At 36.2% G+C, this 288358-nt stretch overlaps 1 protein-coding gene across 5 annotated transcripts; it reads left to right on the top strand.

Annotated features, from left to right (window-relative positions):
* The first annotated feature begins 10444 nt into the window (after positions 1-10444).
* USP25 (ubiquitin specific peptidase 25) lies at positions 10445-170461 on the top strand. 5 transcript variants are annotated; one of them, XM_012501904.2, is made up of 26 exons: positions 10534-10892; positions 43444-43521; positions 46539-46683; positions 59591-59714; positions 74291-74453; positions 82553-82639; positions 87898-88035; positions 91576-91652; positions 93890-93963; positions 101457-101605; positions 106789-106916; positions 107700-107795; positions 108934-109095; positions 109710-109936; positions 113261-113331; positions 114129-114357; positions 116079-116279; positions 124318-124460; positions 129491-129604; positions 131599-131694; positions 153079-153257; positions 155075-155153; positions 158854-158933; positions 163216-163339; positions 168199-168394; positions 168717-170399. In XM_012501904.2, exons 1-26 carry the CDS (start codon positions 10848-10850, stop codon positions 168887-168889), a joined length of 3378 nt encoding a protein of 1125 aa, XP_012357358.2. In that variant the 5' UTR covers positions 10534-10847; the 3' UTR covers positions 168890-170399. The 5 variants fall into 5 exon arrangements, with proteins under 5 accessions (XP_030661888.1, XP_012357358.2, XP_030661889.1 ...); XM_030806028.1 differs by lacking the exons at positions 129491-129604; positions 131599-131694 and having other exon boundaries at positions 10445-10892; XM_030806029.1 differs by lacking the exons at positions 10534-10892; positions 129491-129604; positions 131599-131694 and having other exon boundaries at positions 43442-43521; positions 46544-46683; positions 168717-170461.
* Positions 170462-288358: the final 117897 nt, after the last annotated feature.

Below are 288358 nucleotides of genomic sequence, written 5' to 3' on the forward strand. Positions count from 1 at the left end.
TTATTTCTTCATGCACATATTTCTAGGATTATATTTTCTATAAAGTTACATAATTGTTTCTAACCTACAGCTCAAGTAGCTTTTGAATGGTACTTGGATAAAGATGAAATTTTGATCCAATTTATTTCTACTCCAATTTCTTGAAGGTTCACTATAATGATAAATGAGACGTGAGAGACATAAAGAGCTGTCAGATCAGTTTTATTTCTAGTTCTTGCAAAATGCCCAATGACAGTAGAAATCTATAGCAGTGGAGCTCAACTTTTTTGGTACTAAGGCTGTTTTACTCTCTTAAAATTTATTGAGTACCACAATGAGATTTCATGTCTGCAGGTTATATCTATTATTATTTATTGAATTTTAAATATGTATTTATTATTTCATTAAAAATAACAAGATACCCATTATATTTTAATATAAATAATAATGTTATTAAAATAACCATATTTTCCAAAACAAAAAACAGTGAGAACCATGACAGTGTTGTTTTTGATTTTTGCATCTAAAACATCTGTTAAACTAAGGGCTGGTTCAACAGAAGACAATGAAATCATCTAATCCATCTTTACTGTCAATCTGATACCATACGGTGTTTGAGTTGAAGTATATGAAAAATATCTAGCCTCACACAGATATATGGTTGGAAGCAGCTGTATCTTGCCAAGCCCCTGAAAAGGGTTTGACTACCTCCACAAATCCATCAACCAAATTTTAAAATGGCCGCTGTCTGAGTCCATATTTACATTGCAATACATAATAATGGCTCTCTTTTATACATGCTGATTTCTCTAGCAAGCTATTGCCCAACAGCAATCTTGGATTTCTCTCCTGAAAATTCTCTTTCCTTCTCTATCACACAGCCAGGCTGTGCATTTTCCAAATTTTTATGCTCTGCTTCTCTTTCAGTCATAATTAAAATAATACCTTAGGCTGGGTAATTTATAAAGTAAAAAGGTTAATTGGCTCATGGTTCTGCAGGCTGTACAAGAAGCATGGTGCCAACATCTGCTTCCACTCATGGCAGAAGGGGTAGGGGAGCTGACATGTACAGGTCACATATGAGAGAGGAAGGAAACTGGAGAGGAGGAGGTACCAGGCTCTTTGTAACAATCAGCTCTTGTGGGAACTAAGAGTGAGAACTCACACACTTCCTAGAGAATGGCCCCAAGCCATTCATGAGGGATCTGCTGCCATGACCCAAACACCTCCCGTGAGGCTCCATCTTTAATACTGGGAATCAAATTTTAACAGATCTGGTGGGGGCCAAAGAAACCACATCCAAACCATACTAATTCACCTCTGGCACCCCAAATCTCATGTCTTATTTACATTGCAATATATAATCATCCTACCCCCAAAGTCTTCACTTGTTGCAGCATCAACTCCAAAGTTCAAATCTCATCTAATACTCAAGATGCATTCCTTATATCTATGAGCTTATAAAATCAAAGACACAACACCTACTTCCAGCATACAATGGTGGTATAGGCATTCCATTCTAAAAGGGAGAAATCAGCCAAAAGAAAGTGGTAACAGGCCCCATGCTAAGTTTGGAGCCCAGCAAGACAAATATTAAATCTTAAAGTTCCAAAATAATCTGCGACTCCATGTCTTGCATCCTGGGCACATTGGGGTGAGGGGTGGGCTCCCAAGGCCTTGGATGGAGACTTGGTGGTTTCTGTAATGGGTTGGAGTCCAGTGACTGAGGCTTTTCCAGGATGAGGTTGTATGCCACTGGGGACACTATAATTCTGGGTCTGGAGGGTGGTGGCCCTGATCCCATGCTCCACTAGGCATTGCCCTAATACAGGCTCTCTGTGGGGGCTCCAACCCACATTTTTGCTTGGCATTGCCTTAGTAAAGGCTCTCTACAGTGGCTCCACCTCTGCAGCAGACTTCTGCCTTGGCATTCAGGCTTTCCAATACATCCTCTGAAATCTAGCTGCGAAGCCTCCATCATTCTTGCATTTTGCATGCCTGCTAACTTACTATCACGAGGCCACCAAGTCTTATGGCTTGTGCCTTCCAGAGTGGCTTCTCAAGCAGTATCTGGGACCCCTTGAATCTTGACTGAAGCTGTAGCAGCCAGGATGCCAGGAACAGCATGCTGAGGTGGCATAGGGTAGCATCACCCTGGGCCTGTCCCCAGAAACCATTCTGTTCTCCTAGGCCTCTGGGCCTGCTGGGCCTGTGATCCGAGGGGTGGCCTCAAAGATTTTGGAAACACCTTCAGGGCCTTTTCCTCATTGTCTTTACTATTGGCCCCTGGCTCTCTTTTATACACGCTGATTTCTCTAGCAAGCTATTACTCCACATCAATCTTGGATTTCTCTCCTGAAAATTCTCTTTCTTTCTCTATCACATGGCCAGGCTGTGCATTTTCCAAATTTTTATGCTCTGCTTCTCTTTCAGTCACAAATCCCAACTTTAGTTCATTCCTTTGCTCTCATATCTGATCATAAGCTGTTAAAATCAGCCATGCAACTTCTTTAATGCTTTGCTTAGAAGTTTCTTCTGCCAGATTCATTAAGGTTATCATTCTTAAGTTCAGCCTCCCACAAAGCCCTAGGGCAGGGACACCATGCAGGCTAACTCTTTGCTGCTGTGTAACAATGGTGACCTTTGCTCCAGTTCCCAATAAGTTCCACATTTCCATACGAGGCCTAGTTAGCCTAGCCTTCACTATTCATATCTCTATCAGGATTTTGGTTACAACCACTTAACCAGTTTCTAAGAAGTTCTAAACTTTTCCTCATCATCCCGGATTCTTCTGAGCTCTCCAAACTCTTCCATCATCTGCTCTTTACCCAGTTCTAAAGCCACTTCCACATTTTCTGGTATCTTTATAGAAATATGTCACTGCTCAGTACCAATTTTCTGTCTTAGCCCATTTGTATTGCTATAAAGGAATACCCGAGATTGGATAATCCATAAAGAAAAGAGGTTTATTTGGCTCACATTTTTGCAGGCTGTATAGGAAGCATGGCACCAGCATCTGCTTCTGGTGAGGGCCTCAGGAAGTTGCCAATCATGGTGGAAGGAGAAGGGGAGCCAGTGTGTATAGATTACACGGCAAGAGACAAGCAAGAGGAAGGTGCCAGGCTCTTTTTAACAACCAGTTCTTATGGGAACTAAGAGTGAGAACTCGCTCACTCCCAAGAGAATGACACCAAGCCATTTATAAGGGATCTGCCCTCATGATCCAAAAACCTCCCACCAGGCCCTACCTTCAACACTGGGGATCAAATTTCAACAAGAGACTTGGTGAGGGCCAAATAAACCGTATCCAAACCATACCAGCTGGTTTGCAGTGTAGGGGGTGTAAGTGCAAAAGCTTTGAAGTCACACAAAACTCCTACCTTGGTTCAAACTGGTTTAACAGGTTTGGGTTGTGTGCCCTTGATCTATTTACTTCAACTATAAGCCACAGCTTCTGTTTCTGTAAAAAGAGGGTAATTATTCCAACTTTATTGGATTATTATAAAAATTAAATGATAAGTGTAAAGTGCCTAGCACAGGTGCTGGCACATAACAAGTATATAAAAAATAGTGTCTGTCCCTAAATGTATCACATTTTCCCACATCTCCCTCAAAATAGAAGGCCTGGAAGAGCCATCTCATCTCACCTGAGAGTAAGACCTAGAGAGAAGGTTCTGAAATTAAAACTCATGGGATCTAATTTTAAAATATGCTATTCTATTTTTATATATACAGGATTTATTTAGTCATCATTCCCATATATTTAATGATATTTATAGTATCATAGTCCAACCTGAAAGCTATGGTAGATTTGAACAGAATTATCCAATGAACCTTCACATTAATTTCATGAGTTGTTCTTGATGACAAATAGACCAAACTAATAAGCTAAGGCAGTGGTAGATTATTATATTCATATCTCATTTTATAAACTGATATTAAATATACTAAACATACTGAAAATGTTTTCTTAAAGCCTAGAAAGTAGTTATTCATTTCAAATTATCTCACATTATAAATCTTTTCAAATTAATTCAAATTAAAAGTCCATTTCAAATTGCAAATGAGTTATTCATTTCAAACTAAAATTTATTTCAATTATACTTAGTGAGCACCCATGCTGTTAAATGTCATTGTGCAGAATCCAAAAATGATAGCATTTTTGCCTAACATTTAAGTTTTTTTCTTTTCTTTCTATTTACTAATAGCATGGTTTGCCTAGAAATAAATTTCTGATTTCCTATATCACTGATATGTGTTTTTTAAAATTAAAGACATTGACACCTGAGCTTTGTGTCTTTTCTACTATTCAAGAGAGAATACAAATAAGTATCAAGAGTCTGAAACTAAAGTAGCTGCCTAGGAATTACTAAACAAATTCTTTTGCACATGATCTGATATTTTAAATCATACAGAAATATCACTGGAATAGTCCCCTTCTTAGACTGGCAGATTTTTGACCTGACCTTGCTTAACCCTGCTTCTTGTCTTGTCTTCTTAGACTTAGAACATTCAATCCCAACTAATTTTTCTTGGTGCTCATCTAACGATTTTAATTTCTCAACTTACAGGTCACGAGGAAGTCTTAATAAAATAGCAGTATGTGCTAACATTTATTTAGTGCCTTGTGCCTTAAAGTATTCTAGGAACTTTATGTGTACTAAATCATTTAGTCATCAAAATAACTGTATATTATTCCTTTCACTTTATAGATGATGGAACTGACACAACACAGAGAACATAGGTCAGAAAGAGTTATGTCAGAAAAACAGAATACTCTCTAGGTAGTGTTGGGGCGGAGAAACCAATATCCCAAAATATGGCACTCCGACATGCTGAACTAAAGAAGAAGCCTCAATGTCTCTCTGACCACTCCCTTCTCCCATCTCTCATTCTCTGTGTCTTCCAAAGCACAGAATGAAGTTGCTCTCTGAAATTTCCTTCTCTCTCTAAAGTCTGGACCCACATAAGAAGAAGAAGAAAAAAAAACCTTATGAACCCTTTTCTGAGTTTTCGTGAACTGAATTCATATCACAGAAAGACAGGCTGAAGTTTGTCAACACACTCGAACAGACATATATCCCAAGGCATTGTCTTCTTTGTGGACCCAACGGGCTTTGTACTGGCCATTGTACATGCTCTAAGTCCACCGACTTCCTCTAAAAATCATTTTCTATCCCCTTAAAAATATCTATACTTCCTGAACTCCCTTCCCTAAGAACAAGGGTATATAACCCTCTGGACCTCATATGGTTGGGAAGTAATCACTGAGATTTTCCTCTATGTGTAGTAATACAAATTCATATGCCTTTTTAAAATTAATTTGATTTTTGTCAGTTGATTTTCAGCCAACCTTCAAAAGGTGAAGGGGAAGGTTTCCCTTTACCCCTACAGTGGTTAAAACAAGGAATATTTATCTGAAGAATTTGTTATATAGGCAATGCAGAGCTGAAAAGCCGAACAAGGGCAGTGAGTTAAGCTAGAGTTTAGCAACATCAAGAAGGCATTACTACCCTTAATTTGGAGAGAGATGTGAGGATGCAGTTTCTAAATCTCAGGGACCTACCTCACCTCACTGGGAAGACCTGGAATCAGGCAAGGGCAGTCTGGCGAGAGGGGAAACCATCCAAGAGATACATACAGCCCAAAGAGATGCCATCAGAGGAGAGGGAGGAGAAAGAGAAATAGCCTGGCTATACCTTTTCTCTTGCCTTCCAGTACCTTTCCTTTGCCTGTTAGCCAAATCTGTTTCAAACCCATCCAACTTACGAGCGTGAAACATGCAAGGATAGTCCTCTCTGTGATTCACAGCAGAACAATAGACGCTCAAGGAATCAATCTCATAGCAAATAGGAACTAAGGCTTAAGTAACTTGCCCAAGATCACAGAGCTAGAAGTCCCTGGGTTGTTCTTCAGGGATCATGTGCACCGAACATGGGAGAGAGATCTTGGAAAGTGACATTAGTCACATTCTGACATGTGGTTTTCTCTGCCCATATATATCATAGGATAATTTCAGGGAAATGTGTGCCTACCAACATGGAGGGAGAGACTTTGTTTTTCGAGTATACGTGAATGGACTAAAAAGTGATGAGAAAAGGTCTGGGGCCTCCAAGCCACTTTCAGTGTGCAAGTATAACTTCGGGCCTGTTCAAGGTAAGTGAAAGCAAGTGACGCAGGCTAGAAATAATACGCTTTTGCACTGGCTCTCAGTTGATACATTGTAGCTGTTTCTCCATAGTCCTTACTTTCTAAGTAGACCTTGCAAAGCACATTAGACTAGATTGCTTTTCAATGAACAAAACTCTTTTCCCCCAAAATGATTCTAACTGGAAGTGCCAATACTGGCAGAAAATGTGTGCAGGTACTATCCTTTAATGTGCTAATGCATCTCTTACCAATCTACGAAGTTACAGGATGGGGCATGAAAAAATATATTTGATGGCACAAAAGTATGAAGCATAGGATTAAGTAAAACAGATTGAATATGACTGTTACGGGCTGAATTTTGTCTCTCTAAAATTCATATGTTGAAGTTCTAAACCCTAGCACTTCAGAATGTAATTATATTTGAAAACAAAGTCTTTAAAGGGGTTATTAAGTTAAAATGATGCCATCTGGGTGGGGCTGAAATCAAGTATGATTTATGTCCTCAGCAGAAGATGAAGAGATACTGTGGGCACACACAGACCATGGAAAGAGGCAGTGAGAGGGTGGCCATCTGCAAGGCAAACAGAGAGGCTGCGGGAGAAAACCCTGCTGGCACCTTAATCTTGAAGTCCCAGTGTCCAGAGCTGTGAAAAAATATGTTTCTGTATTTTCAAGACACCCAATCTGTGGTATTTTGTTATGGCAGCATGGACAACTAATACAATACCAAAGAAGCAACATCTAGAATCCCTCAGAATGTGAGGCACTACTGAGGGCTGGAGAAACTGATAATGACACACTTTGTCATATAGAATAATACGGCAGGGCTGCCAGGACCACAAAGCTATCCACTTGGAATGAGAAGTTAGAGTTAGATGAGCACCACAAAAGCACAAATACATTTGTTTTCTCTCCTTCATGGCTGCCCACTTAATTCAATAAGCATTTTATTGTGCATGTATTAGGCAGACAGTACTCTTGTGCAGGTTGTAATCTATGAACACCTGATTGCTGAATAGTACCATTATGACATCATAGAAACCTCCTCTTTAAATGATTGCTTATTGTTTTCTTTTCTTTTTGCTTTTTTAAATGGAGTCTTGCTCTGTCACCCAGGCTGGAGTGCAATGGCACATCTCGGCTCACTGCAACCTCCGACTCCTAGGTTCAAGCAATTCTTCCTGCCTCAGGCTCCAAGTAGCTGGGATTACAGGCGCCTGCCACCACATCCAGCTAATTTTTGTATTTTTTAGTAAAGACAGGGTTTTGCCATGTTGGCCAGGCTGGTCTTGAACCCCTGACCTAAGGTGATCCGCCCACCTTGGCCTCCCAAAGTGCTGGGATTACAGAGGTGAGCCACCATGCCCAGCCTGCTTATTGTTTTCTTATTGGTGGAAATAAAATTATCCCAGAATGCCAACACTCCTAAAGGAGGAAAATAATTCAGATCCTCATTGTAGTAGATTTAAAACCACTCTTTCGTAATGGAAATTATCTAAATCTGCTCCACGGATTCAACAATTCTTTGTTGACGTGCCTGTAATCCCAGGTAGCTACTTGAGAGGCTGAGGCAGGAGGATTCCTTGAGCCCAGGAGCTCAACACCAGCTAGCGGGGAAACAAAGAAAAATCCTACAAATGTGTTTTGGCAATATGGTAAACTTTCGGTATCCAGAAATGGATTTTTAAACCCTTTCTAAAGAGACCTAAGGCAGAAGAATACCAATTTTCTTAGTTGACATATAAAATACAATACTGAGTATTGCTAGAAATAACATTTTGACCCAAAACAGAAAAATAGTCTTGGAGTTTGTCTTAGTCTATTTTATGCTGCTACAACATAATACCTTTGAATGGGTAATTGATAATGATCAGAAATGTGTTGGCTCACAGTTCTGGAGGCAGGGAAGGTCAAGATGGATGGGCCGGCAATTGGTGAAGGCCTTCCTCCTGTATCATGGTGGAAGAGCTAAGAGAAGGGGAGAAAGAGAGAGAGGGAAGGAAAGGAAAAGAGAAAGAGGCAAGAGGGAGCCAAACTAGCCCTTTTATAAGGAAACTGCCGTTTTGATAGTGACTGCACATTTGTGATAGCACCATTAATTAATTCATGAGGTCAGAGCTCTCATAACCTAATCGCCTCTTATTAGGCCCCACCTCCACACTGTTGCATTGGGGATTAAGTTTCCATCACACGGTTTTTGGGGGGATAGATTCAAACCACAGCATTGTTACACACAAAATATTTCATATTATATGAAATATGTCACTTAACATTTTTAACCTGAATGTCAACAACATAGAGTAATGCAGCAGTTCAGAAGTTATTAAATAATATCTTGAGGATACATAATTCCAACAAACATGCATATTAAAGCTGACTCATACAACATAATTGTCATGGGGCAAATTTAAAAAATGAGTTAGGAAATCCCAGCGATGGGTTTTCTGTGCCAATTTATTTCAATTTCTCAAATTTCTCTAATTATTCATCCCAATTGTAAGCCTTCTAAAAAGGAATGCCTGTGAGGAAACTTGAAATTTTCTTCTCAATGTTCTTCAGTACAACAGTCAAAAATATTTTAAAAAATGCTGAGTAAGTAGGAAACCATCAGAAGTAAGCTGAAAATGAATGGTCTCAGTGGGCAAATAGGTCTACCTTATAAAAGCTCTATTTGATGATATCTATTGTAAGATCTTTTTTTTTTGTATGGAAGTAACAAATTTAACTCAGAGAAAAGTTGTATTGCCAAATTCTTGAAATTAAACTTTAGTATCTGGCAATATTTTTCCCCCCATGGTACTAGATTACTAGATTTTTATGTTAAATTTAATTTTCTTGAATTCAAATGTATGAGCCTGATTCCTAAAAAACAAACAAAAAAACCAAAATCCTCACATGGAGAAACATGAAGTTAGTATATAAAGAAAAGAAGAAACTTTGATCTATAAATGAAGAAAAATGGGTTTTAATAAGCTCTCTTTGACAGGTCACCCTCCTTAGGTTTCAGAGTTACAAAAAAATTGATACGTGAGATTAGAGATGTGACAGTATTCCTAAATTTCTGTTTCCAACCGTTTCATGACTTTTCATTTCCTTTAGAAACGACATAGGATATTAATACAATAAGATTTGCAATTTGTTAAATATCAAATGAGTCAACAAATATGAAGCTTCAAGGAAAAGGTGACAACAGGTGGTTCAAGACATCCGAGCTGCAGATCAAAGATGGTTGTAAAGTGCACAGAACTGTTACAAAGCCTTAAGAGCTACTATAATCCATGATTATTAAGTAACACCACATACTATTTCAATTAGCATTTGCCAAGCTTGCTTTCCTTGTCATTGGATTAAAAATTATACCCGGATTTTCAAGTGTATTCTATTTGTGACAATATGCATTGATAATTTCTCTCCTCACACTGCTGCACTCTCACCTCCGTTCCCAGATTAGCTCCTGGAACTCGAGATATTTTTGTGGCTAGAGATTGCTTTCTTAATGTTAGATTTTCCTTACAATTCCATATATAGTCAAGCATTCCATGCATGGTAGTTAATTGTTTGCTTAATTTGGCAACTGGGATATTAGAATTATGTATCATTAGGCAGTGATATTTTTGTAAGGTTGTTTGCTAGATAGATCCTATTTCATTTATATTAAGTCTTGGGAAGATAAACTTCATTTTTCCAGAGCCTAGCAGTGACTGACACATATTTGAATGAATGAAGTAGATAGAAAATGTCTATATTCATTTACGTAATGATTAGTTAAGGAGAAAAGTACTTCCCAGCATAAAGATTTCTGGCAACCCTTTGCTTATTTGACTTTTCCCTTCAGGCAAGTTCAGGCTTGTGAAATTCCTAGAAAGGCGAGGGGAGAGAACGCGTGACATAGAAAGGGGCCGGAGTTCGGGACCCTACGTAGTTTTGGGACGTTATGGGCATGGATGGAAATGTTTGCTTTGGAGGCTTTGGGCAAGCTAGGGATCCGACAAGCCCTGGGCGCAGAGAGGAACGCTGCCCTCTGGCCTCCAGCCGTGCTTCCCGAAGCCCAGCGCCAGCGTCGCGCAACCTGCCGCAGGGGCGGCTCCTGGGCCCAGGCAGTCAGGCGCGCCCTCGCCCCACCCGGGAACGCCAGGCCCGCGCCGGGAGGGGCGGGGCTCTATGGCGGCCCCGCCCCGCCGCCCGGAGGGTCACAATGTAGGGTTAGGGCGGCCGGCGGGCGGGGCTCTGCGGGGGAGGAGCCGCCGGGCGGAGGCGGGGACGGCGCGTGGGGGAGGGGAGGGAGGAGGACTCGCGGAGGGAGGAGGACAACGCCATTCCGGGCGGCCGCTCCCTCCGTCCCCTCTCTCCCTTCCCCAAAGCAGCCCGCAAGCCGCCAGCGAAGGAGCGCGCGAACGCGTGACGCCGCCCGACTGGCTCACGCTCTCCCGTGCCCCGGCGTCCTCCGCCCGCTCATGGCCCGGGCCGCCGCGGACGAGCGGCGCTGAGGCGGGCCGCGTGGAGACGTGAGGCGGCCGCCGTGGCCCTCACAATCGGCGCTCCGCCGCCTGCCCGCGGTGCCCGCGCACGCCGGCCTCCATCGCTTTCGCGCCTGGCTGGCGGGGGCGCTGTCCTCCCCGGCCGTCCGCGCCGCTCCCTGGAGCTCGGCGGAGCGCGGCAGCCAGGGCCGGCGGAGGCGCGAGGAGCCGGGCGCCACCGCCGCCGCCGCCGCGGGGGCCATGACCGTGGAGCAGAACGTGCTGCAGCAGAGCGCGGCGCAGAAGGTGAGGCGAGCCCGCGAGCCGGCGGGCCCCACTCCTCCTTCCGACTGGCTGTCCTCTCCCGCCGCGGCCGGGCCCCCCGGCCTCGCCGCCGCCGCCTTCCCCGGCTTCCTCTCCCGTCACCCCCGGCCCCTGCCCATCGCCTCGGGGGCGTCGCGCCCAGTGCCCAGCTGCGTATGGGAAGCAGAGTGTAGTTTGCGGGCTTCAATCCACTTCCTTCTGCCGATTGTTTTCCCGTAGCAGACGGTGCCAGGTATTGAGAGCGACCCTCACATTCCTACAGTGCTCTGTGTGGCTTCTTAATGAAACTTTATTCTCTCCCCTTAAATAAGAAATAATAGCCAGTTGTCATCCTTTCTGAACCGGTTTTGTCTTTCAAAGGTAGTAGTGTACCAGGCCTGCTATTTTGCAAAACGGTCTCCACCAAAATCGAATTACCTGCCTTGCGGGGCAGGCGTGTTGACCAGGTGGACTCTAGAAGTAGGTGGTTTGCTTGGTTTCTTTTCCTTTTAAGGCTTCCCTTTCTTCTTCTTCTTTTCCTTTTTTTTTTTTTTTCCAGTATAGAAACCGTCCCTAAGAGAGGAAACCTTTCTGGCCATGTTATTCCAGGAATTTTTTGTCCCCTAAGTTTGACCTTGTTCTTTCCTTCACCCTTTACTCTTGCATCAGTCACACATTCAAATGGTCACTCACTAAAGAAAACAATTAAAAAACTGTTTGTGAAACTTTATATCTTCAAAGTGAATAGTAAGAGATCATTCTGCTGTTTTAGATTTTGCTTTCAGAATCTTAAGTGCACTATCATGGCTTGCACCATGTTCTGAAGAGTAGTTGGCCATGACTTAATTTCTTTTTTTAATTTTTCGTTTGCGTGAAAAGCATTTTGGGCAAAAGAGTAAACCGTGCCTTAGTCGTGTCGGAATTACGGGGACAGTTAGGGTTTACTGTGATCAACCACCAGAGTTATGTTTGGTTTATCTGGGTGAGTAATGAACGCCCCACCCTGTTGTAGTTTTGGTGTAGCAATATTCTACCTGTGCTTGACTTTAGAATAAGACCTGTTCTAAAATGGGCTGTCTACATACAGCCTGCTAAATTTTTGCTTTGGGATTATTTTTAGAATTTTATGATACTGCTTTAAAATGATCGAAGATACTCAAGAAGTTTGGAAAGCAAGGATAGTGCATTGTTATTTTAGGAACGTTGGGAAAGTTGTTTTTGAGACTTGTATGTTAGTTGATATTACTGGTAAAGTTAGAAGGATATTGCACACTGCACTTTATTTACAGTGAAATAATTCAAGATTTAATAATGAGAATTTAAAAGAGTTTACTTCCTAATCCTCCCTGTTCTATTTTGAATACCTTCAAGTTCAATTTTTAAAGACTTAAGGCATAGGAAAGAGCACATGGTCATGTGAATGCTAAGCCATATTTAATATGTATGGTACCATTTGTTTATAATCGTCTTCAGTGTTGAATATTAAAGTCTGTTTCAAAGTGAGAAATACAAATTTTTCACATCTCCTAAGTTTGAACAATGGGAAGAACTTTGTAAGTTTGGGATTTTTTTTTTTTTCATTTGATTTTGACTAAACTGCATTAAATAACTATGCAGGCTCTATTGCATGGTTCAGAGGTTATGCATAAAATTGTAGAATCAAGAATCAAGTTAACGAAAGTGATCTTGGCTGTCGAGTCCAATTTCCTACTTTAATGAATCCCCTCCCCACACAAAGGGAGTAGTAGTTAATTCAAAATATTATCATTATGATGCTATTTTTAGTATGGGTGTGTTTTAGATCATTTCATTGTTATTGGGGATTTTTGTAGAGCAACTTTTATACTTCTATAATGTTTAGATTGTTTTACAAAAGAAACACTTAAATGTGTTTGCTTTCCATATTAGTACACGATTACTTTGTTACTCATATTAGAACTATTAAAAAATATTTATATGGATATAAATAAACCATCTACCTCAATAAGTTGACAGATTTAAATCCGTCAAGCTAGTAACCAGGAAGCGGACTTAAAGCTGGTAACTAGGAAGTGAACTTCACACTTAGAAGAAACAAAAGTGAAAGTCTGTTTTTACTCAGACAGTTTATGGGTTATCTAAAAGGAGAGGTGTGTAGTGTATATTGCATAGCCAACATTTTAGCCAGTTTCCTTCTCACCTTAAAAAATTGTGTATACATATGTGTTTTTAAATTTTAAGTAAATAGCTGTATTTTGGTAGTCGGAATGGTTTCCTATATTTTCAGGATTTTTTAAACTTGTGTTTTGTAGATGGATGTAAGTTTTTTTGTTATTTGCAGCACCACACTACACAAAACTTTCATGATTTTTTGGTTCGCCTGTAGAATTCATTAGTCTTTGTCACAATGTAGTGTGATGAGGCAAGGGGCCGCCTTTCCCTTTTGATGTGTTCTTTGCTTGATTGCTGGAGTTTGGCCAACCCAGGGACTTAGGAGATGTAGTAAAACTGCAGAAAGCTGCTTTTCTGAGGTTTAGATATTTCAGGTGAGGTGCAGTTGGCAGCAGATTAGTTAAATTCTATGATAATTTTGGTTTTGGACATATATCTTCAGGCTTTGTGCTTCATATTTACCAAAGTGTAGGAGCCTTAGATTTCAGAAATGTGATACATAGATTCAAGTTCCAAATGAGGATACTCCACGGTGGCCCCCCCCAATCTATCTAACCAGATGAACCAAGCTAGGATTCTTTAGGGCAGTTATTATTGGGAGGAGGTTTGCTCCCAGGGACCAAATTAATTTATAGAGTGAAATGAACAGGATGCTATTTACATTAAATGTATCCTTCTGAGTTGAATAAAATATATTGTTTCACTCTAGGGCTTAGAACAGTTCTTTACACATAGTAGGACTCAGCAAATATGTGATGAATGAAATAAGTGAATGGTTTCCAAAAGGAATGTAGTACTTTGTTTCCTAACTGAATCTTGAAATTTAAAAATTATTGAGAAACAATGAGGCTGGGCATGGTGGCTCATGCATTAATCCCAGCACTTTGGGAGGCTGAGATGGGAGGATCACTTGAAGCCAGGAGTTCAAAACCTGCCTAGGCAACAAAATGACACCCCGTCTCTTAAAACAAAATGGCCAGGCGCGGTGTCTCACGCCTGTAATCCCAGCACTTTGGGAAGGTGAGGCGGGCGGATCATGAGGTCAGGAGTTCGAGACCAGCCCGACCAACATGGTGAAACCCAGTCTTTACTAAAAATACAAAAATTAGCCAGGCGTGGTGGCACATGCCTGTAATCCCAGCTACTCAGGAGGCTGAGGCAGGAGAATCGCTTGAACTTGGGACGTGGAGGTTGCAGTGAGCCGAGATCGTGCCACTGCACTCCAGCCTGGGCAACAGAGCAAGACTCCATCTTAAAAAAACAAAAAACCAAAACAAAACAATGAAAGTTTGAAAAACTGCTCATGCTAGGAGAATAGGCAGTGGTAGTGAAAGACAGGATGTGGGATAGATCTCAACCACCTTTTTGTCACCTTGGGCAAGTCATTAAGTGCTTCTGAAGGTTCTTTTAAAGCTGTAATATTAGTATGTTAACAGTAGTATGTTAAGGCTTTAAACTTTAGCAACTTCTTTAGATTGTTTAATGGTCCTAAGCAAGTGTTCTGTATAAGGAGAATAAAAAAGTAGTATAGAATGGAGGCAGAGGAATCTAACAGATCTGCAGTCAACTTTCACTGAATTCCTCGAAAGATGAGGGTTAGGTGGGAAGGTTGTCATAGATTAACCAAGTTCAAGAGTTAAAACTTGAAAAACAATGCAGACTGGGTTCAGGGTAAATTTCTTACTTAAAATAACGTGTATTTTCTAATTTAGGATTATCTAAGGTTGTAAAACTGCACCATGCAGCATTTGATAGTTAACATTACTTAAATCACTTTAAATGTTACATAAAGGGGGATATTCTTTATTAGGAATCAGTTGATTATCTTATTATTAGTATAAGACTTGATTTGGGCAGAGAGAGAGGTTTCCAGCTGTTTATTCCTTTTCTTATTCTTTCTTTTCACACCTAATTTTGACTTGTATACTCACATTGTATCCAGCCTTTTAAATGAATTCACATCATTTCTAATAAATATTTTGTCGATTTTCTTCAATATTATATGTATACAGTCCATATCCTTTACAAATACTTAATATTCTGACCTCTTTCTTGTCATTATTTTTACCACTTATTACTTTAAGATTACAGAATGCTACTACAATTTGTTAGTTTCTATTATATATTGTTTCCTTATAATATGGAAATTTTCTTACATTCCTAAGTTTTATAAATGTTTCAAAACTAGATTTAGATGTTGACTGTCATGTCTTTTTCTTTGCAGTGAATGATATTTTATATGTCAGTAATATAAGAACCATTTGTACATAAGATATATGAATATTTACCATATAATCCATGTAAGGCACTGTGCTGAGTCTTCTTACAAACTTTTTTCATTTAATCTTTCCAACCACCTTATGAAGTGAGTACTATTTTTCTCCTTTCTTATTGAAGCTTAAGAAACAGTATTGGAGAACTAAAGCAACATTTCATCTCTAGTATGTATTAAGGGTCGGATAAACTCAAAAATCATGTGATACACAAGCCCCTGCTCTTAACCGCAATGTTGTATCGTTTTGGCTGTCCTTGAATTCCTGATAAAACCCCATTTGGTCATGTTGCTTTACTATTTTAATATATTTCTATATTTAATGTAATACATTTAAACCTAGAATTTGGTATACAATTGGCCTTCTGTATCCACAGGTTCTGAATCCATAGGTTCAACCAGCTGTGGATTGAAAATATTCTGGAAAACAAAAAGCATTGTTGCATCTGTACTGAACATGTACCGTCTCATTTTGGTCATTATTCCCTAACAATACAGTATAACAACTATTTATGTAGCATTTACATTGTGCTAGGTATTATAAGTAATCTAGAAATGATTTAAAGTATGCTGGAGGATGTGTGGATGTGTAAGTTACATGCAAATATTATACCATTTTATATAAGGGACTTGATTTTGATTTGCATTTTATATTTGTATTGATTTTGATTTGATTTTATATAAGGGGCGCAGATTTTGGCCTCTTTGGGGGTCCTGGAACCAGTCCTCCTTGGATTCTTTAATGAGATTGGTTACAAGGTTTGGTGTGCCCATGAGGGCTATTAAGATAAGGTTAGCTCATAAAATGATTAGAAGGCTTTCTGTGTTTTCCTGTGCTTTTGGAATTGTTTAGTGTAGGATTATGTTGAGTCATTCAAAATTGATGGTGTATGATCTTTTTTGATTTGAAAAATTAGATAGTGTTCAACTGAAGTACTCGTTACTTTGAAGATTTGGTGAACATGACTATATCAGGGCTGAGCTGCTCATTTAGAGCAAATTTTAGGTAAAGTTTCCAAATTTTGCTTATTGTCTTTTAAATTTTCTATGTTTTCTAGGGTCAAATTTTAAAAGTTTTTTTAGTTCTAGAAAATTCTAAATTTCATTTAGGTTTCTGTATTTATTGGTCTAAAGTTTTGTCCTAAATCTGTGTGTGTGTGTGTGTGTGTGTGTGTGTATGTATGTACATATATATATGTATATAGACATGCCATTTTTTTTTATCCCTGCTTGTTTTGTTGTCAGTAGTGTTTGCCAGATGCTGATCTTATTTCTTGCTTTTTTTTTTGAGACGAGGTTTTGCTCTCTCACCCAGGGTGGAGTGCAGTGGTGCAGTGTCAGCTCACTGCAACTTCTGCCTCCCAGGTTCAAGCAACTCTCCTGCCTCAGCCTTCCAAATAGCTGGGACTACAGGTGTACACCACCACGCCCAGCTACTTTTTGTAATTTTACTAGAGACAGGGTTTTGTCCTGTTGGCCAGGCTGGTCTTAAACTCCTGACCCCAAGTGATCAGCCTGCCTTGGCCTCCCAAAGTGCTGGGCAGTTTCTCTTTGTATTTCTAATGGATCCAATCCAAACTTGTGTTTTTGTCTTTTTGAGTTTAACCATGCACATATGGTGATAACTGATAAATTTAATCTTTTTATTGTCATCTGATTATCCATTTATTAGTCTTGTTTTCTCCATTCAGTTTTGATGGATAGACATTGTATCACCACTCCTACCCTGTCTTTAAAGTTTTCTTTTCAATTTTGGCTCTTTTAATTTTAAACAAATATATTTTTATAATATAAAATTTTGGTGATATAAAACATTAATAGCTTTTTTCGATAATATAAAAAATTAACTTTTTTTCCACCTATTTGCCCCAAATTAGGTAAGACATTTTACCATGTTTTTTCTTATGGTATTCCTAGTTTTGTTGGGATAATATAGAATTGTAATTCTAGGTGATGAATTTTCTTAGTGTTGCAGATGCATTATTAGTAGCTAGTTTTTTTACATTAACTATTTAATTTTAACTGTGTTTTTTGGTCTGTTGTATAATGCTTTTTGATGGTTTAATGTCACTCTGCTTTTTTTTTTCAGATAAGTTAACTCTCTGTGTTACCTTGTAAGATTTTACTCTTTGTTTTTAAGAGTTCATAAATTTCACTCTCATGTGTTTATGTATGTATCTTTTTAATGATCCTGCCTAGGATTTTACATCTGAAATCTGTGTTCTCAGGAATTTTTCTTCAACTCTTTTCCTCATCTTCATTTAAAACTACATTATTTGGATTTTATACGTCACTTATCTTTCTTCCTGGCTTCAAATGTTTCTTCTCTCCCTTTTTGTCCTGTATGCTGTGGTAGCTTTTTAATTTGATTATCTAGATTATTATTTTTGTAATGCCAGTTCTGTATTTACTACCCTTATATGTGGTCAGATAGTTTACAAAGAGTTTGTTTTTAATAATGTATATTTTTAGTTTGGTTCTGAAGTACACATAATTGAATTAATTTTACCAGTTGTCTTATGATCAGCTCTTCCTGCAAATATGTTTTCATTTATTTGTTAAATTGCTTATTTTAAATAATAAACACACACGAACCCCCTATTTAAAACAAAAGCTGGAACTTCGATAATAACCTATATCCCTTATCCTATCCCTTTACTTTCATTTGAGATTATCATCTTGAATCCTCTGTTCATCTTCCTGTTGGTTTGTTGTGTCTATATGAATGGCTGAAGGTATTTTTTTTAATGTTAGTTGTTTTAACTTAAAAATTTTAAGAACTTTTCCCTGCTACAATATCTAGAAGGTAGTCGTCTGTATTTTTAACTGAGAGTTTTAAAGTTATATTTGCAACATTTTAGACCCTTTTTCATCTGTGCTTGAGTTTTGTATGTGAGGCAGGGATACAGTTTTATTTTCATCATATACAGATTGAGTCTCTCATATCCAAAATGCTTGGGACCAGAAGTGTTTTGGATTTTGGACCTTTTTTCTCCTTCAGATTTTGGAATATTTGTATTTTGCTTACCTGGGTTGGGTAAATATCCTAAATTTGAAAATCTGAAATCTGAAATAAGCCAGTGAGCATTTCCTTTGAACATCTTGTTGGTGCTCAAAAAATTTGGAGTTTTCAAATTGTGGAGCCTTTCTTATTTCTGGCTTGGAGTTTTGGTATGTGCAACCTGTAAATGATTTAAAAAATTTCTTTTGTTATCCTCGCTGTATTGAAAAGTTAATGCTCTCTTCTACTGAATTGATATGCCATCTTTGTCATATATACAAAAGCTTAGTGCAAAATTTTTTTTCCCTTGCCTTGACTCATTCTTTTTCATCATTCATTTTGTGAATATCATCCTGTGTTCATTGTTGTTGCTTTAGAATAATCTCTCATACTGGAAAAGAAAGTTCTTTGCCTTTGTTCCTTTTTTTCAGAAGTAACACTTGACTTTTCCTTAGAAATTTTAGAATGATCATACCAAATTCTCTCAAATCCTCTGTCTTTTTGATTAATTTGATTGAATCTGTAGATCAATTTGGGATTATTAACATCTTTATGATACAGGATGAGCAGGATATACTTCTATTTTTATTAGGTCATGTTTAATATCTCTTGTATGGTTTATAATTTAACACAAAATTATTGTACATCTTTTGTTTCAGGTAGTTGATAATTTCTGAGTGCTTTTAAAAATGTGTTACTGGTGTATGCAAATGCAGTGGTCTTTTGTATATTAATTTTATATCTAGCCACCTTGCTAAATGTTTCTAATACCTTTTCCAGAGACAATTTTGTACTTTCTATGTAAAAGATCATATCATTAAGGGAGGAGACCACCCCTCATATTGTCTTATGTCCAATTTCTGCCCCCAAAGAAATGGGGGCAGAAATGAAATCCACAAGCAGACAGCCCAGGGCTACAACCTGGGCCTGGTAGTTAAAGATCGACCCCTGACCTAATCAGTTATGTTATCTATAGATTACAGACATTGCACAGACACTGTGAAAATCCCTATACTGTTTTGTTCCGATGTAACTACCGGTGCATGCAGCCCCCAATCATATACCCCCTGCTTGCTCATTCGATCGTGACCCTCTCACACCCACCCTCTTAGAGTTGGGAGCCCTTAAAAGGGACAGGAATTGCTCACTCCGGGAGCTCGGCTCTTGAGACAGGAGTCTTGCTGTCTTGCTGATGTCCCCCGCCGAATAAACCCCTTCCTCCTTTAACTCGGTGTCTGAGGAGTTTTGTCTGCGGCTCATCCTGCTACATCATGATTAAAAAGTTTTATGTATAATTTCAGTTTTTGTGCCTGTACTTTCATTTTTTTCCTGTACTAGCAAATACTTCCAATAAATATTGATTAGAAGTGATGACAATGAGTATTTTGTTGGTGGTATTGCTGATCTAAAAAGGCAGTTACCTGCTTTTGTATCTCATGCATTTCTGAAATATTTACATGTGTTAGTTGTGCAGATTTACAAAGTAGGTTCTGTTTAACTAAAAGATACTGTAGTATTTTCAATTGTGATGCTTGTGTGTATTTTTTCTTTGGGTACTGGTGACCTTTGTTTAAGCTTTCACCCTAGGTATCCTGGGTGTGGTGGTGGAGGGGTGCCGGTAGTTTGTCAGTCTCTTCTCTATCATCCTAGGAACTGTGAAGTCAGGCAGGACACTTTTTTTTTTGTATTAGTGGCCCTCACTAATTTCCTTCTCCAGGGGCCACTCCACAATTGATTTCTTCCCTTATGTGCTTAGAGTAGGGTGGCTACAGGGTCTTTCTTCTCCTGGCAGTGGCATAATTTTACTCTCTAATGTCATAGAATTGCTTTAAGCACTGACCTGCAGCAGTGGCCTGTGTTTTTCCTACAATATAATCACTGACTTTTATTATGTATGAAGGACCAAATTTGGCTTGTGAAAGTGAGTTTAGGAATGTCACTGTATAATGTGAGCAAGTAGATGATGTGAAAGTTGAATTTATAAAAGGATGAGGCCTTGCATTTATTTTGGCAGACTTTAATTAATTTCCAAGGACATCATCCTTGTCATGACATCTTGTTTTGTGTATGTAATAAGTAATTTTTCAGTTTTTCTCTTTTTTGCCCCTTGATTAACTCTGCTTCAGTACAGACCATCTGCTTTATTTTTAGTTTTTGGTTCTCTGAACTGCTGGATATTTTAAATGCCCAGCAATATTTTCCTTAGTCTTGTTACTATAGGTTTAGATCAGAGTTTCTTATAATATGGTTTTTGTGGACTGTCTTAATTATCTGTAGTGCTTGCTAAAAGTGCAGACTTCTGTGCCTCACCCTAGACCTATTGTTTCAAGATGTTGAGGGTTGGGCTAAAGCATGTTTAACAAGAATCTCAGATTATTCTTCTGCACTTAATGTTTGAGGATCACTGGTTGAAGTTAATTAGTATTCTTAAAGATGAAAGTGCCTTGAGCACTGTGTAAATTGACTGCAGGGTCCTTTAGGGATTGAATTATCACAATACACCAAATTTAGTATGGAAGCAGGGTCTTTGAACAGACATTGTTTTTTTTGTTTCAGGTGTTTCTCTCCATCAATGCAGCAACATGTTTCCTTGTAGAGGAGCTGTCTCCTCCCTCAGGCTTTTCTGGCCAGCATCTCTATGGAAACCCAAAGCTTCAGGTGGCTAGGTGGGATACTTGCCCCTCTTACTCCTGGGGGCGCAAATAAGTTGAATTGATGCATTAGGGAGTTGGAAAATGATTGTACGTGCTAAAGTTGTAATCTTCTTGTTTCTTTCTGGCTGTTTTTTTTTTTTTTTTTTTGGTGTGTGCGTGTGTATTTGTGTATTAATAATTCCTATAGGATTTTTTTGGGGGGGCTAACCATAGCATATGAAAACTTAGGTGCAACTTAAATATATTAAGATTACTATTCTTTGTGCTATTTTAGACACGAAATAGAATATCTTATTGTCCTGGAAATTTGTTCCTCATTCATACTGTCCCTCTTTTCTACACCACCCCCTGCCCCCACACTACTGCTGTCTTGACTTTTTTCAGGTTAATGTTATCGTGGTATGATTTACACTGAAAGTGTATAATTTGATGAATTTGGCCATACAGAACATTTCTGTCACTCCACAAAATTTGTCCTGTATCACCTTTCTCGTTATTATCAACACCCTCATTATTTCAGGCAACTGTTGATCTGATTTTTATTACTGTAGATCAGTTTTGGCTGTTCTGGGTCTTCACATAGATTTGTTTATACCGATTTTTTTTTTTTTTTTCTCGCATCTGACTGCTTTTGCTTAGCAAAATGCTGTTGAGATTCAGCCATGTTTTATTGCATGTATCAATGTTTCTTTTTACTATGGAGTAATATTATATAAATATTCTCACATCTGTGTATTCATGTACCTTTTGATGTACTTTTGTTTTTTTTCCAGTTTTTGACCCATCTATAATGTTATGTGTACATTTGTAAGCAGGTCTTTGAGACACATTTCTGTATCTCTTGGGCAAATACATAGGTGTAGAATTGTTATAATACTAAATTGTTATCCAAATTGATTGTATCATTGTACATTCTCATTAGCAATGTAGGAGAATTTCAGGTGGTCTACATTTTTGCCAATACCTGGCATTTTTAATTTTTTATGTTTTAGCCATTCAGTGAATATGTAGTGTACCTCATTGTGGTAGTAATCGTATATTTCCCTAAGGACTAATGATTTTGGACATCTTTCATGTGCTTGTTGGCCAGTTTGAGGATGATTTTTTTAACATTGCTTCTCATACATTATCCAGTTTTAACATTCCTACATGATAGCAATCACAATAGCTGCATTCTTCCAAGTCTTAAAATGGCAAAAATGTCAGAGATGTAGCTAAGGGTAAAACACTGCAGGACCAAGTGCTAATATGTTCACAAAACAAATTGAGATTGCACAATTTTTTTTGTTTGCTTGTTTAAACTAACACCTGATAAAAAGGTACATTGCTGAAAAATGGGAACTCGTTTCATCATGCCTCAAAGAAAATATTAAATTTATCTCTAACAATTAATTGCACACATACATGAGAAATCTTTGTGATGCATATTTTATTACACAGTGTACAAAAATAATTTCACATTTTAGATGGGTTGGAAGTTTGAAAAGAACATGGTGCAGTTGCAGGGGGGTGGGATGAACTGTGGCGAGGTAAGTAAATTGGACAGAAATTGGGCAGAAAGATACTTTTTTTTTTTTTTTTTTTTTTTTTTTTTTTTTACAGTTTTTCATCTGTCTGAAGACAGGGAAGAAGAGGAAAATGAATTGGAAAAACCCCACTATATCTGTTGGGTTTTTGTTGTTGCTGTTCAGTCTGGAAATGGGTGGTGTGTGGTGAGAGGTCATTAGGTCATCAGGGCAGAATTGTCTGCAGAGCTGGGAGCTATATCCTCACGGAAGTGGGGTAGATGTATTGGGGAGGGGTGTGCAGAGAGGAGCCGGGAATGATGTACCATTAGTGGCCAGGGCTTGTTATGGTAACACCATTGTGCAAACCAACTGTGCATTCACATATACAAAAGTCTTGTGTCTTAATTCATGCCAGAATACATGCATAATCAAATGTCTCAGTTAAGGCGGAGCTACAGAAACACTGGGCTGAAGTTCTGGGGTTTTCTTTGTCTTCGTGTGAGGCCTCTGGGCTGGGTCTGGGTGTCTGATCAAGAATGCCCTGAAATTTTCCCATGGGGCTTTGGAGAAAGGCTTTGGAGCTGGGCAGGGCTGAGGATGAACACAGAAGAAAGGAAACAAGAAATGGTCCACTACCTAAGGTTTAAAATCCTCAATTTTTGGAGGGAAGAAGTGACACAAGATTTTATCGGTGCCACTTCACCAGCAAGAAACCTCTAAGGCCAGCAGTGCCTCTGCCCAGGCTTTGCTTGCACTCACTGGGCTCGCTCTGCCTGCTCGGCCCAGCAGGCTGCTCTCGGCTGATCCCCAGTCCAGATCCCACGACCACTGCCACTCTGTGCTCAGCCCATGGCGGGACCGGGTATACCGCATGTGGCTTCCACAGCTGGACTCCAGTATTCAGACGAGGGGAACGTGGTGGAACCCAGAAACTCGGAGACGGCAGCAACCGTGGAGCCCCAAGGGGGTGTCATAGCTTCTGCCTGGGGAGTCCCGAGGTCTGAGCCACCAGGGAATGCCACAGCCCTCTCTTGTTCCTGCCACTCACAGCTCCGTGAATGGGGGTGTGTTAGAGCTTGTTTGTTCTTGCCACCCACGGCTTTGTGAATGGGGGTATATTATGGTTCTGGTTTGGGGGGTCCTGAGGTTTGGGCCCCCAGAGGGGTCGCAGCTCATCACTTCCATAGTCCAGCAAATGGGAGTGTGTAACAGCTCGTTTCATGCCCACTGCCTGCAGCTCCAGGAGCTGGCCAGGTGCGTGTTACAGCCGTTTGGCGAGTTCCCACTGTTTGGCGAGTTCTGGGCTTTTCTCCTGTGACCAAGAATAATGAGGTACGTGGACACCAGAGAGTGAGGAAGGTGGACAGGAATTTTATTGAGCAACAGAAAAGCTCTTGACAATGAGAGGGGACATGAAGTGGATAGCCCTCTGTGTGAGAGGGGCCCCAAAAGCTGGTAGCCATCTTTGTAGTTGAGTCCAGGGTTCTTTTAGGTTTGGAATGAGGAGATGTGGGCTGGAGGTAGCCTTGGAAAAGGCAACATTCATTTGGTTTAAAAGCATTATTCAGAAAGAACCAATTGGGAAAGAGTAGGCAAAAAGAAAAGTTTTCACTCCAGCTGTGGACTCTATCTATATCTAGAACCGGCAGCTTGGTAGGCTTTAAACTGTCTTTGGTTTGAAGGTCGGGTTTCACCAGGGACCTGTCCCTACCTGCCTAGGAATTGGTCTACTGTGGTGCCTGCCTAGGAATTGGTCTACTGTGGTGCCTGCCTAGGAATTTGTCTACTGTCCCTGTCTGCCTGGGAATTTGTCTACTGTGGCGCCTGCCTAGGAATTTGTCTACTGTCCCTGTCTGCCTGGGAATTTGTCTACTGTGGCTATCAGAAACAGCTCTGCGCAGGCCTCCTGGGGCCAGTGGACACTCTCTCTACCGATTTTGGTAGCATCATGCAGATTCGCAGAACTGGCTTCTAGGCTTCTTCCCAAGTGAGGCAGGAATTGAAGTCACTTAGAACAGTGGAACTTACAGAACTGACAGTATTTCCATTCTTGCTGGGTGGCACCAGGAGAGCACCAGTGTACCTGAACATGTGGAACTGTAGCAGAGTAGCTGAAAGCAGCATATAAGATGACCCTGGTCAGCCCTGTGGTTTCTATGGTGTAAAGTGGGTATGGGTTTCAGGCCTTTGGGGTTACAGAGATCAGAGCCGCTCCCTCAGGTCATGGGGTCCTGTGCTAGGAGGTGTGGTCCTAGGGCTGTGTGAACATTGGTGGGGTTTGCCATTATTTTTGTCCGTCTTGGTGTTGGCTTAGGCAAACCTTAGGGTCTGCAGTTTTGTTTTTTTTTGTTGTTGTTGCTGTTGTTGTTGTTATTTTTGAGACAAAGGTCTCACTGTAACCCAGGCTGGAGTGCAGTGGTGCAGTCTGGCTCACTGCAACCTCTGCCTCCTGGGTTCAAGTGATTGTCATGCCTCAGCCTCCCACGTAGTTGGGACTACAGATGCACGCCACCAGGCCTGGCTAACTTTTATGACGGGGTTTTGCCATGTTGGCCAGGCTGGTCTTGAACTCCTGACCTCAGGTGATCTTCCTGCCTCGGCCTCCTAGGGTCTGCAGTTTTGTTGTTGTTGTTGTCGTTATTGTTGTCGTTATTGTTGTTGTTGTTTTGAGACAGAGCTTCGCTCTTGTTGCCCAGGCTGGAGTGCAGTGGCGTGATCTCAGCTCACGGCAGCCCTCGCCTCCCGGGTTCGAGCGATTCTCCTGCCCCAACCTCCTGAGTAGCTGGGACTACAGGCGCCTGCCACCACACCCGTCTCATTTTTGTATTTTTCCTGGAGATGGGGTTTTGCCATGTTGTCCAGGCGAGTCCTGAACTTCTGACCTCAGGTGATCCACCTGCCTCAGCCTCCCAAAGTGCTGGGATTACAGGCGTGAGCCACCGCACCTGGCCAGGTCTGCAGCTTTTGAATGAAAGTAAATGCTCTTCCAAGCATTTCTTGCATGAGCAGAAGAGTGGGTAGAATTCTCTCAGTTTGCTGTCTAAAGCAAGAGGGCTGACTAACCACTTTAGGGCCACGGCCTCCATCCCCACCGCCACCCTACTCCCTCTCTTTCTCCTCTCTCCTATTCTCCCCTCCCTTCCCCCTCCTTCTTTTCCTGAGTGCTGATGCTGTTCTGCCTTAAGCTTCTAAGCAGGGGCGTCTTTTATGGTTGGGGAGAGGGAGGTGTGGGAGGCAGGCAGGGGTTGTTGCTGGAGAGCTACTAGTAACCCAGGGCCTCTGTCTTTTCCTTATTGACCATTTTTATGTCTTCTTTTTAACATGTGAAGATTATTTCCCAGTTTCTTAGTTGGGTTATCTTCTTGCTGTTGAGTTGTAGGAATTCTTTATATTTTGGGTGTCTTTTATCCTGTATATGTAATTACAAATACTTTCTCCCAATGCGTGGCTTGTATTTGCATTTTCTTAACAGTTTCTTTGAAGTTGAAGTATTTTAATATTGATTGTTTAATTTACTTTTATGGTTAGTACTTTAACCTTTTTCTTTTTCTTTCTTTTTTTTTTTTTTGTGACGGAGTTTTACTCTTGTTGCCCAGGCTAGAGTGCAATGGCATGATCTCATTCACTGCAGCCTCCACCTCCCAGGTTCAAGCGATTCTCCTGCCTCAGCCTCCCGAGTAGCTGGGATTACAGGCATGCACCACCACGCCCAGCTAATTTTTGTATTTTTAGTAGAGACAGGGTTTCACCATGTTGGCCAGCCTGGTCTTGAACTTGTGACCTCAGGTGATCCGCCCACCTTGGCCTCCCAAAGTGCTGGGATTACAGGCGTGAGCCACCACGCCCGGCTACTTTAACCATTTTCTTGAAACGTAGTTTGTAAATTTTTTCTCCCTGTGTTTTGTTCTAGAAGTTTTGTCATTTTAGGTTTATGATCCATTTGGAATTCATTTCTGTGTGTGTTCTGAGGTGTCACTAAGTCAAGGTTCATTTATTGCTTGTGGATATCTAGTCCCAGCACCTATTTTTGAAAAAGCTGTCCTTTCATCATTGAATTATATTGGTACCTTTGTGGAAAATTAATTGACCATGTATGAATGGGTTCGTTTTTGAACTCAGTTCCTTTCTATCCTTATACTGTGCCATACTTTCTTGATTACTGTGGCTTTGAAATGTGCCTTGAACTGGGTAAATGTAAATTCTTCAACTTTGTTCTTGTTAGAAATTTGTTTTGGCTATTCTAGAATTTTTTGCATTTCCAAATACAATTCTGAGGCACTTTGAACAGTTGGACAAAGAGCCTTCTGGAATTTTTGAGTGGGATTGTGTTGGATATATAGATTCATTCTGACTGTTTGGACATCTTTACAGTGTTTTAGCCTTTCAATCCAAGAACACATATATTTCTCCATTTATTTAGATTTTATTTTTTAACAGTTTAAAGGTCTTTGCCTATCTTTTGTTAGAGTTTACTTTTTTGATGCTATTGTAAATGGTATTTTTTATTTTTATTTTTATTTTTTTTGAGACACAGTCTCACTTTCACTGCAACCTCCGCCTCCCAGGTTCAAGCGATTCTCCTGCCTCAGCCTCCCTAGTAGCTGGGACTACAGGTGCGTGCCACCACACCCGGCTAATTTTTTGTATTTTTAGTAGAGATGGCGTTTCACTGTGTTATAGCCAGGATAGTCTTGATTTCTGGACAGCATGATGCACTGGCCTCGGCCTCCCAAACTGCTGGGATTACAGTTGTGAACCACTGCGCCCTGCCAGCAGTTTTTAGTTTTTATTCCAATTGTTTTTTGCTGGTATATAGAATGTGGTTGATTTTTCTGTATGAAGCTTGTATCTGCGACTTTGCGAAATTCACTTATTCTAATAACTTTATTTACCACCTTTATTCATTTTAAAAATTGTACTTTTTGGGGTCTTCTCTAAAATGTTTAATAGAAGTGGTAATGACAGATATCTTTGTCTTGTTCCCGATTTTATATGGAAAGCAGTCTTACTACTAAGTATGATTTTAGTTGTCGCACTTCTTATTTTGTTAAAAATGTTGTGTTATTGTTTATTTATACTTCTAGATATACTACAGCTTAACCATTCTACAGTTAAACTATTTGTTTATATATCTTTTTATATATTTATGGTCCACTGTGATTCTTTTCTGTGAAATTGACATTTGTTTCTCTTGCCTATTTTTTCTTTTGGGCTATTTATCTTTTTCTTTATGATTTGAGGTAGTTCTTTATGGTTTAGATACTACTTTTGTTTTTCTATTTACAGTAGTCCACCTTTACTCTCATGGAATGTGTTCCAAGACCCCCAGTGGATGCCTGAAACTGTGGCTAGTATTGAACCACATATAGAGTATATTTTGAAAGAGACTACATTCACATAACATACTGTATATGTTTTCAAAATATTTGAAATGGTATACCATATATAGTATGGTTCAATACTATATAGAATATAGTATATATAGTTTTTTCTTATCTATACATACCTGTGATAAAGTTTAATTTATAAATTAGGCACTATATAACTATATAGTACATATAGTTTTTTTTCCTATATATACCTACCTGTGATAAAGTTGAATTTATAAATTAGGTAATTTATAAATTAGTAGAGACTAACAACAATAACTAGTAATGAAATAGAACAACTATGATAATATAATGTTGTGTGAATGTAGTCTTTTTCAAAATACCCGATAACTGAGATGGCTGCTGACTACTAAGTGGGTAGTATACACAGTGTGGATATGTTGGACAAAGGGAAGATTCATGGTGTGGGTGGCATGGAGTGAGATTTCATTATGCACAGCACTCATTCAGAATAGTGCCCAATTTAAAACATCGTTTCTGGAACTTTTCATATTTTTGGACTACATTTGACCATTGGTAACTGAACTTCAAAAAGTGAAACGAGATAAGGGGAAACTACTGTATATGTTTTGCAAATATTTTCTGTTTTCATGATGTCTTTTTATTCTCTTTATGTTCTTTCATGAATAGACATTTTTATTTTTAATTTAGTTTCATATATAATTAGCTTCCTTTAATATTTGAACTTCCGTGTCCTGTTTCACAAAGATAGTCTCATTTATTGCCCTCTAAATGTTTTCTTAATTTGTCTGCATTCAGGGTTTAAGTTTCATTCCACTTGGGTTTGATTTTTGCATGTTGTTTGAGTAGATGTCAGAATTTATTTTTCCCCTCTGGAGAACCTGCGACCTTATTGAACAGTTTCTCCTTCCCATTAATACTCTACCTGACAACAGTATGTATACTTTTTAAATTCTTCAATTGGGACATTTTAAAGAAAAACAGGTGTCAGGAACTCTCGCCCTTGAATTAAAAAATATATTTTTGAGACAGAGTCTTGCTCTGTTGCCCAGGCTGGAGTGCAGTGGCATAATCATAGCTTGCTTCAGCCTCAAACTCTGGGGCCCACACTATCCTCCCTCCTCAGCCTCCCAAGTAGCTGGGACTACAGGTGTGTACCATCCACCCAGCTATTTTTTAGTTGGTTTTTTTTTTTTTTTTTGTAGAGATGGGGTCTCGCTCTGTTTCCCAGGCTGGTCTTGAATTCCTGGTGTTAAGCAAGCCTTTCACTTTGGCCTTCCGAAGCATTGGCATTACAGGCATGAGCCACTGTGCCCAGCCAAATTAAAATATTTTTATTATGGTTTTACTGAAACTTGTTTAAATATAAACTAGGCATACATTTATTATGTTCTGTGGGGTAGCTCTTATGTAATAAGATGAAAAACCAACTAGTAACTTAAAGGTAACCAAAACTACAAAACTGGAGAAATTCAGAATAAGAAGGTTAGCTTAATTTGACAAATGGCAGTGTTTTGCAGAAGCTAATTTGGCATTTGTGGCTTCAACTAAGGAAATCGGTATATGTATTTCAGGATATTGTAATATGTTAAGCTTTTGGGAGTAAATTTTATTTCTGTTGTCAACCATACTACATTTCTGACTTGATACCTAATTAATAACCATTATTGCAGAGTGAGTGGTATTTTTGGTCTTTTTATTGTAAAACCGTAACAGATATGCTCCCAAGTGTTTTTTTTTTTTAATTTTTGTTTTCTTAAGCTATAGCTCAGTAAATACCAATATTTCCGTGTTGAACTGAACAGGTTGTGTGATTTAGTGTAGAGTAGGATACACTTGCTGTGAATAAGGGGTAACAGTTATAGCTTACCTTTAAGTTAGTGCCAAATAAATATTTATCAGAACTTGTGAGTACTTTGCCTTGTGTACATATTTGAGTGCCTGGGCAATCAAGAGAGGGACATACTATGCAGCGTGGTAACTGCTTTTGTAGACATTGTGAAATAGTATTCTTATACTGAAGTAATAATTGTATTCTGAGTATTGCTTTATTGCTAGTATGTGTTTCTGCTTATCTGTAGGAATTTTCCAAGGTTTGTCTTTGATTTTCTGATTTCTTTGCAAGCTTTATCTTTGAGAGAGTATATATTTTCCGAGTCATATATGTTCATTACTATCAAGTATGTGTATTGAAAATAAGTGTAATGTTACATCTTCACATAAATTCTAGTTTGAGGCTTTCAATTGCATGTGTACATTTCTGCTTAGACAGTCATCACTCAGTATCATGACCGTTCATTTATGTATTCTTTGTTTTAAGCAGATTGAGAAATAGATAACATACAAAAAGCTTTTAAATTGGTAGTGGCTAGAGTCAGAGGTGCACAGACAAGTTAAATAAAGTATTTGTAGGTAGAACTAAGAGGATCTAGGAAGACTAGGAAAGATCTTATAAAGGAGGTAAGAGCTGAAATAAACTGTTGAAGATTTGTAGGCAGGTCGAAGTGTTATTCCAAGTAAAGAGAAGTCTATGAGCAAGGACAAATCTTAAATGATTTAGTGCCTTCTGTTATCTACACATGGTTTTATTTGGCTGAGTGTGATATAATAATAAATATTCGGTCTTTTTCCCTTGTTCCTGGCATGGAGCCCCTAAAGCCTTTGGAATTTACTCTCTAGTCTGTGCTAATCAGATAAATGGCGTGGGTCTGGGTGTTCGGGGAGGAGAGGCTGTGTAGCTTCTGCTTCAGGGTGGGTACTCTTTACCACTGTAGTTAGAGGGCAAGAACTTTCAACCCCACTCCAGTATCCGGGGAGGGAAGAGGGGCTGCAGATTGAGCTCATTCACCAATAGCCAATGATTTAATCAATTATACCTTAATGAAATCTCCAGTGCCATATGTGTGTGTGTGTGTGTGTGTATGTGTGTGTGTGTGTGTGTGTGTGTGTATTTTTTTTTTTTTTTCCTTGAGACGGAGTCTCACTCTGTTGTCCAGGCTGGAGTGTAGGAGTGAAGTGGCACGATCTCGGCTCACTGCAGCCTCCGTCTCCCTGGTTCAAGCAGTTCTTCTGTCAGCCTCCTGAGTAGGCTGGACTACACACCAAGCCACCACGCCCGGCTAATTTTTGTATTTTTAGTAGAGATGGGGTTTCACCATATTGGTCAGGCTGGTCTTGATCTCCTGACCTCAGGTGATCTACCCGCATAAAGCTCCCAAAGTGCTGGGATTACAGGCATGAGCCATTGTGCCCGGCCCCTTATATCCTTTTAATAAGTGTTCAGTAAATAGTAGTTCTGTGGTAATGCTCAGCATATATGGTTAACTTTTTCCCCTAATTCTTTTTTTTTTTGAAATAGAGTCTCGCTCTGTCACCCAGGCTGGAGTGCCGTGGCGTGATCGCGGCTCACTGCAAGCTCCACCTCCAAGGTTCACACCATTCTCCTACCTCAGCCTCCCCAGTAGCTGGGACTACAGGCGCCCACCACCATGTCCGGCTAATTTTTTGTATTTTTAGTTGAGATAGGGTTTCACCGTGTTAGCCAGGATGGTCTCAATCTCCTGACCTTGTGATCCGCCCGCCTCTGCCTCTGCCTTCCAAAGTGCTTGGATTACAGGCGTGAGCCACCATGCCTGGCCCTTTTTTTTTCTTTTAAAACAATAGAATTATATTATTAATACACTGTTAGTATACAAAAATTGTTTTCAAGGAATTTGTATCAGGGTCCAGTGAGGACAAAGAAAGGACAAAAAGTAGAACAAAGGAGATTTGATATAAAGAAGTATTGACTAGGAACAGATGATTGGCTGCTAAAGGGTAAAGAGAACTCTAAAGTAAGAAATAAATTTGGGAGAGGCCCTCCAGAAGCCCCAAGACTCTGAGAGATTCGGTTCTTGTTGGAGAGGTTGTGAATGGAGCCCACTGGATGGCAGAGCAGTTTGCAGAAGTGCTGTAGCTTGGGACATCCCTGCCAGTAGCTCTTTTGAAGTGGTGTAGAGTATGTACTTTATTGTATCTAGGTGAATGGAGTTTCCAAGAGACCACAGGACATACTAAATAAGTAATTAGCATGACCAAAAACTGTATTTGCCTTAAGGAATTGTGACAAATACAACTGCTAGGAATTATATAGTATTCCAGTTTCAGAGTTCTACTTAAAGCATGTTTATTTTGTTTTATTAGTATAAGGGAGTTTATTTTTGGATTATAAGCTAATTAGGCAAACAAGTACAGAACCTAGAGATGCATAAAGATTTAATTGGACAAGAGAGCTATAATAGGACTCTGATTATTAGCATCAACAACAAGTTAAATACATATTTTATTTAAACTGCAGACGTAGTGATTCAAGGATATGATTTGATTCATAAAAGTTTTGTTTACCTATTTGTTTTCCAGAATATAGGCACTCTAATTTAAAAACAGACTGTTCCAAAAGATTTTGCAAGTTGGGTTTTTGGAACTGAAAATACATGTTCCCATAGAAACCATGTTTCCTGGTGCTGTGTTCTTATTTAGAAATGTATTTAACTCGGTATGAACTTAGCTTATGGTGCTGAGTAACAATATTTTTTGGGAGAAATACATTTAGAGTTTCTACTCATGATGCATTTCTTTTATCTACTAATTAATAGGGATGGGGAATACTCTTTTACATTTTAATTAAAAAATTTTTTTTTTGAGACAGAGATTTGCTCTTGTTGCGCAGGTTGGAGTACAGTGGCGCAGTCTCAGCTCACTGCAACATCCGTCTTCTGGGTTCAAGCTATTCTCCTGCCTCAGCCTCCCGATTACAGGGATTACAGGCATGTGCCACCACGCCTGGCTAATTTTGTATTTTTGGTAGAGATGGGGTTTCACCATGTTGGTCAGGATGGTCTCGAACTCCTGACCTAAGGTGATCTGCTTGCCTCGGCCTCGCAAAGTGTTGGGATTACAGGCGTGAGCCACTGCACCCTTTTGTTTTTTGAGGTGGAGTCTCTGTCGCCCAGGCTGGAGTGCAGTGGCGCGATCTCGACTCACTGCAACCTCCACCTCCCGGGTTCAAGCGATTCTCCTGCCTCAGCCTCCAGAGTAGCTGGGACTATAGGCGCCTGCCACCATGCCTGGCTAATTTTTGTATTTTTAGTAGAGACAGGGTTTCACCATATTGGCCAGGCTGGTTTCGAACTCCTGACCTTGTGATCCACCCATCTTGGCCTCCCAAAGTGCTGGGATTACAAGCGTGAGCCACTGCGCCTGGCTCAGATGGGGAATACTCTTAAGGGTCATAAACATGATGCAGATACGGTTGAAAGGTTGGGTGACAGGTAGGGAAAAGGACTCTGTGGCAAGGGAGGATGGAAACCATCATTTACCTAGGACTAACTATATCCATTGTTCTTTGCTAGCTGTTTCTCATAAAGTATCTCATTTCTTTTTTCTGGATTACATGAATGCTTAATGTTGTTTTAGCTCTGGAATTCTATAAAAAGTAGGAAGAGACTTAAAATTTAGAATTCTTGGCATTTTTAAGCTTTAATGGAAAGGGTATACCTTCAGATTTATGTGCCCATAGAGATATATGAATAATTTATTTTAATACTAAAGTGCTGTTAATCCAAAAAGATTGAGAAAAGCTTCAATCTGTGATGGTAAGGATATGCAGCATACCTGAACCATTTGTTACCCCCCAAAAACTTCAAAACGAGGATTAGTTGGCTGGCGAATAATAAACAACTGTTCAAGAGAATGCGGTTTTGATCAGTAGGAGTTTTACTGCTTGTCACAAATAAGGAGAATACTTGTCATAAATAAGGAGAATACTTATTGTCGCCTCTAGGGAAAGTGACAGGGAGGATTTATGGGGTGATGGAGAGGGGAGAGGGTGTGACATCACATGTAGAGGAGGGGTCCCAGTGGTGCAGATGCAGTGAGTCCCTATGCCAGCAGGTAGGTCACGTGTTATGGTAATGAAGCTATAGTTCCCCCCCAGGGTGCTGACTTCAGCGTGATAATGAGGAAAGTTCACTTGGGTTCATCTGCATGTTGCCAGGGTCTGTCAGGAGCTGGCTCCAACTGACTAGGTGAGCTCATTCCTCACAGGGTTTGGGAAAAAACAGGTGGCAAGGTAGGAGGTTGTAAACAGGCTGGTTATTCAAGTTGATTAAATTCCTACAGTCGCCAGGGACCCTCTTTGTCTGCTTACACATTCATGGGACTGTTATATAGATTATTTGCAATAGGGAATTTCAGTAATATTATATTTTATACAAACCTTCAAATGAGATTGACAGGACCAGAACTAGGAAATTCTAGATGGAATGTAGGAGTGTAGAAAGTTTGCTTAGTAAGTGGGCCTGACTTACGTCGTTTAGAAGAATTCTTCAATTTAGAAGAATTAGAAAATTTGCTTATTACCTGGCCTGATACATGTATGCTTCTCGTTCCTGTATGAGAGGGAAAAAAAATGGCTTCTCTTTACCTTTCTAGGTTATTTGGCTGCACTAGAAATTAAATTGACAAGAGGCAGATTAACAGGAGAAAACCCATTTTAATTACATAGAACTTATGTAAAAGTTGTGGGAACTCACAGGAGTCCCACAAAATAAGAGACTTGAAGAAGGGTCACATGATTGAAGCTTATGTAGCATCCAGAGCTACAAAAAGTGATAGGGGTTTGGGGCTTCTGGGAGGGGTGGCAACACAAGTTATGAGAGGGTGAGGGAGGAAATGTATGGTGAATAAAGGGTGTCTTGTGTAGATAAAAAGTCGCTCAAGTAATAAAAGTTGTTGCAGCCCTCTTGCTGATACAGATACTTTTTCTAATGTAGATTTCCTTTAAACATGGATTTTTTTTCACAAAAGGACAGTTTTTCAAGGTTACTCTTGTGTCTGCAGTTTCTCAAAATATGCCAAAGAAGTATATTTTTGGGTGGCATATTCTAGTCGCCTACAGTCTTATTTGGGGGTGGTGTGTCCTGAGCCCCAGCATTCCCATCTCCAGTAATTAGTCAGTGCCTCTTTTCTGTGGATAAGCTTGTCTTGTGATATGACTCGTTCCAGCTCACATCTGCAGGCTCTGTTGTATTCATTTATTCAGTCAATGTTGATTGCTTACCATGTGCCAGGCATTATATGTATGTACCAGGAGTACAGTGATGAATGAATTATGCTGTCATTGATAACTTTGAAATGATTACCATTTGGTGCCTAGCAGTGCTTTAGTGCACGTGCTTCTGAAGTTTGAGTTCTTGTCTTTGGATTTACCTTGTGATTAACCATAGCGTACTATTATAATTTGTGGTGAGTCTCACAGAAGGCACCTACATGTGCAGAGACCTTTTCATTATGAAGGAGAATGGTGTTTTGTAGACCCTGAATGAAAGAGAGGGAAGAGGAATGCCAGGGGGAAAGCAAAGCAAGATAACGCTGGGGACAGAGGTAGGGACTCTAGCATGCAGAGGTCCTTTAAGCTGTGAGAAGGACTATACTATAGGAAAATTCCTCAGACAAGTCATAGAATATTACATTTGAGGGAAATGAAAGATCCGGCTTACAGATTAACAAGAAAAACATGACTCAGGAGATTTTTTTCTTCTTCTTTGCTTTCTAGCTATTTAGAGACTGGTTTGGACTTACAAACATGAAGGATGTGTTATGTACTTGAAATTCTTGGACAGTGAGTATTAGAGGTTTCTTATGGTAAGAGAACATGAGCTAGAGCAGTGTAGTGTTATCAGGTAGATGCAGAGGTTTTTGCAGAATCAGATGTGTGTGTGATTACTCACTTTAAAGACAGTATAATGAATTAATCCTGTCATTGACAGGTAACTTTGAAATGCCTACATTTGGTGCTTAGCAGTGCATGTGATTCTGAAGTTTAAGAATGTCTTTGGAGTTTCTATCAGTTTTTTTTTTTTTTCCCTCTATTCTTAGAAAATTTGGAAAGTCTTTTTAGAGGTCATTCTAAGAGTTGCTCCCCCCGCCTTACACCTATCCCCAAGGATGGAAACCTTTGACTTTCTTTTCCTGAACCAAGTTTCATTTATATTTGGAAATTTAGCTCAAGGAGCCAAGGACTGACTTAATGAGTCACCCACCGCTTAACACAAACTTTTTTTTCTCCTTTGTTGTCAGTGGTGCTTTAGTTTTCTTTTACCATTTTATAAGTATTTTACATCAACATAATAGTGGATTTTTGCACTGAGTTTTCATTTTTTATTGAATCTTTAATCTCCAATATTAGATATCCTAGAGTTGAGAAAATATGGCAAGGACATGGAATTTGAAAGACCTAGTTTCAACCGTGTCTCTGCACTTACTAATGTCTTGAAGTCTCTGTTAGCTATAAAATGAGAGTAACTTTCTAGAGGGTGTGTGTGTATGTGTGTATTAAATGAGAGTATATATTGGAAACATTGGAAACAGTCTGGTATAGGGAAGTTTAAACCTTCACTCTGAAAGTTCGATTAATTGAGTGCTGAAATAAACTGACAGTAAACAGATTAGCAAGAGAAAGTGCATACAAATTTATTGACATGCAAGCATGGGTGGGAGCTACAAAAAAAAATGAGGCTCTAAAAAGGGCCAGATGATTGAAGCCTGAATCCCATCTTCATAAAGGGAGAAGTGGAGGATGCAGGCAATTTTAGAGGAAGAGTAAATGATTTCAAGGGGAGATGAGTGTGCCTGAAGAGCAGACAATGACCTGGAACAAAATTCTTCTGGGCTCTGGGAGAGATGGTGGCAATTTTTTGGGAAGGTGAGGGGCAGAACTGTACTGCAAACAAAAGTTGTCTTTGTTATATAGATAAAGTCTCTGAGGTAACAAATAGCCCTTAGAAGAATAGTCAAAAGAATAGGTGAAAAGTCTGTCTGGGTACGGTATGCCCAGGGGCATGGCAATTTTTAGTTTTCTCTCCTGCTATAGGAGTTAATCTTCTCTGGTTTATATAGATTACAGGGAATTATCCAAGACAATTTCGTTCCTTCAGGATGAACGTCCCTCAGTCAGATAAGGGAACTTCAGAGGAAACCTCTCCCTGTGCTTCGGAAGGGAAAACAGGGAGACAGGAGAATGTTAGAGACCTTGCTTCTGAGTCCTTTCAATTGCTTTTGTTCAGAGCACTCAGCAAGCCAGAATGCCATACTTTGGGGCATTGTTTTCATAACCTCAACATTGATATACAGCAAGAGTATAATAAATTCATATTTTCTTTCCTTGTCTTGGGCCAGTGATCCCTTTTTTTGCATCCTCAAAAAGTTATACTGATGTTAAATATGCCCTCTTTACTGAAACAGATTTTAAAAAGACCCAACATTAAGTGAGGTCACCTGAGACTGGAAAGAATTTCTATGAAACTCTCAGATTTTTAATTTATATTGAAATTACCAATATTTCCTTATACCTGAAGTGCACAGTACTATATTTTGCACATAGTAGACACTTAAGGATGTTATTGTGCAGTAAAAATAACAGGAAGGAATCTGAAGACTTGTAGGTAATCTCGACTTCTTCGCTTATTAATTTTTGTGGTATTTGCAAGTAACTGAATCTCTTTGGACATTGCATCTTGCCCCTTTGGTTTAGCAGTGGGAAGAGGTTGAACCCACCTCCCTATACTTAACTAGAGAAAAAAAAATCCATACAAGGAGCATCTCAGAGCCCAGAAAAGGAGCTCTAGATATGGAAGTGGATTGGATGGGAACCACCTTGGATTTGGAATTGCTGGTCATGGAGAGGACCATATTTAGGACATTTCCAGTTGAGTATCAGGGCGTATCACAGATCAGAAGTTTCATAAATGGGAAGGTACAAACCTTGAAAAACAGACTAGGGTCTTAATCACAACAGAAATGGCAACAGAACCCCCACATAATTGCAAGAAATGAAGGTGCAAGGTTTCAAATACAGGAAAAACACAACTGGAAGATGCCAGTAACAAAGGGAAAAAAAACTTTACAAATGAGGTGGCTTCTCTAACTTAAACTTAGATTTTTTCTCATTGCTCACCTCTTCCCATTTCTCTATACCTAGGTTTAGCTAAGAAAATTCTTTCACCTTTTTTTTTCTTTTCCACCTGGCCTTCTCCCCGATCACCAGTTCTTTTCATTGTTTCATTTTCAGTCAAGATTTATGAAAACATGAACCGTGCTAGAGATACACCTGATTTTTTTCTGGGATATTTGAATTGATAGTAAAAGATAAAACAGCAAAATAACAGTTTCAAAGACCTTGCTCTTCTCCATAATATACTCAGTGTTCGTATTGCACTTTATCGAACCACCATAACAAACCACCTCAAAACCCAGTGGCATACCAAAATATTGTCACTCACACTCACAGATTTGCTGGTTGGCTGGGCTTTTTTCACATGTGACTTTTTTCACATGTGCCTCATTCTTGGGCAAGTGGGCTACCAAGTCATGTTCTTAAGTAGGTGGCAGAAGTTCAACTGGGCAAACCCAGCGATGCAGATATGTTTCATGTCTGCTTGCATGCTGGCTGCTAACATGCCATTGGTCAAATCCCATCATCCATGACAAAAGGAAATACATCGTGTGTGAGCAAGTAAAAGTGGCAAAGAGTATGGATACAGGGATGGGAGAATTGGGAGGCTAGCATAGGCAGTGTAATCTTTTCTGGGATTTATATTCATGTTTGTATTTTACCTTGTGGTTATTAATTTGTGTATATACTATTTTGTATTCTGCTTTAGCTTAATATGATTTTGTAAGGAAAACTTCTGTATAGATTATATATTTTTCACTTAAAAATAAATAGTTGTATGTTTAACTGAGACTCTGCTTCTAAGTTGATCTGCATCAAAATCATTTGAAGTGCTTATTAAAATGCAGATCCCTAGACCTTAACTCAGACCCTCTGGAATCAATCTCTGGGGATGAGGCCTGGACATCTTCATTATTAACAAACTCATGGAGTCATCCTTCTGTACATTAAAGTTTGAGAACTACTTTCTTAATGGAAGGACATGGCATTTGTATTAGTCTGTTCTCACGCTGCTATAAGGACATACCTGAGACTGGGTGATATGGTTAGGCTTTGTGTCCCCAACCAAATCTCATCTTGAATTATAATTCCCATAATCCCCTGTGTTGTGGGAGGGACCAGGTGGAAATAATTGAATCATGGGGGCAGTTTCCCCCATCCTGTTCTCATGATAGTGAATAAGTGTCACAAGATCTGATGATTTTATAAAGAGCATTTCCCCTGAAGATGCTCTCTTGCCTACCACCATGTAAGATGTGCCTTTGCCCCTCCTTACCTTCAGCCATGATTGTGAGACCTTTCCAGCCATGTGGAACCGTGATTCTGTTAAACCTCTTTCCTTTATAAATTACCCAGTGTATTAGTCTGTTCTCATGCTGCTAATAAAGACATACCTGAGACTGGGTAATTTATAAAGAAAAAGATGTTTAATGGACTCACAGTTCCACGTTGTCGAAGGCCTGACAATCATGGCAGAAGGGAAAGGAGAAGCAATGGTGCATCTTACATGGTAGCCGGCAAGAGAGCATGTGCAGGGGAACTTTCCTTTACAAAACCATCAGATCTCGTAACACTTATTCACTATCACAAGAACAACATGGGAAAAACCCACTCCCATGATTCAATTACCTTCTACCAGGTCCCTCCCATGACACATGAGGATTATGGGAGCTACAACTCAATGTAAAATTTGGGTGGGGACACAGCCATTTTTTAATTTTTATAATTAATGGCCATCAATACTTGTACAAATGACTGATTTCCTTGGGTACTCAGTAATTTTTCTCTGAGCCATGATTGAATAATTTTCAGTTGAGGAAAATAATACTTTATATATGAAATCAGATTTGGAGTGCTGGTAGCAGTGAGATTACAGACTTATAAAAATTATAAAGGATTTTATATTAACTAAATGAAGACATTGAATTGAATAAAGATGATTTCTGTAAAACTTTTATGCCTTTAATTCATAATGTTGGGTATTGCATGGCTTAGTCATGATTCCATTGCTATTTATTGGTAATTTTCTAAATGAAAGTAGTATAAACCAAAAAGTATCAATCAATTTAGAAAGTTTATTTTGCCAGGGTTAAGTACGTGCCCATGACACAACCTCAGGATGTCCTGACAACATGTGTCCAAGGTGGTTGGGGTACGGCTTGCTTTTATACATTTTAAGGAGACATAATATATCAGTCAATTCGTGTAAGATTCACATTGGTTCAATCTGGAAGGGAGGGACAACTCAAGATCTGGTCACAGGGTGGCTTCCAGGTCATCGGTAGATTTGAACATATTCTGATTGGCAATTGGTTGAGTTATTATCAATAGAAAGGAATGTCTGGGTTAAGATAAGGGGTTGTGGAGACCTAGGTTTTATCATGTAAATGAAGCCTCCAAGTTGCAGGCTTTAGAGAGAGTAGACTGATAATGTTTCTTACCAGACTTAAGGTCTGTGTGTATGTTAATGCTGGAGAGGTATACTGAGGCATGTCTACCCCCCACTTCCAGTCATGGCCTGAACCAGTCTTTCAGGTTAAATTTTAGAGTGCCTTGAAGCTTCAAATTTTATTTTTGGTTTATGGTATAAAAACTGATAGGTTTAAAGATAATTTTGTTTTTCTCAATTCGGCTCTGTAAATTTGGCAGTTCTTTTATTCATCCATTTTGATACTTCCTGGCATTTTATATGACTTTGTTTGTGTACTTTATTATGTATTTTATTGTTAGATAGCTTGGTTATCCCAGCTCTGTAAAAAATTTTTATGGAAGTGAAATTCTTTGATGGCATGGCAGACACTGCCAATGCCTATCCAATGAACATTCTTTTCTTTTTGATAGCAGAACCCTGATTTCATTTTCACAGCAGCCTTTGCCCACCCAAAAAATTCGTTTCCCAATCTCCTTTGCAGCTATGAGTGGCCATGCAACTGTGTTGTGCTTTGTGAGGCTTTTATAAGTGGAAGTTTGTAGGTGGGGCTTGTTAAAGAAGTCTCGTTCATTTGGGAGACACCTTTTGTCCTTTGCTCTTCTCTTTATCCTACCTAAAACTTGGACAGAATGATGGAGGAGGAGACCATGCAGTGACAGACATTCTGATGCACGTTCCACATAAAGACTTGATGTTGGGTGTCCTTACTAGGTCTGGACTGCCCATTGTGTCTTCTAAGTTAGAAAAGAAAGACACTCCAGAGTATTGAAGCTGCTGTTACGTTGGGAATCTGTTACATGTAGCTGAATATAGTTTCTATCTAATACATATGATTTCTGTAAAAGATATTTGGGCTGCAGTATCTTAAACCTTTCATGTAATTTGTTTAGGACTTTTTAGACTTCTGAAAATATATATTTTATACATAAATTGTCAGGAATGTTTTGAAATGCACATTTTACAATTTGATGTCAACAAAGCTGAATGCAGAACATTTTAAAACTTTTTATTTTGAAATTTCAAGTTTAAAGTTGCAAGACTTAGTACACAGAACTTCCATAACTTTTTTTCTCCCCAAACCATTTGATAGTAAGTTGCAGGCATCATGCCCCTTTACCACTTAAATTCTTCAGGATATATTTCCTAATAAAAAAGATACTCTCTTACTATACTGGAGTTATCAAATTCAAGAATTTAATATTAATGAAATGTCATTACTAAGCTGTGCATATTTATATTTCTCCAGTTGTCTCAACAATATCCTGCATAACATTTGGTATGGGATGCAGTCAGCTCCCCCTTTGGCTCATATGCTTCTTTAGTCTCCTTTAGGATGGAGACTTCACCTGTTTTTCATGGCATAGTCATTTTTGAAGATGATAGAATAATTATTTTTCACAGTGTCCTTCGGTTTGGGTTTGTGTGATGCTTTCTCAAGATTCGATTTAGGTTGTGCATTTTCGGCAGGGCTGTCTCACAGATAGAGAGTGTCAGGAGGCAAGCACTGCCATTTTATCCCATTATTGGTAATACTAACTTTGATCTCTTGGTTAAGGCGGTGACTGTCAGGGTTTGCACTGTTGTTACAGTAGGTAGCTAGTCAGACATGAGCAGGGCAGAAGGGGGCCTCCTCCCAGGAATTTCAGGCAACCATTAGGCAGTGGTCAGGCTGTTATTAACCGTCTCTCTGAAATAATAATTGGTCACAGCCGGTGCCAGGGAAAGGCAGTCTCCCAATAGATAGAAACACCTGAAACTGGTGATCAGCAGCTTCCTGATAAGATCCCAGGATTTGAGTGAATGGGCTCAAGCATATATGCACTAAGAGGCAAAACGGTGGAGTTTAACTGACATATGACCTTCGTTTAGGAACACCCAACTGGTAAGGGAAAAACACCTTAAGTGAGCACGTGCACAATTTCAGTAAACACACTGTGCGTGCAGTCCCTCCCCAGTGCTGGCAGGCCACATGCGCCTGTGGACAGCCACCCTATAGGAAGAATCGGGAGAAGAAATGCAAACCCTGGAAGCATGCCAGTGTATAAAACCCCAAGTCAAAGGTCAGCTGTTCACTTGATCTTTCAAGTTGCCTGCTTGGCCCCCTTCCAAGTGTACTTTACTTGCTTTCATTCCTGCTCTAAAGCTTTTTAATAAACTTTCACTCCTGCTCTAAAAACTTGCCTTGGTCTCTCTCTCTGCCTTATGCCCCTTGGTCAAATTCTTTCTTCTGAGGAAGCAAGAAGTGAGCTTGCTGTAGACATGTATGGGTTCGCCACTGTTAACACAATAAAGTTATTCTTTCTCCCTTTATAATTTGTGGAAGAGAATTTAAAATGATGTAAATATTCTGTTCCTGATCAAACTTTCATTCAGTAGTTTTAGCATCCATTGAAGATTCCTGACTGAATTATTACTGAGATAAATGTGAAACATCTTTTTTAAAAAGATTTCAATAGATCCTATTGACTAGTTTGCTTTTCCTATCATATCCATTGTGATTTTTTATTTCATGGTACTGTTCTATAGTGTTGGGAACTTCAAGAAATACAGAGATGTAAGGAGGAAGTTGGTTTTTATTTAAGGGCCATTAGGGGAGAGTTTGATAGTGAAATCCTATCTCTCTACCTCATTTCCCCTCCAGTACGTTGCAATCAATTATATAGGCCAATAGCATATAAAGAACTGAAGCAAATGGGGGCAAATGATCTATTCAATTTTGAATCTTTTATGACAGATTGGACAGTGAAATGATCCTCTTTTTAAAGTAGATCTGAAGATCTCCGTGATATAATTACCCACCAAGTTATGTCTTGCTGAAAGCATGTCTTTTCCAAAGGTGTTTCTCTCCTTGTGCTTAACCATCATGGATGAGGCTCCTTTTCTTGTTAGGTGGCATAAATGAGGGGATGAAGAAAAGGACAGAAACTGTTAATTCAGTAAGACTTATTGGGGAGTAATGTAGAGAAGTTACCTTTTCAAAACATGAGAATGAAATAAGGGTTCTCCACAGCATGATTCATTCTTTCTAAAAAAATGAAGTTGTTTGGCCTTTCTCAAGTTCTTTTTCCTTTTTTACTCTAGTTTACTTTATTCTGTTTTTTGTTTGTTTTGGAAAACCAAAGGTCATTTGTTTTCTTTTCCTAGTATATTTTCAGAGTTGAGAATATAATGATTTTGGGTTTTTCCTCCCTCTAGCACCAGCAGACGTTTTTGAATCAACTGAGAGAAATTACGGGGATTAATGACACCCAGATACTACAGCAAGCCTTGAAGGTATGGCCTCTGTTTTATGATATACAGTTTGTGGTGTACGCTCATCTCTAGTGTGTGTTATATTTGATAGTTGATTTTTTTTTTGGTTATACCATGTGGTAGTTTTAGAGATACAGGAATGGACTTTGTAAAGTAAAATCCTCAGTTAACACACTGCAGTTTTGAGCATGTTAGCTTTCAGCAGTCTGATGTCCATGATACCTTAGAGTGACAGATAATCTCTTTCTATATATGAAATGCTTTTTGTGCAAAATAGTGGTATGTGAATCCTAATTCTAATGGATGGTTTTACTTACGAGCTGTGATTTTAAAGTTTAAATGAGGGTTCAAGGTGGGGTGTATTAGAGGATGAGATGTAAGAGAAGGGAAAAGTAGAAAATTAATAGAAGGCTGAAAGCTTACATTTTTCATCTCCTGAGAAGCAGAGAGATAAATTTGCACCCATTCAGCTAATTACACCCTAAGTTAAACATTGGATTTCAAACTCTTCAGTATAGGCAACAACTAAAATGTATCATTTTGGTCGTATCTTAGTTGGACCTTCATTTTCACACTGACATTCAAATGAGTCATATCATATGGATACTCACATTGAAAAAGAGTGAATGAAAGGTATATAAGAACCAGAACTGTACAGTATTTTAAGCTTATTTGCATATTACTACTATAGGCTAAAAACAATATAGCGTTTTTGCCACTGCAGTCATATACATAGCTCCAATCCTTTGGAAGTTGATTTCAAGCCTAGAGTTCTTTATTTGTTTTTAGAAATAATCTATTAGATGATTATAATAAAAGTCATTATAACAATAAGTAGTACTGATTAAACATTTAGTACTAGCAGGCAGTATTTTAAGTACTTTATGTGGGCTAGCTCATCCTAATAATAAATAACTCTATGAGATAAGTATTAGTTTCATCCCCCTTATGAAAAGATGGGTAACAGAGAGGTTAAGGTAACTTGCCCAAGATCACACAGCCTGTATGTGGAGAAGCTTGGAATAGAAACCAAGGCAGCCTGATCCCAGGTGCCACACTTAATTTGTGCTTCTTTTACTAGAAGCTTTGCTTCACCTTATTCCCCTATCAGGAAAATCATGAAATAGTAGTGTTTAGAGCATTAATGCGGGCTGTATGAAGCCACTGTAAGTATTTGGAGAGGAAGCAGAAGTGCTATACCTCAATTTTTATGATTATGACATTTAGATAATTGCTAGTCCCTTTTTATTCTGATAAATATCGTTACTAAATTCCATGTTTGTTTTCAGAAACTACCTTTTTCATTATGTATTACTGAGTGTGAGACCATAGCCTATCATCTTGCCAGGGTAAATTTGGGGAATTTGCTTTTTTTTTTTTTAACTTAGTAAATATATAGCTCGAATGAAGTCTTATCCACATTTCCTTTGATATAGGTTGTGTGAGCATAGGTATTTTTAATTTTCCAAAATTTTTGTTTCAGTTACCAGTAGCTGGGGGAAAAGAGTGTATTTAAACCTTAATTGTTGCCCATTATAAATACTGACAAGAAGTCTCCTTTTGGGCACTGTAATGTCATCGATTAATTTCAGTACTTTTAATTTGAGAACATATTTTTAGCTCTAAAAAGTAAATGAACTTCAATTTGTGTAAATTCCTACTGTGTTGTTTTAAATTATTATGTGAGGTAATCTATGAAAAACACTTAGCACATTTCTTGGCATATAGTAAGTGCTCAATAAATGTCAGCCATCATTATTGTGATTTATTGTTAGATTACTTATTTAACAATAGTGTATCTTATATTTTGGATGAGTCACTTAGGAATCGTCTGATGATCATGACACATAGCATTTTTGAAAGTGGTGGTGCTTTTGAAACTGCACCCTTACTCCTTTCGTCACTGACTGCTAGAATTGGATTTGGGGTAGGTCTTGGGGACTTTATTCTGCCAGCTGCTCGGTCCTTAAATTTTGGAATCATGCTGATCCTACTTCTGTCATGTCCCACATTTAATAAGATAGCAATAATATTGGATGCTGTCTTCTCCCATTTCTCTCCTGTAGTCTATTCTTAATACATGGAGTAAACTTTTTAAAATGTAAGTCATACATGTCATTCCTTTCCAAAACACTCCACTGGCGTCTTATTACACCCATGTGCATGTCTGAGTTCTTAGGGAACCTACAGAGCCTTTCATGTTTTGGTTTTCTGTTACAAAGATAGCTTCGTTATGAATATCTGGGTTTCCTGTGTTGTTTCGGTTAACTGTTTTAGAGCTAGCGTTTTACTTGTTGTCAGTTGTGCAGAGAATATAAAGATGTAACTGGGCAAGTCTCTTCTCATTTTGCTGTTTTAAAAATTCTTATTCTGGCATCTGCTTTCTTCTAAATGAACTTTAGAATAATTTTATTCAGCTATGCTTTTGATGAGACCTATGCAAAATGTATGTATTTAATTTGAGCAGGATTGTCATGTTGACAGTATTGAGTATTTCTGTCTAGAGTTCTATGTGTCTTTCCATATTTCTATATTATCAAGCCCTTCAGTACATTTTGCCATTTTCTTCCTATGAGTCCTTGACATTTTGCTTAAGTTTGCCCCTACGTATGTATCCAGCACCCAGATTAAAAGGAATATCTTTTATTGTCCTTTTTTGTAGAAGTACTAATTTTAATACCTATTTTGCACTCTTTCTTATGGCAAGTTCCAGAAGACATTTTTTAGTTTATTTGTTCAAAAGTATAAGTTTGTGATCCACTTTTATTAGGCAGATAGGAAAGTAATGAAGACCAAGAAATTAGAGATGGATTTTTACATTGTATCAGTAGTTTTAATTAGTAAAAAAGGTATTACTATTGATATAGTATACTTTATGTATGATGCATTTACACTCTAAAATTAGAATCACATATCGATTAATTGCAAATCTAAAGCAGTTTTGTTCTAGAGTATTAGTTATGGAGAATATTGTATAACTTTTTTTGATGTATAAAATTATTTCAAAACACTTGATACTCCTTTCTTGATATTTGAAGGATAGTAATGGAAACTTGGAATTAGCAGTGGCTTTCCTTACTGCGAAGAATGCTAAGACCCCTCAGCAGGAGGAGACAACTTACTACCAAACAGCACTTCCTGGCAATGATAGATACATCAGTGTGGGAAGCCAAGCAGATACAAGTAAGTTTTCTTTCTTTTCTTATTATTTTAATAGAGACATACTGAAAAACTTTCCTTGGTGTAATATATTAATGTTGCTTAAGCAGAGGTAAAGAACCAAAAAAGAACTCTATTAACCTTGGTTCTTTTTAGTGTAGTTGAAAGGAACATATATTATCTTTTTCAGATTATAAGGAAAAGATTTTATATAAGTTATATAGTTTTTCATAGAACATTTCTTATAGTATTTATTGTTTTGAAATATAGAGTAGCTGCAGATATTCATAAAAGGAAGAACTAGAATTTTTAATGGGCACAGTTATTTTGTAGATTTTAAGTGCTGGTAGAGGCTTTAGTATTTCTTTAGAGGTTAAAGTATTATTTCTAATTACTGATAGGTTTACCATTTAATAAAATTTCCCTTCCCTTTCCCCCTGCTTCCAAATAAAGCTTTGGCGAAGAAGTTTATTATTGTGTAATGAAATTGCCTTTCATCCAAAAGAAAAAAAAAAAAGAAAACTTGGAAAAAGTGTTCTGGAGATACACACAAATACGTATATGTGGAAGATTCTATGTGGGACTTAAGTTTTTCTTCATAATATGAATACTTTATACTTACGTAGCACACAGTTTTTCAAACTATGTTCAGTTACCTTCATATCTCATTATAGTTTAATAATTGTACTACATAAAAAGTTACTTTTATGCCTTATGGATTTGCAAAGTTTGATTATTAACATATTTGGAGAGAGTTTCTTATTTTGTTTATAGACATTCTCAAAGTTAGGAAGCAACCAGAAAAGAGTTCATTTACATAGATGTTTATTAATGTTTATTGATAAAATATTTTAATTTTTAGTTTTCAGGATAATCTAAGTATTTTTGATACACAGATGATCTTGTGTCAGAGAAAACTAGAATACTCCTGTCTCACTTAGTTAATAGGTGATCGCAGAATTTTTGTAGCATATATGAGATAGACCTGTTTACTTAACGTCTAAGTTCAAGGCAAACTGTGACTTGGCCCCCATCCACATTTCTAGCCTCATTTTCCACTGTTTTCCTCCTGTCATTCAACACTGTGATAATACAGAATGGCTTGAAGTTCTCATGTACTCAGTGGTATTTAATTTTTCTGTCTTTACATGTGCTGTTCCTTCTGTTTGAATGCACTCTGGCCTTTTCCTCCCTAGCCTAATTTGTTCTGGTCTTGAAAGATTTAGCTAAAGAGCTGCTTGCTGGAGAATGTTTTTTCTGGCCTCTAGCTAGGACCAAGTGTGTCTCCAGCATCCAGGGCATACTTCTGTCTTAATGAGTACTCTGTTATTTTGAAATTATTTGCTTGAACATTATTGGTGCTCAAAAAATGTTCACTGAGTTATTTTTGATAATATGTGCAGTAAAGCTCTTTCAAAACCAAGGAAAGGGAATGAAGTTGAGAAGCTTGTTGCAAAAAGTTGAAAGAGAAGTGGTATAAAGGTCAGAAAAATTAGTACTTAATAATATTTCGGATATTTCAAAGTTCCAAGACTCGAGGGGAAAAAGAAACTAGATGGGTGATAAAAGGGAACAGAGATCATTGTTGTTAGTTGTGAACTCTTAATATAGATGGTATACTTGGTGACATGACATGGTATATTTATAGAAAAGGGGAAAATTAGGATTATATGTGTCCTGCACAAAAGAAGATACTTGCTGTGCAAAGTGAGAAAATACTGCATAAGGCAAATTTAAGATTTTAATAGGGAATAGTGAAAATATTGTGGAGGACAAAAAAAAATTTTGAATAGGTTCCTTTAGGGAGAAGGCAGCCTAATTTCAGGAGGCATGTGTCTAATTTGCTGATAATTAAAACTTTTTTTGTGTGTTTGTGGATCTCTTGAAAAATACTCATGAAGTAATTTTATTTTCCACTTGAAATAATGTAGAGAAATGAAGTTTCTGATGTCATCTCAACTGATTGTCACATTAAGTAAATTGCTTGCTGTTGTGGTTTCTTTATCCATAAAACACATAATACATAGTATGTATCAAGTGCTTTCCCTCTAATCAGGATGCCAATTGAGATAGTGTGTCCATAAAGTTGGTTTGAGATTATTGACAGCAAACAGTTGTAGGAATTTAATGTGGCGATTGTACTATGATAATATCAAACCAGAAAAAAAATTAACTGACGGAGTAACAGTAATACTTTTCCATTAAACATTCCTGCCAGTAGTGTCATAATACAGTGTTACATGGTTTAAAACTGAGAAAGTAGGGAGATGTCATGCATTTCAGCAGGTATTAAAAAAATACTCTTTAAGTGACTGTGCAGTTACTGTTGAGAAGAAATGAAGTCGTGTATTTTTAATTCTTGGAAGAAGTGGTAAAACATGTGGGAAGGAAAGACAGAATAATTACAAATGGATATATATTCAAATGCAGGCCTCTATTTAAAAAAATCTACCTAACTGCTGTAGGAATGTAGAAGAATAGATCAGAGTGTGAGTTTTTAAGGGATTGTTGTAGCTATAAAAACCCTTTTTGAGCACTTTCTCCATTTTGTGTGAAATACATTGTTATTTAAAGGTTGACCACAGTTTCACTTAATTCTTTCAAATATGGCAGGGATTTTTATTTTCAGTTTTTTTCCATTCTTCTTTTTTTAGGTATAAAATCTCAAAACCAGGGCTAAAGCAGAAACAAAGTCATGCTAACTTTAAGTGATACACTTGGTTGCAGTGCTGACAAAACGTCTGTCTTCTGAAATAAAAATCTCTAATACCAAATACATATACCTCTTTGTTGGTATTAGCTAGAATATCACTGTTTACAATGGACTATTTCTTTTAGAAGGAATAAACTTTTTTTTTTTTTGCTGACTAGAAAAATATAGTTTTTAAACTAATATCACATGGAAGTTATATTTGGGGCATACGGAGAAATTTTTGTTTATGCATACCTGGTGTGTCAGAGGCTAAACTATATTATGTCACTGGATTTGAAAAACAATTTGTGAGCCTTCCTTTAATATTGAAGAAGTAAATATATTTTCAATAGTAGGACAATTATATGCCGTTTTGGCGTATTTTTTACCTTTCACTTTTGAGAGAAAAAGGAGACATATCAAAGAAATCTAGTGCTCTGCGTAAAAAAGAGTTTAGAAGTCGTACACCTGATGTCTTTACTTGATTACATTCCATACTGTAATTCTGTTGAATTCTGGGAAAAAGCCCAAATCATTTGTACTGTAATTAGCAAACATTCTAGGTAACTTTTTTTATTATTTGGACTTCTGTCCAGATCAAATATTATAGATTGTCAAATGAGTGCCTCTTGTCCCTGGCTTAAATTGAGAATAAAATTGTTTTGGAGTTTTGCTGTCAAAAACACAAATGAAAATGAGACCAGGACACAATGCCAGGTATTGAGCATTATAGGTGTGATTAATAGTCAGAGAAGAGGTTCTGCCAGGTTTTTGTGTCATGGCAAACTCTGTCATAGACATGACCATACAGGGCTTTTGCCCCGTTTGAAATCTAATAGTAATACTTTTTATTTTGTGACCATTAAATTCTTTTGAACATTTTTAAAACAGGAAAAAAACAGTATATGCTCTCCAGAACAAGATGTGCTACAATTGAGCAATCAAAAGATGAGGGATTTGGGTAGGTAATTTTAACACAGAAAGTAATGCCACATATTGACTTAAGTTTTAGAGAAATTGGTATAAGACTTGAAATGAGTGTTAGGTGGTAAGATTGTTCAAAAATTTATAAGCCGTGTTTTTTGTTTTTTTTCTAAAACACCTTGAATTCTAGTTATGGCTATCTTGCTTGGCCACAGTAATAGTGATTTAAACTGTGATAAACAGATCCAATTCTAGTGCTTTTATTCTTAGGATAATTCACTTATGCTAAAGAGTTTAGGATATTATTAATTGAACACTGATACTTTTCCCATTTCCCAAGTAACTTCAGTTTTTTCCTAGGAATTTCTAATATGTAAAACGATTTTTGATGACTCACAGAAAGTCAAGATGAAGCCTAAAAACTGAGATGCTAAATGGTGTGAAAATGAGTTCCAACTGATAGGTGCAATTAGGTGATTCAAATTGATTAGATGCATTTTATTAGATATGAACTGTAGAATTACTTGTATAACTTGATGAATTTTCTTTAGTTTTGGGTTAGAATAATAGCCATGGTTTTTGTACTTCTATTGACTAACATGGGAGATTAATTTTACCTTTTTTCACAATAAAAATTGAAAAACGTAGTAGAATTAATGACAAAACTCTGGAATGACTCCTTTACTACTCATTTTCCTTACTTACCACTGCTGCCACTGTGATTTTAGCAGCTATTATTAAAAACAGAACTAGACCATTTAAAGCTGAGCTGTTCAATATAGTTGCCACTAGTCACACATGGCAATTAAAATGAAATAATATTGAAATTCAGTTTCTCAGTTGCACTTTAAATGTGTAATTCTGGTGGCTACCAGATCAGTGCAGATAATGCTACATTTCCATCATCACAGAAAGTTCTAATTTACAACACTGTGTTAGAGAATCTGAGTTTAACAGTGAGAATATTGGAAAAGTAGGAACATCTGAAGGAAGCTGAGAGCAAGGGAGAATGGGAGAGTGGAGTGGGAAACAATTTATATTGTTTATGTCTTCTGGCTTTTAAGATTCTTGCAACATGATACCTTACTATGCTGTCTGCCCTTTCACTTGAAAAAATTTTGAATATATAAAAGATATGTTCTCATCTTCTAATTAGTGCCATTATGAAGATGACTCACCAGTTTTTATCTCTATTCTGTATTTCTTTAACAAATATTTATTGTCTAATATGTAGCAAGTACTTTTATAGACCATTAAGAAAGCATACAGAGCCTCAGTTTACCTAGAGGAAAGACAGTACACAGTAAACAAACAGTTTCAGATAGTAATAAGTAGTTCATGAAGAACAGTAGACCTGGACGTAGACAAACAAGTGATGGGGGTGTGCTTGTGGGCTGGGCGTAGGATAATACGTGATTTTAGGTAGTGGGGGGGGGGGGGGGGGGGGGGGGGGAGTATATTGAAGAACAGTAGACCTGGACGTAGAAAACAAGTGATGGGGGTGTGCTTGTGGGCTGGGCGTAGGATAATACGTGATTTTAGGTAGTGTGGAAGAGCTATATTGAAGAACAGTAGACCTGGACGTAGAAAAAGTGATGTGCTTGTGGCTGGCGTAGGATATATGTGATTTAGGTGTGTGGGGTCATTTTGAGTAGATGGGTAGGCGTGGGGGGGTGGGGGGGGGGATTGTGATTTTAGGTAGTGTGGAAGAGCTCATATTTGAAGAACAGTAGACCTGGACGTAGAGAAACAAGTGATGGGGGTGTGCTTGTGGGCTGGGCGTAGGATAATATGTGATTTTAGGTAGTGTGGAAGAGCTCATATTTGAAGAACAGTAGACCTGGACGTAGAGAAACAAGTGATGGGGGTGTGCTTGTGGGCTGGGCGTAGGATAATATGTGATTTAGGTAGTGTGGAAAAAAAAAAAAAAAAAAAAGATGTGTGGTGGCTAGATGTTTTAGGTAGTGGAAAGCTCATATTGGACGTAGACAACAGTGATGGGGGCTGGGGTGGAGTAGGTGCATATGGTGGGAGTGGGGGGTGTGTGGGTGGGCGTAGGATATATGTGATTTAGGTAGTGTGGAAGAGCTCATATTTGAGAACAGTAGACCTGGACGTAGAGAAACAAGTGATGGGGGTGTGCTTGTGGGCTGGGCGTAGGATAATATGTGATTTTAGGTAGTGTGGAAGAGCTCATATTGAAGAACAGTAGATGGGTAGAGCAGTGATGGGGGTGGTGGGGGGGTGGATATGTGATTTAGGTAGTGTGGGAGCTCATATTGAGAACAGTAGACTGGACGTAGAGAAACAAGTGATGGGGGTGTGCTTGTGGGCTGGGCGTAGGATAATATGTGATTTTAGGTAGTGTGGAAGAGCTCATATTTGAAGAACAGTAGACCTGGAGTAGAGAACAAGTGATGGGGGGGGGGGGGGGGGGGGGGGGGGGGGGGGGGGGGGGGGGGGGGGGGGGGGGGGGGGGGGGGGACCTGGACGTAGAGAAACAAGTGATGGGGGTGCTTGTGGGCTGGGCGTAGGATAATATGTGATTTTAGGTAGTGTGGAAGAGCTCATATTTGAAGAACAGTAGACCTGGACGTAGAGAAACAAGTGATGGGGGTGTGCTTGTGGGCTGGGCGTAGGATAATGTGATAGGTGTGGGAGCTATTGAGACAGTAGACTGGACGTAGAGAACAAGTGATGGGGGTGTGGGCTGGGCGTAGGATAATATGTGATTTTAGGTAGTGGAAGAGCATATTGAAGAACAGTAGACCTGGACGTAGAGAAACAAGTGATGGGGGTGTGCTTGTGGGCTGGGCGTAGGATAATATGTGATTTTAGGTAGTGTGGAAGAGCTCATATTTGTGTAGATACCTGAGCGAAGTGTGAGCATGAACTTTTGGCTCTCTGAAAGTTGTGCATCCCAGGCCAGGACCTGATGCAGCAGTGTGTTGGCCCTCGAGATGAATAGTGAGGATACAGCCTTGTTGAAGCTGAATGAGCGAGGGTAGGAATGGCAGTATTCTCATTTCTGATCTCTTGCTGCACATCCTGACGTTCATATTTGCCTTTTTTTCTTAAGGGTATTTCCATTCTTCTGGTGGTCCAGGGTATTGTTTTGTTTTTTTCTTTTAATATCTGTTCTGTCAATCTCCCAAAACAACCATTTGGTTCGCAGATCTGTCAGTTTTTGTATGTAGACTTTTCCCTTCAGTTATTCCTGCCCTGCTACATATTCTTATTGCAATGCTTCTCAAACTCTTCACTACCCAATTTTTCTTCTGCTCTTACACTCCCTTTCTTAGAAATCTTTGCTGACAGTAAATATAAACTTGGCTTTTTTTTTTTTTTTTTATAAAGTATTTCCTCTTGGTTTAGCCTGTGCAGATAAGGAAAACAATGGAAGAACTCTTTTTTTCTTTTGAATTCAAAATATTTACATATATAATAGTTCAGCTAGATTATGGGCCAACTAGGCTTTTGTGAACTTACTTAGAAACCTGAGGTTCAAGTAAGATTCACTTACATAATTCACGTTCCTATTTAATATAGTATTTTCATGGGAAAGTGAATTATGAGTTATGAACAATGCATATATTTTGTTTGAAGTCTAGTTCGTTGATAAGTTGATGACTAGCATGTATTTTGGAGTTAGCTGAGAAATATTTGGTAGTTGGTGTATAAGTTTTACTCAAATGGTATTCCTTTGAAAGTGAAAGATATAGTAGGATGAGTATCATGTTTTGGTATCTATTTCTCACTTTACGGGAAAAATGTTTTAATTTGGACTCTCATAAAAATGTAGATTACTGCTTAGATGCATTTGTAACATGATTTTATACAGTGGCACCCAGCTAACTGTTCCCATGTGTGTGCTATTGAATTGTGTTCACGCCAATACTAGAGGGAGGGTTGGTTAAAAATAATGTTTTTAGTGTTTTACCAAGGTCTTGCCTTGACACAGATATGAGAATATTAATAATGCTCTGGCATTGAGATGGAAGTTCTACAAAGGCTAATTTTTTATAACTGACTTTTACCAGTTAGAAGTTGTTTACAGCCAAACTTATTCTGTTTCTTTTGTAAGCATGTGAGAATATCTGAGCACTAGTTTTTATTATAAATTGGTAATTCATTACATGTTTTACACAAATCATTATTCCACTAAGTCCAGAAAAAGAATAAATTGGGTTTAACCAGTCTGTTGAAATAACATTTTACTTTCTTTTACTGGTCTTAAAGGCATGCGAATTTGGTATGTGAGGTATCTTTCAGGATTGCATTTGATATGTGAGGCATCTTTCAGGATTGTATGTGAGGACCGTATGTGAGGGATCTTTCAGGATTCAGCTATCTTTCGGGATTGTCATATTGTTCTAAAATACCCTGTGAAAAGAAGCAGCTTTATGGAGTAATAGGAAGATCATGGAGAAAATTGTTACAATTATAATGAAATTAAGATAATAAATAAACCTCCTCCATTGCTTAAAGGAAGAAGTCCCAGCTTTTCAGTTAAGGATTGTTAGTCTCTGGTCTCAACCAACTTTTCCAGCATTAAAGACTACTATTCCTCTATACCAGGGATTGGAGGCTCAAATTCCCATCTGGGATACAGAGGTGCTTGTATACTGAACCCTCCGCTATTGGAGATGCTAGGAGAGGCTGGAGTGGCTGGAGCCATTTAGTATAGTCATTCTAGCCACAAGCAGCTTTATCCTTTTACGGATATGCAAGGATGCAAGGGCAAGGAAGGTAATGTGAGTGTGTGTGGCTGGCCAAGTTGGGGGTGGGGGCAAATGGAGAGTGAATCTAAAGAGAGCTGCTACTACTACTTCTACTACACTCTGGCTTTGTCACAGTGATTATTGCCATGCAGGAATCGTGTAACCAGGTCTTCTGGTTTTTTATTTTTTTCCTCCCAGAGCATGAGGGAAGAAATACCTATTATTGTACACATACAATCTCCTAATCTTTATCTTTTGCCAGTTATTTCAAAAAATTTTGAATCACATTGTAAAAACCAAAGAAAACCATTTTCAATTATGATTTGTTTCATAAAAAACATGTCTAAGAACATGGAGTAAATGGTGATTCTTGTTATTTTTGCTCTCAGGACCCCTTTACACTCATAAAAATTATTGAGGACCTCAGCGCTTTTGGGTACATAAAATTTACTATTTTAGAAATTAAAACTGAGAAAAGCTTAGGCTATTAGTTCATATTAAAATGTCAATCTATTGTGTTTGAATAACATATTTTATGAAAAACACATTTGCTGAAACAAAATGGTGAGAAGAGTACATTGCTTTACATTGTTGCAAGTCTTGAATGTTTGCGGTATTAGAGGAGAGCTAGAGTCTCCAGTGTGCTTCTGAAGGTTTGCCATTCTATTGCAATAAGTTGTTTTGGTTGAAGTTTGTGAAGAAAATCTGGCATTACACAGATAATAATTTAGAAAAGGGAGGAGTATTTTAACTGATAATCAGATAATAATGGATATTCTTTTTAATGCTGTACCCAAACTTAACAGATGGTAATTTCTTAAAGATTAGTTGCAATGTGGAATTCGAAATCACATCAGTTATTCTATGGTGGTATCAACAACCTTTTCATATTATGTTGCATTAAAATCTATTAATGTTTCTTGCTTTTTGGATGGATCTTTTACCCATACATGATTTTGTAACACTGTGCATTGGTAATTTGAAAAGATTTCTTTTTAAATGCTTGAAGAATGTCTATTATAAGAAAAAGTTGAATTTGTTACTATCACCACTCATATACAAGCCTGTAAGTATTGAGAAGATATCACGCTCACAGTGGTAGAAACAAGTTTTTCGAAGTTTAGATTTTTGCTTGAAAATTCCATATTAATCATTGTCAACAGATACATTTGTTTTCCTTAAAGCAACACGCTCACTTTCTTTTTCCAGACAACATTTGCTAAATACTGAAGTCTGAATAATTCTAGTTTGTAGTTTGTTAGTTTTTCTTTTAAATAAAAATTGCATTCCATGGGAAAAATCAGTTTAGCTTGTAACTCATTTTACACTAGTTGTTAGCAACAGCATACTCTGGATATATCGCAGAAGTACTTTACGTGTACTTCTTATGTTAGAATTAAACATAAATCAAGGTTTGAGGTTTAATAAAATTAGGTTTAATCTTTTCGCCAAGAACATAATTCTAAAAGAAACTGGCTTGGCTTCTGTTTAAAAGTGAGTGTGTATATTTGTGACTAATACAGTGAATTACACAACTTGGTGCTGCTGCCTTTATTTGTGCTAAGATGCAGCAGTTTTATTCAATATTGTCTTGCATCATTGGTGCAAATGTGGCTATAGTACAAAAGGCAAATAATATCTGAGTATTATTATTTTTTTATTTAAGGACCTTCCTCCCTTTTTTCAAAGGGGCCCTGGGGACCCCAAGGATCAGTGGACCATATTTGAAGAACTGCTAGTAAGGCAGAAAGATCACTGGATTTAAGAGTTAGAAGACTTAAATTTTGAAGCCTGTGCACCATTCTCGCTTCTTACGATGTGCTTCATTTCTCAGAATTTCAGTGATTTCATTTATAAAATATATTTGGGGAAAAAACCCATCTTGTTTTTTTGCTTTTTTGTTGCTTGAATTACAATTGATAAATTAGGAAAAGCTGTAAGTGTAAGTAGTTGCTATTTTTAAATTAGTTCCAGCTATAGCCCATTTGTTTTACTTGTCAGTCATGATACAAGTAAACATTCTAGAAATTCTCAAATAAGGAATTTAATACAGGGGATTAGGTTCTTTAAAAATCACTGGAAGGACTGGAGGAACGCTCTAGCTCAGCCTTCTGAAATGACTCCTACATCATTGCAGGACTGACCAGTCAGGGAAGCAGCTACTTCTGTCACAGTTAGGAAAGCGGCCTCTAGGACTACTGAGTTCAAGAACATACTTCTATAGCTGCAGCCCAGGAAACAGGAAGCCAGGGTTAGGTAACTGCCACTGAGCTGTGCCTGGAAATTGGAATGCAAAGTCTAGTTGCCACTTATATTCCATCTCTTGACATTCTTAAGGCTGGAAATTGGAGTCTGGAATACTGTGGAACAACTTAAATCTTTTCAATCACGCTAGAGAAAACAGCCAAAGGCAACAGGGTAATGGCTTCCCCCCTGGCCCCGCCGCACTCTGCCTTCCATATCTCATGTTAGTGCATTCTAATGGATGAGGCCTAAGTTTCATCCAAAACCCTAACTGCCAGTGAATAAGGAAGATAGTTTTTCTAGTTTTTTGGTTTTTTTTTTTATGTTTAGTTTCTATAATTGAAGAAAGTAAACTTAGGAGAAGGAGATAATGGAATCTGACCGCTAATTAATCACATACCTAAACCCTGTTTTTCTGCTTCTCTGATTTTCAAATTTTTTCCACTTTTCATTATCCTTTCTTTACTTAGACCTAAGTTCTAGCCATTTTAATAACCAAGATAGCTTTCATTTTTATGAGGCATTCCATACCTTTTTATCCTCGCTGCTTCATCAGTATTTATGCTCAACTGTACAGTTCTGGGTTACGCTCATCTTCAGCTGTGGTCTGGGTGGACTTGGATTTTGTAACCAGACTTGTAAAACCTGTGGCCTGCTGTTGTCTGTAAAGTGATTCACCATTTCAATTACTATGCTATATAACTCTTTCACAATTTTTACTTGCTTGCATTTATGGGGGGCTCTACTTAATACACTTCTGTGAGGTTTTATTATACTCTCTAAAGACATTAAAAAAAATACCACCACTTCCATGATCAGGTATCCTTTCTAATATTTTAAATCTTCTTACAAGCTACTATTTGGAGAACGTGTGGATGAGAATAGAAGTAGACTCTGGAAAACATCAATATACATTACTTTTTTTCATTAAATATATAATATGTTTTTCTAGTATCTATGTAAAACCTTGTAGCCATATGGTAAAAGAAAGCCACCTTATCCTCCCCATCCTCTATCTTGTTTGTTTTTTTTCCTCTTCTAAAATTGTATGATTACAAAGAAAACATTTTTAACATGTCTAAAATACACCAGCCTGGGCAACACGCAAAACCTTGTGTCTACAAAAAATTAAAAAGAAAATTAGCTAAGTGGTGCATGCCTGTAGTCCTAGCTACTCTGGAGGTTGGAGTGGGAGGATCACTGGAACTCAGGAGTTTGAGATTGCAGTGAGCTGTGATCATGCCACTGCCCTCTAGCCTGGGTGACACAGTGAGACCCTGTCTCTAAAAAATATAATTTAAAATAGAAATAAGTAAAATAAAGGCAAAACATGTCCAAAATACAAATAAGCATAATCCCAACCATGCAAAGATAATAACAGATAGTTTCTCTTTCTGTTCATATTGTTTTGTAACCTGTTACCACTTCCCTACTTAGCAATATACCATGGTTTCTATCATTGCTTAAATGATAATGGGAGTATTTATCATTGGCATCATCTGGTTTAGGGAAATTGACCAATATATATTGGGAAATTGGATTAAAAGTCATTTTTATTGAAGGCGGTGTTAGTTGTAACCTTTTTTGGAAAAAGAATTAATACTTAATAGCATTAAGGCTATTATTTTTTGTTAGAAGAGGGCTTGTTTCATTCACTTGTATATTTCATTTTTGTGAAATGAGAATCTTGTTTTAAATTAAAAGGACTGCATATTTATTAAACAATTCAGATTGTATAGAAGTATTTAAATAGAAAGTGTAAGATTCTTGTACTTCTTCCTCCTATAACTCCTTTCCTCAGAGTTAACCACTGTCAATAGTTTGGCACATTCTTTCAGAATTTAAAAAATGTATATGTAAATGTACATCTGTGGTTAGTTTCTGAAACACCAGTTTTTAAGGGTTCATTGTTAATTACTGTAATTTGATAATGTCTAGACAGTAGTAGTATGGACAGAATATAATGCGTATGTAATTGGGTTAACTTCAGAAAGCGGAAATGTAAATGTTTAATTGTATTGATTTCAATTTTTGTTGATAAACCATTCTCAGCATCTTTCTGCTTATTAGCTTTTAATAAGAGACCCCATAGTAAATACGGAGATTCTTCTACAGTGAAATATATTTCTGCTTACTGCTTTAGGTATATTTTATCAAAAAAATAATTGAGTTACTCAGTATGACCAGTTCAAAATGTGTTTGCATTTATTTTTAGATAGGCTTTTAGAAATACAAAATTAGTTGGTACTGACTGGTTTAAAGAGTTTATTGGATATAAAGTCTCCATAATAAAAATTACCTTTCATTTTGTTTTACTTTTAATTTTGAGAAAGATAGTTTTGCTTTTCAGATGTGATTGATCTCACTGGAGATGATAAAGATGATCTTCAGAGAGCAATTGCCTTGAGTTTGGCCGAATCAAACAGGGCATTCAGGGAGACTGGAATAACTGATGAGGAACAAGCCATTAGCAGGTAAAAACATAATTTGTATAAAGCAGATATAAGTACTTTTAAAAATAGAAATCATTAATTGGGTTAAATTAATTTTAAGAGGTAATAAGATATACTTTGTTACTCTAAACTAGTAATATGCTTGTGTATTTTTAAATTTTGTGTAACCAAATCTTCATATTTAGTTTTGATTGCATTTGGGTTTAGATTTTTAAGATTTTGGGATGGTGTTATGAGGGATTACATTTAGGTGCATATTTTAATATTTCTTTCATTTTTTTTCTTCCCCTATCTTTTTTGGATGCACTGCCCAATTTATAACAATTTATAGCAAGGGTCAGCATCCTTTTTCTGTAAAGGGCTAATGGTAAATATTTTTGGCTTTGTTGGCTATAGGGTTTCTGTTATAGCTGTTCAGCTCTGGTGTCATAATGCAAAAGCAGCTATAGCTGATACATAATATAATGAGCGTGGCTGTATCCTAATAAATCTTGATTTACAAAGGCAGCCAGTTGGATTTGTCCCCTCGGCTGTGGTTTGCTGACCTCTGATCTATAGCATGATAATATGCTTATATATATTGTTCAAATAAATGGGCAGGGCTTCAAGAGGTGTGCTAGAATGCAGTTTTTAATTTAATAACCAAAACTTTGTAGTTTGAAACAGTTTGATTCATCTAAGGACTAAAAGATACATTTGGTTTTCATAATACCTCTAAAGATGGAGATACAATAATTTAATAAGCCATTAAGTTATAACTAACTGTAATCCTCTAAACAACTATTTGAAGGCAGTGGTAACTCTATGTTACTGAAGAAGAAATTTAGCTTGCAAGAGGTTAAATGTGCTTTTTCCAAAGGCACACAGCTCAGATGCATCTTAAGATTTTAATGTTCTTTTCCTTTAACATAGTCCTTTGGTAACAGAATGTACCAAATTTCTCAGGTAATTTTTCTTGGCACAATATCAATAGGATATTTCTTTCCAAATAATCAGAGATTACTGTATGGTAGGAAATGTTTCAAAATGCTATGTTTAGCAAAGGCATATAATTTTTTATCTTAGTGCGACTTTTTAACGTCTTTAAATGTTACTTGGGAAACGACTTTGTAAGACATTATATTATGTAAAGACCTAATTAAACTCTATTGTCCCTCTCATTAGTTGTGGCTAATATTTATTGCCAGGAATTTTAAATGAAAACCAAAAGATACATAGTTAGGCTTATTTTCTGAAGCATTTGAGAAATTATATGAATTGGGCTTTTTCTTTTTAAAACGTGTATTGCAATGCATAATTGTCTTGAATAATTATAAAACGACAATACTTAAACTTTGAGAAATATATATATTTTTTTATTTTTATTTATTTATTTTTTTTGAGACGGAGTCTCGCTCTGTCGCCCAGGCTGGAGTGCAGTGGCATGATCTCGGCTCACTGCAAGCTCCGCCTCCCGGGTTCACGCCATTCTCCTGCCTCAGCATCCCGAGTAGCTGGGACTACAGGTGCCCGCCACCACGCCGGGCTAATTTTTTTGTATTTTTAGTAGAGACGGGGTTTCACCGTGTTAGCCAGGATGGTCTCGATCTCCTGACCTCGTGATCCACCCGCCTCGGCCTCCCAAAGTGCTGGGATTACAGGCATGAGCCACTGCGTCCTGCCTACTTTGAGAAATATTTTAAATACAAAACACATGAGTTGGATTTCATATGTATGGGGCATGATTTTATGTGAAAAGGGTTATAAAAATAATGTATACTTGATACAAATATTTTTAAAAATTTTTTGTTTATTTTAAAATTTTTAAAATATTTTTGTTTATATGAATTTATATGAGTATATGAATATAAAATGTATGTGAGCTTATATACCCAATTAGTATCAGTAGTTCTATTATGTGTTTTCTAATTAAAACAACAGGTACTAATTATATAATAAAAGTAAGGTAATATAAAAAGGGATGAAGGCTGTTCCTAATTTGATATTCAGTTCAATGTATATGTTATATTATTGTTTTGGAGTTGTTTTTATCCAAAATGGCAAAAGAATGTCTCTTCAGATAATGCTTTTTTTTATTCTAGGTCTTTTACATTTTAATGTAATTTAAAAATAGTAAATATTTGGTAGATATTGTTTTTGTAGATGACATAGAGATTTGGCATAATGTAACATGCCATAAAGCTATACTCCCTAGAAGTAAAAGAGTCATATTAATTATGTGTAAATTCAATAACCCACAATGAACAAATGGGTGTTCAGTGCAAAATATGCATTTAATAAACTTATATGTAAATCATGTTATATTAGAAAAAGAGGGTATGGAGAGTTCTAGCTAAACATTATCAGGGATATATTTGCTCCTATGGGTTTATTAAGGTATAGAACTCTAAATTCAAAAGAGAAAATGATGCGTTTTAAAAGGAAGACATTTATATATTATGCTTAAAAGTAAATTAACTCCTTCTTCATTACTGAAGTTGATACAGGGAAAGTCTTTGCAAATAAAATTCCAGAATCATTTGCTTATTATATTTTAGGAGACATAATTTAATGTGAAGTTACACATTAGGATATTACATTGTGTGTAATTTGGTGAGATAAAGCCTGTCTTTTTATATCTTAGAATCCTGTGTTTAGGCATTTATACATTTCGTTGTAAAATTTTTTAAGTAGAACATTTTAAAAGTATTTCTTTATATACTTTTTAGTGTCAGAATTGGATGTATTTATTATCTCTTGATTATCACTGCCAGGACACAAGTGGAGTATGGACAGTTGAAATTTGTTAATAAACTACATTGTGACTGGTTTGTGTCTATGGCATATTTGTTGTGAAAATAGCTTGCCTCATGAAATAACTTTGAAGTGCCTCATTAGAAGATAGTGCTAAGTTTTCTAGCTAAAATTGTTACAAAGAGCACGCACCTTCAACAATTTCAAGAAATAGTAGACTACAGATTCTCTTTTTTCCTCATTATTTCTGTGTTTCAGCTAGTTATTTCTTGTTATCTTCAGCCTGGAGTTGCCACTGGGGAAAGAAAGAAGGATCATGTCCAGAAATAGTCAGGGTGGAATTCTGAATTATTAAAATAGGTCTGTATAACTCCTACATTTTTTATCCTTATCATTACTGAGGAAGCAGCTGTGAAGGGGAACTGCCTAAAGATGGTGTGTGAAACAGGAGTGGATGAGAGAGGCAGAGTTAGAAATCTTTTAAAATTGATCTTTGAGGAGGATTTCGGTGCTCAATAATACCAGCCACTTGTGGATGCGAAGGAGCATGGAAGGGCCATCGAATAACCATCAAACCATTTAAGATGCATTATGTCAGGTTATAGATGATCTGGAAAAGTAAGAAATATGACACAGATTAGTTTCCCGGGCTACAAGGTTGTGGCTGTAGGTAACTGATGAACAGCAGCAGTGTATCTTGAAAAAGTATCAGCAACAGTGAGGTACCACTGATATCCCCAGGAAGAGGGATCAACTGGTCGATGTAATCAGGCCGTCCGTGTGGCAGGAGCCACACCCCATGCAATGTGGGCTCTCCTACGGCCAGATACATAGGTCAACTTTTGGTAGGAGACACATGTCTGACAAGTAGTGGTAGCCTCTGTGTTAGAAACATAGAGTTCCTTAATTTGTACTCTGTATATGATTGTGGGTGTGATTGCATTTTGGGTATTAAGATTGTGGCAGTGGTGGTGATCTGGGTTGTGCAAGTTTGATCAAAAGCTTTATTCTGTTCATCTCATTGAAGAACACATTAGAGCACTCATCCATCACAGTGGCTAAAATTAAAAAGACTGATGGGAAGTGATGTCAGCAAGATCGCCGACTAGAGTTGCTTGGCTCTCATTCCCCTCACAAAAAAGGAACCAAAACAACAAATAAGTTTATTTTGTTTGGAGTGACAGAGGAAATGCACTGGAGAGTACCAGGAGAACAGCAAAGTCCCTGTAGAGCATAGAGTCAAGAATAGCTCTACAGGGAGGAGAGCAAAGTATCCTGCCTCTGCCATACTGTCTCCCCTGCCAGGATTGAATCAAAGCCAGGGGGTTCCTCTTCTTACAGGAAGGAGGTAAGCTGAGAATCATCAGTCCTCATCACCACCACAGATGCCAGCAGTCACTGCTACAAGAGAGTTCCCCAGTCCTCACAGGTGCCAAGTCCAGCATAAACAGTTGCTGAAAGTACATGTGGCTGCGTTCCCCCACAGCAGGAACCTCTTTGACACCCTGCACCCCTGCAACCCAAGCAGCTAAGGGATGACACAACTGTGAAACCAAGCCCACATCTGGAGTGCTTCCTGACCTGGAGGCCAGTAGCCACCCTGTATCCCAGAGGCATTGCCCTCATTCCAGAAAGTTCACACAAGTGCCTCTAGCACTAATACCTTGGCTACTTGGAGCCTAGGCTCAAAGGCACTACTGGGGCCCTGATACCTAAACCCACAAGGCTCCCTATTACCCAGGGAAGCAGGTGGGCCTGCATGGCAGGGCAGCCCCATGCAGCCACCAGGCTAGTGTACATCTGTCCCTGGCTCTAGCTGGCCTGGAGGTGGCCCCACCCCAAGGGAGAGAGTAGTGTACAGCCAGCGGGCCTGTGTGAACTTGCTCCCAGCTTGAACAGCTGGCCCAAAGGTTGTCTGCCTATACCACTGGAGGATTCTGCACAGCTTCTGGGCCACAGTTTCCTACCTTTAGTCCAGTAGCTGGTTTGGAGGCACTCTTTCCACAGCTTAACCCTACATCACCAGAGTCATGCACAGCCTCCAGACCTGCATGCATCCACCCCTGGCCTGATAGCCAGCCCAGCAGTAACCCTGCCATTCAGGAAGGATAATCGTACAACCTTTCTGGCCTGCTGCATAAGCATGTGCCTGACCAGCAACCAGCCTGGTGCCCCCAACTCCAGAAAAACCATGCCACCACAGTCATGGGCTCCTGCATACTAAGTCACTGAGATAATCACGGACACCGCAGGTGAGGATTCTAGCTGAATAATCTGTTTGGACACCACAGTACTGAGTCCACCCTGAACCAAAGCCACCACACCATTTCCAGTCAGCACCCTAAGACCCATCAACAGGAAAAAACCTCTTCCTATGAAAGCTGCTCATTAAAATTGGAAAAAGCAATTGTCCATTAGATGCACAAGTACCAACATAGAGACAGAAGAATCATGAAAAAGCAAAGAAACCTGTCACCCCCAAACCTGGCACCACAATGCATCTTTAGTAACAGAATCCAAAGAAAAGAATATTTATGAAATGCATGAAAAATAATTCAAAATAACGACATTAAAGAAACTTTTGAGTTGTAGGAGAATACAACGATTTAACGAAATTAATACATTCATTAGCCGAGTGAGAAATTAAACGAAGATAGATATTACGGAAAGGAACAAAACAGAAATCTTGGAGCTTGAGGAATTCGGTGAATGAAATTAAAAAAAAATGCAACTGAGAGCCACAGTAACAGACTAGAACATGCAGAATAATACATTTCTGAACTTGAAGACAGATCTTTTGAAATAACCCATTCAGAGGAAGAAAAAAAAAAAGAATAACCAAGAATGAAGAAAGCCCATAGGACTTAGCAGACACCATTAAGCAAACCTATATTCATATTATGGGAGTGCCAGAGAAAGAAGTAGTGAAGAGAGGCGTAGACCACCCATTTGGTTAAATAGATTGCCTGTGCCCTTCTGCACTTCTTGGAAGAAAGTCTTGGGAAGTTATGGACATCTGGGAATGAAAAGATCCCCAATAAAATTCAACCCCTCAAAATCTTCTCAAAGGTACACAATTCTAAAAGCTGTAAGACAAAAACATTACGTCACGTATATGGGAATTCCCATTAGACTGTCAGTACATTTCTCAGCAGAGACTGTACAAGACAGGAGAGAGTTGGATGACATATTCACAGTGCTGGGAAAAAATAAAAATAAAAATAAAAATAAAAACTATCAGCAGAGAATATAGCCGGCAGTGCTATCCTTAAGAAATGAAAAAGAAGGGCCAGGCGCGGCAGCTCACGCCTGTAATCTCAGCACTTTAGGAGGCTGAAGTGGGCGGATCATGAGGTCAGGAGATTGAGACCATCTTGGCTAACATGGTGAAACTCCGTCTGTACTAAAAAAAAAAAAAAAAAAAAATACAAAAAATTAGCCGAGCATGGTGGCAGGCACCTGTAGTCCCAGCTACTCGGGAGGCTGAGGCAGGAGAATGGCGTGAACCCAGGAGGCAGAGCTTGCAGTGAGCCGAGATTGTGCCACTGCACTCCAGCCTGGGCAACAGAGTGAGACTCCGTCTCAAAAAAAATAAAAAAAGAAAGAAAAAGAAATAGAGACGTTCCCAGACAAGCAAAGGCGATGGAATTCATCACCACTGGATTGGTCCTACAAAAAGCACTTAGAGGAAATAATAGGAAATGAAAGAATGATTAATATCATGAAAATGTGTGAAAATATAAAACTCATCAAAATAGGTAAATCCATAATCATATTCAGAATACCCCAGTGCTATAATGGTGCTGTGTAATTCCTTCAGTCCTCTAATATGAAGGTTTAAAGTTAAAAACGTCAGAAACATCAACAGCTACAATTAGTGGCTAAGGAACACATGAAAGATAAAGATGTGGCTGGGTGTGGTGGCTCACACCTGTAATCCCAGCACTTTCGGAGGCTGAGGCTGGTGGATCATCCGAGGTCAGGAGTTTGAGACCAGCCTGATCAACATGGAGAAACCCCATCTCCACTAAAAATACAAAATTAGCTGAGCATGGTGGTGCATGCCTGTAATCCAAGCTACTTGGGTGGCTGAGACAGGAGAATTGCTTGAACTTGGGAGGTGGAGCCATTGGACTCCAGCCTGGGCAACAAGAGCGAAACTCTGTTTCAAAAAAAAAAAAAAAAAGATAAAGATGTAAATTACAGCAATCAAAACACTAATCATGGTGAGTTAGGGGAGTGAGGGGAAAAAGTCTTGATTATTTTTGTGTGACCAAAGTTAAGTTGTTATTAGCTTAAAATAGTCTGTTGCAACTATAAGACTCTTTATGTTAGCTCCATGGTAACCACAAGAAAAATTATAGTAGATAGATAAACGAGAAAGGAAACAAAGCTTAGCATTACAGAAAACCACCAAACCACAGAAGTAAACAAGAGGAGAAGAATCAGACGAAGGATCTTCATAATATTGAGAAAACAAACTAGCATGAGTAAATTATTACTTATCAATAGTAACCTTGAATGTAAGTGGATTAAATTCCCCAATTAAAAAATATAGAGCAGCTGGATGGATTAAAAAAAAAGGACCCAACTATATGTTGCCTACAAGAGGCACACCTCATCGTTAAATATAAACATAGACTGAAAGTGAAGGGATGGACAAAGATATCCCATGCAAATTCAAACCAAAAGTGAGCAGAAGTAGCCATACTTGTACTAGATACAATAGACCTTAAGTCGAAAACTGTAAAAAGAGACAAAGTCATTATGTAATAATAAAAGGATCAATTCGCCAAGAAGCAAAACTGTAAATATGTAAGCACCGAACACCAGAACATCCAAATATATAAAGCAAATATTATTAGATTTAAAGGGGGAAATAGACTCCAATACAACAATAGTAGGGACTTCAGCATCCCGCTTTTAACAATAGACAAATGATCTAGAAACATGAAACTTAAACTACACCGTGGACATTTACAGAACATGAACAGCTGCATAATACACATTCTTTTCAACTGTGCATGGAATATTCTCCAGTAAAGATCATATGTTAGAGATTATATCAAGTATTTTACCAGATCACAACTATATAAAACTAGAAATCAACAACAAGAAAAACGTTAGAAACCAACAAATACATGGAAGTTAATATGCACCCTAATAACCAATGGGTTAGTGAAGAAATTAAAAGGGTAATTAGAAAGTTCACAGGGTCAAAGGAGCATGGAAACACATTTTACCCAAACCTATGGGACACAGTGAAACCTGTTCTAGAAGTTCATGGCAATAAATGCCTGCATCAGAAATGAAGAAAGATTTCTAATAAACAGATTACCTGTGCAACTTAAAGAAACTTGAAAAGCAAGAACAAACTAAACCCAAAATTGGTAGGATGGAAATAATAAAGCTTAGAGCAGAAGTAAACAAATGGAGACTAAAAAAGCAATTCAGAAGATCAGTGAAATTTTTTTGAGAAGATAAACAGAATCAACAAACCTTTAGCTAGACTAAGAAAAAAGAGAAAAAAAAGACTCGAATAAATAAAACCAGACATGAAAAATGAAACATTACAAATGTATCACAGAATTGGAGGATCACAAGAGACTGTTATGAACAACTGTATACCAACAAATTCTAGAAAATAGGAAAAATGGATAAATTCTTGAACACACACAACCTACCAAGATTAAATTGAGAAGAAATGGAAAAAATCAGCAGACCACAATGAGTGAGAGAATTGAATAACTGCTAAAGCCTGACATAAAAATCCCTAGTTTCTGATGGCTACATTGCTGAAGTCTGTCAAGCATTTAAAGAACAACTAGTATTAATTATCAAACTATTCCGGAAAATTAAAGAGGAGGGAATACCTCCAAACTCATTTGATGAGGCCAGCATTACCCTGATTCAAAAACTAGACAAGGACACAACAAAAAGAAAACAGGCCAGTGTCCCTGATCAACCTAGATGCAGAAATTCTCAACAAGATTCTAGCAAGTCCGATTCAACAGCATATTAAAAACATCATCCACTATGATTGAGATTCATCCCAGAGATGCAGGGATGGTTCAACATACACAAATCAATAAATGTGATACATCACAGTAACAAAGAGAACGAAAACCATATAATTTCAGTAGATACAGAAAAAAGCACGTTACAAAGTTTAACATCCCTTCACGATAAAAACTCTCAAAATAGATACAGAAAGTATGTACCTCAACACAATAAAGACCATAGTTGAGAAACCCACAGCTAGTAGTATACTGAATGGGGAAAAAAATGAAAGCTTTTCCACTAAGATCAAGAACCTAACAAAGATGCCCACTTCCACCAATCCTATTCAACATAGTACTGGAAGTCTTAGAGCAGTTAGGCAGGAGAAAGAAATAAAAGACATTGAAATTGGAAAGGAGAAAGTAAAATTGTCTCTGTTTCCAGATGATATGATCTTAAATATAGAAAGCCATAAAGAGTTCACCAAAAAACTGCTACAACTCATAAGTGAATTCAGTAAAAGTGTAGGACACAAAATTAACATACAAAAATCAGCACTTCTATATGCTAATGGTGAGTTATTTGAAAAATTAAGAAAACAATTTCATTTACAATAGCTACAAAAAATCAAGATACCTAAGAATAAACTTAACCAAAGAGATAAAAGATCTCTACACTGAAAACTATAAAACATTGAGGAAAGAAATAGAAGACACAAACAAATGGAAATACATCATATGTTCATGGATTAGAAGAATTAATATTGTTAAAATGGCCATACTACCTGAAGTCATCTCCAGACTTACTGCAGTCCATATAAAAATTCCAGTGACCCCATCAGAGAAATGCAAATCAAAACCACAACGAGATACCATCTCACACCAGTTAGAATGGCCATCATTAAAAAGTCAGGAAACAACAGGTGCTGGAGAGGATGTTGAGAAATAGGAACACTTTTACACTGTTGATGGGACTGTAAACTAGTTCAACCATTGTGGAAGTCAGTGTGGCGATTCCTCAGGAATCTAGAACTAGAAATACCATTTGACCCAGCCATCCCATTACTGGGTATATACCCAAAGGACTATAAATCATGCTGCTATAAAGACACATGCACACGTATGTTTATTGTGGCACTATTCACAATAGCAAAGACTTGGAATTAACCCAAATGTCCAACAACGATAGACTGGATTAAGAAAATGTGGCACATATACACCATGGAATACTATGCAGCCATAGAAAATGATGAGTTCATGTCCTTTGTAGGGACATGGATGAAACTGGAAATCATCATTCTCAGCAAACTATCGCAAGGACAAAAAACCAAACACCGCATGTTCTCACTCATAGGTGGGAATTGAACAATGAGAACACATGGACACAGAAAGGGGAACATCACACTCCGGGGACTGTTGTGGGGTGGGGGGAGGGGGGAGGGATAGCATTAAGAGATCTACCTAATGCTAAATGACGAGTTAATGGGTGCAGCACACCAACATGGCACATCGATACCTATGTAACAAACCTGCACATTGTGCACATGTACCCTAAAACTTAAAGTACAATAAAAAAAAAAAAAAGAATTCCAGTGACCCTTCAGAGAATTAGAAAAGACAATCCCAAAAATTCATATGGAATCACAAAAAAGCCCAAATAGCCAAAGCAAGCCTGAGCAAAAGGAACAAAAGGTAGAGGCATCATTACCTGACTTCCAAATGTACTGCTAGAATATAGTAACCAAAACAATGATATTGGTGTAAAAAACAGACACATAGACCAGTGGAACAGAATAGCCCAGAAATGGACACACCTACAGCCAACTGATTTTTGACAAAAGTTGTTACCTGGAGTAAATCTAAGAAATATACAAGAACTTCCAGGAAGAAAATGATTAAACATCATTAAGACACATTAAGGAATACATAAATATTTTGAAACATATGCTGTTTCATGATTTGGAAGACCATTGTCAAACTGGTCAGTTCTTCTTAGATTGATTTATGGGTTTAGTTTGATCCCAGTTAAAAATACCATTAGTTTTGTTTTGCTTTTTTAAGAAATCAAATGAGATGTCTCATTCCCCACCGCCCCCCTTTTTTTTTCTTTGTGGTTGATCTATACAGCTTAAAGTATATGCATGTTTCTCAGCTCCAAAAAGGGGCTTAGGTGAGCTATAAAGTGGGATATTTTCAGTATTACTGCTATAGGCAATTTAACAACACAAAAACGATAAAATAATAACACCCCCTCACCCTCCCCCAAATAAAACCACCATGTAATAAAATTTAATGGAAACATGAAGATCTACCATATGTAAATGCTTTAAACATTTAGCGTAGTGTGTGAAAGGAAAAGACGCAGCAAAACATTTTGTCTTCTTTTTATATTGCTTATTACCAAGGTCATGACCAGTTTTGAGAAGATAAAGCAAGGTGATAGGTCAGGCTGGTTTTTGGTTTGTGGCTTGTGAGTTTACCCTTCAAACATTTTGTTATAGGCTATCTCTGAAATTTGCCTGTCTTTTTTTTTCTCCTCTACCAGCTGGTAATACCTGGATTTTAGCCACTGCATGTCTTATACTTAAGAGCTTGGGTAGTATCATTGGAAAGGCCAGGGGAGGAAGCCTTATGCAGGATTTTGCTTTATAAAAAGTTGGATTTATGGTGCCAGTACTAGATTATAGAAGGGGATTAGGCAGAGCAATAGAGCATTATTTGAGCTAGAGGTTGGCTTTTGCAATCAGTCGGTCAATCAATAACCAAGAAGTAGCAGCATTTAATATCTTAATCATCCGTTTACTTTAAAAACGTGTTTATCACTCATTTTTAACGTTCGCTCTAGAGGTAAAGCAAATTCTTGTTTCCATTTTTCAGACACTGATTGGAGACACTGGTTAATATTTTTGGCACAGTGTTAAGTGTGTTTATTAAGTTCTTTAGGAACCGAGAGGAGATGGTAGGAGGAGACCTACTGAGGCATGCTGTAAAATTCTGGTGATAAAATATGTTTAAACTAAGAGGGTCAGGAAATCATGGCATTCCCCTTTCACCTACATTCTTTTTTTTGCACCACAATTCTACCATGTGGTATGGTTAAGATGTATTGTGATAAACCCATTTCTTTAAAACCCATACTTTTGTTAACAATGAATGACAATATCTACCATATGACTGAATTGAGCTACTTGGGAAATGGCTATTATTTTTAAATCTTAGGTGACTTTGAGGAGCAATCAGCAATTACATGTATCTCTTGAACTTTAATCAAAGTTGTTACACTTTGTGCCTCATTTGACCTCTAAAGAAAGTTATATAGGAGTGCTGGGAAGATGTTGCCTTGGTTCGTATCCCTAACTTTCTTGCCCTTCTAACTTCCTTTTTGGAATGGTGTGACAAATGGTTCAGGCGTTACTTGCTCCTAGAAAGTACATTTGAGGCCACACATTCTTGCAAGTCCTGTGTGGGGAGAGAGAAGGCAAAGGAACTAAAAAGCTTACATTATCTCAATATATCAATGTGGTGTTTACATTGAATATTTTGTATGTAAACATACAAATCAAGTGGTGTATATTTTTTGGTAGAGCAGAAGAGGGGCATAAAGGAATTGACTATACTTAAAAACATTTCAAAAGACCTTCCTGGGGTTTAGTAATGTTAGCCCAGATCTGGAATATGAAAAATGTACTTAGGGTGTATTGTGCAGAAATCAGACGTGCTCAAGTTTTCTGTAACTAATGTATGTATGAACCATTTTCTGCTTCTTATGATATGTGTGATCTGCTCTGTTGACATTATTAAGGATTTGTTTCTTGTTATAATTAGTAGTTAAATATAATGACATGTTCATATGCTGTAGATTCAGGATTACGTCTGGTTCTTTTAGACTTTTGAGCAGTTTCTATTTTGGAATATGCTGTAGAATCCTCTTTTTACATAATTATTGTCTATCTGCACTGGTACTAGTCAATTGCTGGGTACCTCTTCTATCTCTCATATAGGATCACTGGTACTAATTGTTTTATGGTATCGTTTCTGTCTACCTTTCCCAGAACTTATTCCATGTTTTAGTCTATTTATTTCTGACTACCAAGATATAAATAAGTTTGCTGTATCTCAATGTCTAAATATACATATATATTACAAAAGGAACAAAATTTCCAAATGAGAATACTGCCATTTATAAAAGTCAATAAAAAGTTAAATATCCCCTCTATATATGACAGTCTTTTGTATTACAGTTACTTTTTATATACTGTGCATTAACCTTTCTTTTTGAGCATAAACCAGTCTTGAACAAATTCAGTTTGTTCGAGTTATTATTATTCTGCTGAACTGCAAAATGTAACTGTTAGAAGGTCTTTAGGACCTCCTGGGTCTCCAATAGGAGAGTCAAGTTGACTATCTTTCTATCTCTCCCTTGTATTCTTGAAAACTTGCTTTCTGGTAACAGTAGAATGTTCTAGATATTCTTTGGTTTTCCTCTGCCCCACTTCATCTAACGAAATGTCTTTCAAGGAGTTCTATGTCTTTTCGTGAAACAAGCCTAGAGTCTGGGGTTGCCTGTGGGAGTTGGTTTTTGGGCAGAGAGTAGTGCTGGCCAGTTGGGTCACTCTTAAATGTGACAGAAGTAGAAACTGTTTACTTTTCACTACATGAGTTTACATTTTAACATATCATGTTGTTACAAGTTTTTCAAAAATGTGTTTTATTGATTCCCAAAGACTGACTTCTGTATTCACATGGGATATTTTAATGATATTTTAGATTTCATTATATCTAATGTCTTGTGGTAAATATTGCGGTTAAGGGTAAAATATTATTTTGACATTAATCTGATAGGATAAAATCTTTAGGGTAAAAATGGTGTGAAATGAATGAGGTTTTCTTGATAAACCAAAAAGTTGAAAAAACTAATCTTTACTCAGGTTCTGGTAATTAACACAAAGTGGTTAAGATACCTGACTGTTATTTATGCTGATTTAGAATAATAAGTAACAAGTTTCTTTTTTTTGTTTTTTTGGCTGGAGCCAAGTAGCATAGCAAGTAACACATTTCTTGAGCAGGCAAAATGCTTGGTTAGATCCTATGTGGGAACCAGGGTTTTCCAGTTATGATTATAGTTATGTTGTTGCATGCTCAGGAGCAAGAAACATCATTAAGCAAAGTAGCATTACTTTTGCCATGTTTAGATATACTTAAGATATTCATAGGTGAGTTTATTTTGGAAAGGTTAACTATCTTTTGTTATTCTAATATGTATTCTAATATTTATCTCATTAAATTTTCCCAAAGGCAAACTTTTGGGCAAGGCAGTGAACATACAGGTTTTCTTTTCCTTTACTTGGCTCTCATAGAGGCATAGATCTCAAGAATTGAAAGGAATCATAAAGTTTAACTCACTTAACTTTTTTTTGTAGAAGAAGAACTAAGTGGTCGGTGGTAAAAGTGCAACTTGTTCAGTTTTTAATGTTTTCTTGATTCAGAGTAATTGTTATAAAAAGTAGTCATCATGTTATGTTGTAAATATGTACTTTAATCGTTATTTCTCAGAAAATTCATCTAGGTGGTATATTCCTGGTACTAAATATCTAATTTGTTGAAATGTGATTTATTGTACTTTCTATTATATAATACTACCATTTTATGTTTGAAATTTCATTTTTCTTAGGAAAGAAGACTACACTTCTCTATGTATTAGCATTGACACTGCTAAAACCTGTATTTGAGTAAAGTTAGTATTAAATATTATTTCTTCAAATACATTATTCAAATCTTATGTAATGAAAATGCTTTTAGAATGTGTGATATGCCTGGGATATATACCATTATATAATGCTGCATTTTTTTCTACCATTGCTTAAGAGTTCTTGAAGCCAGCATAGCAGAGAATAAAGCATGTTTGAAGAGGACACCTACGGAAGTTTGGAGGGATTCTCGAAACCCTTATGATAGAAAAAGACAGGACAAAGCTCCGGTTGGGCTAAAGAATGTTGGCAATACTTGTTGGTTTAGTGCTGTTATTCAGGTAAGGATCTTTCTTTATTCAGTTCTTATTTGATGTGTATGGTAGCAATGGAAAGTGAGTTGGTTGTGTTTAAGTTGTGTACTTTAAAGATAAGTACAGAGAAGTTTTTAATATACTCTTTTGTCTAATAAACTAGCTTGGGGATTGCAGTATCCTCCCCATCCCTCTTTGTTTTTCATTTCTAGTATGTATTTTTTAACAGTAGATCACTACTTATGCCTTTCACTTATTTGGAATCCATTTATCCTTTCTTTCTGCTTTTAGGAATTGTTGGGGTGGAAAGAGTTTTGTATATATTTCCCTGCAAATTTATGGAAGCATTGTAACCAAGTTTGAAACTAGAACTGGCTTTTTGTGGGTCAGATCAGATTTATTTGTATATACTAGACAGTGTTATTTATAGAATTATAGACACTTAATATTTTTAATAAGCAGAGGCATTTTGTTTGAGGTTGGTATAGATTTGCAAATAAATCTCAGTTTGCATATGAAATGATGTGATGAATAAATATTGGTAAATCAAGAATAACACATTGTCTTTTTTTACTAAGAAATCCCTTAATGATATGTTTCTTGATCTGCTTATTCTAAAATAAGAGACATATGTATGTGTAGATATCCCTCTTCTTTTCAATTTGGAACAGTTTTCTTTTACGTGTTTAACAACTGTTATCAAAATTCTGTATCATTCTCAGTTGACATTGATAATGTTATCCATCAGATTGCAGAACTTTAAAACAATTTATGAATAATATATCCTTAATTTTTATTACTCCTTAGGAAAGTTAACTAATATTTTGGGTTTATTTTTGTATGACAGTTGAATTATAGCTTATTATTTCATGTTCCTGATGAATGCTTTTTACTTCATTGGACATGCATGCTATTTTGTATATTTAAAATATATCTTCATTTTGTAACTTTCCAAACCTGTGTGTATGCCAGCTTAAACTTTCATATGATATTAAGGCAACTAACAGGTTATTTGGTTCATTTTCTACAAGTTAATTGTTTTTGCTAACTTGTAATTTTAACTTTTTTTATATACTTCAGTGCTAAAATTTTCACCGTGTTCTCCCTTTTTGCTTCTGGTGCATAATACCATATAATTTGATTTTCTTTGTTTTTCTGGATTTACCTCACTTTTTAATACGCTGTGGTGCATCCTAATAAGTAATATGCTATGTTATTGGTTTTCCCAGGACATGAAGATTCTAAGGAATACCTGGGTTAACAGAAATCTATAGTAGTATCTTTGCTTCTAGCCTTGATTATACATTGTTTACTTACATGCCAAAAATAATATCTAAAATGTTGATACCTTAGAGTTTCTTAGATCATCTTAATAGGCTATCTCACTTTACTTGTACTATTTATTAAGAAGGTTTGTGCATTTGATAATTTAGACATAATTTTAAAATATTAAGTATAATTTTAAGGCTCTGAACTGAGTGCTCATGAACATGTTTTGCTGCCTGTATTTGGTCAAGTAGATGCTATCTCAGCACTATTATGGCAAATACATGAGGGTCATTGATTAGAAGCTTTTCTTAGAAAAGTATAAGAAGAAAGAAAGTATTTGTAAATAATACTGTTAGAATAGTTGCTTTTTATTTCTCTATCCTATATGTGTAGGGAAGTTCTGTTTGAAATGATAAATGCTGATATAGGGGTAATGATCTTTTGTTTTAGTAGGGTAAACTTCTTACAGCAGCTCAGTTTAATCTTGATACAGTTACAATCTGTTTCTACCCTAAGTTTGCTAATCTTAGCTTTTCTTTTTAGCTTAGATTTTTTTTTTTTTTTGAGAAGGAGGGAATGGGCTAGAAAAAAATTATCTTTTAAAAAAATGCCTAGCTTATTTAAAAACTAGTAATTGTACTAGTTTTAAAATTTTCTCTAAGTTTAGTGGCTGCTTAACTCCTAACATAGGCAAGTATAAGAGGGCTTGACTTATTTGTTTTTTCTTTTGGTGAAATCTAAACATCTAGGAGAAGTAACCTATAAGCCTAAAAATTCAGGTTATAATGGCCTAATAAAATAATGACTTTTGAGGGAGTAGAAAACACTAAGCATCAGATTGTAGAAAATGGTGAGCGGGCAGAAAAATTTGGCTAGAGATCACCTGAAGTTTTATTTTTTATGGTAATTTTAAAGTCTATCAAACTATTTTAAGTAGCTTTTAACTTTTATCTTTAGTAGAGTCTTCTTAAAAATTTTCTACCATTATTGCTTAACTCTAAGCTATAAACTGAGATATAATACTTGACCATCATACTTTTTACTTATGAATGAAAAGTTGGGCCAAAAATCTCCCATAGTATTGGAGGTTTTGTTGTTTTCCACAGTGAGTTGGAACTTAACTCAAATTGTGATGTAAATGTACTATAAAGTTTTGATTACAAAATTTTCTCAGGGATGGAATTTACTTAGTAGGACTAATTTGAAACAACTTGGAATTCTTTTTCTTGTAAATATATTGACCAGTTATAGAAGTTTGCTAGTAATATCACCCTTTAACTTCAAAGTATATAGCTGGGGTAGGCTACAACAGGTATAGATAGCTTTGCATACTTATTATTTTAGATACTGAGACCAATATTTTGGTAGAAAGGTGGAACAGAATGTAAGAAGGGGAATATAAACAAAGAGAAGATTGTACAGATAATGGCTTAAATAATCTTTTGGTTGCTGGCAACAGTAGCCTGTCTTTAGGTTGGACATCAACCCCACAGCTAGTCAGGATTATTTTTGTCCTAGTCACTTGGTACTTTTACGTAGAAAGTACTGATTGCAGCTGTTCCCCACTAGGGTGTCAGTGAATGAGTTAGCTCTTTGGAGGTGTGTGTTCCCCTCTGTAGCTCCGGGACATGTTGTTGAAGTGGTATGGGTGCTCATGATGACCTTTAGCCCCTTAGCACCTTTCCATTTGGATGCCGAGAAGTAAGGTGCTCATACTTCTCAGTTTGCTTGTCCTAGTCGCTTTTACTCCTATTGTAGATCTGTTGGCACCTGTCACTTAGTCCTAAAGCCCTGCTGTGTATGATGGTAAAGTATGTGGTTACCTTACTCATAAATCGTATAACTGCAGGTTGACTAAAATACAGGCACCCTGAGGGCAGACAGCACATTTAGGTTACTCTATATTAGTATATGTAATACAGTGTCTGGCACATTGGAATAGCCCATCAAGTAATTATTGCATGAATGGATGAATGAACCAAAAGGGAGCATGTATGGAGTATCTAAAGTATTACATGAGGATATTTTAAAAAATGATGCATATTGTCAGAACATCTCAGGATATAATTTAAAATGCTTATTCATACTCCTTGCTCTTCTCTCTTTAATTTTCATCAAAGAAAAAAATCATATGGCACTAAAATGCTTAAACCTGTCTGCTTCCTAGTCCTGCCCCTTGAAAGGGGGCATATCTAATCCATTTCTTCTCTATCTTCATTTTTCTAAATGACATGCCTTCCCACTGAGATAGATGAGGAGTTCGCTCTTTCAGTTCACCTGCCTAGAATTGCCCTTTGTTTCATCTCTCAACATGGTTATAATACAAATTAAAAATAGTAGGTTGTCAGTATTTACATTTTTTTATAACTTTGTAAATATTACAGTGATTCACTAGGTCCTCCCATCTATAGTACTTTGTTATCCTGGAGTTGTCAATTGCTACCTTTTCCCCCTATTTTCTGTTTACTTTAATATTTTCTAAATGCTTCAACATCTTTGTTATGGTCTTAATAATATATTCTGTATGCCCACACATATTAGCTTCATTTTTTTGTCTGTACAAACAGTTTTTGGAGTTTCTGTTCCACAGACCATTTCTGTATTTCAAATTTGGGGTGAATTCTGATTCTTTGTGGTTTAAGCATGATCACTCGCTTTCTAAAAGTAAGTCTAGAGAAATGGGATTGGTTGATGTGGGTATCAGTTTACATGTTTTTACTTAATCTTGCTGTTTGTAGCTCTGAATCTTATCTCTTCTTTCTACCGTGACATACAATTTGACTGATTTTTCTGAACCTGAGTCATTTAAGATCTCCAAAGACTAAATTTCCTTTACCCCCACAGAGGGGAGGCAATTGTCTGAATGTGCTGGATCTGGAAAGCACATGGGGGTTTAATTATTCTGTACATAGACTTGTGGTTTCAATAATGCCATCTATTTTTCAATCCCTGCCTCACCATGAAACTTACGTGATACCATGCTAATTTTTTTTTAATCCTCCAAGGAGAATTTATCATGCTTCTCAGTATTCTCCACTGTAGGCAGTTTATGTTTCATTTCCTCTGCACTCTTGCCATCACTTCTTTCTTTTTCACAAATTATTTGAACTCATATCCCCCATTACGTTTTTGTTATTAGCAAGAATCTAACCAAACTTCATTTTCATAAGTGCTTTTCAAAATTCACATATTAGCTTTGGAGTGAATGAAAGGATGCTTATTTTCAGGTGCATTAATCAAAAACACTCTTTAGGCGGTAAAAGTTACCCTTTCTTACCTCTTTTGAAGGAATACATTGGACAGTCCTCATATGACTTTGGTGAAGGATATAGGGTATTTGGGACTTGAAAAACTTAATTTTTATGATTTGTCGTGATAATCGATGGTGATGAGTTTCACTGGGTAATGGCAGATGAAGTTGTTTTAGACCATCTGCCTCGTGATGTTTTGCTGGATTCCAAAACAGAAATAAAACCAACTTTTTGAGGGCATCACAGAGTCCTAAAGCAGTGAGGAATTTTGAGTAAAGGAGGATAGTCATAGAGTGAGCTTGTTATTTTTGATGGATTTTGTCCTTTAGGCATCTCCAGAACTGACTGCTGAGTGGCTGAAGAACTAAGAAAATTTTTGCGCAAAGTTTGAGCCCTAGTAAAACATCTTAGACTATGAGTTGGAATTCTAAATGGTTAGAATGTAGCATTAACTGAGAACTGAGTTAAGACAGGCTTCCTAGTTTCTGAATTATACAGCTTTAAGTTATCTCAGAATTTATTGGATTAAGGCGACCTGAGGCTGTGACTCTAGTCTCCCTGCCTGCCAGAGCAAATGTAAATTCTCTCTTAGAAGATAATATTATCTGGAACCTTTCCTCAATTTTTCATACACAATGTCTAGTACTCAGGTCAGTCATACCAGAAAATAAGATGTGTGTGAAAACTAACACAAAAAAATAGACAATAGAAAACAGCACAGGGAAACTGGAATATTTGTCTGCCATAATAATAATTAATATGTTTAAGGAATTAAAAGCAAGATTGCGAGTCTGAAGAAAACTAAAAACTATAAAGAACAAAGTGTAAATTTCAGAATGGAAAAATATAAATGAAACTAAGAAGTCAGTGGATAAATTTAGCAGCATTATTAGACACAACTGAAGAGATAATTAGCCAGCTGGTAAATTAATCTGGAGAATATTTTTCAGACTAAAGCTGTGACATAAAGATTGGAGCATCAAAGAGATACTTTGGATATGGTGAGTAGTACTAACAGTGTATTTGTAGTTCCAGAGGGAGAGTAAAAGGAAATAGGGCAAAAGCATATTTGAAGAGATGACTCACAATATTCCAAACTTGAGAAAGATCAAGCCATAGATTCAGGAAGCAATAGGAATCAAATAGTATAAACGTAAAGAATACTGCACCAAAGTACATCATAATAAAACAAATAACTGTAGACAAAGAGAAATCCTAAAAGTTGCAGGGTGGAAAAAGATACAAATATAAAGGAGCAAAAACAAGACTAATAGCTGACTTTGATACCTTTAAACATCAAGTCACACATAAGCAGAAATAATGTCTTTAAAGTGCTAGAAATAAATAACTGGCCATCTTGAATTTTATACCTAGCAGAAGTCTTTAAAAATGAAGAAAAACTAGCTGAAATAATTCTTCACCAGCACACCCACACCAAAGGAAGTTCTAAGTGTCCAGGAACAAGGAAAATTCTCTATCTACAGTGGGAGCTCAGAGAATAGAAGTGGGATTGAAATTCTTCTAACCTGCCAAGATTCTCTTTCCTCTTCAAATTCCTCAAAAGAATAGTTCATGGTTTGTCTCCCCTAATTACAGTAGTCCCCCTTATCTTTGGTTTCACTTTCTGCTGTTTCAGTTACCTGCTGTTAATTGGGGCTGAAAATATTACAGTACTGAGAGAGAGAAGGAGAGGGAGAGAGGGAGAATGCATTCATATAACTTTTATTACAGTATATTTTTTACAATTGATCTATTCTATTATTCGTTATTGTTGCTAATCTCATACTGTGCCCAATTTATAAATTTATCATAGGTATGCAAGGAAAAAAATCATAATATATATGGGGTTCAGTGATATCTGCAGTTTCCGGTATTCAGAGGAGGTTTTGGAATGTATGCTTTTTGGATAAGAGGGTGCTACTCTGTACCCCATTTTCCCATTATTTAATGCCTGTATTCTTCCTCTACCACTCCACTGCAAACATGACTTTCCAGTTGCCAAATCCAAAGGTTATTTCTCTGTCCTTAATTTATTGGAAGAATGTGGCAACCTTTCATGATATTGCTAATCTTGTCCTCCTTGAAATGTGCCAGCTATTTTTTGATGTACAGCAGACTCTTTTGTGGAACTTCGTATCTTTATTGAGAGTCCCCTGACACTGCTATTTTTTAAAGCTCCGCAATTTATTAGAATACACAAGTATGTTTGAAAGCCCTTGCTTTCTCCACTCCTTTTTCTTCTGTGATCTGTGATTTCCCTTAGTATTCCTTTCTCCTTCTCAAAACTCTTTTTTTTTTTTTTTCCTGTGACTTTTAAATGGTGCTTTCTCCCCAAGGTTCTGATCTTGGCCAACTGTTAATGTATTCATATCCCTTCTGGTTTATTACTTCTTCTCTTATTGTTTTAAAAAGCAGTCACAAGACTGTAATCCCCACAAGGGCAGAGACTACCTTCTTAGTGTCTGGCATATAATAGATGCTCCATAAATATTTGTTAAATGAATGAATAGATGATTTATGTGCTTATATTGTTGAATAAATCTTTCTAGATCACAAGATAAAATTTTTTTTTACAGTTTCTGTTACCAGCTGTATGGTTTTACCTTTCATATTTAGGTTGTTAATTGATCTATGTAATCTGGCTCTATTTCTTCATATGTAGTTTTCTCAACACCCAGCTGTTGATCAAAACCTTGCTTCCTCATTGATTTGTGGTGCCACCTTTATCTTCTGTCAAGTTGGCTGACTCACCTTTTCTAAGATTTGAAACATTATCACTTCCTGTATAGTAATTTTCAAACTTTATGAACTGTGACCCAAGAAAGGAATATACTGTATGTTATAAAACATTTTACACATACACAAGTTTGTAAAATATCTACAATGAAAATTTTGCAAGAAAATACTCTGATGTATTTACTGAGTATGATACATTGTGATATTTTCCATTGTATTTTATCTCATTTTAAAGAAATGTTCAGTATGATGATAGTAAGTGGTTGCAAACTACAGTTTAAAAAACATACTCCAGGAAGCCTTTCCATGGGCATCCTTCATATACTCCATTATATTCTTGTGTAATTATTATCACTGCATCTTGAAGTCATGACATTTCTATTATGTGTCTGTCTCCTTTCTAAATTGTGTACTTCCTTGAGCATTGAGATAATATGTAATTTCTTTGTGTCTCTGTCACCTGGGATCTGATGAGTAAATTTATTTGTACTCCATTTTTCTAGTGTTAATGATACATCTAGATAATTCATGGTAAGCATAGCATGTCTAAAAAGTTTTAGACTTGACATTTGCATACTCTTTATTTTGAGGAAACTGCTTAAGTGCATATAAAAAGAGCTATTAATAATGAGTAGTATATTTAAAAAGTTGTCCAAATATAATCTTGTGCACTATCAGGTATCAAGAATGGTATGTCAAAAATAAGAAACTTGACTTTTTCTCAGAAATATGTCCTCCTTGTGCCAGTTGCAATGATTCTGAGTATAAGTAGTACACAGTTGTAAAAAATAAACCTCTTAGACTAGTCATTTTTACATTCTGCTAATGGAATTTTCCCTCAGGTTATGTTAAATTGTTGTTCTTTTTCAGTCATTATTTAATCTTTTGGAATTTAGAAGATTAGTTCTGAATTACAAGCCTCCATCAAATGCTCAAGATTTACCCCGAAACCAAAAGGTAAAATTCAAAAGATTTTTTAAAGCAGCATATATACTCTATATGTTCTTTTATATGTGATTGATTTTTGGGCATTTACTTGGCTCATCAATCTGAAACTGTCAATTTGAATGTCAATTCATTAACCTTAGTTACCGTAGCAAGTTCCTATCCTTTGTTAATATATTACAAATACGACTTTTTTTTCTTTACCTGTCACAGTAATATGCCAATTTTTGGTGTCGCTTTAGTAATTTTTTGGGGGGGACTGTCAAATTTCAGTAAACTTAATAGCCTGTAGTTTACAATTTAAGGTCTTTACTCAGTTGTCTCCTAAAAAATTTTGTGGAAGTCGAAATTTCTTTTCAATTGATTGTCTTGTGGAGCCCTTTAAAAAATGAGTTTTGCATTCCTGTCTTTGCAGTACAAATCTATATCTTTCATTTTGGAAGTGACTGTCACAGATGGATAATATAAAGGGACAACACACACACCAGGGCCAGATTGCCTGAGTTCTAGCTAGGGACCTAGATCTGGTTGCTTGATTTCTCTCTATTCCATTTACTATCTGTAAATCATAAATAATAATAGTAATTATTTCATAGAGTTGCTGTGAGCATTAAATGAGGTAAAACATGTAAGGGGCTTAAAAGTGCTTAGTACAGAGTAGGTACTAGGTGTCAGCTATCGTCAGTTAAACAATAAGAAAAAGTTTTAAAAAAATAAGACTTATTTTAAAAAGAACCAATTTGCACACACAATTTATACCTAATGGAAAAAATTACTTATGGAGATGACATAGTTGCATGTAGGGCTTTAGTGGTTGATCTTGTTGTAAACAGTCTGTAGTCCTAAAGTGGACTTGTTGCCAAGACATGGAAGTTAGTTTTAGGTTTCAGTAAACTGCTGAACTTCTTTGACCTATTTTAGTAGGAGTGATGAATTATTAAATTATGTTTTCGTTTTAGCATTTAATTTTTAAAACCACTTTTTCTGACTTTTTCTGTAAACAGCTAAAACATTTATAATGCATGCTAGTGGGAAGATAACTTGACTTATAACCAGCTTTTCAGGTTATAATCTCTGGGCTGTAGAGTGTCAGGCTGATAAACAACCCATTTTCAAAAGGGAGTCAGGATCGCCTGACAAACTCTTATGTCTCCAGAAAAATTAAGGAAAACCCTTTCAGTCATAGTTTTTACATGAAACTTTTTGAACTATTGCCTCCGTCATTGCAATTTGTTAATATCACAGTTCTTCTCTCTTCTCATATCTCAAAGTATATGTATAATTTGTGTCAAATTGTTTAGAATTATCATTTCTAGTTATGTATACATGTATGTATATGTATCTTGACCATTTATGGTCCTGGATCTTAATGTCTTACAGAGCTTTAATTTCTTTTGTTCTTCACAGAGTTGAATGAGGCCATGTTAGTCTGTATTATTTAAAAAACAGTTGCTATATATATGCTTATATATCAGAACGAGTTGTGAATACTAGAGAAATGTGTAATTCCAATCTTCAGCACCTTTCTAGAGAAGTTTGTTTCTTGCAATGGGTTAGCCTCTCCAGGTGTCCCTTTAGCTTAAGGAAATAAAAGAATTTCTCACTTCCATTCTGAGACAATTACTTAGAATACTGTGCAATTTTATATGATTATTCCACAAATGTGACTCTAATTTAGTATAGTGACAGCAGTACACACTATACCTTGACATCTTTGAAGCAAATGTGGGATTTATAGGTAGTTATCAGCCACTGAATGGTCCTATATTCACTTGAGATGGTGACAGCAGGTTTTTAAAAAAGGTGTCAGTGTAACTTGTCACTTATTTAATAATGAATTTACCTCCAACTCGTGACATATCTATAGCTACATTCAATTTGAACACTTTGTGTTAAGTTGCAGAATACATTTGGGATTACTTTGATCACATCACAAAGATGCCATTTGTATGCACTTTTAAACTGGATATTTTTTGCTAGCAAAATTTGCCACAAATGTTACATACATATTGAGTGAGATTTGAAAGAAATATAGTATTTGAAATTAGTTTGTATTTTAAGTAGACTTGGCAATTGCTTGTAGAAATTGAAACTAATTTTAGACAGTCATGTTTATTTGAACTGTTTGTAATTTCAGTGTCTAGGAGAACTGTGAGGTCCCTGGAAATATAATAATAGATCCTTGATGTAATCGTCCCCTGTCCCCTCACACAGATATACATTTGGCTTAAAATGTTTCAGACTGATGGCAAAACATATTAAATGTTGAGAAAACAAAGATGCACATGTATAATATTTAGTGGAAATCATCATATAAATAGCTAAAGCCTTATTAATTGGAAGGTTTTATTATTTAAAGTCTTGATTTAGGACAAATATTTCAAAATAAAGAAATTTCTCACTTTCCACTACTTAAAGTGAACGTCATCAGAAGGAAATTGGTTTAGTTGAGTACCATACTGTATTCCTGGAGCAAATACCTGAAGGAATTTTGAATTTTACAAATAAGAGAGGCATTCTGAGATTTCTGCCATTAGTCATGAAGAAGTAACAGGAGCTGGATTTATAAGTCTCAGTACATTTTAAAGGATTCGAAGCATACAAGATACCTTTTCTGATGAAAATAGTAGAAATCAAGGTAGAAATCAACAACAGAAAGATACAGAGAAAATCCCCAGATAGTTGGAAATTAAGTAATTCACCTCTAAATATCCCAAGGGACAAAAAACAGATCAAATGAGTAATTTCAGAATATTGTGAGCTGAATGAAAATTAAAACATGACATATCAAAATTTGAGGGATGAAGCTAAAACCGTGATTAGTGGAAGATACCTTATAAGCGACATCTTACCAGGCATCTTATTAGAAAAGAAGAATGGTTTTCAATTAATGATAGCAGCTTGCATATCAAGACATTAGAGAATAAAGAGCACGTTAATCTCAAAGCAGAAGTAAGGCAATAAGGTAATAGCAGAAATCGGTGAACCAAATATCAGAAAAACAATACAGAAAATTATGGAACCAAAAACTGCTTCTTGAGAAGATTGGTGAAATTGATGAAATTCTAGGTGGACTAAGCAAGAAAGAAGAGGGAAGACATATATTACAAATATAAGGAGTGCAAAAGGGAAACATCACTACATATTCTATAGACACTAAAAGGAGAATAGTGGAATATTATAAACAGCAGACAAGTATCTTGAAAGTCACAGGCTATCAAAGCTCACTAATGAAGAAATAGATAACGTGTGGGAGCCCTACATTATATTAAAGGAACTGGAACCCGTCCACCAAAAAATTCAGCAGCTAAATAGTTTTACTTGTAAATTATATTAAGCATTTGAAGAACAAATGATAATAATTCCCTATAAATTTGTACAGGTACTTAAGAAGTAAAACTTCCCAACTCATTTTGTGAGCTAAGCATTACCCTGAAATGAAAAGTAGGAAAATACATTTCAAGAAAAGAAAACACACACCAATATTTCTGATGAATTTGGAAGCAAAGAATTGTAGCAAATTTTTGAAAAATTAAATCCTGCAATTATATATAAAGGATAATACTTCATAGAGAAGTGGGGCTTATCCAGGAATACAAAATTGGTTTAGCTTTCAAAAATAAATCAGTGTAATTCACCATATCAACAGACTAAAGAAGAAAAACCATATTATCATCTCTGCAGATGAAGAAAAATGATTTGACCAAAGCTAAAATCTCATTTATGGTAAAATCTTCTGGAAACTAGGAAGCAATTTACTTTTCAAATATGCTTCTCAGCAGAATTCCCCTGATTTCCGAAAATTATTACTTCCAACTTTGTTACTGGGAATGTCTCAAAAAACTGCATTGACTTAGGTGCGGTGATAAAGAAATTGATCTCAGGAAATTAAGGGTACTTTTGGAAGTAATTTTATGGATTAAAGCTTATAGTTTTTATACTTTTAAAACCTATTTCTGTAGGTCATATTTGGAACCTGTTTTATTCCCTCTTACCTATTTCTTAGGACTCTTTTTTGGAATATATTCTAGAAGCAATTCTTCCTATGTGGATTATATTATACTGGGCAGCAACTATGTAAAGATACACCCCATCCCAGACTCCTAGAATTTTGCAGTGTTGAGAATGCCAACTGTGTAAATTTGGAAGAAAATTTTCATGTTTAATATCTAAATTTTATCGGTTAAAATTGTTAGAAGAACTAAATATTATAAGAATGGCTTGCCTGGTTTGTTGTCATGAAACATTTCACTAAGTTATGTGAATTACGTTATTTTTTAAAGTTTCCTTGTTTTAAAATAAATTGTTAGTGATTGGTAATGTGGGTTGTTTTAATTTTTTTTCTGGAGATTTTGCTTTAATGAGTCAGTAAGAATTGAATGCTTTGTGTAGTAAAAAGTTGGGGAAAAGATATAGAAATTCTTGTCTTTGAGAATCTTATAGTCTTATTGAGAACCAAAAGTAAGATTTCAGAGGAATATTAGGAGGGTGATATATTAGTCTCCTATTAGGATCTGGTCTTAAATTAATAAAATTAAATAAATTTAAATATTGTGATTGAATTATATTAATGTTTGATAAAATAGATATAAAATAAATGAGTATAAAATAATTTTATAAGTAATTTTTATTAAATATAAAAAATATTAAATTTCTAATAATAATTGGATAAAGTTCTAATATTAGTCTAATAATTAAGATTGTCACACCACAATGACAGTCGGTGATTCATTGCTCAGTGAAAGGCATTCATTTCAGTAGATGTGGAATTTGAAGGTATCGTTGACTTGGAAGAGTCTGGAAAGGCTTCATGGAGGAGTAGAGATTTTTGCTTAAATGGGTTTATTGAGATCAAGCACTTAGAACAGTGCCTGGCATGTAGTGAACACTCATTGAATGTTGGCTGTTATTATTGCTCTCAGCAGCAGCAGCTGGGCCTTGCTGAATGGGAAGTATTATGATAAGCAGTCTTGAATGAGGAAGATATTCTTGGCTGAGTAATGACATGATTTGCTGTGAATATGTGGCATTCATGCTGAAATTGTGAGCCTATCCTAGGTCTTCTGCCTTTTTGTGCTTGACTTCTTTGAGTCTCTTAGATGGCACCAACACTCTACTTTCTTCAGTTATGATAGAGTGCTAATTCATCCCTAATCTATATTGGCCAGTTTAATTTTTGGTTGCTGTTAAAATGAATATCTATTTACTAGTAAAAATTTTCTTAATCTTCAGTTAAGGTGTTTTTGTTTTTGTTTTTTTTCCTTCAATAGGAACATCGGAATTTGCCTTTTATGCGTGAGCTGAGGTATCTATTTGCACTTCTTGTTGGTACCAAAAGAAAGTATGTTGATCCATCAAGAGCAGTTGAAATTCTTAAGGATGCTTTCAAATCAAATGACTCACAGCAGGTAGTTTTGTTGCACTTACTTGTTTATTAACCATTTGTATTTAATCTGAACAATATTAAGCAGCTTTCCCAAGAATATGAGACTATTTAAGATGCATGATTCTGCTTTATTAAAAATAACCTGGAACCATTTAAAACATTTGGGAGACTTTTAAGAGAAAAGTGATCTTGAAGGTGTTAAAATAAAGTTTTAATTTATATTATGATTGAAATGAAAATGATGGATAAAATTAAGATTATTTACAAATACATAATTAAACATCTTCACAAATGTGTGATAATAGAGAATCATTATAGTACACATGCTTTTGATATTCCTGTGTTTGTTGGCAGGGAGTACTTTTCCTTAATTACCCAGAAATGGTTTTTGAAAGACATTATCTTTGTTATTGTTGCTTTTGTCTTTTATTCTTTATATAGTCTATTGTGGTAGATTTTTATCCATTACCTTAAAAGAATATTGGTAATTTTCTTATAAAAAATACAAAATATCTATAAACAAACTGATATTTTCATATATAATTGGAAAAATCAGAGAAATTAAAGAAGGAAAACAGAGGAAAAAATACAGTGGCAAAGAATAGTAAGTGTTCAAAAAGATAGCAGCAATGTGTAATGGCAGAAGTTTCAAAAAGCCACTAAGCTTGCAGTGTTGTTTTTTAAAGTACATACTTGGATGTGTCTCTGTTTTGTGATGTATGGAGAAGGCATTTGGAAGAGGAAGGTCTGAGATTCTCTCACCATCTTCCTTGTGCCTTTTTTTTCTGTTTTAAATTTACCTCGTATGGCAAATGTGAATGAACAAAAAGGGCACTCACATCAGAGTTTCTTTTATATGTCGTTGCATTTTTTTAAAAATTCTAACAATGCTCCAGTGCCTTTTAGGCTTAGTATCTACTCAGCTTTGTTTCTTACTCGCTCTGTCATGATAACACTAACACAAATCAAAAGAAAGAGAAATAATTTTACAGTTGATCCCAAACCATCATTTTAGGGCATTCAGCATTCCTTCTGGTTCTGAATGTGTTTTACTTTTTTTTTTTCTTCTTTAGTATGCATAGTATCTTTTCCAGGGATTCTGAATATACAATTAAATTTTTTAAAAGATTACTTCTGTTCTCTGACTTATCTTTCCTTCTGGATGGCTTTTTCCTTGTCTTTTTTTCTGGTTTCTTTTTTTTTTCTTTCTTTTCTAGAGATTCATGGTGATTTTGGGGTATCTTTTCACATTGAAAGATGAGGCAGCATAGACTTCGTCAGGAGCCATATATGTACATAGGTGGGCTTTTCAGTTTAAGTTAGAGTTGAAATAGATACAACTGGCTGTTAAGGCCACAATATAAATGCTTTTGCTTCAGATTGGCAGTGTAGACTAACTTTTGAATTTAATGATTCTTTTTCTTTAGAGGCCTTTAAAGTAGATGTACATCAATTAAGGTTGATAAGTTTGATTCTCTTCTGTTCCCTAAACACTTGAATTTGAAGTCTACACGAGTAATTTAGTGAATCTGTAAATGTAAGCATCATGATTTTTTTAAAAGTGAATTTATATTTTCATTATATCTTCTTCCTGAATATTTCGAATATATCATCTTTTGAAGCACAAAAGAGTCTTTTGGGGATACCCTTTGGTATGTGATACTGTTAGTTTTTTCTTTTTCTTTTCCATTTTTGTTTTTTGTTGAGAGACAGTTTTGTTTTGTCACCTAGGCTGGAGTACAGTGGTATGACAATGGCTCACTGCAGCATCAGCCTCCTGGGCTCAAGCCTTCCTCATGCCTCAGTCTCCCAAGTAGCTGAGACCACAGGCACATGCCACCGCGCCTGGCAAATTATTTTATTTTTATAGAGACAGGATCTCCCTATGTTGCCAAGCCTGGTCTCGAACTCCTGGGCTCAAGCTATCCTCCTGGTTTGGCCTCCCGAAGTGCTAGGATTATAGACATGAGCCACCACACCTGGCCCCAATCAGTACTGTCAATTTTAATCATACCTTTAATTGTTTCATTTTATAATTGTCAATTTTAGATTGATTTCCAAGAAAGATAGGGATTAACTTCTGAAAAATATTGTGATAGCTAGGAAACCTTCTTATTTTTTGTTAGATATAACGTTTAAGTGAATTAAAGTTTATACAAAAGTATGAAAAGTTGTTTTAAGGTGTTAACAATAGTTCCTAAGGACAGTCGTAACAAATTACAACAAACGGAGTGGTTAAAAACAAAAGATTATTCTCTAACAGTTCTAAAGGGCAGGGGTCCAAAGTAAAGGTGTTGGCAGGGCCACACTTCCTCCATTGGCTCTAGGGGAGAATCCTTTGCTTCCACCGTACTCTGGTGGCTGTTGGTGTTCCTTGGCTTGAGGCAGCATAGCTCCAATCTCTGTCTCCCTCTTCATTTGGCTTTCCCTCATGTGTCTGTCTGTCTTCTGGTTTTCTGTTTCTTATAAGAACACTCACCATCGGATTTAGCCCCAGCCCTAATCCAGGCTGATCTCATCTCAAGTTCCTTGCCTTAATTATATTGACAAAGACCATTATTCCAAATAGTGTCACATTTTGAGGATCTAGGTGGACGTATATTTTTACGGGCTACTATTCAACCCACCACAGATGTTATGAATGTTTACAGCTAGATTTTTGTGTTGTGTTTAGTCCTATTTAACTCTACAGCTTTGGAGCAATTTACTTACGCTTCCCAGACTTTTTTTTTGAGGTTAATATAAAGTTGGCCTACATGTTCTTTAAGAAACTGCTGGCTGAAAAAATATATGATAGTAAGTTTGTTTTGTATTTGGGGCTATTTTGATAAGTAAGGGCAAATTGCTTACTACTGATTCATCTGTCTGTAAGCAGCCCCAGTAGAGTTGATTTATTGTTTTTCCCTTATGTTCTGTTTATTATTTTCTATGTTCCAACTCACGTTATTGAAAGAATTACGGTAGTTGATAACACAACTGCCACAACCTATTCCTGTTTTTCTGTGTTAGGAGAGCAAAGACCAAAGGAATGGTGAAAGGTGATAAATGGGCTGGTTCTGAATGATAGTAAAGGTAGATATGGCTTAAAAAGTTGTGTGTATAAGTTGAATTAAGAAAATGAATTGTGGAAAGAGACTAGTCTTCCTTCTAAGAGAGAAGCCAGTCATAATTCTTTATAAAATGAAGAACTGTTTGGTAAGATGATGTCTTCATTTTATAAAGATTCATTACAGAGCTCTTCGGGTGGGGAGTAATGATTATTTTTTTAAAATCTCATTTGTAAGTTTGGTTTTCGATTGTGTGTGTGTGTGTGTGTGTGTATGTGTATTTTAAAGTGAAACCCAATAATTGATTATCAATATAATGCTTGTTTTTTCAAATATCTTATATCCTGGTTAAATTATAAAAGTTTCTTGCATTTTGTGTGAAACATTTCACTTGTTATCTTTGTAAGGAGTTGGTAATTATACATTTCAACAACTGGCTCTAGGTTTGATGTTACAACATCTAGTATTTTTTTTTTAGTAGGCTCAAATATCAACAGGCTTTTTTCTTTTCACAGCAAGATGTGAGTGAGTTTACACACAAATTATTAGATTGGTTAGAAGATGCCTTCCAAATGAAAGCTGAAGAGGAGACGTAAGTTACCATGAAGTTTAGCGATGGGGTTTTAGGAATTCATTAGATAGCATATATTAAATGTCAACAGAGAAATAAGAAATCAAGACAGACTTATGAGAATCCCAGTATTTTCTGTATTATTGACAAGCTGTTTAGAATTTGCAGGCACAAATAGTAGTCTAACCAAAAAAATCCAAAAAGTGATCTCTGGAAGAGCTAGTCTTATATGCCCAGTTCCTTTTCTTAGATTCAATAATCACTTTTCATGAGGAGGAATGAATTTGCGGTGGAGAAAGATGTCAGGAATGTGAATTGTGACAAAATCCTTTTACGTAGAAGCAAGAAGACAGGGATGTGAGGTAGCAGTGCATGTGAGCAAGTGGTTGTGTTTATCTGTTCGCTCAGGGCCCCAAGGTCACCTAGGTTTCTGAGATCTTGCTGGCAGTGAAAATTACACTGTGTCTCTAAGTTTCTGCCCAGAAGTGACACACATCACTTCTGCAAACATTTTGTTGGGCAGAGCTATGTGGCGTAACTTCAAAGTGAGCAGGAATATCTCACACTAATTAGGATGGCGGCTACAAAAAAAAACAAAACAACCCCCCAACCCTTACTGCCCCAAGAAAATAACGAGGGTTGGCAAGGATGTGGAGAAATTGTGCAGTGTTGTGAGGATATGAAATGGTACAGCCACTGTGGAAAACAGTATGGGGGTTTCTTAAAAGATTAAAAATATAATCACCATATGATCCAGCAATTCTATTTCTTGGTGTATATCCAAAAGAATTGAAAGCAGGGTTTCAAAGAGATATTTGTACACCTGTGTTCATAGCAACATTATTCACAATAGCCAAAAGGTGGAAGCAAACCAAATGTCCATTGATAGGTGAATGGATAAACAAAATGTGCTGTATATACATACAGTGGAATATTATTCATCCTGAAAAGCACAGAAGTTCTGACACATGATGTAACATGACCCCTTGAAGATATTATGCCAAGTGAAAGAAGCCAGTCACAAAAGGACAAATACTATAAATCACTTACGTGAGGTATCGAGAGTTATCAAACTCGTAGCAACAGAAAGTAGAATGGTGGTTGCCAGAGGCTGGGGGGAGGGGGAGATGGGGAGTTGTTTAATGCATATAGAGTTTCAGTTTTGCAAGAGGAAAAGAATTCTGAGATTGGTTGCACAACAGTGTGAATATACTTAACATTACCAGACTGTACAGTTAAAGGGTTATGTATATTTTATCACAGTTTTAAGAAGTAAGTAGGACAGTGTATCTTACCATGCACCTGAACGTGAAGGGCCACAATTTTTTTTCAGTAGCACTGAAGACTACTATACTACCTACTGAGGTTCTTGTAAGAATTAAGAGAAGTACTTACCAACATTATTCTAAGGATTAAATGATGACCCATTTATCAAGAGAGATGGTATCCCCTCTCTCCCTTTTTAAATAATACTTAACAAATCAATTAATATAAACACAAATTAATACAGAAAAATCTGTACACAATTGTAGATACAATGCATTTCTATACAGTAAGGCAAAGATAAACTTTGTCTTTTTAGGTCACACAAACCATAAAAAGACAATTTAAAATTATCAACTTTTGTTTGCTTTAAACAGAAAAGAAAAAATGAATTTTGGTATTAAATGACTTGGAAAATTTGTAAATGACTAATTCTACCAGCAGTGTGAAACTTCACAAAAGAATGGAGTAGCTGTTCAGCTACTTTGGGTCAAAAACTGGTACCTTGTTCCCTCCCTGGTGAGAGTTGTTGTTTTTGGATTATTTGGACTCTTCCATGTAAATACAGGAAATAACCTATCAAAATTTTGTAGAAATGTATTCTGATTAAAAGTGGCTTTTCTTCCTTCCCATGTCCAAATAAACATGCACTACACAGAGTATGAGACTGAAATGCGTAATGATGATAGGAAGAGCAGGCACTTTGTGCACAGACTGTGTCAATTTCTCTTCCAAGTTCATACATGTAGTAGCTCATTTTAACTCCTGTGAGAGTCCTGTGAGTGCAGCTATCATAGTTATCCTCAGTTGACAGGTGAAGAAATGGAAGAATAAGTACCTTGTGCAACGTGGCACTGTAAATAACAGAGCTAAATGCAAGTGCATGATAGCCACATACGTGTTTTTGTTTTGTCATATGTTATAGTTCTTTAATATTTTCTCTATTTATAGGTCCAAAAATTGTAATCACATTTATATTTTTTAACACACTTTAGGGATGAAGAGAAGCCAAAGAACCCCATGGTAGAGTTGTTCTATGGCAGATTCCTGGCTGTGGGAGTACTTGAAGGTAGAGTTATACATTTGCTTTTTATTACAAGTGAAGAGACATTATTATTCATTCGTTCATTTGTCTCGATAGTTACTTTTTTTTAGTGGACTTCATTTTTAATTTGATATAGTCTGTCTAGTAATTTTTGTTGGATTGCTACTGTTATTCGCATATAGCACAGAATTGAATGAAGGAAAAGGAATGTACAGAGTGCATTATCACAACTAATTGATACTTTATTTTATCCTCATGTTTTTTCCAGTGAGAGGGCTTCTGTGATACAATTATGTTGGAATACAGGGATTAATGGGACGGTTGGTAGATCCTTTGAAGATAATATTGGAGTTAAATACTGGGCTTGGTATGATGCTTACTTTTCTTTTTCATGTTGAAAGCTGAATTTAGCAACTTAGCATAGTCAGGGTATTATAGAGTTCTCACTTTTTGAGTGATTTTAAATGTAGATATTAGTTTTCAGGAAAAGATTGTATTCTATCTTTTGAAAAATCAGTGAAGAGTGATACTGTTCCATTTAAGCTAAATACCTGTTTCTTAAAATTTGGCCTAAGTAATTTCTGTTTGGGTTCCCTAACAAGGGAGGAGACTCTTTAAATGTAACTTTATGTAATAATATTAGGTCCCAAAGCATAAACTTTTGAAAAATTGTTTTTCTCAAATCACCCAACGCATCAGCTTTTGAAAGTTATCTTTTTCCAGATCAGCTACAGTGTAAAATTTGAAAAAATGTTTTTTCTTCACGATCTTAAGTAGTGGATTCCCTGAAGTTTTGTTTGAACGTAGGTGGTTTGGGATTCAGAAAAAGGCAATACTAACTCAGATGCTGGCCCTTCAAAAAGTCTTAGTGAAGTGTTCGTACATTTTTGTTTGCTTCAAGTGGTAACAACTTATATATAAGTTGTTTTATATATATATGTACATATATATGAGTTAATATATATATAAGTTTATATATATATGTAGAATATTTTACATAGTACATTTACGTTGGGTCATTCATCTTAATCATTCTGATTTTATTTGAAGTAGAACACTGTATCTGATGCAGCGAGTAGGTCTGATCAGGTCGTGACTAGGCACTGTTTATAATGCCCTGCATGAGCATTTCTACCTGTATTATATTGATTCCTAAAATTGATTGTTATTAAAATATTTAATTTGTCGGCTGGGTGCGGTGGCTCACGCCTGTAATCCCAGCACTTTGGGAGACCGAGGCTGGTGGATCATGAGGTCAGGAGATCGAGACCATCCTGGCTAACACGGTGAAACCCCGTCTCTACTAAAAATACAAAAAAAATCAGCCAGGCATGGTGGCGGGTGCCTGTAGTCCCAGCTACTCAGGAGGCTGAGGCAGGAGAATGACGTGAACCTGGGAGGCGGAGCTTGCAGTGAGCTGAGATCGGGCCACTGCACTCCAGCCTGGGAGACAGAGCGAGACTCTGTCTCAAAAAAAAAAAAAAAAATTGTCAATTCAGTGTTGAAGTCTTTGTACTTGGTATTAGTAAGTTGCTTTAGTGATTGCGTTATATAAATGTGGCCTTAATACGTTTTCACTTGAACTATGTGTTTGCTTCAGTAAAAGTAATTTATTTCAGAGTACTTTCTTACCACTTTTTACATAGATCTTCCTAATACTTTCTTTCAAACCAATGGTTCTCCATTGGGGATGATTTTTAGTTTGTTTGCCAAAGTATCCCCACTGCAAAAGTCCCTCAACTTTTTGAGAACTTCTAGTTCATTGTCCCCTCTCAGCCCTTCTCTGTACTTCACTTCTTCCTTTTTCATCTAAAACCTAAAACTCTCTTTCCCCCCTTCCTTTCTGGCACCCCCTCCCTGTTCTCAAACCTTCATTGAGCTGTTCATCTTTTCTATGTCTGTACTGAGTACCTGAAGATTGCTGGCGAAAAGTCACAGAAATGGGCTAACTGTAGTGGATCATGAGTTTGAGTGATACTGAGCTTCGCTGCTCCCAATCCTATAACCCACCTTGTTCTGTGTGATCACCGTTCTTTCTCTCATTTACTGCAATAAATATTTTCGTCTTTTCCACTCATTTCAAATCTAACTTATCTCTTCATTCTCTGAGAAAATCTTTACCTCAGATTTCATAGATTTACTGTCACGTTAATGAAACTTAATCACAGGTTTTGCTCAGTCCCCGAATCTAATTTTACATTTGTAGTTTTGTATCATATTCTAAAAACACAACATCCCCAAATATATGAGCCTCAGGCTCCATAACCTAGATCTATCGCTACCTCTACTATATTTTTACCTGCTCCTACACGTAATAAAGGAATTACCCAGTTTTATATCAAAAGACTATTCTTTATATGTGCTCAGAATTCCCTCCCTTCATGCTTTCACTCAGACCTTACTTCATTCGTTTTTTCTTGGCTTTTGAGCTTCTCCTACTCCACTTTCTTTCTCATCAATATTTACACATTGTCTGGCATCTCAAACCTTAAAAATTAAAAACGTTATCCCCTCCCATACTCTTTTTCAGTTAATACCCTCTCTTGATTCTTATTCAGAGTTAAGCCCCTTTAAAGAGAGGAGTTAGTTTCAACTGATTACTCCCCATTTATTCGACCTAGCCCCAGTTTAGTTTCTGGCTTCCGAACTTGTCTAAAAGGGATCTTGCTAAGGTTATTGGTTTTCCACATGTGGTTAAATCCATTAGATCCTTTTCAGTTTCTGGTATGGTTTGGTCATGTTCCAAACCAAATCTCAACTTGATTGTATCTCCCAGAATTCCGTGTGTTGTAGGAGGGACCCAGGGGGGTGTAATTGAATTATGGGGGCTGGTCTTTCCTGTGCTATTCTTATGACAATGAATAAGTCTCCTGAGACTTAACCATTTATTAAAGGCACTTCTTCCATTGCGGTGACAAGAGAAAATGAGGTAGAATAAAAAGTGGAAATCCAGGATAAACCCTTGAGATTTATCTGGGGTTTCCACTTTTACTTCTACCTCATTTCCTCTTGCCACCACCATGTAAGAAGTGCCTTTTGCCTCCTGCCATGATTCTGAGGCCTCCCCAGCCATGTGGAACTGTTAAGTCCAATTAAACCTCTTTTTCTTCCCAGTCTTGCCTATGTCTTTATTAGCAGCTTGAGAATGGACTAATACAGTAAATTGGGTCCAGTAGAGTAGGACGTTGGTGAAAAGATACCTGAAAATGTGGAAGCAACTTTGGAGATGGGTAACAGGCAGAGGTTGGAACAGTTTGAAGGGCTCAGAAGAAGACAGGAAAGTGTGGGCAAGTTTGGAACCTCCTAGAGATTTGTTGAATGGCTTTGACAAAAATGCTGATAGTGATATGAACAATAAGGTCCAGGCTGAGGTGGTCTCAGATGGAGATGAGGAACTTGTTGGGAACTGAAGCAAAAGTGACTCTTGTTATGTTTTAGCAAAGAGACTGGTGGCATTTTGCCCCTGCCCTAGAGATTTGTGGAACTTTGAACTTGAGAGAGATGATTTAGTATATCGGTGGAAGAAATTTCTAAGCAGCAAAGCATTCAAGAGATGATTTGGGAGCTGTTAAAAGCATTCCATTTTGAAAGGGAAACAGAGCATAAAAGTTCAGAAAATTTGCTGCCTGATGGATCCAGTAGAGCAGAAAAACCCATTTTTTGAGGAGAAATTCAAGTTGTGGCTGCAGAAATTTGTGTTAAGTAACAAGGAGCCAAATGTTAATCCCCAAGACAATGGAGAAAATGTCTCCAGGATATGTCATAGGTCTTCCTGGCAGCCCCTCCCATCCTAGACCCAGAGAAGCTTAGGAGGAAAAAATGGCTTCGTGGGCTGCCCGTGGTACCCATTCTGTGTGCAGCCTAGGAACTTGGTGCCCTATGTCTCAGCTGTTCCAGCTTTTGCTAGAAGGGGCCAAGGTATAGCTTGGCCCATTGTTTCAGAGGGTGCAAGCCCCAAACCTTGGCATCTTCCACATGGTGTTGAGCCTGCGGGTGCACAGAAGTCAAGAAGTGAGGTTTGGGAACCTCCACCTAGATTTCAGAAGATGTATAGAAATGCCTGGATGTCCAGGCAAAAGTTTGCTGCAGAGTTGGGGTCTTCATGGACAACCCCTGCTAGGGCAGTACAGAAGAGAAATGTGGGGTTGGAGCCCACACAGAGAGTCCCTACTGGGGCACCACCTAGTGGAACTGTGAGAAGAAGGCCACTGTCCTCCAGACCCCAGAATGTTAGATACACTGATAACTTGCATCGTGTACCTGGAAAAGCTGCAGACACTCAACACGAACCCATGAAAGCAGCCAGGAGGGAAGCTGTACCCTGCAAAGCCACAGGGGCGGAGCTGCCCAGGACCATGGGAACCCACCTCTTGCCATCAGTGTGACGTGGATGTGAGACGTGGCATCAAAGGAGAGCATTTCAGAGTCTTAAAATTTGACTGCCCTGTTGGATTTCGGACTTGCATGGGCCCTGTAACCCCTTCGTTTTGGCCAGTTTCTCCCATTTGGAATGGCTGTATTTACCCAGTACCTGTACTCCAGTTGTAACTCTTCTCAGGAAAAAAATCAGTCAGTGTTACAGTTTTTAGGTTCAGGTGAGAATCCTTACATAATCTTAATTTTAGTAGCCAAAAGGCCATATTGAGGATCATTAATTTTCTCCCTTCTTATAGGGAGTAACTAGTTTGCTTGTGATATTACAGGCTTATAGGCGGAAGGGACTTAACCTTGTCTCAGATGACACTTTGGACTGTGGACTTTTGGGTTAATGCTAAAATGAGCTAAGACCTTGGGGGACTGTTGGGAAGACATGATTGGTTTTGAAATGTGAGGACATGAGATTTGGAGGGGCTAGGGCTGGAATGATATGGTTCGGCTGTGTCCTGACATAAATCTCAACTTGAATTGTATCTCCCAGAGTTCCCACATGTTGTGGGAGGGACCCAGGGGAAGGTAACTGAATCATGGGGGGCAGTCTTTCCTGTGCTGTTCTCATGATATTGAATACATCTCACGAGATCTGATGAGTTTATCATGGGTTTCCACTCTTGCTTCTTCCTCATCTTCTCTTGCCTCTGCCATGTAAGAAGTGCCTTTCGCCTCCCGCTCTGATTCTGAAGGCTTCCCAGCCACATGGAACTGTAGTTCCAATTAATCCTCTTTTTCTTCCCAGTCCGGGATATGTCTTTATCAGCAGTGTGATAATGGACTAATACACTTTCCATATTGAATTCTTACCAGTTATTAATGCTGATGACCCTTAACCTCTTCTTCCTCCTTTTTCCTATTCTTTCCTTAAAAACACATTTCTCTGGCTTTTGTTACACCGTATTCTTGTGGCTTTTTTCCTGCCTCTGTGGGTACTTCTAAGAAAAGTTGTATTTATAGTCTCTTTTTGCATATAAAGGTAGCAGAACCTTAGGACTTTGTTTAGGCCCATTTCTTCTTCCTGTCCCATCCCCTAGGCATCTCATTCAGTGCCTTAATTTCCTGCTGTCAATAAGCCAGCAATTCTATCTTTATTCTAGAATGTTAATCTTAGTTATAGATTCATATTCAACTCTCTTCTCAAATTGAAATCTCATGGGTCATAATGAACCAGTGATTTCCACTGCTACCTCAAAACTAAAGAAAAAAAAAATCCTCTGTTCTTACTTAAGTGGTGCCATTTTCAGTCCATAATCTGCCAGGCATGATGGTTCATGCCTGTAATCCCAGCACTTTGGGAGGCTGAGGCAGGTGGATCACTTGAGGTCAGGAGTTCGAGACCAGCCTGGCCAACATGGTGAAACCCCATCTCTACTGAAAATACAAAAATTAGTCGGGCGTGGTGGTGGGCGCCTGTAATCCCAGCTACTAGAGACGCTGAGGCAAGAGAATTGGTGAAACTCGGGAGGTGGAGTTTTCAGTGAGCCGAGATCACACCACTGAGCTCCAGACTGGGCGACAGAGTGAGACTCTGTCTCAATAAAAAATAAAAAATGTCATCATCATCATCATCATCTAGTTGTTCAAAAAAAAAATAGTAATCATCATCATCTAGTTGTTCATGCCAGAATTCTGTCATTCTTGATATTTTTCTTCTTAGCTATCTCTTATCCTGCTCAGTCAAGCCCTGTTGGTGCCCTTCCTTGTATATGTGTATAAATGTATAAGTATATAATTTTATCTCTTTTGTGTATTTTTTACTTTTAACAACCTTCATCCATGCTACCTTTATTTCTGGATGGATTCTGCAATGGTCTTTTAACAGATGACCACCTACTTCACACAGGGACTTTAAAGGTGTTTCAGAGACATAAACCTGAGCCTGTTATTCTTAGATTTAACCATTCAGTGACTGTATTAGTCCATTTACATGCTGCTGATAAAGACATACCCGAGACCGGGTAATTTGCAAAAGAAAGAGAAAGAGGTTTAATGGACTCACAGTTTCACATGGCTGGGGAGGCCTAACAATCATGGCAGAAGGTGAAGGATATGTCTCACTTGGTGGCAGGCAAGAGAAGAGAACGAGAGCCAAGCCAAAGGGGAAACCCCTTATAAAACCATCACATCTCATGAGGCATATTCACTACCACAAGAACGGTATGGGGGAAACTGCCCCCATGATTGAATTATCTCCTGCTGAATCCCTCCCACAATACAGGAGAATGATGGGAGCTACAATTTTAGATGAGATTTGAGTGGGGACACAGCCAAACCATATCAGTGACTTTGCATTATACCCAGAATGTGGTGGGGAAAAAAATTCTTAATAGGACCACAAGACCTTGTAGATTTTAACTCGCTTCCTGACTTTTCATTGTGATCTCTCCCTTGGTTCCCCAAGCTACACTAACCTTCTGTTAGTTCCTAAACATATCAACTTCTTTACTCCCTTGAAGTCTTCATCATGCTGTTCCATGGCCAAGAATACTCTATAGTCCCCCAGCACTCTGGCATGGCTAACTCCCACTCATTATTCAAGTCTGAGCTTAAATGTCCTTTGCCATGGAAGTTTCTCTGCTCTCCCCACCACTCCCAAGACTAAGCTCCCATTTTTATACCTCTCACATAACTCTGTCTCATCACAACTTTCTTTTTATAACAATTGTAATAATAATTATTTGTAATTATTTGTTTATAAATATATGTGAAGTTAATGGGTATAATGTTTTTTAAATGAGGCTGAGAATTTTCTCAGCTCAGTGACCATATCTCCCTTGTTCACTGCTGTATATATTCCTAGTGTTCAGTACAGTATCTTGCCCTTAGAAAATGCTTCTTGTGAGAAAAAATATACATACGTATGTGTGTATATAATTACATATATGTGGATGTGTAATATCTATGGCTGGGTATAAATGTACATTTGCACATGTGTATGAACCAACAGGAAAATTACACTAACACTTCTCAGGAATGAAATCAGTCAGCATTACAATTTTCAGGTTCAGGTGAGAATCCTTACGTACTCTTAATTTTAGTAGCCAGAAGGCCATATTGAGGATTATTAATTTTCTCCCTTCTTACAGGTAAAAAATTTGAAAACACTGAAATGTTTGGTCAATACCCACTTCAGGTCAATGGGTTCAAAGATCTGCATGAGTGCCTAGAAGCTGCAATGATTGAAGGAGAAATTGAGTCTTTACATTCAGAGAATTCAGGAAAATCAGGCCAAGAGGTGAGTTTAACATTTTCATTGTCCCCTTTCTTCCCCAGGTCTTTCTTACAATGCTATATAGCACAGTGTAAGGTTCTAATTATATAGCTACCTAATAATTGAGAGAGAATACTCAGAGAGTATGTTTCGATTTAATTGGTAATTTAGACATTCGGGAGACCTGCCCAGTCCATATGGCCTATAATCTATGTTAAATTCTCACTTAAATAATTTATCTCAGAATTTTAAAATCTTAGGACATTGTTCAGTCTTTTTAGACCTTTCAATCAAGGTACCAGCCATTAGCAGCATGCTAGTTCCTGGATATAAAGAAGAAAAATCCTGATATTACAGTGGATTTTAAAACAGATATATGCTACTTATATCAACGATTATTGGAATTTGTCCACGATGCCCAGATTCCTTTTCTTGTAAAATTGCTACGTGATTGCATAAGGTCAGATGGAAGAACTTCCCTTCTCAAGGAACAAATAATTTTTATAAAATATTGTTAACTTACATGTCTACCTCAACTAGTTTCTTTCTTTCCACCCATCTCTGCTTCTTTATCCATCTCTGTAGCTGCATCTGTGTAGCCATTCATTCATGCATTCATCTGTCAGGGAGTTTTGGCACTGTAATAGTAAGCAAAGGACATATGTGCTTCCCCAATCAGTCATTGTTAAGCAATTGCTGATAGTTGTCTAGCTGTTAAGCTCCATGAATGTGGCTAGAGGTCTTTATCTGTGTCATTCACTACTATATCCCTAGTGGTAATATGGTAACTGCATACATAATATTTATTGAATGAATGAATGAAATGTCTTGGTGCTTATCAAACAAGTTTCTGAGGTCTTTATACTGAATAGGTGCGTAATAAATATTAAGTGATACGATGGCTCTGTGTTTATCTAAAAGGAGACTTTGTTCTTGTGTTTTTGAGAACAAATTGCTTTTATCTAAATTTTTTTCTTTTTTTTTCTTAAAGATGCACTTAACCTTTCCTGTTTCAGGTGCATACTCATTTTTTTCCTCTTCCCCCCACATACATAAACAAACAAAAATATGCTTTTCCTGTTAAGAGGAAGAGATGTATTTGAAATAGTCTTTCTCTCTACATCATAGATCATCTATTTCAGCCATTCTCAATAGAGAATAGCCAGACTTCAAAGTTATCAAAGCAGGGTCTAGGATAGGGATGTGGTATATGGAAACAAGAGCTGCACAACTAATTCTGATATAAACCTCTAAATAAGAATGTTTAAATTCAGCTTATTTTATTGATTGGGAAACAGATCTCTAAAGACTGGGACTTTAGCAGTATCCCACAATGGAATAAGAAAACAGACTCTTAAAATCCGATCTCTTTGCTGTTAAGTAAAAGGATGATTGGGGTAGTAGGGCAGGGATGGTACTTTTTTAAAATATTGTCAGAGTAGCTGAAATACACTATGGTTTATTGGTAATCTTTCTCACATATTCCCAGCTTTTAAAAATTTTTATTCTACACAGAATTGAAATTTTATTGTCTATTTAGAATATCTTAGATTTGTCCTCCATCTTTTTATTGGTTTTATACTCTGAATGCCCCTATGTTGCAATATAAATGTTCTGCCTAGGTTTTTTCATGTAGCCTAGGGAATATAATGATTTATGATGTTCTCTATATTTAGCAGTTTCTAATCTCCACTACTGTGGCAAATTTGACTGCCGTGATTCCTGTTACCATTTTTCTAGATTTGCTGGAGGCTATAGTTTCAATAATAATTCAGCTTGATTTAAGAGACTGTCACTGACTAAAGTATAATATCAGTTTTTAAAAAATAGCATATTTAAATTATAGTCTTATTATATCCTTTAGAAAAACTATTCTTGAATCTCTAAAAGCCAGTAAGTAACATTATAGGCTATTTCTAAATTGGCATAATCCCTGATAACAATAGCTTTTTCCTCAATCTATTAAAAATTGTTGATTTTATTTTGGCCCAGAAAACATCTTATTTGCTGAAATAGCTGTGGCCAACTAATATAGGAAGACCTCCAGTCTTCCAGGCTAAAACATCCAATTGGCTATAAGAGTTTAAATTTTGTGGATGATATACTAAGAGACAACTGAATAAATTAAACATGATTGTATCCAAAATAACTACTTAAATATTTTTTAAATAATACATTGTAACTTTTAAATGGTATGCAATTTGTAGACGAGTCAGACTCTCCAGGAAACATGGAGATATTTTTTGATTGTCTGTTGGAGGAAAAAAATTTCAGATAGTAAATACTTCACTTGTAGTGTGAGTATTCACTACTACCAGTGTATGCTGTGTGTTCTTTTAGACTATTGCTATGCACATATAAGTATTTGCATCTGTCCACACTGCCGCAAAAGTTGCGTTTTTCACTCAGCAGTATATCATGAGCTTGCTTCTAAGTTAGTGTACAGCTTTACGTCAGTGTTTTTAAAATCTACATAGTGTCACATAGTCTGTATTTATAAAATTAAATTGATTTAATTCTCCTGTAAGGCAGTAACTAAGAAAAAGAATTATTTTGAAGAATGTCTTTGTATAAATACCCTTGAGCACTTAGGAATGAAGTATAGTTAGAAGTAGAATCTTTGGGTCACAGGGCATACTCATTTAGATGTGTTGGTACTGCCAAATTTCCCTTCACAAAGTTGTACCAAGTTATAATAAAGTGCTAGAAGGAGTTTTTACAAAGCTTTAAAAACAAAATTAGAGAAACAGTATCAACATGTACTATATTAGACATCTATAGAGGTTATATGGGGAACTTACCTTTTAAAATCAAAGGGCAAATGAGTCAAGGCAATTAAATGACTGGAGCTAATTTTTTAACTGGAATAAAAAGTTTTTGCTTCTTGTGCATAGTTTACATCCTGGCTTGGTTTGATATTCCGTGCGGAATTTGAAGTGATAGGTGTGTTTTTTCTGTTGTTCTTTTTTTTCCTCCACATTTGTGTAATCCTCTCATAAAAACAAGGTATGTTATACACTTTAATAGAAAAACCAGCTATTAAAACTCATAAAAATGACATACTCTTTAGGAACTATTTTTGTTAACAGGTGAGATTTCTAGAATTGTGATGAATTTAGAAGCACTTGTGCTGCCAATACTGATTATGTAAGTTCTTTATTCACTAACTGCAGAAATCTATTCCTCATGTAGTTTCATTATCTAGTAAAATAATAATACGTTTAGAGATATGGAGAATGACCTCTGTCTCACAAGCATGGCATACTAGTTAGATTATAGAGAAGTAGATACAGTTTTTTGTTGAATGGAAATTTTTTTTGAAAGAAAAATTTCTCATGTTTTGTATTATTTAAAATTCAAATTATGTACTGCTATACTACAATCCAAATATTGCAGAGCTAGACATACCATTAATATTTTAAAACATGAATTTACAGAATGTCTGGTTATCTCATCTTGTCCCCATCAGCTTTAGAATGAGAAAGTGAAATCCTTCCACTCTTGTAGTAGGAAAAACCTGCCATCGCTGATAGAGGAAAATGCATTCATAACAGAGACATATTACATAACATTTTTGAACATCCTTTTGTAAGGTATGGAAGCTATTTATATTTCCTGGACTTTTGATGGTCTACAGAAAAGTATACCCCAGTTTGGGTCATTTCATTTCTTGTGGCCATTGTAGATTTCCATGAATTAAAATATGTAACTATTTAATTTTAATGGTGACATTTAAAGTATTGCAATAAAATATGAAAGTGATAGTTCTTGAAATCTACTTTCTTGTTTGAGTATCATAAAATGGAGCAGAGAATATTATCCTAAAGAATCAAAAGTGTTCTTTGTGATATGTCTGGGTAATGTTTTAATTCTTAATAATAATTTTATATGTGGATTAGAACTAACTCAAAAATTCTTGCCAGTTCCATGTGAGATCAAAATGAGTAAGCAAACTTTGCTAATCAAATTTTAAAACTTGAGATGTTTCTGATAGTTTTCATAATTTTATTTAATCCGTTTCAGGTATTATCCATATAAAACAAATTCCTTAAACCTTAGCTTTCAGTAAAAGATAACCATCCAGCTCAGGAAATCTCAGTTCAAGTAATTATAGCATTTTGAAAGAGAAATAGTATTGAATACCATTTGCTTTTATTTGCTGTAGAGAAAAGTAGCAACTTTCCAGATCCTCCTCAGATTCAATTTGCCAGGTGTGTGCCATTCATGCTTTTTTTGGATGTGCAAATTTAAATTTAGTATATTCTTAACTTATTGACAGATGTGTGGTGGCATTTTGTGACCCTTGAAATTATCATACACAATAGATTATGCAGCAGTTTCGCATATTGCAGTTTATAATAAGCACTTCAGAAATATTTATTTTGTAGTTCTGGTATTTGTTGATTTACAAGTTTGTTACCTTTTCTTTCTCTTTAAATACATATGCGTATGTATAACTTGAGGTTGTATATGAAAATAATTTTCTTTTAAAAATGTTGAATTTCATGCTTAATTGAACAGTTACCAAAGCATGTATGGGGATTAGGGGCTGGGGGTAGGGGAAGGAAATTACAGTTATACTCATTAGCATAATTTGGCTCATAGCAATGAGACATTCAATTCTTTAAACACTAGTTATTTTAAAAGATTTTAAGTAAATTACTCTAAGTATTAACTTTTTGTTAGTGATATGTCTTTTTCATAAATTAGTATGAAATCCAGCAGAGGAGCTAAAGTTAAAACAGGAAAACACCATTTTTTAATTTTTAGTATGAGAGTTGTGATGATTTATGATATAAATTTTTTTTTTGAGTACTCCCTCTCACAAGTTATTTTGTCACAGGATTTTGATGCTTTGGTTAAGTGTAAGTACCATTCAACATCGTATTGAAGAAGACAGAGAAGACTTGAGCTACTAAGTCATGGTTTTAACCAGTGTCTTTTTCTTTGGGCTAGAAATCCTAATACAAAGAATTATTTTCAAAGGATAGTTGTGAGATTTCTTTTTTTCCTGATCATGTATTATACCCACTCTTGGAATTTTCAAGAGGTGTGGAAAACTTTTAGAAAGAGGTTGAGTTTTAACTAAACTGTGTACCCAATTACTTGTCAGTAACAATGTCAGTGCCCACATCCTGTGCCTAAGAGTGCAATGAAGAAAACAAAGGTGGTATTAAAGTTTTTGTTACTGTTTTATTTCCTTTCAGCATTGGTTTACTGAATTACCACCTGTGTTAACATTTGAATTGTCAAGATTTGAATTTAATCAGGCATTGGGAAGACCAGAAAAAATTCACAACAAATTAGAATTTCCCCAAGTTTTATATTTGGACAGGTATGGTTTGATATACTGCATGACTTGGTTTGAAACAGTTTAGTAAGGGAGAAAATATTGTTCAGAGGAAAATTCTGCATAATTTTCTTAGAATTAATTTCTACTTTTGCATAATATACCTAATACCATTTGTCAAGGTAAATGAAGTTCACTTTGTATTAGAAAAGTATAGTTTTGGGGAATAATGTTATAAGGAAATTTAAAAAAGATTAATTTTATAATCTTAAAATTCAGAATTTTAAAAAATACCATTTTGTATTATCTACCTTATATCTTATACAATTTTGAAGGAATTGATGCTTTGTGGTGATGTCTATACTTAATATTGTATCTATCTATCTGTCTTTCTGTCTTTCTGTCTGCCTGTCTTTCTGTCTTCCTGTTTTCCTGTCTGTCTTTCTTTCTTTTGTTTTTTTCTGTCTGTCTTTCTGTCTTTCATTCTTTTTTGTTTTGAGACGGAGTCTTGCTCTGTCACCCAGGCTGGAGTGCAGTGGTGTGATCTTGTCTCACTGCAAACACCATCTCCTGGGTTCAGATGATTCTCCTGTCTCAGCTTCCTGAGTAGCTGGGATTACAGACACCTACTGTCATGCCTGGCTAATTTTTGTATTGTAGTAGAGATGAGGTTTCACCATGTTGGCCAGGCTGGTCTTGAACTCCTGACCTCAGGTGATCCTCCCACCTTGGCACCCCAAAGTGGTAGGCTGGGCACGCTGGCATCTGGCCATATTGCATCTACTTTCATGATATTCGGAAATGCTAATGATTGCCTTTTTCTGATAGATACATGCACAGAAACAGAGAAATAACGAGAATTAAGAGGGAAGAGATCAAGAGACTGAAAGATTACCTCACAGTATTACAACAAAGGCTAGAAAGGTATTTTAACTTTTATGAAATTAGGAGATAATTATCAGAAACCATGTATTTGGTGACTAGATTTTTAATTTCAAATTTGCTTTGAGTGATTTATAATTTTAGGAGTAGTTAATATTGTGTGAATAGTTTTGAGTTTTGCTTGAAACTAAAAATCTATAGTAGACTTTAAAAAATTATTCTAGTGTTTAAAATTAAATATCTCATTGTCAACAGGTAATGTTCCTACTGCTGAAGATAGATAGAAAGTTAAATGAATATAGTTTTGACCTTTCTTTTTGCATGAAACTAAAGATTACTCTTGAGGTTTTCATTAAAATGAGTGGTATCTGAGTTTTTCTCCTTAAAACAGGATACAAACTCAGCTGCCTACCAAGTCTTCTCAGCAGCTTCGTAAAGGAGGAAATTGTGTCAGTGTAGGATGGTATGTGCTGGGAGCCTAGAGAGCAATCTGTGTGTACAGGGAATGAATGCCATTCCATACCAGTGGATGGTGCCATGTATGAGTATGGCCTCACTGTTGTCTATTGATTTGGATCATTTCTAAAAGACGTCAGAATCTGGACTGAGAAATGTTCTACAGGCCAGACAGAAATCTAAAGGCTGAAATGTCACAAGTCATTTCAGTTTGCAAACCCCAATCTACTCTGTATTCCCTTATTTTAGGAATTTTCAAATTAGTAGTCTAAAACTTCTTATATCGAATAGTATATCGTATTTTAATGATTTTTATTCTTAAAAAGTATGAATAATCATATTGAAACATGATTAGTGGTAAAAGATAGGAAGATAGTACATATCACTGTCTTGATCATGAGACCAGATGCCAGATCTAAAAATAAAAACAGTCTCAGGAGATGTCAGTTTTCATCTTCCTATTGAGTTACAATTTAGAACAGCATTTACAAATTATAACAGTATATACTCACATTCAGTCCCAATCGGCCTTGGTTTCCTGTCTTTGGGGAACATTTAATATGTTTTTCTTAAATGTATATTCAGTTTTACCATCTTCGTTTTAAAGCAGATGAATTTTATTGCTGAGGAAGTTTTATTGAAGTATCACGTTTTATAACAATAATAAAAGCCCAAATATGCTGTATATAGAAATAAAAGCACTTGTACATTTTATGATTAACAGATATTTAAGCTATGGTTCCGGTCCCAAACGATTCCCCTTGGTAGATGTTCTTCAGTATGCATTGGAATTTGCCTCAAGTAAACCTGTTTGCACTTCTCCTGTTGACGATATTGACGCTAGTTCCCCACCTAGTGGTTCCATACCATCACAGACATTACCAAGGTAAAAAGTAATCCTGATGCAAGAGACAGTTGTTACCTTTATTACATAATAATGTTAACTGCTGCCTTTAAAGACAGTTTCTATAAAATGTATGCTTTGATTTACTTCAGTGAACTCCTAAGAGTAGATTCACTTAGAAGACTGTATGTCCTCTGGGAGTTTTTTTATTATTTCAGTAGATTTTATGGTTATGGATTAAAATTTTAATCACGTTTTTTTCAGTTCAGAATTATACTTTAGCATATTTTGGTATTTACATATATAAGATTCAGCATTTTATGATACATAAAAATAGTACTATCAAATTAGAATTTGTTTCTGTAACGTAAGCTGATAAGCCAGGGAAAATAATATCATCATGCATAAGATTTTCTTGTTTTTTAAAAATAAATATGATTAAGCTGTTTTAACTCTAAAGCTACAACTTCATCTTACAATAATTTAGTTCTTATGTATTAAAAATCTCATTTGGATATTAGATCAATCCACATATTTCTTTGTTAAGATTTTTTCTTTTGAATTATAAGCCAATTTAATACTGTGGGTTTGGCAGGATCTTTGTCGAGAGTTTCAGCTTGAAAGTTTGATAACAAATACTCTGTGCTTTAATACAGCACTACAGAACAACAGGGAGCCCCATCTTCAGAACTGCCAAGCACATCACCTTCATCAGTTGCTGCCATTTCATCGAGATCAGTAATACACAAACCATTTACTCAGTCCCGGATACCTCCCGATTTGCCCATGCATCCGGCACCAAGGCACATAACGGAGGAAGAACTTTCTGTGCTGGAAAGTTGTTTACATCGCTGGAGGACAGAAATAGAAAATGACACCAGAGGTAAGAAGTGTCTCATAGCATGGTTACTGTCACCTCAAATGGATATGTATAATGTTAATATTGAGAAGGGAAATCACGTCTGGATTTTATATTTAAACATTATAGTCATTTTTCTTTTCCAGAAAGGGTTTTAAGATAAACTAGTCTGGCTCCCCATTTTTATAATCTCAATATCAGGTTCACAGGGACCAAAAGATTTTCCCTGGATTGCTTAGCTGATTAATGACATGGCAGATGGCCTGATTTTCTAGTTTACTGCTCTAAGTTTATATCAAACTGGTATTCACAGTTACTCCATTGGAGAAATGTCCTACAACATCAATGTTTTTACATATCAGTTAGGTACTAAATCTAAGTTTGCACAGGGAGTTCCGGTGATAAAAAATTTTCTTTAGGCTTAAGAATTAGAAATGTGAATTTTAATTTTTAATAGTTCTGTCAGATTTCTGAGTATCTATGATCCCATTACTAGTCTGTAACAGAGTTTTTACTGGCATGCAGCAAAATAAGAAAAATAAGGACAGTGCTCTGGGTGGGGTGTGTGCACATGTGTGCCTTTGTGTGCGTGTGTGTGTGTGTGTGTGTCTGTCAAGTTGCCATCCGTCCTTTCTTGGAAGGAACTCTCTTTTATTCTTTTCTATTTTTTCTTTTTTTTCAGAATAAGTTATTCTGAACTTTTCTCTTTCCTACTTTGCTGCTGTTAAAGTGTACTTAAAAAAATGGATTATTGTAGATTTTATTACATTTTTTTCCTTAAATGTGAAAATGTAATTCCCTATTATCATTCCCCAATTTTATGCTGATTTATTGGTTTATGAAAAAAATGAACTATGTGACATGGTTGGAATTATATTGAACAATATTGATTGTTGGATATTATATGACCAACTTAACTCTTTATAGACAATATTTGAAAAACAATGGTAAGAAGTACATAAGGTATGATGTAATTTAGTAAGAAGTACATAAGGTATGATGGTGACTAACAGCATTAGTAGCTGTCAAGATTTTCTTTAGTATTTTTCAAATAAGAGGGAATTTTAAAAAATATTTGAACTCATTAACAAACATTAATCAAGCAAATAGTGTTGATGAAGCACTATATTAGGTGTTAGGTAATTTTCTACTCCTCATGGCGGGTTGTTTTTAAAAGATTACATTCAGAGGGGTGGAAGCTAGGAAGCTTTTGACACCTAAGTAGTGGCATTGAGGGAAGGAAGAAGTGAATGTACTTAAAATACTCTTTGGAGACAACTGACAGATGTGGGTCATTGGCTAGAGGTAAGACAGAGGGACGAATCAAATGATTCTCTTAGTTCATAATGGTATGAATAACCAAATAGAATGTGTTTTGGAAAAAAGATAAAGCCAGTGGGCAAAGAGGTTCCCACTCAGGGGAGGAAAGAGAAATATGATGAGTTCTCTTTTGGCCATTTTAAGTTTGAAGAGCTTTTTTGAGACGGAGTCTCACTCTGTCACCAGGCTGGAGTGCAGTGGCATGAACTCGGCTCACTGCAGCCTCTGCCTCCCAGGTTCAAGCGATTCTCCTGCCTCAGCCTCCCAAGTAGCTGGGACTGCAGTTGTGTGCCACCACACCCAACTAATTTTTGTATTTTTAGTAGAGATGGGGTTTCACCATGTTGGCCAGGGTGGTCTCGATCTCTTGACCTTGTTATCCACCCACCTCAGCCTCCCAAAGTGCTGGGATTACAGGCGTGAGCCACCATGCCTGGCTGTTAAGGTTTTTATATGTAATACTATGGATCAGGAAACAAGGTTTTCCTCAGGATATTTTTTTTCTTTCTTTCATCCCTATTGATGTCAGCAGTTAGCATTATTTTGTAAACTATTATGTAATATTCCAACACACAGGTATGATGTAATTCATTTAATTCCCATATTGATATTCACTAAATAATGCTGGTCTTCGATATACATATTTATACACTTCTGTAAGTAGTATATGTTCTTTTTTATGTTCAGGGGTACATGTGCAGGTTTGCTATAAAGATAAATTACATGTCTTAGGGGTTTGGTGTAAGATTATTTCATCACGCAGGTAATAAACACAGTACCTGATAGGTGGTTTTTCCATTCTCACGCTGCCCCCACCCTCCACCCTAATGTAGGCCCCAATGTCTGTTGTTTCCTTATGTCCACCATTTCTGGTTCAGAGTGTGTATATTTTAAATTTTGACGACTGTTTTAAAATTGTCACTCCAAAACATTAAGCCAGTTTGCATTCCCGCTGTGTGAGAGAGCCTTTCTCCCAGTATCCTCCCTAGCCCTGGACACTTTTTAGTAGTTTTTATAATTGAAAAACTGGTATTTTAGTGTTTTGATTTGCATTCCCTTAGCTTCGAGTGAAGTTGGATATTTATATTGTTCTGTAAATTTCTTGTTTGTGACATTTGCCCATTTTTAAAATACTGAGCTATTTGTCTTTTTCTTACTGCTTAATAGAAAGTTTAATGTATTGTGGATATTAACCCTTTACCTATAATATCACGTATGCTGCAGATATTATTTTCCCAGTTTTTCATTTGATTTTCTTTATGTTGGTTTTGTTTTGTTTTTATAATGTAGATTTTTTAAAGTGTTGGGCAGGGAGGATCTTATCTTTTCCTATAAGGTTACTGGTTTTCTGACAGGCTTAGACAGGTCTTTCCCCCTCTAAAGTTAGCTAATTTTTTTTATAGTTTTTCAAGGTTTCTTCTGATTGGTTCAGCAGCTTCACAATATGATGTGGTTACAATCTAAACGTTTCCTTATTGACAGATATTTAGGTTATCTCTTTTTTAAAAATTATTGTGGACAATATGACTGTGAACATCTCTATCTGAACAATTTTGTAGGATTATTTTCTACTAGAAGTAGAAATAATTGTCATGGGAGTGCTATAATTTTATTTTCCCTGATGATTATAGTCGATTTTTATTCAGTTATGTGTGTGTACAAGATACGTGGTGAACATGTTTTACCTTGTTCTTAAGTTTACTTGTGTTATAGCAATATGTAAGGAAGCTTAGCTTTCATTTTCATTGAAACTGTCCTTTATAGATTTGAACAAAATTCACTTTTATTGGCTCTGCACATTTTCTAGATAAATCGTATTTGTGCTGTTTTTAAAGTATGCATTTGTACTGTGTCTTTTATTAAGAATAACTATAATTCATTTTCTACAGATTTCAAATAGTAATGTTTTTTAAGAAAAGTTTTAGGAAAATTTTCCTATTCCTCTAATGTGTTTGTAGGAAAACCATTAATCCTTATAAGTAGAAACACACTTGCTGTTAATCATTAAATGACACCTTATATCCTTAGATTTGCAGGAAAGCATATCCAGAATCCATCGAACAATTGAACTAATGTACTCTGACAAATCTATGATACAAGTAAGTGAAATTTTGAGCTAGTAATCATTGCCAAAATTATTTACATATATTTTAATGTATCTTTACATTATCTTAATCTAATTTTTCTTTACATGTTTTGTTTTAAAATTCTGGTAAATCTTATTGTAAAATAATAAGGGCTTGCAATATGTACAATGTGACAGTTCATCTGAATGGGGAAAATTTTATAACAAATTTATAACAAAATTCATGACAAGTTCTCCCCATTCAGTTGTATTTTCACACCATATGTGTTGTGTACCCTTATTATTTCACAGTAAAATCTACCAAAGTTTTTCAAAAGGCTATAGCATCTTTAAAAAGTCTTATGGAAGAAAATCTATGGTTGTTAAAGGATATTAAGATTTGGGAAGAAACTTAAGGACTCCATTACGTTTTAACTTCTGGTGTATATTATATAATCTATTTTGTTAACCATCAATTTAGAATTCTGAAGATTTAGACACATTTACTATATATGAAACTGCCCACTATAAGCTTTTTATTCAAAAGAAACAATTAGGCCAATGAGTACGTACACAATAAATACATTTTTAGTTGTTCAAAAATCATCTTTTTAATCTATCAACTTTTTATATCTTTAGCTTATTCAGATTCCGTCTTTTTAAAGTTTTATAGTTTAGTTTTTTCAAACTTTTAATCCCAGCCAGTTCTCTCTCATTTAAAAAAGAAAATGCTCTTACGGTTTTCTCCAAACAGGTTGTTTGTAGGTTTCATGGAATGTGGTATAGTAGACTACATAATTGCAGTTTAACTCTTCTTTTTTTCACGTTTAGGTTCCTTATCGATTACATGCCGTTTTAGTTCATGAAGGCCAAGCTAATGCTGGGCACTACTGGGCATATATTTTTGATCATCGTGAAAGCAGATGGATGAAGTACAATGATATTGCTGTGACAAAATCATCATGGGAAGAGCTAGTGAGGGACTCTTTTGGTGGTTATAGAAATGCCAGTGCATACTGTTTAATGTACATAAATGATAAGGCACAGTTCCTAATACAAGGTAAGAATATATAGGGTGGCATATATTTTTAAATAGTCATAAAAGCGGCTCTGGTATGTGTGTGATTAGTTAAGTGTAATTCACTCAGACAATGAAGGATGTGATTAGGAAATGCTACTGGGTTTTGACAAGACTGAATTGAAAAGTAATGTCAGCAGGGCTAAGAATTCGTATATATTTTGTATTCCAAGTCAACTATTAAAGGTAAATATGACCTTTTTTGTCCTTGCTAAAAATGCTTTAGTGACTATTCCACCAATTGACTCATATTTAATATTTAATTCCTTAGCCTAACATATATGGCCTGTGTTCTTGGCCTCTGATTATCTCCCCACCTTCATTGATCACCAGTGTTCCTTTTGAATTTATATCCTTACTGAACTTCTTGCTGTATCTGCTCATATCAAACCATTTCACACATTTATGTTTGCATGTTCTTATATGTTTTATTTTTTGCTAGTAATTCTTTTGCCTAATTCTTGTTCTTCTGTCAAGATTCAATTCAGGTGTCATTTCCCCTGCAAACTATTTCTTGATCTGCCAAAAAGTATCTCTCCTTATGCTGTCCTGGCATCTGTCTACTGGGCATTTACTGTTGTGTATTGGAATTGTGTAATGACTTGTCTTGCACATTTCTCTCTCATCTGCTCAGAGCCAGAGACCATGTCATACTATGTCTGAATCTTTTTATTTCTGATATTCTGATATATGCTTTGCATATAGAAAACAATAAAGGTTTATTGAAACTGATAAAAAGCATCTTTTTATATTTAGTCATTCAGAATCAGCTAGGCCGTCCACTTCTGACTGAAAAAATGAAGTTATTTATCTGTGTGTGTAGTAGAAGTTGAGTAATTCTTCTGAATACTCTATGTATTGTTTTTAAGATCTTGCTGTATTGATTAATTTTCATAATTGCATATTTAAGTCTACTTAATTTATTCATATGACAAACAGTTTTAGTTTTATTTTGAGCTACTAAGGTTAACATGATTATGAGTTGTTTACATTTTGTGAAAGGTTTTACTTTTTAAGTAATCAAACATCTGGTATTTTCCAATAATGGCAGAAGTAGTATTACATCACTGTTAGAGTAGCAAAGAAAAAAAATGGCCAGGCATGGTGGCTCATGCCTATAATCCCAGCACTTTCGGAGGCCGAGGCGGGCAGATCATGAGGTCGGGAGATGGAGACCATCCTGGCTAACGCAGTGAAACCCCATCTCTACTAAAAATACAAAAAAATTAGCTGGGCTTGGTGGCGGTCACCTGTAGTCTCACCTACCCGGGAGGCTGAGGCAGGAGAATCGTTTGAACCCGGAAGGTGCAGGTTGCAGTGAGCCGAGATTGTGTCACTGCACTCCAGCCTGAGTGACAGAGTGAGACTCCATCTCAAAAAAACAAACAACAACAACAAAAAAAAACTTGGCTTTGGCTTTGTATTTTCTCTCATTTCTACTCTTAAGATAAAAAAAATCTGAGACCATTACCTATGATGGATTATCAAATATTTTTATCATTGTTTTTCTGAGCATTTGTTTTGAGTTTTAAAAAGTTTTTTAGATAATAATTATTTGCTAAGCAATAGTAATTCTTAAGTAATATTGATTGGCTGAGTGGTAATTCATAGTTTAAATTCTATTTGAAATGCAATCTGTTTTGAGCTTTGCATTTTCCCTTTAATTCTTAATTTCATACTAGTTTTTGAAATATGATTTGCAGAGGAGTTTAATAAAGAAACTGGGCAGCCCCTTGTTGGTATAGAAACATTACCACCGGATTTGAGAGATTTTGTTGAGGAAGACAACCAACGATTTGAAAAAGAACTAGAAGAATGGGATGCACAACTTGCCCAGAAAGCTTTGCAGGAAAAGCTTTTAGCGTCTCAGAAATTGCGAGAGTCAGAGACTTCTGTGACAACAGGTTTGTCCATTTTTATCAAGTTGTGTTTGATTATCAATATTATTTTTATAATGATAAGGTATGTTCATTATTAAAAAGTTTTAGCTATCTTAAAGTATGAGGAAATCAGTATAAATCATTTCAAATTCCATCACTCAGATTATCACAGTTAACAATTTAGTTTACCTTTTTGCCAGACACCACTGTATATATTTATATGTTTTTCAAGATAAATGAGATAATTCTGTTGACTTTACCTCTACCTACTCTGCCTGTGTTGGGTGGGCTTGGATTTTCTTGGCAAGTAGCAGAGAAAGCTGTGAAATCAGCAAGAAACGCAAACCAATTCACTAAAGCTATCAAGAGTAGTAATTTCAAATTTGGCCAAAATAATACTACCAGTATATTCATATATACTTTGTGCAATAGTAAAATACTATTAATAACTATTGGATGTTTTTCAGAATTTTTAAGATTAAGAGAAAATTGACCAAAACTATTTAGTATATCACAGGTAAAAAATAAGTGTATAGACCTATAAACCAAAGATATAAATACATAAACATGTAAATATTTAAAAACATTATTCTTAAATGAACTATTAGCTGATGAAATCAATAAAATAAGTCAAAGTATACACTGTATAAGAATTAAGAAAATAGTTTCTAGTAAAATTGAAAATATATTGTCTTTTGATTTTCTTAAAAGATTACTCTTCACTGAGTTGCAAATACGTTTTAGGGCAACATGTTTTCTGGTATAGAAAATGCTATTTCTCAGTACAAATTGAGGAAATGAGAAGCTATAAATTAAGCCCATATATTTTCCTCAAACTCATTTGTCTCTTTTTATAACTGCTAGTGGATGTTATTGAATAACTTTTTTTTTTTTTGCAAGATCTCCATGTTTTGTTTTTTAAGGAAGTAGTTCCAGCTTTTGTTTGTTTAATTTCATCTTTTGCAGACAGAGGTTTCCTTGCAGCATTACCTGGTTGGGCTTCAGCATTATCATTTGAACTTTAGAAGGAATTATTACTTCAATAGAAGATTGTTTTACAGTGCTACAATGTAGTATTGTGACTGTCTCAGGCATGCACAAATCTGTCCAGATACTTAACTTATTTTCATGTAGATCAAATAATTGTCATTGATTTTGATCCTGAGAGGCAGATAATTCAGCATTTTTAAAAAAGATAATGGTATTACAGCAACATTTGGATACTCCAGTGCTGTGGAGAATACCACCATTATAGTGGCTGGGAACTCTACCATTATGTAGGACTGCACTTCTCCCCCACATGTACAAGGCTACTGTGTAGAGCAGGTGAAGCTATGTGGGTCCACAACAATGTAGTTTTTAGTAGATGTCAAGAGGTATCTAAGCTCAAATCACAGTGTAGTAACTATATTATAGTTCCTTTCACTTTTAAAACATTTCGGCCGGGCGCGGTGGCTCACACTTGTAATCCCAGCACTTTGGGAGGCCGAGGCGGGCGGATCACAAGGTCAGGAGATCGAGACCACGGTGAAACCCCGTCTCTACTAAAAATACAAAAAAATTAGCCGGGCGTGGTGGCAGGCGCCTGTAGTCCCAGCTACTCGGAGAGGCTGAGGCAGGAGAATGGCGTGAACCCGGGAGGCGGAGCTTGCAGTGAGCCGAGATCGCGCCACTGCACTCCAGCCTGGGCGACAGAGTGAGACTCCGTCTCAAAAAAAAAAAAAACATTTCTGTCCCTTTGTGATTTCATGCTTTGCATTCTGTACATATTCTTTCCAAATCACTCCTCAGAACCTGCCCCAAGATGGTGCTACTGTGTTATTGTTCCCTTAACATTTACTTATTCCATTCACATGTGACTGTTCTTGTTATTAGTGGGAGTAAGGGGCTGCATAATGTACTATAAGCAGTTGTGGTACCTAAGCTCCCAGACACAGGTGAATCCTCCATTCATTGGTTAAGCTCCAGTTTTATTCTTGGCTCACCTGTATTTTGTGATACCAAAATATGAAGTTCTATATATCCTTCTCCTCTTCATCTTGTCTGTTTCTCGTAAGTCTCTCCAAATTTACAGAGTTAACATATTTTATTTCTGCTGAGTCAAACTAATACTTCCAACTAATATTCCTATCTGATAAGGACTAGCCTTGCTCCATCCTCATTTTACATTTGTCATCTTTTTTTCTTTCTCTGTAAAAAGACCATGTGTGTTTAACTGCATCCATTTTCATGATCAATACATCTGACCATACACTTTACATGGTGTTTTGTAATTTTTAAAAAATACAGTACTCAGTATTGGACATATATTTTCATGTCTCTTTTTACCATGCAAAATAAACTTGAAGAGAACGTTGATGTATTTCTGGGAGGAACCAGAATTAAAGATAAAGAGATAGAAATGGTCAATTCCTATTCCTAGATAACTTTTGTAGTTACCTTTCAGCGTGGGTTATTTAGAAAGCAGTGGTAATACTACTTCTGTTGGAAACATTGTATCCTCTATAGACTTGACAGAAATACGCACTTGGTTTGAGTTAGTCGAAGTAGAACATGCCAAGTCCATAAATTTACAGAGTGAGATTGTTGTTTAGAAGATTGGTTTCTATTACTATTATCTTTGAGATTATATTAAGAAATTTATTCTCTGCTGCAGGATAGTTTCGCATATCAAAATTGAATAAGGCTAATGTTTCATTAGAACCGTTTATTCCCTATTATTAATACAGAAATTTTATTTTAATGTCCATGCCATCCTCTTCTGATTCTTTTCATAGTTTTCAAAGTAAGTAATTTAATTTGGTATAATACTTCCAGGATCTCAAAGCAAATCTGTATTTTAATCTCTCAGGTGTTCACTAGTATTACGAGTGACTAGTGGAAATAATAAAAGGAAATCTTGTTCATAAAATCCAACAGAATGATTTTTTTCCTCCCTGCAAAATCTTCTCATTAAAGCTGAAACATAAGACCTCATAAAATTCAATTTCTACTGAGTGATATTCCAAATAAGAGTACTAATTCATATTGTATTAATCAAATTAGTATTTGTTCCTCTTCTGCTAAAATGTGATCGAGAAATTCATGTGTATCAGTTCTCCAGCACCATTCTTTCCCTACTGAGATAATAAATGATGGGAAAGTATTTTTTGGTTCATTTCATGCTGCTTCCCTAGATCTGCTTACTGCAAAGGCAAACTTACCTGAATACTTTTGTTTAGATTTTTAGCCAACCATTCTTGCTATCAGTGTATGGATCAGAATGAGTAGAGGGATTTGTTTTCTGAGTATGAACAGCACACCCTACCTGAGACCACTTAAGAGATACTGGAGTCAGAATCTCTGGAGAAAGGATCTGATACGGTGCTATCTTAAAGAGATCTTCAGATAATTCTGAGGGTAAGCAGCGTGGCTCTAGGCTGTATTTGTAAAGCAGAAATTATTCTGGAGAGAAGAGCGTTGTCTGAGTTACTATTTTACATATGTTACTCTTGTCTTATCCAAGAAGTATCTGAAGTTCTTACAATATAGCACACCCAGATTTCTTTAAAAAAACAAGGAAACACTAGTGAAGATTGGAATGAAGTGTATTGCGTAAGGTTTTATAAATTTGTCTAGAGGCAGCAGGCAGAGTTGGCTCTGGAACTTCTCTACAAACACTGTCTACAAGTTAAAAATAAGCTGATGTTCCAGGAGAGTACGGTTGGATCCTGAGTGTAAGACCTGGTAGAATAAACAATATCGTCAATGTTCTCAAGTTCCTTGAAAGCAGGAACTAGGTGATATTCTTTTTTTTTTTTTTTTGAGACGGTTTCACTTTATTGCCCAGGCTGAAGTGCAGTGGCATGATCTTAGCTCACTGCCTCCCGGGTTCAAGCAATTCTTGTGCCTCAGCCTCCTGAGTAGCTGAGACTACAGGCATACACCACCACACTGGACTGATTTTTTTTGTATTTTAGTAGAGACAAGGCTTCACCATGTTGACCAGTCTGTGGCCTCGAACTCAAATTCCTGAGCTCAGGCAGTCCTCCCACCTCAGCCTCCCAAAGTGCTAGGATTACAGGCATGAGCCACCACGCCAGGCCTGGTGGTGTTCTTATTTATGTCTCCAGCATCTAGTATAATAAACGACATATGGTAGATGTTCCTTGAAAGTTTTCTGTTAATAAATTCATTCCCTATGGAGATTTCCAATAATCCAATAATGAATTTCCTAGGGGTGATCCTCAGTGTAGGAGAACATACAATTTTAAAGTAGAAACGAAATAGTCACACAATAAGGAGGCAGGCCAAATACATGTGGTGAGGATGTAGCTTTTTGTTCTGGATAAATTTATGGTTTGACTCTGGTTTGTAAACCTCTCTCCCCCACACCCCTCAGATTTTCTTTGGAATGGGGCCCAGGAATCTGAAGTTTCAAAAGTTCCACCAGAAATTCTATGCAACCACCTAAGCGTGGCTCTTTGTAGGCTCTTACAGGGTATCGTGGACTTTTAAATACATTTCTAGAAATGGATGGACTGTATATCTCTCAAGCAGTCCCCTTTAAATCTTCTTCAATGTGAACATAGTAAGTATTGACCTATTAGTAAGTCAACAAAATAAAGACTTCTGAAAGATATCAGAGAAGTTGGTCTTATTTTATAGTTAAGAGCAGATCCTTACTCTTTAATAGCCAATTGGTGGTAAAGTTGACCTTAAAATATTGAAGATGATAACCAGGAAATATGCATAAGTAAAGTACTCCCAAACCTCCTCAATACCCTGTTTCAACATGAAGATGGACAAAAGGAGCAGGCTCAGAGTTCCCTCAGAATGTTGAGTTGTCTTCTGTAACAGCTAGAGAAGCATGGCCGGAAAATCACTCTGTGGAGGCCAGTCATTTGAAAATCCTACAGAAATACCCATAGAACAGATGAGTGATTTGAGAGAGACTTTAGGAATAAGGATATTGACCACAACAGGACTCATCTAAGTTCCCTGGGAGGTATATACACAGGGAAAACCCTGGAGAAAATTGTTCTGTATGGCATTCAGGGGATTTGTAGCTGCGGGCCACTAGTGATGAGGTTTTTAATAGGGTTAGAGGATAAACAACAATTGTATTATATGGTAAAAGCCGAACTTGTTCTGCTGTTGTTCCTAACACAGAAATAGAAATTACTAAAGTGTATGGTAGGGTATTAGTTGCATGAGCCTTCCGTACAGAACAATATAACCAGTACATGTTATGTTGAATAGAGAGTAATTCTTTTTGTTTAAAAATATGAGTAGGTAGGTACAGTCTGGAAATAATGTATCAGAAATATTAATAGTGCTTATCTCTGAGGAATGCAAAGAGTTTTAAATTTTCCACAATTTTCTTGTTTGTTCTAGTAAACATTTTTATTCTTTGGTTTGATAAATTGGAGACAAAACCTCTTTTTTGTCTCCTTTGACAATTTTTTTATACGGACTTTATTTTACAATCTGATTCCCTTGTAATTCTTCCAAGATCACTTCCCTGTGAATAGCCTGTGTTTCATCTACACCAGATTACTCATCATTTCTATTGCATGTAGGAAATTTTCCTGTCATTATGGCATGTTCATGAAGTATCCTTCATCTTAAAAATGTTCTTTTATCGTTATGTTCATGAATTTTTGCATATTCTTTAAGATCTTCCTCATATCCCAGAGTCTTTGTGAATTTCTCTGAGAGCACTTCTGTAGCAGCTATTATCTTTTTCCTCTTAATTCCAACCTTTTCTTACTACCACATGTATTATGTTCTTCCCCATTGTACTTATATTTTGGCTTGCCTTCCAGAGTCTCATATATAGCAGGGATTTTATGAATCTTTGATCAGACCTTACAATGTGCTGTTCCTTCTGCCTGGAATCTTTTCTATTCTTTTCTCCAAGATAATCCTCTACAAATCCTTCAAGACTCACCTAAGTTAGCAGCTCCTCTAGAAAGTGTTTAACAGGCAGCATTATCTCAAGTGTGTGTATTGGGTCCACAGTGCTTGTATAAAACCTTGTGTGTAACTTTTATTGAATTTAGCACATTGTATTATAATAGAATGTATATTTATCAGATTTTACTCAGAGTTCCTTAAAATTAGTGTAGTATGTAATCTTTTGTTTTTTACATTTTTAATACCTAATATAGTACTGAAAATGGCACAGGTTCAATAAACATGTTGGGAATGCAATTTGAATTTTTTGTTTCCAATCTCCCAGGGTGTCAGATATTGTAGGTTCAACTACCGTGACAACAAAACCACTCACTTAAGTTCCCTAGGAGTTATATACATAGGGCAAACCCTAGAGAAAATTGTTCTGTATGACATTTAGCCAGAAGCATTCAGTGCTACTCATAACGTTTTTGTACTCAAACTCCTTTATGGAAGGAAACCTTGGCCCTGGTGACTTAAGGTGGATTTGACTTGTGTTGATCAGATAAAATTACTCTTGGTCCTAACAACCAATTTTACAAAGGTTCTAGGTTTCAATGGGTCGTTAGACCAATGTCAGACCAGATGGACTTATTGCTTTAAGTTCACATCCAATTATTAACCATTGACATTATCTACTATGGTGAAGAGAGGAAGAGTGCCAAACACAAGGAAAAGTTTTATCAACAAGGAGTTTCTCTCCCAGACCTAAAGCAGCTGGCATGAGCCATCTATCATGAAGTCTTTCAGAAACAGAAGTATTGCTAAGCTGATGGTAGCCAAAGATTTTCTTTATCTATTGCTCATGGGCATTGAAAGGCTATTGCAGTCCAAAATCAGGAAATGATTTAATGAGGACATTAAATTTCTTTTAACTTCTCTCCTTCCTTTTTGTACACATTGTAAGCATCCTCACCTCTGGTTTTCCTTATCACATAGTTTTACCTCCATGATCTCAGTTAACTCATGTCAAAAACTTGGTATGTGCATGTGCAGCCTCCACACCTTTGTGTACAAAATATGTCTTGATTCTAGCCAATTTTGTGTCCCTCTGTTGCTCTCTCTATTAATCAGAAAGCAGATTTATTTCTTTTTCATGTTGCTCTACTGCCTTCTATTACCTTCACCAATCTCTAGTTTTACTTTCCCCTCTAATTCGTTCTTCACAGTATCCCCAGAATAATTTTTTAAAAACTTGCTATGTTGCCATTATATTATATATTATATTATATACCTGCATCATCTCTTGCCATTTCTCCACTCTCATACTGTAGTCCAGTCATGTTATTCTTTTTTTCAAATGTAGCCCATGCTTACTGCATGGACTCTTCATTTTTCCACCTGGAAAAACAGCTCATTCATTATTCAGCTTAATAGGTCACTTTAGGTCGCAATCCAAATTGCTCACATCACTTCACTGCCATTGTTCCCATAGAAAGTGTTATAATATTGTCAAAATTTATATATGTGATTATTTGGTTAGTGGTGTTCTCTGCAGATGACTGTAAGCTTCATGGAGACAGAGACTGTCTCCATGACACCAGTGGATGTTCATTATACATTGTTGGATATATGAGTCTGGAACTCAAAAGATGGGTAGGAGATATCGTAAATTTTCATTGGTACCAGTTTGCCTTTCCTCTGACAACGCTCAGCTACTGGGGGCAAGTACAGAAAAGATGGAAGGTTAGGTTCATTCAGGGTTAAGATTTTGCCAGGAAGTGTGAAGGAGGATGCTGTGGCCAGAGAAAAATAGCTCCTGTGCACTCTATAGAAAGTCAGCCCAGGATTGCTGTTCAAACCAAATTCTTTTGGTAAAATGCTGGCAATATTCCAAAATGAGCTTTTGTTATTTCTCATGGTAGAAAAATTTACTGTGAATTCCTTACCATAAACTATAATGAGAGCTTTCTTTCATAATTATTGGAGTACTCTTAGTTCTGGGTTTTTGTTTTTTAATAAATTCTGGGAAGAAGTGCTATACGAGGAAAGATCTATTTTACTTTGAATGGAAGACTAAAATTGGTTCTTACATAACTTCAGATACAGAAATGAATAAAAGATTTATCTTAGTATAGACTCTGTGGTTTATATTAGATATACAATTGATTCTTTTCTCATGAAGCACAAGCAGCAGGAGACCCAGAATATCTAGAGCAGCCATCAAGAAGTGATTTCTCAAAGCACTTGAAAGAAGAAACTATTCGAATAATTACCAAGGCATCACATGAGCATGAAGATAAAAGTCCTGAAACAGTTTTGCAGTCGGTAAGAACTTTTCTTTTGGCTCTCTGAACATAGCCGTGGTCACGACATTTCCTCCAGTATAGTGGAGAGGGACCTGTCGGGGAGTCAGGAGAGACGGGGCCCAGTAATGGCTCTGCCATGGGCATGATCAGTGACCATGGGCAAGTCAGCTCATGCCCAGGCTGTGATTTCCTCAGCTGTGATTTTAAAGACACTTTTCTCTTAAGTTTCTGTCTTTCTGCTAGAGAATTCTAATGAATCATAATCATAAATTAAATTGACCATTTGATTTGGAACTTAAAAAGAGAAGTGTAAAATTTAGCAGTATTTCTCCTGTCTCTCACCCATTCCTCCATCTGTAATCTGATTACATTGGAATAGTTGCGAATTTAAGACGTAATTGTCATAATTTCATGAAATGTGTTTAACAATAAAACTACTAGATACTGTAGATTAGAGTATTATTTAAAACTACTAGATACTGTAGATTAGAGTATTATTAGAAGGGTAAGTATGATGTTGTAAAACTGTTTATGAATATTTCAAGAACGTCCTATGCAAAAATATCATTAGGCTACTCTATTGTAGTTTTCAAATACATCTTTTTATAACAGTAAATTGAGCATGTTGGTGTTACACTATGTTATCAGTGAATATGACATTCTGAGAGAAGCTATTTCAAGAATTTGTTACTACTAAACCTTTTAGTTCCTGTAGTCATTTATCTTTTATTAGTGAGCATAAGCAGCTCTAATGCAGATTTTATGGTAGCTCCTTCTAATATTTGAAGATTCCCCTTGACAACTAAAAAGAGTACAACATATCATAATTTTACAACACGTAATTTTCTGCTTAGTAAGTGAGTTCAGTGCCAGCAATAACCTGCTAATTGCAATGAGGCTTTAAATATATAATAAGACTTCCTTTAGCCAAAATGTTCAAGAGATATGGTACTCTGTTAATTTTGTTTTGATAAACTGAATAACAATACAAATTATTTTTTGTTTGAACAATTTTGAAAATGTATCAATATATCATCTTATTAAAATGTATTAATTTAAATAGATATTTGATGATTCCAAATTTTGCAAATGCCTTAGAAGCTTTAAATGAATTTGATATGAACATCACTAACTCTAAAGCTTTTCCTGGAAAATGCTTTGTTTAGTGGATCTGGGATGTCTGCTTCTTGGGTGATGGTAAGAGGAAAACCTAGGGAAGGAGAAAGAACAGAGGAGTAGGTACGAGGGGAAATAGTTTTGTCTGACAAAAACTGCATTTGCAAGGCATCTGCTAATTAGAATTTTTATTTGTTAAAGGCCTAAATTATGATTAATAAGTGTCACTTTTTAAGCTGATATTAGAAAACCAAAAGCATTACTTAGCTTAATGTAGAATCCTGATTTTAAGTTTGGAAAATCATATGGAATTTAAATTTGCAGAAGTCACGTAAATTTTGATTGCTCAGCTTCATAATATGGATATCGTCTTACAAGGTAGCAACCTACTACCTCATCTTTACTTCAGAAAGGAGGATGACAGGGAGACTATATGATAGACAAATACACTATTTGTCTATTCATTTAATTGTTTTCTGCGGTGGCATCCACAGTTAGCCCCATTGAGTGTGTAAATCCTGAAGCAAGTCTAAGAATTCATTAACCGTGGCTTGATCTTACAGTCAGTTGCTTAGCATCATGGTAACTACTTCATAGCGGTTTTTTTCATTTAAACTTAGCGTACACTAGAAGCTAAATTGCACAGGTGAAAAGTATCTTCAGACTTAGGGATTAAACATTTCTGGATTTTGGAATATTAGTTTTATTTATTATGAATGCAACCTTGAATAAATTGCTTAATTTCTCCAGATAGACTTCAGTTTTCTTTTCCATAAAATGAAGGTAATTGTAGGATTAGTCAAGAGCATTATTTGTAAGTGCCTGGCATGGCATGTAGTAGGCACTGAGTAACTGTTGGTTTCCTTCTGTTACATCAGTCCTAGCTGCTTTTCAAATATGCAATATATTAAAATCAACCTTAGTATAAGAAAAGTTTCCTAGAAAGCATAGAATCATGGAAATTAGAGAAAGTCTTCAAGTGTTTAGGCGCCCTTCTTTTTAGAAAAATGTCTTTAATTTTAAATGGAATACTTAGGATATTTTCAATATAGAAGAGTAGACCCTGAGAAAAAGTCATGCCTAGTCCCACTCACTACTCAAAGTTAATTATTGTAAATACGTTGGTATTTTTTTCACTCTTATTTTAATATGTAGATTTGGGATTTATTTTTATAGTTGCATACAAAATTTTGTCTTGCCTTCTTTTAATCACTTACCTTTTATAACCATTTCCCCATGTTATACACTCAGTGAAAACATTTAGTGGCTGAATATTATTCCATTGAATAATTAACTTCTTGTTTATGTATCTCCTACCCCATTGTATATTTGTTTCTACTTTTACATTATAAATAGGCTGCTAGAAATGAAAACTTTTTTCATATTTCAGGTTATTTCCTTAGAATAGATTTCCCATGGTTGAATTACTAGGTTAAAAGGTAAAGGCACATTAATGTGGCTGTGGACTTAGATAGCTTTTTTGTCACCCTTCTTATGAGACCACTTTTTAAAAAGTCATGTAATTAATGGATTTCAGGCAAGTCATAAAAATCTTTGTATTTTAATTATTTTTGCAGCATATTAACTGAGAAACTTATTCTTAACTCTTATCAAGTTTAGCCTTTGTTAATGTAGTCATATAAGACCTGAAAACAATAGAAAAAGATAAATACACATATATTTTACTCTAGTGAGCCCTTAAATTCTTTAAATGAAAAATTTTTATGGTACTTTGGGATATCTAAATTTGATGAATGATACTACAGAATTATTTTATGTGGCAAAGTTTCTTCTCCTTTTCAGCTTTTACCCATGTATTTAATCAGCATTATGCTGTTGAAACTCTTCAATAGTAACTGAAAAGGTTTATGAAACATTTATGTTCCCTAAGTGCGATTTTTTTCCCCCAAAGGGAATCTGTTTTGTAAGGATTAATATTCTAAGTAATAACCATTTGCTTTCAATTTATATTTTCTTTTCCTAAGATAGAATTGTTTTGGATTGGTTTGCTAGTGAGAAATCATCACCACAAACTCCAAACAGATTTCTGAATTTACCTGTTTATGTTTCACTCTTGTGTACAGAGACCTACCACAGTTCTTCTCTTATATGCTAGAAAGATTAAAAATCCTTAATTAAATGTCATGGACCAAGCACATCTCTGTAGAATGTGAGTGATAGTAGTATTAGGTTAAAATTATTCAAATATAAACAATTTAAAGTAGCACAACAAAGTAGTATAATGACTCATAGCTGTCATTTTATAGAACAGCTGTTACATACCAGGTGTTGGCTTAGCTGCATATTATATCTCATGATCATGATACCTGTTCAGGCTGATCATTTCCTGTTGAAAAGTTGTGGATTTTGATACATTAAGGATAAATTGTGGATTTTGATATACATATATATATATATATATATTTATATTTTTTTTTTTTTTTTTTTTTTTTTTTTTTGAGACATAGTCTTACTCTGTAACCCAGGCTGGAGTGCAGTGGTGTAGTCTCAGCTCTCTGCAACCTCCGCCTCCCAGGTTCAAGCAATTCTCATGCCTCAGCTTCCAAAGTAGCTGGGATTACAGGCATGTGCCACCATGCCTGGCTAATCTTTGTATATTTAGTAGCGACGGATTTCGCCATGTTGGCTAGGCTGGTCTCCAACTACTGACCTCAAGTGATACGCCCGTCTTGACCTCCCAAACTGCTGAGATTATAAGTCTGAGCTACCACGCCATGCCAAAAATAGCGTTTATTTTAAAAGGGGCAGTACCAGTTGCAGCTATTGGTTTTGTTTTATCAGTTAAACTTTTTCTATATATGCTTCCAGGAAGCCAGGAAGTGTTCACATTACTGCAATTTACCCATATTTCTAACGGAAATAAAACCTCTTTAATTGCTGTTATAAAAATGTTTTTTGTAATATCAAAACAAAAGTTTATCTTTGTTTATGAAAACTTATGCAGTTGAGTTACTAAAGTTGCTTTCAAGCACCTTCAGTACTTTTGGCTTTTTTAATAGGTAAATAGTGGATACGCTAGTTATAAATATGTTGAATAAGATAAATAAGTATGTAAAAATCTGTACGGTATTTTGAATGAATCATATTAGTGTCATAAAGTTTTGAATGAAATTTTCTGAATTTTACACTGACTTCTGTATTAGTATAGATTACTGAAATACATAGAATTTGTTAACAATAAAAAGAAAAAAAAGGAATAAATCTGATTGAGTTGTTAAAAATGGGTATTAGCTTCCAACGGCTTTTTCTTTTTTTCAGCAGGTGTTTGTTGAACACTTAAGATATAAGTATACTGGAGCCTCATAGGCTGTATATAATAAGTTAAACAAAATAGAATATGGATATTAACTGGATACACAATTGATTACCAAAAAGAATAGTAGAAAGATAAAATTATAAGGAAAAAACCCTACAAATTCTGATGAGTTTAGGGGAGGTCATATCTTATTTTGGTTGAGATATCAAGAAAGGTTTTGTGGAGCTATTAGACTTTTTAAAAAATTGTCAGCTCTACAGACAATAATAGAAAATATAACTCCACTGTTTTTTATCTTAAGTACTTAAAGTTCTAAATACTTTCAGGGAAAAATGTAATGATATTGGTAATACCCAGTTTGAGGATGTAAAGGGAAAACTGCAGGTTTTGTATTACTACTTGATGAATGCATTTGCTTCTGATGTTCAGTTTTAAGTGGTTTTATTTGATACCAAGTCAATGCAGGTATTTTTAAAAGATTTAAGAGTATGCACTTAAACAGTTTAATAGTGCATGTGCATTGGAACTTTTAAAAATAAGTCATATGGATACAGGGCTGCTGCTTAGGGATGTGCAGGTTGTACAGTTGTGCAAGGATGCCATTGTTCTCCACTGTTCTCTTTTCTAATGTTTATATTAATGATTTCCTTCTGCAGAAACCTGAAAATACTACAAGCCAACCACTTTCTAATCAGCGAGTTGTAGAGGTGGCGATCCCTCATGTAGGGAAATTTATGATTGAATCAAAGGAGGGGGGGTATGATGACGAGGTACCTGTTACAGCCCTCTGCACCATTGCTACTTAACTTTTGCTATTTAATACAAATACTTGGGCATGCCTGCACCCTCATACTTAATGTCTATTACTACATAACATACAGCTTTGCCCCCTCATAGTCCAAAATTACTTTACCAATTATCAACAAAACTTTGAATTTCAAATTAAAATTTAAGTAGAAAACTTATGGAATTTGTCAAAAGAATTTTCTGTTTCTGGAGTTAATTCTTTTATGCAGAAATAGTACCAGTTTACTTTCAGGTTGACAGATTACAATAAGATTTGTTTAATTAGTACAAAAATTTTTTGCATTTAAAAATAATTTTTTATATTCCATTCCTGTTTTACTGGAATTACTTATTATAATACTTTGCCCGCTATCTCCTGCCAGAAAATCCCACAGCATGATTGCAGGATGGATAATTGATATTTTTGCTACTACAGCCTCTCCATGTGACTGTGAGTGGAGTAAGTCATCAACATTACTGAGTGCCTACCGTTAATAGGACCTCCATCTTTATTCTTATCTCTTCACTGTTAATTCTCATTTACTTAGTTTTCCAACAGCATGGAGGCATTTTTGTTTCTCATGATTTAGTTCATTGGAATCCAGATGAAAATGATCTATTGTCTTATTCTATCAGATTATTTTCTCCCCTTTTCCACTTTTCTCTGGAGACACTTAATATTGCTCTTTTTGAGGAACGGCCAGTAAAGCTGTTTTTGAACAGGAACACAGAGAAGGCCATAATATTGGGAAGTGGGGGAGGGGGTGATTTGGACAAACACTTGTTGGATTCTAGTTTTTATGAGTTTGGATAAGAATTGCATTTATGTTAGCTTTTTTTCACGTAACTTTTTTTCTGACTTACTCCAATGTTACTATCATGCTAGAGTTAATCACCAAAGTCAGAAGTGTCATAAAGACATATCACTGTACCAGTGTAAGAAATCACATGCCATAAAGAGAATAAGAGATTTGTGAGATAAACTGGTCAGAGAGTTTTCTCAAGCAGATGTTAGATATATTGCAATTCTCAGTGTATAATCCAAAGTAAATACAATGAGTAATAGGTTCAGTGAATCAGAGGTGATGAAGTCAATCTCTTGATTGCTATAAGATAGCTTCATAGGGCCTTGAGTAATTTCACTTTGCAGATATTTTAAAATGTAAACAGGTAAAAATAATCTATTATAAAAACAAAAAAGTGCTTAAGTATTTAGTATTTAATGGCTCTACATTGTTCTAGTTAACTATTTTATAAACATACTGGCTCTTGAAAATTATGGAATCTGGCATGTTTTTAATAAACCTGTGAATTTATTGATTAAGCAGTTAAGTACTTGTTTTAGGTTGTGCCCTCTCTCATTTAAAAAAGTTGAATTGTGATTAATCATTTAACACTATCTTTTGTGCAAGTGCTTATGCTATTGACAGTTGTGTGTTTTGTCGTTTTTTAAAATTTATTGCAGTGACAGTTTAACAGTGCATGTGCATTGGAACTTTTAAAAATGAGTTGTTATGGATACAGTGCTGCTGCTTAGGGATGTGCAGGTTGTACAGTTCTGCAAGAATGACTAGACGGGCAGAAGTGGGAAGCAAATTGAGCTCATGCTGAGCTCTCTGAGGCTTGAGGAAGAGGTACCTTTTTTAATTGGTAAAAAGGGATGTTGCTTTTTCTAAATAGTTCACTCAGAGGATAGCACGTTTTTCTAATTTGTTTGTCTAGAAGCAGGGTGCCTTTTTCAAATTATCCAATTCAGAGAGGATGCCTTTTTGCAGTTTGCACAAAGGCTCCGTGTGAACCAGCTGTGCCCTGTATGGATGATCTTAAAAGGTGCTTACATGCATATTGGATTAAATTTGGTATTAAAAATGCAACATTTGATTTATAAATATGGAAAACAAAGGAGTTTCAGCTTGCATGTAAATAAATTATTGTAGTTTAAAAACCTTTTTTTAATGTTAACTATCTTCTGTGGCAGATCATGATGACACCGAACATGCAAGGTATTATCATGGCGATAGGTAAATCCAGGAGTGTATATGACAGGTGTGGCCCTGAAGCAGGGTTCTTTAAGGTACAATGAACATTTTCGTTTTCATTTCTTTTTCAAAATTAAACTTCTTAAAATATTTTATTTCTTTGAATTCAGTTTGGTTTTCTGTATAATTTCTCTTTTCCTATCTTAGTTATGGCCACCAGATATCCTAGGGTTTTATTTTATGTATTAATTAACCTAATACTGATTGTTTTTCTCTTAATCCAGGTAATTCAAGAAAAAAATCTTTTTATTTGAGTCACTCTAATAGTGTGCTTTTGATTTGTCAGCAGAAATTTGAATTGTATTTTTTATTTGAAGGGAATGAGGACATTGATGAACAATAATAAGAACTGAGTAAATTGCCTCTGGTAATAGTTTATTTTATCTTCATTGTTCATATTATTGGTCAATATCATAATATTCTTTAATTTTATTATCATTAGGTACTAAATTGCTTTTTTGTTTATACAATGATTTATTATATTATTTTCGTTATGTTTCCCCATAATTAATTTTTGATAACCTAGTGAGTTCAAGACATGTGAGAACATCAAGCTGAACACTATTCCATGATTTACCCACATCTTTTTCCCTCTAATATCAGAGCTTTACAATGTTTTGATTACAATTTTGAAAATACCATGTATGTTTTGTCATTTTATTTACATTAACTGAAAATCTTCAAGTTTTTTTTTTCACTCTTTTCAAACCCTTCTTAGTGTTTTTAAAAAGCAGCTTTTTTGAGGTTCAGTTTGCTACAGTGAACTGTGCATTTCTTTCTTTTTGACATTAAAAATCTAACATTTTTCATTTTACATATTTTGCCATTATCCAACTTGGTCTTTCAAAAACTGGTTCTTTTTTCACTATTTCTTTCAGTATACAGTACAAAACAAAAGCCTTGTACATAGTAGTAGACCTATCAATAAGCATTTCTGAGTTAGCTGAGATTAGGGTGACTAACTCTGCTGATACGCCCGGGACTGAGGGATTTCCTGGACTACGGGATTTAAAGTGCTAAACTGGGAAAGTTCTAAGCAAACTGGTCCCAGGACAAGTTGATCACCCTATTATGATCCCATAAGAAAGGCTGAAAATCTACTTCTAAAAAAAGAAGAAACGCATATTTTTTATAGTTTCCTGTTGTAATACATTTTTTATAGTTTCTAGTTTTCTAACTGGCTTCCTAATTTTTACATTTAGAAATTCCTTCTTATGCCCAGATAGTCTGCATTTTCTTTCTTAAAAAAACACTGAATATATGTCCTCTAAAGTATTTATTTCTTGTGGAAAAGTTATTTATGATTTACAGTGCCATTGTCATTTCTGACCAGGTTGGGTCTTTTTATGTTGAATTGCCAATCTCATTTTTATTAAGTTAATATCTGCATATAAAGAATCACCTAATTGTATATATTACAACAGTTACTAACCCCCAGGGGATAATGACTTTCAGTTATTTAATCTGTTTGGTATTAATTCATATCTTTAAATAGAATATTTGGGGTATTTTTATTTTTAAATATATTTATTCACTGTTTCTCACTAATGCTAATGTTACTCGAGTAGTAGGACCTATTTAATATATGTTGTGTGCATTCTTGGATGCATATGTCATTGCCAGTCATCTCTTAATTTTGTTTTTTTGTTTCTCTGTTCAAGAAAATTTCTAACCACCAGTGATCACTGTCCCAATTGCTAATTGCACTTTTGTAGAGAACACCAAGGAAATGGGAAATTAAAGTGATCTGTTTATTTTAATCCTCAAGAAACCAAAGCGATCTTCTCTTAATTCTTATTATTTCAGTTTCTTATAATTTAGGAAAAAAGTGTCTTTCATTTCAACATAAACTGTGAATTCTGGTGTCTTCTATCAAGACCTGCTTCTCTTTGGAATAGACAGAAATCAAATAATTATTTCTTAGCATTGTAATAAACATTCCAAAATAGGACACTTCTTATCTTATTCAGCAGTCAGTTCAGTTTATTTGATTTCTCCTTCAAGTCTCTGAATTTCTTGAATCACTGATGCTCAGTCTTAAAACAATGGAGGTGGTTTTGCTTTTTTCTTTTCCTTTTTAAAATTTATTTATTTTTATTATTTTTTGAGACAGAGTTTTGCTTTATTGCCCAGGCTGGAGTGCAGTGGCATGATCTCAGCTTACTGCAATCCCCGCCTTCGAGGTTCAAGGGATTTTTGTGCCTCAGCCTCCCCAGTAGCTGGGATTATAGGCGTATGCCATCGTGCCAGGCTAATTTGTGTATTTTTAGTAGAGACATGGTTTTGTCATGTTGGCCAGGATGTTCTCAAACTCTTTTTATTTTTTTTTTGTTATACTTTAGGTTTTAGGGTACATGTGCACAATGTGCAGGTTTGTTACATATGTATCCATGTGCCATGATGTTTTGCTGCACCCATTAACTCATCATTTAGCATTAGGTATATCTCCTAATGCTGTCCCTCCCCCCTCCCCCCAGCCCGGAGTGTGATGTTCCCCTTCCTGTGTCCCTGGAGTGTGATGTTCCCCTTCCTGTGTCCATGAGTTCTCATTGTTCACTTCCCACCTATGAGTGAGAACATGTGGTGTTTGGTTTTTTGTCCTTGCGATAGTGTACTGAGAATGATGGTTTCCAGTTTCATCCATGTCCCTACAAAGGACATGAACTCATCATTTTTTATGGCTGCATAGTATTCCATGGTGTATATGTGCCACATTTTCTTAATCCAGTCTATCGTTGTTGGACATTTGGGTTGGTTCCAAGTCTTTGCTATTGTGAATAGTGCTGCAATAAACATACGTGTGCATGTGTCTTTATGGCAGCATGATTTATAGTCCTTTGGGTATATACCCAGTAATGGGATGGCTGGGTCAAATGGTATTTCTAGTTCTAGATCCCTGAGGAATCGCCACACTGACTTCCACAATGGTTGAACTAGTTTACAGTCCCACCGACAGTGTAAAAGTGTTCCTATTTCTCCACATCCTCACCAGCACCTGTTGTTTCCTGACTTTTTAATGATGGCCATTCTAACTGGTGTGAGATGGTATCTCACTGTGGTTTTGATTTGCATTTCTCTGATGGCCAGTGATGATGAGCATTTTTTCATGCGTTTTTTGGCTGCATAAATGTCTTCTTTTGAGAAGTGACTGTTCATGTCCTTCACCCACTTTTTGATGGGGTTGTTTGTTTTTTTCTTGTAAATTTGTTTGAGTTCATTGTAGATTCTGGATGTTAGCCCTATGTCAGATGAGTAGGTTGCAAAAATTTTCTCCCATTCTGTAGGTTGTCTGTTGACTCTGATGTAGTTTCTTTTGCTGTGCAGAAGCTCTTTAGTTTAATTAGATCCCATTTGTCAATTTTGGCTTTTGTTGCCATTGCTTTTGGTGTTTTAGACATGAAGTCCTTGCCCACGCCTATGTCCTGAATGGTATTGCCTAGGTTTTCTTGTAGGATTTTAATGGTTTTAGGTCTAACATGTAAGTCTTTAATCCATCTTGAATTAATTTTTGCATAAGGTGTAAGGAAGGGATCCAGTTTCAGCTTTCTACATATGGCAAGCCAGTTTTCCCAGCACCATTTATTAAATAGGGAATCCTTTCCCCATTTCTTGTTTTTGTCAGGTTTGTCAAAGATCAGATAGTTGTAGATATGTGGCATTATTTCTGAGGGCTCTGTTCTGTTCCATTGATCTATGTCTCTGTTGTGGTATCAGTACCATGCTGTTTTGGTTACTGTAGCCTTGTAGTATAGTTTGAAGTCAAGTAGCATGATGCCTCCAGCTTTGTTCTTTTGGCTTAGGATTGACTTGGCGATGTGGGCTCTTTTTTGGTTCCATATGAACTTTAAAGTAGTTTTTTCCAATTCTGTGAAGAAAGTCATTGGTAGCTTGATGGGGATGGCATTGAATCTATAAATTACCTTGGGGAGTATGGCCATTTTCACGATATTGATTCTTCCAATCCATGAGCATGGAATGTTCTTCCATTTGTTTGTGTCCTCTTTTATTTCACTGAGCAGTGGTTTGTAGTTCTCCTTGAAGAGGTCCTTCACATCCCTTGTAAGTTGGATTCCTAGGTATTTTATTCTCTTTGAAGCAATTGTGAATGGGAGTTCACTCATGATTTGGCTCTCTGTTTGTGATTGGTGTACAAGAATGCTTGTGATTTTTGTACATTGATTTTGTATCCTGAGACTTTGCTGAAGTTGCTAATCAGCTTAAGGAGATTTTGGGCTGAGACAATGGGGTTTTCTAGATATACAATCATGTCATCTGCAAACAGGGACAATTTGACTTCCTCTTTTCCTAATTGAATACCCTTTATTTCCTTCTCCTGCCTGATTGCCCTGGCCAGAACTTCCAGCACTATGTTGAATAGGAGTGGTGAGAGAGGGCATCCCTGTCTTGTGCCAGTTTTCAAAGGGAATGCTTCCAGTTTTTGCCCATTCAGTATGATATTGGCTGTGGGTTTGTCATAGATAGCTCTTATTATTTTGAGATATGTCCCATCAATACCTAATTTATTGAGAGTTTTTAGCATGAAGTGTTGTTGAATTTTGTCAAAGGCCTTTTCTGCATCTATTGAGATAATCATGTGGTTTTTGTCTTTGGTTCTGTTTATATGCTGGATTACATTTATTGATTTGCATATGTTGAACCAGCCTTGCATCCCAGGGATGAAGCCCACTTGATCATGGTGGATAAGCTTTTTGATGTGCTGCTGGATTCGGTTTGCCAGTATTTTATTGAGGGTTTTTGCATCAATGTTCATCTGGATATTGGTCTGAAATTCTCTTTTTTGGTTATGTCTCTGCCAGGCTTTGGTATCAGGACGATGCTGGCCTCATAAAATGTGTTAGGGAGGATTCCCTCTTTTTCTATCAATTGGAATAGTTTCAGAAGGAATGGTACCAGTTCCTCCTTGTACCTCTGGTAGAATTCGGCTGTGAATCCATCAGGTCCTGGACTCTTTTTGGTTGTTAAGCTATTGATTATTGCCACAATTTCAGAACCTGTTATTGGTCTATTCAGAGATTCAACTTCTTCCTGGTTTAGTCTTGGGAGGGTGTATTTGTCAAGGAATTTGCCATTTCTTCTAGATTTTCTAGTTTATTTACATAGAGCTGTTTGTAGTATTCTCTGATGGCAGATTGTATTTCTGTGGGATCGATGGTGATATCCCCTTTTTCATTTTTTATTGCATCTATTTGATTCTTCTCTCTTTTCTTCTTTATTAGTCTTGCTAGCAGTCTATCAATTTTGTTGATCTTTTCAAAAAACCAGCTCCTGGATTCATTAATTTTTTGAAGGGTTTTTTGTGTCTCTATTTCCTTCAGTTCTGCTCTGATTTTAGTTATTTCTAGCCTTCTGCTAGCTTTTGAATGTGTTTGCTCTTGCTTGTCTAGTTCTTTTAATTGTGATGTTAGGGTGTCAATTTTGGATCTTTCCTGCTTTCTCTTGTGGGCAGTTAGTGCTATAAATTTCCCTGTACACATTGCTTTGAATGTGTCCCAGAGATTCTGATATGTTGTGTCTTTGTTCTTGTTGGTTTCAAAGAACATCTTTATTTCTGCCTTCATTTCATTATGTACCCAATAGTCATTCAGGAGCAGGTTGTTCAGTTTCCATGTAGTTGAGCGGTTTTGAGTGAGTTTCTTAATCCTGAGTTCTAGTTTGATTGCACTGTGGTCTGAGAGACAGTTTGTTATAATTTCTGTTCTTTTACATTTGCTGAGGAGAGCTTTACTTCCAACTATGTGGTCAATTTTGGAATAGGTGTGGTGTGGTGTTGAAAAAAATGTATATTCTGTTGATTTGGGGTGGAGAGTTCTGTAGATGTCTATTAGGTCGACTTTGTGTAGAGCTGAGTTCAATTCCTGTATATCCTTGTTAACTTTCTGTCTCGTTGATCTGTCTGTTGTTGACAGTGGGGTGTTAAAATCTCCCATTATTATTGTGTGGGAGTTTAAGTCCCTTTGTAGGTCACTGAGGACTTGCTTTATGAATCTGGGTGCCCCTGTGTTGGGTGCATATATATTTAGGATAGTTAGCTCTTCTTGTTGAATTGATCCCTTTACCATTATGTAATGGCCTTCTTTGTCTCTTTTGATCTTTGTTGGTTTAAAGTCTATTTTATCAGAGACTAGGATTGCAACTCCTGCCTTTTTTTGTTTTCCATTTGCTTGATAGATCTTCCTCCATCCCTTTATTTTGAGTTTATGTGTGTCTCTGCACGTGAGATGGGTTTCCTGAATACAGCACACTGATGGGTCTTGACTCCTTACCCAGTTTGCCAGTCTGTGTGTTTTAATTGGAGCATTTAGCCCATTTACATTTAAAGTTAATATTGTTATGTGTGAATCTGATCCTGTCATTATGATGTTAGTTGGTTATTTTGCTCGTTAGTTGATGCAGTTTCTTCCTAGCCTCGATGGTCTTTACAATTTGGCATGTTTTTGCAAGGGCTGGTACCAGTTGTTCCTTTCCATGTTTAGTGCTTCCTTCAGGAGCTCTTTTAGGGCAGGCCTGGTGGTGACAAAATCACTCAGCATTTGCTTGTCTGTAAAGTATTTTATTTCTCCTTCACTTCTGAAGCTTAGTTTGGCTGGATATGAAATTCTGGGTTGAAAATTCTTTTCTTTAAGAATGTTGAATATCGGCCCCCACTCTCTTCTGGCTTGTAGAGTTTCTGCCTTGAGATCAGCTGTTAGTCTGATGGGCTTCCCTTTGTGGGTAACCCGACCTTTCTCTCTGGCTGCCCTTAACATTTTTTCCTTCATTTCAACTTTGGTGAATCTGACAATTATGTGTCTTGGAGTTGCTCTTCTCGAGGAGTATCTTTGTGGCGTTCTCTGTATTTCCTGAATCTGAATGTTGGCCTGCCTTGCTAGATTGGGGAAGTTCTCCTGGATAATATCTTGCAGAGTGTTTTCCAACTTGGTTCCATTCTCCCCGTCATTTTCAGGTACACCAGTCAGACGTAGGTTTGGTCTTTTCACATAGTCCCAAATTTCTTGGAGGCTTTGTTTGTTTCTTTTTATTCTTTTTTCTCTAAACTTCCCTTCTCGCTTCATTTCATTCATTTCATCTTCCATCACTGATACCCTTTCTTCCAGTTGATCGCATCTGCTACCGAGGCTTCTGCAATCTTCGCATAGTTCTCGATACTTGGCTTTCAGCTCCATCAGCTCCTTTAAGCTCTTCTCTCCATTGGTTATTCTAGTTATCCATTCGTCTAATTTTTTTTCAAAGTTTTTAACTTCTTTGCTATTGTTTTGAATTTCCTCCCGTAGCTCGGAGTAGTTTGAACATCTGAAGCCTTCTTCTCTCAACTCGTCAAAGTCATTCTCCGTCCAGCTTTGTTCCATTGCTGGTGAGGAACTGCATTCCTTTGGAGGAGGAGAGGTGCTCTGCTTTTTAGTTTCCAGTTTTTCTGCTCTGTTTTTCCCCCATCTTTGTGGTTTTATCTACCTTTGGTCTTTGATGATGGTGATGTACAGATGGGTTTTTGGTCTGGATGACCTTTCTGTTTGTTAGTTTTCATTCTACCAGACAGGACCCTCAGCTGCAGGTCTGTTGGAGTTTGCTAGAGGTCCACTCCAGACCCTGTTTGGCTGGGTGTCAGCAGCAGTGGCTGCAGAACAGCGGATTTTCGTGAGACCCCAAATTCAGCTGTCGGATAGTTCCTCTGGAAGTTTTGTCTCAGAGGAGTACCCGGTCGAGTGAGGTGTCAGTCTGTCCCTACTGGGGGGTGCTTCCCAGTTAGGCTGCTCGGGGGTTAGGGACCCACTTTAAGAGGCAATCTCTCCATTCTCAGATCTCCATCTGCATGCTGGGAGAACCACTACTCTCTTCAAGGCTGTCAGTCAGACAGGAACATTTAAGTCTGCAGAGGTTCCTGCTGAATTTTTGTTTGTCTGTGCCCTGCCCCCAGAGGTGGAGCCTACAGAGGCAGGCAGGCCTCCTTGAGCTGTGGTGAGCTCCACCCAGTTCCAGCTTCCTGACTGCTTTGTTTACCTAAGCAAGCCTGGGCAATGGCGGGCGCCCCTCCCCCAGCCTCGCTGCAGCCTTGCAGTTTGATCTCAGACTGATGTGCTAGTAATCAGCGAGACTCCGTGGGCATAGGACCCTCCGAGCCAGGTGTGGGACACAATCTCCTGGTGTGCCGTTTTCCTAGCCCGTTGGAAAAGCGCAGTATTAGGGTGGGACTGACCCGATTTTCCAGATGCCGTCTCTTACCCCTTTCTTTGACTAGGAAAGGGAACTCCCTGACCCCTTGCGCTTCCCGAGTGAGGCAATGCCTCGCCCTGCTTCTGCTCGCGCACAATGCGCTGCACCGACTGTCCTGCACCCACGTTTGGCACTCCGTAGTGAGATGAACCCGGTACCTCAAACGGAAATGTAGAAATCACCTGTCTTCTGTGTGGCTCAGGCTGGGAGCTGTAGACCGTAGCTGTTCCTATTCAGCCATCTTGGCTCCACTCCCGAATATTTGGGTTTTTTATTCACAGTTTACACATTACCTGTTGAATTTGCTTCTATGGAATATGAATGATGAGCGCTCTTTCTTTTGCTGCTTCACATAACGCTGAGAGACACAGCTCCCATCCCCCCGCCCCCACATACACACACACGTAAAATCTTGTAATTTTAATTATATCAGAATTCTGCATTTGTAATATTACTATGTATGCTATAAATGATTGAGTTATAAATATTACTACTTTCTGTTTTTCCCTCAACTTTTGTTTTCCTTAAACTTAGTTGTTTTGTTTTTTGGTTTGCTTAGTTTATGTGTATTACTGATTTAGTTCAAAACTGTCCACTGCTTGTTTAAATCTCCTCTCATTCTGCCTTTACCAGTTTTATCTTCTTGGGACATCTATTCTGGAGCTTTATGACCTGCCCCAATCTGTACTGGTTTTTCTTTTCTCCTGATCCATAACTAATAACTTGAGATCTCCTTTCACCATCATTCTGGTGATTCCCTTTGCATCCTTTCCTTTGTATATTTTCTGTATTTCACATATTTTTCTTTATTGGTTTGCTTTATGATTTTGATAGTACAGCAAGAAAGCATGGGCAAGAATCAAGTTTGTGGAAGAGGGACAGAGCATTTTCTTAAATAAGTTATGTTATATTGCAACTCTCAGCGCATAATCTAAATACTGTGGTTAATAAACTTCAGTGAATCTGAGGTAAAAATTTTCAAGTTGCTTTGGAGATTTTTGAGTCAAGTTTGACGTTTTACTCATAGCATAAGGAAATTGTGCTCTTTGTCAGATGTTAAAAATAATTACTACAGAATTTCTGTTTCGCTAACCATTCTCCTTACTATCATCATACTCCCTTTCCTGCTTTTTTTTTCAGCTGGAAAAACACAAGAATGGGGGAATGTACATTAGGAAGGAAGTAGTTTATATGTTGATATTAGCAGCCAGACTGCCTGGGCCGACTGCTTTGTAGCTTTGATTTTGGGCAAATTATTCAATCTTTGTATCTCAGTTTCCTGAGGTGTTAAATAACTAATTTATTGAGTCACTGTGAGCTTTAAATAAATTCTATCAATGTTATGCTTTTAAAGTAGTATCTGGTTGATAGTAAATGCTCAGAATTTAGCTGTTATTGTTGTTAGTATTATCACAAAGCTTATCTTATGTGTCCAGTTCTGGTCCACATATAGTCAGAGATGAAAAATGAGAAAAATGAATGTGCCATATCTGTGTCAAGGACCTTTATTTGCTAATATAATTTTTTTAACTCATTTGTTAGAAATTGTCAGTACCATTTTGGAGTAACAAAATTAACGGTTTCATTTGGCTTAACCTAATAATTACTATCATAAAACCCTCTTTCTACCTTTTTATGTCTTTAGTGTGTGTATATGTTTATAAAATTTCTGAAGTTTGTGTACATTTTCACCTATCTGTGATGTGAGTGTAACCCCTCTATGTAAACATACATCAAGTTGTTTCTAATTAATGCATGTTTTTGGTAAAGGTAGAAGCATTTGGACAACTCTAGCTGATAATATGTCGCCTTAAAAATTTTTTCATATGAAAAATGAAAGTAATATATACAAAATGCAGTTGTATTCAGTAATATAGAGGTGTCTAAAGTAAAGCTAACAATGACAGTCTCTGCCACTGCCATGGCCCTATTGTAACCATTCTTAGCACTGTGTATCTTGTTTTTTTCTTTTTGTTTATAACAATGCGCATATACAGAGACTTAAAATTTTTTTAATGTAGATTTTACTGTTCATAATATTTTGTAACATATCACTCAGAAATCTATTGTGGGGTTAAAGTTTAGACAATACCACATTATCTTTACTAGCTGTCTGCATACACACATACACATGTGTACACGTGTGTGTACACACACGTACACACGCACACACACACGTGTACACACACACAGTATTCCATGCTATAGATGTATTCTCATTTCTTATATCTTACCCTCTTTATGGACATGTGTCCTATATTTTCTCCCAGTCTACCATTTCTATTTGAATTAGTTTAGAGTACCTTTTTTCTTAAACAGGTTTTAAAATAGTATATTCATTTTCCTACTTTATGGATTCTTTTTGCCATATTAAAAGATCTACTCTTACACAAAGTTATATAAATTTTCCCACTATTTACTTAAAATACTTTTCTTAGTAAATTTTTATTTTGTAAATTCAAATGCTTACTGTTTAACTCATTAGCATTTTATTTGGGCTTTCTGCATTCTGTATTAAATGAATTTGATGTTTTTCTTTTTTGTGCTGTCTTCATCAAGTTTGCAATTAGGGTTATGTTAGCTTTGGTAAATGAGTTTGAGAGCTTTCCTGTTTTTTTAGTACTTCACCGTGTTATCGTAGGAATGATCTGTTCTGTTAGTTAGAACTCACTCGTAAGATCATACGAGCCTAGTGCCTTCTTGCGGGGTAGATCTTTTAACACATTTTCTTGGTTCATTCCACAGTTATTGGCATGTTTAAATATGCTACCTTTTTTTGATTTATTCTAATCATCATCAACATTCAGTATTAATTCATAAAATATGTACACACCATAGAATCTAACATATGGTCGCTGCTTCTGTCTTCCTGTTTCCCCACAATTAGATATAGTATGTTTAACTTTTTGTTCTTTTTCATGTTTAGTGTATTATAGATTGAGGGAAAAGTTGTTTTGTTTTGTTTTGTTTTGTTTTGTTTGAGGCAAAGTCTCACTCTGTCGCCCAGGCTGGAGTGCAGTGGTGCGATCTTGGCTCACTGCAACCTCTGCCTCCCAGGTTCAAGCAATTCTCCTGCCTCAGCCTCCTGAGTAGCTGAGACTACAGGGGCCTGCCACCACTCCCAGCTAATTTTTGTATTTTTAGTGGAGATGGGGTTTCACCATATTGGCCAGGCTGGCCTCAAACTCCTGATCTTGTGATCTGCCCTCCTCGGCCTCCCAAAGTGCTGGGCTTGCAGACATGAGCCACCACGCCCAGCTGTGTTTTTGTTATTTTTAATACCTCTTCTATCCTGGCACGTCCTAAAAAAATCTTGGTCGGGTCTATTTTACATTAGCTTTTTGGCTATGAAAGAAAGCTTTTTAACTCTGCGCCTGTTTAGGTACTTCTGAATATGGATTTCCTTATGTATTATGATTAGACCAACTTTTTAATACTCTAAATGTTTGCTAGTGATAAGAATAGTGATGCCACTATCAGCCTTGTTATAAGAAACTTAGGTCTGAGTAAGTGGACTTGGTAAAGTTTAACCTCCGAATTAGGAGGTTACCAACCCAGTCATAGGAACTCTTTCAACCACAGGCCATCATCCCACATGAAAGTCTACCCTATAAGAATGCGGTATGAAAAAGTTAATAGGCAAAGTTGATCTGGAAAAAAAATGCAAGAGGATGAGACTGAGCTACACTACACTAACTTGAGTCCTTCTTCAAATTGACTTTAATGGTTAAGACTAGTTTCTACTATAGAAAATCCCCAAATAACAGTGGCTTACAGAGAGAAGATTCTGTTGTGTAAAAATGAAATTCAGAAGAAAGCAATACAAAGTTTCTAAGATAAGCAAAAATAAAAGCCAGAAGATAAAAACAAAATATTTTCAAAGTACTGGTTGCTTGTATGTATGTGTAGAGGTGGGAGGGTCATATTGTAATTACAGTTATGGGATTAGTGTGAAGTTTTTTCATTTATTTTAAAAGACATTAAAATTTCTTTTTTTGTAAATATTTTGTCAGTATCAAAGTACCCATAGGGTTTTATTGAAGTAATATTTTCGTATTATAAAAATTTTTTCTTAATAGTTGTTTCATTGCTTTATAATAATGGTGTCCCCACTTGACATAACTTTATCACCCTTTTTTGCTTTTGAAATGTCTCTTAATCACTTTGTTTATTCAATAGATACAAAAATGTTTATTAGAATATAAAACATGCTGAAAAGTACAACGCATTGAATTTTTTTGTGTATGTGATACTTTCCTTGTTTACATGGCCTTTTAAGGAATGTGAAGGGGAAGAAATATTTATCAACATGGTATCAATGAAATCTTGTTCCCTAAAGGTATACGCAGGCCTAAGTCGTCAGTGCAAAAAATATACTTCTCCATGCATCTTGTTAAATTCAAGTCAGCGGTCCAACACTTCCATGCTTAGCCAAAGAAGACTCTTTTCCTCTTGGCTATGTACATTTGTAGCCTGAGTTTTAAGTGCCACATCTTTCAAGTCAGTTACACATCCTGCCTTTAGGCTCTCAGACTTGTACTTCCAACTCTGGGTTATCACAGTGTGTGTTTACCCATGTGACCACCAACTAGGCCAAGAGGTAGAACATCAGGAGTATTCCAGAAGTACCTTTTTTCCTCCTTCCCATCACTACAGTCTGTCCATACCCAAAAGTAGCCATTATCTGGACTTCCAACAACATACGTTAGTTTTCTTGTTGGCCTTTATACACTTGGCGTCTTTTACTCTAGGTCCTTTTTTGTCTGTCTGCTTTTACTCAACAGTGTGTTTGGAGCTTCATCCATGTTATACAGTTGTCATTTCTTCCCTCTCATGGTATTTTGTTGTATAACTATAATTTTTTTCTATCCTTCTGTTGGTGGACATACTAAAAAGGTATTGCCTTTTTATATGCAGGGCATGGTCCTGAATCCAGGAATGTAGCTGGGATAATGATGGACTGAGTTCCTACGTTTTATTGTCTTCTGTTGTATTCTTTAGTAAGGTTTTATAATTTTATTTCATAACAGTCATATGTCCTTTTGTTTAATTTATTCCTAGATAATTTTTTTTCCCCTTTATGAATAGGGTCATTTACTCATTTTCTGCTAGGGAAAGAAACATTAATTAGAGTTATTAGTATGATAAAGAACCAGTTTAATGTAGAAAAAGAACATAAAATGAGAGAACAGAGCTAGTATCTAGAGGGCTTCTTAGAAAAAGTGACGTATAAACTAGTAAAACATAATCCAAAATGTAGAATGTAAGTGTTTTTCTCTCACTTCCTAATTCTCACTCCACAGTGAGCATCTATTCATTGTTTCTTGTATATCCTAGAGAGATAGATGAGACTGACTTACATTCAGGCATTCATCCTATATTTATAATTTAAATAAAAGTAGAAGTATACTCTTTCTATTTGCTTCTTTTTCTTGAGTTTATTTTTCATGTATATGTAATTATTCATATCAGGATTTGTAGATTTATCTGAGTATTTTTCCTTTGTTTCCTAGAGTTTATCAAAATTTATTTAAATATTCTCCTAGAATAGGGTGTTCATGTTACAACAAATTTGAAGAAAGTTAATACATTTCCACCCACAATAGAGGCTGATGGGAGCAATATGTCAGCACACTGATAAGTTACTCATACTCTAATTTAGGAAACTCTGTCTCCTGCTAGCTGTTACCAGCAAGGTCTCCATAGTCAAGTCCTGGGTTTAAATCCTAGCATTATCATTAGTAATTGTGACCTCAGGCAATTTATTAAATTATCAGAACCAGTTTATTCACTTGTGTGAGGAGTTATCTTGAGAATTAAATGAGATAATTCACATGGAACTCATAAGGCAGTGTCTGTCACATAAAGAACATCTAAGTTGTTACCTATTCTTATTAAATTTATCAGCGTTGTTGTTGTTGAATATTTGAGTTATTTTCAATATCGTGAACATTTTTGTGCATATATTATTGAACACTTACGTGAACATGGCAGAGTTGACAAGTCAAAATGCTTGCAAATTTTAAATACCAGTATTATTGCCTACATATAGTTATATTGATTTATTCTACTATTGATATTTGTCTAAAAAAACATTAAAAATGTAATCTCATATTTCAAAATGTATTTCTTTGATCTTTGTGAGGGTCAGTTTTTTTCATAAATATTTTGGCAATTGGTATTTATGTTGACTGTCATTCCTCTTTATACATTTATTACGTTGAATTTTTTTAGTTAAATGAACATTTGATTTTCTAAGACAATTGATTCATCTATAATTTACAAATTATATTTTGTGGTTTATAATTTGTCTTTTAAATTTATTTTTGTGTCTTAGTTTACACAATTTTTTAGATCTTATAAAATACAGCAACTTTTTTTATAGATTTGGGCCTGCGATCACTTAAAAAATTATGCAAAATTTTAATTCTACTACTTTCATGGTTTTATAATACTTTTTGTTTTGATTACAAGAAAAGATTTTAGCCTTCTCTGAATAGTAAAATATCCAGATAGTCTAAACATAAAATACTGACTAATGCCTCCTTTTCACGCTGACTTGACACATATACTAAATCATACCTATACTAAATCCCTTATCAGGGATTTATACTTAATCATATACTAAATCCCTACTTATAAGTAGCTCTAACTGGGTCTCTGTATTCCACTGATCTAATTTTCTGCTTTTGTACAATTCACTGAATACAAATGATCTTATTGTAGATCGTTTGTAATACACTTTCACATTTGGTTTGAAGAACACTTAGTAATTTTTGTTCTTTTATAAACAGGAAGTTTGGTAAGCCTCATTTTTCTTCTGATGATTTTTAAAATCAATTGCTACTTCCTTTCCAAATCCTTTTAGAATTATATTTATGTGTTAATTTAACATGAAGCAGATAATTTTTTTTTTTTAGTATTTTGAGTCTTGCCCAAAAGGAACATGATACGCCTTTTCACTTTCATTGTCTTCTGTTGTATTCTTTAGTAAGGTTTTATAATTTTATTTTATAATAGTCTTGTATCCTTTTGTTTAATTTATTCCTAGATAATTTTTTTTGCCTTTATGAATAGGGTCATTTACTTCCACTTTTTTTTTAACCAGGTTATTGAAGGGATAGGTAATGGGATAATTAATTAATTTAACATGTTTATGTTGTATTTAGTTAACTTTATTGAACTCTTTGTTTTCTAATGGTTTTTCATTTTATTTTCTTGATTATTTCAGCAAACTGTCTCCCAAAAATTACTTTCTATATCTTTATTTCTTATTTCATTTCTGGTTTTATTGCAGTGATCAGAAATTTTTATAACATATTCTCAATATTGAAATAATGGTAGTAGGTGCCTTTGTCTAGTTTCTGATTTTAATGAGTATGTCTCCAGTGTTTTATTATTATGTATAATGTGTAGTTTTGGTTCCGCTTTATGAATTTTAAAATACTCTCAAATAAGTAGATAAGGGTTTCCAACTAAACTGATTGGTATTGAAATTTAGAAATTTTTTAATATACCTATTGAGATGCTGAACAGATTTCTCCTTCTTAATACTTGTAAACCCTTAATTCTTAATACTTGTAAAGGTGTTAACTTTGATCTACGTTTACAAAAATTATCGTAAACACTTTTTGTTATCATATATTTTTTGTACACCACACTGTTTACCGAAAGTGGGTGTGGGGGTTGGCATCTGGGTACATAGACAAAATTGATCTATAGTTTCTTTCTTTATATTTGTCAGTTTTGGATATACAAATTATATATATATAATATATCTATATTATACAGCCTTTTATAACCATTAAGGAGGCTTTCTCTTGTTTTTTTGTTTTTTGTTTTGTTTGTTTGTTTTGAGACGGAGTCTCGCTCTGTCGCCCAAGCTGGAGTGCGGTGGCACGATCTCGGCTTACTGCAAGCTCCACCTCCCGGGTTCACGCCATTCTCCTGCCTCAGCCTCCGGAGTAGTTGGGACTACAGGCCCCCGCCACCATGCCTGGCTAATTTTTTTTGTATTTTTAGTAGAGATGGGGTTTCATCGTGTTAGCCAGGATGGTCTCAATCTTCTGACCTCGTGATCTGCCCATCTCGGCCTCTCAAAGCTCTGGGATTACAGGCGTGAGCCACTGCGCCCGGCTGCTTTCTCTTGTTTTTCTGGCTCTGTGGCAATTTAGATATCACAGAAATTATCTGGTCCTTGAAGATTTGACATAACAGCCCAGCTCTAAAACATTGTGGGCTTGATATCTTTCGTGTTACCAGATTTCTAGGGCAAACTTTTAAGTTTTACAGTCTGTTCAGTTTTTCTGCCTCTGAAAGCAGTTCTGGTAGTTTATATTTTTCTAGATTATTATCTGTTGGGATACTGTAGTTTATTGACAAAGTTATATGTGTTATTCTTCAAGAAATTTTAAAACATTTTATTCTGTATTATCACCTTTCTTGTTTCTACCAATGAGTTTTCTTCCACTTTTTGGTCTTCCATCCAACATTTTGGAAAGAAAAAGCCTTTGACTATCAAATTGTTACATTATATTTTATTTCTCCTACTTTATATTTTATTTTTCTAAATTCTTGAAATGTTCTCTATATTTAAATTGGATGTATTGGATATATTAAATATATATTTAATATATATTAAATTGGATATATTTATATTGGATATATTAAATTGGATATATATTAAATTGGATATATTTTATTGGATATATTATATATATGATATATATCTTTTTTATATATTATATATTAATATATATCTGTCTATATAGAGATATAATATATAAAATATATAATATATAATTATATAAAAAAATATGTAAAATATATAATATATATAATATTATATCTCTGTCTCGCTCTGTCGCCTAGGCCAGAGTGCAATGGCACAGAGTGCAATGGCACAGTATCGGCTCACTGCAACCTTTTCCTGCCGGGTTCAAGTGATTCTCCTGCCTCAGCCTCCCAAGTAGCTGGGATTACAGGCTCCCACCACCATACCCAGCTAACTTTATTTGTTTGTTTGAGATGGAGTCTCACACTGTTGCCCAGGCTGGAGTGCAGTGGCATGATCTCAGCTCACCACAGCCTCTGCCTCCTGAGTTCAAGCAATTCTCCTGCCTCAGCCTCCTGAGTAGCTGGGATTACAGGCACCCACCACCACACCCGGCTAATCTTTCCTATTTTTTAGTAGAGACAAGGTTTCACTGTGTTGGCCAGGCTGGTCTCGAACTCCTGACTTCAGGTGATCTGCCCACCTTGGCCTCCCAAAGTGCTGGGATTACAGGTGTGAGCCACTGCGCCTGCCTGGAAATTTTTTTTGACTAACAGTCCAATAGGTTTTGATATCTGATATTCCCATATTAGTATAGTTTTTTATTTCTTTGGCTCAAGAATAATTCAGAGCCATATTTTAAATTTTCTCAGTGTTTAGCTTGGAAGATATCTCTGTTTATAATTCCTATTTGTATTACGAGTGTGATCAAAGAATATGGCCAATATTATTTCAGTCCTCTGGAATTTGAAGTAAGTTTTCTTCATTTCTTGGCACTGTCAGTTTTTTAAAAAATAGCCCATAAGCATTTTAAAATACACATAAACTCTCTTAACCAACTTTATTTTAGAGATAAGAGCAATCAGACTTAGAAGATTATGTGCCTTATTCTATGTCACAGTTATAAATGACGTATCTAGCTTTTTGAATTTTAATCTCATCAGTTTCCCATTAGATTTAACTGCCTGTGGAATATCAATGTTTATATTTTTGGTATCCTCATATATCTATATACACTCACATATATATATATATATATATTTGGTATTCTCATATATATAGAGAGAGAGAGTTTACATAAAAAATTAAGTCCATAAGAAGTTATAAATTTAGAATATGGTTTTATAATATCATTTAGAAAAGTAGAAAAAAGTCTAGGTAGAAATTATTTGCATCTTTAGAACTGAACAAGGTCTCAAAAGCGTGACTTAAACTAATTTTACTGATGGGTCATCTGTAGGTAGATGGGGAATGAATAAGAAAGGATATCACACATATGGAGAACTTAAGAAACAAAGGCATGTGTGCATTTGTGAGGAGACAACCCTAACCTAGATAGAAGGGAGATCCTTGTTGCAGGGTGATAGGAAATAAGATTGAATAAATGGCATTAAGCCTGATTAAAGGTCTAATGAAAAAGTTAAAAAAAAATTAAATAGCAGTTCTGTCATCTAATGACTAGTATCACATTTCATTTTGCAAATGCGTGGTGATTTCATTGCAGCGTCTGTGATAATTAACTTAAAATAATTAGCATAGACCGCCAAAAAATATGGGCAAATACAATTCTAGAACAGGATTCTGAGGAGGTAGTATGAGACAAATATAACATAATGTTAATTTACTCATAATGGCAGATTGTGTAGAACTCTGCTAAATATACTAGCATGGAACATCTGTTGAGAATTTGAATAAATATGATTCCAGTATATTTTAAAAGCCAAAAATTTCTTAAGGAAGTGTATAAAAAAATAGTTAAGGAATGCATTTATGCTAGTAAAAATGTTTTTTTGTATGTTTGAAAAACAGCTAGAAATTTAGAAGGTAATTTCTTAAGAAGGAAGTGTATAAAAAATAGTTAAGAAATGCATTTATGGTGGTAAAAATGTTTTCTTGTGTGATTGAAAAACAGTTCCTAGAAATTCAGAAGCGTCTTTCTACCTCTGCTGGTTTAAACACCTATATATTGAAAAATACTGTGACTTTGGCAATTTGCTTTTGAAAATTAGGAGAGTCTTAAATTCAGCAAAATCAAGAGGTGAACATATAATCTTAGAGTATAAGAGGTTATATATTTCAGTTGTATAATAGAAATCTGCTATTTATTAAAACAGCTTCTATTTTGAAAGTAGGTAGGGGAATGATGACCATTTAGTGGAATCATTCCGTGCATGTATACCTACAATAATATTTTAAGAGACTCAGTACAAATTTGTTTTGTTTTGGTCATGCTATTTTGGACTAAAGTATGATATATGAAATATTTGAATATTCTAAACGTCTATTACAGGTTGAGCATCCCAAATCCAGAATTCAAAATCTGAAATATTGCAAAATCCAAAACATTTTGAGTGCCAACATGATACTCAAAGGAACCAAATCCAGAATTCAAAATCTGAAATATTGCAAAATCCAAAACATTTTGAGTGCCAACATGATACTCAAAGGAAATGTTCATTGGAGTATCGTGGATTTTGGATTTTTGGATTCGGAATGCTCAACCAGCATAATGCAAACATTCCAAAATCTGAAAAAAATCTAAAATTGGAAATACTTCTGGTCCCGGATATTTCAGATTAGGGATCCTCAACCTGTAGCCTGTGAGAATCATTGTCTAAGGTTCATATCAACAAGAACAGTAATTGAATTGTTAATGTTTTAGATTTATTCTCAAATTCGGTATACTTTGATTATTATGTATGTTCTTCCCCCTCCCCGCCGTTTTTTTTTTTTTCCAAATTTGGATAATAGGAAGATTTTTAATGAGTTCTAAGCGAAGCTTATGTGTGCTAACTAGGCACACAGTAAGCGTTGATAATCTTAAACTGTATCATTAAAATACAGTTGATATTTATGGCTGTTATTTAGTCACATAAGAGTTTGGAATGACATATACTCAAAAAAAAAGTCAGTTTTTTCAACGGAAAAGTATTTTAGAATAATTTGTTCTCTTATTCTATTTATAATCTTATGCTGCATAGAAAGAACATATTAGCCTTCCTTTTAATGAAGTATATTACATAACTAGAATATTTCATTTAATGTTTATCAGTTATTTTTTCTCCCGTCTGTAAAATACAACCATATAGATTATAACATCTAGATGTCAAAGAATTACTTAAGAAAGGCATGCATTTTTTAAATTAAAAAACCTTTTTAGTTGAAAGGGTTCTTTGTAACCTTGCCTGAAGCCCAAAATGTTTATGCTTATTAGAGCTAGAGTTTACATATAAGTATAATATAAATGAATATAAAAAGCTTTATCTTAATCATATGGTCCTCTTGTACATAGCAATATGTACAATATGTGTAAGTCTACATATTTCTGTATGGTCAGATATTTTCTAGATTTTGCTTGTGTATTAAAACATGCATTAGTATTTGTTATTTCCCATTATTATTTGTATATTATGGGATGTTTTTGTTTATAAAGAAAAACTAAGTTTAAACCTCAAGGTAATAATAGTGATAATATATAATCATTATTATTCTTACATTAATAAAATTTACATACTGTTGAAGCAATAAGTACTTCTTTTTGTGATAATTATAACCCTGGGGCTTGATGTTGCATTCCTTATTTGTGGGCTGAATTATTCAGCTGAAAGTTAATTGCAATAATACGACTATGCATTTAAGAACAATTTTCTTTCAGATTTGAGTATTTTTGGGAGCTGTATATCAACTCTAGAATTTTGGTGTTCAAACTGATGCTTAGAAAGGTAAAACAGAATGGGAAAACTACCATCTCCATCTTACGATGTCTGTGAATAGACTTTGACTAGGCTCTGATAAATTTTACAGAATTACTCACATTGTAAGTTTACACATATTATTTTACCACTTTCATGTGTGGAAGCAAAAAGAATGTTTATATAGTAAAGGGATAAAGAAGGGCCTTTGTGGCCAGGCACATGGCTCACGCCTATAATCCCAGCACTTTGGGAGGCCGAGGTGGGCGGATGATGAGGTCAGGAGTTTGAGACCAGCCTGGCCAACATAGTAAAACTCCATCTCTACTAAAAATATAAAAAATTTAGCTGGGCAAGGTGGTGGGCGCCTGTAATCCCAGCTACTTGGGAGGCTGAGGCAGGAGAATCGCTTGAACCTTAGAGGTGGAGGTTGCAGTGAGCCGAGATCACGCCACTGCAATCCATCCTAGGAGACAGTGCGAGACTTCGGTTTTTTTTTGTTTTTTTTTTTTAAAGAAGGGCCTTTGTGGTCAGTTATTCAGAAAATTCTTTGAGACTATGGAACATGGGACTGTGTTCTTAGATGTACTGCCTTGTTTGTGATACTTTAAAAGCCAAAAAAAGAGAAAAGATTTAAATGCAAGAAGAATTAAACTCGTAATATTGAAGGATTTTTAGGTGTTTAAATAATTAACCAAAATTGTCATTTTCATTGCATTTTCCAGGCAATTAAGTTGGAATATGCAAGGTTGGTAAAGTTGGCCCAAGAAGACACCCCACCAGAAACCGATTATCGTTTACATCATGTAGTGGTCTACTTTATCCAGAACCAGGCACCAAAGAAAATTATCGAGAAAACATTGCTAGAACAATTTGGAGATAGAAATTTGAGTTTTGATGAAAGGTAATTTGAAAGTATAAAATTCTTACGCTCAAATTGTTCTTTTTTTTTTTCCTGCAGATTCCCAGGATAATTTTTTGAGTATTTATTTTATATATGCATGGGCACACATTTTAATAAATACGTAACAAAATTTGAACTCAATGCAACTAGTTACTGGAGTCTGTGGCCTTTTGAAGTTTGAACTGAAAATAACTTAGATCATTTTAGTAAATTTTAATTGTGAATCAAGTAATCACTGCACTTAATACACTCAATATTTTAGAAACAAAAATGGGCTTCCTAACCTCTGTACTATATAGACAGTTTAAATTAGATAAATCTTTGTTGTTGGTGCTGTTCTGTGATTGTAGTATATTTAATAATATCCCTCGTCTCTTTGTTAGATGACAGTAGCAGCTCCCAAGTTGTGGCATACCAAAATATCTCCAGGTATTGCCAAATAACTCCTAGGGGAGCAAAATCACCCTCATTAGAGAATCACTGGAGAAAAGTTTTTAGTCTTGCAGATAAAATAATTAAACATTCTTTCACATAAAGAGGAGGCTTGGAAGGGTTGAATTAGATTCACGCAGAAATATTTTCTCTGGAAAGAGAAAATATTCTATAGAAATTTCTGTAGAATTTCTGTAGAGTATAGAAAATATTCTATAGAATATTTACAGAGAATGTTTTCTCTAGATTGTATTAGTAGTTTTATAAAGAATTATTCAGAAAGTCCTATAAAACTACTAATGTTAAAAATCACAATTTAATTAGAATGAATGACACTAGAAAATAATTTTAGGGCCCATGTGAAATTTAGAGTATTGAAAGTTATTTTCATATATAAAAATATTTATGCTGTTGCAGTTCATTGTAATTTTAATTCTGAAATGATTATCCTTTTATGAGTGTCTCAAAAATACTGAGTTAAAAGTGTGTAGCAAAGAATATGAGGGGAAGCAAAGCATCTGGATCAATCCTACCTTATTAGATGTGTGTTGTGAAATGTAGGATTCTGTGCATAATACAAATAAATAGTTGTGAACAATATCTGATAGGTGGTTGAATGCTCAATGAATGTTGGCCACTACTATTTGTATTAGTAGCAGTGTGGACATCATTTATTTTGATACATATGACTGCAGAGAGTTCAGAAACAGGGTTGTTGTGACCCTCGTTATCTGTGCTATCAGTGTACTGAGTTCCATTGGATCTATGCTGTTTAATTTGGAGAAGATATTAATGGAGTAATTACACTGACTTTTCAGTCTTTTGCAGTTATCTGACTATAACTAGTTAATCTGTTTTGATAACCTGACTTGTGCTTGAAATACAGAGTTATGCACATGTGAATTAAATATATTTCGTGAGGATTTCTTTATCACCGATTCTGATCATAAAATCCACTGGAATGTTTCCATTTTTACCTGAGATGATAGGCACGTTTTAGACTCTTTCTTTTTAGTATTTAAGAATAAATAATACCATGTGGGGGGAAAAGAAGATGCAGTGTCTCTTGAGCTTGCTTAATAGATGCACATTATTTTTAAAAAGTTTCATTTTCTTCCTATGCAAACTGTTAATTAGAATGTAATTTAAAAGCCATATATCAATACAACACAGTAAATTTGAATTAGAATTATTGCTGCTGTCTTCTTTGTAATTCCCCAACACTGGTCTCAAAAATGTTTTTCACTTAAGGTTATTTAGGAGTTGTTTCTATACAAAAGTACTGCTGTTTTTGCTCAGTGTTTATGGGTTTTGCTTTTGATTTACAAATATATATATACACACACACATACACACACGCGCATATGTATGTGTTTTTTTTTAAGGTGTCACAACATAATGAAAGTTGCTCAAGCCAAACTGGAAATGATAAAACCTGAAGAAGTAAACTTGGAACAATATGAGGTAATGTGCTTTCTTAGAGGTTAAACTACAGATTTAGGGATTCTGTAATTCACTGATATTCCTTTCATTTCAACCCAACAGAAGTTGAATTTGTTATGAATGATGAGTGAAAAATTAAGTTTCCAAGTCAATGCTCAAGTAATTAATAATTTTATATGTGATTTTAGGATTAACATGATATGATAGCATGTAGACCAAAAAGTGTAAAATCAAAAAAGGAAGATTTTTGGTTTTCTATTTCAATACTAATTCTCAAGTACTTTTTAAATGAACTTTTCTAGCTTAAAAACAAAGTAACAAATACATTGTTAATTTTGAAATCAACTTAGAAATTGCTGTTACATAATACCAACAAGTAATATTTGTCAAGACCCTACTATACGCCAGGCATTTGTCTAAGCCCTTTACATATATTAACTGATTTAATTCAGACAGTAACACTGTGAGATAGGTAGTGTTCTTATTGCCATTTGACACACACGAGAAAATAAGGCATAGAGCAGTGAAGTAACCTGCCTAAGGTTTTCACAGCCACAAGTTTACAGCTTGGCTAATAGAATCTACATTCTTAACTGTTACACTACACTGTGCAACTGTACCCTGTGGGCTATATTTTTTCCTTCACTTTGATTCATCAGATGTATTTTGGGGAAGTTAGAGATTCATTTTAGTCCCTATATGCGATATATATTTGTCATTGTGAGACAGTGTTGTGTGTGAGAGAGCACTTACGTAGGTACTTGTACATGTGCTTGTGGGATTTTTTTGTGCACAAAATTCTTTTTGTCAACTTTGGCTTTAAAATATTCTTTATTTTAATTGATGAATTCATACACCTAGTATTCACGTTTTTAAATTTAATTTTACGCATTGTCTTTTTAATTTATAAGTCTAGTAAACTTTAAGTTGTTTTCTTGGGTGCCTTTGCTTAATATTTAGTTTCATTTACAAACTTAATTATGGTACTTTAGATTCCCTAAACAATTAGTGTAATTCACTACACAAACAGGGAAGAGGAAAGAGAAAGAAAACACTCATTATTGATGAAAACCTTAGCCAGTTTGGCATATAAGGTAACTACCTTAATTCACTAAAGAGTGTCTCTAAAAACAAAAATAAGAAATAATAAAACTGCAGCAAATATATAGAATTGTGAGCATTGAAAGCTTAAAATTTTTGTTGTCAAAAACAAGGCAACGAAAATAAGCGAAAAGTAAAATATTGGAAAAGAAGAAACAAAGACATCATTATTTGTAGGTTTTTTTTTACCTTGAAATTCAAATAAAATCTACAACTGATTTATTAGAACTAGTAAGACAGCTTTGCAGCATGCAAACTTGTGTCCAATATCAATTTTATTCCCTTTTGCCAGTAAAAAAAAATAAAGTATAAAAGCGAGACCATTTACGATAGTATCTGAAACTATGGAGTATATGGAAATAAATTTAACAAAAGGTGTGTGTGACTTCGGTGGGGAAAATTATAAAACTTATTGGGAGACATTAACAAAGACCTAAATAAATGGGCATACATATGGTATTTGGAAAACTTGATATTATTAATATATAGATATTGCTTTTCCCCAAATACTTTATAAATTCAGTGCAGGCCATATGAAAATTCCAGCAAGATGTTATGGAGCTTGATAAGCCAACTGAAAAATGTTACGGAAATGCAGAGATCCCAGTCCACCTCCCATCTTTGACAAGCAAGTTAGTGAACAGTAGAAAGACTTTTTAATAAATGGTTCTGGGAAATAAATAAAATTTGATTTCTTCTTTATTCCATATGCAAAAGTTCATTTCAATTGTGAAAGACTCCTATGTAAAGCTGTTTAGAAGTCAACATAGGTAGAAGCCCAAAGACATTCATTTATCCATAAGGGCACTCACTGACCAGATATTTTTGGCCAGGATATGTAATCTAGAGCCAGAGAAATTCAAAATTTGTTTTCTCTTGACCCTGAGGAGCAAGTCAAGTCATCTTTTAGCTAATAATGGCTCCAAATCTGTGCCCTTCAGCTTGATTGAGAGCTCTTCCCTTGTCCCCAAGATTCGTGTTCATGGGACTTGATTTTTAATTGTGACTTGATTCTGCAATGCTTCCTTCAGTTTGCTTCAACGGATTGGACTCATTATATTTTTATTCATAATTCCTCATATTCTAACTGCAGGGCCATTAAATCATACAAGTATTTAAATGACTTGATTTTAGATTCTGCATATTCCTCATATCTTTGTCTTGCTCTAAGTTCAGGGTTCAGTAAACCATAGCCTGCAGACCAGCTTACCACCTGTTTTTGTAAATAAACTTTTATTGGAACATGGCCATTTGTATACATATTGTCTGTGGATACTTTCACACTGCAGTTACAGAGTTGAGTAACTGAAGAAGATGAGGCTTGCAAAGTCTAAAACATTATCTGGCCTTTTACAGAAAAAGTTTGCCTGCTCACAACTTCTAAGGCAATTCTAATGACAACAAGGAATGACAGTTTGAATACCTTCCCCAGAAAAGCTAACTTCATACTTGCAGGACAAGTTTTACCTTTTTTGTTATTAAGATCTACTAGTAGCATGAAAATTATGTCTTGAAAATTAAAATTAAGACTGGATGTGGTGGCTCATGCTTATAATCCCAGTACTTTTGGAAATCAAGGCACAGGGAGTTGTTTGGGGCCAGGAATTTGAGACCAGCCTGACCAACACAGCAAGACCCTGTCTATACAAAACAGATTAAATAATTAACTGGAACTGGGAGTGTGCACCTGTAATTCAGGCTACTTGGGAGACAGAGGTAGGAGGATTGCTGGAGCCCAGAAGGTCAAGTCTGCAGTTAGCTGTGATCGTGCCACTGCTCTGCAGACTGGGCAACTGAGTGAGACCCTGTCTCCAGAAAGAAAAAAAAAGTTTATATATTCAAGGAGAATATCGTTGGCTAATAACTTGACTATATTTCTTATTTTTGTTTATAATGTTTATATAAAAGCCTTAACACTTTTGTTATCAGTATTCTTTTTCCAATTTATCCTACATTGAATTTCAGTTATTCTTCTTGAGCCAATTATTATAAAGTAAGCTAAGAAAATCTTGACTTTGGTATCACCTTGGAATTATTTAGTCCTATTACATGCCCTATAGTTGTTTTGGGAGTGGGGAGGGGCATTGAAATGTGAACTGCAGCTATTCTTTTACCATATCTCATGTAAATAAAGTATTCGCTTACACACTTAAAGTCAAATTTACCACACATTTGCGAAGTTAAAAGGTTAAATAAATCTAACTTTTTTTTAGTTTCTTAAAATTATGTATCAAGTGTCCAAGCTTTGATTTATACTCAGCATAATTTCATTTTCTTCCATCAGTTGATGTAGATATAATAATAGTTCAATAATATGATTTTATACTGATGAATTTTTGAGATGACCTGATTATCATGCCTTTATATTTCTGTTATCTGCTAGTAAAATCTTTATTGTTTAATTTCATATCCATGCCTAATAATTTTTAGATTTAATGTTATATTAATAAATAGTCTTGTGTGCCAGAAAGTAAAGTCTTCAGTTCTGATGTATCTTCATTTTGAACTCTTTATTTCTATTAATTCAAATAGTAGCAAAACAGTGCACTACTTTTTGTACAGTTTCATAGTACTTTTAAAATCTTACTCTGAACATTTTTAATGTTTTTTTCACCTACAGGAGTGGCATCAGGATTATAGGAAATTCAGGGAAACAACTATGTATCTCATAATTGGGCTAGAAAATTTTCAAAGAGAAAGGTAAGGCAAAGTGGACAAATATGAAAAGAGCATAATTTTTGCACTTAATTCTATTCAGGTGTGACCTCATCCATGGAAAAGATTTTGTTCACACTCTATATTTTTAATAAATGTTTTATTTTAGATCAGTTTTAAGTTTACAGAAAAATTGCAAAGTTGATATAGAGACTTCCCATATACCACACATAAAATATATTTTCCATTTAAAACTCTGTACGGTTGGCATTAGTGTCTGCGTTTATCAGCTCTCAAACACTACCCTTGAAGCTGAGTCTGATCTTGATATCAAGTCAGAGATAGTGTTTGCAGTCTGTCTTTGTGAACTTTCAGGTTCTGTAAAATGTGTAGCTGTAGAAAATTTTTGAGTACTGTGACTTTAAACAAATTTTGGATTAATTTTTATTTAAATTAAAGATAGTCTTAAAGGAATATCTGCTTATTTAATTATACTATTATTTTAATTGTTATTAAGAAAGGATACAGTTTGCTTTACTTACATTTTAGATTCACTAGTTGGCATATATTTCTCCACATATTTCTTAATGCGTGTTGTTTAACATTAACTTGACTAGTGATTGTTTTTTGAGAAAATGCTTTATTTTCAATGCAGTGTATATTGCAGCCAAGTAAAAGGGATACTGAATTTTTCCTTTCTTTTTTGTTTTATGAAATGTAAGAAGCTCCCACTTAGGTAATGATGCTTCTTTTTCAAAACAAGAAGCGAAGATCAGTGTTTAATTCTGGAGCTATACTGTCCAACATAGTGGCCACCTGACAATGTAAATAACTAAAACTTTTAAAACCAAACTTCAGTTCATTGGTTACACCAGCCACATTTCAGTAGTTCAGTAGCCTCATGTGGTTAGTGGCCTCTATTTTTAGCCAGCACAGAACATTTCCATAATCACAGAAATTTCTATTGGACAGTACTATTCTAGAGGACAGTACTTTCATTTTTATATTAATAGTTATCAAAATTTTTAAAGTTATCACACAAAAGGAAAAATTAATGTTTTACTTGACAATTTATCTTAAGTACTTAAGTACAAATTATTTAAAGTCCTAGTCATTGTGCTATTTATAAGATAATTTCACTTTAGTCATTGATGTAGAAAACTTACTTTGATCGATACCTCCAATTTATGAGTAATGTCAATCAAGATTTTATTTCTTTAATAGGAATATTCAAATGTACTATTAGAATTTGTATTTGTGCTGATTTGAGAAAAATAATATGATTGTATAATTCAATAGAGTGAGATATAAAAAAGCATTTCAGTGTTACAGATAAAGAAATCAGACTTCACAGAGATGTGGTAACTTTGTCAAGGTCACACAGCTAACTAGGAAAAGAAAAATTAAAATAGAGACCTCGTATTCTTGTATAATTTAATGAAATCATGTAAGTACAAAATGTATTCTTTTATCACAATAAGAATTAAAATGATGAAACTGTCACTTTGTACCTATCTGGATAGCTTCTGTATTAGTTGTTCCCAGTTAACATACATTAAAGGAATTTGAGATATAACTTGGAAATATGTTTAAATATTATAATTTGCTTGTCAGTTTTCAAATACATACTTATTCAGAAAGTTAATATTCTAGTATAGTAAATACTTATCAAATTAGAAGGATTAATTAGAAAATCAATAATGGTGACAGATACTACTTATGGAATATCTTTTAAAGAAATATTGGTGTGTGTGCGACTGTGATCCCAGCTACTCAGGAGGCTGAGGCAGGAGAATCACTTGAACCCGGGAGGTGGAGGTTGCAGTGAGCCAAGATCACGCCACTGCACTCCAGCCTGGGCGACAGAGCGAGACACTGTCTCAAAAAAAAAAAAAAAAAAAAAAAAGAAAGAAATACTGGTTTGTTTTTTTTGTTTTTGTTTTTTTTTACTTTAAATCTTTAAATACAGCAGTTATTGTAGCTAGCTAGCTGTTTGTAAAATATTGCCAAAAGGTTCTGTCAAAATTGTTTTTAATGAAAATGTAAACATTTAAAGCCTTGAGTGAAATACTTACTGATGGACCCTTGTGAATCCTGAGAACAGTGAAGTGAAATCATGGTTGCAAGAACCATAATTTTATAGAGTGTACCAGGCTACATGATCTTATTTTATCTTAGATAAGAATATGGTAATTGGACTGCTAAATCTTATTCTAAGTTTATTTGAATATACATTCGTAAGCACTTTAAAGTTTGATCATATATGGAACATTTTGCGAACCTCAGTAGAGAATTGGAACAAGGTCATGGTTTCAGAGCAATTCTCAAAGAGGTGACTCAGGTCTAGAAAGCCAGATGTCAATGTCATTCAGGAGAGATCTTCTTAACAAGAAACTCAGTAGCTATAAAGGAAAAGATAGATGTGCTAGTTACTTATTAATTAACGAACTACTACAACTTAATGTTGTAAAACAACTTTTAATATTATCACTTCCTTCATTTTTCATAAATAAAATCTTTAGCTGAGAATATGTTTATTAACCTAATAGCATTTCAAAATAAAATGTTATATTTAATCTCAAAAACAAATTCCTAGAAAGCCATTTTCAAAAAATGTTTAAAATAGACTTATTTATCATGACACCTTCAGGTGTGTAATTTGATTTGCCATGAATGTATACATTAATTTTTAAATAACTTTACATTTAACATTTGGGATGTGGAATGGATTTATTTTGTATCTAAGTACATGAATTAAGTAATAAACAGTAATTATTGGCAGGAGAGTCTAGAGTTTAAAATTGTGTTTCTTTATAATATTTCATTTTTTAAACTATTATATTTTTCCATATTAATCTGTGAAAAAATATGTTAATTATTGAAAAACTGACACAAAGGAAATATTTTAAAATAGTATTTTTTATTTCAGTTATACAAATACTTGGCTAGATATAGTTTTTCTTTTGACACGTTACAAGGATAGTTTGGAGGTGAAAGTAATTCTTTATTAAATATTTTTTTCTTCCATTTTTGTTTTGTTTTGTATTTTTGAGTTGGGGTCTTGCTCTGTTGCCCAGGCTGGAATGCAGTGGTATGATCATGGCTCACTACAACCTTTTACCTTCTCAGCTCAAGAAGTCCTTCCTCCTCAGCCTCCTGCGTAGCTGGTACTACAGGCATGTACCACGATGCCCAGCTAATTTTTTTTTTTTTTATGTTTTTGTAGAGATGGGGGTCTCACTATGTTGGCCAGGCAGGTCTTGAACTCCTGGCCTCAACTGATCCTCTCACCACCACCTCCCAAAGTATTGGGATTACAGGCATGAGCCACTGTGCCTGGCCCCTTTTCTTCCCTTTTTAAAACCTAATTTGAATTTCATACTATCTAGACTTATATTAATATAACACATATGCCTAATTCTATCACTTTTTTTTTTTTTTTTTTGAGACAGAGTTTTGCTCTTGTTGCCCAGGCTGGAGTGCAGTGGCGTTATCTCAGCTCACCTCAACCTCCACCTTCCGGGATTCTCCTGCCTTAGCCTCCCGAGTAGCTGGGACTACAGGCGTGCGTCACCATGCCCGGCTAATTTTGTATTTTTAGTAGAGGTGGGGTTTCTCCATGTTGGTCAGGCTGGTCTCGAACTCCCTACGTCAGGTGATCCGCCTGCCTCGGCCTCCCAAAGTGCTGGAATGACAGGTGTGAGCCGCTGCGCCCGGCCTCTATCAGCTTTTTTATGTTTGGAGGCTTTTTGTTTTTGCTTTATTCCACTAGGTTTCCCAGATTTAGAAGAAATCTTTCATTGTCCACTTTCTCTACTTCCTTTAGATATTCGTATTTCTATTTTTTTTTACATTTTTCTCAGTAACTAAAACTGTCTGCACATAGAAACGAACCTGTCTAAGTTGTCTTTGAACAAACCAAATGATGTTTGTGATCATTTACTTCATACAAATGTGACATTGCGTTAAACAAGTAGATTGTTGGCTTTCACGTTAGCTTCAATTTTGAGTTCAAATGGAAAACATCAGGAAAATAAATACCAAGGAAGACAGAACTATCTGACTTTATCAGTTATTGCCTCTTTTCCCAGATTTTTTCTTAATTTTTAGCTCCTATTTTTTACTTTTAAGATAAGTATCTCTGGGTTTCAGATGTTGCCGTTGCTAAAAAGGTGCTCTTAAGCATACACTGCGTCAGATGATATTTTTTATTATAATGTAGATTATCAAAACTTAAGCATATACTTAAAATGTTTTATAATTATAGGTGACTTTGTTTCTACAAATGTTATATGTTAATGTTATATGTTTCTTTTTAATTTTCAAGTTATATAGATTCCTTGCTGTTTCTCATCTGTGCTTATCAGAATAACAAAGAACTCTTGTCTAAAGGCTTATACAGAGGACATGATGAAGAATTGATATCACATTATAGGAGAGAATGTTTACTAGTAAGTTGAATGCATATAGTATAATATTATCATTTTGTCTGACGTTGGGCAAGTTTTCCAGACTCATATATAAGTGATTGACTCCATAAACTCTGATGGGATAAGAACATGATGATGTCTATAAACTGGTTCCAGTCCCTTCAGATGGCAAAGTACACTCAGTACTTTATTCTGTTCTCTTTATGAATCCCAAGTATATAGGTGATAAATGAGACATGTTCTTAAAATAGCATCAGTTTGTTTACATTTCTATATTTAGATTTCATCATCACACTACCACTCCTTTTTTTGGTGGGAGAGGAAGGGATGCATAGATAAGCCTTAAAAAATGTTTTATGTAAGTCTATAAGAATATGCAGGCTGGCGCAGCAGCTCATGCCTGTAATCCTAGCACTTTGGGAGGCTGAGGCTGATGGATCACAAAGTCAGGAGATCGAGACCATCCTGGCCAACGTGGTGAAACCCCATCTCGACTAAAATACACAAACACAAAAATTAGCTGGACGTGGTGGTGTGTGCCTGTAGTCTCAACTACTCAGGAGGCTGAGGCAGGGGAATCGCTTGAACCTGGGAAGTGGTGGTTGCATTGAGCCAAGATCTCGCCACTGCACTCCATCCTGGCGAACTGGTGACAGCGCAAGACTCCGTCTCAAAAAAACAAAAAAAAAAAACAAGAATATGCATAGAATGTATTAGAGTAATTTGTTTAACTTAAAAAAATTGAATTTTCAGGTACAATAATAGTATAGCTGATTTTAAACATAAATACAACCAAAACCTGATGGTTCCTCTGAAACATTCAAGAAATGGTATAATGTTTCTCATCTTTTTTTGTAGTAACCCAGCCACATTTGGTTATTTGTTTTATATAGGAATTGAAATGAAACCTCATCAAGATTACTTTAGTGTTCCTTTCAGGTTTTTTCACATTGTATATTTAAAAAGTGTCACATTCTGAGGGATACAAACATGAGTAAGATGTACCTCCTGTCCTCAGAAAACTCAATCTGGTAGGAGACATACAGAAATAATTGTTTGTTCTGGAATAAGTGCCATTATGAGAAATATGCACAATGATATGCCTGAAATATTTGGGAAGAACCTTAAGAGATAAGGTAAACCTCATCTGGATCTTGATGGATAAATAGGAGTTTTATTCATGATAGAGAAGGGAGAATATTCCAGTACACAACAGAAAATCAAGATAAATTCATTGTGGCTATCCAGGTTCTGAGGAAGTGGGGTAAGGTGGAAGTGATGAAGCTGACAATACTTGTCAATGTCAGATGATGAAGAAACTTTTATGACATTCAAATGAGTTTGCACCAGTGTAAGTTTGATTAGGTTTGGCATGATGAGGTTTGTTTTCAGAAAATAATTCTGGTAATAATAATAGCATACTAGAGGATGAACAGGAAAGAAGTAGATTGAAGTCAAGAACCTTAGAGGGGAAAGTCAAGGGATGGAGAGTGAGGGCCTCAACTCATGTAGTACAGTAGGTATGATGGTGAAGGAAATGAAATCAGGGCATGTCATAGCTGTTGGGTGAGTGGGAAGAAGGAAATGGAAGAGTCAAAGCTGCCAAACTTACTAGTTTTTCGTTTAATATTAGGGAGTCTAATAGGAGGAACAAGGTTGGCTTTGAACACGTTATATTTAAGAGATTTCCAGGACATTCTTTGATTCAGTAAACTTAACATTAAACTTGTCATTAAATTTTATTTCTCATTTAATGCATACTTCCAAAAATTGTAGTAAATACTTGAATATTTATCTCATTTTATTCTCTTAACCCCTATGGTTGGAAGATAATAATACCCTATTATTAATGTAAAGAAAGTGAAGCTAACAGATTTAGCTAATCTGTTCACGATTGGTGTATTTTTTTTTAATTTTATTGTTATTATACTTTTAAGTTTTAGGGTACATGTGCACAATGTGCAGGTTTGTTACATATGTATACATGTGCCATGTTGGTGTGCTGCACCCATTAACTCGTCATTTAGCATTAGGTAGATCTCCTAATGCTATCCCTCCCCCCTCCCCCCAACCCACAACAGTCCCCGGAGTGTGATGATCCCCTTCCTGTGTCCATGTGTTCTCATTGTTCAATTCCCACCTATGAGTGAGAACATGTGGTGTTTGGTGTTTTGTCCTTGGGATAGTTTGCTGAGAATGATGGTTTCCATTTTCATCCATGTCCCTACAAAGGACATGAACTCATCCTTTTTTATGGCTGCATAGTATTCCATGGTGTATATATGCCACATTTTCTTAATCCAGTCTATCGTTGTTGGACATTTGGGTTAGTTCCAAGTCTTTGCCATTGTGAATAGTGCTGCAATAAACATACGTGTGCATGTGTCTTTATAGCAGCATGATTTATAGTCCTTTGGGTATATACCCAGTAATGGGATGGCTGGGTCAAATGGTATTTCTAGTTCTAGATCCCTGAGGAATTGCCACACTGTCTTCCACAATGGTTGAACTAGTTTGCAGTCCCACCAACAGTGTAAAAGTGTTCCTATTTCTCCACATCCTCTCCAGCACCTGTTGATTCCTGACTTTTTAATGATCGCCATTCTAACCAGTGTGAGATGATACCTCATTGTGGTTTTGATTTGCATTTCTCTGATGGCCAGTGATGATGAGCATTTTTTCATGTGTTTTTTGGCTGCATAAATGTCTTCTTTTGAGAAGTGTCTGTTCATATCCTTCACCCACTTTTTGATGGGGTTGTTTGTTTTTTTCTTGTAAATTTGTTTGAGTTCATTGTAGATTCCGGATATTAGCCCTTTGTCAGATGAGTAGGTTGTGAAAATTTTCTCCCATTCTGTAGGCTGCCTGTTCACTCTGATGATAGTTTCTTTTGCTGTGCAGAAGCTCTTTAGTTTAATTAGATCTCATTTGCCAATTTTGGCTTTTGTTGCCATTGCTTTTGGTGTTTTAGACATGAAGTCCTTGCCCATGCCTATGTCCTGAATGGTATTGCCTAGGTTTTCTGCTAGGGTTTTTATGGTTTTAGGTCTAACATGTAAGTCTTTAATCCATCTTGAATTAATTTTTGCGTAAGGTGTAAGGAAGGGATCCAGTTTCAGCTTTGTACATATGGCTAGCCAGTTTTCCCAGCACCATTTATTAAATAGGGAATCTTTTCCCCATTGCTTGTTTTTGTCAGGTTTGTCAAAAATCAGGTGGTTATAGATTTGCGGCATTATTTCTGAGGGCTCTGTTCTGTTCCATTGATCTATATCTCTGTTTTGGTACCAGTACCATGCTGTTTTGGTTACTGTAGCCTTGTAGTATAGTTTGAAGTCAGGTAGCACGATGCCTCCGGCTTTGTTCTTTTGGCTTAGGATTGACTTGGCGATGCGGACTCTTTTTTGGTTCCATATGAACTTTAAAGTAGTTTTTTCAAGCTACCAATGACTTTCTTCACGATTGGTGTATTAGTCTGTTCTCACACTGCTATAAAGATACTACACAAGACTGGGTAATTTATAAAGGAAAGAGGTTTAACTGACTCACAGTTCCACATGGTTGGGGAGGCCTCAGGAAACTTAAAATGATGGCGGAAGGTGAAGGGGAAGCAAGGACCTTCATCACATGGTGGCAGGAGAGAGAAGTGCAAGCAGGGGAAATGCCAAATGCTTATGAAACCATCAGATCTCATGAGACTCACTCCCTGTCACAAGAACAGCACTGGGGAAACTGCCCCTGTGATCTGATCACCTCCCACCAGGTCTCTTCCTCAACACCTGGGGATTACAATTCAAGATAAGATTTGGGTGGAGACACAAAGCCTAACCATATCAATTGGGTAACTGATTCATGGCCAAGTTGGACTTATAGCACAACCTTCTTTCCAAAATCAAAATAAATTGCATAAGAATTATATGGTGTAGATCTAAATATATAACTTTTTTATTTGAAATTCAGCTTAAAAGTCATGTTTATCATGCTGTAAACATAAGATTTTAAATAAGAACCCTTAAATATTACAGGTCTTATACCTATATTTATCTCTTATGTTTCTTATTACATGGATTTCTCTGTTCTACTAGATCAGTGATCAGCACACTATGGCTTGTGCTCCACCTACCACTTGTTTTTATAGATAAGTTTTATTGAAACATAGCCATGCACATTCATTTATATATTGTGTATTATTGTCTTTGTATTACAATGGCAGAGTTGAATAGTTGCAACAGAAACTTTATGGCCTTCAAAGCCTAAAATAGTCCTTGTCTGGCCCTTCACAGAAAAAGTTTGCCAATCCTCGTACCAGAATGTAAGCTCCATGAGAGTTTTCTGTATTAATCACTTGAGTGCCCCTGCATCTGCAAAAATTTCTGACACGTGGTGTTGACTCTGTAGGAAGTTTTTGAAGGGATAAGTGAATTGATTACCTTTATATTTCTGTATCAAGGAATACAATAGTATATATTCAGTTTCCACTTATGGAGATGAGTTTTTCAAAAATTAATATGGATTCTGAATTTATTTATTTTTAAAACTATTTTGAGTGCTTATACAATTTTATAATTGGGGGAAGTTAATCTCTAAAGAAGAAAAAATGGCCCCTGTGTTGATGATCGACATAAGCCAAATATGACTGAAAAACACAATAATGTTTTCTCCACCGCTGTTGCTTTTGTTTCTGTTGTTGCCATATGCATAGCTTTTTGTAAAGAGAGATTTTCAGTTCTGGATAGGTTGAGATTGTTTTCTGTAAATACCGTTTGTTCTAATACTGTTTGTGAACATATGTATGTTGTCTTCCTTATTAATACTTACAGATACTTAATTTAAAAAGGAAACAAAAACCTATTCTTTTTTTTTTTCTGCATTGCATTAAGAAATTAAATGAGCAAGCTGCAGAACTCTTTGAATCTGGAGAGGATCGAGAAGTAAACAATGGTCTGATTATCATGAATGAGTTTATTGTCCCATTTTTGCCATTATTACTGGTGGATGAAATGGAAGAGAAGGATATACTAGCTGTAGAAGATATGAGAAATCGATGGTGTTCCTACCTTGGTCAAGAAATGGAACGTAAGTTTAAACAATGGTAATAGGCACCTGAGATGTCTGGATTAAATGCAGTTAGAATTAGATGTTATTTATTCTTTTTATATTCAATTTTTTATATTAAATATAATAAGTATTATATTTAATATTTTCACATTCAGATTATTACTCTTTTTCCATATTGATGAGCTAAACTGTGTGCATTGCAGTTGCCATTTATGTTTTTGTCTCCCCAAAATGGCAATTTATCTTACCTATTACAGCAAGTTAATATTAGTAAATCATGTTGACAATGATCGTGTGATAATTTCTATCTTTAGTTAGATTTAATTGTTTGTATTTGCAGCACACCTCCAAGAAAAGCTGACAGATTTTTTGCCAAAACTGCTTGATTGTTCTATGGAGATTAAAAGTTTCCATGAGCCACCGAAGTTACCTTCATATTCCACGCATGAACTCTGTGAGCGATTTGCCCGAATCATGTTGTCCCTCAGTCGAACTCCTGCTGATGGAAGATAAACTGCACACTTTCCCTGAACACACTGTATAAACTCTTTTTAGTTCTTAACCCTTGCCTTCCTGTCACAGGGTTTGCTTGTTGCTGCTATAGTTTTTAACTTTATTTTAATAACTGCAAAAGACAAAATACACAGACTTTAGTCAGACTGCAGACAATAAAGCTGAGAATCGCATGGCGCTCAGACGTTGTTTTAACCGGAACTGATATATAATCACAAATCTAATTGGTTTTATTATGGCAAAACTATGCTTTTGCCACCTTCCTGTTACAGTATTACTTTGCTTTTATCTTTTCTTTCTCAACAGCTTTCCATTCAGTCTGGATCCTTCCATGACTACAGCCATTTAAGTGTTCAGCACTGTGTACGATACGTAATATTTGGTAGCTTGTAAATGAAATAAAGAATAAAGTTTTATTTATGGCTACCTATGTGTTTGTAAGCAGGTATATTGTATATTAGTGTATTAGTAATAATATATAAATGAATTTTGTCTGGGGATTAAGATTGGATAGTTAATAGATTAATACAGTCTTTTAATTCTGCTCTAATGCTAGCAAATTGGAAAATGTTTAACTCTTTGACACTTAAATTTATCTATATTTTTAACAAAATTCTTGAACTTAGTATGGTACCTGAACCTGTTTTGAATTCAGTCAGGTTTTTACTCAAGTAAATGGTTGATTTTTTTTAAGTCAAACTACACTGAAGCTTTTATCCTTTTCTTAGATTAATCTTACTTTTTAAATGTATTTAAAATATATAGCAAGGTGATTATTTCAAGAGAATCCCAAAGTACTTGAATAAGGGCTATTGTAATACTTAAAAGAAATATTTATATATACACATAGATACACATACACACATGTATATATACTACATAATGGAGGACAATGTTTTGCAATATATAAATCATTCTATTTTTGTAAATTGTGTATCACTTTAATTGAAAATGTTCTCTACTAATACTGTGAAACAAAAATTGATGTTGTTTAACTAGAAGTTATGAGTATCTTAACTGCCTTTATTCCTTTTCAAAAAGGAAAAAGCTGTAGAACATTTTGTAGATGAAACTACTGTTTAAGATTAATGAATTAATATTGTGAATGAAAATCAAAATCCATACTTTAAAGGTAATCGTGTTACTAACAACCTATTTTTGAATTCATAAAAATTTCTTTATAAATGATGTTTTGTGAGCATAGTAAAATAGACCATTATACTATGTGTATGTTTGATACAGCGTCGCCAAAACTAGTGTTCTTTATAAGTGCCTCTCACAAAAGATCCTGGATGGAGGAGTAAGATGAAATATTATCCTATATGATGCTGTTTGTAAAGGTATCAATGTACTAGTAAGGTGTTAATGACAATGAATTAGTACTATTCCTGTCGTAAAGTTAGATTTTGCATATTGTATCTATCAAAATATGTTTGGGTTTAGATTTTAAGTTGTCTACTGAGCAGATTTCTGCACTGGTTTTTCAGTCCTGTTAAAAGTTTAGAAACTTCATATGTGTCATCACAGCTTTTGTAAAGTATCCTTAATATTTTACAACATTCTACCACAGTGGTAAAGTTGTTTGTGTTTGTGTATAATTGACTGCTGAGACACAAAGTGCTCAAACACTATATGGAAATTACTTCTTCAAAGGCACATCCAGAGAATCATGTCACTCTTGTGCTGAAGGTAAGTATTATAATTGTATTTACTATATACTTAAAAACCAGATTATTTATTCCTAGTAATGAATTTGAAATAACTTATTTAAAAAAGTGACCTTTTTCACGACCTACAGAAACAACTTATTTTAATATTGGTTTTTAATCTAATTGTAAGGTTTACATCATTGAAATTTCTTTTTTTTTTTTTTTTTTTTTAATTTCCAACTTTTAAGTTCAGGAGTCCATGTGCAGGACATGCAGGTTTCTTACAGAGGTACATGTGTGTCATGGTGGTTTGCTGCACAGATCATCCCATCACCCAGGTATTAACCCCAGCATCCACTAGCTATTCTAACTGATCCTCTTCCTCCTCCCAGCCCCCACCCTCTGCCAGACACCAGTGTGTGTTGTTCCTTCCACCACTGAGTCCAATATGTTCTTATCATTTAGCTCCCACTTATGAGAACATGCAGTAGGTGGCTTTCTGTTCCTATGTTAGTTTGCTCAGGATAATGGCCTCCAGCTTCATCTGTGTCCCTGCAAAGGACATGATCTCATTCCTTTTTATGACTGCATAGTATTCCATGGCGTATATGTACGTTTTCTTTATCCAGTCTATCACTGACGGGCATTTAGGTTAGATTCCATGCCTTTGCTATTGTGAATAGTGCTGCAGTGAACATACACGGGCATGTTTTTATAGAGAACAATTTACATTCCTTTGAGCATATATCCAGTTATGGGTTTGCTGGCTCAATGGTACTTCTCTCTTTAGGTCTTTGAGGAACCATCACAGTCTTTCACAGTGGTTGAACTAATTTACACTTCCACCAACAGTGTAAAAGTGTTCCTTTTTCTCCATAACCTTGCTACCATCTGTTGTTTTTATGACTTTTAATAATAGCCATTCCGACTGGTGTGAGGTGGTGTCTCATTGTGGTTTTGATTTGCATTTCTCTAATGATCAATGATATTGAGCTTTTTTTCATATACTTGTTGGCCTCATGTATGTCTTCTTTTGAGAAGTGTCTGTTATGTCCTTTGCCCACTTTTTAATAGGTTTTCTTTTTTCTTGTCAATATCATAAGTTCCTTATAGATGCTAGATATGAGACCTTTGTCATATGCACAGATTGTAAAAATTGTCTCCCATTCTGTAGGTTGTCTTTTTACTCTGTTGATAGTTTGTTTTGCCATGCAGAAGTTCTCTAGTTTAATCAGATCCTGTGTGTCAGTTTTTGCTTTTGTTGCAATTGCTTTTGACATCTTCATCATGCAATCTTTGCCCATTCCTATGTCCTGAATGGTATTGCCTAGGTTTTCTTCTAGCGTTTTTATAGTTTTGAGTTTTACATTTAAGTCTTTAATCCATCTTGAGTTGATTTTTGTATATGGTGTAAGGAAGGTGTCCAGTTTCAGTTTTCTGCATATGGCTAGTCAGTTCTCCTAGCACCATTTATTAAATAAGGAATGTTTTTCCCATTATTTGTTTTTGTCAGGTTTGTAGAAGATCAGATGGCTATAGTTAGGTGTGTGGTCTTATTTCTGAGTTCTCTATTCTGTTCCGTTGGTCTCTATGTGTCTGTTCTTGTAACAGCACCATGCTGTTTTGGTTACTGTTGCCTTATACTGTAGTTTGAAGTTGGGTAGTGTGATGCCTCCAGCTTTGTTCATTTTGCTTAGGATTGCCTTGTCTACTCAGGTTTGGTTTTTGTTTTGTTTTGTTTGGTTTGGTTCCATATGAATTTTTAAAGTTTTTTCTAATTCTGTGAATAATGTTAATGGTAGTTTAATGGGATAGCACTGAATCTGTAAATTGCTTTGGGCAGTATGGACATTTCTATGATATTGATTCTTCCTATCCATGAGCATGAGTTTTTTTTTCCATTTGTTTGTGTCCTCTCTGATTTCCTTGAGCAGTGGTTTGTAGTTCTTGAAGAGCTCCTTCACGTCCCTTATCAGCTATATTCCTAGGTATTTTATTCTTTTTGTGGTAGTTGCGAATGGGAGTTCACTTGTGATTTAGCTCTTGGCTTGCCTGTTTTTGGTGTATGGGAATGCTAGCACTTATTGCACATTGATTTTGTATCCTGAGATTTTGCTGAAGTTGCTTATCAGCTTAAGAAGCTTTTGGGCTGAGATGATGCAATTTTCTAGATACAGGATCATGTCATCTGCAAACAAAGATAGTTTGATTTCTGTCTTCCTATTTGAATACCTTTATTTATTTCTCTTGCCTGATTGCTCTGGTCAGAACTTCCAATACTGTGGTGAATAGGAGTGGTGAGAGAGGGCAACCTTGTCTTTTACACGTTTTCAAGGGAAATGCTTTCAGCTTTTCCCCATTCAGTGTGATGCTGGCTGAGGGTTTGTCATAGGTGGCTCTTATTATTTTGCAGTATGTTCATTTAATACTTAGTTTATTGAGAACTTTTAACATGAAGTGATGTTGAATTTTATCAGAGGCCTTTTCCACATCTATTGAGGTAATCATGTGGTTTTCGTCTTTAGTTCTGTTTTTGTGATGAATCTCATTTATTGATTTTTGTATGTTGAACCAACCTTGTATCCCAGGAATGAAGTCTACTTGATCGTGGTGGATAAGCTTTTTGATGTGCTGCTGTATTCAGTTTGCCAGTATTTTGTTTAGGATTTTTGCATCGATGTTCACCAGGGATATTGGCCTGAAGTTGTTTTTGTTGTTGTATGTCTGCTGGGTTTTGGTATCAGGCTGATGCTGCCCTCATAGAATGAGTTAGGAGTCCCTCCTTTTCAATTTTTTGAAATCGTTTCTGGAGCAATGATAGCAACTGACTGTTCTTTGTACCTCTGGTGGAATTCATCTGTGAATCTGCCTGGTCTTGGACTTTCCTAGGTTGGTAGGCTATTATTACTGCCTTAGTTTCAGAACTCATTATTGGTCTGTTCAGGGATTCAGTTTCTTCCTGTTTCAGCCTTGGGAGGGTGTATATGTCCAGGAATGTATGCATTTCTTCTAGATTTTCTAGTTTATGTGAATAGAGGTGTTCATAATAGTATCTGATTTGTCTTTCTGTGGGGTCAGTGGTAAGATCCCACTTATTTCTGATTGTGTTTATTTGAATCTTCTCTCTTTTCTTCATTAGTCCAGTGGTCTCCTATTTTACTAATTTTTTTCAAAAAATCAGCTTCTGTCCGGGCACGGTGGCTCATGCCCGTAATCCCAGCACTTTGGGAGGCCAAGGTGGGTAGATCACAAGGTCAGGAGATCGAGACCATTCTGGCTAACACAGTGAAACCCTGTCTCTACTAAAAATACAAAAAAAAAAAAAAAAAAAAATTAGCTGGGCGTGGTGACGGGTGCCTGTAGTCCCTGCTACTCGGGAGGCTGAGGTGGGAGAATGGCGTGAACTCGGGAGGTGGAGCTTGCAGTGAGCCGAGGTTGTGCCACTGCACTCCAGCCTGGGTGACAGAGCAAGACTCCATCTCAAAAAAAAAAAAACAAAAAAATTAGCTCCTGGATTGTTTGATTTTGATTTTTTTGAAGGGTTTTTTTTTGGGGGGGGTCTCTATCTTCAGTTCAGCTCTGATATTGGTTATTTCTTGTCTTCTGCTAGCTTTGGGGTTTGTTTGCCCTTGGTTTTCTAGTTATTTTAGTTGGGATTTAGGTTGTTGAGATCTTTCCAGCTTTTTGATATGGTCATTTAGTGCTATAAATTTCCCTCTTAAGACTGCTTTAGCTGTGTCCCAGAGATGCTGGTATGTGGTATTTGAAATTTCTTTATATAATTTACCATGTTAAATATAACTTATAGTTAATAACTTCAGAATTGGAACCTCAGAACTGTAGTCCATAGCAGATTTCACTTTGATTTAAATGACTCTCATTTTGGTTACTATGTTATTCCTTCCTACCCCAAAAAAGTTACGTTTTGAAATAATTCAGGGTGGAATTCATATAGATAGAACTTCAGACATCTCAGAAGACCAGTACGCATGAATGAACATGTAGGGATCCCTCTAATACGTTTCACATCCATTACGATACAACAATGACCATACGCTTTAGTAGTTCTCAGTGTGTGTTCTTCAGATCAGTAGGCAGCTTCAGCAGCTTGGGAACGTGTTAGAATTGAAAATTTTTGAGTCCCACTTCAGAGCTGCCAGTTCAGAAACTCTTCACGTAACCTGTGTTATAACAAGTCCTTCAGATAATTTTGATGTTTACTGAAGTTTCAGAGCCACTGCACTAAGTGAAACTATTGGTAGCATTTGTGCGCCGTAAATTGATGCTGTTTCATTTTCATTCACTTGTTCTCTGTTGTTTGTTGGAAGATTTTTTATGTTTCCCTCACTTGGGATTTCAAGGAAGTATCTAATTTTTTTTTTTTTTGCTTAGTTTTACATTTAATTGAGAATAAGGTAGGTATTTGATTCTCCAAAAGTTCAGCATCTTTATTTTGTGATTTAAATTTGTCAAGTTATGCCTCTGAGGGGTCCTGTCATTCTCCCAGCGAATAAAAATGTGGATGCTTGGGGAAGTGGAGGTGGATGGTGAATGGGAATACTCTGGTTTGAATTTTTAAAAATTTACATTGTAAATAACATTAAATACCATTTGTTGTGCCCATGATAACTTCATCCAAAATATATATATTAGTCTGCTAAGATATGCCATAACCAAATAACAGGCTTGGTGCCTTAAACAACAGAAATTTTTCTTCTAGTTCTGGAAGCTGGAAGTCTAAGATCAAGCTGTTGGTGGATTTGATTTCCCCTGAGGCCTCTCTCCTTGGCCTGCAGACCACCACCTTCTCTCTGTGTCCTCACCTAGCCTTTTCTCTGTGTCCTCACCTAGCCTTTTCTGTGTGCTGCATCCCTGGCCTCTCTTCCAGTTCTTATAAGGACCCCAGTCACATTGGATTTGAGCCCCGTCCTTATGAACTCACTTAACCTTAATTACCTCTTTAAGGGCCCTGTCTCCAAAGGCAGTCACTTTAGGGGCTTAGGGCTTCAATTTATGAATCTGGGGGACAATTTAGTAAAAAATGGTATGTGACAGCCCAGTTTATATACCTCCTTTCCAGAAACAAGAGTGTGGTTGTTAACGTCTTCTCTTTAGCCTCAAGATACAGTGCAAATATCTGTAGTTCTGTTCTTACATAAGCTTTATTTTACTTTTTCTAAAAACTATATTGAAAGTATAGCAATCCCAGTTAGAAATTGCTTATAATGCATTCATCTAATCAGCCCAGTGTTCTTACTGAACAAACTTTTATTTCCATGTTTACTCCTGTTTATTTCATCAGTTTCACCTGACATTATACCATGAATATGTTTCTGTTTTGCTAGTGTTTTTATTCTTACTGATCACATGTCCCTTTTTCATCTTCCATACCACTCCCAGCCTAGAGTTAACGACCACTAACCACCGTAGCCACATATTTTTCCATGTTTGGATAACCTTATGCAGCATATACACCTAAAGGGTGGTGGTTTTTTTAGGGGGTGGTGGTGGAAGCGGGGAGAGGGTCATTGTTTTTACAAAAATTTAATTTCATCTATTTTACACATCCTTTCCCATGTCTTCCCCTTGTACTTTCCAACCTTCAGTTTCTTCTTTTTCTAATTAGCTTTGTAGGAGTGACTTAAAATACAATAAAATGAAATAACATAGCAGTGATAATAATATAATTAAAATAAAAGAGGCATGATTGGAGAAACTGCACACATGCACACCAAAATTTCAAATATCCTTATTCCTTCCGTGTACAGTTCTCAGTGGGTAGTTCAGACCTTCACTCCCATCCTCAGCCTCTCCTATGCAATGCCAGCTTCTGTAACGCTGGATGATCTTTTCTTTGCCTAACCAAGAAAACTGGAGATGTTAGGTATGATCCTCTTTTCAACTTTTGTGCCTCCTATCTATAAATTTAATTAGTTGTTAACCAGCTTGTAGTAAAGGGGTAAACATTGATAACCCAATATTATTTAGAAAATAGAAATAGAATCAGAATGTACTATAAAATGAGCTTACAAATTTCAACATGTGTCCACTATTTTGGGGGAGTGTTTGCTCTTCTCCAGAAGTAATCCAGAAAGCTCACCTTTTCCCCCTAGACTATCTCATACAACATGTTTGCCCTGTAGCAAACAGCTCTCTTATTTTTTCAGTAATGTAGAGCTAGACCAGTATTCTTTTGTTGTTTTTGTTTTGTGGAGTTTTTGTGTGTATTTTTAGTTTTTTGAGACAGGGTCTCGCTCTGTTGCCCAGGCTGGAGTGCAGTGGTGCAGTCTCCTCTCGTTGCAACCGCCAACTCTCTGGCTCAAACAATCCGCCCACTTCAGCCTCTGAAGTAGGTGGGACTACATGTGCAAGCTGTGCGTGGCTAATTTTTTATTTTTTTGTAGAGATGAGGTCTCACTATATTGTCCAGGCTAGTCTCAAACTTCTGGACTCAAGTGATCCTTCCACCTCCGCCTCCCATACCTCTGCGATTACAGGTGCAAGCTACTGCACCTGACCTAGACCCATATTCCTAACCTAGTTCATCAAAAGCGTATGAGGAACTTTTTTTCTTTAAAGTGTCCAGATGTTATCTCTCATGTGTATTACAGGGCTTTAAATGTGAGTACTGGAGTTTAGATGGTTGCTTTTCCAATTTTAGTTTAGGATTTGCCTGTCTCCCTACTATGAGACTGTGATTGAGCCTAGCTAAAGTAGGGCGGAGGAATTTGCTTTTTACAGTACTGTATGTCACATGAAAGGGCAGGGGTCTTCAGATTGCTGATGTTCCCTCAGCCATAGACCATGCCCACCTTTGACATGTGCTCTAGCCAAAGCTGCATGAAAATATTTTTCAGTCCCTACTGGATTTTTCTCTTATGAATGGTTAACAGTGCAGGTTCTGGAACCAAACTGCCTGGATTCAGATTCTGGCTCTGCTGTTTATTCGCTGTGTGTTGACCTTGAATGAGTGAGTTAACTTTTCCGTGCCTCAGACTCTTCATCTATAAAATGGGCATTATGACATAATGCACCTTAGAGGATTTTTTAAAAGATTAAATGGGTTTCCAGATATAAAATATTTAGAAACTATCTGCCACATTAAGTATTCAATAATTGTCAGCCCTTTTTATAGTTTGTCGGTATTGTTTACTCCTGTTCTGGTTTTGAGGATCTTTGGCTTCCATCTTCTACCTGCATTCCTAGTGTTTTTTTTTTTTTTCCTTCCTACTTAAAGTTGTGCTCAAGGTTTGGTACTTGGCCCCTTCCTCATGCTTTTCGCTTTTTCTGGTTGTGTCTATTAGTTTGTCTTCTTATTATGCCTCCATGATTCACAAGTCATTGTTTTCTAATCATACCCATGTGAGTTCTAAACCAATACATATTTGCAGTTGTCTTTTCAGCACATACACCTGGATGTTTCACAGACACTTTCGACTTGGCACATCTGAATTCATCACTTTTTCCCAAATCTGATTGTCTCATACTCCCTTGATGAAATGATGTGATAATCCCAAAATTAATTATTCTCAATTCTCCTTTTACCTCCCGTTGATTACCAAGTGTCAACACGTCAGATTTTTTAATACTCCTTAGTACTATGGCTGATGAGGTCCGCCATCTCTGAGTTTGACTGTTATATTTGTCCCTGAGTAGCACTGTCTTTGATCTTGCCCCTGAAATTCATCTTCACACTGTTGAAAGAATAATCTTTTAAAGTGGTTTGTTTTACATGTCTGTCTTCCACTGCTGGACTGAGCTCTTACAGGAGATTGTATCTCTTGTTTGTGTAATCCTAGCACCTGTTAAAATAACTAGCAACTTAGTGGTGCAGTCTTGCAGGTTCTCTGACCCTCCAGTCACCCTAGACCTGCACTGATACAGTTTTCGTTAGCCATTTAAATTTAAATAAAATTAAACATTCTGTTAATTAGTAATACTAGCTATATTTCAAATGCTCATAGCCACATGTGACTGTTGACTACTATATTGGACAACATTTTAGAACATTTCGATTATCATAGGAAGTTTCATTGGACAGAGCTGCCCCAGCAGACCTTTGCTGATGTGGATGTCTTTCTGTATTAACATCCTTTTAACATTCAGACACCTCCCAAATGTTAACCTTAATAGATTGGCCTTCAGCATTTATGTCTCTCTATCTTGATCCTGCAATTGATGACTTTACTATGTCGGCTCTGCAGAGAGCACCACTACCAGCATGTGTCCAATCAGGAAAGCCGACACCACATATTTCAACAGAGGAGATGTGAGTACAGAGGCATTAGAGAGTAACCCGGGGATCACAACTGTAGGATGCAGCTACTAGTCCTAAGGGTAAGAAAACATGGGAAACAATTGGGGTTGCCAGAGCCTTAAAGCTCCAAAAAGGGTCCTCATGGCGTTAGTGCTCAGACCCCTGAGGAGGCTCACCACCTACCTGCTCATGGTAATGCTGAGGGGTAAAGTAACGACAGTTCTAGAAGTTTCGAAGTCGTTGAAGGCTGGCATTCGCTGCCGTTATTACAAAGCTGATAGGACTAGCCATCAGAGATGAACTAGATCTTGTTTCATCTTCCTTCCAATTTCCCTGTAGTACTTCCTACTGGCAGAACCTAATAAGCAGCAGTCAGAGGGGTCAGAGAAGTGTAGTTTGCAGAGTCCCGGCCCCAGCATACACAGCAGAGGACAGAAGGGTGGAATTGGAGCTGAGAAACAATAGATGAAGAACCAGCACACTGGTTTCCTTCAAAGACTCATTTTTATCTACAGGTATTAGTCCCTAAAACGCCAGATACTCAGGAATTTGTAGAGACACTCTGGGCCCTCAAGAATAAGTGTACTAGCTCAAATTGAAATCTTGTTACTCTTTTCTATTAAATGAGACCGTAATGCTGCTATATAGTGCTTAACTTTTAAAATTGACAGTGGATGAATCTGCATATTATAATCAGGTGTTCATGTCCATCCATTCATTTATTGAGTGCCTACCACATGCCACACAGTCTGTCAGGTGGTATGTATATAAAATAAAACTTAGATAATAAGACAAAAGTAATAATTCACCCAAATTCATCTATAAATCCAGAGTTAGGGACTGTTAACATTTTTGTGTTCGTGCCTGTGGACATCTTTCTGTGCATATGCATGTACACACATAACTATCAAAATATCATAAAGTTTATAAATGCAGATGTTTCCAAGAAAGTGTATATTCATCTACCACTCTTCTGCTCTATAGTATTTGCTTATACAGAGAATGCTCCATTAGTATTTATCTGTGGACATAGAGCATAGGCTGCTACATATGTCTCTATATACTTTATGCACTTTGTCTTTCCACTAAAATTTCTCAATGTATAATTTATGTCTGGGTCACTGAATATGTAGACTTAAAATTTTGAGCTACGTTTTTCAAACTGCCCTTCACCAAAGCTGTTACAGTTTACACTGCCACCGATAGTACATGAGACTGTTCTTTCATACATTCAATAACAGAATATTACTGACCTTTAATTTTTTTTATTGCTAGCTAAAAGTGTATTCTTTTCATTTCGAAATTTTTAGTGAGAGCATATTCCAATAAGTTAATTGGCTATTTGTATTTCTTGTATCGTTAACTACCTGTTTACATCCTTTACACTTTTTCTTTTGGGTGTTTATGTCTGTAACTTGGCAGTAGCTCACATTAGGAATCATTACTACACACGTTGCAAATACTTTTACAATTAATTTCCTTATTATTGCATTATAACCATTCTTACGTAGTGGTGCTCTACTATTTCTGCCTTAGGTATAATGTTTAGAATTTTCTCTGGTCAGGGTTATAAAAATACTCGTGTTTCTCCTGATATTTTTATGATTTCATTTTTAGATCAGTCTTTAATGCAGTTGACAGTTACATTAAACTAGTGAAATAAAGAGTCAACATTTTCTGTCAGTATTATCTGGTTGTCATAATACCATTTATAAAATAATTCCTGCTCTTCCTCATTGATCTAAAATGTAACTTCCACTAGATAATCATTTTTATGTTTGATATTTACAAATACGATTCAGTTCTATTTTGTCTATTCAGCTATTTTCACTGATTTAATTATTGTTGCTTCTTGTTCGAATATATATTTAAAATATTTGTTTTGTAACTAATACAAGGTTTCATACCTAATAAGTCAAGTATTACTTCCCAACACATACACCCTTATCTCTTTCATAATTCCATACTGTTTTACAGATAAACTGTAGAATTATTTAATCTTCCTTCAAATACAGATTCTATTGGTATTCTGATTATAATACAGGATACATAGATACATACGACATTGCATGGTTCACATAGAGAAATTGTGGCACATTTTCAATATTAATGTTCTTATTCCTAAAGAGTAGTGTTTGTCCTATTAGGTTCATATGTCCCTCAGTAGAGTTTTTAGATTATTTTTATTTTTCTTTAGTCAGGTATCTTAATGTGTTTTAATGTTCTTGTATTTATGAATGTGCTCCTTTTTTCTCCCTCTTTACAAAAATGTTTTCTAATTGAATATTTTCATTTTTTTAATCTCAGAACGTCTTCACACAAATTAGTAAGGGCCTCAAAGAACTTTTATGTTGGCAGGTATGTCTGCTAATATTTACCACTTCAGAAATTAGAAACTTAATTGGAAAGTGACATGTCTATGTAACATTTACGTTAGCATAAATATTTTAAGTGAAAAATGGCTAAATTTTTTGCCTAGCCCTTCTTTTGGAGGCTTGTAGGGAAATAATATACTGATTATATCTGTCCCTGTGCTCACACTTCAAGAATAACACATAGAATTAACTTGAAATTTGGACTAGCAAAGATTATTAATCATCTTAAAAATGGATGGAAATCATTTTTCATGGTAGTCATATGATTTCTTGGCAATTAGATAATTTCTCAGGAAAATTAAAACTAAGAGTGACAGTGTGGATCGTAGGCATCTCCGTTAGTCTGGAAATACCACACTCTAAGACAACTGCTTTTTGTGTGGGTTGTACTTCCCCTGCCTCATAGTTTGAAAATGTCTCCAGGAAGAAAGTTTACCTGGTGTGCGCTTTACTGCTCTCCAGTATTGCAACCTTGTGCTATCCATTGTCCAGACACTGAAAAGAATGGCTTCATATATTTTTATCCAACTTTGATTAATGGCAGGAAAGTTATTCAGATACCAACTGTTCCATGATGGTTAAATCTCAGAAATCTATAATTCTCATAGAAGATACCATAGGAGAGTATCTTTAAATCTTGGAATAACAATGGATCTCTTCATACACACAAACACACACACACACACAAAATTAAACGGTGGAAATTTTTGGCAATTTTAACCACATTAAATATTCTGTCCATTAAGATTCCCTAAAGACAGTGGAAAGATGGCAGGTTAGTGGGAGAAGATATTTGCAGCATGCGAGGCAAGATGACAATGCACTAATAAAATTTCATAAACAATGGACTTGGGGCTTGGGAAAAATAATTATGACATGCTTTCTGAAGTGTCCCCAGATAGTTTCATAAAAAATGAAGCAAATAGGCTAAAGAAGAACCCATAGACATCATGTTCAAAAGAATTGATGACAAGGCATGTTCATAACCCATAAAATACAAGTGGATGCAGCTAAATAACTACAACACTTTTGAAAGAGTTTGGCAGGTTTCGAAGATGTGAGGAGCCACGAAGCAGATTAAAAAAAAAAAACCTACCACACATACATTTAAATCAATACAAACATGCCTGATAATTTAAAAAGGCTTGAACAAGCACTTTACAAAAAAAAAAAAAAAACCAAAAAACAAAAAAACCTAATCAATGTGGAATGGTGTTCAGTCTTATTAGCAGCCAGGAAAATGCAAGTTAAGGCCTCAAGGAGATAGCATCAAACACATGTAAAATTGAAAAAAACATTTAGCCATTCTCACTAGCAAATGTTGGTGAAGATGTATCTGTGGTAGTGGGAACATTCATTGTACTGGTGTGTGTATAAGTCGAACCACTTTGGATTACTTTAAAAATCTGAAGTTATGAGTATATTCAGCAATTCCTAAGTATTTTTTCTAAAGATATCTAGATACATGTGTATCATTTTACATGTACAAAATGTTCTTGGAAGCATAGTTTGTATTAGCAAAAACTGGAAACATATCCGTCAACAGGAAGCACATATTGCACTATATTCATGTAATGGAATACTGTACTGCAATAAAGAGCAAACCACAGTGCATGTATCAACAGGAGTGAAATAGTATTGAGTGAAATAAGACAAAAACACATAGTATAATTTATTTGATGTTCCAAAAAACCTTAGGTAAACCCAAAACATACCAGAATGCACTCATGGATAGTAAAACGAAAAAGAAGGATTGCCATGCAAGTTAGATTAATCAGTACTTGTAGGAGGGAGGAAAGATGTATGGTTTGAAAGGGATATTTGGGAGTGGCTATACTTGCTTCTAATATTCGATTTTGTAATCTGCAAGTTTGCAATTGAAGTTATGCACTTGGGATTTAGAGTAGGATTGTCCCTTGGAGATATAAAGTTAAATGCAAATATAAATCATCAGCTCTGAGATGCATTTATAGCCAAGGAAATTCATGATACCATGTAATGAAATGATAAAGAGAAGGGCCTACGACGAGTTCTGAGGAGCACTGAAAGGTTCTATGTTGGAGGGAAAATCTGCAAAGGAAGTAGAGACCAATATTGAATGAAGTAGGAAAGTCTTTGTCTCTCAGGGGAATTCTTCCAAACGTAAGAAGTAGGCACCTATGTGAAGTGCTTCGGAGTAAAATGAGGATAGATGAGTAGGCAATCTTGACAAGGGTTATTTCCGAACGGTGGGGACCAAGGCTTGTCAGAGTGGCTTCAAGAGTTCAGTGGGGACTTCTTTTCCCAGAAGCATGCATCATACAGCTGGAAAACACTCCCATTAACAAGACACAGGATTGAAAAAAATATTAATATTGAAACAGTTTTCATGCATTCCTTAGACTAAGAAAGAAGGAAACAATATTCTTAATGACCAAGAATCAAGGAAACCTGACATCGTTTTAACCAACTGATCTAAAAGGAAGAATAAATTACTTTTCCAGTCTCCCCATAGGAAATTTTACAAAATTATTAATATATGAAGGGGTGTGGCCCAAAATGAATAAAATTACAGAGACTACTGGATTTAATGATATTTGTTGGTATTTGTCATATTTTTGTAATTTTAATTTTCGTCCTAAATAACTTTCTTCACAATTTTACATTTTAAAATTTAACAACTTGTCCTCCCACTATAAATTGGATCGTTAGGCCATGAAACATAATTCTTGTGAGTAAGCAGGGGAAAAACAGAGCCGAGGGCCCATGCAAAAGGCAAAATTATCAGGAAAAGGGGAGAAAACTTTCTCCCCCAAAAAAGACAAGAAAACAACTTGTGTTTTTTTTATAATTTACTCTGGATGAAGGGAGAAATTCATACAAGCTGAGTATTTGGTTATGTGGGTTTGAGGCTAGAGTGGACATTGCATAGATAATCTGAAACATCTCAAAATGAGTACTTTTAAATGGCTCCAGGTTTGTAGTGATCCCAGGAACCTGGCAGTAACAAAATTAAATCCTTTGTGAGTTTAATTGTTAAGTGTTGGCTTTGAGGAACATAGTATTTTATTTTATTTGATATATATAAGCTGTGACCAAAAGGTAAATAAATATAAACATTTGTAGAAATTTACCAAAAAAATTATTTCAGATGTGGATGATGTAAAAGTATCTGCCTCAATTTTGATGGCAGTTTTGCACAGGGAAGGAAGAAAATTTTAAAAGAATTGAGAAATAGCATGATAAATATAATCATGTTTATCAAATTAATCATCCCAAAAATGGGGCCTAAATTATCTTTAGAGCCTCTCTCTAATTTCATGTTGAGTTGGTTTGGGAGAGGAATCTCCCAGATCCCCTTTCAAGGGAGCGTTTCCTGCTGGCACGTCCTTCAGGGTCTACCTCAGCTGCAGAGGGTCACTAGAGGGCATGCTTTTCCTGCGGTCTCCCACATCTTGGGCCGATGGATGCATGAATAAGTGGTCAAGCCACTTTGGCCCAATGCAGGGCCACATATGCCCTAGAGTCCTTCACTGGGTTGACCACGCCATTGATCATCATAGTTGTACTTCTCTCTCTACCCAATCCTAACTTTCCTAATTCTGTCCACAGATGCTGATTGATCGAATCTCGGCTTGTGGAGGACCAACCTCTTCCATACACTTACCCAAATAATTTACTGTGATTAGGTTTCTTAGGTATGCCGATGCAAAAACAGAACGAAATTCATCTTGCAAGCAACTGTCTCTCATCATAGGTTAGTAAATGAGTGTTTTGTTTAATAAACACATCTATTAATTTTATTAATCCAAACTAGTTCACCTAATAGTACTCAAAATAGCAAAGATAAATGGTTAAGCTAGAGGCTTCCCTAACATGAAAATTGACTAATAATTTTGTTAAATATCTCTGTGCTGTCACCAGTGTGTATATATTGGCCATTCTTTTGTTCACTTTATTGATATTTTTTCCTTGCAGTTGAAAAAAGGATAGTTATACTTAGATAACTTGATTGCTGTCTTCTAAATTCCCAGTAGGTGGTGTCATAATACTGTATTTAGGGAATTTTTTTAATTTAATAAAGTGAAAAAAGAAAGTGCAAATGTGTTTACTTAAGTATATGTACTTTCATTTTAAAAGTGTTTTGGTTTTATTATGAGATGACACTGTTATAAACAACTTAATTCCTTAATGTTTCTTCAATTCACATTTTTACTAGAAAATATGTACTGACAGTTTTATTCTTTTATTCTCTAGAATGATACAATACTACCTAGTCAAAAGAACGAGATGGCCACAATGTTTACAGAAATATTTTCTCATGATCTTTTTTTACTCTCATATCTTAGACATATGAAAAAAAAAAAACTGTACTTGTCTTGGAAGTCAAACCAGGATCTGTCATTATAATTATTGTAACCTTATTTACACTCAAAATATTTTCTATTTTTGGCTACCCTTTTCAAAAACTCTCTACATCATAAGTAATTCACCTTTTTGGAATTTTGGCTATTTCTAATTGAGTTGTAAGTAGTTTTAATTTTTCTACCTTACATTTTAGTAACCTTTATGTTTACTTTCACAATACAACATGTGCTCAGATAGTTACAACTCAGATAGTAGTGTGGCCTCTATGCAAGGATGACTCTCAACATTCCATGTTTTTAATGCCTTCCCAGCTGGGTCATAAGCCTTTTGAGTGTGTGGCCCACAAATTAGTAGGTTCTTTTGTTTTTTGTTTTGTAATCACCGAAATGCCTATATATATAGTAGTGTTTGGTAAATACATATTGAATAAATGTGATGCTATGTGAGTTTAAATAATTCTCCTTGACTGTCCCTGTACTCCAGAGATTAGATGACTTCAATGTGAAATCTATTCTTTTGCTAATTTAATGCTTGTGATACTTCAGTAGTCAAGAATCTGAAGATCTGTACTCTCCATGGGTTGATTTTTAATGGAATGATGTAAATTATTTTGAGAAAATTATAAATATTTCACTCATTTTTTAAAGTCTGGTAGAGAATTTAAAGCATTTTTTCTTTCTATTTTTTTCTAAAAGTTAAAAAATTCAGGTAATAAGTTTTCAAACTTTTTTTAGGATTCTGAGGCATCTCATTAAATTCAAGGAAATGTTGAACACCTAGACCTTCGAAAGGGCAGGAAACATGGCGATATCAGGGACTCTAGCAATAGGACTGACATTCTTTAGGAAAATTTTTCTTCACTTTATTACTGAGTGTAGAGTGCAGTGGCTTGAAGGGCCATTTTCTGAAAGCTCACTGGGAGCTACTGAATTTAATTCTAAATTCTAATGGCCTTCCATATATGGAAAAAATGATACTTCTTCCTGGGAGTCAAGGTTCATTACCTGAGGTATTATGAACTGAATTGGCCCCCCTCTGCCAAAGAAAAACCTTTCATTGTTTGAAGTCCTAACCGCTGGTACAGTAACTACAAATAGACTATATTCAGAGATAGAGCTTTAAAGAGATAATTAAGTTAAAATGAGGTCATTAGGATAAGCCCTTATACAATATGGGCATATTATAAGGGGAGAAAATTTACACAGAGACAGAGATAGAAGACCATGTGAAAACACAAGGAGAAGATAGCCAATCTATAAGCCAAGAAGAGAGACCTTGGAAGAAACCAACCCCCCTGACAGCATGATCTTGACTTGTAGCCTCCGAAATTGTGAGAAAATAAATATATGCCACCCAGACTGTGGTACTTCACTGTAACAGCCCTAGAAAACTAATAGATCTTCTTTTTAGTTTCTTCCCTTGGTGCAAATGTCCTCAATCTTTTTTCTTTGCCTAAAAATGAAAGAGAAGCTTTGTAGAATGTAGTTGTGGAGGCATTACTAACAGAGATTATGTCAATAGGTCCAAGTCAGAGCCTAAAATTCTACATCTCTAGCAGGCACCCCAGTTGATTCTAATCAAGGTTGTCTGTAGTGGCATCAGAAGACCAACATTATGATGTGGCATTCTCTTCTTTGAATTCCATAAAAATTTCAATTATATCCTCTGGTGTGAAGTGAGTTCCTTGGGGAGTATCCTACAATTTAGATTCAAAAACAGAGTCAAGAACTAAAATTTTTAGTGGAGTTTTTATTTCTGGAAATGGTACAATCAGTTGCTTTAGAGCAATACTCCTTGTAAAACAAACAAAAAACTAGCAAATGTACAAAATAAAGTACAAATAACTATTTGAAGGCATTAGAAAACTACCTAAGTAATGAAGATTAAGGATTTGCAGGGCTAGAATGCAGAAAAGAATGGAAGCTCAGATAGGTAACCAGGTACTGCTTTTCTTTTGAATGCATTTACTAATTTCTAAAGAGGCAGTTCAGAGGTGGGGAAGCTGAGCAATGCTTTCCACCAACTCATGCAGCCAGGGGACTGGGAGAGAACAAAAATTGGAATTTAGTACCCATTCATGACGAGAGGCCTTGGAAAACACATTTTGCTGGCACCATGAAGGGTTATGCTGTAAAACTACAGGTAAACAAAAATAGGCCAGCCTTCAAAAGGACTAAAGCTTAGATTTGACTCATTTCAGTGACTGCCAGTATTAATATGAGCTGGGTTTGTTACTCCCCCTAGTAGAGTTGCATGCCAACTAAATCCTGATAGGCAGAGCATGATGGCCAAATAGAAGGCTGTACCAGTTGTCCCCCCACCTACAGGAACACCAAATTTAATCACTACATACACAAAAAATCACTTTCATAAGAACCAAAAATAAGGTGAGCACTCAGTACATGGTTTTAACTTCATATCACTGAATAAGGTGAGCACTTCACAGTACCTAGTTTTACCTAGTTTTAACTTCATATCACTGAAAGAAAGGTAGGAAAGACAGTCTTTGATCACTGATGCCGCTACTCCTCCATCCCCCATGAGCAGCCTTGTGATATGGAGAGAGAATCTATGCATTTGGGAGAGGAAGCACACAGCAATTGTGAGACATTGCATTAAACTCAGTGCTACCCTGTCATAGTAGAAAGTGAAACCAGGCTGAACTCGGCTGATGCCCACCCATGTTGGAAATATTTAAACCAGCCCTAGCCAGAGAGAAATTGCCCATCTGGTGGTCAGAACTTGAGTTCTGGCAAGACTTGCTGCCACAAGCTAAAGTGCTCTGGTGCCCTAAATTAACTTGAAAGGCGGTCTAGTCTAGGTGAATCCAGGTGCTGAACTGGGCTCAGAACCACTGGACTTGGTGGTGGAGGGGGTCATGTAACTTACTGAGACACCAGCCAGGATGGCTAAGGGAGGGCTTGTGCCACCACCCCCCAAACCCCAGGCAGCACAGCTTGTAGCTCCAAAAATCCCTTCCTTCCACTTGAGGAGAAGTGTGGGGGGCTGTAGTAAGGAGAGCTTTCTCTTGCATCTTGGATACCAGCTCAGCCACAATAGGATAGGGCACTAGTTAGAGTCATGAACCCTCATTTCCAGGCCCTAGCTCCTGGGTGACATTTCCAGACACAGATCAGAAGGGAGTCTGTTGCCTTGAAGGGAAAAGCCCAGTCTTGGCAGGATTCATCACCTACTAACTGAAGAATGCTTGGGCCCTGAATAACCAGCAGTAATACCCACGTAGTATGCTTTGGGCCTTGGGTGAGACTCTGAGACTTGGTGGCTTCAGGTACCAGCTTGACCACAAGGGAGTAGTGCACCAAATGGGCTCTTGGAGATCTCTGATTTAGGCCCTGGCCAGACAGAGTGTCTGGACCTGCCCATGAAAAGATAGGGAAGAGTGAGAAGAACTGCATCTCATCGTTTGAGTGCCAGCTCAGCTGCAGTAAAATAGAATTCCAGGTAGATGTCTCAGATTTTTGACTCCAGTCCCTGGCTCCTGGATGGCACCTCTGGACATGCCCAAGGCCTAGGGGAGCTCACTGCCCTAAAGGGAAGGACACGTGCCTGGCTGGCTTTGCCAGCACCTGATTTGTAGAGCCTCAGGGACTTGAGTGAACATAGGCAGTAGCCAGGTCATGGTTACAGTGGACCTCTTGCATGAGACATAGTGCTGTGCTGCCTTCAGGTCTAACCTAGTGCAGTCTCAATAGTAGTGGCTACAGGGATGCTTGTGTCACCTCACCTCCATGTGGCTCAGAATGGAGAAAGACTCATTGTGAGAAAATAAGAGAACAAGAGTCGCCGTCTAGTAATACAGAGAATTCTACCAGATCTTTTCCAAGACCACCAAAGTGCTACATCTACAAGTCTTTAAGAACCAGAGCATTACTGGGCTTGGGGTGCCCCCTAATGCAGATGTGAATTAAGCACAACGCCCAAGTCCTTTTGAATGTCTGGAAAGTCTCCACAAGAAAAATGGGTAAACAACAAGCCCAGACTATGAAGACTATAATAAATACCTAACTCTTCAATGCTCAGACACAGATGAGCATCCATAACCATAAAGACCGTCCAGGAAACCATAACCTTGCCAGATGAACTAAATCAGGCACCAGGGATCAATTCTGGAGAAACAGATATGTGACCTTTTGGACAGATAATTCAAAATAGCTGTGTTGAGGAAGCTTAAAGAAATCCAAGATCACACAGAGAAGGAATTCAGAATTCTATGAAATTCAACAGAGATTGAAATAATTAAAAGGAATCAAGCAGAAATACTGGAGTTGAGAAATGCAATTGGCATACTGAAGAATGCATTAGAGTCTTGTAATAGCAGAATTGATTAAGCAGAAGAAAGTGAGCTTGAAGAGAAGCTATTTGAAAATACACAGAGGAAGCAAAAGAAAAACAATGAAGCACACCTACAGGATCTAGAAATAGCCCCAAAAGGGCAAATCTAAGAGTTATTGGCCTTAAAGAGGTGATAGAGAAAGAGGTAAGGGTAGAAAGTTTATTTGAAGGGATAGTAGAGAGCTTTTCAAACCTAGAGGAATATATCAATATCCAAGTACACGAAAGTTATAGAAAATCAAGCTGATTTAACCCAAAGAAGACTACTTCAAGGAATTTAATAATCAAACTTCGAAAGATCGAGGGAAAAAGCATCCTAAAAGCAGCAAGAGAAAAGAAACAAATAACATTCAAAGGAGCTTCAGTACATCTGCCAGCAGACTTTTCAGGAGAGAGTAGCATGATATTTGTAAAGTGCTGAAGGAAAAATTCTCTTACCTTAGAGTAGTATATCCAGCAAAAATATCCTGTAAACTTGCAGGAGAAATAAAGACTTTCACAGACAAACAAAAGCTGAGGGATTTCATCCACACTAGACCTATCCTACAAAATATGCTAAAGGGAGTACTTCAGAAAGAAAAAGACATTAACGAGTGATAAATAATTACCTGAAGGTACAAAACTCACTGGTAATAGCAAGTGCACAGAAAAACACAGAACATCATAACACTGTAACTGTTCTGTGTAAACCACTCATAAGTAGAAAGACAAAAAGATGAATCAATCAAAAATAATAACTACAACAATTTCCAAAACATAGTACAATAAGATATAAACTTTTTAAAGTTTAAAACCAAAAGTTTAAAAGTGGGGAGACGAAATTCAGCTGTAGAGTTTTTATTTTCCTTTTTCTTGTTTGTTTATGTTGTTACATAACATAAACTTAACAGTGTTGTTACCAGCTTAAGATAATAGGTTATAAAATAGTATTAATATTTGCAAGCTTCATGGTTATCTCAAATCAAAAAACACATAATGGATACACACACACACACATACAAACAAGAAATTAAATTATACCACTAGAGAAAACCACCTTCACTAAAAGGAAGACAGGAAGGAAGAAAAGGAAGGGAAGACCACAAAACAACCAGAAAACAAATAACAACATGGAAGGAGTAAGTCCTTACTTATCAATAATAACACTGAATATAAATAAAGTTTCCAATCAAAAGTGGCTAAATGTATTTTTTTTAAAAAAGATGCCATGATCCATTGCCTACAAGAAACTTCACCTCTAAAGATACACATATACTGAAAATAAAGGAATGGAAAAAGATATTCCATGACAATGCAAACCAAAAAAGTGCAGGAGTCACTATACTTCTCTCAGACAATTAGATTTCAAGACAAAAGCTATAAGGAGAGACAAAGATTGTCACTATATAATGAAAAACGGGTCCATTCAGCAAGAGGATATCACAATTTTAAATATATATGTACCTAATGCTGGAGCACCCAGATATATTAAGCGAGTAGAGGTAAAGAGAGCGATAGACTCCAATACAGTAATAGCTGGAGACTCCAACACTCTACTGTCAACATTGAACAGAGCCCCCAAACAGAAAATCAGCAAAAATGCATCAGATTGAATCTGTACTGTAGACCAAATGGACCTAATAGATATTTACAGAATATTTTATCCAATGGCTGCAGAATACACATTCTTCTCCTTGGCACATGTATTATTTTCAAGGATAGACCATATGTTAGGTCACAAAACAAATCTTTTTTAAAAAATTTGTATTTTGGGTTTGGAGGTACATGTGAAGGTTTGTTTCATCGATAAACATGTGTCATGGGGGTTGTATATATTATTACATCACCCAGGTATTAAGCTCTGGATCCAATAGTTCTCTTTTCTGTTCCTCTCCCTCCTTCCACCCTCCCCTCTCAAGTACACCCCAGAGTCTATTGTTTTCTTCTTTGTGTTCATAAAATCTTATAATGTAGACAAAACGAGTCTGAAAGCATTAAAAAAAAGAACATCAAGCATCTTCTCTGACCATGATGGGATAGAACTAGAAATTAATAACAACAGAAACTTTGGAAATTACACAAATACATGGAAATTAAGCAATATGCTTCCGAATGATCAGTGGGTCAATGAAAAAATTAAGAAGGAAATTGAAGAAATTAAGAAGGAAACATATGTGCCTACATCAGAAAAGAAGAAAAACTTGAAATAAACAACTTAATGATCTACTTTGAAGAACTAGAAAAGCAACAGCAAACCAAATCCAAAATGAGTAGAAGAAAAATAATAAAGATCCGAGCAGAAATAAATTTGAAATAAAAAAGCAACACAAAGGATCAATTAAATAAAAAAGTTTTTAAAAGATAAACAAAATTGGCAAACCTTTAGCTAGACTAATTCAGATAAATAAAATCAGAGATATACAAGGAGACATTACAACTGATAACACAGAAATTTAAAGCATCATTAGTGGCTACTATGAGTAACTTATGCCAATAAATTGGAGAATATAAAATAAATGGACAAATTCCTAGACACATACAACCTACCAAGATTGAACCATGAGAAAATCCAAAATCTAAAGAGACCAATAACAAGTAAAAACAAAAGCCATAATAAAAAGTCTCCCAGCAAAGAAAAGCCTGGGATTCAGTGGCTTCCCTGCTGAATCCTTCAAAACATTTAAAGAACGATCAATCCTACTCAAGCTATTCCCAAAAAACTACAGGAGGAGGGAATACTTCCAAACTTATTCTACAAGGTCAGTAATAACCCTGATACCAAAACCAGACAATAACATCAAAAAAGACAGCTATAGGCCAATATCACTGATGAATATTGATGCAAAAATCCTCAATAAAATACTAGCAAACCAAATTTAACAACATATTAAATAGATAATTCATTATGTCCAGATTGGATTTATCCAAGGGATGCAAGAATGGCTCAATACATGCAAATCAATTAATGTGATATATCATATCAACAGAATAGAAAACAAAAACTATATGATCATTTCAATTGATGTGGGAAAAGCATTTGATAATCTTCAACATCTCTTCATGATTTAAAAAAACTCTCAAACAACTGACTATAGAAGGAACATACCTCAACTTAATAAAAGGCATATATGACAGACTCATAGCTTTATCATATTGAATAGGGTGAAACTGAAAAACCTACCCTCCAAGATTGGGAACAAGATGAGGATGCCTGGCCGGGTGCGGTGGCTCACGCTTGTAATCCCAGCACTTTGGGAGGCCGAGGAAGGCGGATCACGAGGTCAGGAGATTGAGACCACAGTGAAACCCCGTCTCTACTAAAAATACAAAAAATTAGCCGGGTGTGGTGGCGGGCACCTGTAGTCCCAGCTACTAGGAGAGGCTGAGGCAGGAGAATGGCGTGAACCTGGGAGGCGGAGCTTGCAGTGAGCCGAGATTGCGCCACTGCACTCCAGCCTGGGTGACAGAGCGAGACTCCGTCTCAAAAAAAAAAAAAAAAAAAAAAAAAAAAAAAAAAAATGAGGATGCTCACTTTCACCACTGTTATTACACATAGTACTGGAAGTCCTAGCTAGAACAATCAGACAAGGGAATGAAATAAAGGACATCAAAACTGGAAAGGAAGAAGCCAAACTGTTCTTGTTTGAAAATAATATGATCTTATATTTAGGAAATCCTGAAGACCACCAAAAAACTATTAGAACTGATAAATTCAGTAAAGTTGCAGGATACAAAATCACCATACAAAAATCAGTGGCATTTCTATATGCCAGAAGCAAACAATCTGAAAAAAATTTCAAGAAAATAATCTCATTTACAATAGCTACAAATAAAATAAAATACCTAGGAATTAACCAAAGTAGTGAAAGATTTCTACAAGGAAAACTACAAAACATTATGCAAGAAATTGAAGAGGATGCACAAAAATGGAAAGAGACTCCATGTTGATGGATTGGAAGAATCAATATTGTTAAATGTTCATATTACCCAAAGGAATCTACAGATTTAAAGCAATCCCTATCAAAATACCAATGATGTTCTTCACAGAAATAGAAGAAAAAAATCATAATATTTATATGGAGCCACAAAAGACCCAGAATAGCCCAAGTTATCCTGAGCAAAAAGAACAAAACTGGAGGAATCACATTACCTGACTTAAATTATATTACAGAGCTGTCGTAACCAAACAGCATGGAACTGGCATAAAAACAGACACATAAACCAATGGAACATAAGAGAGAACCCAGAGATAAATCTATACATCTACAGTGAACTCTTTTGATAAAGGTGCTAAGAACATTCATTGGGGAAAGGGAAGTCTCTTCAATGAATGGTGCTGAAAAAACTGGGTATCTGTATGAAGAAGAATGAAACTAGACCTCTATCTGTCACCATATATAAAAATCGAAATGGATTAAAGACTTAAATCTAAGATCTCAAACTATGTAGTTGCTATAAGAAAAACATGAGGGAAACTCTCCAGAACATTGGTTTGGGCAAAACTTCTTGAGAAATACCCCATAAGCACAGGCAACCAAAGCAAAAATATACAAATATGATCACGTCAAGTTAAAAATCTTCTGCCCAGCAAAAGATGCAATCAACAAAGTGAAGAGACAACCTACAGAATGTAAGAAAATACTTGCAAACTACCCCTCTGAAAAGGGATTAATAGCCAGAATCCATAAGAAGCTCAAACAATTCTTTAGGAAAAAAGTCTAAAAATCCAATCAAAAAATGGGCAAAAGATTTGAATAGACATCGCTCAAAAGAAGACACAGAAATAATAAATATAAAAATGTGCTCAACATCATCGATCATCAGCTAAAGTGCAAATCAAAACTACAATGAGAGATGTCTTCTCACCTCAGTTAAAATGGCTTGTGTCAAAAAATCAGACAATATCAAAAGTTGACGAGGATGTGGAGAAAAGGGAAACCTGTACACTGTTGATAGGAATGTAAATTAGTACAACTACTATGGAAAACAGTTTGGAGATTCCTCAAACAACTGAAAATAGAGCTACCATATAATGTAGCAATCTCACATAACCCAAAATAAAAGAAATCATATGTTGAAGAGGTATCTGCACTCTCATATTTATGGCAGTATTATTCACAATAGCCAAGATTTGGAATCAACCTAAATGTTCATCAACAGATGAATGGATAAAGAAAATGTGGTACATAAACATAATGGAGTATTATTTGGCCACTTAAAAAGAGTGAGATCTTGTCATTTGCCACAACATGGATGGAACTGGAGGTCATTATGCTAAATGAAATAAACCAGTTGCAGAAAGGAAAACTTCACATGTTCTCACTTATTTGTGGGAGATAAAAAAAAAAAAATTGAACTCATGGAGATAGAGTAGAAGGACGGCTACCAGATGTTGGGAAGGGTATTAAGGAAGGTGGGGTTGGCAAAGTGGGGAGGGTTAATGTGCACAAAAAAATAGAATAAATAAGAACTAGTATTTGCTAGCCCAACGGGGTGACTGTAGTCAAAAATAATTTAATTGTATGTTTTAAAATAATTAAAAGTGTATAACTGGATTGTTTGTAACACAAAGGATAAATGCTTGAGGTGATGGATAACCCATTTACCCTGATGTCATCATTATATGTTGCATGCATGTGTCAAAAGATCTCATGTAACCCATAAACATCTACACCTACTATGTAGCCACAAAAATTAAAATTTAAAAAATATAAATAAAACTATATCCTCTGTGGGCAAAGATACATCATCCAGACCCCAGTATGGTCTCTTCAAACCCTACACATTCAAGCAAAACAGACAACAAACACTAGTGTAAGAGAAGGCATGGCTTTGAATTAAAAATGAGAGTCATTTATAAAAAGATACATTGGAGATCCAGATCAAAAGCCGACTTTAAAATAAGTGTGATAAATAGGTTCAAAGAACTAAATGGCCAGAGAAAAACTTTATCAGATCACTGTAAAATAAAGAATCAAATGGACCTTGAGGAACTAAAAATTACAGTTACTAAAACCATAGTGAATGGATTTCATTGTAGAGTAGACACAGCTACAGTGAGCAGTAGTGGATTACAAGACAGTTGAGAAGAAATGTTCTCATTGAAACAAAAACAGACACAATAAGTTTTTTTTAAATACAGGAAAGGTTATAAAAAGCATGGGATTTAATAAAAAAGGCAAACATACATTTAATTGGAATACCAAAAGAGGAAGAGAGGTGAGAGTAAATGAAAAACAATACTTGAAGAAGTAATTGTTAAGATTCTTTTGGCCGGGCGCGGTGGCTCATGCCTGTAATCCCAGCACTTTGGGAGGCCGAGGCAGGTGGATCACAAGGTCAGGAGATTGAGACCATCCTGGCTAACACGGTGAAACCCTGTCTTTTCTGAAGATACAAAAAATTAGCTGGGCGTGGTGGCGGGCGCCTGTAGTCCCAGCTACTCGGGAGGCTGAGGCAGGAGAATGGTGTAAACCCGGGAGATGGAGTTTGCAGTGAGCCGAGCTCATGCCACTGCACTCCAGCCTGGGCGACAGCGAGAGTCCGTCTCAAAAAAAAAAAAAAAAAAAAAAAAAATCTTTTAAAACTAATGACAGAGATAAAGACAGATTTGAAAGGCACTACAAACACTAAGCATATACAGAAAGAAAATCACGTCCAGGCACAACATAAACTGCAGTGAACAACAAACGTGAGAAAATCTTAAAAGCAATCGGAGAACAAAAGGCAGAGTATCTCAGAAGCCAAATGAGACAGGTAGCTGATTTCTTACAATAAACTCTAAAAGACAGAATGATATATTCAGACTGCTGAAAAAAAATTAAGTACATAATTTAATATAAAGAAAATATATTCTTTGAAAAGGTAGTGAAATGAAAGCCAAGTTTAGACAAAAATATCTGAAAAAAGATTTTGTCATCAGAAGATTCACACCAAAGGAAGTATTAAAGGATATTAATCTTCAGAGTGGAGGAAAGTGATCTTAAGTGACAGAGGTGCAAGGAAGAATGAAGGGCAAAATAAAAGTCTATGGGAGAAGAAACATTTCTGGAATGATAGTGTAAGGACCTCTGAAAATCTTTTTTTTCATAAAACACTGGAAAAATTATCAAAATCAACTTCTTCAGAACTCTGGAAATTAACCAAAGGCTCGTGGAAATCTGATGAATGTTTATTCAAGAAAAATTACTGAATCTAAGTAAGAAGAGCAAGCTTTCTGGGATTTTAATTTGCCCTATTTGCAGTCCCCTCTCCCAAATATATGGTAGCTCTGAAAACCATGGAGATAAAGAACCTTTCAGTCTAGCAACCACTGATGGAGTCAAAATGGATTTGGTGCTTCCCCGAAAGCTTCATCTCCAGATGATTGTTACTTTTTGACTTGTCTCTCAGTTCACAAGGAAAGTCCAGTTCACAGTGTTTATCTTTATTAAACTGACTCAGAACATGTTCAGTGGGAAAGGTCCTGTTACGGTAGGACACACTGTGCATGCTCGCCTCCCAAGCGCAAGCCGGGAACCGTGCACGCAGGCAGCGTACCCTAAGAGAAACATCAAGGGAAAGCCGGTGAAAGACACCGGAAGTAGGCCACCATATAAAATCTTAGGTTCAAGGTCAAACAGGGCACTTGACCTCCAAGATGCCTGCTTGGACCTCTTCCAAGTGTCCTTTCTTTTTTTTTCATTCCTGCTCTAAAGCTTTTTGATAAACTTCCTCTCCTGCTCTAAAACTTGCCTTGGTGTCCTTTTTCTGCCTTATGCCCCTCAGTCAAATCTTTGTTCTGAGAAGACAAGAATTGAGGTTGCTGCAGACTCATACGTATTCGTCACTGGTAACCCGGATAACTTCCACCGCTAACACTATGCCCAGGGCATTTGTGAAAATCAACAAACAAAAAAACAAAACAAAACAAAAACAGCAGCAGTTATTTAACACTAGCCGACTGAGCTGGCAGTACTAGTTCGGGCAAATAAGAGACTGGCCAGAAAACATCGAAGGAAAATTTTGAGTGCAGTTTTTATTTCTGGAAATGGTGTCATCAGTTATTTCAGAGTAATACTCTGAAAAACAACAACAAAGACACAGATGTACAAAATAAAGTGCATTTATCAATTTGAAGGCATTAGAAAACTACCTAATTGGAGAATGAGATGTCCATATGGGACTTATCAAAACCTCTGATATATACTGGGGGATCTGCAAGACCATACACGTGCGTATGTCTGTGGCATGACCAGGACAGACCTAAGCCCTTACTCTCTCACAGAAAGGAACACAAGCAGAGTGTGGTGGCCTTGTTATGTTGAGAAGACAGAGATTAGAGCACAGAAGCTGAAGGGCTGGAGATTGTGCTGAAGAAAACTCTAGAGGAGGGAGCCATTTATCATATGTTCAGGAGTTAGAGATGTGGATATGGAGTTTTTCTCTAGCTTTTTCCCTTTCAGGTTTTTTTTTTTTTCCTACTTCAGTGGTATTTTTCTTGAATCAGTCTTCTGGTTCCTCCAGGCAGAAACACAGTGGGATTTTTCACAATTACTTGCCACATTGCTGGGTGGCCTCAAAGACTAATTAACCCTAGGCTAAAAAGTCATGGAAATAGAGGTGCTTAATGTATCCCACTCCACTACCCTGCCTGGAGGGTGTATTCCTCATCTGAGCCTGTCTGCTTTCATTCCTTCTTCAGTGCCTTTTGGTATTATGTCTAGATTTTACAGTTGCTTCCTGATAACTGAGTGCTCTGATAGGATCTTACTCCATCATTAGTAGAATCTTTCTGACTGGTTAATCTCTAGAGTTCCAAAAAAAGTTGATAGTGATAAATACCTGTTAGAAACTTAATTTCTAAATAAGTAACATCTGTTCTACAAATATTTACTTTGAATCTAAAGGCGATAATAAGTTTGATGTAAATATGAACCAATAAAATGTAAGATAGACTGAGTGCAGTGGTCTGTGCCTATAATCCCAAAACTTTGGAAGGCCAAGGTGGGAGAATCACTTGAGGCCAACCGTTCAAGACCAGCCTGGGCAACATAGTGAGAACTAGTCTCTCAACAACAGAAAAAATTGAATGTAAGACATATCAAATATGCTCCCATCTCTAGTTGGCATGTAATGCCTAGCCTGCCATTCCCTGGACAAGAACGACGTTATAGTCTTGCCTCTTTCTGGAGTACATTGATCTTGCTGGAAATAGTTAAGTTACTGTGACCGCCTAACAGAGGATGGGATAGAGAATTCTTGTGAACAAAGGGTCAGCTGGGAATAAACAACAACCTAAGGAAACAGAATGGCCAAATAATAGCATAAGGTAGGACATCCCATCCCTATCAGCTGTCATAGCTTGTTTGCTTAATTGATTGATTGATTACTTAGCTTGCTGAATGAAAATAAATTTATTTTATTACAAAAGATTGTGTTCTTGGTCATCTCTTTTAACTGACATCCTCAACCAAGTCTTAATTGTAGCCCGAGGTAGAATCTAACTTAAAAATGTATACTTACATTTAATAACTGGCAGTTGCCTCAAATACAGCAGTATTGGAACACATGTACTCTAGCCATCCAGTATTTTAGTTCCCTTATTTTTTTTCAACTAAAATTGGATATTACTGTTATTAACTTATACAAGCAACTTGTTTTATATTTATATATGTATTTTATTTTACCTGAGACAGGGTCCCACTCTCTCACTCAGGCTGGAGTGAACTGGTATGTTCACGGCTCACTGCAGCCTTGACTTCCTTTGGCTCAGGTGATCCTCCCACCTCAGCCTCCCTAGTAGCTGGGACTATAGGTACACGCCACCATGCCTGGCTGATTTTTAAAGTGGTTTTTGTAAAGATGGGATTTTGCCGTGTTGCCCAGGCTGGTCTGAAAACTCCTAGGCTGAAGCGATCTCCCTGCCTTGGCCTCCCAAAGTGCTGGGATTACAGGTGTTAGTCACAGTGCCTGGCCCATTTATTATTTTATTTGTTCAGTATTTCTTATGTCCCAGCTGTCTTCCTGTAATCAATTTTCTTTTCTGATGTACCTCTGAAGTTCATTTAGTTGAGATGATAAACTTTCAAAGGTTTGGTTTCTGAAAATGCCTTTACTTCACTCTTGTTCTAGAAATAGATTTTGGCTATATACACAATTCTTGGGATATGTATTTTCTTTCAACACTTTAAGAGCTTTCCACTCTCCTCTTGCTTCCTTTGTTACTCTTGAAATTCCTTTATTTTTTTTGAGTCAGGGTGTCGCCAGTGGTGTGATCTTGGCTCACTGCAACCTCTGCTTCTGGGGTTCAAGTGATTCTTCCGCCTCAGCCTCGCAAGTAGCTGGGACATAGTAGGTCCACCACCATACTTGGCTAAATTCTGTCATCTATCTGTCAATCATCAATCCATCATTAATTACCTATTATGCCTTTGTAGATGGTCTACCTTTTGCAATGATTTTAAGATCCTCTTTACAGTAGTTCCTTGTTATCCATGGTAGGGATATGTTCCCAGACCCTAAGTGATTGCCTTAAACTGCAGACAGTACAGCACTCAGTTGCTGTCCATCAGAACACACTTCTGATCATCTTTTCTTCCACCTACAAATTTAATTCCTTTTTCCATAACTAAACAGTTATCATGCAGTGTGGTTGTAGTTTTTTGTTTGAGATGTGACAGCAAAAATAGTATGACTTTTCTTTCTTCACAATTCACAGATTAAAGATTCTTTCTTAACCAGACGTGTTAGAGCCCTCAACATACAATTTTTTTTTCTTTACGTTAAGAACTTTCCCTTTTCACTTGAAGGAAGCACTTACACCTTCTCTTTTCATATCTAAAATGCCAGCATCATTAATCTTTTTTTTTTTTTTTTTCTTTTTTGAGATGGAGTCTCGCTCTGTCGCCCAGGCTGGAGTGCAGTAGCACGATCTCGGCTCACTGCAAGCTCCACCTCCCGGGTTCTCGCCATTCTCCTGCCTCAGCCTCCCGAGTAGCTGGGACTACAGGCGCCCGCCACCACGCCCGGCTAATTTTTTTTTGTATTTTTAGTGGAGACGGGGTTTCACCATGTTGGCCAGGATGGTCTCGCTCTCCTGACCTTGTGATCCACCCGCCTCGGCCTCCCAAAGTGCTGGGATTACAGGCCTGAGCCACCGCGCCCGGCCCAGCATCACTAATCTTGCCAAATAAGGTTGAGCCAAGTAAGGTTACTTGAACACAAGCACTGGGATAAAACGACAGTCAGTCTGATAAGCAAGATGGCTGCTAATTGACGAGTAGGTGGGTGATGCAGTATAGTTACCCTAGACAAAGGGATGATTCATGTTCTGAGTGAGACACAGGCAGATGATATGAATTTCATCATGCTACTCAGAAGAGTACACAGTTGAAATCTTATGAATCATTTCTGGAATTCTCCATTTAATATTTTCAGACTTGTTGGCTGTGAGTAACTGAAACTGTGGAAAGTAAAGCTCTGGATAAGGGAAAACTATTATATTTCTTCAGTGTTTCCATTTTCACCAAAATGTTTCTAGATATGTGTTTCTTTGTGTTTGTCTTGTTTGGATATATTTATAGATAACTTTTCTCCATGTAATTATTGACAGACTCAGTTTTATAAAATTGTTAGAATCAAAATGAAGTCTCTGGTGTTAAAAACTCTGACAAATAGAGCCAGGGAAGGCCATGGAGTGAGTGTTCTTACACACAGATGCCTAACAAGGACTATCACGAAAGACAAGTCAAAATCTTCAGCCCAATATCTTGAGCAGTAATATAAGGTATCTCTAAAATGCTTTCCCACCTGCCTTGACTAGTCAAGCAAACGAAACTTGCAAACAAAATAGCAATTTTTTACTAAAAAATTCGAGGCTATTTGCAGACTTTCTTTTTATTCTACAATTCAGCCAATCTTAGCTAAAATGTAAATATTTGAATATTTAACTCTAAACTTTTTAAAAACTAAAAACAGAAAAAGGGGTAAAAGAAGCTTATTTCAAAGTGCTATACTTTACTCAAAATTTTGGTCCACAGCTTTCATCAGATTACCCATTGGAACAAATAAAATTTTGTCATATGAACAAGTCTCATTTTGTCAGAAATTTAACTTGGATCCAAGTGTCCTTTTATAAACTAGTGAAGTTGTATTACCAGGTTATACTGTCTCATGACTAAAATTCTTTAATGAAAGCTATCTTTATTTGTGTGTGTATTTATGTGTGTGTTTATGCACTTTTTAAGTTGTGTCTACAAGGTAAAATCTAGCAAAGTTGGTCAGAAATCCCTTAAGAAATTTTATTCACATTGGCCTAGATAAATAAGTACTCATGAAATAAGTAGTTGTTAACCAGAATGACTTTTAGTTCCTGCGACTTAATAAATCTTTGATAATAATCTGGTTTTAAATTTGATAATAAAATAAAAATAGAAATGTCTTCAAAATTGTCAGCATACATTTTTGCCTGGTTTTTATGGCCAGACAGTTTCATATTTGTCTCTGTTAGAGATAAATGATTTAACTGGTTTAACTATAAACCTAGCCTAAAAACAGAATAATCTTTGTGTAATAATATTAATATTGTTGGTTTAGTTAACACAACTGTGTCTTCTGAGTTATTGACAAAATACCCATATATTTAAGTTTCTTACTTAGGTAAACACTTGATATTCACAGGCTGTCAAAGTGCTTAAAATTATGACTAATTTTGTCTAATATCTCAGTTTTTATAAGTAATCTAGGTATAGTTAATAAAAATAAAAAATTAAACATTAAATTGGTTAAACATTTATAAATGACTTTTAATGTAATTAAATATCTTAAATTTATGTTAAATTAAATGTTAGACACTCATTAAATGTCTGGGTCATTTTCAAATCAATAAAATGTTAAAATATAAATTACTGAACATAAATATAACTATGTCTTTGGCTTCTTAAATGTTATAAAAGGCTATATTTGGGTCAATTAACATGAAAAGTATGTTATAATAAACATGTTTCTAAAGTTATAAAGTGGTTCTGATATATAAATTATTGACATGTAATAAGCAATTCAAATTTCTTTGTTCTTATGTTTTTACTAAAATTAGAATTACTGAGAATTAAAAATTAAAATTAGTATATAATTCTGTATACAAAATGTAACAAAAACTAAAATATGTTTTTGTTTAAAAAATTATAAAAAGACAAATATAAGTTTTTTATTGAAAAATAATTGTATCTAAATTCAGCAGTCCCTGAAGGTTGTCGCAAACTATGGAATTAGGAAAAAATAAAAAAACTAAAAAAACAGTAAATAAGTGAGAGAGATGTTTGAATAGCTATACATAAAAAGATTTGTTTTTGATAAAGAATAAAAAGGTTGAAAATTTTCGCATAAAAAAAGTCTATGATAAATTTTTGTCCCCAACTAAAATGACTGGTTATTTTAAGAAAAATAAAATACAGGACACAACAAAAGGTCTAAGCATGCTGTGAAGTGTCTAAGTAATAAAAAAGTTTGTGAAAAATAAATTTGTAAAGAAAATTTTGCATATGATCAATTTGACTATAATTTTAAAAATTATTTGTCTTTTTAAAGATTGAGCTTTGGTAAATGTACTTGCTGATTTAAAACTAAACATTTGGTCTCTGATAGAACAACAAAGATTTCATAAAATATTTATTTGCTTGTAATAAAGTTTACGAAAGGTTTTGATTTGATTTGAGATCTGTTTCTTTAAATTTTCTTTTTTTTTTTTTTTTTGAGTTGGAGTTTTGCTTTTGTCACCAAGGCTGGAGTGCAATGGCACGATCTCAGCTCACTGCAACTTTTGCCTCCCAGGTTGAAACGATTCTCCTGCCTCAGCCTCCCAAGTAGCTGGGATTACAAGCGTGTGCCACCAAGCCCAGATAATTTTTGTATTTTTAGTAGAGATGGAGTTTCACCACATTGGTCAGGCTGGTGTCAAACTCCTGACCTCCAGTGATCCGCCTTGGCCTCCCAAAGTGTTGGGATTACAGGCGTGAGCGACTGTGCCAGGTCTGTTTTTTTAAATTTTCAACCATCCCCTGCATGGCAGCTTTACAATTTAGAGAAATGTTTTCCCCAAGTAAAACTTAATTCTGCATATTTAACTTTTCTTGTTTGAATCATTCTTTTTTTTTTTTGGTACTTTTTTTTTTTATTATACTTTAAGTTCTAGGGTACATGTGCACAACATGCAGGTTTGTTACATAGGTATACATGTGCAATGTTGGCTTGCTGCACCCATCAACTCGTCATTTACATTAGATATTTCTCTTAATGCCATCCCTCTCTCAGCCCTCCATCCCTCCCCAGGTGTGTAATATTCCCCGCCCTGTGTCCATGTGTTCTCGTTGTTCAAGTCCCACCTATGATTGACATCACATGTGGTGTTTGGTTTTCTGTCCTTGCGATAGTTTGCTGAGAATGATGGTTTCCAGCTTCATCCATATCCCTGCAAAGGACATGAACTCATCCTTTTTTGTGGCTGCATAGTATTCCATGGTGTATATGTGCCACATTTTCTCAATCCAGCTTATCATTGATGGATATTTGGGTTGGTTCCAAGTTGTCTTTGCTATTGTGAATAGTCTGCAATAAACATACGTGTGTATGTGTCTTTACAGTAAAATGATTTGTAATCCTTTGGGTATATACCCAGTAATGGGATTGCTGGGTCAAATGGTATTTCTAGTTCTAGATCCTTGAGGAATTGCCACACTGTCTTCCACAATGGTTGAACTAATTTACACTGCCATCAACAGTGTAAAAGAGTTCCTATTTCTCCACATCCTCTCCAGCATCTGTTGTTACCTGACTTTTTAATGATTGCCATTCTAACTGGTGTGAGATGATATCTCATTGTGGTTTTGATTTGCATCTCTCTGATGACCTGTGATGATGAGCATTTTTTCATGTGTCTGTTGGCTGCATAAATGTCTTCTTTTGAGAAGTGTCTGTTCATATCCTTTGCCCACTTTTTGATGGGGTTGTTTGATTTTTTCTTGTAAATTTGTTTAAGTTCTTTGTGGATTGTGGATATTAGCCCTTTGTCAGATGAGTAGATTGCAAAAATTTTCTCCCATTCTGTAGGTTGCCTGTTCACTCTGATGATAGTTTCTTTTGCTGTGCAGAAACTCTTTAGTTTAATTAGATTTTACTTGTCTATTTTGGCTTTTGTTGCCATTGCTTTTGGTGTTTTAGTCATGAAGTCTTTGACCATGCCTATGTCCTGAATGGTATTGCCTAGGTTTTCTTCTAGGGTTTTTATGGTTTTAGGTCTTACATTTAAGTCTTTAATCTATCTTGAATTAATTTTTGTATAAGGTGTAAGGAAGGGATCCAGTTTCAGCTTTCTACATATGGCTAGCCAGTTTTCCCAACACCATTTCTTAAATAGGGAGTCCTTCCCCACTGCTTGTTTTTGTCAGGTTTGTCAAAGATCAGATAGTTGTAGATATGTGGTGTTATTTCTGAGGCCTCTGTTCTGTTCCATTGGTCTGTATATCTGTTTTGGTACCAGTACCATGCTGTTTTTTTTTTTTACTGTAGCCTTGTAGTATAGTTTGAAGTCAGGTAGCGTGATGCCTCCAGCTTTGTTCTTTTTGCTTAGGATTGTCTTGGCTATGCAGCCTCTTTTTTGGTTCCATATGCATTTTAGAGTAGTTTTTTCCAATTCTGTGAAGAAAGTCATTGGTAGCTTGATGGGGATGGCACTGAATCTATAAATCACCTTGGGCAGTATGGCCATTTTCATGATATTGAGTCTTCCTATCCATGAGCATGGAATGTTCTTCCATTTGTTTGTGTCCTCTTTTATTTCCTTGAGCAGTGGTTTGTAGTTCTTCTTGAAGAGGTCCTTCACATCCCTTGTAAGTTGGATTCCTAGGTATTTTATTCTCTTTGTAGCAATTGTGAATGGGAGTTAACTCATGATTTGGTTCTGTTTGTCTGTTATTGGCGTTTAGGAATGCTTGCGATTTTTGCACATTGATTTTGTATTCTGACACTTTGCTGAAGTTGCTTATCAGCTTAAGGAGATTTGGGGCTGAGACAATGGAGTTTTCTAAATATACAATCATGTCATCTGCAAACAGGGACAATTTGACTTCTTTTCCTAACTGAATATGCTTCATTTCTTTCTCTTGCCTGATTGCCCTGGCCAGAGCTTCCATTAATATGTTGAATAGGAGTGGTGAGAGAGGGCATCCTTGTCTTGTGCTGGTTTTCAAAGGGAATGCTTCCAGTTTTTGCCCGTTCAGTAGGATATTGACTGTGGGTCTGTCATAAATAGCTCTTATTATTTTGAGATTCATTCCATCAGTACCTAGTTTATTAAGAGTTTTTAGTATGAAGAGCTGTTGAATTTTGTCAAAGGTCTTTTCTGCATCTATCGAGATAATCGTGTGGTTTTTGTCATTGGTTCTGTTTATGCGATGGATTACATTTATTGATTTGCTTATGTTAAACAAGACTTGCATCCCCAGAGAGGAAGCTGACTTGATCATAGTGTATAAGCTTTTTGACGTGCTGCTGGATTCGGCTTGCCAGTATTTTACTGAGGATTTTCACATCAATGTTCATCAGGGATATTGGTCTAAAATTCTTTTTTGTTGTTGTTTCTCTGCCGGGCTTTGGTATCAGGATGATGCTGGCCTCATAAAATGAGTCAGAGAGGATTCCCTCTTTTTCTATTGATTGGAATAGTTTCAGAAGGAAAGGTACCAGCTCCTCTTTGTGCCTCTTGTAGAATTCGGCTGTGAATCCATCTGGTCCTGGACTTTTTTTGGTTGGTAGGCTATTAATTATTGCCTCAATTTCAGAACCTGTTATTGGTGTATTCAGAGATTCAACTTCTTCCTGATTTAGTCTTGGGAGGGTGTATGTGTCCAGGAATTTATCCATTTCTTCTAGATCTTCTACTTTCTTTCATAGAGGTGTTTATAGTATTCTCTGATGGTAATTTGTATTTCTGTGGGATTGGTGGTGATATCTCCTTTATCGTTTTTTATTATGTCTATTTGATTCTTCTCTCTTTTCTTCTTTATTAATCTTGCTAGCGGTCTATTTTGTTGATCTTTTCAAAAAACCAGCTCCTGGATTCGTTGATTTTTTTGAAGGTTTTTTTTGTGTCTCTGTCTCCTTCAGTTCTGCTCTGATCTTGTTTCTTGCCTTCTGCTAGCTTTTGAATTTGTTTGCTCTTGCGTCTCTAGTTCTTTTAATTGTGATGTTAGGGTGTGGATTTTAGATCTTTTTTGCTTTCTCTTGTGGGCATTTAGTGCTATAAATTTCCCTCTACACTTTGTTTTAAATGTGTCCCAGAGATTCTAGTACGTTGTGTCTTTGTTCTCATTGGTTTCAAATAACTTATTTCTGCTTTCATTTTGTTATTTACCCAGTAGTCATTCAGGAGCAGGTTGTTCAGTTTCCATGTAGTTGTGAGGTTTTGAGTGAGTTTCTGAATCCTGAATTCTAATTTGATTGCACTGTGGTCTGAGAGACAGTTTGTTGTGATTTCTCTTCTTTTACATTTGCTGAGGAGTGTTTTACTTCCAATTATATGGTCAATTTTAGAATAAGTGCGATGTGGTGCTGAGAAGAATGCGTATTCTGTTGATTTGGGGTGGAGAGTTCTGTAGATGTTTATTAAGTCCGCTTGCTGCAGAGCTGAGTTCAAATCCTGGATATCCTTGTTTACCTTCTGTTTCGTTGGTCTGTCTAATATTGACAGTGAGGTGTTAAAGTCTCCCATTATTATTGTGTGGGAGTCTAAGCCTCTCTGTAGGTCTCTAAGGACTTGCTTTATGAATCTGGGTACTCCTGTATTGGGTGCATATGTATTTAGGATAGCTAGCTCTTCTTGTTGAATTGATCCCTTTACCATTATGTAATGGTCTTCTTTGTCTCTTTTGATCTTTGTGGGTTTAAAGTCTGTTTTATCGGAGACTAGGATTGCAACCCTTGCTTTTTTTTTCTTTCCATTTGCTTGGTAGATCTTCCTCCATCCCTTTATCTTGAGCCTATATGTGTCTCTGCATGTGAGATGGGTCTCCTGAATACAACACACTGAGGGGTCTTGACTGTTCATCCAATTTGTCATTCTGTGTCTTTTAATTGGGGCATTTAGCCCATTTTCATTTAAGATTAATATTGTTATATGTGAATTTGATCCTGTCATTATGATATTAGCTGGTTATTTTGCCAGTTAATTGATGCAATTTCTTCATAGCATTGATGGTCTTTACAATTTGGCATGTTTTTGTAGTGGCTGGTACCGGTTGTTACTTTCCATGTTTAGTGCTTCCTTCAGGAGCTCTTATAACGCAGGCCTGGTGGTGACAAAATCTCTCAGCGTTTGCTTGTCTGTAAAGGATTTTATTTCTCCTTCACTTCTGAAGCTTAGTTTGGCTGGATATGAAATTCTGGGTCATTCTATGTAACCAGGAAATTTCCTCTTATTTTACTAAGAACATGACTTTCTCTGCTTAAGGTGTTACTTGTTTTTTCCCATATAATATGGTATACACTCATAATCTTGAATACGTGCTTTTCCTGTGTGATGAAATTCAAGTATCTTTTAATCAGGTTTGACTTCTAACTTATTTAAATTAGCTTCCCAGGAAGGGAAACAATAACACTGGAGAAACTTTTTTCTATCTTTGTGGTAAATGGCCTAAAAAACAAAGACTTTGCAGTTTTATCAGATAATTCCCTATGTTTCATGTTCTCTTTGTTGGGTTTTTTGATTAGTTAAGAAAACTGAGCTTTAAAAAAGTTTAAGGCTTTTTTTAAACATCTGTATAACTTTCTGTATTGCTTTTAAAGTATTTCATTATCACTCTGGGTAAAAAAATGACTATAATTTTACAGATACCTGTTATATTGTCTTGATGGGGTGTTTTAAACCTTTTGTAATCTTTGACAGGGTTTCTATGTATTAAAATAACTAAATTAAGTCTTTCTGCCTTAAAATTACTTTGGAATATTTCAGTTGGGCCCCTAGAGAGGATCAACGGACATATCTCTCATCTTGTAGAGATATTAAGTGATTAGGTTTATTTAGTAATTGTACAAAGAAAGTCAAATGATAAGTGATGTTAGATCTTTTAATTACATTTATAGGTATGTTATTGATATGAAGATCATAAAATTATATAATATTCTTAAAAATCTAGTATGTCATTAGTCATAATTCTGGTTATTATATTGAATGCCACAAAATAACCAAATTTCCTTGTCTACTGCTTAACTTCCATCAGATTTTTAGCTATGGCTATTCTAAGTCTCTGTCATCCATAGTTTTTACTTCCTTGAATGGAAACATAGTTTATCATGCGACCCTTATTTCCGTTGCAATGCCTTTTCCAAAATATTATTTTTTAAAGAAAGCGTTTATTTCTGGTTGTTATTTGGGTTGACGGTTTCATCCATTTTGTTGTATCTCTATGATTTCCTTTTCATATTATTAATCTAACCAGCAGAAGGGAAAAGAGACTGTTGGGAAGGCACACTAGCCTCTTAAATTATTTGGCCCAATGTGACATACACCAATCATTTTCACTCACCTTTCATTAGACAAACACTAGTCACATGGCTACCTCTAGGAGCTAATGGGGCTAGGGAAATGTACGAAATGCCACCAGTCTCTTTGCTAAATCGTAACAAGAGTCACCTTTGCTCCAGTTCCCAGTAAGTTCCTCATTTCCATCTGAGACCACCTCAGCCTAGATTTCATTGTCCATATCATTATCAACATTTTGGTCAAAGCCATTCAACAAGTCTCTAGGGAGTTCAAACTTTCCCATGTTTTCCTGTCTACTTCTGAGCCCTCCAAACTGTTCCAATCTCTGCCTGTTACCCAGGTCCAAAGTTGCTTCCATATTTTTAAGTACCTTTTCAGCAATACCCCACTCTACTGGTACCAATTTACTGTATTAATCCAGTTTCATGCTGCTGATAAAAACACACCTGAGACTGGGCAATTTACAAAAGAAAGAGGTTTATTAGACTTATAGTTCCACATGGCTGGGGAGGCCTCACAATCATGTTGGAAGGAAAGGAGTAGCAAGTCACATCTTATGTGGATGGCAGAAGGCAAAAAAAAAGAGCTTGTGCAGGGAAGCTTCCATTTTTAAAACCATCAGATCTCATGAGACTTAGTCACTCTGACGCGAACAGCATGGGAAAGACCCGCCTTCATGATTCAATTACCTCACCAGGTTGTTCCCACAACACGTGGGAATTCAAGATGAGATTTGGGTGGGGACACAGCCAAACCATATCACCACCCAAATCTCATGTTGAATTGTGATCTTCAGTGTTGGACAGGAGGCATGGTGGGAGGCAATTGTATCATGGGAGTTGATTTCCCTCTTGCTGTTTCTGTGATAGTGAGTGAGTTCTCATGAGATCTGGTTATTTAAAAGTGTGTAGCACTTTCCCTTCTCTCTCTCCTGCCACCATGTGAAGTCGTGCTTGCTTCCCCTTTGCCCTTCCTCCATGCCATGATTGTAAGTTTCCTGAGGCCTCCCCAGCCATGCTTTCTATACAGCCTATGGAATTGAGTAAATTAAACCTCTTTTCTTTATAAAGTACCCAGTCTCAGGTAGTTATTTATAGCAATGTGAAAACTGACTAATACAGACATCATAAATGTCTGTTGTTTGCAACTAAATAATCTTAAATGTACAGGAAGTGATGAAAGTAAGTTCTGATATCTTGAGGGAATTTTCCACCTGGAGGAGAGGAAGGAATAGCACAGTTAAATGGATAATTTATAAAAACAAGTGTTGACCTACATATTTATTTAGGTAGTGGAAATACCTTAATATCTCGGAAAATTATCTAGTTTTTTGACCTATGTGCTTTTAAAATGTCCATACTGATGATAAAGAGTGGCTTTTCATTCTGGTAAATTCATTCTGCTTTGAATTATGTAATCTAACATGTATTCAAATCTACTTCTATTTAAAAGTACACAAATTGATCTCATTTTCACTTGGCATTTTAATTTATCAATACCTATGTGGATATTTCACAGTATTTTCAGTACAGGAAATTTCCTTCCAAACAGTAGAGATTAGGTACATGTATTGTATAAGATGGTATATTTATATTGCCATAAATGGATTCTTTAAAAATAATGTCTACTTAAAGAAAGATTGTGGGACCTTTTTTTGTTAAGGTAGTATTTTGGATTTCCTACATTTTTATGTCATTATTTTGAAACAAATTTATATGTGTACCATTTATTATTATTGAATTTAAAACTGCTTGAAGATGTATATCATTCTGGGATCAATTAGGATACAAGACCCACGTTGTAATTTTAACAGAGAAAGTTTAATATAAAAATTAATAACTATAACCTACCTACATTACCAACCAAGTGAAAAAAGAACTCTAAACAATAGTGGAATTGTAGATATAGGAAACAGCCATTACCTGTGGGCCTAAGGCAAGAGCATCAAAGGAAGAAACAAATCTGGAGTAAGAACCCTTCTCTGCCATTTGAGAGGCTGGGGTCACAGCCATGGCCCATTGGTTAGTAGAAGAGTTCTCTGAGGAATATTGCCAGCAGAAATTGCTAAGAAGTTGTCTTCTGGGATGCTTGGGAAACTATCCACAGGGGAGAGTTGCTTCATGGAATTTGCTAGTAAGCTGCTTGAAGGGAAGCTGCCCTCTGAAATGCCAGGGGAAGCTGCCCGTGAAAAGGTACCATGCAGCAGAGCTCACTGGAGGGTGGCCCTACTGCATTTTCTGTGCCCTGCTAGATGTTGTGTACCACAGGAGCAAGCAGAGAAAAACACTGGAAACAAGCCCTGTTTTCCTTCAGTGTTTCCTAGAGCCATCTGCTGACAACAAGAACATTGGGCATCTGACAGAGGAGAAATATTTATAAGGTTTAGCTCCAGTATCACAGGCAGAGCAATGGAGGATGGATTTGGAGTTGCAAGGCAATAAACTGGTAACTGAACAAAGTAAGTAGAATTGCTTTTTTTTTTCCTAAGTGAAAACAAGGGGTCTTGCAAGACTTGGAATTCACAGATTTATCTAACAAGGGAAAACAGTAAAATTTTACATATGGCTTCATATAGTTGTTTAAATTTCATAAACAAGAATCTAGTTAATGTTTAGTTTTGGGAATATTCCTTTGAAATATTTAAGTGCATTTATGCAGTGAAAGTGTCAGAATTCTCAGTTTTAGCCTGTGAATATGCTCTATTGGAGATTTTTTTTTTTTAAATAAAAGATACTGCCTGGTCATAAACAGTTCATTCCCTAGGGGGAATGTCTGTGGTTTCTTAAAAATTGAGTTGGGATAGTATTTGCGTGGTTCAAGCCAAGCTGATTTTGGTGTATTGCTGAATCATCTAAGACATGGAGTTGTATTCCATTTAACCTGATTGGATAGAAATAAACATACCACATGCTGAGGTTGCATCTACAATACATTGTAAATTGTAAAGTGCTATGTAAATCTACTCTGGAAGTATTTCTGTTTTGACCCTACTTTTTGTAATGTTATTTAACTTTTATAACATTTAAAAAATTCTCTTTGTAAAATCATTCTTAAAAGCTGTTGAAGTGATATCACAGAGCTCATCAGAGAGACCAATTCAAAATACTATTTATAACTCTCTGTGACTATAGGAGTTTACCATAAAATAACAGCTTCTAGATGTCATCTAGAGGAAAACTAACTCTTTCCCAAGTGGGCCTGAATGTTATTAGAACTTCATATAGCTGTCATCCCTTAGGCATTTCTGCAGAAATCCCGTCATTTCATACTAAACTTGTAATGTTCTGAATCTTTATGGTCCAGAGTTTGTTTTGCAGTGGCTATAGAACCAATCAAAGTGGAATTAAATTGAAGTAATGGCCTGCTATTTCCCAGTGTATTCCACAGAAATATGATGAAACCCTATCATCAGAATGAATGTTTTATAAAATTGAGTTTATTTTTATGCTAAGATTTCTAGAGTTTATCTTCTAACATAAGGTTCCAGCATATCCCAAATTTAATTTTAAAAGGCTTGGGAGTTTCCAAATATCATTACCATGTTTTCCAATCATGCACAACCAATTTGTAATTTAAGCAGAAAAGAAAATAGAGCATGAGTAAGGCTAAAGTGTTTGCATCTGATATACCTGCCTAAACTGTGTAGCTGAAAGAGTGGATATTTCAGATACCACAGGGTGGAGCATGGGCCACTCTGTAACTCTATTGTAGAAACTGCTTTTTAAATTTCCTGGAGTAGAGTTGTTATTTAATTAAGTTATATAGATCCCCCTCTAAAAATTAGTCCCCTCCCAAATTCCTCATCTCTTAATTACTGTAAATACTGGTTTCATTTTGCTTGCAAGTAATTTTCTGCTTCCTACATTTTTGAGGTTTACTAATTTGGAAAGAATTATAATTTGTGTACTCTACCTCATATAACTTGGTAGTACTACAGAGTCCAGGGTAGAAAAGTTTCATTTTCCGTGTTTTGGTCAATTATCAAGAACTCTTATTCATAACATAGTCAGTTTTATTTGCTTTATAAGACAATAATTTCTTACAAATACAAGAATGTTGGAACTGCCATTTAAGAGAAAAAAGCTTCCTGTCTTCCTTTATTTAAATATTAAAATTAGAAAATCCCTTTTGCCTAACAACATTCATCCCTGAGATTCAGATACCTTCAAATAAAACAAATAAAGGTGGAAAGTGACACATTTATCCTTTTACATTTGATTTAATGGAAAAGTTAGTCATCCACAATTTTTTTTCTCTTGAAAATAAAAGCCAGGTGAAAAAATCATGTTAAGGCAAATGGCCACGCAATTTCAGATATTCAATGGTTTTGAAATCTCAATAGAGTCTTCCAATTCTTGCTTTTAAGAGAGAAAGGTTTACAAGAACTTTTATAGTCTTATCTCACAGGGAAAAAGATTCTATCAAAAGGCTTGTATTGCTTTTGAATCATGCCATTATCTCATAAATGAAGACTCAATAAAAATTGACTAAAAAAGAGAGAGAAAAGAAACAGTATTTAAAGTGAGATGGTATATTAAAGACAATCAAATTCAATAAAACGTTTTTGGGCCTGTTTTTCAAGGAACTAGATACTAAGAACTCATTAAGGAAGAAAGGTAGTTCAGAGCAACTAGAAAATTAATTAACTATTTAACTTAAAGTTTGATGGGCCCTTGTCTTTAAGGGTTCCATTCTCACAAATAATATTCATAATTATGTTTGATGATATTTGAATAATCCTGATTTACAAGCAATTAGGTATATAGGCACTTGTAAATGATTATGGGATGTATGTACAGGGATTGTAAGGGATGGTGAAAGAAAATATGCAAATGAATGTGGACAAATGAACCCTAATCCGTAACACAGTTGACAATAATTGGTATACATGGAGTAGAACACATACATTTTTGACTCTAATTCTTAAATTTTTAACCTATATTCCAGTCTCATGTTGTAAAAAGCCATTATTAATTGCTGTCATTAATTTTTTTTTTTTTAAGATGGAGTCTTACTGTGTTGTCCAGGCTGGAGTGCATTGGTGCTATCTTGGCTCACTGCAACTTCCACCTCACAGGTTCACATGATTCTCCCACTTCAGCTGCCCGAGTAGCTGGGATTACAAGCGTGCACCACCAGGCTTGGCTAATTTTTGTATTTATAGTGGACACAGGGTTTCACTATGTTGGCCAGGCTGGTCTTTTAACTCCTGATCCCAAGTGATTCACCTAACTCGGCCTCCCAAAGTGCTGGGATTACAGGTGTGAGCCACTGCATCTGGCCTGCTGTCATTAACTTCTTAGTGGTTGGTGCTGGGTGACCATTTGCATAAATACATTTCATTAAATGGGAATTATAACTCATTAGCTATATTGAGCTGTCCCACTTCACCAACGTTTATAGTAAATCTGATACATAATAATGACTATTAAATTATTTGTCAGATAACTCCATCTGTGCCAGTTTGTTCTTGGCATCTATTGATTGTTTTTTATATCGTTCAAGTTGAGATTTTTCTGGTTCTTGGTAAAAGGATTCATTTGTGACTGTATCCTGGACATTTTGTGTGTTATATTGTGGCTGGATCTTATATAACTCTGTTCCACAGGCTCCTCTGAGGCTGGCAGGGGATGTGGCAGGATCTCTTCATCACTGCCATGTGAAAACCAAATCCAGCTTCCCCACTAGGCCTCTGTAGACACCATGCTGGAGGGAGGTGGCAGGGAGGGGGTACCTCATTACTTCTGAGTAGGGGTGAGAATTTAGGCTTCCTATTCAACCTTTGCTGACACCTGCCTGGTTGGAATGCCTTCTTACTGCTTTCTTCACGGCTTCCACTGACACCACAGGGCAGAAGAGGAGTGGCCTCACCCTTCTGGAGCAGTGGGGAGAGTTTGGACTCTCCACTAGGCCTCCTCTGATGCCACTAAAGGGTGGAGGGGGAAGATGCTTTAGTGCCACAGCATGAGGGTAGAAGTCCAGGCTCCCCATGAGCTCTTTGCTGACACCTGCAGAGTGGGGTGGGATTTCTTACTGTTTGATGGAGATGAACTTCCCAAATTCCCACTCAGCCTTCTCCGACCACCCAGCAGGAGTGGAGTGTGCAGGGTGCCTGAGCAGCTGGGTCAGAGTGGAAATCTAGTCTTCCTACTCCACCTTTGTTGATCCGAGATGGTGTGAGACCACAGTTTTTTCTGGCCTATTTGTTTGGATGTGAGCTGTTATTTTTTAGTTTCCTTTTTTCTTATCCTTTTGGTAGAAAAAAACAGGCTTTCGTAGAGCTCTACTGCTTGTGACCATTAGCATTTCCTGATTGCTGGCATCTTCAGTTTCCAATCTGGAAAATAGGAGGCAGATCTATATAATATATGAGACTCAGGTGTCTCACCATAGCACCATTCCTTGGGTCCATAGTCCTTAGCTAGTCTGTCCTCTCTCTGCCTTTGAGAGCCTTCTTATTTTGATTTATATATGGTGTTGAAGATATTTAGCTTTACTTAGTGGGAGAAATAAGGAAAAGTGCCTCTCCATGTTTCTAAACTGAGAAAGAGTTTTCGGTGATTCATAGTAGAAATAATAAAAGAAAATAAAGCTTTAGCTATATGGGAATAGGATGGAAGAAAGGTACCAAAAAAGGCAAAAACAAAACAAAAAAGGGGGAGGGGGAAGGCCATTGATTTGACTGAATCTGGTGAAACTGCACTTTGGCAATGATAACAGCATGTTCCCACAACAGTATTTTCCAACCATGGCCACACTGTCCTAAAATATGCAGACTTACCCCATGCTTTCCCCCAGGATTGTGGCAGGACAGGTTTCACTAACGCAGGCCTCTGTGACAACTGTTTCAGCACTGACTGAGTGGTTAAGTTAAATATTAAAAGCTAAAAAAGACAGTGCCCTTATACAAAGGCTAGAATGTAACAAAAGCCAATTAAGAGTTTTTCCCAGGCCTTTCCTGGGCCTTAAAGCGTGACAAAATAATGAAGGAATTCCTAACAGGACCCATTTAGGTTTAAACAAGTTTTCCTGGGAGTCTGAAGACACTCCCCAAACCTCTGTGATTTAGCAGGAGACAAGATAAAGGTAATCACCCCAGCACCTGGACCCATTTAGATTAAATTTACTGAGGCTCCAGAAGCAGGTCTTCAGGCCTCAGACCTTAGTTATAGATGAAAAGAACTTAATCACTTATGTCTTGAGATGAATGCACACTTACACGTAGACATATAGCTTAGAAGGTATATAAGCTCTGAAAAGCTTTGTAATTTTGAGTTGGTCTGGCGATCATTTCCAGGTCTTCTCCCTGTAACTGGTTACAGAAATAAAAACTCTTCCTCCCCAGTTCATCTGCATCTTGTTATTGGGCCCTGAGAAACAGCAGCCCGACCCTCAGCTTGGTCTGGGAACAGGATGATAGGACATGAATGCCCAAATCTTTGGGGGCAAACTGGCTGAACGATTGATTGTGGCTCACCGAATCTTTCTCCAGGATTTTTGCATAAGTCCTGGGTGGATCTGGCATGCAGTGTGACTGCCTGCTTTTATGGTTGTGTGATAAACAAACTTCATTTGTTTATTTTCTTTTTTCTCTACGCATGTGTAAACTTGGCTTCTCTCATTATGATTTCAGGCGAAAGCAATGTAAAGCTTGGTGTCACCAGAAATTTCATTTAAGACAGAATTTTGTGGTTTGACCAAATTGTGAGCTCTGAGGTTTTTTTTTTGTTTTTTTTTTTTTTGGAGACGGAGTCTCACTCTGTCACCCAGGCTGGAGCACAGTGGCGTGATCTTGGCTCACTGCAACCTTCCACCTCCCAGGCTCCTTTCTCAGCCTCTTGAGTAGCTGGGACTACAGGAGCGCACCACCGCGCCCGGCTACCTTTTTTTCGTATTTTTTAGTAGAGATGGGGTTTCACCGTGTTAGCCAGGACGGTCTTGATCTCCTGACCTCGTGATCTACCCACCTCAGCCTCCCAAAGTGCTGGGATTACAGGCATGAGCCACCGCGCCCGGCCGAGCTCTGAGATTTTATGTTAGCCCACTGCTTGTAACCTCAAAATATCCCAATCCAGCAAGGTGCAGTGGCTTACGCCTTTGATCCCAGCACTTTGGCAGGCTGAGGTGGGAGGATCACCTGGGCTCAGGAGTTCGAGACCAGCCTGGCCAACATGGCAAAACCTTGCCTCTACTAAAAATACAAAAATTACCCAGGCATGGTGGTGCACACCTGTAATCCCAGCTACTCGGGAGGCTGAGGCAGGAGAATTGCTTGAGCCCAGGAGGCAGAGGTTGCAGTGAGCTGAGATCATTCCACTGAACTCCAGCCTGACCATCAGAGCAAGACTCTATCTCAAAAAAAAAAAAAAAAAAAATTCCAATCCATGAAAACTAAGTTGTTTTTAGAAGGACATTTTCAATAAATCTAAAAATCCCCTATCCTTCAACTTTCCAATGTTCTGGCATTGAAGTCACAATTCCCATATTTGTTACATTAGAATCATACCTGATATTCATTTCATGCTCTCTTAATTTACCCAGCTGGGGTGAGACTTTGGGAAATAAAATTGATGTTTAAAAACAACATAAAATCATGACAGAGAAACCAGTAAATACTTATTTTACAAAACTTAACACCCAGCATACTACGCTGGATCAGTGTTGGAATTTACTCCGCATATTCAATCAGGAAACTATAGTTTATTCAACCATGTGCCAAGTCTATAGTTTCAATATGTGCTTTTTTGCTCCACTTTAAAAAGTGAGGCAGGCCCTGAAAGAGTTCGAGGCAATTTCATTCACTATCTGTGTCCTATATCACAAAACCTTGTGAATACTCTCTGCAAAGGGTGCTGAGATAACGGAAAGTGTCTTAAGTCAAGATCTGGACTTGAAAGGCTCATGATATTAATTTGTTTCTAGTAGCAATGCAAGGAGAACTACACTTATCTTTTCACATATGAGTAAGGGCACATCAGTAACTTCATGAGAACATTTGTGAACAATTTCAGAACCTTGCAATGGTCTCTGTCTAGTTTTACCATCTCAGTATGGGTCGTGCTTGAAGGATGAGGGTTACCTCCATTGAGTATTTGCATTTTGGAAGAAAATAGAGATAATTGATATCTCATTACATTTTAACACCTGTATCAGTGACTCCCACATAGTAGCTATTCAGTAGCATTTGTGTGTTGACTAAATGCCTCATTATAAAAAATAATAGTCATTTTCAAGTATCACAGTCCCTAAAATACTAGATAGGACTCAAGCTGCTTACTGAGACCCTAAGAGACAACACAGTTCTTGGATATTTGGTCCAGTTGACAAACAACTGTAAATGTCATGGGATAATATTATGAAATATTAAAAGATGAGAGAGATTCCCTCATCGTTGCTTTTCTTTGTACTCTTTGCTTTTCACCCAATTAATCAACTACAGTATTACTTATGTCCTTACTTATTTCCCAAATATTAAATTATTGGCATTTTAGTCTCTTCCACATGTTTTTTTTAAAGGAGCATTTTATGAGTAACACAAAACTTTCTGCCTGTCTCTCAAAGTAATAAAGTTTCCTGGAGCTGAAGAAAAGAGATGAGTAAGATGGTGAGGCAACAAGTGAATAAATAATGGGAGTCCCTTAAAGAAGGGAAACTTCACCTCTCCTGCATGAGGGATCATTCGGACACTCCAGATAGGTTTAGGGGATTGCAACAGAAGGAGTGCCTTATTTCCTTTCCTGTGTACAGCCCATGCAGGCATCAGTCTTACAGAATAGAAACCATTGTTTAACATACTTAATCAGATGGGTCTGTATATTACTTATACTATACACTAGCCCATAATAACAGACCCAATCTAGTAATGGCTAGACAAAAAAGAGAAGTTTATTTCTTGATCAGCATCAGTCCTATTGCGTGTTCCAGAAGATGGCTTTCTAAATCATTCAGGAAGCGGTGTCCTTTCCAGCTTGTACAGCTTGTGTCTCTGCAACCTAAAGGGCTTTTCTTGTCTGTGTCATGACAACAGAAGGGGAAATAACACAGAGTAGTGTGGGTGGGGGTGTGGGAGCCAGGTCTGGAAGTGGTACCAGTTATTTCTGCTCATATCCCATTGGCTAAAACTCAGTCACCTGTCCACACCTCCCAACAAGGAAATACGGTATCTTTGTCCAGGAAAAAGACAAAATGGATTTAGATGGACAACTATCTCTGCTAAACGATTTGGACAATGATCTCTGCCAAACTTAAGATAACACACTTTCCTCACATCCCAGCGTGATACCTGAGAAGTACGGATATGCCCTGAAACTAAGAGGAGTAAGGAAACAGCGAGAGATTATAGATAGCCTCATCTTGTAAGTCTCTGGCTGTGTGATGAGGAACAGGAGGATGATCTCACGGGAGTCAGCAGAGAGAGTGTACCTGAAGAAACCTTGTGAATGGGGGACCAATGACTTAGCAGTGATCTGTTTGGACAGAAATCTACAGACCAAAATGAATGGTGGATTTCTCAGCAGATCTCAGGAGACGCAAGTACAGATTATGACACGGGGGCCAGATGCCCTGCTCCTCTCACCCACCCCAGCATTTGAAACTCAATGGTAAGGCCATTCAATGGATACTAACTTGTTGTGATCTAACTGCTTGGAAGCTGGTAATAGAAAACAAACTAAATATAGAAAAATAAAATTGTATTATGTGCACATCTGAATTTTTATACTGAGTTTTGCATCCACCACACATATCTACTTATTATTTAAATAATATTGCAAAAGCAATTAAGGATCTCTTATGATTTACTGCTTTGAATACACTAGTCTTCTAAATGTCTTTATTAGTTTTTAAGAAATTTAGCTGCCATAAACATCCTTGAAATTGCATAAAGTAGTTATAGACCTTGATGTACAGACGTTCCTTATTTCATAATGGATAAGGATAAAAGGCTCCCCAGTTCCACTCAAGATTAACTCCTAGGCATATTATGTAATAACTTTGTGATTTGGGGTGAATTACAATGTTTTTCTGTGCTCCAGTTTCCTTATCTGTACAGTAGCAATATTGAACTACTTAATTCTTAGGATTAATGTGAGAATTAAATGTGGGAATATATTAATGTGTGTTCTAGTTGTAGCCTCAGATTACCACCTCTTACTCCTACTTCAGGCTTTCTTTCACCTGAAATTATTATATTTATTAATTCTCCATGAGAATATACCATCTTCTTTTCAAAATGAGACAAACACTCTCTTGGCTTGTAAGTTTTGACAAAAATATATACCTGTACAAACACCAATCTTATCAAGATACAGAACATCATCCACAAAAGTTCCCTCCTGTTCCTTTGCAGTTAATTCCTCCCCACCCACCCCTAACACCAAGTAGTCACTAACTTGCTCTCTGTCACTATAGATTTGTTTTGCTAATTGTATAATCGCATGTGAATGGAATCATACAGTACAAATACAAACATTCAGGCCATAGCATCTATCTTAATCAATTTTATAGGTTGTATAGGGCTAGCTCATTAGAGTTTCAATTTGCATCATTTTGATGATTAATCCTGTTGAGCATTTTTATGGGTTTATTTGGCCATTTATATATCTTTATTTATGAAGTATCTGTTCAAATTTTTACCTTTTAAAATATTTTATTTTACTATTGAATTATAAATGTTCTTTATATATTCTGGATGCATGTGATTTGCTGAATATAGGTATTGCAGATTTTTTTCTCCTAGCCTGTGGCTTTCATATTTATTTTTATAATTGTATCTTTCTAGGAGAAAATGCTTTTAAATTTGATTAAGTCTTTTTACGTTTATGTCTATGATACATTTTAAGTTCATTTTCCTGCATGGTATGAGAGGAACATTGAGAATAATTTGTCCAAAACTGATACTCAGTTGTTTCGGCCCTGTTTATTAAAAGAACTATCCTTTCCCTGTTGAATTACCATATGTATTAGTCAGGGTTCTCTAGATGGACAGAACTAATAGGATAGATGTATATATGAAGGGGAGTTTATTAAGGAGTACTGACTCACATAATCACAAGGTGAAGTCCCACAATAGGCCATCTGCAAGCTGAGGTGCAGGAAAGACAGTCCAAGTCCCAAAACCTCAAAAGTAGGGAAGCTGACAATGTAGCCTTCAGTCTGTGGCTGAAGGCCGGAGAGCCCTCAGCAAACCACTGGTGTAAGTCCAAGAGTCCAAAGGCTGAAGAACTTGCAGTCTGATGTTCAAGGGCAGGAGGCATCCAGCACAGGAGAAAGACGAAGTCCAGAAGACTCAGCAAGTCAAGTCCTTCCAAGTTCTTCTGCCTAGTTTATTCTAGCTGCGCTGGCAGCTGATTAGATGGTGCCCACCCAGATTGAGGATGGGTCTGCCTCTCCCAATCCGCTAAGTCAAGTGTTATTCTCCTTTGGCAACACCCTCACAGACACACCCAGGAACAATTCTTTGCATCCTTCAATCCAATCAAGTTGGATTAACCATCACACCTTGGTATATTTCTTGAAAATCAATTGATTGTACGATATGGGAATCTATTTTTAGACTTTCTATTTATCTGTTCTTACTCTCAATTCAGCATTCTAACTATGGTAGTGTATTATAAGTTCTGAAATCAGGTATAAAACTCTTTCAACTTTGTTTCATTTAAAAAAATTGGTTTGGCTATTCTATGCCTTTTACATTTTAATACTAATTTTTGAGTCTTTTCAATTTCTGCTTTCCACCTCAAGTTATTTTCTATTTGGGATTATGTTGGATCTGTGTATTAATTTGAGGAGAATTGACCTTCAACAAGATTTATTCCTCGTATACACAAACATGCTATGCAGCTCCACTTATTTAGGAAATCTTTAATTTCTCACATCATAGTTTTATAGTTTTCAATGTTGGAATTTTGCTGACATGTTATTACATTTTTCCTGACGTGTTTTTGTGATAAGCACTTCGTAATACATTATTACTATTTTTGCTTTAACCAGTCAATTATCTTTTAAACAATTTTAATTGTGATAAAATACACATAAAAATATTCTCTGCTAACCATTTTTAAGTGTACAAGTCACTAATGTTACATATATCACATTGTTGCGCAAAGAATATCTAGAATGTTTTTATCTTGCAAAACAGAAACTCTATACCCTTAACAACTCCTGATTTTCCTCTCCCTTTAGCCTATGGCAATGACCATTCTACTTTTAATTTCTATACATTTGACTATTTTAGATATCCCATATGAGTGGAATCACACAGTATTTGCCATTTTGTGACTGGCTTACTTCATTTAGCATAACGTCCTTAAGGTTCATCCATGTTGTAGCATGTGACAGGACTTCTTTCCTTTGAAAAACTGAATAATATTTCATTGTGTGTGAACATATATATATATATATATATGAAACATTTTATTTGTTCATTCATTCATTGATTGACATTTGAGTTGCTTATACCTCTTGGCCTTTGTGGATAATGCCTTGATAAATGTGGATGTGCAAATATTTCTTCAAGATCCTTCTTTCAATTCCTATGGATAAATACCCAGAAGTGGGATTACTGGATCATAGTTGATAATTATCTTTTAAAGACATTTTTAAAATAGTGAAAGAAAATAAACTGTAATTAGCTACATCTTTAGCATTTTTGGCAGCTTTTATTCCTTCGTATAAATTCTCGTTTTCATCTATTATTTTCTCTCTGCCTGAAGTAGTTCCTCTAATAATTCTCATTGTGTGTATCTGCCGGCAATGAATTCCCTAAACTTTTATTGTCTGAAATATTTATTTTTGTATTTATTTTTGAAATATACTTTTGTATAGAGAATTCTAGGTTGATGTGTCTTTATTTTCTTCTTAGAATGAGATATCAGTGGCTATGTTGTTTCCCTGGTTAGCTCTATAAAATGTGGAAGAGTCCTACACAAGAACGTAAGTACCAGAGAATGAGATTTTTAGAAGTCATGTTGGAGGTTGGCTACAAACAACTATCTTTTGGTTCCCAAAGAGCCATGTCCTCACCATATGCAAAATACAGTTGTGCCCTGCTAAGGCCTCCCAAACGTTTCATCCATTGCAACATTAGCTCAAAGTCCAGAATCTCATTATATAAATCAGATCTAAGTGTGGATGTGTCCCTCAAGATGCTACTCCTTAAGGACAGCTTCTCTCGCACAGTTCCTCTTTATCTGAACTAAAGAGAAGTTATGTGAGCCAAATGTACCAAACATACTGTGGCTGGAAAGGCACAGAATATTTGCTGTTGATCCTCCTGTTCAAAAAAGGGTGAAATTGGAGGCATATAGGGGTTACTAGTTACAGAATTTCTAAAATCCAGCATGGCGGTAGTTGACTGCTACTCAAGACTCAAGGCCTGGGAATAATATGCCATAGCTCTTAGATCCACATTCTTGGCTCTTGACTGGCCTTCAGAATTGTCCTTCCTATGCAATAAAAGGTTTCTCATATTTGCAGCAGAGTAGTTTTTTCTGCCTGCTTTCTGCTTGTAGAAGTCTGGGAGTCCAAAGGCCTCTATTCACTTTGTACTGTTTCTGTGTCTTTCAGTCCACCTAAGCAGTGTTTCTGTCAATAAACATCTTAAATACTTTGTTCATTAGATAAAAGCCACATCCAAAAATCTCTTTGAATTAGGCCATTCTCTACCTTGAGCTTCTGGTGAGATTGCTGAAGGACAATGCCCTTAAGATTTTTAGACTCCCTGTTATCTGACTGAATGATTCTTCAAGTCATAATCCTTAGTCTTCCTAAGGTCTTAATAAAGAATTTTACAGTTATACTTTGGCCTTGTCTTTTGACCATATTTTATTGAAGGTGTCCTAGCTTTGGTCTTTAAATGGAAGTCTTTTCTTCATTTTATCATCATTTGTCCTCTGGATATTCATATGCAGCAATTCCAGGATCTTTTTTGTTTAACATTGTTTTCTTTAAATTATCTTTCTCCTCTCGCATTTTAATTTTAGCAGTAGGAATAAAGAAGGTAACACTTTCCAAAAAAATCCAGTGATACCTTCAAGACTATCAAATAAGATTGTCACTTAATATTAATATCTAAAAACAATCAGCTATAATTATTGCTTAGGGGAGAACCATAATGCTCAATAATAATTTTGATGAATAAAGTAAATTGTTGAGCTTAGATAGATTTTTGAAGGGTTTGTTTTGGGATATACTGATGACAGAGGCAGGAATAAGTTATCTTTAACATTAGCAGCTTGTTTTGTGCTGATTACAAAGGACTGATCATTAAAGTGAGATTTCAGTCAGTGGTTAAACAGGTTTAAAACAAGTTCTAGAATATTTATTATTATAGATTTTATTTTCAAACTATGTAAGCTCTAAAGCCTTTCAAAGTCATACTGTCAGTATTCTAACTTCCTTATTGTTAACAATTTGATTTAAATCCCTTTACTATCTTACCTTTTCTTTTTAAACACTTATCCTTTCCTTCATGCACCCAGGCAAATTTCTTTAAATTCATAATATCATTAGACTATTTTTATTCACTTTTTCCAGTTCTTTTTTTTTTCCTACCACTCTTTATGAAACAAACAAAACCCATAGTAAGTCTTTCATTTATTTGGTTTCCAGCAGCTCAATCCATGATCCTTCTTCTTCAGCTCTGAAATAAATTTAGATAGGTCTAAGGGCCACCAGACCCTATTTTGAAAGGTAAATACCATGCTACGACAATTTGCTTGAGAATAAAAATGTGATAATATTGATCACATATTTCTAAAGTTTTCAATATGGATATAATACAGGCCAGAAAACAATACAAAGAGACAAAAACAGGGGTCACCAAACTTTCCGTAAAAGGCCACATCATAAGTATTTTAGACTTTATAGGCCAAGGGAAAAAAATCTAGGATATTATGAAAGCACTTATATAACACTAAAGAAAAATATTTATGAATTATTTCATTGATGAAATTTAAAATATAATAATGATTTAGCAAACAATTTTGTAATGTAGGTTTACTAATGGGAGGAATTGAGTTTTTTTGTTAGGGGAGCCACCACTTCACTTAATTGAGTTTTGATGTTAGTGTTTCTGTCTTGAAAATTGATTGCAAATGTTCATCTGTTAATGCAGATATGTAATGACATTTTATGTATTTCACTTTGGAAGGATCTTTTCATGCAGATAGTTACTACCAAATACAGATATCAATCCACAAACATATGATTTTAATTGAGCATATTCATCATTTGGAATGCATTCAAAAAATTCTGTTAGATTCTTCTCTTAATATTTACCTTTTAGCACGTCATTATATTATAATTACTTCCAAGTGAAGATGATATGGAAATTCCTCAATTGCACAACTGGAGTTGGAAGTATGGAAATTCCCTTTGCACAGATATTTAAGGTCAGAAAAACACTCCTGGAAATGTAGATTCAGTTTGGAAGTTATACATGTTGCAAATGTTTGTGTGCATGGAGGTCTCCCTTTTTTTTTTCTTTACTTTTGGTAAATGTAAAAAACAGCTGGATATTATTTGTGATTCAAACAAAGTTAATTGTTACTAAAATAATTGTACCACACTGTAAGTGTTGCATATAAACACTGTAATTTTAGATTGAATTCATTAAGACACATTATGAAGTCTGCAGCAAAAGCTACTCTCCAAAGCATCCAGTATTTGCTAATCGTGGTTAAGGGTATTCCTCCTCATTCAGACAAATTTTCAATCTCAATCCTCACCTCAAAAATTCACAATAAAACTTTACCACCATGAAATTATCAAACTGATGTGTGGTAGGGAAATCGGGATATTCGGTTCCTGTTTGTGACAAAAATCACAGAACTGATGATGGTTATGAAAGCAAATGAAGTTCACAATTGAAACTACTAGTCAATAACATAGGATTGACTTCAATATCTTCTGCAAATTACTAGCTGTTGAATAACACGGTGCACATCCAGAGTCTTTAAGTACTGTACGTTTTCACAAGCTTTGTAAAATTGTCTTTCTCCACATATATTTTTACCAACGTTAGTGGGTAAAATTTGCAGATTCCACTTCAGTTTGTACCAAGTTAATCTTTTCTCAAATTATTTGAAAATATTATTGCCAGTATTTGTTCCACATAGACTATTTGTAGAGGCTAATTGTTTAGTCATCTCAAAGTCAGCATGACTCATCCAGTGAACAAGGACTGGACAGTGTTAGTAATCTTTATCCATTCATCAAGAGCCAAAGAAAGCCACTCAAAATCATTTACATTGTTTTTAAACTCAGAGTTGATATTGCTCTCAGTGTTCTTCACTCTTTGAGCAAATGTTCTCACCAAAAGTTTAATAGTCTTAATGTAAAACCATTTAATTCACTCTTTGAGCAAATGTTCTCACCAAAAGTCTAAGTCTTAATGTAAAGCCATTTAATGGAAATGCCATTCTTAGCTCCAAGGCTGTACAATAATAGGTGATCTCTAGGCAAAAATATTTACCAAAGAAGTTTCTTTTGATTAAAATGCAGCCAATTACCAGATTCACAGTCCTGGAAGAATATAATTTAGATCAATGTGACTAATCTTTCTTTAAAAAGTTACATCTCTTTAAAGAAAGAAATACATTCACAATCTCTGAGAATTGATTTATAATGTTGTTTTCATGATGCTATTTGTGTATAGTAATCAAGGGAGGCATACATTCTTATAGTTCTTCCATAATTATAAACTCCAAAATTTAGCTGGAAATTAAATGGAAACAATATGACAAAGCCAATGATATTCATATAAAATTAAAAGTGACAGATGATTTCTTTTCCTGAAACTAAAATGTTGCTTGTTATGAGAGTATAATTCTAACTCCTACACTATATTAAAACATATTTAACATGCCTTCATTTCCGTGATAAACAGGTTCTCTCAAGGCCCTTCTCTGTTTTCAGAAAACTTAATTCATATGGTATGACTTGATATAATTTGGCTTTTAGTTTGTGTGAATGCATCAGTTAAGTGTTATGTGAGTATCTGTTTTCTCATGAGCTTACACAAGTAAGGTGGTATCATTAGAGCTTCCATATAAAGAAATACAGACCAGAAAGCAGTACTGGTGCCTATGCAACTGATGATTTTTAGGTCACAATCAATATGATAATAAGACAGTTAACAATCTAAAAACAATATTCAGAGCACACAGAGCCTCTGATGAAAAACTCGTGTAGATTGCATTAGTGTCAATTATACACAGAACAACATAGACCATCATTTCAAAAGGTAGTTATCCATATTTGATGGTCAGTTTTTCCTTGTATTGAGGTGACTCGGAAATAGACCGATTGCTTGGTAAATAAACTATTTTATTTTATTATTTTATTTTCCATAAGTTATTGGGGTACGGGTGTATTTAGTTACATGAGTAAGTTATTTAGTGGAGATTTATGAGATCCTTATGCACTCATCATCCAAGCAGTATACATTGCATCATATTTGTTGTCTTTTATCCCTTGCCCCCCCCCACGCTTCCCCCGAAGTTCCCAAAGTCCATTATATCATTTTTATGCCTTTGTGTCCTCATAGCTTAGCTCACACATATTGAGAACATATGATCTTTGGTTTTCCATTCTTGAGTTACTTCACTTAGAATAATAGTCTCCAATCTCATCCAGGTCATTGCAAATGCTGTTAATTCATGCCTTTTTATGGCTGAGTAGTATTCCACAGTTTCTTTACCCACTCGTTGATCAATGGGCATTTGGTTTGGTTCTAGGATTTTGCATTTGTGAAGCGTGTTTCTATAAACATGAGTGTGCAAATATATTTTTCAAATAATGACTTCTTTTCCTCTGGGTAGATACTCAGTAGTGGGATTGCTGGATCAAATGGTAGTTCTATTTTTAGTTCTTTAAGGAATCTCCACACTGTTTTCCGTGGTGGCTCTACTAGTTTATGCTCCCACCAGCGGTGTAGAAGTGTTCCCTGATCACCGCATCCACGCCAACATTTCCTATTTTTCTATTTTTTGATTATGGCCATTCTTGCAGGAGTACGATAATTTTTTGATTACGGCTGTTTTTTGCAGGAGTACAGTGGTATCACTTTGTGGTTTTGATTTGCATCTCCCTCATCATTAGTGAAGTTGAGCATTTTTTCAAATGTTTGTTGACCATTAGTTTATCTTCTTTTGAGAATTGTCTATTCATGTCCTTAGCCCACTTTTTGATGGGATTGTTTCATTCTTATTGATTTGTTTGAGTTTGTTGTAGATTCTGGATATTAGTCCTTTGTCAGATGTATAGATTATGAAGAGTAAATCAACTATTGACCCTTATTTAGGCAGTGTGGTTTATATTCTGAAAATGACTCACAGATTTTGAAAAAATTACATTAAAATTTTTTAATTTTATAGTTTTATTTCCATCACACTTTCTCTGTATTTTTGCCATAAAATTTTCTTAAACTAAATGAATTTGAATAACTGCCCTGTGATTTACTTAGGAAAATTGCTTACATATCTGTTTCCTCATTTGTAAAATTAAAAATAACAAAACCTTGTTCTTAAGATTGTTTAAAGGACTCAATGAGAAACATTTGAAAGTCCCTGTAATCTGGCAGATGTCAGAAATATGAGTTTCCTTCCTTTCTTGACACCAGTGAGTGTAACAGAAAAGTAATAGAAATAATGCTTTAGCTGATTTTGGTTAGAAATAACCATGACTTTCGTCTCTCCAGATCCGTCAGTAGATGAGTTTTAAAGTCTGATTCATTCTTTAAAGTCTTTATTAATTCAATGGCGTAATAAAAACCTCACAGATAGAAGCCATCTTTTTATATCTCACATTTTGACACCGTATCAAACCCTTTTCCAGGTGCCATTTAACTCACTCAATTGAGAAAGATTGCGTGCCTAGATTGCTGATAACTTTTATTCCTTTCACATTCAGTTAACATTGGGAAGAAGTGCTTCTCAATAGTATACACGATGTAGTGTAAGGTAGAATAGCACTTAACCGTGGCATAAATTCAATTATAATTGTGTCTTATATTATAAGGTATAACTAGGCAAAAATTAGATTCTAATTTTAGTTTATATAATTACTGTGGTAAAAGATGTATTATAATGTTTAAGTACTGAGATTTTTTTTTTCTGGGTTTTTGCATTCCGATTCTCTATTATAGTTCTTTCTTCCTATCCTTTCTGTCCTATCCTCCCATTATAAAGTTGCAGTACACATTTTTAAATGTGATTTCTGCATAGTTCCATTTTCTATGAAAGAGCAAACAGTTCAGCTAGGAAAAGAGAACAATATCAGCCTTCAGATAGTGTGGGCGAAACTGAGAGTCACTTCCCTTTCAGCTCATCTTTGATTTCAAGTTACTTAAACTCTACCTGAAAACGCTTTTGTGTCATATACTTGTACGATGTAAATATCATCCAATTAAAAATGTTAAAGCCTCAATGTCTTCTTTAAGTATTTATGAAAATAAAACAAGAAACTATTTCTGATTATATTATCAATATTGAGAAGGAATGGTCAGTCAGTATATGACATTTTATAGTCTTTGATCAAGAAAAGAGGAAGGTAATTTGAAAGTGTTTGTGTTGTATTTCTAACCTCATCTGCTGAAATTTATGTGTTATCTGTTGGAATTGCCAGCACATATAAGGCTATATGTTTTAAATAGCTAATTTGTTAAAGAGCCATCAAAAATATGAGTTTGAAAATAACAAAGGAATTTAATACTACTTAATAAATATTTTAGGGTTAAAAATAAGTGTTACATTTTCTTTAGTGGCATATTTAAAAAGTTTCATCTCTTCTTTATATCTCACAGTTTCAACACTTTACTGCAAACTTTAAATACTCATGGCAGGAACTTAGCATGAACAAAACAGTTTGCATGTCTTTATTTCCATGATAAACAAATTTTCCCAAGGCCCTTCTCTCTTTTCACAAAACTTAATTCATAGGGTATAACTTGATATCATTTGGCTTGGTATCATGTTCTATGTTTGTCTTTTGTGAAGTTCCAGTCATATCTGAGTAAACATTTTCTCTCTTTTTAAAACCATTTGACAGAATTAAATGCACTGGGTTTTTATTCCTTCAGTGTGTTATCACAATCTTTTTTTTTAAAACTTATTCGATATCTAAGATCTAATGTACTTTAAGAAGTTCTTTTATTTGTGTTTTTAGTAATCTGTGTGTGTGTGTGTGTTTTGTTTGTTTGTTTGTTTTAGCAAAACCTAAAAACTTCTTTGACTAAAAGAAACTTGCCTTGACAATAAATAAAAGATTATTTAGCTCTTATTCAAATTTTAAAAAAAAAGTTTTGAAGTCGGTCCTTTTTATTCTGTTATTTGGTAATTATAGTAATACATTAAATTAATTCAGTCTTTATTAAGCTTTTAGAGGACTCTTAGAAGTTTTATAAAACATGCACACTTTTTATAGTCATTATGGCTATTTTGTAATAAAGAAATGAAAAGTGTGACTTGTTTGTAGTTACATAGTCCTGATTAGTGGAAAACGGGTCCTCCGATTCTCAACTCACCTCTTTCCACAAGACTTCACTGCCACGTCTGACCTCCAACTTGTTTTTGTTGCAAGATTTCCTTTTCATGCCCCCGGGTAAGCAAGGGTAACACAGCTCTCTGTGTTTTTGCAGCTTAGGGAAGCGAAATGAAAGGGTCATCAGGGTCAAGATGACAGTGGGATACTTAGTGCTTTCCCCACCAGGCTGCTGGTCAGCCCTTTCAGCCCTGCTGCCTTTGAAAACACACTTGAAAGTAACTCCTTCCACTCCAAGTGTTCAAAGATGAGCAAATCATGTGGCGTTTACTAAACATAGTCATCAGCTTTACACGATCAGTTTGCAAAGAGAAAAGAGTGCGTAAGAGAAAGGAGTGTGTGTTAATGTGTCTCTTATGGCATTCAGAATGTGGTGAAAAAGAAAACATGTAATCACAAGTAATTAATATCTACGCAGATAAAGGAGATAAATGGATAAGGGGGAGATTAGTGGTTACCCCATTTTCTTTTGTCTGAATTGTTGACAAAAATGGTTTTTTCAGAAATAAATGGAAAAGTATATTAAAATTTCTCCACAATTATTTTCAACCCTCAAACTGTATTGTTAGAAAAGTATTTTTATAAAACCAGTAAAGGCACTAGAACTTGGTTACAGAACTAACCTATTTAGAATGAATACTACAAAAACATGCAAAAGAAATGTGTGTTGTTCTGAAACTAAAGCTCAGGAACAATATAAATGAAGAAACATCAAAGTAAGAAATGTTACCTCAACCAAATGGGTCACTTACCATAACGTTGCCTACTGGATTTTGAACTAGGGGTCTCTCACGTGTGGGTAGCAATTTAGAAAGCAGCACTGTGTCCCAAAAGATTTCCTTTCCAGAAAAATATCATTAAAATATGTCTTCCTAGTAGAATTCCTGCTAATAAGATTAGAATATACCAGATAATTGTAGTAACTAATAAAGTCATATTTTATATGGATACTAGCAAATTTCAGTAACTAAAGACTCATATGCAATAAATATCCTAGGCAATTGAAGTCCTATAGTTTTAAACTCATGCATGTTTTTCAAGAAAATTCTAGCATAAAGTATTGATTTTATAAACAATAACATCTTTATACACATTCACGGCATTTTGCAATTCAATTTTTTTCCATATGTAATATTTTATTTGCTGAACTCTCAGAATTTAAGTGCTGTGCAAAGCAGACATTTTCTGAAATTCACTTTACAATTTAAGATAAACTTCACTCCTCTTCTTCCCCACTCTTGTATCCATCTATTTTTGTCCAAATCATTCAAATAAAAACTATTTAGACTGAACTAAAATTTCTTTAACTAAGTTCCTTTAACTAAAGGAAGAATGGGTATGGTGGACAAAGGCAGCCTCTGTCCCATTATCATTGTTCCTCTAAGTCTGCTTTCTGTACTATCCTTTACTCAGATAAATGCCCAAAAGTACAATTCCTGGATCCTATGTTGGTTACAGGTTTAGTTCCATTAACAACTGCCAAACTGTTTTAAAGAGTGTTTGTATGTTTTTTACATTCCCATCAGCAATGTATGAGTGATCCTGCTTCTTCGCATGCTTGTTAACATTTGATGTCACTATTTTTTATTTTAGTCATTCTGAGAGGTATGTACTGATATTTCACTTTGGTTTTAATTTTTACTTCTCTAATTGCTAATGATGTTTTCCTATACTTATTTGCTCTCTCTACATAGGATATACATATGTATCTATATATTCTTATCTGTTATCTGTTTTCTAATTGGGTTGTTTTGTTACTGTTGAGTTTGAGAGTTGTTTATATATCCTAGATACTAAACCTTTATTGGATAAGCAGTTTGCAAATACTTTTGCCCAATCTGTAGCTTGTCTTTTCGTTCTAACAAAGTTTCTTAACATAGAAAATGTTTTTAATTGCAATTTGGTCTAATTTTGTTTTTATCTTTCATTTTTAAGTTCACGGATACATGTGCAGGTTTGTTACATAGGTAAAGTTGTGTCATGGGGATTTGTTGCACAGTTTATTTCATCACCCAGGTATTAAGCCCAATACATGTTAGTTATTTCTCGTGATCTTCTTCTTCCTTTCACCCTTCACCCTCCAACAGACCCCAGTGTGCGTTGTTCTCCACTATGCATCCATGCGTTCTCATCATTTAGCTCCCACTTATAAGTTGGAACATTCAGTATTTGGTTTTCTGTTCCTGTGTTAGTTTGCTAAGGACAATGGCCTCCAGCTCCATCCATGTTTCTCAAAAGAAATGACTTTGTTCTCTTTTGTGGCTGTCTAATATTCCATAGTGTACATGTACCACATTTCTCTACTGCAAAAATGTTCTCCCATTCTGTAGGTTGCCTGTTCACCCTGGTAACTATTTTTGCTGGGCAGAAGCTCTTTAGTTTAATTAGATCTCATTTGTCTTTTGTTGCCATTACTTTTGGTATTTTAGTCATGAAGTCTTTGACCATGCCTATGTCCTGAATGGTATTGCCTAGGTTTTCTTCTAGGGTTTTTGTGGTTTTAGGTCTTACATTTAAGGCTTTAATCCATCTTGAGTTAGTTTTTGTATAAGGTGTAAGGAAGGGGTCCAGTTTCAGCTTTCTGCATATGGCTAGCCAGTTTTCCCAAAACCATTTATTAAATAGAGAATCCTTTCCCCATTGCTTGTTTTTGTCAGGTTTGTCAAAGATCAAATGGTTGTAGATGTGTGGCATTATTTCTGGGGCCTCTGTTCTGTTCCATTGGTCTATATATCTGTTTTGGCACCAGTACCATGCTGTTTTGGTTACTGTAGCCTTGTAGTATAGTTTGAAGTCAGGCAGTGTGTTGCCTCCAGCTTTGTTCTTTCTGCTTAGAATTGTCTTGGCTATACGGGCTATTTTATGGCTCCATATGAAATTTAAAGTAGTTTTTCTAATTCTGTGAAGAAAGTCAATGGTAGCTTAATGGGGATAGCATTGAATCTATAAATTACTTTGGGCAGTATGGCCATTTTCATGATATTGATTCTTCCTATCCTTGAGCATGGAATGTTTTTCCATTTGCTTGTGTCCCCTCTTATTTCCTTGAGCAGTGGTTTGCAGTTCTCCTTGAAGAGGTCCTTCACATCCCTTGTAAGTTGGATTCCTAGGTATTTTATTCTCTTTGTAGCAATTGTGAATGGGAGTTCACTCATGATTTGGCTCTGTTTGTCTATTATTGGCATATAGGAATTCTTGTGATTTTTGCACATTGATTTTGTATTCTGAGACTTTGCTGAAGTTGAATATCAGCTTAATGAGTTTTTGGGCTGAGACAAAGGGGTTTTTTCACTATACAATCATGTTATCTGCAAACAGAGATAACTTGACTCCCTCTTCTCCTATTTGAATACCTTCATTTCTTTCTCTTGCCTGATTGCCCTGGCCAGAACTTCCATTACTATGTTGAATGGGAGTGGTGAGAGAGGGCATCCTTGTCTTGTGCTGCTTTTCAAAGGGCATGCTTCCAACTTTTACCCATTCAGTATGATATTGGCTGTGAGTTTGTCATAGATAGCTCTTATTATTTTGAGATTCATTCCATCAGTACCTAGTTTATTAAGAGTTTTTAGTATGAAGAGCTGTTGAATTTTGTCAAAGGTCTTTTCTGCATCTATCGAGATAATCATAAGGTTTTTGTCATTGGTTCTGTTTAGGTTTCTAAGGGGTCCAGTTTCAATTTGCATATGTTGAACCAGCCTTGCATCCCAGGGATTTGCATATGTCAAACCACCCTTGCATCCCAGTGATGAAGCCAACTTGATCGTGGTGGATAAGCTTTTTGATGTGCTACTGGATTTGGTTTGCCAGTATTTTATTGAGAATTTTTGCATCAATGTTCATCAGAGATATTGGCCTGAAATTTTCTTTTTTTGTTGTGTCTCTGCCCAGTTTGGGTGTCAGGATGATGCTGGCCTCATAAAATGAGTTAGAGAGGAGTCTCTCTTTTTCTATTGTTTGGAATAGTTTCAGAAGGAATGGTACCAGCTCCTCTTTGTACCTCTGGTAGAATTTGGCTGTGAATCAATCTGGTCCTGGGCATTTTTTGGTTGGTAGGCTATTAATTACTGCCTCAATTTCAGAACTTGTTATTGGTCTATTCAGGGATTCAACTTCTTCCTTGTTTAGTCTTGGGAGGGTGTATGTGTCCAGGAATTTATCCATTTCTTCTAGATTTTCTAGTTTATTTTCATAGAGGTGTTTATAGTATTCTCTGATGGTGGTTTGTGTTTCTGTGGGGTCAGTGGTGATGTCCCCTTCATCATTTTTTATTGTGTCTATTTGATTCTTCTCTCTTTTCTTCTTTGTTAGTCTGGCTGGTGGTCTATCTATTTTGTTAATCTTTTCAAAAAACCAGCTCCTGGATTCATTGATTTTTTTGAAGGGTTTTTTGTGTCTGTATCTCCTTCAGTTCTGCTCTTATCTTGGTTATTTCTTGTCCTCTGCCAGCTTTTGAATGTGTTTGCTCTTCCTTCTCTAGTTCTTTTAGTTGTGATGTCATATGGGAACTCTATATTTTACATTTCAAGGAACTGCCAAACAATTGGCTGTACCATTTTACGTTCCAGCTAGCAGTTTCTGAGTGTTCCTATTTCTCCACATCTTAATAAATATTATTATCTGTCTTTTTTATTATATTAATAGCTATTCTAGTTGGTGTGAAATGTATCTCATTATGCTTTTGATTTGTATATATCTAAAGGCTTATTATGTTTAGCATTTTTTCATGTGCTTATCGGTCATTAGTATATCTTCTTTGGAAAATTGTCTGTTTAATCCTTTGCCCATTTTTTGCTTGGGATATTTGTCTTTTAATTATTGAGTTATAAAACTTCTTTATATATGTTGAACTTAATTCTCTTATCATATATATGATTTGCAAATATTTCATTTCATTCTGTAGGTTGTCTTTTTACTTTCTTAATGATGTAGTGTGCAGCACAAAAGGTTTTAATTGTTATAAAGTCCAGTTTATCTAATTTGTCCTCTATCTCTTGGACTTTTGGCATTGTATCTCTAATTAGGTTTTGACTAATCCAAAGTCATGATGCGTCCTATGCCTTCTTCTAAAAGTTTTATAGTTTTTATTTTTAAACCTAGGTCTATGGTCTGTTTTATTTTTTATGTATGGTGTAAAAAAATGTCAACTCTATGTATCTTGCATGTGGATATCCAGGTGTCCCAGCACCATTTGTTGAAAATACTTTCCTTTCTCTATTGAATGTTATTGACACCCTTGTTGGAATCAACTGACCATAAATGTAAGAGTTTATTTCTTGATTCTCAATTTAATTCCATTGACTTATATGTGAATCCTGAAGCCAGTACTGTAGTGTTATGATTAGTGTAGCTTTGTAGAAAGTTTTAAAATTAGAAAATGTGATTTTTTCCAACTATGTTCTTTTTCAAGATTATTTCATGTATTCTGGATTCCATGCAGTTCCACATGCATTTTTTGATCAGCTTGTCAAATTATAAAAAGAAAAATAGCTGGGATATTGATAGGGATTGTGTTGAATCTGTAGATGAACTTTTAGAGTATTTCCATGTTAACAATATTATGTGTATCAATTGATTTTTGACAAATATGCCAAGATAATTAACCTGGGAAAGTCTGGTCTTTTTAATATATGGTGTTGTACCACAGACTTAAATACCATAGCTAAAACTATTCTACCTCTAGAATAAAACACAGGAGAAAATCTTCATGACCTTGAGTTAACCAAAGACTTCCTAGATATAACATCAAGAATGTAACTCATAATAAAAAATTTGATAGCTTGGTCATGAACAAAATTAAAAACTTTTGATCTTTAAATTATACCATTAAGGAAGGAATAAGAAAAGTGACAGTTTTGGAAAAATTGTATCTGAACTTTTACAACTCAATAATGTAATAAAACACCCAATAAAAATTCTTGGTAAAATATTTGAGTAGATATTTTACCAAAGAAGATATGAAAACATTAAGTAAGGAAAGAAAAGCAGTCCCAGGCTTCCAAAGATTGGAAAGTGTGGGTAAATGGATTTATGGGGAAACTAACAAAGTCAAGTCTGTTTGCAGATTCCTCTGGTGCCCCTCTCTGAGCCTATAAGCATTGTCTGCAGTAAAGGAAAATTTACATTCTGTCTTTAGGTAGGAAAGGGGGAGAGAATAGAAAGAACTTTTATTGTTGTAACTTTCTGCCCAACATTTAGGCTAACAGAGGGAAGGCTAAGAGATCCCCCTGCATCTTGTCTTCAGCTCAACTATTTTTGATATTCTAGCTTCCTTCAATATTATAGTAGCATTTATTCATACTATCCCTCAAAAAAATCCAAATGTCCAACACTATTGTATGGATAAATAAAATGTAATATATCAATACAGTGGTATTTCATTATTTGCCAATAAAAAGGAATGAACTACTGATACATACAACAACCTACAACAACCTCAAAAACAATATGTTTAGTGAAAGAAGCCGAGCACAAAAGACTACATACTGTGTAATTTCATTGTTCTGAAATTCCAGAAAAAGCAAAACTATAGAGACAGAATCAGATCGGTTTCTGCCTGGAGCTAAGGCAAGAGCATGGATTAATTGTATCTGGCGTGAGGGACAATTTTGGGTTAATAGAATGGTTCCAAAACTGGATTGTGGTGATAATTGCACATCTATATAAATTTAATAAAATTAAACCTCAAAACAGTAAAGAAAGGAAATATTACAGAACAATAGCTTACAATTTATAGGAATTTCAAGTAAGCTGTTTATTTGCTGATATCAGTAAGCAGATCTTCCTTCTGGATGTCTCTGTCTCTCTCTCTCTCTCTCCCTCTCTCTGTTTTACCTCCTGAACTTTGCTAGCACGTGGGGAGTGTTCTGTTCTTTATCTGCATCTTTATCTGTTTTTGCTTATGGATTCTGGGTTTTCATTTAGTATACCTGAATCAAAAGGAAGTCTAGTTCCCTTTTATTGACTGTTGTTTAATTATCTCACTATTTTGTGTTTTAGTCATTTACTATACTTCAATTGATCCTCTATCTGTGTGTTCTTGGTTGACTCTTCCCGGTGAGTTCTTATAACAAAGATTAGTTTAATATTAATGTTTAAGCAATGTTCAACACAGCTGTAGCCTAGCCCCTTAAATATATCCTGATACACACACACACACACACACACGTATATATTCTATTTTTTAATGATGAGCATGGTTTGAGAGGTAAGTGTAACGTGTATGTTAAGATCAGGTTATAAAGGCCGATTTTCATAGATGAGTGTTATGTTTTGGATTTCAGCTGCACTTCTCCAAATACTTGTCACTCTAGTCACTATTCAAGTGCCCATCTCTTTTGGAACATGCCTCCTGGGTACATATTTTGCCACAGGCTTTGCTTAAAATTACAGCTCAATAAAATTTCTTATAACTACAGAACATTCAGTTCTGTTGGCAACAGTTGTTTTCCACCTATTTTGTATTGCTTGTGACTGAGTTCCAGCAAATCGCTCCACATTTTTTTCTCTGTTGTCATACTTACCCATTTTTATTCTCAATGCTAGATGTGATATTTATCCTACTGCCAACATTTTATATGTCCAACTCCATAGTTTTAAGTGGTTTTCAGATGAGCAGCCACTTAGTAATAGTAGACCAATAATGACAATATTCACAGATACTGAGAAGGAGCTGCAGACTGACTTTTTCTTCTCAATAAGCAATAAAAAAGCGCATATGTAAAATATATGTCTTTTATTGTAGTCTTATGATTTAAGATAAATTCATAAAATAATTTAAACATCTTAGCTGATTTCCACTTTAATTTTAATTTTGGAGGTTAGTCCTTAAAATGCTAACTTTACCTGGCAGGAGAGTGCCATGGCTGTGGCTTAAGCCAATGGCAAGATTCCAAATGGTGGCTCCTGGCTATAGATTATTTGCTGTATCTAGGATGATCATGATAGTGAATCTTATGATGATGATAAGGAATATGACAATGATGATGAAGATGGTTTCTGCTGTCAGAGAGTGGGGATATTCTTGACTGCCATCTTGAAAACTCCTCTTTGGAATTAATGAGGCCAGAAAAATATTCTGCTAATGTATATATAAAATAGACATTCATCACCAGAATAATGAAATGTATGCTATATATTTTAGGTTTATTGCTTTGAATGGTAACATTTTAGTTGTGTCGTTATATATGTCTCTATATAATAAAATTAGCTACATTAAATTTTTGCCAGACAATTAAGTCAGTGAACACTGCTATCCTACTGGCTCTGAAATGAAGGCACACCCTTTCAGAGTGTACCCTATCAGAAAGAAAGAAGAGGAAAAAAATTATACTGATTAATTTATGATGCTATGCAGGTAAATTCTCTTCCTCATCATTGTGCCACCCAACACCTGACTTAGGGTTTGAGCCTCATGACAGATTGTTTCTGTTGATCGTACTGTGATTCAGGCACCTTATTGTTCTCCCTTAAATCACTTTGGGTTGTGAATACTATAAAAACTTCAGTGTTTGCTTGATGAAGAGAAAATATACATTATAATGAAAATTTCCAAGATACGGCATTTCTTGCATGTGATTCTTACATGTAACAAGTTGCTGAGTATTTTGGACTCTTGTTAATAAGTACTCATTGAAATACATGAGCTGTTTTTAACTGAGCTCGAAAGGGTAATCCATTATATTTAATATGTGAAGATTGATTGTGGTGGAACATCTTATTAAATTTTGTTTTGTTTTGTTTTTGAAAAAGGAATATTGAATAGAACCATAGATTTTTTACTCTGCTTTTAAAAGGTATGATTTTTAGCTAAAACAAATGTTCTCAACATATTCCCTTCCCTTCCCTATGATGGTGAATGTGTTGGCCAGTTGAGGTGGGACTAAGATTTGGGTCCCAAAACTAATGAGCTTGAATCTTGTGTTTATTCACAGTAAATGATGTCGACAATAGCCATACATCATAAAACAGGCTAGATTAACAAAATAAAGTTACAGTGAAAAAATACTAACCCAAATAGTGGATAATTATTATAGAAAAGTCTTTCTACTTAACAATAGCAATGAAAAAGCTACCCTTTTTCTTGTATTCTGATTATGAATACTTAATTATTGCTCTATCATATTAGGTGAGGGTATAACTTGAGTCCCATAAATGCATACTTATTTCCTTAACAAGCTGTTGCTATGAGAAAGGCTTAAACCAGTAAATTACCTTAGATGATGAGGCTTTATGAAACCACAAATACCTAGTAATTAATTTTGAAGAATCACAAACTTTTTCTAACTTTAATATTGTGTCTTATTGTAAAAATAAATATTCATTGTAGAATATTTAGACAATGAAATTAGGCAAAATAAAAATCCCTAAAAATCACTTACAATCCTATTACCGAGAGACAACCGCTATCAACCATGTCTTCTATATTATTAAAGTTTAAAAATAGGCACCTAAGCTCCTCTGACAAAATTGTAGTGTATGTGTTATTTTATATCCTTCTTAGAAAACAAAAACCAAACTTTCATTAAATTCAGGTATCTTCAAACCTCGTTTACTTGTGGGTGCAGATGTGAGTGTGGTAACCTCTCTGATTTTTCTGGCTTTTGCCTTCACCTTCTGGATAGAACTTCAAGTCCTGTTCAAATGGTAACAAAGTTATGTCTGAGAATAGTCTAGTCGTTACTTCATTAGTTCCCAGTACGTTCTTTTGTGTTCCCTGCCACGTAGTCCTTGGTGTCACCATATCCTACTGGTGCTACCATATCCCATCAGATTGTGATGGAACGTTGCTCTGCCCACCAGGCTTCATTGCTCCTCTGGGCATTACCACTAATGTCCTGGGAACTCGCGGGGCAAATTATGCAGGCCATTTAATGGCACAGTGGAAAAGCCTGCCTTTGCCCTCTTTGTGTTACGGTATGTTAGAAGAATGCTAAAAGAATACTTTTATACCCAAGGTTACAAAAAGGAAATAGTAAAACAGTCCAGAGTAAACACATTGAATAAAATGAAGCTGCTTAAACTGATACTTACAAGGACTATGTTTTACATGATATTAACCAGGAAAACCATGTGTATCCTCAGGCTTTGTGAGGTTGGAGGTAACTGCCATTGAAGAGACGCTTTAGGCCCTGGTCAACACAACGAAAGACAGTGAACAGAAATCGCCATTTGATGTGAAGAGAGTGACTGTAAAGGAAGACGAGAAGAAGACACAAGAAGATTTGCTCCAAACTAGTTCTTCCCATAAAATCTCCGCCCCGGCCAGGTGCAGTGGCTCACGCCTGTAATCTCAGCACTTTGAGAGTCCGAGGTGGGTGGATCACCTGAGGTCAGGAGTTTGAGACCAGCCTGGCCAATATGGTGACATCCCATCTCTACTAAAAATACAAAAATTAGCTGGGCGTTGTGGCAGGCGCCTAAAATCCTAGCTACTCTGGAGGCTGAGGCAGGAGAATTGCTTGAACCCAGGAGGTGGGAGGTTGCAGTGAGCCGAGATCACACCATTGCACTCCAGCCTGGGCAACAAGAGCGAAACTCTGTCTCAAAAAAAAAAAAAAAAAAACTCTGCCCCATCCTCCAACATTGAGTAGCCCCTGTGTCTCTGACCACTCCCTTGTCTTCTTGACCTTTTTTGGATTTCTACTGATGCATTGAGAATTTTAGGAGAGACTTCAGATAGTCCTACAATTTACCTTGGTTAATGCAGCCCTTAAACCTTGAAGTTCACGTTAAATGGCATTTTTTTTCCAGGTGTTTTCCACAGATCTTTGTAAAGCCTTTATATAGTGACATTATCCTCCCAGATCAGGTTCCTGATGATAAGTATTATTGAGTTTCCTTTTTTTTTTTTATTTTTGTGGGCACATAGTAGGTATATATATTTATGGGGTATATGGAATATTTTGATACAGGTATACATTGTCTAATAATCACATCAGAGTAAACGATGTATCCATCACCTCAAGCATTTATCTTTTGTGTTGTAAATAATCCATTACACTCTTTTAGTTATTTTAAAATTTTCGGTTTAACAATACATTTCTATGGCTTTTCTCTGAGATCGGTGCATCAGTAGGTCAGGCATGTGTTAGGAAGCATTCTGAGAGACACTGATTATTATCAGGCAAGTTTAGAAAACATTGTCTCACAATTCTCATTACCTTCCCTTTTCTTGTAGACCTCAGTTTACAGCTCTGGACTTTAGAATCATCTGGACCTCACTCCCAGAAATGCTAGTTTAATTGGTCTGTGTTAGGGCCTATGTGGCAGAGATAATTCTAATGCTCAGTGTTGACAACTACTATCTTAGGCAAAAAATCAGATGCTTTTGTAATCACAGCAATTGTTCTACTATGAGTATCCTTTGAAGTATCTAATATTCATTTTTCAGACTGTTAAGATTACCTTTAGAAATGAAATTTGTTGGGTGAATTTGAAGCTTTTTTAAACGATTTTTCATGCATTTTTGAAATAAATTGCTGTTTTTCTTTCCTCATGCCTAAATATGTTGGATTTCAAACTATCTTTGCTTATCTGCTGTGCTTCCAGCTTTTTATAGGAAAATTGGTTATGTTTGCTTATTGTGCTGTTAGATGGGAAATTATGTGATTAGATTCATTTTAGGATTTTTAGGATGAAAACATATCTGAAATAGCTGTTATTTAGGTTGCAGCAGCAGGCATAACTTAAAACATGCAAAACCACAATGAGGTGATTTGAGGACTGATTTTTTTCCACTTGCTGTTGTTGGGATCAAGTCAAAATTTGTCAGTCATTGAATGGGCCCTATGGACATATTTGCTCTGGCATTGCTAACCAAGTGAAGTCTACCAGTTTGAGCAAAAACCTCACTACATTTATTCTTACTGGTTGACAGTTTTATTTGTGGTCTCTATTTAAAATGGAGAAATTGAGTCCAGCCCTTAAACTTTTGGCTTTGGCAAAACTGCTTTGGACAAGATACAGAAAGCTGAAGAAGGAGCGGCTGAAATTTTTTCCTTAATAAACCTTTCCTTTATAAAGTTGGCAAACTGTGGACTACTAAATGGACAAGTTTAAGCATGTTGTTGGATGCCAGCATGACCTAGAATTTCTTTACCGGTAAGCACACTAGCTCCTTGTCACAGACAGTGTTGGTACTTTTCAGCCACATATTCCAGAAAAACTCCTTACACTTTTGAAGTTTTATAAATATCAATTTGTGGCCTTGGCGCACGTTAGAGGAGCAATGTGTGGCTTTGTAAGTGCTTAACAGCTATTTGCAAGCTGTTTTCTTCTTGGTGCAACTTAGAATAATCAATCAGCAATTAGAAAATGTTAAATAATAATCTCAAAGTGAACAACTTGTATTTGTAACAAGGAGAAGGTTTTCTCTAATTTTTTACTACTTTTCATCTCTGCGTTTCTGGCATATGAACACCAAGGTAAAAATGGTTTCAGAAAAAAAGACAAAAAATGTTAAGTCATGAATTGAAATTTTTTTCAGAAAGGAAGTGGTAGCCAATGGAATGGCAGTAGAAAAGTAATAAATATTTCATTCAATTAAGCATAATTTTTATAACTTTTCAAAACATAAAAGGGAGAATTGGGGAAAGGAATTTATGAGTGAGACTTATAAACTGTCCTATTTTCTTTTAGGAATTTGAAAGGTGTTGATTTTTGGTAAGATTTTGTAAATACAAGATTGACCTCATTTCACCAATACCTATTGAGCAATACTTTCTGTATTTCCAGACCAGTCCAAGAAGAAGATTGGATGTAAGAGACACTTGATAATTTCAAAATCCTGGGCCCACTTCCTGAGCTGAGCAAGGTAAATTGTGGACTTTTTAGATCTCCACTTTACACAGACACCTACTGTGATCTATCAGACTCTATCTTATGAATAACTTTTGAAAAAATATGTGGTCTCGATAAGATTCATTCAATGCTTTACTGATATTGATAATGTATCTATTTACTCGGAGCCAGGCACTGTTCTGAGTGCTGGGGATTCAGACAAAATCAATGAAACTCACTTTCATTGACTGTGAACAAAATCAATAAAACTCACTTTCTTGTGAAGATTATGTTTAATAGGGAAATGGAGTGATAACACCTAACAAATATAATACATTCTTCAAGGATAGTAAATAAAAAATATAGAAGTTGCAACATTAGAATTTAGCAACATTAGAAGTTGCTAAATGTTATGGAACAGAAATTGTGCAGAAACAAGGGTGATTAAGAATGCGAAAATGGTGGTAGTTCTCAGTGTTCAATAGAGTGCTCAAGAGTAGGGGTCTTTTAAAGAGCAAAATATGGCAAAGACTAGAAGAAGGGGAATGAGAGAGGCATCTGGATATCTAGGGATGCTGTGTTTTAAAAGCCATACTCGAGGTATGAAACTGCAAGTTCCAAGTTTCAATGGCATTAAGGGAAATCAAGGGCTTAAAAAGCACCTGGTTTTATGTCTAGCTGGGTCTTAGAGGACAAGTGGAGAAAGATAGGCAGAAGCCAGATGATTGAACACTGTGTATGCTCTGTTAAATTGTTTACACTTTATCCTATAGAGGCCAGTTTATGTTTCACACAGGAATAGATTCATAGACAGGGTGCTCTATCTGCTGAAGACCTTTGGATATAGGAGATTCTCAATAAATGTCTAATGAATTAAAACATGCTTGATTTTTGAAAAAAGCTTCCAGTAGTATAATAGTGGCAAGAATTATAAGAAATAGTTCTTTTTCACAAAAAATTATGTGAGTAAATTTTATCTGTAATAGTTTCTTATTGCCGCCATAACAAATTACTACATCAGTGACAACACAAATTTATGATCTCACAGTTCTATAGGTCACATGGCCAGGATTGCTTAACAGATTTCTTTGTTCCAGCTCTCACAAGGCTGGGATCAAGATGTCAGTGGTCTGGGCTGTTATCTGGGGAAGAACTGGCTTCTAGGTTCTTTCAGGTTGTTGACAGAGTCTAGTTCCCTGGTTTTAGGACTAAGGTCTCCATTTCCTTGCTGGTTGTCAGCTGGGGTTTGCTCTTATCTCCTAGAGGCCCTTCTCAGGCCCTTGCCTGAGGGCCCCTGTATCTCAGAGCCAGCAACAACTTGAAATCAAATCCTTCTTGGGATTAGATTTGTTCTGACTTTCTCTTTTCTTCCTCTTTCCCCATCGCTCCGTCTCTTATAACTGATTCTCTGCCTTTCTTTTCTGATTTTAAAGGACCATGGAATTTCATCGAGCCTACCCAGATAATCCAGGATAAGCTCCCTATTTAAGGTGATTAGTAACTGTGATGTTGTGAAATATATATTTGGTCTTTGTCCTATTTCCTGACATACAGCTCCTAAAATCCTTAGAATCTCCAGTGTGGTAAGAGTGTCCTTTTTATGCTAATGAGATGCCTGGTGGCTGGGGCCATCTAGATTGCCTCATGACTGGGGCTGGTCACAAGAAAGACCAAGCCATGACTATGGGGTTGGAACTTTAATTCCATCCCCAGCCTCCAGGTTGGAAGAGAAGATAAAGGATAAATTGATCACTAATGGTCAGTGGTTTAATCAATCGCACCTATGTAATGAAACTTCCATTAAAAACTCCAAAGGACTGAGTTCTGATGGCTTGGGGATAGCTGAGCATTTGGAGGATTTGGGACGGTGGTGCACCCATGGAGGGCATGGAAGCTCTGTGCCCCTTCCCAAATGCCTCACCTTATGCATCCCTTCCATCTGGCTGTTCATCCATATTCTTCGTCATATTCTATTTGATATTATTGTAATTTTATATTATATAATATTGCAATAGCATGTTATAATATTACAATATTATTTGAAATATTCCTTATAATAAACCAGTGTATGTATGTCCCAGAGTACTGTCAGTTGCTGTAGTATATTAATAGAATCCAAGAAAGCAGTTGTGGGAAGCTAGTTCTTCAGAAGCAAAGGTAAAACAACCTGTGGCTTGTGATTGGCATGAAAGGTAGTGGCAGTCTTATGGGACTGAGCCCTCAACCTGTGGGATCTCATGTTGCTTCCAGGTAGATAGTGTCAGAATTGACTTAGAGGAAGCTAGTGTCTGCTGGAGATTCATCTGTGGAATTGCTTGGTGTATGTGGGAAGGCCCCCTGTCCCTTGCCCCCTCGCATTGGTGTCGGAAGTATTGAATGAGTGAATGATAATAGGAAAAACACTTCAGATTTCTGCATTCTTATAGTAACCTTAATTGTATCTGCTAACAGTGCCTAGATTCATTTTGAATAACTAGAGGATGGGGATCTTGTGGGAGACATCTTTAGAATTTTTGCCTACCACAATGCCATTTCTTGGGATGACTCACGCTCAAATAATGATGTTTTTTTTTTGTTTTTGTTTTTTTTCCTACAGCAGGATACAGTAGAAGGGAGCTAGTTGGTAGCACAGAACCTATTCTCTGGGGAAGAACTGACATAGGAGATGTGACTGAGTTGCAGTTGACGGTAAAGGGGTGGTGAATTGGGGGGCTCAATTTTTGATGAGTGTTGCAGTCTAATTTACAAGGCAGAAAAAAGCATTTCCAGTTAAGTCCATAGTGAGTAAACCAGAAAGCAGGGGATACAGAGAGCCAAGTGGACAGTGATTATTATTCATAGAATTGATCTGTCTGTAGGCGAGGTCTCCTTTGCTGGGTAGGGTTCAGGACAGGGCTTCGGTCTTCAGGTGGTGAAAGACGATGGGGTGATCATGGGGTTTTAGGCAGAGGACAAGTCAAAACTAACTTATAGGGCTAAAATAAAACAAAAAGCAAAGAAAGCAAATGTATAACAAGGGCAATTTAGGGACAAGAGCCAGCTGCATGCAATCCTTGATGACAACGATTTCTGGCACTGACTTGATGTAAGTCATTTTTACAAAGAAGCCTAACAGTTTATCAATAGTGCTGTATAAATACAAATGTCTAGTCTAAATCCTTCTGCCTTTAGAGCATGTCCCATTTCTCCTCTTGTAAATGCGGTGACATAGCTGACAATATATAACAAGAGTTGGTAGCTTACTATGTTTCAGAGGTGGAAGTGGGCAACACTCCTCAATCGGCTTTTCTTTTGTTCTATAGATTAAATATATATATATTTTTGCCAGTTGGTTTACTTTTAGCACATGTTACAAAGAACTTTAGAGAAGAGAGACAAAATGTGAATGCAAATAGACATTTACCAAGATTGAAAATCACCTTTTTTCCCTTTTCCTAGTTTTAAATACTTCAAAACATTTGTTTTTGGTCTGAGAAAAAGAGAATATTTCTTGGTAATCGAGAAAAGTTCTTGGATCTGAAAGGAGAACCTTAACTAATCCTTTGGGGAAGACATCATTGAGACCTAGGGAAGCAAAGTGAAGATTTTCAGAGTGTTTTTAGAGCTCTTTCCCAGGCTACATTTGCTGGACTCTGCCTGTTGTCTTATGGCCAAAGACCTTCATGCCAGATAGCCATTTGCTATTAGACGTGAGTGCATGTGTGTCTGGTTGGGGAGAAGTTGGGGGAAAATGTGGTAATTACTGAGTAGCATTACTCTGGTTTTAGTCAACTTGCACCTCTATAATAAGCAAGTTTCCGCTTCACATTTTTCCTCCATCTAGCTGGCCTGGCTAAAACTGAACCTGCAGATGACTGACCATGGCATTAGCTGACACCATACTGCCTCCAGCTTCCTGTCTTGGGTTTCCTCTCCTGGGTTTGTCATATTTCAAGTCTGGTTCTTCTCCAGCTGGTTCACTATCTCAAAGATTGCTTTAGTTATGACATGAGTGGGCCATATGTGAGTTAAGTGTCAGAACGATGAGAAATTCTTCCCTTTATTCATTCACTGATAGTCTCTGCAATTTACATAATTGAATCTATATATTTGTTCCAGGAAAAGGAAAAATAAATGCGTTAATTGGTATGAACTAATCTTTTAGATCATCATGCAGATATAAAATGCTGTGCATTTTACTACAGATTATCGACGTTTTTGCTAAGACAAACACAATGGCTATGATTAGCGTAGCAGGTATTTGAAATAGAACAAAAACAATAGGAAAAAGGCAATGATTTACAAGACACTGAAGGGGAAGTGGGATTTCATCATTGTCTCAGGACAGGATTGGGATTCCTGGAGAATGTGTGGTACATGATAGCCGGTTATCTTGCTCAGGTTGTTTTTCTAATCTGACTCCCATACTCGGACTCCGTACAGATTTCAATGAAGAACCGCTTAATCTATCATTGGGAACTACTGTGTATTCTTTCTGGGGGAATGATGGGTGAAGCAATATTAAGGTCATGTAGAGGAGGAGTATCTCCTTTCCTCTTTGTTCAGTCATCATCATCATCATCATCATCCACCACATTGTGAATTACAAGCGGTGAGGAGTGTGCCTACAGTTTGAATAATGGCATAATCAATTCCCTTTACTTTTTCCTCTCCAAGTCTATATATACTCCTTGTGTAGGGATAGAACAGAACCTAGATTACTTGACTATAGAAGCTTTTATACCTATAGAACTTTTTGTAGAGAAAATGGTGTATTCAGGGGAGAGCCAGCATTCAACTAAGGTAAAAAGAGAGTTTATGCCAAGTATTTCAACATGCAGGAGGGTTTTATTTTAGATGAAAAAGGCAAGGAAGCGTAATTGCAAGAGAATGCATCTATAATATTTGGAAAGGCAGAGATAGGATATGCCAGATGTGAGGGAGTGGGTTTGGGTCAAAAGTATATGTTGCTGAAGAAGGTTGTCTTCTATTATATGATAAAGTCCTCAGGAATAAGAATTATATTTGGGATGACCGTGGCATGCTACAAAATAATTTTAGTGTTAAATATTTGCCCAACATTGGCAAGTAAATCATGACATGTATTATATCATAGCTTGACAGAAAACAGTATGAAAGAAGGATGTTTTAATATGGTATTTTTCTATGTGTGAAAATTGGGGCAAATGATTTAAAATTCTGCTTTCGAGAGTTCTTAATTTAGAAAAACAGGTTACTGTGCTATAGGAGTTTATTTTTATTCACTTTGGGATTTATGTTTTAATTCACTTTGGGATTCACATTTACTTAAAATAACTTCTTGACATTCATTTGAAACATGTAATGTAATAAATAATTAAAATTTCAAGAGAGGATTTGATAAGTAAGCTTATATTCCAGCTCTAAAAAATTCTAGTATTCCCCAGCTAATACTGGAAACCATCTGTGATGGTTAATACTAAGTGTCAATTTGATTACACTGAAGGATACAAAGTATTGATCCTGGGTGTGTCTGTGAGGGTGTTGCCAAAAGAGATTAACATTTGAGCCAGTGGGCTGGGGAAGGCAGACCCACCCTTAATCTGTTGGGCACAATCTAATCAGCTGCCAGCGAATATAAAGCAAGCAGAAAAACGTGGAAAGGAGAGACGGGCCTAGCCTCCCAGCCTACGCCTTTCTCCTGTGCTGGATGCTTCCTGCCCTGGAACATCGGACTCCAAATTCTTCAATTTTGAGACTCAGACTGGCTCTCTTTGCTCTTCAGCTTGTAGACTGCTTATTGTGGGTTTGTGATCGTTAATACTTAATAAACTCCCTTATCTATCTGTCTAATATATCTTATCTATCTGTCTATCTATGTATCTATCCTATTAGTTCTGTCCCTCTAAGAAAACCTTGACTAATACAGCATCATTTTGATTTCTTTTAGAAAGTAGGTAACTTTTTCCCCCATGTTTTCTTTCTTTCTTTCTATGTATGTTCATGAAAACAATGTCACTTTTATTTTTATGCTAATATTTGTAATCAGTTATTATACTTTGTTTTAGATATAAAAATATGAGGCATTTAGTTGAATCTACTCTGACCCTGAACTTCCTTCTTGAATAAATTCCTCATTTGAATAGTTGAGCTTCCTCTTTTCATCAGTAAATGACAGAATATTTAACTTCGTGATCTGTGAGCAATACATACAGTTAACTGAAGCAAAGGATGAAACAAACTTTATTAAGCCTGCTTTTTTAGAATCAGAAAATTATGATAGTGTTTTGGTCAGTGTCCTTTGACATTTTATCAGCATTCAGCATGTTATTATTTTAGCAGGAGTAATTGCTTCAATCACCTAATCAACCTCACTAGCTTCATATTAAAGGAGGTGTAAATCATCATCCTGCAAAGGTTTAAGGCCTTCTCTGTAAAGAATGTGAGAAGTCAGGTTTCTTTTTAAAAGTATATGCAGTGCCTACATTTCCGTTTTTTGTCTCCTGGGATTACTGTGATTCTGGTATTTCATGGTGCCAGATTTCTGAGTTCTACATGGATATGTGAAGTCTTACTACCTAGAAAACTATGAGCTGCTAGATCATCATCTTAACAGGCCAAAAGCTAGTTTCTATGAAACCAATTTCCTCACTTGATCATTTCAATTAGAAAAATGGAAGATCATTCTTTGAAAATAAATATTTTTAGGGGGTTCCATCTTCATTTTTATATTTAGAGAGATAATCGAATGTAATTTTTCATTGCATATTTTACCTGTAAAATTTTTAGTTATTATTATATTTTACTCAGATGGAAACATAATAATACTACAGATGGCACCCAATTTTACTAAATACAAGCATCTTGAAAAGCCAGCATCTTTAATGGTACATGAAGGAGTGTGCCAAATTAAAGAAAACAAAACTTTATTATTGTTTTCTTTTTTGTTTTTTACAGCATGCAACCTCAAAAAGAAAAATTTGAGGAAATCACCTCAGGACAAAAAATTGCAATGAAAAGAGAATTATTTATCTCCAAATTCCAGATTACCCCCCTGCCCAACCCCTGCCAGGAGCACTGTCCACATGGTTTCTCATTTAGTTTTGAGTTAGTTTAACAAAGGAGACTCTGCAGTCTGGATAAAATAGTAAAGTCACCTCAGGTAGGTGCCAATAGGATGCTCCTTTGGACACTGTAGATTTTAAGTACTGTCTTTTTATAATATAGGAGGCATGCACAAGTCTGTCATATGTGGAAATGCTGTGAACCCATCATATTACTATGTGCACATTGTCCATTTAGATGTCTTATAACAACCTAGATGGAAAGTTATTTTCCGGTGTGTTCAAGGTTCCTTATCTGATCCTGCAGAGGTTGGGATCTGAGCAGGTCAGTCTATCTCTGGAGGCCTGTTACTTGATGAGAAATACTAATAAACATCTCCCGTCAGACATCTCATCTTTTTGCAGATTCCTGTAGTACTTTTACGCTTTCTACAAACATGTAAATACCATCCATTGATATAATTTTTTTTTTTTTGAGACAGAGTCTCGCTCTGTCGCCCAGGCTGGAATGCAGTGGCACGATCTTGGCTCACTGCAAGCTCTGCCTCCCGGGTTCACGCCATTCTCCTGCCTCAGCCACCTGAGTAGCTGGGACTACAGGCGCCCGCCACCACGCCTGGCTAATTTTTTGTATTTTTAGTAGAGACGGGGTTTCACTGTGTTAGCCAGGATGGTCTCGATCTCCTGACCTTGCGATCCGCCCGCCTATATAATATTCTTATTTAACCCTTGGTTAATATATTGGCTTCAGTTTGTTTTAACAACAATAACATAATTATCCTTAATAATCAGCATTATAAAAGCTGTCATAATCACTTACATAACTACAACTATTATCTAGACAATAATAGGTTAGATTAGTAAGAATTCAGTGTTATTCAACACATTGCTAAAATGTTTCTATGTACTTTTATCTTATAAGCTAAATCTTAGGAGCTGTTACTCCTGGAATAGAACAATATTTCATTAATATATTTAAAATTTTAAATTAATAAACATTTTTCTGAGAGATTCTGATTCTATGGAGAAAAAATAATGTCATCAAGAATTTCTATTGCTGGAAACAAACTAACAAAGCATTTAGTTCGAAAGCCCCTCTTTCAAATACAGGAACTGAGCTGACTGACTCCTCACTTAATGATAATACTATTAACAGGTAATGCAGTTTCGAAGGAAAGCACAGGCTGAATACAGAAATCTCTTTCCAAGAGGTGGTGAGTCTTTACAACAATTGAATACGAAGTGTTTTTATTCACTAAAATTTGGCTAAGATTGAAAGGGTAAACTATGTGAGTCTTTCAGAAGAGTTTTGAATAAAATAAGTAGGGCCTTAATCACCGCTGAATGAACTTTGTACAGAATGGGCCCACAGGCCTCATCTGTTGTAGCTGGGATTGCTTTGAGAGAAGTGGATTTGTTGAGAAGCGGATGGAAGAACACAGGATTTAGAATTGGCATATTTGACTACAGCTTCTGCATCCACCTATCTTTGTGCTATAGAAATGATTAAAGAGAAGTGGGAAAAAATAATAAACTTTGTTATGATTATTTTTAATTTTAAGGAGGACATGGGACCTTTATTAAAAAAAAAGATTCCCATATATGAAAGATTCTTATTTCTATAATGGGGAAATGGCGAGACTATGAAAAAAAAAACCAAATATGTAATTGAACTTTAACGTATAATACCAAAATAAACTATAGTTCACCTTTGGCAGTATATATGTTTAAAAATAATTTCGATGTTTAAAATGCCTTAAGAGAGGAATGTTAAGGTCAGATTGAGAAGATAAAAGAATTGATCTTTTAGGGTGCCATTCTACCCTATAGCTCTGTAATTTCTATGGTTATGATGGTTCTCTTTTGTTAAATAAGGACTTATAAAAATTATTTATTTTATCTGTTTTTATTTATTTGCCTGTTGGTACCAGTCAACTGCTTCCCCTTACTTCCCTCCACCTACTGTAACAACTAATCAAATGTCATATTTTAAGATTATTTACCAAGGTTGCTTTAAATTTTTGTCTTCTTTTTAAAGTGTGAAAATTATTTATTTTAAAGTTAGCATTCATTTCATTATTCCTTCTTTAAGAAAGTATTTATTGGCCGGGCACAGTGGCTCACACCTGTAATCCCAGCACTTTGGGAGCCCAAGGTGGGTGAATCACAAGGTCAGGAGTTCGAGACCAGCCTAGCCAACATGGTGAAGCCCTGTCTATATTAAAAAAACAAAAATTAGCTGGGCGTGGTGGTGCACCCCTGTAATCCCAGCTACCCAGGAGGCTGAGGCAGAATCGCTTGAACTCAGGAGACAGAGGTTGCAGTGAGCTGAGATCACACCACTGCACTCCAGCCTGGGTGACAGAGCGAGATTCTATCTCCTCCATCTCAAAAAAAGAAAATAAAAATAAATAAATAAATAAATAAATAAATAAATAAACAGATAAATAAATAAATAAATAATTTATTGAATGATGGAATTCATGTAGTTCCAAAGTCCTGAGAGGCAAACCATGGTGATGGCTGATTCTTTGCCTGTAATATCTTGCTATGTTATCAAAGCAAGTCAAATATATAATTATAATATAGTTTAAGAAGTGCTGTAATAGATGAACAGTACTATTATGGGAATTCTGAAGAAAGGAATGCAAATCGGACAGGGGGAAGAGAAAATGTTTTCTCTTTCTGAATAGCCAGGGGTATTTATGACATTGGACTGACAAATGCAGAGATCTCATTCATGCCTCCCTGAGCTAACATGTATGTTTCCCTTACTACTATGCAAACTTCTTTAAGAAGGGAAACATTTTCTACAGTATCTAGAATAGTTTTTTGCATAGAGTAGACATATACATGAAACAATGATACACATTAATTACTTTCTCAGTAAGCTTGATAAAATGGAAGATGCTCAATAACACTTCAGTTTCTTGTCCCTCGAGAAGTGGTGCATGAATTGTAGCCTGGGTAAGCTTCATGTCTTTGTATGCGTTTGTTTCTTTTTTATGTCTAAATAGTAAATTAGGAGGAATTTCTTGGATATGCTGGTGATTAAGGCTTGATTCTTTGGTTTTAATAATGCTGGTTGGTTCATGGAGACCACAGTAAGATATGGATCCTAAGAACTCTCATACTATAAAACAGAAACTCTTATACTATAAAACAGACGCTCTCTTCCAGGTCAAAGCTTTGAAATAGGAGACACTTTTAGGACTAGAATTCAAACTGACCAGGATAGTGACAGCAAGCTCAAAGGAAAATGTTGGGCCAGGAGTCAGGAGTTGGCAAACTTTTTCAGCAAAGGTCCATAAAGTAAATTTGCAAGCGCTATTGGGGTCCACATGTGGTCTCCTGTATCTCTTTTCTCCCTCTCTCTCTTCTTTCCTTCTTTTTTATTTTCAACCTTGAAAAGCCTAAAAAATATTCTTAGCTTGTGAGCAATGTAAAACAGGCCCAAGGTTCATATTTAGTCCACAGGTTGTAGTTTGCTTGAACTCTGTAGAAATGAAAAAGGGAAGCAGAGGAAGCAGGTCTCAGAAAGTACGACTCCACAGAGGGTGTTTTAGAGCCACAAAGTTGGAAATGCTGAAAGGGCTCATCACTCTTTTCTAAAAGGACTTGAAAACTTGTTTTACTTAAAACAGAGCAATAGAAAAAGGTGAGTCAAGTCTTATACCAATTTAACATTGGGAAAAAAAGAATAAGGAGTACCAGAAATCCTTATAGATTAAAAAATACTTGAGAGACATACTGTCAAAGAAATAAACACTGTAATCTAATATTTGAAAACAAAATACATTAAGAATATGATAGAAAGTGTGAGTGACCAACAACGCCCATTAGAATAATGAAAACACAGAAATGTACTAAAATACACTACTCTGAAGAAATGTTTGCAAAGTTTTGTGTACATGCATGCATGTATAAAATGTTTATTGAATGAATGCTGATATCCATTGTCAAATGTGAGCCTAAAAAATTAACCCTCCCTCTTTATTCTTTTGTATCTAAAAGAGGATCTCTGGGTTTTGTAAAGCACATAATGAGATACTGTCTTAATTCTCTGTCTCTTCTCTTACCAGGTATTTTGTCTAAGAGAGAATTTCTGATTTTTGAAGCCATCTAATGATTGGAGTATGTACTAAACAGATAGGAATTTATTTTGTGAGAAATTTTATTGAACAGGTACATGATAATAGAAATGTTTGTAAGTTCAGAAGTTAGAATAAATTAACCCTATTTTCAATAAGCAAATTATATGAGTGAGATGGGTATTTTCTTACATTCATTTCTTCATTGTTGTTTTGATCAAGTCTCAAAGGATGATTAAATCTGTTGAATTTTATCAAATTTATCATTTATCTGAAAGATGACCTTTTCTAAACTACATAGTGCACTTAATCCATTATATGAATGTGCACCATTCCGGGAGGAGAGGGTTTCCACTTTTCTAATATTACACTTCTTGTAATCAATGCTGTTCTCAGGAGGATTTTTGTTTCATGGACTAGATGTTCTTTGTAAATTCTCAACATGACCTAATATAAAAATCAATACATCTTTAGGTAAGTTCATTTCTATTATTAGATCTGGCTGTAGCTTCACGCTAACGTGTTTCGAAATATAAGCAGCTCCCTACCACAGGGCATGGCTTTTTCCTGGTAATGTATTAAATTTCATTATGGTAGAAACCATTATAACAACAATAAAACCCACTACAGTCTCCCAGCTCTAGCAGATTGCCAGCAATGTGTGTGCTTTAATGTTCTCATTACAATATTTATCTCGATTAAGGTAAAAATGCTTTTGTCCAGGTCGTGTCTCTACTAGTGATCTCTCTCCACAACAACAGAACATGGGGTTCCTGGCTTAGCAAGGACCGAAGGAAGCACTTTACCATGACAGTTGATTGAGGACAGACAGATAAACGACTGGGAGCTTAGAGCAGAAGGAAGGAAAGCCATGCACCCAGCACTAGTTACAAGATAGATAAGCATGGAAAATGTATTTCACAGACTAAGAAAATGATGATTAATTCTACATTTGGCCTATTCTTGAAGAAACTTGCCCAAATTGAACAAAAGGTGCCAAAAGAAGCCCTGGGGACATTTGAGGTCTGCTTTATTTTATTCCCTTTTTGACCAGGGAGGTGATTAAGTACGCTGCAACTTGGTTTTTTTTAGCCATCATTAGAGCATTCCAGCACGAGGAAAGAATTCAGAGGCTCTTTGAAGTGGTTGTAGAAAGATTTGCATTGAACTTCACTCCTCCTAGAATTGAGAGTATGTGGAATACTTTAGTGATTGAGGTTTCTATTCATCTTACTCTTCCATCAGAGCACAACTTTTTGTAATTCTTATGTGTATTTGGATGTGTGTGGCTTTTTATTTGTCACTCACATTTTTCATTATCTATTAAAAATCTCATTCATATTCTGGCTTCTTAATGATGTGTTTGATTGAAATAGGCTATGTTTTTTCAAGTTTAGCATAGTGAAAAGAGAGATACTACTTTTGAAGCAAAATTATTATGCATATGCAAGGGAGCTGTGAGTCATCAAGTTAGCAGAAATTATTGGGGCCTGATCACAATGGCGGTGTGAGAGGTGTTCTCCACGTGAGTTGGAAAGGGGCAAAAGGGCAGTTATAGGACACGATGGAGAAAATCAATCTTCAAAGCTTCATGATAAAATTTCAATATTTAGTTTGAATTATTTCCAGAATAATAGACATGCTCAAATAACGACACTAAAAATAGTCTTTAAAGACATGTAATTCTTGGATTGTCTGCTAGGTGGGATAATAAGAACTCTTGTGTCCTTTGATAAGCACTGATAATTTTATTCCATTGTTTAATCTAATTCTTATGTTCGTGTCCCATCGTTAAGATTTTGTAACATCACCTTGAATCTTAAAATCAAAAGTATACAAGATAGGTCTTAAAATTCCATCGCTGTGTACCATGAGCATTTTTTTTTGACATTTCATGTTCTATGATGTTTAAGGGGGAAATATCATGAAAATCATTACCCTAATATTATTATCCAACATGGCTGCACACAGATTAGGAGGAAAAGCTCCAGGATTGTTGCGGGGGGATGGGGACTCACCTAGTGAAGAAGTAGACTAAAAGTTGAGAGTTGTTCTTTTAATCTCTTAAAGAGTTCATTTTTCACTTGCATCTGTGTGAAGAGACCACCAAACAGGCTTTGTGTGAGCACCGAGGCTGTTTATTTCACCTGGGTGCAGGCAGGCTGAGTCCGAAAAGAGAGTCAGCGAAGGGAGATAAGGGTGGGGCCGTTTTATAAGATTTAGGTAGCTAAAGGAAAATTACAGTCAAAGGGGGGTTGTTCTCTGGTGGGCAGGAGTGGGGTTCACAAAGTGGTCAGTGGGGGAGCTTTTTGAGTCAGGATGAGTCAGGAGACGGAATTTCACAAGGTAATGTCATCAGTTAAGGCAAGGACTGGCCATTTTCACTTGTTTTGTGGTGGAATGTCATCAGTTAAGGCGGGAACAGGCCATTTAAATTTCACGTCTTTTGTGATTCTTCAATTATTTCAGGCCATCTGGATGTGTACGTGCAGGTCACAGGGGATATGATGGCTTAGCTTGGGCTCAGAGGCCTGACATTCCTGTCTTCTTATATTAATAAGAAAAATCAAAATAGTGTTGAAGTGTTGGGGTGGTGAAAATTTTGGGGGTGGTATGGAAAGATAATGGGCGATGTTTCTCAGGGCTGCTTCGAGCGGGATTAGAGGTGGCCTGGGAACCTAGAGTGGGAGAGATTAAGCTGAAGGAAGATTTTGTGGTAAGGGGTGATATTGTGGGGTTGTTAGAAGAAACATTTGTCATATAGAATTATTGGTGATGGCCTGGATATGGTTTCATATGAATTGAAAAAAGAACGGAATAAGACAATGAGAAAAACAGGCATTAAAGGGCTAAGAATTTGGAGGACTTAGGACATCCAATTAGAGTGCCTAAGGAGGTTCAGCATAGTCCTGCCAACAAAGATTATTTATTTACTTTAAGAGGGAGTTAAGAGTGGCGGTTTGAGGATAGCACCAGGAGATATCAGCTGTGATGGCTTGGAGAAACAGTGTAAATCGGCAGTGTAAACAAGAGCAGGGCATTTACGAGTAGTTGAGAATGGTGAATAGGAGTATGACTAAACAGAAGATAGTAGGGATGACAAGTTTTTTTGGGGGGAGGGGCTCAGTCCAAGTTGGTCTGGTGTCTGGAATGAGACTGGGGCCTAATAAAAAGGAGCGTCTATACAGGAGCTCAAATGGGCTGTACCTTGTAGCATTCTGAGGACAGGCCTGAATTCTGAGAAGGGCAAGTGGTAAAAGTATTGTCCAGTCCTTTTTAAGTTGATGGCTGAGCTTGGTGAGGTGTGTTTTTAAAAGACCATTAGTTCACTGAATACTAAGAGCCTGAGAAACTGCTTGCGTGATTTGACTAATAAAGGCCGGTCTGCTATCAGACTGTATAGAGGTGGGAAGGCCCAATTGAGTAATTGTGTCTGACAGAAGGGAAGAAATGACTGCGGTGGCCTTCTCAGACCCTGTGGGAAAGGCCTCTACCTATCCAGTGAAAGTGTCTGCCCAGACCAAGAAGTATTTTAGTTTCCTGACTCGGGGCATGTTGAGTAAAGCTAATTTGCCAGTCCTGGGCAGGGGCAAATCCCCAAGTTTGATGTGTAGGGAAGGGAGGGGGCCTGAATAATCCCTGAGGAGTAGTAGAATAGCAGATGGAACACTGAGAAGTTATTTCCTTGAGGATAGATTTCCACAATGGAAAGGAAATGAGAGGTTCTAAGAGGCGGGCTAGTGGTTTGTACTATAGCATAGCCTGCCTTTGCTGGTGTGTGGTGATTAGGCCTGGTGGAACTGCCATCAGTAAACCAAGTGTGATCAGGGTGAGGAACAGGAAAGAAGGGAATATGGGGAAATGGGGTGAATGTCAGATGTATCAGAGAGATACAGTCATAGGGGTCAGGTGTGGTATCAGGAATAATGTGAGAGGCTGGATTGAAGTCCGGGCCAGGAACAATGGTAACTGTGGGAGACTCAACAAAGAGTGAGTACAGCTGAAGGAGCCAGGGAGCAGAAAGTATATGCGTCAGGTGTGAGGAAGAAAATAGATTTTGGAAGTTATGAGAACTGTAGTGAGTGAGTTGAGCATAGTTTGTGATTTTGAGGGCCTCTAAAAGTATTAGGGCAGTGGTGGTGGCCACACGAAGACTTGAGGGCTAGGCAAAACAGTAAGGTCAAGTTGTTTGGATAAAAAGGCTACAGGGCACAGTCCTGGTCCTTGTGTAAGAATTCCGACTGCACAGCCCTGCACTTCGGCTGTGTGTAATGAAAAGGGTTGGGATGAGTCAGGGAGAGCTAGGGTGGGGGCAGTCTCTAAAGCTGTCTTCAAGGAACGGAAAGAGGAGTGGGGAAAGGATTTAGGATCTGTGGGGTCAGCTAGGTTTCCTTCTGTGAGTTTATATAATGGTTTTGTTAGGATGGCAAAACCAGGTATCCAAAGGCAAAAGTATCCAACCATGCCCAGGAAGGAAAGGAGTTGTTGTTTTGTAGAAGGTGTTGGGGCTTGAGAGATCAGTGGGACACGATTGGCAGGGAGAGCACGTGTGTTTTTATGAGAATTATGCTGAGATAGGTAACAGATGAGGAAGAAATTTGGGCTTGACTGAAGTAATGGGGGCTGTCTGTGTAGCTTTGCGGCAGTACAGCCCAGGTAATTTGCTGAGCTTGATGGGTGTCAGGGTCAGTCCAGGTGAAAGTGAAGAGAGGCTGGGATGAAGGGTGCAAAGGAATAGTAAAGAAAGCAAGTCTGAGATCCAGAACAGAATAATGGGTTGTGGAGGGAGGTATTGAGGATAGGAGAGTATGTGGGTTTGGCACCACGGGGTGGATAGGCAAAACAATTTGGTTGATAAGGCGCAGATCCTGAACTAACCTGTAAGCCTTGTCTGGGTTTAGAACAGTAAAATAGGGGAATTATAAGGGGAGTTTACAGGCTTTAAAAGGCTATGCTGTAGCAGGCGAGTGATAACAGGCTTTAATCCCTTTAAAGCGTGCTGTGGGATGGGATATTGGCATTGAGTGGGGTAAGGGTGATTATGTTTTAATGGGATGGTAATGGGTGCATCATCTGTCACCAAGGAGGGAGTAGAGGTGTTCTATACTTGTGGGTTAAGGTGGGGAGATACAAGGGGACGATGTGAAGGAGGCTTTGAATTGGGGGAAAAGGTGGCAATGAGGTGTGGCTGTAGCCCAGGAATAGTTAGGGAAGCAGATAATTTAGTTAAAGTGCCTCGGCCTAATAAGGGAACTGGGCAGGTGGGGATAATTAAAAGGAGTGCTTAAAAGAGTATTGTCTAAGTTGGCACAAAAGTTGGGGAGTTTTAAGAGGTTTAGAAGCCTGGCCGTCAATACTCACAACAGTTATGGAGGCAAGGGAAACAGGCCCTTGAAAAGAAGGTAATGTGGAGTGGGTAGCCTCCGTATTGATTAAGAAGGGGACGGACTTACCTTCTACTGTGAGAGTTACCTAGAGCACCTGTGATGGTCCTGTAGGCTTCTGAGGTGATCAGGCAGTGTCAGTCTTCAGCTGCTAAGCCGAGAAGATCAGGGAAGGAATCAGTCAGAGAGCCTTGGGCCAGAGTTCCAGGGGATCTGGAAGTGGCTGCCAGGTGAGTTGAACGTCTGATTTTCAGTGGGGTCCCGCACAGATGGGACACAGCTTGGGAGGAATCCTGGGCTGTGGGCATTACTTGGCCCAGTGGCCAGATTTCTGGCACTTGTAGCAAGCTCCTGGGGGAGGAGGTTCTGGAGGAACCCCTGGCAGCTGCGGTTCAGGCATTTGGAGTTCTTGTGTGCTGGAGATGTGGCTGGAGTTTGTCTTACAGTGGAGGCAAGGAATTGCAACTCAGAAATACATTGCTACTTGGCTGCCTCTACTCTATTATTGTACACCTTGAAGGGAGGCTAATTAAGTCTTGTTGTGGGGTTTGAGGGCTGGAATTTAATTTTTGGAGTTTTATTTAATGTCGGGAGCAGATTGGGTAATAAAATAAAATGTATATTAAGAATAAGACGGCCTTTTGACCTTTTAGGGTCTAGGGCTGTAAAGCGTCTCAGGGTTGCTGCCAAATGAGCCATGAACTGGGCTGGGTTTTTATATTTGATGAAAAAGAGCCTAAATGCTATCTGATTTGGGATTAAAAAAAAAGAGCAGTAACCTTGACTATGCCTTTAGCCCCAGCCACCTTTTTAAGAGGAAATTGCTGGGCAAGTGGGGGAGGGCTAGTCTCCAAATGAAACTGTAAGCCAGACCCAGTGTGAGGAGGGGAGGTGATAAAAGGATTATAGGGTAGGGGAGTGGAGGCTGAGGAAGAATTGGGACCTAGCTCGGCCTGGCGGGGAGCAGCCTGGGGAGGAGGGGAGAGGTCAGATGGGTCTGTAGAAAATGAAGATTGGAAAGAGGAAAGACTCAGCGATGCTTGGGGTTGGGACTGAGGGGACAGGCGGGAGGGAAAGAAGGAAGATTTGGGACAAGTTGCGTTGGGAACAGAGACTAGGGAGGGACCCATGTGTAAAAGAATGCCTGGAAATCAAGCACCTCAGATCATTTGCCTATTTTATGACAAGAATTATTTAGATCTTATAGGATGGAAAAATCAAAAGCGCCGTTTTCTGGCTATTTGGAACCACTGTCAAGTTTGTATTGGGGTCAGGCGGCATTGTAGAAGAAAATAAGGCATTTAGATTTTAGGTCAGGTGTGAGTTAAAGAGGTTTTAAGTCTTTGAGAACACAGGCTAAGGGAGAAGGAGGAATGGAGGGTGGAAGGTTGCCTATAGTGAAAGAGGCAAGTCCAGAGAAAAGAGAGGTTAGAGACACAGAGAGAATGGGTGGGAGGTGCTTCCCCCCAGGAAAGTGGAGAAGGGGTAGAGACATGGAGAGAAGGGGTTGAGGGGTTCTTGCACCCTAGAAAAGCAGTACTTGCTGCAAAGGGTGAAGGACCAAGGCAGGCATCCCCACGTGGTCAGACACCTTTGAAATGTGGGTGAATAATCAGGCAGGCATCCCTGCGTGATCAAACACCAAGGGAAGACTGTCTTCCCGAGTCTGTGAATGGTGCCGGAGTTTTGGGTCCACAGATCAAATGTGTCTCCTGTCTTTACCAGAAAAGGAAAGGAACTGAAATTAAGAGAAGGGAGAGATGGAAGTGTGGCTCCAAGATTGAAAGGAGAAAGAGGTTGAGGGATAGTGAGAGAGGATGGAGAAGAGGGTAAAAAGAGGCCGCTTACCTGATTTAAAATTGGTGAGATGTTCCTTGGGCTGGTGGGTCTGAGGACCCGAGGTCGTAGGTGGATCTTTTCCACGGAGCAAAGAGCAGGAGGACAGGGGATTGATCTCCCAAGGGAGGTCCCTGGATCCAAGTAACGGCACCAAATTTCACTCATGTCCATGTGAAGAGACCACCAAACAGGCTTTGTATGAGCAACAAGGCTGTTTATTTCACCTGGGTGCAGGCAGGCTGAGTCTGAAAAGAGAGTCAGTGAAGGAAGATAAGGGTGGGGCCGTTTTATAAGATTTGGGTAGGTAAAGGAAAATTACAGTCAAAGGGGGTTATTCTCTGGCGGACAGGGGTGGGGGTCACAAGGTGCTCAGTAGGGGAGCTTTTTGAGCCAGGATGAGCCAGGAGAAGGAATTTCACAAGGTAATGTCATCAGTTAAGGCAAGGACTGGCCATTTTCACTTGTTTTGTGGTGGAATGTCATCAGTTAAGGCAGGAAGAGGCCATTTAAACTTCACTTCATTTGTAATTCTTCAATTACTTCAGGCCATTTGCATGTATATGTGCAGGTCACAGGGGATATGATGGCTTAGCTTGGGCTCAGAGGCCTGACACTTTTGTATAAAGCTGCTTTTTCTGAGGAGTGGTAAAGATTGTAATGACGGTCCCTTCTTGTACTCTTCCCCAGTTTTACATGACAATTGGCTAGCAAATTTGTCAATATGGTGCAATTAGTCTTGATACTCATGAACAAATAAATGAGAAATAAAAAAAGAATATTGAAATCAATTATAAATCCGTGGTGCATGCAAAACTGAGAACTATGGCCCATCCAGTGAGAGACCTAGATGCTACAGGACAGATGATAGTAGCTACCTAGTTGGGGGAAACTTCTATTCTGTGGAAAGAAAGTAAGAGTAGACTTTAGGTGCCCAGGGATATTAATCCTAATCTGCCAATTACCAGTTACATGACCTTGAGAAAGACCCCCAAATTTTCTGGATCTTCATTACATAAATGGCAAAAAAAAAAAAAAGGATTTCTCAGATGACATTTCATTGTAACACTCTGTGAACGGTTTTTATTCATTATATTCTTATAAGATTTGTACATTTTGGTTTATAAGAAAAGATCTCATTTTTATGTTATGCAATTAACCTAAGGAAATAAAGAAAGGAAGACAGCCATAAACAGTTCTAGAAGGGTCATTTCTCTACGTATGTCTTCTGGATTCTTTATAGATGTATTTAAGAGAACAAAAAGAAAAGATCAAGAAGAAAACAATGAACAATGTTATTTATTACACATCTTCCAGTGTCAAAGAATTACTTGACATCTTGAAGATTTTTTCACTAGGATTCTTGATTGGTCAAAGAATGTTGTTAAATACAAGATTTTTCTGGGAAAAGAATGACTTTTATGATAATCAATGTTCTTTGTTCAATTCCTGGACAAAAATCTTAGCCCTTCAATAACGGGCTTTTCTAATTCTGTTTTGTAATTGCAGTAAGGCATCTTGGAGGATTTATCTCTAGTGATACAGGCCAGCAGTATGTGGCCTTTTCTTGAACCCGTCAGAATTGTGACTTTTCTTTGAACTCTTGGCTACTTGGTGCTACTGACCTTGTTGCTCATTTATAACTTGGGTGCCATTTATCACTCCCAGACTTACAGATATTGTTGTGGAAAGAGACTGAATGCAATCATTCATGCCATTGCCTCTTTCTAGTGGTGCCTTCCAGCTTCCTTCCTTACAGGATAACTGATAGGGAGAGATTAGTGACAAAGCTGTAATTCTATTGAGGGATTGTGATGTAACTGTATCATAAACCATGAAGTGAGACTCCAGAGATTTGAGATCACCAGAATGCTGAGATTAAGTTACAGCAGCCACAGTCAATCTCTGTCAATATGTGTTTTGTGATGGTTTGTAATCTGCCTGTAAAATACTAGCTACCTGTAGAAAATTCCTCTTTTATAGTATTGACTTTATATAGTTTCTGCAATTTCAGAGCTTAAAAGAAATATTGATTTTTATTTTTACAAATACATACAGACATTTTAAAGACCATTAAGAAAGCTTGTTCTGAGTTGGTAATGTATGTTTTAATTCTGTGAAACTTTTTGTTGGTTTCTCATATGCCACTTGAAATATTTAGGTTTTAATATTTTGAAATGAAATCTTTTATGTATGTATGAAATTTAAAAAATAATTTATTGAGGTGAAGTTGACATAATAAACGATTTTAAAGTAACAATTTAATAGCATTTCATGCATTCACAATGTAGTAGAACCATCACCCCACCTAGCTCCTAAACATTTCCATCACCCCAAGTTAAAACCTTGTACCCATTCAGCAGTTTCTTCCCAATTGTCCCTCTTCCTCATCCCATGTGTGAAATTTTCAAAATAAAAATAAATGAATTGACTTGATATTTTCTTTACTTAACACTTAAAAGGAATTAAAGACATTATGTTTGATTAATCATTTCAGTAAACTTATGCCTCTAGCCACATTTTCATAAGCTATTTGTGGGGTGGGGCTTGACCAAGTAACACAAGTCTTTGGAGGTATTAATAGATATGATGTATTACCTTTGCCAAAGAAACTGGAGATGCTAATAGAAACAGATTTCCTTACTGGAGGATTTTTTGTAGAAACCTCTCATGTGTCAACGAACTCTCTTTCTCTCAAGTCTACAGCCACAGTGTACAGCACTTCCTGAATTAATTGCCTCTTTTTTCTGGAATATTCTGAGTCTGCTGCTAAGACCCATTCAATGTAAAAAAAAATAATAATAATAATCTAGGCCTAATTATGACATTGTTGGAGGATAGTACCAGGAAATAGGAGCTTTTTACTAAAGGGATTTAAAAAATATGAATCTGACTTTTAAAACTAGTATTCACATTATATTCTTTGTTAAAAAGAGCAAAAGGCCTGAGATACAGGGTTTCTGAAATTTCTTCTAGTAAATTAACATAGCGGTTAATATTTTGTTTATTCTTATTTTGTTTTATACTATTTAATTTTATTTTTAGAGATAGGGTCTTGCGTGGTTGTGGTTAACATTTAAAAACTTTTATACATTATCTACATTTCTATCAGTAACCCTGAAAGCCAGGATTATTGTCCCAATTTTATGGATGGATAAACTGAAGTGCATGAGTAAATAACTAACTACATCAAAATATCTTCCTCTAGGGTTAAATGATTTGCCCAGTATCCATCCCACAGTTCTAAATGGTGGAGTAATGATTTGAATTCAGATGCCTATGCCTCCAAATCCTGCAGTCTTTCTTTGTACCCTGCAGCACTGCTGTGTAAGCACGAGTTTGGACTCTAGTTTTTTGGGACTTCGTTTTCATATTTATAAAAATGAAGAAACTGAATCATCTCTAAGGTCTCTTCCAGGTTTGAAATTATATTACTTAAACCCTGTACTATTTCCTAGTCTGTTTAGAGGCTTTAGAGAAAAAAAATTCATATATCAAGAATCCCAAGATCTCAGTAAAAAGGTTAAACTACATTCTTGAATAAATGAACAATTACAACAGCTGACCTTTATATAAACCTCCCAGAACTCAGAGTGAATTATAGAATCAAAGGAGGAATTCTGCTCCATTTTTATAAATATAATTAAGACCAACATAAACACATGACTTAAACACTAGGAATTCTTAGACATAGGTTGAACTTGCAAAGAAGCTATGTGTGTGTTAGCCTCTGCCTGGCCATCCTTTATCAGATAGAGAGTTAATACTGGAGCCTAGACCTGTGTTCAGGTGGGAGGGGAATATTAATATAAATCTACCACCTTTAAAACAGCACAGTTGTTATTTTATTAGAGGAAAAGGTGAGAGTGAATAGATGTGGTCAAATGGATTTTGTTATTTTTTCCTCTCCTACCAATAAAATATATTTTTTTTCTGTTTATAAAGACCAGGCTTTTTTCCTCTTTTTTAAAAAGCCTACATCTCAATTCCCAAATTTTCCTTCTTTCTGATTGTGATAAACCCTGTTAAAATCACTGTATTATATACATATTACCACCTATGAAAAAGATTTTATAGCTTTATTTTCTGTGGTTTGTATTATTTATTCCTATGGAACTATGAAATACTTTTTGTGTGCTTTGGAAAATTTCAAATCTTATACTAAATACAGTTCTCAAACTATATATCTCCCTTTTCTTCATCTTTTACCCTGATATTCTGCTATCGCCTCTCAGCCTTGTTCTATATTTCAAACTGTGGTTGAGTGAACCCCTTAGGCTATAAAGTAAAAGTTTGGTTCTCACTGCATTTTCATAAGAAAGACTCCTCTCCATTATTGAATGAGGAAGCTGAAAACAGGGATTCTGCCTAGGGGAGAGTTATTTGGTAATGAAATTTGCCGTAGGTTATCTGGATCACGAAAGGAAAGGGAATAAACTCTCAGCAGATTCTATTTTTTTCAACACTTAAGGCTACTAAAAAACAACAGACTTTTTTTGAAGACCCAAGTGGGCTTTAACTTCACATGTGACTTTTATAATTATCAAGAGAATCATATTAAAACAAAAATGGAAACTTCATAACTTTTCCCCAAATCCACTCTTAATCTTTTGATATTTAGCATTTGCTTTTGAGGCAATTGTCTTTTCTTCAGTAGTTAACTAGAGTAAGCCAGCTAAATTTTTCACTGCCAGTTTCTGTCCATAAAATAAAAACAGTCCTCCAAAATCACTTTCGAGAAGTTTATGAACTCTCACATCTTCTGCATAATTTGTAATTTCACTTAGCAATCAATTTCCACTGTCAGATTTTTACAACTCCCGAGGAGAAACTGATAGACATGCTCCATTAAGCGGTTGATATGATGAGCAGGAATGGAAGTTAGCATCAGGTGGAAAGGAAAGTTTCAGTGAAGTCTTATTGGTTAAGACATAATATTTGTGTTGAATTTGTTCGTATGATGTGGCTTCATGACAGTGGTGGGCCAGAAAATAAGTATACAAGTGTCACAGACCACTTTATCACCACAGCCTTCTGGAAAAATAATTTTATGCACTATAGTTTGTTCTTTGTATTTGAACGTTTTACTCCTAATAAAATTGATTTTCTTCCTAGATGTATCACCACCATCCAGACTAAGCATTTGATTCCATTTGTAAGCCTACCCACATTTATCCCTTGTCCATCCACAAAGAGAGAGACATGAGAAGTGAGTATAGAGTTAGTGTCACCTATAACTAGCTCTCCTAATATATCCCAGACTGCTTCCTAACCATAGAATAGGTCAAATACTTCTTATAGGTAATGTTGGATATTGACCCTCCTGTCTGTGGAGAAGCAGAACTGCTGCTCAGCAGCACCTGGAGGTCTGTGAAATCTTAGGAACATGTGGCTTGTTCTGACATAGCAAACAGATCTATGCAAGGACTCATAAAATCGGACTGATTTATCTTAGGCAAACACTAGGATATCGCCCCCTCTGGTCCATTCTATGTGGTGGGGGCATGTAACAGGCTATTCTTACTTTTCATCAGCGGATGTTCATGGAAATTGTCGTGACTTATTTCATTGTCAAAAAGATTGATTTTTCCCATAGGAACAATTGTAATAGGTGGTAGATGTTGTATTTCTGACCAAGGATAGGGAAAAGCATACAACTATAAGAGTCTGCAATAATTTAAACTAGCAAAAAAATTGTGCTCCAATCCATAGACTGGGGAGGAATGCATTAAACATACCAGTTATATAAATAAAACTTGTTATAAATTTGATAAAGAAGTATAGCTAGTTGAGATAAACACTTAACTAAATGACTGTTTTATTTGCTTTCTTAGAAATTAGAATGTTTTTGAAATGATTTGTTTTTTTTCATCTAGCTTTACAAGCTATCCAGGAAAACTGAATCAATGTCTAATTTTTTCTTTCTACATATTTTTCTGAAGCAAGCAGATATGTTTTGCAAAAATAATTTACAGGTTTTATTTTATTTTATTATTTTTATTTTTGCCAAGCCAGTGTATCATTATGTATTGAGTGAGACTTCCAAGAGTGTCAAAATTGAATAGAGTTAGTGGTGAAATTTATCAAAAGCAGTTAGCTGATGGACCCTGAGGGCCTCATATAAAAATATCCAAGGAAAACCTCTTGAGGCAAACTTTTGTGTTTCTTCGTGATGGACGTGTTCTTTAAATATGGCATATTCAGGTTTCCAGAGCCCTGTCTGAAGATGGCAAGACTTAAAGAGGCTACCAGGTTAATCCCTTCCTGTAGGCCTTGGCCCTTCTTTCTCAGCCATCCTTGCAGTTGAGCATGCTGGCACCATCTCAATGCCTACTTCCTTCCCACCTCAGGCTGGATTAGAGAGGGTTCTCTGTGATAGACACTCATGAGCCACAGACATTCTTCTCTTCTGGCCCTTCACTGCCATACCTCTCTCTATCGCAGAAACATGTGTTCCTTGTCTAGGCCAAGAATCTGGCTTATTCAGTCAAATACATGCATTCTAAAGAAAGAATTGGTACATAGTAAATGAAGTGGGAAGTGTGAGTTAGCTTCAGAGATCATTTTACATGTTAAGCACTGAAGCGTGGAAAGAATGAATGTGAACTTAGAAGCCTGTGTGAAGGATAGGACGCTAGCCTAGAACTCAGGAAAGGTGTGCTAAGTATGGTTTTGCCACTTATTTGCTGTGTGTATTTGAGAAAGTGTTTAAACTCACTGCATTGCAGTTTCTTAGCTGTAAAGAGGACCAACTTTAACATTCCCGATTGTATGTTTATAAATGAGGTTTGCCTTTATTCCTTTCTGCTATATCGGAACTAGCAAATACCAAACACACAGACCAAATAAATATATAGGAATATTCAATTAACATGCTCATCTTAACTAACTTATAAAATTCTATCTTGTTTATATCTAGTTGTATTAATCAGGGTTCTCCAGAGAAACAGAACTAAAAAAAAAAAGTTCAGAGAAACAGACCCAATAAATCATACATAATATGATTAATATTAATATATAGAAAATCATATAACATCATGATATATAAATACATTTATTATATATTTATCATTATATATTACCATATAATCATGTATATATAATAATAAATTATATATTATGTATTATGATGTAATATAGTATATATTATAAATCATATAGTATATGTAATTATATATACTATATACTACAAGGATATATAGAGTATAGATGTTAATATATAATGATATATACTGTATATAATTATATACATACTATGTACATACTCTATTATAATTATATATCGTATATATGTTAATATATATTATATGATATTATATCATAATATATACCAAATCTGATAATAATACATAAATACTATACACTATTGTAGTATAGAGTATATATAATATATATATCATAATATATACTATATGATTTATTATAAGGAATTGGCTTAGATTATGGAGGCTGAGAAGTCCCAAGATATGCAGTCATCAAGCTGGAGACCCAGGAATAAAGATGGTATAGTTCTCATCCAAAGGCCAGCAAGCTCAACACTCAAGAAGAGCCCATGTTTCAGGTTGAGTCCGAAGGCAGGAAACAACCAATGTTTCAGCTCAAGCAGTCAGGCAGGAACAATTCCCTCTTACTCACAGAAAGGTCAGCCTTTTTGTTTATTCAGGCCCTCAATGGCTCAGATGAGGGTCACCCATACTGGGGAGGATGATCTGCTCTCCTTAGTCTACTGATTCAAATGTGAATCTTGTCTAAGAACGCCTTCAGAGACACACCCAGAATAATGTGCCAGCAAATGTTTGTGTACCCTGTGGCTCAGCGAAATTGATACATAAAATTAACAACTCACTACTCAGAAAGGGAGATATGCAGGAGGTATGTATTTGTCTCTAAGCTTTGGGGTTAGCTACTGCTGTTTATTTTCCAAGGGGCTTTAAAGATGTTTGAGAAACTAAGAACACTAGAATCATATGGCTCATCCCAAAAGCTCATCCAACTCAGGAGCCTCCAACTTTCATAGGACCACTCGTGTGGGGAGGATGGTAGCATTTTTCTTTGATCTGTGTCACAAAGAGTAGAGATTGGAATTCAAAGGTATGACTTCCTTTTGATAAGGCTCTCTCATCTATGATGTCATCTACAGTTTTCTTGAAACTCTTTATTTTCATCTCTATTACCTTTCAGGGATTTCAAGCTGATGAAGTCCACTGAGTAGAAGTATGCATTCATTTTCCAAAAAATGTTTTCTTCAAGTTTCAAGGACATGCTTCCTTTTTGGCTCATCCTAGATTTGAAAATGAATATGTCCTTCATGTTTATATATTCTTCTCATGATCTGTACTTTTTCAAATGAAAAATCTTAAATTGCCTTTATTCTATTTTCATCTAGAACTTTGTCTTCATATGGATTATTTCAATTGCCCTTGTGTTATAGTAACTGCAATTGCTACTGGATATGAATAGGTGAAAATAGGAAAATGGGGATACTGGATAACTAATGGGAAGAGAAAGATGATGATGTCTTTTTGTCTTTTTTTTTTTTTTTTTTTTTTTTGAGATGGAGTTTCACTCTTGTTGCCCAGGCTGGAGTGCAATGGCGAGATCTCCGCTCGCTGCAACTTCCACCTCCCAGGTTCAAGCGATTCTCCTACCTCTCAGCCTCCCAAGTAGCTGGGATTACAGATATGCGCCACCACACCCAGCTAATTTTTTGTATTTTTATTAGAGATGGGGTTTCTCCACTTTGGTCAGGTTGATCTCGAACTCCTGACCTCAGGTGATCTGCCTGCCTCAGCCTCCCAAAGTGCTCGGATTACAGGCGTGAGCCACCGTGCCTGGCCGGGTTTGAACTTTTGCACAAGTTCTTGCCCACAATCTTCCTTACCTTGTAAATATGAGTTACTTTCTCAAAAGTCAGCTCCAATATTCATGTGCCTTATGAAGCCTTCCTTCATCTTCTACAGGCACAGATTTCCTTTTCACTTTTCTATAGAATAAATGCATATTTATTATGATGCAAAAGATAGTTCAATTGCAATTAGTTATGATTTGAGTCTCATTCTACTCATTGTAATTACTAGAGTGTTTTTGGGATAAGACTAAGGGGAAACTATTATAGCTGCAATTTGAAAATACTTTTTGGAATGTTTTGATACAACACATAAGAAATTATAGATTCTTGATTGAAACATATATTTTAAAAAGTGAAACAAATTTACAGAAAAATTAACTGAGCATGAAACAAAAGCAAAAACGGTCAGGAATAAATTTAGTTTTTTTTTAATAATGAGAAGCAAATTGCATCAAAACATGTTTAAATCATAACTAAACTAATAAGTCATGAAGAGAGAGATTTTTTCAGGGTAATAGAACTTGAATGCTAGAGTCTTATTAGCTAATCAAATTAGCAGAAAGGAATGAGTCATCTGAACCCATGGAAAAAGACTTAAATTTATTGCTCACTAAATGTGATTATTGACTTTAATGAGGATAACATGAAACTCCTAATGACATCAAAGCAATGAAGAGATCTATGACAAACAGGCTAATAAGTGTTGTCAACTCAGCATGTTAACCAAGTCAACTTAGTTTCATACTCACATACTCTGACATTTGACAACTCAGTTGACATGCAAGAGGAACATTTGCAATACCTAAAATCTTATTTTTATGAAAGAAACTCGATAACTTTGCCAAATTGGAGAACAATCACAAAAATTTTCATAACTACCAATAAGTTGTGAAGATGAAAGTTTCCTAAACTATCAATAATTTTTAAATTTCAAATATTATGCTAAAGAAAAGACAGAGTTGGTTGATATTGTGGTATTTTTACCTTTTAAAATTTCACAATTTTTATGATTTTTTATTCTAAATATTCATATACATGTGTAACTTTATATTTGTAAGTTTATATTCTCTTTATTTTGTTTTATTTTTTTGAGACGGAGTCTCGCTCTGTCGCCCAGGCTGGAGAGCAGTGGTGTGATCTCGGCTCACTGCAAGCTCCGCCTCCCGGGTTCTCGCCATTCTCCTGCCTCAGTCTCCAGAGTAGCTGGGACTACAGGCGCCTGCCACCATGCCCGGCTAATTTTTTTGTATTTTTAGTAGAGATGGGGTTTCACTGTGTTAGCCAGGATGGTCTCGATCTCCTGACCTCGTGATCCGCCCGCCTCGGCCTCTTAAAGTGCTGGGATTACGGGCGTGAGCCACCACGCCCGGCCATATTCTCTTTCTTAAAGAAGGTCTTTTAAATTGAGTAAGTTTCGGGCCCAACAAAACTTGGACCAAACTGCAGAACACACTTTGCAGGTATTAGTAAGCATTTATTTTATTTATTTTGTAGTCTGTTAATTCCTTATAGAAGGAAACCAGGATGTTTATCTTTAAAACCTTTGGGCATAGTACAGTGTGTGATATACTACAGTGGAAATTGCTTAGTAAATGATTATAGGATGCATAAGTATCTAATAGACCATGAGATATGAGAAACCCTCTCAGGGAGGTTCTGAGTCCCCTCTTTTACTAGCAAAATGCTTGAACTATTCAGATGAAAACTATTATATGATAGCAATTTATCATTTTAGAAAATTTGGAAAATACTACTTTGAGTAGTCCAACCATCCAGTGAAAGCATAGCATCATTTGGCTTAGAAAAAATGTTTTCAAAGCTGTCTGATTCCATCTTTCCCTAATTGTGATTTAAGACACAAAATGTATCCCAAAAGTAATGATGACCATTATGAATGTCAAAAGAAATTTCTATCAGAAAAAGCCTTACACTTTAACTTTCTTTCAACTTTGAGTGCAAATTATAAGTAAAATGAACTCCAGTCAGATCTTCATTTAACTTAAGAGTATGTTTAGAGGTAGCTATTATTAGTGCTATAATTGATTTTTCTCCCTTTTGGATATATCTGGAGCATATAATTGGATGGATCAATACTTTTAGTTATGGAAAGTTAAGGAACAAAACATGAACTAAAGACTCTGACTCTTGTTTCAATAAAGATGTGATATTTTCATTTTCAAAGAGAAGAACAGTCATACTGTGAATAAATTTAGTTTATTCTGTTGCAAGTAAGTTTTAGGAAAGGAATGATGATAAACTCAAATATGTTTGAGCTTCATTATTTTAACAGAATGATGATATTTTATACTGCAATGAGTAATAAAGTATGAATTTTTGTTGTAGATGTATAAATAAACTAAACGTGTGACTATTCTTGTCATTTTCTTAAGATTAGACATATAAATAAAATGAAGATTCTTTGAAATTTGTCATGTACAAAGTTATGTCTTTTTCTTTATTTTCTTTAAATACTGTGATTTAGAGTATGCAGTAAAATGATGTTTCATAATAGGTATTTTGTAGTTTGTTTCTCATTTTAAAAAATATTAAAATAAAATCCTAAAATGAGAAATTCAGGTGAAGGCTTTAGGGTAGGTTCTCATTTGCTTGTGCAGACTTTAATATGCTTCTGCCCTTATAAATGAGACTGCTAATTTCCTAACAGTCCCATAGAGGATATGATGCCTTTTGCAGTTCCCCAAGGAAAACATCAGAGAAGAAGAAAAAAATACTGCTTGGGTTTCAAGATTGAAGAGTGAAAAATCGAAAAAAGCTCTCAATAACCTACTGTAGAAATAATGCCCAGTGGTTCAAACTGCTTAGCTAGATATAAAAAAATAAACATTCTCTTATTCCCAGCATGCCTGCCACCCCGCAAATTATTTTATACAAGTCTCACTTGTTCGGTCAGTAAATATTTATTGAATAACTAACACCATGAGTGCCAGGCATCATGGCACATTATCATGAGGATATGGAGAAACAGATAAAAACTTAACTTGCGCCGGGCGCGGTGGCTCGCGCTTGTAATCCCAGCACTTTGGGAGGCCGAGGCGGGTGGATCACGAGGTCAGGAGATCGAGACCACGGTGAAACCCCGTCTCTACTAAAAAAAAAAATACAAAAAATTAGCCGGGCGTGGTGGCGGGTGCCTGTAGTCCCACAGCTACTCGGAGAGGCTGAGTCAGGAGAATGGCGTGAACCCGGGAGGGGGAGCTTGCAGTGAGCAGAGATTGCGCCACTGCACTCCAGCCTGGGCGACAGAGCGAGACTCCATCTCAAAAAAAAAAAAAAAAAAATTAACTTGCTCTTGATAAACCCTTGGTCTAGTTTGGGAAAATAGATGATGAAAAATGGTCATGTTTTCAGCAAGTATAGAGTGCTGTGGGAGCAAGGTGGGGCAAGGGACTAACTGTTAGAATCATAGAATATTAGAATATTACAATCATGGAATTCTAGAACTGGAAGGGGGTTTAGAGATTATTAACCCACATATTGGACACGCATTTTTTAAAAAAGGTTAAAGAATCAGTGCAAAGATGAAACTTTTCATTGATTTAGTCAACGAACAATTTCTGAGTAATATGTGCCCAGCATTGTTCTAGATGCTGGGGTTAAGACTATTAAAAACAACAGCAAAGGCTGGGCCTGGTGGCTCACGCCTGTAATCCCAGCACTTTAGGAGGCCCAGGCGGGCGGATCATGAGGTCAGGAGATTGAGACCATCCTGGCTAACTCGGTGAAACCCCGTCTCTATTAAAAAAATACAAAAAATTAGCCGGGCATGGTGGCGGGTGCCTGTAGTCCCAGCTACTCAGGAGGCTGAGGCAGGAGAATGGCGTGAACCCGGGAGGCGGAGCTTGCAGTGAGCCGAGATCGCGCCACTGCACTCCAGCCTGGGCGACAGAGCGAGACTCCGTCTCAAAAAAAAAAAAACAACAGCAAAAATTCTTGCTCTCATGGAATTTACATTTTAGTAGCAGTGAAAGTCGCACAACTAAAATTAATCTAAGACTAGCATTGAGAACTATGTAAGTAGAGTAACTAGAAAATAATTAACAATGAAGATCATGAAATGCACCAGGGCATAGATGTTTTTACATCTGTGTCTCAGCACAACAGAAGAAAAAGCGTGACCACTGATTCACTGAAATACCTGCAAAGTAGCAAATGCGACTCATTTAATTTCAAAAGATAACCAAATAAATAACATTTATTTTCATTATGGTAGATTTCAAGATATTTGCTGAATCCTTGCAGATCAGAGAAGGGGATTTCTAAAAAGTAATAGGCAAGTAAAAAGTCAAATCATCTGGACAACTATTTTACAGTAGGGAAATTAAATGGAAAGCTCTTTATTTGGAAGACTAGAATAAAGGAGAACTATACCTGTGTTATAAATGGACTCTCTTATGGAAAAGTTTATGTAACTCTATATAATACTATAATTGTATGGAGTATGTGATGTATATTTGTATAGAGTATACATTTGTATACAATAAATTTGTATAGAGTATACAATATATATGTATACAGTATACAAAATGTGTAAAATGCATAGTGGTACTATAATTGGTTAAGGATTAGCTACATTTTGGAGGAGATCTAGTTTACAAAATGACCAGATTTTGTCATTTATCCTTTTTATAGAAGTGGTAAAACCTAGGCTCAAACACAAAACTTGATCCTCTAACTCTGAAACCTTTGCTCTGCAGAATTGTTGGCTCATCTCAGTAAGCAGTAGTTGAGCACATAGGAACTTACAAATAATTATGAAAACCCTTAACTTCTCAGAGTTACTGAACAAAATGGGATTCTTAACTCCTCTACATTTGTGAATAAAAAATTCTTCATATTTTGCAAAAATTAATATGCCATAATTTTAAAAATCATAAGGGTACATTGGCTTTCATCAGCCTGTAGCTTGGACATAGTTTATGAATCTAGCAAAGGTCATGTTTAATCTGTGGAGGTGCTAGTTTTCATACATTGGGAGGGAAATATTCAAAGGTGTTTAAATCATTCAAACTCTAGAGATCAATTCTGACCATTTTCTGGAATTTTTTTTTCTTCTTCTAGTTGAGTTTTTCTTCTCCTTGGAAATATCCATTTCACAAGGGCATTTTTTTTTTCTCTATGATGTTCAACTATTCCTTTGTTTTTCTATTCTCTTCTCCATTTCCTTTTTGTTCTCTATTTCTCCGTTTTTGCCAGGAGAATATTTTATCCCTGCTGTTTTCTGTTATGCATTGAGGTTCACACTATAATAGTATGTGGCAAAATCAATTAACTGGGACTAAAACAGCTTTTTAAAAATGAAATAGGAGGCAAATAGGAGGATAATACCAGATTATCTGCTGTATGTAATGAGAACAGACATTTTTTAAATGAAACATTATGAATCTGTTATGTGTGTATGTTTATATATATGATATTAAATGAATTTTTTTACTGGGAGTCATAGTAAAAAGTTAAAAAACCACTGAGTAATGAGTGTTAAGGACTTGATAAAATTGTACAGAAGTATTTCAAGTAACATTTTAAAAACTGAACAAAGCATAAGCCATAAGCCAGGGCTTATGACTGTTTTCCCTACGGTGATTATTTGTTTTAAAATTTTTGTGGTAGCAGAATTTGGCCCTGTTAACATTTACTATAATGTTCATTCATATTAAATATATTCAGGTTGGAATGGATTCACTTCACAGAACAATCTGGCCCTCAGGAAAAAGGTGAAATGAGGGGAATTTTTTTTTTTTTTAATATTCATAGCCAGGATCCAGGACAGCTTTCTCTTTTGGGATTTGCCTTACCCCTTCCTATGCAATATACTCTTCCACGTAAGATTTATTTTAAAAGTCGCTTTCCTTAAGAAAAATTTTCTTACCAATAATTCATGTACCAACTTACTAATAACACACTTAACATAAAAATGACAGATGTGGTCTTATATTAATAAAATGAGAGACTTGCCTGCTCTTGTTTTGGGATTAAATGTTTTATTATTTCTTTTTTTCCATCATTCTTTTACAGTAATTGTGTGGGAATAAAAGTGAGAATGATTTGTAAAATTCTTTTTTATATTTAAGAAATCCATTTCAGAGTTTTGTCTGAAGTAAAAAGAGTAAAAGCTCCACATGCCAAATAATTACTTGGTTATTTTTAAGCTAGTATGGAGATTAATCAAGAAGTTACTGGGAACTTACTGTTTGAAATTTATAGATTTGTATTCCTCATTTGCCCTGGTCGACCATTCCCATTTGCTACCAACCTTATAAATCCTTTGAATATGTACTCGTAATGAATAAACATAGTGAATTATTACTCTGGGGGTACTCAAAAAATTTTGTTGGGAAAATGGACTTCTTGTGCCAAGACTCAATCAGTGTTAGCAGAAACCACAGAGAGACACAGAATATTTGAGTTTAAATGGCCTCAGAGATCTTAATTTAGGGATTTGGACTTTGTGACCAACAGCTCACAGGTTCAGGGCCTGTCCACGGCCATGGACTCAGAGGAAGAGTGGTCCTCAAACCCAGGACTTCTGAGTTCAGTTAAGGACTAGTTCTAATAACAGTTGTTTCAGATCTTCCAAAATACTCTCAAACAGGCTGTGATAATGTACCCCCAAGATAATGTAACCCCAAGATAATGTAACCCCAAGATAGCCACACCTATCTTGGTGTGGCTAGCCACAAACACAACTATGTAGACAAATGTTCTACCACGAAAGTTTATACAAATGTGTACATACTTAATGGTGTTTCTAGATACTTTCAATTACATAAGATTAGCTAAATCTTAGATGCCAGGAAAGTGGATTGTAATTTTTTTCTGACTCAGTGAACCCCCAGACACGTGACTGCATAACTCTGTGAGTGTGTATATGCAGCACCCATTGGTACCTTAACCTCCTGGTGTTGAGAAAGAACAGGCAGAAAATGGGTCATCTCCCTTTATTGCAAGATGATGCTTATTAGGCATAGTACTTAAAATAGAACATCCATTTTAATAAGTGTCTAATCATGATAATCTTGTAATATGTGATGCTCTTAAACTTGTGCTAGATCATGTTACACCAAATTAAATTTTAAACTGGTTCAGTATACTTTTAAAAGTGTATTTAATTCATACTTTACCTTCTACCTATTTTTTAGTTGCTATATTCTCACTCTCTGTTGATTTTGGGGAACCAAACATATTTGTGTGATTTTCTGAATCTCTAATAAACTCTACTTTGAGCCAACACATCTATCACAAGAGATGCCCTTTCAAGATTGTGTTGACTTGGAACTATCTGTACCAAGCTTTGTTTGTAAATCATCACTAATGTTTTTCATAAGTTTTATTTTTTTATGAACTGTTTTTAGTGTCCCTCTAGGATTTCAAATATTGCAGGAGAACAAATGAGTTATGATGTGATTCTCCGGGCTAAGAAATAAAACATACTTTTCAAGGTTCTGTCTAAAGTGTACTGTTAAGCCAAATCATAAGAACCTGAGTCTTTTAAAAATGTTTCCAAAACTAAGTACTCACAAAATGTGCTGTACTTGTCCTATCTTAGCACTCATCACACTTTACTATACAGGTTTGATGATAGTGAGTCTCTTGTAAGAGACTTTGCAACCTATGACCTTATCAGGACCAACTTTTTCCACTCTACCGTTTGTACCTAATATAATACCAAGCACATTACAGGTATAAGACAAATGTTTTTAGGTTAATGAGAAGTGGTTTGACTGTTGGTAAGATTTTACTTAATATTGTATGTGTATATTGTTTGTGACATAACCATTATTTGAGAAGCACCATATTTAGTAATTAAAGACAATAACAATATATGTGCATTTTTTTTAGATTTCTTATTGCATTACTTAAAAACTCTGAAAATATGTGGTGTCCAAAGGACATAGCTAGCTCTACTGTCAGGTGGATCGCTGCTCAACAAATACCCTGAATAGGTAAGACTTTCTAGGACCCTTACTGATACCAGTGGGACATGCACTTAAGAATATATACAACATTGATTTAATATATGGTATTCAAATTTATATCTCTAAAAATGAAAATATATTTTCTTACTATTTAATGTTAAAATTCATGGTAGATAAAAAGGAATGAGATCATGTGCTTTGCAGGGATATGGATGAAGCTGGAAGGCATCATCCCCAGCCAACTAACACAGGAAGAGAAAACCAAACACCGCATGTTCTCACTTATAAGTGGGAGCTGAACAATGAGAACACATGGACAGAGGGAGGGGAGCAACACACACTGGGGCCTGTCAGAGGGAAGTAGGAGAGGGAGAGCATCAGGTTATATATCTAATGCATGTGAGGCTTAATACCTTGATGTTGGGTTGACAGGTGCAGCAAACCACCATGATACACGTTTACCTATGTAACAAACCTGCATGTGCAGAAGTACGTGTGTCCCAGAACTTAAAATTAAAAAATAAAAAAAAGATTTATGGTAGAACATGTGTGTAATTTGCAAATGAGTATAATATATTGGGAAAGTGATTTTTTTTGACAAATACATGATTTAAAAAAATTGAATATTACTGTTTACAAGACCACCATTAATATATATCCAGAATACTATGATGATGCAGAATATTGAATGATGGTTCATGAACATGTTTATTCTTCATTGACATAAGTGCAGATGATGTAAACAATGCACTATAAATATGCATATATTTTAAACTACCATTTGAGATCACATTGTAGGGAAATTCTGGAAGTTATAAGCAAATGACAGATAAATAGAAACCAAATAGAATTGAGGAACTTGAAACACAGGTGAAGTAGAAAGCCAATGAAAAAGTGAAATTTCCTAGTAAAACTGCAAAAAAACCTCCCCAAACTGGCATTAACAAGAGCTTGGCTAGAGTAGTCTATGAGGTTATTAGCAGGATAGTTTATCGCTAAGCTAGAAAGCTGGGCCAGTCAGAATGGCCAGTTGGAATGTGATGGTGAGCAGTATCATCAACAATGGAAGCTAGAAATAGGAGAATATTATCTTCAAGTAGTGAAGGGAACTAATTGTTCATCTAGAATTTTCTATCTCCAAGCCTTTAAAAAAGAAGGACAAACTCAAGATTTTTGCAGAAAAATAAATATAGTGGGCATTTCTCATCAGCAAACCCACATAAAAAATGAAATGACTTCAAAGGAAGTCTGAGATGCAAGAAGACATGGTGAGCAAATAAAATAGACACATCTTCATAACTGTAAGGAAATATTTACCAGGTAAAAGAATTACAACATTTTAAAACTAATGGGATAAAAATCAAGAAAAATAAATATGAAAGAAGAGAATATAAATTGAGAAATGACTGATTAGATGAAAGCTTTCTGAGTTCCTTTCATTATTCAGGAGTAGTGTAAAGAGATTGATTAGGCTGGGCGCGGTGGCTCACGCCTAAAATCCTAGCACTTTTGGAGGCTGAGGCGGGTGGATCACCTGAGGTCAGGAGTTCAAGACCAGCCTGGCCAGCATGGTGAAACCCCGTCTCTACTAAAAATACAAAAATTATCCGAGCGTGGTGGTGGGCGCCTGTAATCCCAGCTACTCGGAGGCTGAGGAAGGAGAATTGCTGGAACCCAGTAGGCAGAGGTTGCAGTGAGCCGAGATCCTGCCATTACATTCCAGCCTGGGAGACAACAGTGAGACTCTGTCTAAAAAAAAAAAAAGACAGATTAACTTTAATATGTAAGTGAAACATCATGTTAAATTTTATAAGAAAACAGCTAATAGAACAGAAACAATGTTTATATACCAAAGCATAAAGAGAAAAAAAAAACCTTGGATTTTCAATGAAGTGATTTAATAACTATTTAGTTAAAGATGCAAAATTAAAGTACTGACAGTAGAGGGCAGGGTATCCCTGATGCTGTGCTGATGATTTCTTGAAATCGCAGAGCATCTCATGTTATCCCTAAAGTCATATATTTCATGTATTGAGCCAGATATTAAAGATTTTATGTTTAAAAAATACTGATAACACAATTTACTTTTTATTAAAAACAGAGATCTGGATATGATCTGTGTAATATGAGGACCTAGCTTCTAGACAGGAAATGGTGTATTTATTTTCATTCTTTGGATTTAGAAAATTTATTGAGTTTTGCTGATACATTTTGAGAGTCATTTTTTTTTTTTGCATTGAAAACGATTTTGAAGTCTCTTGGTTAAAAAGGAAAAAAGAAAAAAGTGACTATACAACAGGATAGTGACCATCCCAATATCCAGTCTCTAAATAATGGCGAATATTATTTCTGGATGTGATTCTTTAGCTATATGCTTTCCTATCCTATAAATAACTTTTAAAATCCTTCTTTGATTCTGAATCCCCTACAACATCTTTGTGGTTTAGTGCAGACAAAACTGGATCTTATATCCTGTTTTAAGCAACTGCATTAGCATATACGAAACACTCAAATGCTTGTTTCTTTGTGAATTAATAAGATGTTTTATGTTGCCGCCCTCTTTATGTTAATTATTGTAATTAAAGTGTCAAAGTGCAGAGTGTAACTGGACTTTAACATTTTATTAATCAGTGACTTAGGAGAGCCTAGGTTATTCTGCTATTAGTCACTGATATGTAAGTCACTTGTTATTACTGGATAACCCTGATATCATTGATACTTAAGTGACTTAAAATACCAGTGACTTACAGCAACACTATTTTATTTCTTATTCTGCTACACGGTCCTCTGGGTTGATCCTAGTGTGATTCCACGCTGTCTTCACTATGGACCCCAGCTCATGGAGCAGCGCTTCTCTGCAATATTCTAATCTCATAGAATAGGAGAAAAAAGAAAGTGCCAGACTACATAGTGGCTCTTAAAATTTCTGTTTGCTGGTGACATGTGTCACTTCTGCCCACTTTTCACAAGTCATACGACCAAGGTTGATAACAGCGAGTGAGGGAGTATAATCCTTCCTGAAAGCTGGGCTGTAAACACTTGCCAAAAGTAACGCTATCTACTGCAGTATCTCTATGATATTTCTGAGAAATCGAGCCAAAATTTTAGTCAACTGGTTTGCGTAAACTACTTATACAGATGTTCTGTACATATTATTATTGTTTAGTCTTCAGTCCCTGAGAATTCTGAAGAAAGTGCTCTAGGGATCTAGTACATTAAGTCCTGACTTAATATTGTTAATAGGCTCTTGGAAACTGACTGAGTGAAAAGATGCGTAGGGAAACGAATCTTCCCACAGGCTACTTGGTATAAACAAGAGTTAAGTTCCTACAGCATATTTTGATCACAAAAACATCAGCAAACTTCTGGCTAAAGACTAAAACCCTTCTAATATTAGATATTATAATAAATGTGAGCAATGTATACATTTAAGAAAGAGTAATAAAAATAAGTAAGACAATTATTTATCCATTTATTTCAGTTCAGGATTGTGGGTGTCCAAAACCTATGCAGACAGCTTAGAGCACAAGACAGGAACCAACCCTAGACAGAATGCCATCCCATCAAAGGGCACACTGACATACACACACACACACGCACACACACACGCGCGCGCGCAGACTGGGACCACGTAGGCATCCCAATTCACCCAACATGCACAGCGTTGGGGCGTGGGAGAACACTGCAGAATGGGGAGAAAACTCATGCAGACATGAGGAGAATGTGCAAACTCCATTCAGACAGTGGCCCCAGCTGGGAATCAGTATTTTTCTCATCAACATTATAACAAAATGATTTTATTTGAGGACATGCTGTGGACTATATATTTAGGAATGACTATATCTTATGTTGGTGATTATTAATGGTAAGGAAAATTTTAGAAGGTCCTGAAAAATGAGATGATGCTATGATTATGAGTTTACTTTGCTTTTTCACAAGGATGGGATGGCAAAGAGAACTCCTGGTGTCTTCTTCATTCTGTTCCTGGTGGAAGGGATTATAGATCTATGAAGGAGAGAGGAAAAAAAGAAAACAAAGATGTTTTTTCCTTGTTAGAATCAACTGTGTTTTAGAAGACTACTTTCGTGAATATAGTGGTTTAAATTTACAAAATAATTTATGATTTTTTTCATAAAACTTTTAGACTAAGCCTGGTAAGCTAACAGGTAATATGATTGCCATTTTCCTGTGAAGGATTCAGATTTAGAAATAATTAGCTCAGGTAATGAATATTGTAAAGACTGAGAATTTAAATTTTATGACTTTTTTTTCTTTTGCCCATAGATTATATAGCTTTTCAATTATTGTAGAAGTCTTATGTTATCTTTAGTCATGCTGTATTCCTAGATGTGACTCTCAGATAAATTCTGGTGAAAACTATTATTTAAAAAATGAAATGACTGACCTAACATATTGATTATTTTTCAACTCTGCTTTATAAATATAAGAAAAACTAGATACGACTAAAATATCTTTCCCTAATACTTTGAATTTTAAACAACTTAAAGCATGTATAGCTATATTGTCCATTATTATTATACTTGTGAGACAAATTTACAAAGTAACAATATTTTTGAAATTAAGAAAAAATATAGATCATAGGACTTGTTAAACTAGATATTTCTGTATTAAAAAGAGCTCAAAATCAGCTCCTTTTTTCCCCTTTCATTTGAGAAGGCTGAATGCTGATCAAATTTCAGGTCTACAGATATACCCTGAAATAATGTTATTAAATTCACATCCTGCTAGGGGAGCTACCTACCTTGTTTATGCCCCCTGGGCATCCAAATTTTGTTGTCCACTAAATCATGACAAGTAACAATTCACATTACCTGGTCAGTTTCTTTAGCATAGGACCATATAGAGAGCCAAAATAATATCTGAGAATTAGTGAGCCTGCCCACACTGTAGAAAGAGAACCGTATTTATTTTATTTTCTCTTACTGTATGGCAGTTTAATTATTAAAGGCATGGAATTGAGTTTGAATCTTGGTTTATTGCTTTTTAGATCAGGGGTTGGCAAACCATAATCAGTGGCCCCACCAATTATTTTCGCGACACAGCTATGTTTTTTGTTTAAGTATTGTCTATAGATGCATTTTCTCTATGCAGCAACAGAGTTGAGCAGTTGTGGTGGAGACTTTATGGCTGGCAAGGCCAAAATATTGACTCTCTGGCCTTTCAAGAAAAAGTTTACTGACCCCTATTCTAGGTGGATGACTTTGCCCAAGTTCTTTAAGTTTCTTTGCCTCATCTTCTAATTATAAAATGCGAATAATAGTCTCTACTAAGTTGGGTTTGTGTGAAGATTAAATGATTTACTTTATACATAGTGATAGATTGGAAATAAGTGCATCATAAAGACTAGTTATTGATAAAAACTATCATCTCATCAAGAAATATAGACTGGCATGTATTTCCTTGTCACTGGAGGAAATATAAGGAACTGGTAAAAGCTCTTGTGAGAGAATGAATCTTTGGTGATACTTCATTAAGAATGTGGATTCTTTTCTGCTGAACCTCTTTTCTGGGTTCCACGGACTTCTAGCCTCTTGCAAGCCTGTTCTGGACTGCCACTTCTTGTAGCAGGCCCTTTCTTATTATTTGTGGGGCTATCTCCATGTCTACATCTGGAATTGCTCAAAGGTCACTGAAGTATTGAAACTTTATTAATGGATTTGTTCCCCTCCAAATTGCTTTCCAAAATGCCTGCAGCCAGGAACTTATAGCTGGAGCATGGCTTTTCAGTCTGATTTTGGAGACCTCACTGCTTTGCCCTTTATTTGCTTTCTCAGTGAGGAACAAAAAGGTTTCATTCTGTTTGCTATTAGACATGAAGAGTTTTCATGAGTTAACAAGTTCTTTATTGGGCAAATGTATTTCAGTCCAGCATGTTTAAACATTACAGATTGGAGCAAATTTTAGGGCTTTCTGATTTACAATACTATGTTCAATATCAGGTAAATTGCAAAATATGTGGAGACTTATTTCTTTAGCTTTGTGATTGCCAATATTTCTTAAGATTGTTTTTCAGATTACAAGTAAAATATGTAAATTTTAGAAATTTTAACAAATATAGAGAAAGAAAAGAAGTCTGCTTTAAGCCTTTTCCTCAGTTGTGGCACTTTCTATCGTGTGTTCTCTTCACACACACACACACACACAGACAAAATTGTACTTTATATAGTAATATATCATATCATTGGTATGCTTTATTGTATCTTGTATCTTGTTTAACTTGATATAGTCCCATGCATAGTTTCCTATGTAATTAATTTTTGCAACATAGCATTTCAGCCTGTAGAAGTACCATAATTTATTTAAACATGTTTATATTCCAAACTTAGGAAGACAGTAAATTGTTACAACTTTTCTAAACGTTAATCTGTTAATATAATGTGAAATTTAAAATTTAGAGGCTCTTAGACATAGAAAATTGCATTTCTAGGAATTTATCCTAGGGGAACTAATAGGAAAACCTCACCTAAATACAGGTATTGAAATGCTCACATTAGAGTGTATAAGAGTGAAAATAGTTTTGTGGGCTCAGTGTCCAGGAGTAGAAGATTGTGTAACTACTTTATGGTGCATGCTTCCAATGGAATGCAGTCTGGTTAAAAGTGAAGGAGTTCATTTTTCTTTATGTATATTAAAATGCTTTATGCACATTAAAATGCTTTATGCTGTTTTAAGTGAAATAGAGCAAATGAAATGAAAAAATAGTTTAACAGATCTTAGTTTGGCAGACACACACACACACACACACACACACACAAAAATCTGGATGAATATTTGTCATGATACCCACTGTAATTAACTCTAAGTACTAGCATCATGTAGTATTGTTTCCTTTTAATTTTTTCTTTGTAACATTTGTCAGTGATCCATGTATTGCTTTTGTGATCTGGGAAGAAAAAAGATAACTTCAAAAAGAGAAAAAGGATTTATTAGGTATGAGACACTTCATAAACCTGTGCTTCCATTTATTTACAATAGTTGAGAAGATATTGGGAACAATTCTTACTTTTTAGTGGAATCTTCATTTTTCAAGTACTCACAAAACTTGGGAATGACTCTGCTTACAGTTCAAAGGTGCTATGGAAATATTTTTATCCAAAGATTGGGAGACTTGTGGACAAATGGGGACATTAGGATTTCTCGTGCAAGACAGACAGTCCTATGGGTAAAAGTACATGCTTCTAGCTTTTGCTTAACATGATTTCTTCAGAAAGCTGCTCAATCCAGAGGAAGAAGGAAGGTGATAACAAGGGAACGGAATAGGGGACTTCATGCTGCTAACACTAAGGAATCTTACAATCAGTAGAGAGGTTGTAGGACTTTTTGCACTTGTTATCATTTTGTTCTGCCAGTAAATAATGGGGCTATAAAAGTGCACAGTTATTATTAAATAAGCTATTATTATGGCAACCTAGAATTATTATCTTGCTCCTAATTCATCTATAAATAGCATTTGACTAATTAGAATTTAAAAATTCAAACCAAACACATGTCCTTAGTAAGAATTCCTAATTCTAATTAAGTCTCTCTCTCTTTGTATATACATACATATATATAGAAATGCATATATGAATTTATATATTTCTTACATATATAAGAAAAATATATGTATATATACACAATTATATACATATTATATATTTATATGTATAATATGTATGAATTTGGCCTTCAGATAGTTTGTGAAATTTATGTTAATATCCTCTCCTTCTCTCTAGTCATGTATTATGGTATTTAATTCATAATGTTGTAGGTAAAAATAGAACGTTATTGTTTTCCTTTGCTTTTTTTTTTTTTACTACTAGTGTGGTTGAACATTGTTTTCTTATTCTATTTATTGACTAGTTTATTCTTGTTAGAAATCCTCTTACAGTTCTTTGCCCTTGTCTTCATTAGAGCAAGGGGTTTGTAAACTCTGAGCTGCAGACCCAATGCAACCTGCTACCTATTCTTGTAAATAAAGTTTCATTGAGAAATAACCATGCCCATTTATTTACATATTTTATTGTTTATGTTTTTGCGATTGTTGTTATAACAGAAGGATCAGGTAGTTGTGATAGTCAGGACTTGGAAGGCAGACCATAGGCCTAGGTACCTGGGTGAAAGGGGGAAGCTAGAACCAAAATAGTAGATGTTAACTGCTATTGGCTATGTTCGGCAAGGTGCTGTTAAAACAAAAATGAATTCAGGAAAGAATCACCTGGCTCACAAGCAGAAATGAGAAGAAATAAAGAGGATCTAGAAATGTGGATTCCTACAGTATCCACATGAAAAAACAACTGCCTCTTGACCCAAAGCGGTAAGCAAAGGAATTTTACAGAGCATTCAAGAAAACTGTTTGGTTGATTAAAGACCTTAAGTTGACTAAAGTCCTTAATAGTGAGGCCTTCCCGTCGGTTATTGCAGATACGTTGAAGGTCACCCCATCAAATGAGAGAAAGTGACATGGGGTTGAGAAAACAAAGAGCTCTCTAGGAGATCCAAGAACCAGGTATTTGAAAGTGTGAGTGTAGTTACTGGCACAGGGCAGGGACTGGAAACGGATGGAGAAGAAGCCTCTTAAGTATTTGAGGGCAATGTGCTGCCAAAACGACTACAAGCCTGGACTGAAGAAGCCTTTGACAGTATGAGGCTGAAAATGACCTTTGTGCACCGAAGCTTATGTGAGCAAGAAGGGGGCTGGCAAAGCTGTGGAGTCTTATTTTCAGATACAGTCACAGAAGGGAATGGAAAAAAAAAGAACCTGTCATAGGGTAGAGGCAGAAGCCACATACCGGTGGGGAGCCTTTGCTGCTTGTGCTCGGCAGGACTTCAGGATTTAAATGGGCTGAGGCATATGTCCTGTTCCTCTGCTTTCTAAAAGTGAGTATTATTGTAATTATTCTGGCTCTGCCACCCCTTCATTTAGTGTGTGTGTGTGTGTGTGTGTGTGTGTGTGTGTGTGTATGTAGGACAGGCAATTTGGCTTTTAAATTTGGAGGTCTCCAGACCAACAGAAACAAGCTGTGGGCTTGGGAGGGATTACTGCATTTCACAGACACTCTGGACTTTGAGATTCAGGGACTGACTGGATGGGCTTCAGGCTGTTTCCCATGTGGCAGTGCCGAGTATGTGTCAGAAGAATAGCGAACTGAAAACTTAATGAGTAAGAGGTGGTAGAGATTAATAGTCTTCACTGTAATTGATTCTTCTCCTTTTGCCTGAAAATTTCCTAACACTCCTTAAAGTACTCAGGGACAAAATTTGCCAATGAGCTGTGAACAGAAATAAAGTGCTTCTCATAAGAGTGGCTGTGAGTTCTCTAAGCTCTTCCTTTGCTATAGCAAGCGTTAAAGCCATGTGTGTTTGTGTGTTCCAGCATCACAAGATAGAGAAGTCTCCCTCAGCCCAGGTTCCAAAAACACCGTGAAGAAGAGAAACCTTTGTTAACCCAAGCCAGACATATGTGCAAGAAGAGATCTCTTGTTGTACTAAGCCATTGAGATATGAAGTTAACATTTTAAAAAAATCAATGTTTCAACAAGTTCTCTATTTGAAAAGCTT

The sequence above is a fragment of the Nomascus leucogenys genome, chromosome 25 (genome assembly GCF_006542625.1).
Source record: "Nomascus leucogenys isolate Asia chromosome 25, Asia_NLE_v1, whole genome shotgun sequence".
Lineage (NCBI taxonomy): Eukaryota > Metazoa > Chordata > Mammalia > Primates > Hylobatidae > Nomascus > Nomascus leucogenys.

Coding starts and splice junctions, on each gene's coding strand:
- USP25 (XM_012501904.2), top strand. CDS start 10,848: ATGACCGTGGAGCAGAACGTGCTGCAGCAGAGCGCGGCGCAGAAG. Junction 74,454..82,552: donor GGTTTAGTGCTGTTATTCAG/GTAAGGATCTTT, acceptor GTTCTTTTTCAG/TCATTATTTAATCTTTTGGA. Junction 107,796..108,933: donor TTACAACAAAGGCTAGAAAG/GTATTTTAACTT, acceptor TATGATTAACAG/ATATTTAAGCTATGGTTCCG.